The sequence below is a fragment of the Adiantum capillus-veneris genome, chromosome 21 (genome assembly GCF_014529385.1).
Source record: "Adiantum capillus-veneris isolate H3 chromosome 21, ASM1452938v2, whole genome shotgun sequence".
NCBI classification, from domain to species: Eukaryota; Viridiplantae; Streptophyta; class Polypodiopsida; order Polypodiales; family Pteridaceae; genus Adiantum; species Adiantum capillus-veneris.
The window spans coordinates 104,758,830-105,047,187 of NC_140951.1; the positions used below are offsets into that span (position 1 = coordinate 104,758,830).

Genomic DNA, 288,358 nt, shown 5'->3' on the forward strand with positions numbered 1-288,358 from the left:
CACAAGAAAATGTGCAAGTGCCTCCCCAACAACCCCAAAATTGTCACAAAATTGCAAGGGAGCTTGCAAAAATACGACACTACTAGAAGACAACATAGTTTCTTGTTTGATGAGCCCCCTTTGAGGAGGTTCTTCAAAGCTAGGGACATCAATATAGAAAGCAACAAATGGTGTTGGAGGCTATTCAAGAAGCTGTTGAGGACCACATCATTTTCGTATTAGAGGATACCCACGTATGTGTGATACATGCAAAGAGAGTGACTATACAACCAAAAGGCACGCAACTTGCGTGCCAATTGAGGAAAAAAATTGATCATTAGCCGAAGTGGAATTTATGTTTTTGTAGTACCCACCCTACTTTTGTATCCCAACATTTTGTTGATAATTAAAGCAATGGAATCATAGTTTTATACTATGTCCAAAATCATTTGAGTTTTTTAACTTTCTAATGTTTTGAAGTTAAATGATGTCTTTCTGTTGCACAACCTTTGGGTCCACCAGTGTCATGGGGGAGGGGGTGGATAGATGCATGGACACTTGGATTTAAGCAAAATTTGTGCTTTTTTGGTTTCTCAAGGTGCACACAAGTCCAAAAAGGCAAAAAAGGGGGATGGCCACAAGGGCATGTAGAACTCTCAAACAAGGACCCCTTGTTTGGCAATTTTGCACGCCCTTGTGACCATCCCCCTAGTCTCTGTTTGGCAGTTCTACGTGCCCTTGTGGTCATCCCCCTTTTTGAATTTTTAAGACTTATATGCACCCCAAGACACGAGAAAAGCATAAATTTTTCTTAAATTCATGTGTCCATGCATCCATTAACCCCCTCCCCCATGACACCGGCACCAATTAAAACGAATTGGTTTTGACAATAAAAAAGGACACACCTTAATAAATGAAAACACCACATTTAGGGTTCTTAAAAAACTTCAAAACATAATTAAATAGAATGTACAAGATAGAGAGGAAACTGCATATATTTATTAGTACTTTTAAGGAGGCATATTATATCATTCATTTGGGGTGCACATAATTTTCTTAGCCATTTCTTCACATCTCTCTTGCACATAAGGAAACTCCCCGACCAAGAGGAAGTACACTATGGCTTAGGGTTGGTTGAAACAATAGACACATGCATCCCTATATGGGCAAATCACCTTTCTACGGAAGCCAGTGCCAAATGCAGTGCATGCCAGGGATCTATGCACTAGGAACAAAAGATGAACAGTTTGGGCAATGGTGGCACAAGACTTTTCTCAAGTCTTTCAAATAACATGTCATGAAATGACCTTGCGGAGAGAATTCATCGTGTACAATGGAAACATCGTGAGGGGGTAGTTTTCCTATGTAATATGCAAGGAAGAACTGTGGTCTTCCAAAGGCCATCTGTTCGTGCTCCAAACTCATCAAGCTCGAAGACATCCTAGTAAAAACCAATCAAGGGTAAGAAAAGGAAAATTGAGGTAAGAACAAACAACTTTGAAATTAGGATAGAATATAGCCCTTGATCCTTGTCCTCCTCCTCTCTATTGCCCTTGGCATTGATGAAGCACGGATGGAGAGTGCAAGAGGGAAGGAGAAAAGGGAAGGGGATGCAGAGAGAGACTGTAGACCTATTTTGGTGGAGCATGAAAGAGCAATTTCTCTCTTCCTCCTTATTACCTTTATGACCAAAGAATATATATATATACCTAGATGAATCCAGGATAAGCCCAAATTCACCCTTGAAGGAAAGTGCAAGGTATAGACCCATGGTAGTCACCCACAAGACAATATAACCATCATCTCCATCATGCATAGTATTGACTAAATACCACAACATCCCCACTAACGTCAACAGTGCCCAATACTGGGTGTAGAACTAGGTACTAACATATGCTCCGCAACACAACACACACCACACGCACACACACATAAGCATACATCAACACAAAGTTTAGCGTACTGAGTTTCTGTCATGACTCCGAAGATCAAGGGCAAACTCAACCATAATGAAGCCTAGCACAAAAAGAAGCATGAAATCAAAAAAATTAGCACAAAAATGAGGTAGTTGATAGGGCATACGCACCACAAAAGATAGAAAGAATTAGCACAATATCAACTGGTCGTAACTCGGACGAAAACTTCACAATGTGAAGTCTGTATGTCCGCTATACGACTAAAAAATATACCTAGATGAATGTAGGATAAGCCCAAATTCACGTGTAAGGTATAGACCCATGTTAGTCACCCACAAGACAATATAACCATCAGCTCCATCATGCATAGTATTTACTAAATACCACGACATCCCCACTAACGTCGTCAGTGTCCAATAGTGGGTGTAGAACTAGGTACTAACATATGCTCCCCAACACAACACACACCACACGTGCACACACATGAGCATACATCAACACAAAGTTCACGTACTGAGTTTCTATCATGGCTCCGAAGATCAAGGGCAGACTCAGCCATAATGAAGCTTAGCACTAAAAGAAGCATGAAATCAAAAAAATTAGCAATAAAATGAGGTAGTTGATAGGGCATACACACCAAAAAAGATAGAAAGAATTAGCACAATATCAACTGGTCGTAACTCGGAGGAAAACTTTATAATGTGAAGTTTGCATGTCTGCTATACGTCTAAAAAATATACCTAGATGAATAGACTAATGGGCGCCCGCCGGCCACTTGGCCTAAAACCCAACAATCTCCCCCAACGTGGCCCAAGTGGCTAAAGAATGTAGGGGCTACTATGTACATATGTACAAAACGTGAAGCATGACCCTAGCTTCACACTACGCCCATCATCTCTATGCGAACCGCTCTGAGGCTAGGCTCTTTGTTAGAGCATCCGCTGGGTTTTCATCCGTGTGAACTTTGACTAACTCTTTGCTAGCCAAAATATCCCGTACCACATGATACCTGACCTCTGTGTGTTTCGACTTGGAGTGAAACATGGGGTTCTTTGCTAATGCAATGGCACCCTAACTGTCGCAATGAAGCACTAGAGTCTGGTGTATACCAAAATCTCCCACTAGACAAAATAACCGCACAACTTCCTTACCGGAACTTGAAATTGCAACATACTCTACCTCAGTGGTGGAAGACGAAGTGCAATTCTAGATACATGATCTCCAAAAAACCGTCGCTCCAGCGAACAAGAAAACGTAGCCAGATGTGGATCACCTAGTGTCCACACAATTCGCATAATCGGAATCAGTGTATCCAATTGTGGATGCATCACTGTTCCCAAAACATAAGCACTTACTAGTTGAGTCCTTGATATATCTCAAGTTGTGCTTCACTACTTCCCAATGCTTTCTACCTGAATTTTCCATAAATCTGTTGACCACTCCCACTGCATATGCAATGTATGGCCGTGTGCTAACCATGGGGAACATAAGACTGCCAACCGCCAAAGAATACGGCACCTTTGCCATCTATGCCTTTTCAGCATCCAATTTGGGACAATCATGCTTGCTAAGTTTTTTGTATGCTACCATTGGGGTACTCAATGCTCTCCCCCCTTGCATATTAAAATGTTGCAAGACCTTGTGAATATACTCTTCCTGCGAAAGTTCAAGTATACCACATTTGTGATCTTTCTTGATACACATACCAAGAAAATGATAAGCATCACCCAGATCTTTCATAGCAAACTGCTTGCTTAAGGCATCCTTGAGAATCGCAATCTCATTTTTTGACTTCCCGGCTATAAGCATATCATCAACGTACAAAATCAAAATGATGACGGAACCACTGTTCAACCTCTTTGTGTACAAGCAGTGATCCTCTTGGCTCCATATGTAACCCTGGGACTGAATGTACTTGTCAAACTTGATGTACCATTGCCTTGATTCTTGCTTTAATCCATACAAAGCTTTCGTGAGTCTACACGCCAGTTTTATCCGTGTTAGCTTCTCAGGTTTTATTGCAAAACCCTCTAGTTGTTTCATGTAAACATCCTCTTCAAAATCCCCATGAAGAAATGTTGTCTTCACATCCATTTGGACCAATTCCAAGTCCTTGATAGCTACTAGAACAAGCACAAGACACAATGTAGTCATCTTGACCACTGGAGAAGAGATTTCATCAAAATCTACGCCTTTCGTTTGCTTGAACCCTTTAGCAACCAATCTTGCCTTATAATTAGGCTCGAGATCATTTGTGATAATACTTCTTTCTGGACACCCATTTGCATGGCAATGCCTGTTTATTCGTAGGTAACTCTATCAATTTTCAAGTTTCATTGGCTAAAACTGAGTTATACTAAGAGTGCATAGCCTCTTCCCACTTTACACTATTTACGTCCCCCTACTCTTTTGATCGAAGACTTATATACACCAACAAGATATCCACTAGTCTAGACCTCCTCCTAAAGTTTTGTTGCATTTTGAGTCCGTTCGAGTGCCGAAATGGCGTGATGACCTAGAGCTGTGAGAAAGGACATAGGCAAATTTCCGTGATCATTGAGTGTTGGTTTGCTTGTGCTGAGCTAGTGTGTTTTCTTGTTAAGGTACACTTCATGAGATTGACGATCTCATAGAGTCTCCGTGCCCCATCCGAGTCACTTTCCCTGAGTATTGACATTATGTTAGTGTTAGAAAGCTATGTTGCAAACGTCCGTCGCGGCGAACCCGCTAACAACTCTAGAGCTATAACAACCTATGTCGTCCATGAACACCCTACCCAAGTAAGGTTCAAACACCCTGTTCATCCAGTTCAGAAAGGTAGCATAGGCATTAACTAGCCCAAATGGCATCCTGCGGTAAGCAAAGCATCCCCATGGGGAGGTGAATGTGGTCTTCATATGGTCTTCAAGCACAATGCCTATCTAAAAATACCGTGAAAAGCCGTCCATAATTGAATATCTTTCATGACCAGCTACTTGATATAATATCTCCTCCTGGAACGGCAACGGGTAGTGGTTTCATTTTGTAGATGCATTTAGAGGTTTGCAGTCGATGCATACCTTCCACTTCTCGTTTTTCTCTAGAGTAATAACCACTGGAGAGAACCATTCTAATTCTTCACTAGGTAGATGATACCTTCATCCAATAACTAATTGATCTCCTACCAAAGGGCCTCCTTTTGTCTCCTCAACTTCTGAGCCTTTGGTCTACACCCTTCTTTAAGAACTATTTTGTGCTCAATTTCCTTGGCTCCTCACAAATCCTTATATTCTCTTGCAAACAAGTTGGGGTAAGAAGCACAAAGTTGCACATAGTCTATCTTCTCTTGTTTGGACAAATCCTCACTCAACATACATGCTACTTCTTTAACACCCAAACTATGAACGTGTGGGACTGCTTCCTCTTTTCCTTTAGAAGTCCATTTGAATGGCCTCTTTGTAGCAAGTGGGCTCACCGCAATCGGTGACTAGTAAGTAGTCTAATCCTAGCTCAAAACGCTCAGGTGCACGAGATGTACGAGTAGATCTCTAAAGTGCCCTACTGCTAGATTTTGCTCTTTGGAGCAACATGTGTGTGTGTATTAGTCGAAGGTACATCACTAGCACGTCCAACATTCTGTGTAACTGGTGGTGAGGAGACATCCTCAAACCATACTCTGCGATACTCAATGTATTTCATTGGCTTTTTATGCATCTTAACCTCATTAAATATCACTTGTGAGATGCATATGACCTTCTTCGATTCCGGGTGTTAGAGACGATATCCGTCTACACCATATCCAATGAAGATGCACTTGTGTGATTTGGGGTCCAGCTTTTGTCTAAGCGCTTTTGACACATGTGAGAATGCTTCACACCCAAATACACGTAATCTATCATAACTGAGCTTTTTGCCCGTCCACATCTCCTATGGAACCTTGTTCTTAAGTGGTGTATTAGGTGATCGATTGATCAAGTAAGCAGTCGTGGTAAAAGCTTCTCCCCAAAATTCTTGAGGTAAGTTGGCCGTAGACAACATAGAAGTGACCCGTTCCTGAATGGTTCTATTCATTCTCTTCTTCTAATGCCTCTTTTGCTACAAAATTCTTTGAACTCGAAGGAGATGTACTCGCCTCCATTGTCACTGTGCAAAGCTTTAAGCTTTCTACCCGATTGATTCTCGACCAATGCTAAGAACTTCTGAAAGACACTAAAGACGCCGCTCTTCTGCTTCAAGCGATAAACTCACACCTTTCTAGTAGAGTCATCTATGAATGTTAGGAAGTATAACGCTCCCTCTAGAGACTTGACTGGCATAGGTCCACACAAGTCACTATGAACGAGATATAGAGGACGCCCTAACTCCTTGTCCAAATGCGTTGATGTTAATCTAGTATGTTTTCCATAGATACAATGCTCACATAAAGAGAAGTTAGAGTAATCTAACACAGGGATATAACCAGAATGCTACAAGACTCTCACCCTTTTGACTCATATGTCCTAGCCAGCTATGCCACAACTCTGTAGACAGCTCGGCTACACAAATAGAATTCTCTTTCACAGAAGAGACATAAAGTGAGTACATTGAGCCAGACTTCTTCCTTTAAGCATGACCAGATTTCCCTTCCTAATGATCCAAGAACCGTGAGAAAATATGGTAGTGTAGTCCAAATTTTCTAGCTGTCCAACTGACATCAAACTCTTTGTCAATTTGGGTACATGTCTGATATTTTGTAGCATAAACTCAATGCCATTACGCATAGAAAACTTGATGTTGCCCACACCGCATATATCAAGCTCATAAGGACTCCCTAGCATCACTGTGTCAGGTGTGTGGCAGTGTACAAAGAAAACCACTCCTTGTGAGGAGTCACATGAAAGCTAGCACCTGAGTCCACAATCCAATTCGGCGCATAACGCTCATCATGAGCTAACAAGGCATAACGACTCAAATCCGATGTGAAAATCAACATATCATTTGTCACTTCAAAAACTTTTTCAATGGCTGGAGACTCAACCAATTAAGCTCTTCAATTTTCACACTGCTTTTAGGTTTGTCAGCCTTCGCTTTTTCCTTGCCCTTATCACGATGCATTGTGTGATAATATTTCTTCAAGTGTCCCTTTTTATGGCAGTAGTAACACTCTATATTTCGCATGTCTTTGCCACAACTGCAGCTACGACCACGCTGCTTTTGCTTGTCATGATTTCCACTAGCCACATATGCATCACTATGCCCACTCGCATCAAGAGATTGACGTCAAGTATCCTCAGTGAGCAATGCATCAGCAACACTATTGAAATCTAGTTTTCCATTGGGTGCAAAATTGCTTATAGCTGTGTTAAAAGTATCCCATGACGATGGTAGCAAAAATAGCAAGAAAATGGCCTTCATTTCATCATGGAAATCGAGGCCTTTTGAAGTAAGCTGTGGAAACACGTTGTTGAACTCGTTCATATGAGAACTAATTTTATTGTCTTCTTTCATGTTCATGCGCATCAATTTCTTCATCAAGAAAACCTTTTTCGAGGCATTGTTGCCATCCCAAGCCTGACATAGAGCATCCCACAAATATTTGGCATTGGTCTTATCCATTATGATAAACTAAATGGATTCACCAAGGTGCAGGCAAATGGTCGTCACCATAGCACATTCATTCTAATCATTCCACTCATCATCAATGTAGGCATGTTCTCTTCTTTCACGCAAGGGTGCGATGAAGCCTCTATTGATCAAAACACCTTGCATACGCTGCCGCCAAATGACAAAGTTTGAGCCATCAAATTTTTTGATGTAGTACTCTTCTCTTTTGGAAGCACTAATCGTTGCCATGATTAAAAGAATGTAGCCAAAAACTTATGGCAAATTACCTGGGGATATTTCAGTAGAATTTTTCCTAGAATAGGAGTAAAAAGTCAACCAAAATGTAGTACAATCACTGTGTAGGAACAACTAGAACTATCAAGAACGCATAAAACGGACTCGTGGAAAAAATACGGCAGAGTCTCCTTTGTATGAGGAGTCAGAACTCAACTCAAAAACGCATAAACTTCTCAAAAGAACAATCTCTGGGCATATACTGCACAAAACCATTGTTGTGTGACCACCAACTCGGTGTCAAGAAAGCCGTCCAAATACAAGTCCTATGGCGAGGGTACCGTATGGGGAAACTCCAGCTTCCTGTATCACAGAACGTATCTCAATATGCAAGAATACCCTAGCTCAAAGAAAACCTCACGCTATCGACCCTCCAAAGGCTAATACAGACACAAGAGGACTAGCCACAGACTTCAGGGATTTCAAAATGACGTGATCACACTATAATTTCAGGTTAATAACAATAGAAATGCAAAATAACAAATATTTTGTTAATTGACATTCATCTTTTTTTACCTCCAGGGAGACCTGGAGACCGGCTCGTAGCCCGCCGGGCTAATTAGTTGGCCCACCGGGCTAGTGAATCTTCCCGGCGGTCATGCCGGGTAAAGCTATTTGCCCGCCGGGCCTGCCGTGGCTATATAAAGGTGACGCCAGTGCTTGTCTTTTGACAAAAGAGGTACATTGAAAAGTCTTCACCAAATTTTCTGGCAGCTTTCCACATTCTCAAAGCAGTGTAGCAGTAATTTTTTTAACCCTTCCTTATTTTATTGATGTTTTTTTTAGTTTTTTGCATTAACTTAAAGGTCTAAAATTTCTTTTATCAAATCATCGTACGTGGATGCACTGGCACATGGTTGCAATTGCGGCTAGGTGTGTCATTGCAAAAGCGTACGATGATTATGTTTTATATTGCTCCCAATCATTCATGCTTCGGCACATGGTTACAATTGCGACTAGGTGTGTTGCTGCTAGAATGACAGGAGCATTTGTTTGAAAGAAGTAACCGTGCGTGAATGCACTGGCACATGGTTGCAATTGTGGCTAGGTGTGTCATTGCAAAAGCGTAGGGTGATTATGTTTTATGTTGCTCCCAGTCATTCATGCTTCGGCACATGGTTGCAATTGCGACTAGGTGTGTTGCTGCTAGAATGACAGAAGCATTTGTTTGAAAGAAGTCACCGTGCCTGGATGCACTGGCACATGGTTGTAATTGCGGCTAGGTGTGTCATTGCAAAAATGCAAGATGACTATGTTTTATGTTGCTTCCCGTCATTCATGCTTCGGCACATGGTTGCAATTGCAACTAGGTGTGTTGCTGCTAGATTGATGGTAGCATCTAATGCATGAATGTGTGCTCAAATAATTTCATAATGCTTCATATGCTTGATCTTGAAAGAAGACATCGTGCGTGGATGCACTGGCACATGGTTGCAATTGCGACTAGGTGTGTCATTGCAAAAGCGTAGGATGACTATGTTTTATGTTGCTCCCAGTCATTCATGCTTCGGCACATGGTTGCAATTGCGACTAGGTGTGTTGCTGCTAGAATGACAAGAGCATCTGTTTGAAAGAAGTCACCGTGCGTGGATGCACTGGCACATGGTTGCAATTGCGGCTAGGTGTGTCATTGCAAAAGCGTAGGATAACTATGTTTTATGTTGCTCCCAGTCATTCATGCTTCGGCACATGGTTGCGATTGCGACTAGGTGTGTTGCTGCTAGAATGACAGGATCATCTGTAAGTTGTCGTACGGTGAGGCATTGGCACATGGTTGCAATTGCGATTAGGTGTGTCACTGCAAAAGCGTACGAGATCTATGGTCTATATTGCACTTTTTCTTTCACGTAGAAAAGATCCAAATGCAGTGGCACATAGTTATATTTCACAATATGTTGTTTGCAATAATACCATTGCAGGCAAAATGGATCTACTTCAATGATAGAGTTCAAAAAGAAAATTAGACAATTGTTGATTACGATCGTCAGTGCACTAGATCCCGACGATATAGCGCAGATTGTTGCAGATGAGTCTAGATTGCAATCATTATACAGTGAGATTACCCGCAAAATGTTGTTGTTATATCCAGACAAAACAACCAAATCAATAAACTCATTACTGAGCAGTTGGGTGGGCAATTTGCCCAAGGTGGCCTCTGATTTGAAAGAGGAATGCCCTCAAGAAGTAGACAAGGGTAAGCTAGAGCATTGGAACACTAGATGGAGAGCTGAAAAGGAGAGGTCAAGGCGAGCATCCCACATAGACACACAGTTTGGCCTAAGCAAGAAAGCGAATGGCTGTCACCAGAGTTGTGGGAGCAGCCAAGTTGGAGAACCGTTTATTGAGGAGGCTGCCATTGAGGGAACATAGGGTTCTACTGCTTCTGCCAGTCACCTGGAGAGCAATATATACAATTCTAAATGTAGTATGACTCTGGGATTCCAAATAAGTCCATTAAGAAGATCAAGAAACTTGGGTCAGGGGCTTATGGCACAGGGTGGCAAGTTCAAATCAAAGGGATCAATTTCCTTCCTGCAACGAATACTTATTGTGCCAAGGAGTTCAAAGGACAGGCCAAGCATCAGTGGAAAAGCTTTGCATCAGAAAGTGGGGTAGATCTCAACCATAGAGGGATTGTGAGGAGTATTGTCCACTATGTAACGTTGCCATGGTTTCTGATATTCCCCTACTTCAATGGGGGAACTTTAGGTGATCTTATGGAGACAGTGCCCCATCCACATGGCTCTTTCACGAAGCTTGTAGCACATCAAGAGGGGAAAGGAAAGATCCCTTAAGACTTTAAATGGGAGCAGCCCTCTGAAGGCTAGAAAACACGTATCAAGAGCCTGTGCAATCATGCTCCCTCGTTGATCCATGCCTTGGTGAAGGCATTGCGATTCGCACATGACGAGGGAGTGATCCACAATGATCTCCATCCATGGAACATCATGTTGGACTTTACCAAGGATCTCACTCCCCGTATTGGAATAATTGATTGGGGATTGTCTCTGCGTGTTGGCTTAGAGACACAAAAGACCAACAATACCGATGAAAACTGGCAAAAGCTTCATCCTTGGCGAGCTCCTGAGTTACTAGATGGCAATCACCCGTGCCCATGGACCAAGGCCACATATGTGTACGCCATAGGATGGGCGATATGGCAATTTTGTAAGTTTTGTGGAGAGTTCTCTGACTACTACAACACAAATTGGTTCAAACATAAGGTTTCAATGGAGGTACAAGCCATATCTAGGATTGTTGTGGAAGGTTGGGTGAGGAAGAAATCCACAGAGAGAAAGAACTTGGCACTTTTGGACGAAGAATTAGAAAGATTTGAAGCCCAACCAGAATGATGCTTATGCCCTCCCTCTGAAATGAGTGTAGCCTTCTTTTAATGGATATATGATGTACATTATGAAGCAGGGTTTTCTGAGACTTTTGACTTATAAAAGCACTTCTAAAATTTGGGTTTTATGTGCCATGGATGATGTATGAGTAATAAAAACACTTTGTTATATCTTAATAGACAACAAATTTTCTATGAGTTTTGTTTTTTCTCTTAAGTTTCAAGCAATAAGCCATGTGGAATCACTGATTGTCATTCATTGATTTTAAAAATGGTGGCTACTCTTATATCAATTGATTGTCGTAAGATGGTGGTTATTCTTATATCAATTGATTGTCGTAAAATGGTGGTTACTCTTATAACAATTGATTATCATTAAGTTTGTATTCCATAATTGAAGTATAGTGTTTAATCAGAATATGGATAATGATAATCAAAGGGCTAAGTGCGCTTTTGAGCGTCTCAGATCCATGTGTCAAGGCGGTGGAGTGAATGACACCGCTCGAATTGCACCTCGTTGCTCCCAGTGGACCAACCCAGTGGGTACACAATGGAAAGAGGTGAAATCTAGGATTGACAGAGAAATGGTCAAATCCATATGGCCAGGCATTGCAGATGACAACATCAAGAAAGGCTGACTCAAGCTATCACAATGTATTAATGCAGACATACGAGACAATGGAGAGAACATATATCTCGATGTTATGGGTCATCCTATGCATCATATGGATTGTCCATTGTGGTTTGCCAAGATGTTATACATGCATTATGTCTTGGGTGAAGCAGTGGACTTCACCTCAAGGACACCTCATATGACGGTTGAGGACATTCGCAGCAGTGCAATCACCGTCACACGGCAAGAGATGTCCTTGGCACTAGAAGGTGCATCAATGGAAGTGCATCACAAGCTACACAAGGCTCTCATGCAGAAGCAACCCTAAATAGAGATTTGCAAAGGGAGGTGAAGGTGCTATCTCGCCACGTAAAAGAGTTAGAGGCGACTAAAAAAAAACAAAATGCTGCCACATTGATTGAGCACCCAACATCTATTAAGGCCCCTCCAACTTCTGGTGTTATAATCAATATCACACACAAGCGTAGTAGTGAAGCCTGAAGGGAATAAACCTCAATCTACTCAAACATGAGCAAGCAAATACAATGGTGAATCAAATATGTGATCAGTCCATCCCAAAAGTAGCGATATCGACCCAAAGATTCACCTTCCTACCTCCTTTCATGAATCAGTCCAGTCCAAAAAAGAACTAATGACCCATGACTGGAGCTCTAATCGAAATAGCAAGCAAATACAGCGGTGAATCAAACATGTGATCAGTCCATCCCAAAACTAAAGATATCGACCCAAAGATTCACCTTCCTACCTCCTTTCATGAATCAGTCCAGTCCAAAAAAGAACTAATGACCCATGATTGGAGCTCTAATCGGAATAGCAAACAAATACAGTGGTGATCAAACATATGATCAGTCCATCCCAAAAGTAGAGATATCGACCCAAAGATTCACCTTTCTACCTCTTTTCATGAATCAGTCCGGTCCAAAAAAGAACTAATGACCCATGATTGGAGCTCTAATCCAAATAGCAAGCAAATACAACGGTGAATCAAACATGTGATCAGTCCATCCCAAAAGTAGAGATATTGACCCAAAGATTTACCTTTCTATCTCTTTTCAAGAATCAGTTCAGTCCAAAAAAGAACTAATGACCCATGATAGAAGTTCTAATCAATATAGCAATCAATTTAGCAAATATAACGGTGAACCAAACATGAGATCAGTCCATCCCAAATGTAGAGATACCGACCCAAAGATTCACCTTTCTATCTCCTTTCAAGAATCAGTTCAGTCCAAAAAAGAACTAATGATCCATGATCAGAGTTACATTAGGTTTTTTTTTTTTAAAAAGACTATTCATTTTTTTACCTTTAGTTTTTCTTCTAAATTTTAAAGGATGACCAAATTTAGAGGAAGAGGTGATGTGATGTGATGTGATGTCTATAAAAGGATTATATAGAGCCGCCAAATATAGAGGGGGTACAGACCGGGCCCGGCGGGATTCTTGCTTGTCTCGCCGGACCCGCTGGGTTTCATATTAAGCTCGCCGGGCCTGCCGGGATTGTTGGTTGTCCTGCCGGTTCTACGTTTTCTACCGGTTTTCGTAGGTCATGACATTGATATGTTATTAATATGCAAAAAATAGTGATAATAACAATAATAATTAACATTTAACAAAATGCGTCATCGCGTAATTAAAATCCCTGGCCACAGTCTCAGAAAGGGCTCTTCCAATGCGAGGCCAATAAATGATCGGAAAAATTTGTCAAAATAGCCAAAATGGCTCCACACGAAGTACAATGGACAGTGTCTGCAACTCAATGTACATGAGTGGACCACGCTCAAGCAGGCGCCAAGAACTGCTGCATGCTGTAAAAGTGATCCCTACGAGGATATCTGCTCTCAAAAGAGCTCAGTAGCACTATATGTACTCACACAAAAATGCATCTGTCCACCACAGAGAAACTGCAGTTGAAAAGACTACTAAACTCGCCTAAAAAAGCGTTGTGTCTTGAAACTTGGAGAATCTGTGTGTAAACGGATTGAAAACCCCCTTTGTAACCTGTAACCTGCGTATCGATGTAGCTATGTGCCGATTTCCGTCGTCGGATGAAAACGTGCTAGTCGAATAGCTGCCAAAGGTGTCGTAGTCAAAAATCGTGCCGTACAGCGCAATCAGTGCTTCTCTCTCTCTCTCTCTCTCTCTCTCTCTCTCTCTCAATGCCTGACAATGGAGATGTCCATACATCCAATCACTCTCTCTCTCACTCTTTTGCAAGTCCGTTTAAGATGGTCGAGGGCTGGTCTCTCTACTCAAGCTCGAGGTGAGGAGTTGGAGAATCGGGGTCAAATGGATCGGGGCGAGGGTTTGTCTCAAGCTTGGTGGGATCAAGTCTTTGCACACACTAAAGTGTGCGTGGGCTTTTTTTTTTTTTTTTTTAATTTCTCTGAATCTCTGTCGAATTCTACAGGACCTGACGACTGTCGGAAGGCTGACGAGATGACGAGTGTGTGTGTGCGCGCGCGCTCGCCTTGCCTACTGTGTGCCAGCGCTACCTGTATGATGCCCAGTCCGACTGCTGCGTATCCCCTTGTACAGCCTGCAGCCCGATTTGCTCCTGCTCTCCAATGCTACCTGCTGCACCTCGATTTGCAATGCATTTGGCATCCTTGAGATGCAATATCTCGACTTGGCTTTCGGTTATGCTGCTCATGCTCCTCTATTTTGGCTGCCCCTACACACACACACACACAGTGTGTATCTCCTCAACTGCTCCTGGTTCTGCTTTGGGCCGATTGATGGATCCGATTGCATCCAAGGAGGTGCTTCTTTGGAAGGCTCTTCTCCTGCTCAAGCTCCCTAAAACAAACTCAATTCCCTCTGCAGCTTGTTGAATGCTCCTCCTTTGCTTGGGGTTTGAGCACACGCAGTTAGGGAGCGAGAGATGCAGGGGCTCGGGGTCGGGTGCTCTGAGCTCTGATACCAATTGATGAAGCACGGATGGAGAGTGCAAGCGAGGGAAGGAGAAAGGGGAAGGGGATGCAGAGAGATTGTAGACCTGTTTTGGTGGAGCATGAGAGAGCAATTGCTCTCTTCCTCCTTATTACCTTTTATGACCGAAGAATAGACTGATGGGCACCCGGCCATGGCCATCGACCACTTGGCCTAAAACCCAACAGGCATCTAGGTCAATGCATGACTTCACCGCATCCACAATCTTTGGCTCATTGGGGGGTTGGGGGGGGGGGGGGGGGTTTGTTGGATTGGAGTAGGAATTCTTACAGCCACAACCTTGGCTTGCATGGCTTGAGAATATTCCTCTGTCATGTGCAATTGCTTTGCTCCCAGAACCTCTTCACTCACGTGTGATGGTGTCAGTGACAAGAGTCATTGAGTGGCAAGATCTTGCTCTCAAGGTCATCTGGCATGGAGTGTAGGGAAAATTGGGTGTTGATGCATAGCACACTTAGGTACTCATCCGTGCGCAGGCTGAAGGCTTTCTCTAAGTCATGCAGAAAAAGAAACTCCTTCCTATCCACTACCACTGACGATGCAATTGATATGTACTTCTAAGATGGCCTCATCCATTAGTGGAGCATCCTTTGGAGTGGCACTAGTGCTAGCCACAACAATGGGGTTTTTCACCACTTCCTCAAGCGCCTTGCGGTACTCAAGAAGAAGTGATTGGCGTTCTCCTTAGCATCCTTGATGATGGCACCAACCCTCAAGTGTGGCAGTCGCATCTCCTTCAAATCGAGTTCCTTTTTACTGACAAGGAAGAAGGTAGCCATGTGAGAAAGTTACTCCATCCCCAATTTGAGCTTCTTTAGCGCTAGCACCCCTAGTGCCTACGCGTCCAAGAAATGGACTATATTAGCAGCAATTTCTCGGGACCATCTCAACCTCTTAGAGAACGGGTGATCTCCTTTGTGGATGTAGCATAAGAGATCACAAGGCACCCAAATCCCTACATGTGGAGGGATAGTTGACATATTTGATGATGTGCTCCTCCATGAATGTCAAGATCTCCGCAAATGCATCCATGTGGAGGGCAATTGTGGTGGCAAGTTTGGGAAGATGAGTGAAAAGTGTGTGAAGGTCCAACTTCTCCCTTGTAGCTCGTGTTCTCAAAGAAGAGGGTGAAGCGTGACAAAGGGATGGTGGATGTGGGTACACAGGCAGAGGTTGTGGATATATCCATGTTTGGTTTGGAGTGTTGATAGGAGACAATGGAAGAGCTCAAGGGTTACAAGAGCACAAAGTGAGAAGGAGTTATCAAGCCCCCTTCTTTATAATGTGGCCTTTTTTTTAAAAGGCACTTTTTCCAAAAATAGCTCAATAATATTCCTTTTTTAATAGGGAAAACAAACCACACTATTACAATCTCATTGTGATGCAAAGATTTTGAAAAAAATACACAAAAATGATACTTAGAACAAATTTTACACAAGATCATTGTTGTTGAATGAAAAGGTATATTCAAATTTCAAAATGTGACAAAGGTAAGCAAATTGATTACAGAGGGGATTTTTTTAAAATGTAAGAGTCATAAAGCTATAATAATAAAGAAGATACCTTGATGGGTTCAAGCTTCCCACAACCTTGCATAGTAGTAGGTATAATATTTATAGAAGCAAATTAATCTTTGAATCAATTTAGATGGACAAAGGTGTGCGAAAAATTTGTCGCTTCAATATCCGTGTGTACAACTTTGAATGTGCCAAAGAGGCTATGAAGTGGTTTCTCCTTTACCAATGTAGATAGAAATATGACTGCAAAAGCAAGCCAAAACATAATTATGTAGCCACAAAAAAAATCCAATGTGATTTTATTCCGAGATCTGTATTCTCAAAACACGTACTCACAATGTGGTAGGAATCGTGCAGGTCGTGGCAATTGCATGCTTTACATTGAGAAAACATGTTGCATAATGGCTACGGTCCCCTTGTCCTTGCGATTCTCGAGGCCAAGGAGCTTTCTTTTCCAATGATGATCCAAGTTACCATGATTTCAAACATGGTGAGGACTAGTAGCATGTGTGTACAGACACGGGTCCTACAGGCAAGGCCACCTGCACGGCCGGACAGTGTGTGTGCTAGGGGGAGGCTATAAGATAGCATGGTTAGGTGGAGACTAGCACACGTCATTACTCTCGTCCTTTCACTGGTATCCGAGCTATTTCGAGAAAGGGAAAAAGCGAGTTGCATGTGCATACGACGCACGTCTCCTCTCCCACAATCCGTAGACGGAGAAGACGACCCTCCACAACGCAGCAAAAGAGAAGAGAGACACAAAGTTATGTGCACAACAGCGAGGACAAGGAATGAGCAATAGCCAACCGTCCCAGGTACACCCTCTACAGCAGGCGAATAAGGTAAACTCAACCGACAACTCTACGGAACCGAGGCTCCATTGGCTGCGCACGTAGGAAGGCCCTCTGAACCCTTGCATGAAGGAGGATTGAACCCACCCCATGAGGGTAAGAGGCCAACATCCAAGCTATTGAACCTTGTTGTATAAGACAAGTAAGGATAGCATACTTGAGTTGACAAAGAAAGGTAGAAGGAAAGAAAAGCTACAAACTTCAAGGAAGTAGTTTCACCGTTCCTTTTCACTCCTTAGAGAAAGACAAGTTTTCTTCCAAAATTCCTTTTTTTTCAAGAAAGAAGCTTCACAAGTGAACGAAAGGCTTCACAAAAACGACGAGTTTTTGTGAAGAATCAACGAACGTATTCTCACGAAGAACACGGCATGGAGAGCTATAACTTTCGCAAGGCGAAAATCGTATGCAACGCAAAAGTCATCGAGCATTAAAAAAACACGAGTTCAAACTTTACAAGGTACAAGTTGACATTTTTTCTCTCTCTACATTAGCGTGTGTTTACCATGGCCTGTGAAGATATCCCACCTACGCATACTTTTGATTTTGAGCACGAACATCAAAATCTAGCAACCACGAGCACTACCGACATTAATTTGCATGACGATGATGATCTAGAAGATCATGTTTCGTAGATATAGCTGCTTTCAAGACTTTGAAAAATCGCCAAAGCGTACTTGAAAGTAACCTCTCTGCATTAAATGCAAATGTTACTAACCTTATTAAGCTACTTGTGAAATTTATGAATTCACAAATGGGTCAAGGAGCTTAAGCTGACATGGTTCAAAGAACCCAAACTCGCACGACTCAAGGTGTCCATGAGGCAAGTGCTTCAAAAGATAAAAAACGTAGCAATGCATTACTTAAGAATATCACCATGCATGAGTTTCATGGTGAAGAGCATGATTGCAACAAGGATGATGTCAATACGTTCTTACACAAACGAAGTGATATTCATAGGTTGAGACACACCCCAAATATTAAAATAGCTGTGGAAACAAGTTGATCTCTTAAAGGAAAGACCTATAAGTGGTGGATGACATTTTCATTAAATGTTCGTCCTCAATCTTGGGCTGCGTTTCAAGCTTCTTTCTCCAAAGAATTTTTGGACTCCAATGAAGAAGATAAGATTTGGTTAGCATGGGATGCATGCAGCATGTCTGGCCTCTCTCTCACTCAATATCTTTCTAAGGATCGAGAAATCATATTAAAACTAGAAGGTCTATATGAATTCCAAAAGATACGGGATTTCAATAAGAGTCTTGACAAAGACTATCGTCTTCATGTCAAGACCCAACATCCAAAAACTTTGGAACTCCCAAACATATGATAACGACCAAGAGAGGAAGTAAAATGTTTCCTACTCTAAAAATACTTTTGCTAAGAGCAATTCGCCTAAGAGCCAATCGCAAGGTAGATCTCCCACACGTCCAAAAGGAACAAGAGACAATCTACCTCTCCGCGCCCTCAAGAGGCTAAGAAGCGTAAGCAATCACGAGATACTCCACGTGGATCTCTCACACTGCCGATTTTAATCGTGCAAAGAAACACAATTTTTGGACCAACATAACAAGAAAGATTTGTCCTCTTTTACAAAGAAAAGAAAAGGCCATGCACACGGTGTAACGTCTCACATTATATTCATCTCCTAAATATTGTGATATAGAAGTTTTTCATATGGAAGAAAAGCACAAGTGTTATGTGTCTGTTTCAATGTAGCAGCCTATCTTTGGTCCACATGAGTTTATTTGCATGCATGACACTATTAATGAACGTGTTCCTATTTTAGTGGATGATGGTGCAACTCATAATTTCTAGAACTATACACTACTCAAGAAATTGAACCTTATACGACTCCGTGCTCCCACAAGTATGTGGTAGAATAGATATCTGAAAATGATAAAGAAATAAGTACGGGACACGGTAGTTCAAGGGGTTGAGCTTATTGTTTAAGATCATAAGATAACCCTTGACCTTCAAGTTATAAACATGGACTGTGTTGATATAGTTTTAAGGCAAGAGTGACTGCATGGTTTAGGAAACACATTGCACACTACTTGCGAACGCAACCCCTTATCCTTTATGGACAATGGTAAATATGTGCTTTTGCTCGTGAGAAAAATATACTATCTACACCTCTTATATGTACAACCACGCTTTCTATTTTACAAAAAAGTAGATTTAATAGATGAAGTCTTTTTGTGTTACTGCCTGTCTCCAAGTCTTGTAAATTCTCAAAAGCAAAGTGCTGTGGATTCTAGTTATAGTTTGCAAAGGACGATGAATTTTAAAGTGCTAATAATTCTAAAGAACAAAGTGCTCTCTTTTCTAATTATATTGAGCAACGTGCAAATGTTATAAAACAAACATTAAAGGAATTACAAGATTCTCCGTCCCAATACAACTGTAATTTACTTTCTCCTTTTGCACTGCAAAAGCTGACTCACTTTCGGAGTATAGTAGAACTTATCTTGCTAAAAGAGACTACTCCATTGCTAATTAACGAAGCTGCAAATTATTTGCCCCATCAGATGCTACCGTTGGTCTTGCAAGCAATAGCCACGAAAGCTATCCCCTATTTTCCCCTTTAGCGAGCCAAGAAGTCCAACCTACTCTCGCAAGTCTAAGCTTTTTTCACTGATTTCAACGCCAAAACACAACCTTGCCTTTAGGATAGTGAGCCTGTTCATATTTTAGATAGACCTCTTTGCCCCAAGCCATCATTTGTTGGAATCCCAACTCCCCCAAGTCCTCGCAATGAGTAGTCGTATTTATAAACCTAACTTTTTTTGCTACGATCGCATGCTTAAAATCATTGTTAACTACCCCTTAGAAAATAGTAGCAAGATCCATGTGCAAAACCATGTTGTCAAATTCATGGAGGTCATGGAAGCTTTAGCCACATGTATGTTCATCACCTTCATGAAGTATCTACTAGAAGCCCAACCATGTGACATGCCCATCTCTAAGATTGGAGTGGACTGCATAAGTGCCATCTTTATTTGGAGGAATGCTTTGGCCTGAGCAGAAAAATACTGGCATGCATTAGTAGTCTCGACCCTCTTGACCCCAAGCATTCAAACAAAGAATGACCACAAAACAACCCATGTTTGAGGATATAGAGAACTAGGTCCGTCTCACACAAGAAATCAGGGTTGACACATAATGGTCACGTACCATCAGTACACATACGTGCGGTATTAATTGAACTACAAAAATTATAGCACACTAGAATCTAGTCTTTAAAGAATAAATATGAGAGAGTAGCTTACTGGGATAAAGGGCTAAAAGGGCTAGAGCCCAAACACAGAAAAATGCCAAAAAGGTCGCCCACAATGGTTAAAAATGGTCATTATGCCCAATCAATTGAGGCCCCAATGTTGACCTGAAAACTGTCAAAGCAAAGCATTCCAGTTCATGGAGCAGAGCAAACTGTACAAGTTGTCCCGTACATCGGAATGTGAAGAACTTTGCAAGAACTCGGTACTAATTGAATTCAAATAATTTTACTATCCTTGTAAACACCGTGGAAAGACGCATGTACTGCGCACAAAGACTACAAGACACATCAACTTCCAAGCTGAAACAATAGAAGATCCCAAAATGATACGACAACAATTGGCTATTTTGGCTCAACACCTCTTTGCACTAAAGCTATTAATCCCGTCTGTCCTGCTGGATACTTCTCATTACCCCAAATCATTATATATGAAACTAACACACCCATCTAAACAATGTGGGCATGCATCTGATTGTCACTTCACAAACTTATCAATACTAAATGGCCTGCCTCCAAAGATCTTTTCAAAAGCCTTATGTAGATCAATTGAAAGGTCATTTATAGATTCCACAAGGCAGAAAAGTCTGTAAACCTTGCATCAAGCTCCCCAAAAAAAGCTTTACAAACTTCATAATGCATCAATTAGGCAAACATGAAACTAAAAGAGGTTGCAATATACAAATGTGGAAAAACCTTTTTGGCTTCTGCAAATCACATGCACCATGCCCAAAATTACACTGAGCGCATCAAAATAGTCTTTCTGTCATCTGAGTTTATAAAACAATTACATTAGTGGGGTAAAATGGGTGAGCCATCACAAACACCCAATTCCTTCGTTCTTTTGTTACCCCGTTTCTGAGCCTGTTAACCCCAAAATAAACAGCTATTGCTGAATTGTTGTTTGGGCTTAAAAGAATGCTATACAAGTAACCAGTAATTTATACATCATAAACGGGCATTCGTTCCACTATACATTTGCGACATACAGGGCAGTTTTTACATTTCTCCGAGCAAGAACTGCAAAAAAACTCTCTCTCTCTCTCTCTCTCTCTCTCTCTCTCTCTCTCTCTCTCTCTCTCTCTCTCTCTCTCAGACACACACACACACTTTTTTTGTTGTAAATCATGCTTTAATTTTTAGTAGGAAACCTCAAAACAGGAAAACCCAGTAAAAAAGTATAACAAGTAGAGCGTTGTGATGCTCCGATAGCTAGAAACAATCAAAGAAAATCCTGTAAGCGTCAAGAGAGATATCTCCCACATCATAAGCATAATGCGGGTCTTGTCCAAGCGAAAATTTGAAGTTAGGGAAAAGGGTCAATTTGTAATGCATGAAACATCCGAGAGTTGCAGTGGTGCCATATGGTCCACATAACCCAAAATGTGACCCAACTGAAGGTGGTCTCAAACTGAGACTCTGGTGGTTGAAGAGCGCCAAAAAATCCAAAACCGTCTATGAAAGATTCTAGATGGGAAACGAAGGCGCAGAGCAAAGGACACCTGCCTGATGAAAAGGGAGCAACGGCAATCCCAAAGCAAATGCATAACAAACTCGTCAACACCAATACACCGAACACAACGAGCGGAAGCAATGCATCGTGCGTGCAACAAAGTACCAACCAGTAGAGCGCCCACCATGCATCTCCACAAGAAAACGCGTTCCTTGAGTGGTAAGTGATTCTTTCAAATGCGCGAGAGTGTTTTTTGCCACCACACTTGAGATTTGGAGAGTGACCACAATTGATTTGCAGGAGCCACAATCCATGTATCAGAATGCAGTAAGGCATAAACAGACCCAGCGGATATGTAGTCCATCCTAATATGGCCGAGATGCCAATCAGAAAGCCAAGAATCCCCAAGCAGTGGAGGCACCGGAGAAACATCTGTAAGTAGCTGTTGAATTTGTTGCCACAAATGTCGATATGAGCTCCCAACTCATAATGAATAGCAACAACCGGAAAAGAAAGAGCCTGTCCCGCATTATCCACCCCACTTGATCAACTTGGCAAATCCATTTTTGCGAAAGAAAGTAAGCTTGTCGAGGAGAGCGATGAACCAACGCTCAACCAAAATAAGAGAAAATGGTTTGCTCCAATGAATGCTCTCCGACTGAAGTGAGTTTCCTCGAGGAGATTGACGACCATGCCAGGATAAGTGCAAGGTAACAACCTTCAAATCCGCAACAAGAGACGAAGTGAAGGGACAACCCGGACTATGGCCATTCAACTGCCCAAAAATGACATCCCAATACGAAGGATGCCATCGACCAAAAGATTGCGTGGCAATGCCATCACATAAATGTGAAACCATGAGCTAGGCAGAAGCATAGCTTTTCGAGCCAAAACATGCTGACGTAAATCCAAAATATTAATCCCTCCCAGTTGCTTAAGCGTGCATAACTTATCCATTGATAGAAACCGCAATCCTTTCTTGTGGAAGAAAGTACACCAAAAATGTTCCAACATACATGACATAAAGAGACCCAAAATCACATGCAAATCACACCCACCATGCCCAAAATTACACTAAGCACATCAAAATCGTCTTTCTGTCATCTAAGTTTTTAAAACAATTACATTAGTGGGGTAAAATGGGTGAGCCATCACAAACACCCAATTCCTTCGTTCTTTTGTTACCCCGTTTCTGAGCCTGTTAACCCCAAAATAAACAGCTATTGCTGAATCATTGTTTGGGCTTATAAGAATGCTATACAAGTAACCGGTAATTTATACATCATAAACGGGCATTCGTTCCACTATACATTTGCGACATACAGGGCAGTTTTTACATTTCTCCGAGCAAGAACTGCAAAAAAAGTCTCTCTCTCTCTCTCTCTCTCTCTCTCTCTCTCTCTCTCTCTCTCTCTCTCTCTCTCTCTCTCTCTCTCTCTCTCTCTCTCTCACAGACTTACTCGTAGAGCATTTGAGGCAGCTATACAGCTATCAGAGAGTGGGCATGAGAGAGCATGGTACTCACAGGTCAGAGCATGGTTTGAGGGACACGGTCTTGACATGGAGAGCCTACCACCATTCCAGTACGACCCCCACTCACCATATGTTCACCTCTCTCGCAGTGAGAGGAACTTGGTATTGAGACAGGATCTGTGGCAGCTATACACTAGGAGAGTCTGGGAGTCACCTGGCTTGGGGACGAGGATGTCAGATTACAGAGACCAGTTTCTCACCATATTGTCTGGGGGGTTCATACAGAGACCACGCTACATGGACACATATATGCCACATAGCTCACGGGTGGCGATTGGTCAGCTGAGAGTGGCTTCACACAGGTTAGAGATTGAGATCGAGAGACATACTGGTGTTCCCAGGGAGGAGCGAGTCTGCAGAGCCTGCACAGAGGAGGTGGAGAGTGAGGAGCACTTTGTATGTAGATGCAGAGCATACACTCAGATCAAAGGCAGGTATGAGGCCTTATTCAGAGGACAGCCCACTCTCCGAGAGATCATGGACTCTCGAGATCAGAGACAGCTCGGACGTTTCTTACTAGAGATACAGAGCCATCGGGACACACTACTACAGCCACACACAGCTACACAGACAGTCGCAGCTCACAGACTTCTTTCAGAGGATTGCCGCCCCTCCCTCACCAGACACTCAGAGGGGAGTGACACTCCCACAGGCGGAGGTGAGCCGAGGTAGACGACGACCACGAGTCACAGGCTACAGGGGCGCGAGCTCCCACCACCGACAGATCGAGGAGATCCGAGCCCGGGAGCGCCGTGCCACTGAGGAGCGAGTGGCTCAGATGAGGGCCGACCCGACAGCTTTCATCCGGGTAGCCTTGGCACCAGACCCGCCCATGTACCACATCTTACATCCCCCCATTAGTACAGGATGGAGCTAGATAGCTTGATGCATTCTCATGATTGTACTACCTTGAGCATATAGACATGCATATACCCCCTAGAGATAGAGCTCCATCCCTCCTCAGATACTCCACTACCTACATTCAGTTCAGTTTTGTATCAGTTTTGTTTCATTTGTCTTTCCGATCGACGGATGACATACACACCATGTACATTTGATTTGTCTCATAGGCCGATTTCGGCCTGACATAGACGTTAAAAATCTTTCTTTCTTTCTTTCTCTCTCTCTCTCTCTCTCTCTCTCTCTCTCTCTCTCTCTCTCTCTCTCTCTCTCTCTCTCTCTCAAACTACATTTCAGCAGAAAATTTCAAGGTTTGTGATGGTTTCACTTCACACTCTATGCATGGCTCTGAAATTTCATAGGGTTTCGCTGATTTAGGGTTTCGCTGCTGCAGATTAGGGTTTCGCTGATCTGCTGCAGATTAGGGTTTCGCCTGGTTTTTAAGGGTTTCGCAGCTGCAGTAGTTCAGGGTTTTTGCTGCTCCTGCTCTCTCTCTCTCTCTCAGTGTGCCCACCAGCCTGCTGCCACGAGCTCCCTCTCAGCCCATGCCACAACTCTGCCCATCGCCATCTACAGCCCATGGCCGTAAATGGGTGGAGGTGGTCCGCAAGACCATCAAGCAGGAGGTCAAGGAGGATGCCGTACGTGAGGAGCACATCAGAGTCCAGGACACCCTGGACGAGGAGAGGTTGAGGCAGGCTCGACGCCTCAACATCCGTGTGACCGGCCTGGCAGACGGACCTTTACCAGAGAGAGATGCCGAGGAGCTGTGCAAACGGCTCGGCTTTGGAGAGACTATGCCCTTCACCCGTGCATGGAGAGCAGGACGGGACTCCTCGAGAGCACGGGCTTTGGTGCTGCAGATGCGGTCCCCGCAAGAGAGTCGCTTTCTTTCGAAAGCGAGTCCTGATCCGCACGTTTCCAGGCAGCCCCATCTACATCGACGAGGATCTGACGAGGATACAAGTCGAGCACCGCCGTACCTGCATGCCTCAAATATTACAGGCGAGGAGAGAGGGCCGAAAGGCCTTCTACAGAGATGGTCGTATTTTCGTGGATGGGCGCCCCATGAAATAGGGGCACGCGGCCTATGGGACGCCGTTGCGATCGGAGATACTTCTCAGAGGAGCAGTGTGGAACTGCAATGGGTCATTGTGGACTCGCCCCGACAGACTGGAGAAGCTTATAGAGGACCACGACTTCATTTGCATCACTGAGACCCGTGAGAGCCCTGAAAGGGGGCTACCAGCCATTGCAGGCTTCAGATGGGAGTCAGTCTTTCGAGCTACCACTTGCCGCGGCACTTCACGAGGATCCGGTGGGGTGGCCATATTATTTCGCCGTTCCATCAACAGTCATATATAGATTGTGAGCCGAGATGAGGAGGCACGTTTTCTATGGGTACGCCTGGAGATAGACCACGAGCATTGGGTCTATATCGCCATTTGCTACTTTCCACCACGAGGCTCCTCATATGCGAGCACCGATGGGCATGCACGGGAGGGGGATTCCCCTTATACACCACTCTCAGATGACATACTCCGCTACTCAACACTCGGAGAGGTCTTCCTTATGGGAGACTTCAACGGGCGCGCCCAGACCAGGCAGTGCGAGCTCTATGATATGGACCACCCAGAGATTATGAGCAGTTTAGACCCAGAGGAGATGGGGATTAGCAGACTCAGGGCAGGATACCACCGGGTACGACAGTCACCTATTGGAGCTTGGTAGCCGACATCATCTCGTTATTTATAACAGGATGCAAGGGTGGCCAGATTCGAGCGGGCTCACTTGCTTCCCTCACGGGGGGGGAGAGAGTACTGTCGACTACATTCTTGGGAGTCTTCTGGGGGCCTAGCTTCTCTAATCTTTCAGTGTCAGGAGACGTCCTATCGGCGCAGACCACACTTTCCTCACTTTCACACTCACTTCCCATTTGTCACACACACCCACCCCACTCACACAGCCACATACCACTATTCATTTTACATACGAGCTCTCTCATGTCTATGCTCACCATCTCCGCACACATCTCCTATCTCTCGACCCACATGCCCCCCTAGAATCACTCACATCACATCTTACCTCCATGATTCACACATCTGCCATTCAGAGCTTCCCTCACCACACACGCACACATGCACCCCGCACAGGTTCCATGCCACGGAACAGCTGGTATGACGATGATTGCAGAGCATTACGACGTCAGCTCAGAGAGGATGAGGCCCGCGGGGTACACACACCGCCAGGCTCAGCACCAAATCCAGTCTCTCACCCGCCGTAAAAAGCGGGAATGGGAGGAGCAGCAATACTGGGACTTATATCACTTGCTCATGAGCCGAGATAGTGCAGAGGCATGGCGCCGCATCCGCGAGCGCAGGCCACCGACATCAATCGAGGACCCGGACACATGGTACCGCTATGCAAAGGACCTTTACCAGATACCAGGACAGCCACCGATACCCCTACCACAGGGACCACAGCCCACCACTTCGTCCTTCTTCACATCAGAGATGGTAGCTCGAGCCATCCAACATCTACAACATGATAGAGCTCGAGACCAGACCGAGCTACAAGCCGAGCATCTGATTTATGGGAGAGAGACCTTGGCACCTTTCATAGCTCATCTCTTTAACCGCGCACTTGTGGAGGGATTTCCAAACTCGTGGACACAGCACATCATTGTACCTATACACAAGTCTGGAGACACCATGGATCCCAACACATACATGACTATTATGATTGGCCACATGTTGGCCAAGCTCTATGGCGCGGTTTTAGAGGAGGAGCTTAGCACCAGAGCAGAGGCAGCAGGCATCCGAGCTGCAGGACAGGCTGGGTTCCGCCGCACATACTCTACCATCGATCATATCTTCACGCTACGTTGCTTGATCGACCAGGCACGAGTGAGGAAGAGGAGGCTTTACTGTTGCCGATGATATTGTACTCATATCAGAGTCAGCAGAGGGGCTGCGTCAGCATCTACTTGGGCTTGATGACTTTTGTGCGTAGCGAGGGCTCTCAGTGAACCTTGGGAAAACCAAGGTTCTCATCTTTCATACATCAGCACGGATCATATGAGAGAGCTCTTTCACAGCAGCAGGGGGCAGTATTGAGGTTGTAGGCTCATATGTCTACTTGGGGTTGACTTTTACCGCGGCATCAGGGGCCTTTTCCATGACACAGGCAGCCAGAGACAGAGTGACCAGGGGGTACTCCGCACTCGCACAGATGGAGAGACAGTGCCACCAGGCACACTTTCAGGAGCCCCGTACGAAGGGGTGGTTTTTTGACACTTTGGTTACACCGGCTCTTATGTATGGGGCAGCCATATGGGGACCTGGCTTGGCAAACTCAATCTGGCCTTTGATAGAGCGCCCACAGGTACTGATGATCTCCAGGATGATCCGCAGCAAGCCGTCCGTTCCACATGATATAGTCAGAGCAGAGCTAGCAGTCCCACCTATGCTAGTAGAGGTACTGTTTCAGACGGTTTGCTTGTTACATAGATTACAGAGTATGGATAGGGACCGCATTGCCTATCGAGCACTTCAGGCATCACAGTCTATGGCACTGGCGGGAGATGCCTCTTCTTGGTATGCACAGACCAGCGAGTGGTTCACTAGACATGGGCTTGATATAGATCGACTACCACCCCTCCAGTATGACATCCATGCACCTGCTTATACTCTCACTCATCAGGAGAGGAATAGGATCATCGGGCAGGAGATTTCGCATATTTACATTGAGAGGACATGGATCAGCCCCAGGCAGCCACTACCGACGAAAATGCTTCACTACCATGAGCATTTTCTCCAGATATCAGATCAGGGCTTCATAGACACCCCTCATTATATGCAGCAGTACATGCCACATCACCTACGGGTAGCCAGCTCCGAGTCTCATCACACCAGCTTGAGATTGAGCGGGGCAGAGCCAGAGGCATACCACGAGAGAACCGGACTTGCCCAGTGTGTCAGACAGAGGTGGAGACGGAGGAGCACTTCATGCTACGATGCCCAGCTTACTCAAAGCTTAGACAGAGATTTGGGATTGAGGGCACTCTCCAGACATGCATGAGGAGGAGAGACCAGACTCATGTGGGCCATTTCATCACAGGAGCACTCCACATACGTGAGGAGTCTACACGACCACGACCACATGACACTGGAGGTGTTCAGCAGACGATCACTCAGTTTTTCCAGAGAATGACTTCAAGGGATCCCACACAGCCGACGACGACTGGGCTGACACTCGAGCAGGTAGAGGCACAGCGAGCACGACGCCGACCTCGGGAGTCAGGATACCGACGGCCCCGTCTATACTAGCAGGATATACTGAGGATCCGTACACTTCATGAGCAGCAGCTGGAGAGGGCCTGCTCCACCACACATTGGAGCACCCACTTACATCGGGTTTTTCAGCCCCTCCCCCCCATGTACCACTTTTTATACCCATCACCCATTACACACTACTAGCCAGCTCTGATACGGGTATGCCCTCACACTTTTACTTTCACTCAGCACGAGGTAGTCATTTTCTGCTGTGACAGAGCTACATCCACAACCATATATTCATATGGTCAATATCTGCGGTGCCAGAGCCATATATACCCATACCACCACACATTACCATCATACCACCACACTGCACATCCCGGTTCTAGATTAGCTTTCATTTCAACATTTTATTTTCAGTATTTTCTTTTCCGGACACCCGGACTACCACTAGATGTACATTGATTTGTCTGATAGGCCGACTTCGGCCTTTAGAAGACGTAAATAAAGCTTTCTTTCCTTCTTTTCTTTCTCACAGAGACACACACACACACACTTTTATTGTTGTAAATCATGCTCTCTCTCTCTCTCTCTCTCTCTCTCTCTCTCTCTCTCTCTCTCTCTCTCTCTCTCTCTCTCTCTCTCTCTCTCTCGGAGACACACACACACTTTTTTTTGTTGTAAATCATGCTTTAATTCATAGTAGGAAACCTCAAAACAGGAAAACCCACAGTAAAAAAGTATAACAAGCGGAGCGTTGTGATGCTCCGATAGCTAGAAACAATCAAAGAAAATCTTGTAAGCTTCAAGAGAGATATCTCCCACATCATAAGCATAATGCGGGGCTTGTCCAAGCGAAAATTTGAAGTTAGGGAAAAGGGTCAATTTGTAATGCATGAAACATCCGAGAATTGCAGTGGTGCCATATGGTCCACATAACCCAAAATCTGACCCAATTGAAGGTGGTCTCAAACAGAGACTCTGGTGGTTGAAGAGTGCCAAAACATCAAAAACCGTCTATGAAAGATTCTAGATGGGAAACGAAAGTGCAGAGCAAAGGACACCTGTTTGATGAAAAGGGAGCAACGGCAATCCCAACGCAAATGCGTAACAAACTCGTCAACACCAATACACCGAACACAACGAGCGGAAGCAATGCATCGTGCGTGCAACAAAGTAACTAGTAGAGCGCCCACCATGCATCTCCACAAGAAAACGCGTTCCTTGAGTGGTAAGTGATTCTTTCAAATGCGAGAGAGTGTTTTTTGCCACCACACTTGAGATTTGGAGAGTGACCACGATTGATTTCCATGAGCCACAATCCATGCATCAGAATGCAGCAAGGCATAAACAGACCCAATGGATATGCAATCCATCCTAATATGGCCGAGATGCCAATCAGAAAGCCAAGAATCCCCAAGCAGTGGAGGCAACGGAGAAACATCTGTAAGTAGCTATTGAATTTGTTGCCACAAATGTCGATATGAGCTCCCAACTCATAATGAATAGCAGCAACCGGAAAAGAACGAACCAATCCCGCATTATCCACCACTTGATCAACCTGGCAAATCCCTTTTTGCGAAAGAAAGTAAGCTTGTCGAGGAGAGCAATGAACCAACGCTCAACCAAAATAAGAGAAAATGGTTTGCTCCAATGAATGCTCTCCAACCAAAGTGAGTTTCCTCGAGGAGATTGACCACCATGCCCGGATAAGTGCAAGGTAACAACCTTCAAATCCGCAACAAGAGACGAAGTGAAGGGACAACCCGGACTATGGCCATTCAACTGCCCAAAAATGATATCCCAATACGAAGGGTGCCATCGACCAGAAGATTACGTGGCAATGCCATCACATAAATGTGAAACCATGAGCTTCTATGGCTGTCGCTAGTCCACCAGCATAGGCAGAAGCATAACTTTTCGAGCCAAAACATGCTAACGTAAATCCAAAATATTAATCCCTCCCAGTTTCTTAAGCGTGCATAACTTATCCATCCGTAGAAACTGCAATCCTTTCTTCTGGAAGAAAGTACACCAAAAATGTTCCAACATACATGACATAAAGAGACCCAAGGCGCCACTGGGGCCCGCATAAAAGTGGCAAATAGAACTACACATAGGCCATCATTGTAACAGACTTGGACACTCCAAGTCAAGAATCAACCGCGACAGCACCAAATAACCACTTCAAAACAATTCACAGATTACAATAGATTTGCACTTGCCCGGCAGAGTTCCGTGCCTAGAGATATTGGCCCCAAAGACTGGCGCCCCTTTCGGTATTTCTTTTTATATTAATCAGATCAAAGTACAAGAGAGTGGCTAGGATTTCACTCTCAGACTCTGCGTCCAGATGCCCTGAGAAGTGAGGCCATCACCACTAATTTAAAGGTTACAAGGGATGCCCAAAAGCACAGCCCCAAAAGCTTGAAAGCAAAAGCTCTTTTCCCTCTCTCACAGAGAGTTTCTGAAAGCAAAAGCAAATTCTCTCTCTCTCTCTCTCTCTCTCTCTCTCTCTCTCTCTCTCTCTCTCTCTCTCTCTCTCTCTCTCTCTCTCTCTCTCTCTCTCACACACACACACACACACACACACACAAAGAGAGCAACAAAGTAATTATGCTTTTCTGGCCAAAAGCTAAGATTTGCGTCGCTCAAAATTATCCCAAAAAATAAAAAAAATAAAAATGGCCTTCATTTCAATATTTTCCCAAGGGCGGGTGGGTATGGGTAAAGGCTGTAACAATTCCTGTGCCTTATGCCTGTCAAACTTGACCTTCTGGAATACTGCACACAAACTCTTCCACATCTTTTTTGAGTCTCGACCAAAAGAAGTATCGCTCTACCCCTTCATGGTGGTAGCAATGCCGCGGTGACCTGTAAAGGTGGACAGTGGCATTCAGTCATAACCTTTTCCCGCAACGGCTGTGTAATGCACAGCATAGTCTTTCTCATCAAGTAGCCTTCCCGAAGGGAATATCCAGCTATTGTCTCCCCATCCTGTATCCGTGTGAAAATATCTGCAAAATCTGTATCTATGGCATACTGATCAACCATATCCTCGAAGCTCCTATGATGTATCGCGGAAATAGCCAGAACCAACGGCTTCTAAGACAAAGCATCTGTCACCACATTCTTTTGTCCCTGCACATGGACAATCTGGAAGTGAAACTATGACAAGATGTTCGCCCACCGCATTTGCTTTTCCGAAAGCTGCTTCTGTGGCAAGAAGTAGCGCAAACTCTGATGTTCTGTAAAGACAGTAAAATCCGCTCCGAGTAGGTAATGCCGCCACTGAGTAAGAGCATGGATAACCAGCAAAAGCTCTTTCTCATAAATCTGTGTTGTCATCTCCGGCCTAGGGAACAATCGGCTCTCGTAAGCAATGACATGGCCTTCTTGCATCAAGACCACACCCAGACTATTACCATAAGCATCACAAAATACTTCAAAGGACTTCTGCAAGTCCGGCAAAGTCAAATCTGGTCTTGTAGTCAATTTCTCTTTCAATGTCTGAAAGGCAGTCACCTCTGTGGATCCCCACGAGAAAGGGACTCCTTTCTGTATCAAGATATGCAAACGGGAAGCAACCTCTGCAAACTTTCGAATGAACCGTCTGTACTACGAACACAGTCCTAAGAATCTTTCAACTTCATGGACATTCTTCAAATCGGGCCAATTACAGATAGTGTCTATCTTGGCCGGATCCATTTGCACTCCTGTTGCTGGAGACAAAGTGTCCCAAAAAAAAAACGTATCTCTGAAGCATATGATCTCTGTGTTTTGCTTCATTCTTGGAGAAAACAATGATAGCATAAAAGAAAGTGCCAACAAATAGCCTGTACTCTCGAAAAATCCTGTCCATCATCCAGTTAAATGTCGCAGAGCATTGGTTAAGCCAAAAGGCATCACCAAAAACTCAAATAACCCAAAAGTCGTCTGAAAGGCTGTCTTGTAGACGTCTCCCGGCACGATTCGGATCTGATGATATCCACTCTTCAAGTCAATCCTGCTAAAGCACGAGGATCCCTGTAACCTATCGAGTATATCATCGATCCTAGGAATCGGAAATCTGTGCTTGATGCTGATTTCGTTGAGAGCGCTATAATCAATACACATTCTCCAAGATCCGTCTTTCTTCAAATCCAACAACAGTGGAGAGCAATACGGTAAAGTACTATGTTGGACAAGACCCTTTTCCAAGAGGTCTTTCACTGAGTTCATAATCTTTTCATTCTGTACTCGGCTCACACAGTAAGGTGGCCGGTTCGGTGGCGTGCTTCCAGGTATCAGATCGATGGTTTGATCTTCAGGCCCTCTGAAAAGCAATCGGCATGAGTGTGGAGAAAAATCTTGGCGTTCTTTTGATCAGGTCAAAACATATTCAACCTTTATCCATCGTTCAGTTCTCTCCCAAAAGAATGAGTAAGAAACTGAAGTTCATCAAGTACAGTCTCTAAGCCCTTCATTTATCAAAGTCGCTTTCTCCGCACGGTAGTCCACCACGGCGTAGTTCTTGTCGTACCAAGGGATCCTGAGTAGAACGTCACTCGCGTGCCCTGAACACCACTGTCATTGCAAACGAAGTTTGCCAATGCTCGGTGTAATGGCAACATCCCATCCGGGTGCCAGTCGAACCTCCGCCTATGGCGTCAGTTTGTCGGGCGTAATTCCAAATCGAGCCACCAATTCCAAGTGAAAAGAAGTTGGCCTTGGCTCCTACAAAAGAGCTTCCTGATCCTTCACTTTGCCCCAAAAGCGGCAACGTTTGTACTTTCATTCATTAGATTCGGTGCAGGTCCCACACCATGTGGTACCAGTTCTGCCTTTTCTGCCACGTTCCTCAGCTGCTCTCGAACTCTTAGGCCTGTCGTCGTCTTTATCATTCTGTTCTTTCTGTGCCTTTTTAGGGCACTTCGCGGAGATATGTCCATTTTCCCCGCATCCAAGGCACTTTCCCTCTCTGATAAAGCGAGCTCTCTCCTCAGGAGTAAGCTTGGGTCGTGTATCCTTTTTCTCTCGGTTGCTCTTTTTCTTTCTACTTTCATTCCCAGAAATCTGTTCGACTCTTTGTGTCATGGCCTCATCTGCGGGGTAGGTCAGACTGCCAGAGTGAATGGCAAAGCCCTCCTTCGCATGACTCATCAACTCCTGAATAGAAGCTGACTTCTATTCCAATCAGTGATCTCGGATCTCTGTAGGTAGACCCAAGGTAAACCGCTCAATCTGTTCTCTGAACGAGATCTTTTTGAATAAAGAGGCGGGTAGAAAAGAGCTCCAGAATCTTTCCAGTAAGCATTGATTGTATCTTTCTTGGTCATCCGAAGATGGTTCCAAGCAGCTCGTATATCTCGTTTATATTCTTGCGTCAACCAAGAAGAAATAAAAAGCTTCTTAAATATCAGCCATTTAACTGGCGCAGTCTTGTTTAAAAGAAGCGTGGACCACCAAGTACGAGCATTCCCCTTAGAGTAAGAGGCAGCTCTCCGAATCTTGGAGTGCTTTGAATAGCGTTCTCCCGCGAAAGCGATGTCAAACTGCTGTATGAAAGACAAAGCCTTTGAAGCATCTGAGTATCCCGAAAAAGTATCAAACTTAAGTGCTTGGCCACCTTCCTTAAACTCTCGGACTTTCTTGCTTTTATCTTCGAGAAAGTCATACTAGTTGGCTTTGTAAAAATTCTTCTTGTTCGCATAAAAGTTTCCATTGTCAGAGTTTGAACTGTCCGTAGACGAGTCCTCTATAGAAGTGTCACTCACTAGGCGAGACTTAGACTTCCTTGCCTTTTTCTTGCCCTTTCCGAAGCGTTGTTTCTTGCTTCGCTTTTTGCTTTTCCTGTCTTCTTCGCTCGAGTCTGAAGAGCTAGAAGAACTGTCAGAAGAAGAAGAAGAAGAACTGGGTAGGCCTTCAAACTTGACGCGCTTCTTCAGTTTCTTTGCATGAAGCCATAGGTGCCGCGGAAAAAAAAAATTGGAGATCGGATTTCTCATAGAAGAGAAATCGGCCGTGCTCTGATACCACTGTAACAGACTTGGACACTCCAAGTCAAGAATCAACCGCGACAGCACCAAATAACCACTTCAAAACAATTCACAGATCACAATAGATTTGCACTGGCCCAGCAGAGTTCCGTGCCTAGAGATATTGGCCCCAAAGACTAACGCCCCTTTCGGTATTTCTTTTTATATTAATCAGATCAAAGTACAAGAGAGTGGCTAAGGTTTCACTCTCAGACTCTGCGTCCAGATGCCTTGAGAAGTGAGGCCCTCACCACTAATTTAAAGGTTACAAGGGATGCACAAAAAAGCCCCAAAAGCAAAGCCCCAAAAGCTCGAAAGCAAAAGCTCTTTTCCCTCTCTCACAGAGAGTTTCTGAAAGCAAAAGCAAATTCTCTCTCTCTCTCTCTCTCTCTCTCTCTCTCTCTCTCTCTCTCTCTCTCTCTCTCTCTCTCTCAATGAGAGCAACAAAGTAATTATGATTTTCTGCCCAAAAGTTGAGATTTGCGTCGCTCAAAAATATCCCAAAATAAAAATAAAAATAAATTTTAAGAAAATTGATCTCCACGATTTTCGGAAATTAGGGTTTGTGGCAAAAATTAGGGTTTGCAAGTTTTTTTAGGGTTTCTGTTGTCCGCCACGTCATCACTTTGTGACAATCATTATGTATTGGACGATTCTGAGTCGCACATGCGATGGCCAGGTTGACAGTTTCCAATCGCTAAGCGTTAAGTGCATTCTTTGGAGCACCCATTCAAGTTTTTGCGTTGTGAACACATTCCAACCGATCAGATATCCCAGATGACGTACTATGGTTTGAGGGGGAACAATCTCCCCTGGCCATAGAAGCCTATGCCAATCGAATTCCTTCAGAGGCATCAACTTGGATTTACCAAAATTTACATGCAGTCTAGCCGCCAGGCCAAATAAATGCAACGCATGCATAATCTGTTGTACATCCTCCTTAATGTTTTTGGGCATATGCCTGGCTGATGAATTGCTTTCCGGAGGGTAGAGCAAGACCATGCAAATGACCTGAGGAAGTGAGAGCCTCAAGGTATGACAACAAGGGGTGCGAAGCAATCGCATAAAGCAAAGCACTGAGAGAACACCCTTGTCTAACCGGCCACCCTAGATTCCAAACATCTGTGATAGAACCACTCAATAGACCTGCAAAAGTGCTGAGAGCAAGACAAAGGATAAGGATGTTACTTGTTATCAATGTCGCAGAAAGGGTCACAAGAAACACGATTGCAAGTATTTCAAGAAAGAGCAAGAAAGAAAGAAGAAAATGCAAGATAAGAAGAAGAAAGATGAGAAGAAGGCGGAAAAATACGCAGGTGATTCCTCCAAGGATGCTGAGAATGCAAATGTATCCTCTAGTGTGGTCATTGAGGAGTTGTCAGACGTTGAGGAAATTTTTGTTGCAGCTTCATGGGCCTCAGATTTGGTGATAGCTAATGCAAAAGACATGCTTATCTCAAAGAAAGATGTCACTGATGCATTGCTTAGTGCTAATAATGGCCTATCCCAATCATGCATAGTGGATTCTGGTGCTTCATTCCATGTGACTCCATCTTTGGAGTGTTTTGCTACATATGCTGCAGGCAAGGTGTACCTTGGTGATAATTTGCTTGCAATATTGAGGGAATGGGTACTCTGCGTCTGGCTCTTAACGATGGTCAAGACCTTGTGTTAAATGATGTCACGTTTGTACCAGGCATTAAGAAAAGTTTGCTATTTGTTAGCCAGTTAGATGCACATGGTTATACTACCATCTTTGCCAGGGGTTCATGGAAGTTGCTTAAGAGTTCTATGCTTGTTGCAAAAGGATCTAAAAGAGGTACTTTGTACTATCTTCGATGCAAAGCTTTGCCTCGCAAGTTTCTTGTTGTTGCTGAAGTTGCTTCACACACGGAATTGTGGCATAAGAGACTTGGACATATGAGCCAAAAGGGTATTGATGTGCTTTCCTCTCTGAAGAGGGTTGATGTAAAAGGCAAAAAGTTGGATATTTGTAACGATTGTCTTTGTGGAAAGCAAAAGAAATCTTCTTACTACTCTGGTGTCTCTCGCAAAGCTAATCCTCTTGATCTTATTCACTCCGATGTATGCACTAAGCCTGTTAAGTCTTTTGGTGGTGCATTGTATTCTGTTACATTCATCGATGACTTTACTAGGAAAGGATGGGTGCATTTGTTGATAAGTAAAAGTGAGACTTTTAATGCTTTTAAGAAGTTTCGTGCTTTTGTCACTTCTCAAAAGAGTGCTAAGCTTAAATGTCTCCGGTCAGACAATGGAGGAGAGTATATATCTGCTGAATTTCAGCGTTTTTGTGATGATAATGGGATTAAAAGGGAGTTGGCAGCCCCTTATAATCCATCTTCTAATGGTGTGGCTGAGAGGTACAACCGTACTTTATGTGAGAGAGTGCGTTGCACCTTGTCTACAGTTAATCTTTCCCAAGAGTTTTGGGGAGAGGCATTAAAAACTGCAGTTCATATTTGCAATCACTCTCCGAATAGTACACTGAAAAATGACATTCTAAAGGAGGTTTGGTCTGGCAAACCTGCCTCTTATGATCATTTGAGAGTATTTGGCTGCAAAGCTTTTGCTCATGTACGCAATGACTTGAGAACAAAGCTTGATATGAAGTCCATTAAGGGAGTCTTCCTAGGTTATGGGGAAGAAGGTGAAATGGGCTATAAAGTGTGGTTAGCACATTTTAGAAAGGTAATACGCAGCCGAGATGTAGTGTTCAATGAAGCGAAATTGCTTAAGAATGCTACAAAATTTGATGCTGACAAGAAAACAGTCAGATTTCAGCCTTCCATGCCACCCATTGATGTAGAAAAAGAGCCTCATGATACATTACCGCAAGCTGAAATTGATAATCAATCGGTTAACCTTGAGCTAGAAGAGGTAGGACATGATATTGATGCTCCTAATGAGGATGGACAACCACCTGAATTGGCTGAAAATGATTTTCAGCAGCATGATAGAGCTGAAAATGAGTTGCTTCATGATGTAGAACCGTTGCCTGAGAATGTAGATCATTGGGTACACAGATCAACTCGTTTGAGAAGGCAGCCTCAGAGATTTAACCCCTCTTTGGATCATGTAATGTTGACAGATGAGGGTGAACCTCTTACATATAAAGAGGCCAAATCATGTAAGTTGAGACAATCATCACGGCAGTGGTATAAGAAGTTTGACCCTTTTATGTTGTCTCAAGGCTTTAAACGCAGCCATGCAGATCATCGTTTGTATATGAAGAGGGATGAAGATGATAGTCCCATAACATGCTGCTTTCTGGGAAACATAAGACTAGTATAGATGCTCTGAAACGTAAGCTGAATTCAACATTTGCTATGAAGGATTTGGGTGATGCAGAGCATATTTTGGGCATGCGTATTAAAAGAGATAGAAAGCTGAAATTGTTGTTTTTATCTCAAGAAAGGTACATTGCAAAAGTACTTGACAGATTTATGACGCTAAGCCTCTTGGAGTACCTTTACCTCCATACACTAAGCTTAGCAAAGCAGATTGCCCAAAGGATGAGGTGGCATTGAAAGCAATGAAGGGAATCCCTTATGCATCAGCTTGTGGTTCTCTTATGTATGCTATGGTTGCCACTTGTCCCGACATTGCTTATGCAGTGGGAGTTGTTAGTCGATACATGTCAAATCCTGGCAAAGCGCATTGGGAAGCTGTCAAATGCATTCTGAGCTATTTGAAAGGTACACAATCAAAGCGTATTTGTTATGGCAAAAGTGACTTAGAGTTGCAGGGATATTGTGATGCAGACATGGCAGGTGACATGGATACCAGGAAATCTACCAGTGGATATGTATTTGCCATTGCAGGTGGTGCAGTCTCTTGGTGTTCTAGGTTGCAAAAAATTGTGGCATTGAGTACTACTGAGGCTGAATATATTTTAGCCCCAAAGGCTTCAAAGGAGGCCATTTGGTTGGGCAGACTTGCAAAAGAACTTGGCATGCCTGCTCATACCACTTCATACGTCAGGTATTGGAGGATGGTCTAGTCACCTTGACTAAAATCCATACACAGGATAACCCTGCAGATGTTCTCACCAAGAGTCTTGCTAAGGCTCAACATCAGCATTGCATACAGCTGGTGGGAGTTGGATGACTTAAAGGCATCATTTATGCCTTTAAGTGGGAGGTTGTTGAGTTGAAGGCCCTAAATGACCTCTATTGTATATTACTTTGTCCAGGTTCACATTGAACCTCGACACATTTTTTAAAGTCACTTATAATAAAAGTGGAAAAGCCCAAAAACTCAATCATTGAGTTTTCCCTAAATCGTACGAGCTCTCTCTCTCTTTCTGCATTCGATCTCTAGTGCTAGCTCTCTGCTGCACCTTGCCTCCTGCTTCTTGCCCCAATCCTGCACTACATCGAGACGTGCACCTACCGGTACCCTCTACTTCACGCTTTCATGATGCAACTTGGGGGCTCTCTCCCCGATCAAGCAGACACGTCTTTTCATGCCACCCCGCAGGTGGACCCGATGGACCGCCTTCATTCTCAAATTCGAGGACTCAAGGATGAAAACAAGGAGCTCAAGGCGCGTCTTGCAACCCTTGAGACACGCCTCTCGTCCTTGAAGTCTCAAGAGCAAGCCGATAACGAGCACTTTCTCGTCAAAGCAAAGGAAGTCGAGAACACCCTCACCGCAAGCATGGCCAACCTTGTCACCCAAGTTCAAAAGGCAACCATCGCCGTCTCCTCCAAAGTAGAAGAGTGCATGCAAGAACATCGCCGACGGAGGGACTAGCACTTTCTATTCGAATAGGTGGCTTGCTCTCTACTTGGTGGGGAGAGAGCGACGACTACGCCTCAACACTAGTCAAGCTCAACCAAGCCATTCACCCAACCGAGTTTGACCTCGACACAATAGAGAAGGTTCACCATGACAACTGCACCAACCAAGGCATCCTGAGCTTCAAGACTAAAGAGGTGCGCATAACACTTCTACAATAAGCATGACTTCTTAAGGGCACCAAAGTATGGATAAGCGAGGCCTTGACCCTCGCCCAACTCAAAGTTGAGAAACTAGAACTCCAAAAGGTTCGAGACACACGAGCAGCCAGCAAATGGACCGTCTACCGAGGCGGCAAGGCCATCATCGAGGAATTTCGAACTCCAAAAACTCCCAAAGCCACTTCTCCTTCTCCCCCCTCCCCCTAAGTGACCTATGTCACAATTTTGTTGTATCCACAATACTCATGATTTTCCATGTACTCCTCTACTAGGAGGTCCAACCATGTATGTTTTCTTGGTCCCATAGGTCATATTTGACCTCTGAGGACGATAATGAATCTCTCTCTCTCTCTCTCTCTCTCTCTCTCTCTCTCTCTCTCTCTCTCTCTCTCTCTCTCTCTCTCTCTCTTTATAACCCTCCTCAACATCGTTTTATCTTTAGTAGATAGAGGCCAAGACATTCTTGATCCTCATATCTCATAACTCTAGATAGAGGCCCAAAGCCGTCTCTAAAGAGGCAGTGAAAGCAGCCACATATCTCATAGCAAGTTGTACAATGGCATATATAGTGAAGCTTTGAAGTTTGTCCACAACCCTACCTCAGCTGAAATGCCTCAATATTGGTCAATCTCAATCTCCAACTGATGTGATGAAGTCCGAATCTATCCAATAGCACATCATAAACCGTGGGACAAGTGAGTGTCCATGTAGGCACGCCTAGATAAGAGCCCATCCTCTATGAGTTGGAGAAAATTCTCTACATATGTAGTTATCTTTGTGCCCAACTCTTGTATAGGTTGTATCCATGTCCTCTATGTATCCAACAGAAATAGATCTTGTCGTATAAGTCAAGTGACCTCCCTTCGTGTCAGAGAGAGAGAGAGGGTGCATCTAGAAAATACTGAAAGGGGGGGAGCCTGTTCATACAGAAACCATGTAGCTCAAACCATGCTACCATTTGTGCATACTAACACGATGTATCTCCCTGTGTTGTCAAGTGTCGAGAAGACTCCAAGGCCAACCCAGAGAGAGAGAGAGAGAGAGAGAGAGAGAGAGAGAGAGAGAGAGAGAGAGAGAGAGAGAGAGAGAGAGAGAGAGAGACTATTCTTCTTTGTAGAAAAAGCTTCTCAAAACCCATCTTTATTCTTGTGCTTGCATCTTTACGAGGATTCGTTTTTCCAGTTTGGGTTTCTTGCCATACCAATGGAATATTCCCTTTCCAATGCTCTCGTCAACCATCACGTGACGCATCAAGAATATCCGTTTCCCGGTCTCTCCTGTCGAACTAACAATACAACCCCTTCGCGATGCTTAATGTCACCCATCATATGACACGTGAGAGTTGTCCATTCCTGATGGCTTTTAATAATTCCAATATATCTACAGCTCCTAACCTTACGGTTCAACTGCACACATTGAAATATCCTAATTCAATAAAAAGAAATTACTCAAAAAATAAGAAAAAAGTCCATTTAGCAACATCTCTCTGGCTTCTAAATAATTTTTCTCAATTGTAGTTCTTGTACATATCCTTCCAGAATTTCGGGATAAGATGCTCATTCTTGCTCGATTATCCCTTGAGCATCCAAAGTGTAATCTTCTTTCAGACTTAATAGTCTGGTCCTAATGATGGATGGTCTGCTCCAATTGGAGTATCTCTTCTGTAGTTAAAGTGTAGGTCCTCAGCAATGATTGCTGACTCCATCATCCTCTAAAGGGTATTATGAGGATACAACTTCACGCTCTTCCAAAGCTGTGGTTGGCAGACGGCTTCGAACTTCCGCATCTTTTCCTCGTTGGAGATCTTCATGAAAGGTGTAACCTTCAGCAGAACCAACCAATACTTGTCAACATAAGCCGTGACTTTCTCATGTTCATTCTGGGCGAGCCAGTCCCATTCCTTCCGAATGTCCTTCTCGAAGTTGGACGGAAGGAATTGTTCAAAAAATTCAGTTTCGAATTGAGTCCATGTTCTACATTGTGTACCTTCCAGAATCTTGGTTAACGACCACTTGCTTGCTGTCTCCTTGAGATACATCCCAACATGATGCAACTTGGATTTTTCGGTGAAGTTTCCGTTGCAACTTCAAATTGTCTGATACAAGACAGTGCCTTGGAGATGTCTCTCTCTGTCCTGTGTAACTCTCAAACTTGACATCCTTGTCACCGGATTTGAAAGCCCGCATCTTCCGATGACGCTTGCGGTGATCCTTCTTGAACTTGGGCTTCTCTTTAGTATTACGTAGGGAAGTAGCAGGATTTTTCTTCTTTGAAGAAGATTTAGATACTAAACGAGAAGTAGATGTAATAGTATAATCAAGAGAGTATGATAGAGAAGAGATAGAGATATCTTTGCTTTCGTTAAGCAGAGAAAGTTCTTTTTCTTGGCCCTTGCTCTTGGAGAGCGTTTGTCCTGACCGGAGATCCCTTGTGCGCTTCGGCACTTCTTTCCGCATCCTCCTCCCACGGGTTGCTACCACCGCAGGATTTTCCTGATGCCCATCGACATCTATTCCTTGCGGCTTCTTGATTCCATCCAAAACCTTTTGGACAGCCGGCAGAGAGATAAGCTGCTTCAATTCGGCGAGTTGAACTCGTTCTCCGGTTTGGCTCATCATGGTTCTTCCCCTTCCTTCCCAGAATCCTCATCCTTTAAGAGAGAGAGAAATTTGAGCTCTAATACCATTGTCACAAATGAGAGCACACGCGAATAATCAACAAGCTGAAAATAAATAAACTTCCAACTCAAAACGTCAAAAGAGATGAGGGAGAAGATCAACACAGTATTTGGGACCTGAAGATGGGCTGGTCCCTTCCCCCCCTCCCTCCCTTAAAGAGAATCTTTAGTACAGAGAATCTTTTTACAAGCACAAGAACCGGAGTGACCCCTTCGTTCTTAATCTTTAGACTCAATGGTCAATTCCTTCCCTAGCGGGAAATTCTCAAAAGACAAGCTCTCAATCCTATTTTCGTTTGTTCCTAGAGAGTGAAGCCCTACAAACCGTTCTTGATTCTGATCTCGAAATCTCTGAGCATAGGCCGAGGCCTCGTTGCTCCTTCGTTGTGATGGAGTACCTACAAAAGCACAAACATGAAACAACAACGCATATCGCGAATTCAGAATCGGTACCTGTCGCTCTGAGTACAGAAAAGCGAACTCCGTGTACTGGCTTCTCTTGATCACCTAACGATTCTCCGCCATAAGTGCTCCTTGTTCCTAGCACTGGTAAATTTGTTTGAGAAAGAAGAAATCCCTGGCTGCTTTATTTGGTGCTGGGGACCCGTAGGAATAGCTAGCAAGGGAGCGCAAGAATAGAGAAGGGATGGCAACCAATTTGGGAGCGAGGGGAGAGAGAGAAAGAGATCTCATGATGTTTTCTTTTCAGCCGAAAGGAGCCAACGTTGGGTTATTATTAAACCTTGCATTATATTTTAAGTGGGTTGGCCATTTATTACGTGGGCGACCGGTCACTTTTTCTTTTTTTAAGTGAATCTGAAGAAAAACTCAATAAAATTGAGTAAGCTGAAAATTGATGCTATATAGTCATATTTCAGGCATCCCCGGATGCAGTTATTTTTTTTTTCCAAGAAAAAGATCCTTCTATTAGTTAATGAAAACTGCCCGTAGGGCTACAACCACCTCTGCAAGAGAGGGCTACAACAAACATGATGGGGAGACTCTCCCAATGATAGAACAACATATATACAATGAGGCTAAATCAAGGGATGGGAGGAGGGAAGAGCCACACAGGTGGTCGGTAGTGCCATTTGAGCACACCCTGGACACTGGTGAAGAAAGGCCCAGGGCTCCAGAGTCGAAGGAAAGCCTCGCGGCGCCCCCGCATGCGGTCGGACCTGCCCTGTAGTCCCTCTAGCTGTCCTCTGAGAGTATGGATCAGCTCTAGCCAAAAGTCACGAACAGTCTCTGCTGGTGGCACAGAGCGAGCCTCAAAAATGCGGAAACAGCGGGCCCGCCAGATGAACCAAAGTGTCAAGCCACTGATGAGCTTCCAACACTCCTCTCTCTCACTGCACCACTCAGGTGGACTAAGCTCTGTATAGCACGCTGGAGTGTAGGTCGCCCCCCCTGTATCACTATCATCCTGCTGGTGGAAGATAGCTCAAACTGAAGTGCCGGGCCCGTGAGAGTGGACCAAGCCGCTGCCCCGCCCCCCAAGTGTATTGTCTAGCCGTGGAGAGAGTAGGCATCAGCCGAAGAACTCGTAGCCACACCTGGGACAGTCCCAAAGACAATGACGCTGACTCTCCACCAACTGGTCACAGGCTGCACATGCGGCCGAGAGACCACTATGCACAAGCCAGCTACACTCTACTGTAGGTCTGTGTGCCTCGGCTGTCTGGAGTCCCACAGCCTCTGCCAAAAGCCTGCCAAGAACTCGACTGTGAGGACCTCCTCCTGCCAATGACGTGCTGCAGTTGGGCGGGCCTCTCTCTGTGCTGCAAGTATATGACGTCCAAGCCGAACAGTGTACTGAAAGAAGGGGACTCCTGGGTGGTCTACAGAAGAGAAGGGGTCCCTCCATAGCCACTCACCAGGATCCCACTGTACTCGTGCCAATGGACAACACTCCCAAGCCCATAGCCTCCAATGTCTAGTCTCAAGAGCTCCTGTGTGAGGGTCTATGACGCAAGTCCTCACACATATGCCCACAACTCGGATCCTATGGAAACAACACTCTGCTACCTGCAGGGCCTCTACTGCAACTCGCTGTAATCGTCCCCTACCCTGAAGCTCGAAGAATAGGGCTGGGACAGTCTCTGAGCAGGCCCTGACTGAAATGAGAACCTCCAATCGTGTGAAGGCTCCCATCCACCGGGGTGCTACTGGCTCAAGAGGCGTGAGCCACTCTGCTGGAACTGACATTGAGATGTCCTGACACATGGTCTGCACCCCTCTCATGCCCTGTAGCTGGAAACCCTACACCTCCTCAAACAAACCTATGAACTCTAGCCAATCACCTAGAGAGAGCGCTGGACCTGCTGCCATGGGACCCCAGGAAACATGAGGCCGACTACCAACCAAGTGGCCTCTCTGAGTGCTAACCATGGGGTTCCAGACGAGGGGCTACCGTAGGCGCTCCTCCGTGCACATCGACTGTCTCTGCTCCAGCCCACGCCGTAAGAGCTCCCAAGATCGAAGCAAACTCACAACGAAGCGGTCCTCCAGCCTCCTGCTCAAACCAACTCGGCGCATCTAAAGATCCATCTGGTCGAAGGTTGCCAAGGGCCTCTTGACTGAGGCACCCTGGCACGAAGCCTCTGTAACAAGAACTCCTTCCAGGGCTCCTCACCTGGAAGAAGTCCTCTGACTATGAACTTCCCAAGAAGGGCTCTGCTCTGCTGTGCTGGATCATTGATCCCAAGCCCTCCCTGAGAACAAGGAAGCGTGATGACCGACCAAGCCACCTTGGCTCGGGCTATCAGAGTGTCACGTCCTAACCAAACGAAGTTCCTGATCAGCCTCTCTACCTGGCTGATACAAGAACTCGAGAAAATCCAGCAGGAAGTGATGTACCACATAGTCGCCAACAGCACTTGGTTGGCAACTACTACTCTACCCGCCAGCGAAAGTCATGCTGAGCTCCAATGTAGCAGCTTTCTCCTGATGGACAGGAGAAGAAGAGCCATCTGCTGCTCGGGAGACAAGTCCAAACCAACCTGACAACCCAAGTACCGAACTGCAATCCCTGGGGGAATCCACCTAAAACCCTTTCCTGGCATCCAATCTCGCACAGGAGCACTACCAACAGAGAAAGCCACTGTCTTTCTCCAGTTGATCAATGCACCCGATGCACAACAGAAGGTCTCCAAAGCCTGCTCACCTCTGTGAAGATTGGCCTCCTGGCCATCTAAGTACAAGGCTGAGTCATGGAAAACTCAGCGTCCAGTAGCTTATCTCCGCGAATAGGGAGTGCTAAGCCCCGTAAACCAACCTGCTGAGACACCAAAAATCTGCTCATTGCCTCTGCATAGAACAAAAAGAGAAAGGGGGCAAGAGGACAACCCTGTCTGACCGAGCGTGTGAGCATGAAGCACTCACCTCTCCCTCCTGCCAAAAGCACCTGACTGTGAGCCTGTCTGTACAAAGCTGACACCCCTCTGATCCAAGCATCTGAGAAGCCCATCCTGCGTAGAATGCCCTCTAGAAAGTGCCAGTCAACTCTGTCGTATGTCTTCTCAAAATCGAGAAGAAGAATCACAAGGTCCTCACCACGGAGCCGTGCCAGGGCAGAAGCCTCCCAGAAAGTAAAGATGTTGTGAAGGATACTACGTTCCTTGACAAAACCTGTCTAAGTCCCATGTATAAGGCTCTCTAGAAGTGGTTGAATCCTCAAACTCAGAGCCTTGGCAAGAATTTTGTAGGCTGAGTTGAGGATGGTGATGGGGCGCCACTGTCGAATCTCATCCAAGGAGCCACCCTCCTTGGGAATGAGGTAGATCAGGCCCTCACTCATGCTGTCAGGCATCACTCCTGTGTGCAAAATGTACTGAAAAGCACTACAAAGATCTGGGCCAAGCAAGTCCCAGTACTCCAAGAAAAAGCTCGGAGATGGGTACCACGAGGGAGGGCCGTAGAAGCCGTGTGCAGCTCCTCAAGCTGAAGTGGCATCTCAAGCCTCTGGCGGATCTCTTCTGTCGCAAGACATGGCATCTGTGCCCAAACCTGCTCCGTGCATGCATCCTGCCGCTCTGACTGAGGCTGAGCCGACAGTAACTCACGATAAAAGTCAGTAGCAACTACACACATATCCTCCGGCTCACAAGCAACTGACACATCGGGCCTCCTCAACTGAATGACCTTAGCATGCGAGTGCCGAGTCGCATGCCAAGGTCCCATTGTGTCAACAAAAGCACCAGTCACTCTATCACCCACCTGAGTCCACTCAGATGCCTGTCGATGAAAGGCAAACTCATGACGCCTCTCCTCTGTGCTAGCAACCTCCTGTCGACCCTGCTGTAACTGCTCCTCCAACCATGGACTGTCTGGATGCTACTCTTGCATCCTTTGTAGTGAAGCAATGCCTCGTGTGAGACGCTGCTCCGCCTCTCTCGCTGGAGCCCGGCGAGCCAGAGACTCCTGGAGAAAAAAGTGGCTAAGCTGAGCTAGGCCTGAGGCCACTCTGTCTGCAAGTGAAACTTGGCTGTCCATGCCCTCTGTCCAGAGAGCCTCCACCCTCTCTTTGAGTGATGGGTCCAACAAGACCCTCTCTGGATGCGAAGCATCGTGCTCCCACTCCTCTGCCTATCTGCCACTGTGAGGATCACTAGTGCATGGTCCGAGAAGGCTGTCCCTGCCAGGATGCCCACTGATCCCCCCAAGTCACTGAAGTGGTCACTAGTGTAGAAGCGATCTATCCGCGATAGATTCACTCCTCCCACTCTGCGGTCCGATCTAGAGAAGACAAGACTGTCTGGGGACCTCACAAAACCAGAGTGCTGCCATGTATCCGAGACCCTCAAAGTCATACACAACCTCTCCCAAGCTGCCAACTCGACTCCATGCACAATAGCATGGCTGCCACCAATCCTGTCAGAAGGGTCCTCCTACATGTTGAAGTCCCCTCCTATACACAATTGATTGGCCTGCGGCAAAGACTCAACAATCTGTAACCAAAACTCTGCACGAGCACTAGCCACATTGGGTGCATAGATGTTCAGGAAGCCCACAAGGCCACCCTGAACCTGCATAGTAATCCACTGAGCTCTGCCTGGCACAATAATCCCTTTGCCCACAATGGCCTGCTGCAATGAGTCCGCAATAAGCATACATACCCCACCCTAGATGCCTCCAGGTCCAAAAGCAGCTGACCAAAAGGTATCATATCGTTCACGCAAAATCTGACCACATCGTCGAATGCGGCTCTCACACAAATGGTGCTCCTGAAGCATAAGGAGATCAATCTCTCCTCCCACAAGGCAACGCTCAATCTCCTGACGCAATCGGCCCCGCTGTCGTTGAAACTGGGGCCCACCTAGTCCCTGCACGTTCCATGAGGCGATCCTCGTAGGGAGCGAGAGAGAACAGATGCCGCCGCAGCAGCAAGACGGGCTATCTTCGAGGCTGGCTTGGATGGGGAGTAATCCGCATACGAGTGTCCTCTAGATCGGCGTGACTGCAATGAGTGCCTAGCCCAAGCCCAAGCAGAGTGAGCCATGCGTAAAGCAACCTCCTCTGTCCAAGAGTCCTCATGAATGTATACATAGCAAGGCAAACACTGCGTATCAACAAAGAAGTACACCACAATGTGCCTACATCCTGCTGAGTCTGGGGGTGTCACCACAAACTTGGCCAATGGCCACAAAGTCTGCAGCATATCTGTACCTCCAAGTTCTCCCATGCGGTGAGAGAACTCTAGGACCTGTGCATGCATCCATCCCACCACTGAGTCGAGGGACCACTCTGTCTCGGCCCTACCACAGAGGGGGAAGGAGAAACCAATTGCCGAGTCCAAGGCCTCTGTCCCCCTAGCGGCGGGGAACAAAACATGGACCCTGAAGCAGGCTGCCTCCTGGTCTGCTACGGAATCGCCGAGAAAACGAGTAAACCCGTAGTCGAAGAAGTCCCAGCGGCGTCAGATGTCAATGCTCGTCATACCACGAGGGATAGCCGCAAGGGAAGACGTCTGAATCTGCAAAGGGGGCCGCAAGAAGGGCTGACCCTCTCTTGCTAGGCGACTCGTGGCAAAGGCGCTGCCAAGAGATCTCCTAGCCGCCGGAGAGGGACCTGTCCCCTGAGTCGACTGTGAAACTGGAGCAGGAGGGGGCGGAGAAGGAGTTGGGGGAAGCGGAGGAGAAGAGGGGCAGGATGGGGCGACAGAGGTAGAGGGGAGAGGTGGAGAGGCGACGGGAGCAGAAGGCGGGGAGGAGGATGAGGAAGAGGGGGGGAACTCTAGGGGGGGAGCGGCTTTCGATGGTGAAGCGGAGGTGGAGGCTGGTGAAGGGATCTCCTCCTACTCAAGAGGACCAAAGCGGTTCCCCGTGGGAACCCACTGCTACTGAGTAGGCACCTGAGGGCCACTCTGAGTACCAGGCTGACGCTATGGCCCCTGGCGTCGTCGGCCATGGGCCTGCTGCCACCCCTCCTCTGCTGGAGCCCCACGCTCGGAGGGTGGCTCTGTATGTGTGCGCTGTGTCGCTGACTGTGGCTGCGGGCCAGCCCTGTCAGACTGGGGTTGAGGCTATGGTGCAGGTCGCAGCCTCCTCCGTGGACAGGCCTTCGCTAGATGGCCCATCTATCGGCAAATGAAGCACTGGTTCGGAAGGCCCGAGTACTCCACACTCTGTCTAAACCAACCCCCACTCACCCGAGGCAGAAGGATAACCTTCGGGAGCGTGTGGGTATCTCTGACCAAAACTCGAACTGAGGGGATGCCTGCCGCCTTGGCAGCTACTGATGATGCCATACGAGGTCTCCAGGACAGTCCCTATGACGGAGCCGATCCTAGAAAGAAGTGGTAAGTACTCCCTCTGTAAACCCGGAAAGCAGACTGAGATGGGGATGTCTGCCTCCTCTACTAGTACATCCGAAGCCAGGTCAAAATCATGTCGCCACTGTCGAAAGTGGGAGCGTGATGCTCGGATGGCCAATGGACTCATAGCTATGACCTTGGATGCCATCTCGGAGATCTCAAACTCGATCTGATAGTAACCCCGTCCGAGAATTTGCACATCCAGGATCTTGCCCACCTCTGCGAGAAGGCGGGTCTGGAGAAGATCTCGCATCTCTCCTCTGCTAGGTCGGGTGCCGAGAATCTTGCAGATAACCAAAGTCACATGCAAGCGCTCTACCTCTGCGGCTAGGCTCGCTTGCTCTGCAGAGGTGATAGAGCAAGTCGAATGGTGGGCTCAGCAGGGTCGGGCGAGGGGGCTTCGGGCGAGTCCCTCTGTGGCGGAGCTGGAGCCTCCGTTTGTGTCTACTGCTGTGTCGAAGAAGTGGATAAAAAGATAACGCTGCAAACGACCTTGACGAGCACTGTCCAAGGAGGAGTACTGCCAATGCCGGCTGAAGGATACCTTCGGGAAGAGAGGCGAAAAAACAAGGAGGCCAGAGGGGGGGGGGGGGCAATGCGGATTGGGTTGGGATATGGCGACGGGCGGGGCAAGGTGGGACAACGCGCTGGAGGGGCTGCGGGCTGGGATTGGGCGCGGCAGCAGGGGGAGGGGGGAGGCAACGCACGGGGCGGACAGGGAGGAAGGTTGCGCATGAAAGCAGGCAAGGCGGGCTGCGCAGGATGCACAAGGAGGGCAGGGGCAGAGGTGCAACGCAAGGGCACGGAGGAGGAGAGGCGATGGTGAGGAAGGGGGAGGAGAAGGGGGGGGGGGGGGGGGGGGAGCGAGCGGCAGCAGTAGCGAGCAGCAAGAGAGAGTGCATCTAAGCTTTCATTCTTGCATGCCCAAATGCCTAAAATTTGCTTCACAATCCCCCGGATGCAGTTCTTAGGCAAAGATGCAATGCAAACACAGATTCCTTGCAGGAAAGCATCTGTTTTTCTCGAAAAACACTTAAAAATATTCCGCTTTCTTCTCAAAACCTATCTTTATTCTTGTGCTTGCATCTTTACGCCTATTCCTTTTCCCAGTTCAGGTTTCCTGCCAAACCAATGGAATATTCCCTTTCCCATGCTCCCGTCCCCCATCACGTGAAGCATCAGGAATATCCGTTTCTTGATCTCTCCTACCAAACTAACAGTACAACCGCTTTGCAATGCATAATGTCACCCATCATATGAGACATCAATGTTGTCTGTTCCTGATGGCTTTTAATATTCCCGTAGATCTACAATTCCTTACCTTACAATTCAAGTGCACACATTTAAATATCCTAATTTCAATAAAAAGAAGGGAAAATTACCAAAATACCCCTCTAATTTGTGGAAATTCCCAAAATACCCCTCAAATTTCAAAAATTCTCAAAATATCCTTGCATCTATTTTGTTGGACTATTCGAGATTTTCCAATCTTTATTCCTTTTTGACTATTGAGATCCGTTTTTGAGTCCTTAGCATGTAATTTGTGACAGATTACCTCGCAAAAAGGGACAATTATGTCTAAAAATAATAAAGCAATTCATTCTGGAAGTCTACATAACCAACTCAAATTCTAGTTTTAGCATCTTTTACTGATAGACAATCAGTCTTCTTATGAAAAGCTACAATTTTTTTATCTTTAGAGAAATTTAATCTCAAAACCAAGGGTATTTTGGGAATTTTTGAAATTTGAGGGGTATTTTGGGAATTCCACAAATTAGAGGGGTACTTCAGTAATTTTCCCTAAAAAGAAATTACTCAGCAAAAAAAGAAAATAGTCCACTTAGCAACACCAACCAACCCTCTCAAGGGCCCCTCACACCATTACCAATGTGGTATTGCTTTGGATTGCGTAAATGGAATGTCACAAATGCAATACGTCAATGCAAGGCTCAACTCAACTCGATGGATGATATGGCCGCAGTAACTCTTTGATGTGGGTTGCGGATGACCATAGATAATAGGCTAATTTACACACCCGATGTGAGAGGATTCAAGGGCAGAATGTTGGCTGCAAAAATGTAGTAAATTTGACTTAATGCAGGTCTAAAAATGGCTGCATTTGATGAGTCAACAATAGGCAATGTGGCATTAGAGAAGGGGAAGCAATGGGCTACCATTATGCCAAGGAACTACAACAAAATCAAGGCGCTAATGGGCTGCAAACCACAGATCCATGGGGGGAGAGAGAGAGAGAGAGTGTTGGCGGATACGCCGCGACGGACATCAGCACAGCGAGAACTCGCCTAACAAGATTTATCAGCTAAGGACGAAGCTAAACCTGCAGGCGCATAGAAGCAAGCATAGGGTGTCAATCTACACTCGACCGACTCTCGACTAATTCCTACAGAGGTCTCTACCCAATGTCTAAGCTATAGCCTTCAGGAGTGCATAAGAGGAGATTTCCTACAACGCTTCCAAGAGCCAAATACCCATCAAACGTTCTCGAGACGCCACAGAACTTGAAGGAGACCCTACTAACACCAATAGGTTGCGTGAACCAAAATTCCAATCCTAAACACCTGGTGCAAAATCACGTAGGATGTCTGGCCGAAATTTGCAGGTCGTCGTTTCCGAAAACTAAAGTGCCTAATGTGTAGCTTTACTCGATGCGAACGCGAGAATATGCTGAAATGCAAAAACGGACAACGTATGCTCACCGAATTACCATATAAAACTCGTGGGTCGAGCTCGCAAAACCAGACCGTACGTCCGCAATGTAGGTATTGACGCGTAGCTCTCGTCGGGGGCAACACGCTCCACTTCTCCGAACTCGATTCTGACCACCGGTGCGCGCGTAGCGTCAGGGCTGTCCACGTTCGACGTACGGGACGTTCCGTACATGAGTCGTTCGTTTTTTTTTTTTTTTTTTTTTTTTTTTTTTTTTTTTTTTTTTTTTTTTTTTTTTGCGGGGCGATTTTTGGTGTGGGAATGTTTTGCATCTCGACTGCATTTGAACAAGAGCCCAATGGCTGCATTGGCTCAAACCACCATGACCTATGTGCGACGAGGCTTGGGTAGCGGATCTACTATGGCCGCCACCACTTTGGAGATCATGATTCTTCTTTCTTCGGACATTGCCGTTTCCAATGTCCATGGACAGATCTTTCATGTTCTAACTTGTAAAACTTAAGTTACAAGTATTTAGTACTAAGCAGTGTTAGAAAAAAGCCGGGGTCTAGGGTATTTTAACCAGTTGAAATTATAAAATCCCGGTTAGATTTTGAGCTTGCCTCTAAGAAAACCGGCAAATTTACACAAGTTTTAGTGTAATTACCGGCAAAAGCTTCAAATTTTGACCTGAAAACTCAAGTTTTTTCTTATTTTGATCGGTTAGGAAAAATGTTTGTTTCTAGCCCTGGTACTAAGTACTAAGGTCGATGTCATGACTCTTATGATCTATCATGTGTAAGACGTATGATTTTTTTTTGCATCGTACGTTACGTCACCATACGTCTAATTTCTTTTAGTTCGATTAGTACCGCACGTCTTCGTACGTGTACCCGTCGTACGTGACCGTACGTGTCAACTATGCGTAGCGTCAAGATGAAACTCACTCTCTCGTACACAGTACGCTCACTCACAGACATAACTTTTTTTTTTAAATGACAAAGGTTTCTTTCATTAAGGTCAAAACTGGTATAAATACCTTACAATCTCATACCCTAATGTTCCAATTTAACCATCTACTCAATCTAAATGTCAAAAATGGGATACAATCTGGAAACTTTTGTAAGCCCCAATATTTACAAAGGTGAAATGTCGGTTTTTCTCAAAGAATAGTTACAAAAAACAATATTCTGCCGAGCTGCGTAGGGTGTGTCCAGCTGCTAACACTCCCCTCCTCCTTGTTCATGTCGTCCCCGACATGGCAGTTCAGCTGCTTCTTCAGTGTAGGCTTTCTCTCATCTTGAGAAGGGACTCATATCTCGCATGCTGAGCCAGTAGCGTCGGGCCAAATATATCTGTGTTGATTGTGAAGAATCCGGTGTAGAAGGCTTCTTCAAAGGCCTAGAGGTGATAAGAAGGCAAAAACATAATTCTTTGATACAATGCATGTATCACCTCGTGAGAAGGCTGACCAGACAGATCGTATGCACATCTGTACGTATCTTGAAAGAAAAAGATATTGTCTGTCGCCTGGCCTGGTTTAAAGATTTCGAGGACTGCGAAAAGGGTTCTACATATCTTTCTCATCATGATGCAAAATAGGTCAGACGAGCCAGTGAACAATTTGATGGCGCCCGTTAGGGTTTTCACCATGTATTGCTCACTTATTCTCTCGCCTGCCTTCAAGCCTGGTAGCTTCGGGTAATTGAGCCAAGTGGGTTGGCTTCTCTGCAACGGCTCGTGGGCTTTTCATGTCCTCATCCTTGGTAGAGGGTAAAAACTGAGGTTATCCCTGATCACTTTAGGTGCCTCTACCAGATGGATTAAATATTGAGGATATTTTGTGAGCCATGCCTTTCTCCACCTGGGTTGAGAATCCACTATCAGCTTGACCCCTTCAGGTTTGGAGATATCTGCTTTGTACAATGGCATTATTGGCTCCTCTTTTATTCGTTTGTTGATAGTAGCAGCTTCGTACTTTAGCAGAGGATACAGGAGAGAAGGCTGTAGCCATTCACGCCGAAGGTTACTTTCATCTATCTTCTGAATAGTCATCGACTTAAACACCCTCTGCTCCCACCCCAATGCTTCTCTGGCTGTGTCTTTTACTGCCGCTTCTATGGCCTTCTACAGCTTTTCTTCCTCTTCTTGTGTCAGATCCTGGGGCTCTTGTGAAGGTCCCACAAGGATTTCCTCTTGCATGGTGGTGTCCACTGGATCTGACACATTCTCCATGTCGATCCCCTCCATTGCTGCTGGCTCGGTGCTAAACTGATGCTCTTCCGTTTGCTGCTGGTCTCTCAGCTCTTCTATCTGCTTCTGAAGTGTTCTTTTCCGCTTCCGCTTGCTCTCCCATGTTTAATAGGAGGTCGTTCACATCGGCATTGATTTTCTCCGCCTCCTCGAGCTTTCTCTTGATGGCTTCATTTTTTGCTTGCCATCTCTGAAAATCCTCATCCATCCTCTTCTTCACGGCTTCTAGATCATTCTTCATGGCTTTGTTCTCTTCTTCCAGGCGGTATTGCATGACCAGAGACCCCTCGGCCAACATCAGCCTTTGTCTTTTCTCTAATGTCAACTCCTTTTGGAGTTCCTTCATTTGTTCTTCACATAAATCAGTCTCTAAAGTTGTGTGAGTCGAGCTAGCAGCTCTGACTCTGGCCGGAGATACTCATAGCCTTTGGATGGTTTGATCTTTTACTTTCATCTGGTCTTTCAGCTCGATGACTTCATCCTGGCTCGCTTCATGCTCTATCTCGGCCTTTTCCTTGGTATTTCTTAAGGTTTCCACCTCTTTGGATTCTTCAGCAAGTTGTAGAGTTAGGTTGTCCCTTTCTCTCTCTGCATCTGTCAATGACTTGCTGATTTTCTTGTATTCCTCTTCAGCTCTTTGAAGCTTGTTTTCGGCTGCTTGATTTTGTTGTTCCATCTCCTAGCATCTTTGTAATGCCGCGTCCAAACTAGCTTGCAGCTTTGTTTGTTTCTCGATATTCTCTTGGCCTTGTCTTTGCAGTGAATCCACTTCAGATTTGATAAGAACTTCATTTGTCTTTAGAGTATCAATCTCACTCTCAGTGGCCATTGATCTTGCCCTGAGCCCGGTTAGCTTTTGCATCACCACATCCCAATCATTGGTAGGTGGCTGTAGGTCCACCGTATCGGTGGCCATCTCTTTCAATTCCACTAACCGAAGGCTCTGCATCTGTTCTTTGGGCCTTGTGCTTGTCAACTCAAAGGCTACCGTAGCTGCCTCTTCTCTATAGTAACCCGCAGCTAGTAGATCAAGAAATATTCTGAAATTCTTTTTTTCTGGATCTAGCTTCTGCACTTTTGGTTCAGCTTCTTCTTTCTGCTCTTTCTCTTGGCTCTTCTCTTGCTTGAAATCTTCTTGTTCATCCTCCTTTAGTTGTGTTTGTGGAGGGCTAAGGAGAGGTCGTGATGGGGGTGGGCTGGACTCCGGGCTTGACGGTGGGGTCACTGGCTTCTTCTTGAAATCTCTGTCAGCCTTGGTTTTTCTCTTTCTTTCTTGGCCTTCCTGCTCTTCTAGCAGTTGTCGTCGTACTTCGTCCACTTCTTCTTCTGTAAATGGGATGTTAGAATATTCTCTATCGTAGCATCTAAATTCTCAAAAATTTTGATGTAGTCTTCAAACCGATCTCTGTGCACCCTTCGAGATGATCCTGACATGGCTTCCAGGGATGGCTTCCACAACTCACTCAAATCTCCTTTGAGTGCTCTTTCGGCTCTGAAGCTTTCCATTAGTCGTTCTAGCCGTGCCGCTTTCTGTGACTTGGTCTCTTTGATCGGCACATGCAAACTTTCTTTCTTTCCTTTCTTCGACTCTGACGGCTCTTCTAGCACGGTTTCTAACCGGCGCTTCAGACGTGTGGCTACTCTGGGTGCCCTGGGAGGTTCTTCTTCTTTATCTTCTTTCAGCTTTAACCAATCATTCTGTGAAGGAGGTTCAGGCCAGTTTCGTTTGGCGTGCAATGCTCCATAGACCACTTTTGTTATTAGCTCACCCGGTACAATGTAGGTGGGGTTTTTGTTGCCCATCTTCACCACGTTGTCATGGATATAAGCAGCATAATTTATCACTTTTGGCTTGCTCTTCTGCATTGCCCAGGTGAAGGTGGTGGCAACTCCACGTGGCATCCTGTACTTTTGTGGCCGCTTTGTACACATGTGGAAGTATTGGTTGTAGAGTTGGCTCATGATAGCCACTTTTGGGTTTGCAATATCTTCAAAAGTGTAGTTGTTCTTCTTTTCTGAGTAGACTTTGACTTCATCTCTTCTCTTGTCACACTCTCCCTTGTTGGAGATGTCTAGTGCGGCTGCCACCACCCTCTCTGTGATGACAATCATGGTATCTGGCTTCCCCTGCAGATCAGTGACTCTGGCCACTCCATCTTCTTTGATAGTGGTTACAAATTCCCACTCTTTTGATGTCAATCCCCGCTGGCAAAGCTTCAAAGTAGTTATGGAGGTCCAACTTCTCCAGGTAATCTCCCATCTTGCTTCTACAAATTCATTGAGCTCCTGTGGTATCATGGGTACCTCCACTGCATTTCCTTCAGGATCTTTGAATACGCCTTGGTAGATTTTCAAATCATTAGATTCTAGCAGTTCATCCTGAATCCATGTGTTGGTCGGCTTGAGGGTTCCTTCTGGGATCACAAATGGCTCTACTTCTTCCAAGTAGTCTTTTATTGTCAACCTCTTGTTCTTTGCAAGTGATTTTGCGGCTGCCATAGATCTTGTTACACTTAGTAGTCCGAAGTTAGCGTTTTTTCCATATTAGTTGAGAAACTGAGTTCTAACTATCCAAATGACTTGAAAATTGAAAATAAAACTTAAAAGGAACTAGGGAAACTCTCGATTTGCCCACAGCAGCTTTTTGGCTAAAAATTATCATTTAGACATCCTACGCATAGGATGTCTACCTTGCCTGTTTTAGGTAAAACTTGGTAGGCTGGTGACCCTTGACCTGTGCAACATGGCTATGTGATTGGAATTTGGGTTTGGGCATCAAAAAGTGCAATTCTGGGCAAATTCGGGCTTTAGGCTCACAAATTGGGTAGGATATCCTCAACAGGGGGAAAATGATATTCAAATGGGTTGAAAGTTGATATACAGGCTTCTTGCACCCTGTTAATGGCTCCTATGAAGTCAGTTCTTGCACAGTAGGTCAAAATCATGCTAGAGAAATCCTACGCGTAGGATGTCTTTTTCATCAAAATGACTTGAAGTTGGTTCTGGGGTTAGCCCTTGGCATGTGGAACATGGCCCTGCTCTTGGATTTTGATTTGGACAAGAATTGGTATCGGTAAGAGCATGTGTAGTGTTTTTGGGCTCAGAAAAGTGCATCTTGGAGGTGTTGGGGGCCAAATGTGATGAGAATGGCTTGAAACTTGATATGTGAGCTTAGGAAGGTGTTATAAGGAGATTTGGAACTGAAAAATGTAAGCTGGGAGCCAAAATGTCATTTAGACATCCTACGCGTAGGATGTCTATTTCATCATTTTTCACATATGACCACACATATAGCTTGGCAATGTCCTCATGAGTATATTGTGCAAGTTTCATGTGATTTGGACTAGTTTTGGTAGGTCTATGGCCCATTATTCTCTCTATGCTTAGACTTTGCGTTTTTTGATGTGTATGAGGTCAATTTTTGTCCAAATGTGATGAAACTTGGTGGCTAGCTTGTACAGGCTATTTAGAAACTATGTGTGATAAGAGATGTTGAGTTTGATACCCAAATTTGGCCTTGAGACATCCTACTCCTGATGAAATTTATATGGTGAGTGCTACTGACTCTGCCATTAGCCCCCATGAGTCCCTTTTAAGCCCTATTTCAACAAAAAAGTCAAATAGATAGAAAGAAACTCCCTGTGTGGATTTCAGAGCCTCCGAGCCGTTTTCTGACTTTTGGAGTGCTTTTCGGTGATGAAATTTCTTGATGTTGATCTCCATAGCTTCCCGATCCCTTGGGGATCCTTGCCATATGGTTTTTGTCGACTTTGGCTTCAGCGGAGCTCCGTTTGGCAATTTGTCGCTCTGAAAGCGCCCGTGGTTGCGTTTACATGTCGTCGATGACTTGTGGTGGTCTACCACAATAGGACTTGGTTGTTGATGGTCTAGGAAAGCCGCTCGTGAAGTTTGGTGGCAAACGGACATGCGGTTTGGCCGCGAGAGCTATTTGACGCTTTGTGTGTCTGATGCCGTTTCTGAAGTTTAGTGCCGCTTCGGATCACCTTATGGCCATGTGGGCTATATAGGCTTGTCGAGCATGTCAAGATGCTCCTACCCATGAGTTTTAATAGCATTTGGACGTCTTTCCGCCGATTTCCCATTTGGTGGCCTCTTGCGTGGCTCTAGAAGTTAGGGTTTTTTCCGATGGTTTTCCACCGCCTTTTGGGCATTCAAAAGTGGTCTCCTATGCTAGGGTAAGCCGCCGATGAAGTCTCATTGCTTTTGGGTTAGCCGTTAGGTGGTCACTTTTACTTGTAGGTCTCTACTGTCCTCTTCCCGTGTGAACCCTACGCTAGTTTTCGCGACAAAACGACAAACATGCGCGAAAAGCTCAAGATGGTGAGCCTACATCTCATGTCTGGAGCCTGTCGGGTGGTCGTGCGTGTCGTAGAAGCCTCTGAAAGTCCCGTTCGCTCTAGGTGGCAAGAGCTCTCTTTTCAAAAGGCAATAGTAGAAATGAGCTTAAAATGAAGTGAAAAAATCTTATAATGGGGATCCCCGAACCACTTTCCATTAAATTTGACATGTGCTCTCAACTTCTTGCGAGATGCGGTTTAAGCTCAAAAATTTCTCGATTTGGACTCCATTTGCCCAATTACCGGAAATTTGACGTTTCGTTCAAAATCTGGTCAAAACACGCTTTCCGCTCCATTCACATAATTGCACCTCCATTGTATCATAGGTTGTCCTATAGTCACTGATTATCCCCATATTTTTTGTTTTTCATTACGATCGTTTTTCACCTGTTTTTTGTATTTTTGAAGTTTTTCTGCCGATAATTAGTAAAATTAAAAAGAAAATAGCAAATTAAATCCAAAAAATCCCCAAAAATCATAATATCGAAAAATGGCTATTTTTACTTATATACACACACCTAAGGGCTTAATTTGGTGTTTGGTCCCATATACCTGTAGATTCATGTTGTATAAGGACATATGTACTTGGGTTAGTCCAGAAAATTTCGCAATCAAACGACAACCCTTTAAAATAATCAAAACACATGCCGTTTTTTTGCTATTTTTACCATTGGGTCCGCATTTGAGAATGCCTCTCCCCCTCCTAGCCGGCGTCCTTCCAGACGACAAGGTATCGCCTCGGTGTATGTGCCGTGCATGGGTTTAAAAATTGTGCTAATGCTCGGCCATGTAATGTAGCCCTATATGATGCATACTCGATCAATGCATGGAAAAAATTAATGTTGTGCAAGAGGAGGATATAAGCAAGATGTTTTTTGGCATTCGACGTCGAAGTTTCCTATTTGTTATTGATTTGGTCGGCACATTTTCTTTGCAAGTAAAAGTTATAACTCTACCGCTCTCTGTTTGATCGTCTTTCCTGCAAAAGTCGCGTGGTTTGCCGCTACTGTCGATATGGCCATAGTTGTCTCCTTGAAGAGAATTGTCGTGGTGGAAGTGGCCATTGTCTTTGTCTTTTTTGCTTTCCATTTGTAGCTTTGCTTTGGAGATTTTTGTAGGTTTATTGCTACTTCCGCGTTTGTCATTGTTTTGCTGTTGATTGGCACCCACATAGATCAGTATGCCGGTTTCATATGTAGTGTGTGTCTGTCTTCCGATGTTGCTTGTATTGAAGGGAGTTCCTGGTGGTGTATTGTTGTTTGTCTGCTATGTCATCTCTATCCTTCTGCACCCATACTTGGTTGTCGCGGGTTGCTAACCTTGATCTTTGCACTGTGGTGGTGTTGTTTTATGCTTGTAGTGAACATGGTTGGCAGTTCCCTGTTTGTTCGCAATTGGTATCGTGTTTGTTCTTTAGTGGCACCCATCCTTTTGGTACTTTATCCAGTGATTGCATTGCTGACAGCTGATTCTTCCGGGGTTGCTGAGCAAAGGCTACCACCTGTTGTTCTTATGCATGCTGAATTTTTACTGCATCCGCAGTCCAATCTATCTGCACATTATACTCTTTTTGCCAAGGTTGTCCCAACAACATGGGGTGTTGTGTGCTTTCATCCCCATCCATGTAACTTGTGTGAATAAATATATTGATGTATTTGTACATGCAATATAATCCAACCCAATGTTTTCAACGAATGTGATATACTACTTTCCAGCACTTGTGCAGTAGGATGTAGTTAAGGCTTGAGTTGTTTGTATAATTTGTAAGAGATTAGATTTGCTTGAGCTCCAGAATCAAGCAATGCCGTGGATTCAACTTGATTGCTACCCACTTTGACTGCAATTATTGGCTCCACTGTGTCTTCATCAAAATTCTTTAGTCGAATAGCATTTATTCGCAACGGTGATCCACATTGTTGTTGTTGTCGTAGAAGCCTTCTTTTTGCAATGCGTTCTTTTGCTTCTGCTTGGGTCTCTTCTCGTATCCTCTGTTTCTCCTTCATTCGTTGTTTTTCTTGATGGATTTATTGAAGCATATCCTATGTTAGTGGTAAATGATATTTTTTTAATCGACACCTACTAATCCAATTTGGCATTTCTTCACCTGCTAATGTAGCAAGCTTGACAGCTCCACTTCGTGATAAGTCACTAATCACAAAGGGTCCCATCCCTCGCTTTTTAAGTTTTTTGGCATGTTGCTTCAAGGTATAAACAAGTACATAATCACTTGTTTTGAACTCTTTCGTGCGCACATGCTTATCAAAAAACTCTTTTTGTCTTCTCTTTTTAGCATAGATCGAAGCTACAGCTCCCAAGCAAAGTTCATCTAGCTTTTCAAGATCATCTATTCTTGAAGAGAGCTCGTGCCCTGTCCATTCTAAGCGTTTCGCTACTCGTAGAGTTGGAATTAAGAACTCTATGGGTAATATAATGTTTAGACCAAACACCATGTTGTACGGTGTTGTTCCTATGGATGTTTTGTAAGCTACCCGGTATGCCTATAGTGTTGAGTGTAACTGTTGATCCCAGTCTGTCCTTGACTCTGATACAATTTTAGTCAGAACAATGCATAGTGTTTTGTTTGTGGCCTCAGCTTGTCCATTTGCTTGTGGATGATATGGAGCAGATTTTCTATGTATGACAATGAATTCCTCTAACAGATATTCAATGACTTCATTAAGAAAATGTGTTCCTCGATCACTGACAATTTCTATTGGTAACCCATATCGTACAAAGACATTCTCATACAAAAATTGTGCAATGGTTCTTGCATCTGCTTTTCGTGTTGCCTTGGCTTCCGCCCATTTTGTGAGATAGTCCGTAGCCACAATGATATATTGGATATGGGTGCGATATGCAGGGGATGAAATAGGCTCCACAAAATCAATGCCCCATTTTGCAAATGCCCTTGCTCCCATCATTGGCCGTAGTGGCATCTCATCTCTCTTCATTGGCACCTTGGTGCACTGACATGCGTCACAACGCTTTACAAACTCCTCAACATCCATACGCAATGTAGGCCACCATATTCCTGCGGTTAAAACAATTTTTGCCGTTTTATCGCCTGAAAAATGGCCTCGACTTATTCCTCCATGTGCGTGTTCTAGAATCAGCAGATATTCACTTTCACTTGCGCAGATTCTAAGTTGATTGTCCTTTCTTCGCTTATAGAGTTGATTCTCAATTAAATTAAAGTCACGATCCTCCAACTCTATAACCCTTTTCCGTGCTTTTGTTATGTCCTTGTGGTTAAGAAATCAATGATATATTGACTCCATGCAGGTGCAATGTTTACCTGAAATAATGTCGCGTGATCCATTGGTCGTTTGGCACTACATATAGTACAATTGTTAACATAAGCATGTGTGTCAGCATACATAGTTGGCCAATAAACCCCTAATTGTTTCAGTCTTTGGTATGTTTTCATTGTTGAACAATGAAATGCACAATCCTGAACGTATACTTCTTCAAGATAACACTCGATTCCTCCGGATTTATATATAATCGTAGAATCTGGTCCGATCCTAGATGATACAGTCGTCCTGCAATCAACTGGAAGTTTTTTGTTTGTCGAATTGTTTGTTGTTTGGATCTATCTTCCTTGTTATCAAATCTACCTCCAAAGAAAAGAATACTAACAATTTCCTGAGACCATTTGGATATCATTTCAATATTGAAAAGATACGGATCAGGTATGTCATCATCTACTCCTTCAAGAGCTTCCCCGTTTTGCAACCTTAAAAAATGATCCGCCCGTAGATGAGTTTTACTCTTTTTGACCACCACTGTGAAATCAAACTCTAGCAATATAATAAACCAGCATACAATTCTCCCAGTATTGCATGGTTTATTTACCAGATACAAAAGAGCTTGATGCTTTGTGAAGAACACAAATTTGTTTGCGAGCAAATAATACCGAAATTTTTTTACAGCATAAATCATCCATAACCCCTCTCTTTCAATGGTTGTGTACTTCTTCTCTGCACTATTTAGCTGTCGGCTTGCATAACAAGCTGAGAAATCCATTGTTCCGTCTCCAAGTTGAGCCAGAATACTCCCAATTGCATATGCAGATGCATCAATGTGAACATGGAATATCTTTTCCCAATCTGGTGCTTTAAGTACAGGTGTTGATACAAGGTTTTCCTTCAACTTTTGGAATGAAGTTTCACACTCCTCAGTCCAATCGAAACTGACTAACAACGATACAGAGATTGTGCAATGACTGCATACATATATATGAATCTTCGATAATATCCGCACTGTCCCATGAAGGATTGCACTTGTTTAGCATTAGTAGGCCTGACTGAGCAAGTCTACTATGACTTTGATTTTGTTTAGGTCAGTGGTTATGCCATTTCTTGAGACAATGTCTTAAGATGCGGCATTGCCTAACCATAAAAATGCACTTTTTCGGGTTAAGACAGATTCGATATGTTCTGCATTTCTCAAATACCTTTTGTAAATGGTCAATATGTTCTTCTCGTAGAAGAGAGTGTACACAAAGATCATCCATATATATTTCTAAGAATATTCTCAGGTATTCTTTAAACGCACGAGTCATTAACTTCTGAAAGGTAGCTGGGACATTAGTTAAGCCGAAAGGCATAACTCTATACGCATATATTCCCCATTCTATGGCAAACGCTGTTTTGTGTTGATCCTCTATTGCAATTGTCAGTTGGTTATACCCCGAAAACCCATCTAGAAAGGAATAAGCCCTTTTCCCAACCACCCTCTCAAGTACATGCTCTGTGATCGGCAAGGGATAATTATCCCTTATGGTGGCTGCATTTACCTTTTTGAAGTTTACACACACTCGCAACTTTTCGTTCTTTTTGGGGACAACCACAATGGGTGACACCCAATCTGTATGCTCGATTTCGTAGATGAATTTAGCATCCATCAGCTTGTCAATTTCCTCTTTGATTCGTTTAGCAAATGTGTCATTATATGTGTAAGGACGCTGTTTGCTAGGTTTGGCATCCGATTTCAACGGTATTGTATGTTGGCATATCGATGGATCAACTCCTTTGAGGTCTTTGTAGGACCGTGCAAACACATCCTTATACTTCTTGAGAAGTTGTGTTAGCAGTTCTTCTTCTTCAAGCTCTAAACCAGTTGCGATATAGACAGGCTGAGGCTTTTCGCCTCGCTCAGCGAGGTCTATCCGTTTTGCATTTTCCGGCCCGTCATAAGGTTCCTGGTTTGTTCTTGCCCTGACTGGTGGTGTCCTGGATGGTGAATTTTCGATAGTGGGATAGTACATTCATGTTTCCTTTTTCTGACTCCTCCTTACCATCACTTTCTCCCTCAGTCGTCCATACCTCTCGTAATGACCGTTTTAGTTCTTGGTATTTCTTTTTACGCTCCAATTTGATCCACTCTGGGTCTTTTGTTTTTTCTTGTTTTGATTTTTTAGATTTTTTTTATTTTGTTTCTGTTTTGGCTTTCCATACTTGTTTTATTTCCTCTTGCGTCAGTTCCCTTCGAACTTTTGAGAATCTGCCTGATATTTGTTCTTTTACACAATCCTCTGCTTTGTCAAGCATTAGATATTGAGTTTTATCTTTTATCCTGAGCATAGGGTTCTCTCTCATTTTGTTTTCTGCTCGTTTTTTCCTATAGCGTTCTTGGCGTTTAGGGTGCTGATTAGCAAAATCATAAAACTTGATATTCGTTGCTTTCTCCCCACGCTCGCTTGAGCTGTCTGAACACTTGTTATCTGCATCGTTATTTACCTCCATATGCTCAGAGGAGTTATAAAACTCTTCTTGTTCTGGCGGTTCTACAATCTCATCTCCTCCTGGTATAAGACTTACCATGTAATAGGGTAGCACATCATAGCCGTCCTTATCGCAAAATTTTATCGTTGGACTGTCTGTAATGGTACAAACATCCAACGTTGCTAATATGTGTTCCCATTCCAGAGGTTCTAAGGCATCTTCGGGAAAAGGTTCCGGAATATAATCCTTGTCCTCAATAGCTCTTTTTAAAACGCATTCCTCTCTTTTTAAGCTCCCACAATCTGAAGCTCCGCACATCCATAGCTCTTTTTTTTGCCCTAACCATACTCGGAGTTCGGACCCTGCCAATGTAGTTGAATCAAACTCTTCCATTGGTGTCTGGTTCACATCTTTGTAACTATGGTCTTTCAGGTGTATTTTGGTTGTAGTCTCGCCATGTCTAAGGTATATGTGGTCGTAACCCCAATCCTGGACCATCTTTAATTGTCTCATGAACGGTCTTCCCAAGATGATCTCGTAATTGTTCTTTCTGTCGAAATCGACTATTGCAAATGTATGCTCATACTCGATTCCGCACGAGGTGACAATTACTTTTTCTAAGAGTCTTAGAGGCTTTGCCATGAACCCATCTACCAGTTGCAATTTCATTCTGGTAGCTCTCAAAGCCGGTTTTCCCCATTTATTACAGATTTCCTTGGTGGCGATAGCGACTCCTGCTCCGCTGTCAAGAATAGCTTTGGAAACTACTGCTTGGAATTCTATTGGTAGTGTGGTGTTTCCATCTTCTCCCTCGCAATATTCTCCAACCTTGTTTAAAGGTATTGGCCTAGTGTTTAGTTGAGGCTTGTCCAATTCTCTGATCCTAGGTACCAAAGCCTTCTCTTCTGGTTCGGTTACGGTTGGTGTGTATCTTATGCCAATTGGTCGTAATCCTGGTAGGGGTGGTTGCTGCCTCAACACTGGTTGTGGTCTTTCTATACCTTCAGGTCCTGGTAGGTTGCTTGCTTGATACTTAGGCATCGGTGGAAGTTGAGGAGATGCTACCTGAGCCTGGGAAGCATAAGGTCGTTCTCTCACATATCCCTTGTTATAATAACATTCCTCCGTCCCATGGTTTGTCCATTTTTGTTCAATAGCACACCACTTTGGCTGTTTAGCCTGAGGTTTGGCGTACAGGTTGATCTTTTTTAGCACTTCTTCTACAAGCTGCTCCTGGCTTACAGCTACTTCTCATTTCGGTGTTGTCTTAGCGGACTTGCTTCCACTTTGTTGTGAGGATGAATCGTCATCAAGATCTTTGAATTCACCCTCCTTGTAGACCGCACAATTGTTTACAAGGTAAAGAGCCTCCTTAGTTAACTCATTTAACGTCGTGCTCCTCTCCATATGTAAGTCCTTCTGTAGATCTGCATTTCTTAGTCCTTGAATAAATATAAGCATAAGTCTGGACTGAATTGGCAGTTCTTCCACAGGGCAGAACTCAACATATCTTTTTAGTCGTAGGGCTACCTTTCGCACAGATTCCCTTCTTTCTGTTTGAATTTGTGGATTTGTGAGACAATATTATGAGCTATCCCACTTTGTGAGAATTCCTCAATAAACTCGTCAAGCACCTCCTCCATAGACTCAAAGTCTCTACGCTCCACAGAGTCAAACCAAGTTGCTGCATCCTCCTCTAGGGTTAGTCCAAACCCTGCAAATTGGGTAGAGAAGTCTAAGACTTCTTCAGCTCTTATTCCACGCACAAAAGCTGCTACATGATCCGTAGGATCTATGTTTCCCGTGTATTTCTTGTTTATCCATTTTTGCACTTGAGAAGGTCTAATCCTACGATGGTCTACAAATCTCATCATTGGATCTCCTCGTCCCAATCTATATACCTCCTCCAGCCTTCAGTAGTGGGCAAGTTCCTCTCCCAATGATGCTCCTAAGCCGTAATTTCTGACGGTTCTAGCAAGAGATGGTTCATCTCTTCGAACTCGCTCTATGGGTGATCTTCCAAGCTCTGTTGACCCTTGAGTTTTGGGCTTACTCTCGACTTGATACCGTGAATAGAGTAGTGGTTCTTGTAAATCCCTTAGCCCTCGTGCGGCTGGGTAACCATCTCGGTTTCGGTCTTGTTCTAATGTTGCACTCTGTCGAAGCCATGCTTGCAATGATGGTTGGGTTGCTGGTTGGTTCTGGTAGTTGAACGTCTGTTGTCGGGTAGAATGTGAGGTCGTGTCATACTCTTCTGAAAAGGGATTTGTCGACTTGCTAGGGGTGTAGGTGACCCTTGGCACTCTTCGGGGGCATATGTTGATGCTTCTGAAACTGTTGCCTTTTCTACCTCCTCTGGGAGAATACGTTTGTATTCTTCGCCGTACCTATCAACAAAAACAATATCCTTTCCTATAGCAATTTCATAAGAGAATAAGTAAAGAACATTGTCTTTGCTTAATTCGTTTGGGTAAAGTTCTTTGCAACGAAAGTAAGAGACTATTCCCTCGCTCTCATGCTTGTAAATCCCCACATTCTCATTATAGGTTGAGAACCTAGTTGTTTTCTTATCATACATAAAAAGCGCTCCAGGTCGATCAATCTTTGGAGGTGGTTCTTGAGTTTCTGAAACCATTTTTCCTTTTGCCACGTTATCTCCATATCTATTGTAATCCTCATGGTTACTAACTGTCAGATAGTGGTTCCCCTTTTTGTTTCGGAATCTATCTCCATCATCATAAACTCGAGTTATTTCCAATCTCTGAGCAGGTCTTCTAAGAAGATTATAGTGAACTTGGAGTCGTTCAAAGGATTTAGGGAGGTGCTTCCTCCTAGCATTGGTCCTTCATAGGAGAAACCTCCTGGCTGTTGATTACCCATCATGAAGAAGGACTTATCTGATGAAGTGTCAGTATCACTACCCTCAATGATCGGTGCTAGTGGATCTAGCCTTACCTGAGTTACACTCTCTTCGGTGGACACTAAGCTACCCTAATCCCCTGCCACCTTTTGGTCTCTAAGAATGGATCTTCCTCATCTTAAATTCATCAAACTTAGCAATGTAATTTATCACAAATCCAACCACTCACCTGGTAAAGGATCAATTTCCGCACAACTTCTTGCTTTGCCGCTGAATATACTTGAACACAAGCGTTTTAATTTCGGCAATCGAATCAAAGCATTTAACTGCTAGAGGTGGTCCTAGTAATGATTGGTATAACTGGAGGGTTAACCTCAACCACTACTGTATTTTATACACTTCTGATGCTCTGGATTAGGTCAAAGCTAATCTGAAACTGTACTTCCCTCGGATGTTGGTCAATTTACATGGAAAGTCTTAATTCCGTCTTTGCTTCGTCAAAAGGTCAAACAAGGTCCAAATTCACTTTTGAAAGAAGTTCTGGAACCCTTAAGTCCACTGTAACATCATCCTATTTCCTCAGTCAGCTTTTGTCTTCACTAAGCCCCAGTAGACATCCTACGCGTAGGATGTCTCCTGCTCTGTTTTGCCTGGGTTTTGTACTATAGATTCCCCTTGATGTGCCAAGTCCAGAGCTGTTTTTACTTTTTGATTTGGTCACCTACAAGCTGGTCAATTGATCAGAAATCTGTTCTAGCAGCCTGACGTTGGTCTGACCAGTCAAATCAACTCCAAATTAGACCAAAATTGACTAGAAAGCTTGTCTCAGGCTATACAACACCCTGCTATGCCTGCAGTCACTTTCTGGCTTCAATTTCATGCATTAGACATTCTACGCGTACCATGTCTAATTGCCCAAAAGAGCTTCAAATGCAAAGCACAGACTCCTATTAAGGTCCTTATCACTTTGGTATGCTCAAAGCTAGGTTTGGAGTTCCAAATCACACAGAACACATCCTACGCATAGGATGTCTATATGGCTCTTTTAACCCCAAACTTGAGCCACAGCTTCCCCTTGATGCTAGCAACCCAGTGCTATGCTTAGATTTTGGTTTGGATTTCAAAAGACCCCAATTTTAACTGTCCTAGCCCTTTTCAGTCCAAAATGCTAAAGTCTGCTTAAAACCCAATTTACATGAAACCTTCCTTAGGCACTCAATAAATCATGTAAATCATGCTCATGCAGCCATCCTATGGTTTTGGTTTTAAAATAATGCCTTGGCACAATTTGGGTAGGATGTCTGGCAATTTCTGTCTATCTAGTTTTATCCTGTCAAGATATGGTCAAATTTCCACTTTCCAAGTGAAAATAAGGTAAATCCTACCTTCTGAACACACTGGTCAACTCAGAATTTCAAAATTTCCACCAGATCACCCTGTAGACATCCTACGCGTAGGATGTCTCCTGGCTTAAATTTTTTTTTTTTCCTGACAGAAATGCTCCTCATGCACTGCAGCTCTCTCAGAAACACTCACAGCAACTTTTGAACTTCACTTCAGCTTTCAAACACTCTTTGGCGTCTTTTACAACCTTGTGATAAACCTAACAGCAAGTATAACATGCATGAAGTGCTCCAGATCATAAATCATGATGTCCTACTTACCCTACTCTTACTTATCATGTAAAATGGTGATAATGGTGTCTTGGTTGCTTCCTGTCCTCTCTGGACTCTCAAGCTCTCCTTTCACCGCTTCTACCACTCCAACTCCTACTTATCAACTCAACTAAGGCCTAAAAACTATCTAAGTCTACCTAAGTCGAAGGATCTAGGCCAGACACACGCTCCCTAGACTCCCTCTAAAGACCTAGAGAGTCCTCCACCCTCTGATCCTATCTAAATGTAAAACGACACTCTAGCAAGCCAGAGAATCCCTATCCTCAAGGACTAGTCTCGGTCACCTACCTAGGGTTTTCATCCACGACAGCGGCGCCAATGTTGGCGGATACGCCGCGATGGACGTCAGCACAGCGAGAACTCACCTAATAAGATTTGTTAGCTAAGGACGAAGCTCGACCCGCAGGCACATAGAAGCAAGCATAGGGTGTCAATCTACACTCGATCGACTCTCGACTAATTCCTACAGAGATCTCTACCCAATGTCTAAGCTACAACCTTCAGAAGTGCATAAGAGGAGATTTCCTACAACGCTTCCAAGAGCCAAATACCCATCAAACGTTCTCGAAACGCCACAGAACTTGAAGGAGACCCTACTAACACCAATAGGTCGCTCTCCCTAAGGTCTGTGAACCAAAATCCCAACCCTAAACACCTGGTGCAAAATCACGTAGGATGTCTGGCCGAAATCTGCAGGTCGTCGTTTCCGAAAACTAAAGTGCTTAATGTGTAGCTCTACTCGATGCGAACGCGAAGATATGCTTAAATGCAAAAACGGACAACGTATGCTCACCGAATCACCAGATGCGAGCTCGCAAAACCAGACCGTACGTCCGTAATGTAAGTATTGGCGCATAGCTCTCGTCGGGGACAACACGCTGCACTTCTTCGCACTCGATTCCGACCATCGGTGCGCGCGTAACGGCAAGATGAAACTCTCACTCTCTCTCGTACACAGTACGCTCACTCACAGACAGAACTTTTTTTAAAAAATGACAAAGGTTTCTTTCATTAAGGTCAAAAGTGGTATAAATACCTTACAATCTCAAACCCTAATGTTTCAATTTAACCATCTACTCAATCTAAATGTCAAAATGAGATACAATCTGGAAACTTCTGTAAGCCCCAATATTACAAAGGTGAAATGTCGGTTTTTCTCAAAGAATAGTTACAAAAAATAATATTCTGTCGAGCGTCGTAGGTGTGTCCAACTGCTAACACACACACACACACACACACACACACACACACACACACACACACACACACACAGAGAAAGAAAGAAAGATCTATTAACGTCCTTTAGGAGGCCGAACTCGACCTATAGGACAAAACAGATACATCTATCTTCTATGGGGTATAGTTCATCAAGTAAAGGGAAAAAAAAACCAAAATTCACAGTAGCTCAGAGCTCCATGGTCATGAGCTTACTGTTATATAGTGCTTCCAGGCTTTTATGACTTATAAAATCTTAGTTTTACATAAGGGGTGATAATCCATGAATTTACATCAAAAAATATATAAGGAGAGATAATCTCTACTTTGGGGGTGTGGGATTCTTGAATTCTCTAATGAGTGCTTTTCCTGCTCTATATACTGCCCATTTGCCTTCTTTCCTTGCTTCACGTACTTTTGCTAATTCACTGGCTCGATCCTTAAGCTGCAAAGGGGTGAGTTCATCTGAAATCCACACCTTAGTGCCTTGTAGTGATTTAGTTTGCTTCATCACAGCTATCTTCTCCTCCATAGTATCATAATGTACTGCTGCTTGATTCCCTTTGACCTCCACGTAGATTGGATCTCCAAGATCCACAAAAGGCACTGCTTTTCCTAACTTGTGCTTCCATATGGTTGTTTCTGTCATGTATTCGTCCTCTTCTATGACAACTTGGGTCCAATCATCCGGCATACCACCAATCTTGATAACATTTTTATTTGCCTGCACTTGGTCTCTTTCTTGCATTTCTGGGATAACTTTTGATACTAAAGTGTGGTTTACCTATGTAGGCGTTGAATTCATGTTTGCCTCATTGTTCTCTTCTGTGTGTATGTTCTTGTTGTTCTTTGAGTTGTAGCTGTGCTTCTAACCGCAAGATTTTCTCATCTTTCGTAGCTATGTCTGCTTTCATTAGAGATAGATAGATAGATAGATAGATAGATAGATAGTTCTATTATCGTCCTGGGAGGTCAAATATGACCTATGGGACCAAATGAACATGTCACGTGGTGTGAGTGGAGTTCATAAGTGACTCTCGATGCTCAAAAATGGCTGAAATGAGCATCCCAATAGAGAGTCCACATCGTGGTTGGGAGAGGAAGGTATGTAGGGAGAGATCATGGCTGAATATATGGGGAAAAGAGGACCTAATCAGGGCTAGAAAAATACATTTTTCCTAACCGAACAAAATAAGGGGAAACTTGAAATTCTCCCGGTTTTTAGGTCAAAATTTGAAGCTTTTGCCGGTAATTACACTAAAACTTGTGTAAATTTGCCGGTTTTCTTAAAGGCAACCTCAAAAACTAACCGGGATTTTATAATTTCAGCCGGTTAAAATACACTAGACCCCGGTTTTTTTCTAACACTGGACCTAATGTGGTCAAAAGCTGAGCACTCAAGTAGTGTGTGGTACTCACTCTCTCGCACTTGACGAGGGCATAAGGTGCAAAGTCGATGACACTCCTCGCCAGTGCCCCAACGTCCTGTCTCGCAGCGTAGAGAATGGGAGCTAAGACGAATGGAGGCAATGGTGCGGATCGCACTCAACGGGATGGGCTCAAGGATGTAGGAATGGGTTCGGTTACCTCGTTCCGAGAAGAAGAGAGATTTGTAGTTTGGGGCAACGTGTGTGGTGTAATGGCTGAAGCGAGAACCTCCGGATTTCTCCCAAGCCGTGATACATTGGCGTTGTAAGAAGGCCTCATTAACTTGGGAGTCGATCGACGCATCCTTGACCAAGTGACATGCATCCCATCTTCCAAACCATTTCTTGATATCAAGCATCCACCTCGAACTTAGTATTTTGCTCTTGCATGTCTTTTGAACCATTTGACTTGCTTCATATGCGATTCTAGGAAGTCGATGCAAAGGGCTACGTTGTGTCTTACGCATGTACTCCACAACCTTTTGCATGCCCAAGACCTCAATGGGAAGCAATCCGGACTCAAGAAGTAAGAGCATGTAGGGTGTTTGTGTCTTGACTTGGAGAAAAGAGAGAGAGAGAGAGAGAGAGAGAGAGAGAGAGAGAGAGAGAGAGAGAGAGAGAGAGAGAGAGAAGGGGGGGGGGGGGGGGGGGGGGGGGTGGGATCAGCCAAAAAACACTAGGGATGATGGTGTGTGGGCAATCGAATGCAAAAACGCTCAAGAGCAGCAGGGATGGAGGGTGCCTAGGCAAATATGAGAGAAGAGGGTACGTGGCCTATTTATAAGGGAAAAGTCGCATCTCGGTGCCAACTAGCATTTAGGAAGTGGAAACCATATTTAGTAAGTGGATACAATCTAGTAAGTGCAATGTGCATTCATATGGTTTATTGCACGGCTCTTGCTGTATCTCACAAACCACTGATGCACTTGACCTGGGGCTTGAGCTAGCGCGCTCTCCTAGGGCTAATCTACATGCTCCTCTTGCCAGATGCCCACTGAAGTGTGAATTGTAATAACATTTGTCAAAACGCGTGTATAACCATTCATGCAAGTGGGTTCGAAAACTCGAAAATCTACTCGAATGGACTTGCCAGACCATGCAATTGTTTGATGTCGGACAAAACCACCAAGTAGTACCATCTGAAGCCATGGAGCTTAGGAGGCACAAAAGAGAGGTAACAATTTATGACGAAGTAATAGCAAAAGCAACTAGCATCACCAAGAGATCTACTAAACAAAACCAAGAGGTAGAACCATCAAATGCATTAAACTAGACATACCAAGGAGGTCTCTACTATTGTAAAAGACAATAAACTTGATTAATATGGCTCCTATCATCCAAAATTGGGCAATCCTATGGATCCTAAGCAAAAGTTGTCACAGTATGACCCCTCAGACGTAGCAGATGCTACAAAGTATCTGAAGCTGGTCAATTCTCTTATTTGGGTACTCAACACCCGGTTTGATGTCATTTTCCCAGTGGGACTTCTCATTTCGTTTATGCAGAGACCCGCGAAAGTCACATATGAAGCAGGCTCTTAAGATCTTGCGGTACTTAAAGCAGACACAGTCGTCAGGCATTTTCTATGGGATGGAGGTATAGACTCTAAGATCCTTCTTCGAGGATGGAGGGATTCAGATTGGGGCAGGGCAGAGATCCACACGGACGATGGTTGACTACAGGTCACACCTTTTCTTTTGTCCCAAGAGCAGTTTCAATGCGCAATAAGAGCCAACCTACAGTTGCCTTATCATCCACAAAGGCGGAGTATAGGGCTGTTTGCAGTGCTACATGCGAGTCAGTGTTCTAACGAGGCTACTTTTGCAAATTGGCTTGCCATAGCAAACAACCACAACCTACTCTGACAATCAAAGTTGTATAGTCATTGTGAGGAACCCGCTTTTTCATGCTTGGACCAAGCATATAGAGGTAGAGTACCATTTTGTTCGTGAGAAGACCAAGGATGGCTAAATTCAACTCAAGTATCGTTCTGCGTCACATAACCCTGCTGATATCTTCACCAAACCTCTACCACAAGCGACATTACCCTCTCATGCAAACTCCCTTGGATTGGTTCATGTCCAAGATCTCAAAGGGAGTGTTAAGAGTTCCAGATTCCAATCCAATGGTGGCTCCAATACCTCCTAAGCAGATTCGGGAGCGAGGGCTGAAGCAAGGGCTGTTTTGTGGTTGCTCTCGGCCGTAGGTGTACTTTCACAGTGTTATTTCCACTAGTGTGCCCACCCGATAGGCTGGCATGAGGCGGGACCCATGTTCCTAGGGTTACCCAACGTCAAAGCCTCCAAGGTTGTGCAGTTTCCCTATATATATGTGCGGATACGATCACTTTTAGTGACTTTTCACATTCATATATATGGTCGCGGGGTTTTCGGCCAGAGGTAGGGCAATTTCTGGGTTTCCCTATATAAAGAGAACAACCCCCCCCCCCCCCCCATACCCATTCTGCAAGTTACCTCTTGCAGGACTTGCTAGGAGTGCCCGTAGTGTGGGCAGTAGACGATAAGAGGATGTGTTCGAGGAGATCTGTCACAATAAATATGAGATCCATTGGCTGCCCGGTCGCGAGAGGAGGTTTGCTCACAATTGCAGAGGAGATCCTCACCCGATTCACTCTCTTCCACTGCACCTTTGACAGTTTTTCCCACGATCTTGGTGGTTACTCACGGCGCCATTTGGGCTGTGGCATGATATGGCCAAAAATAAAACAACTTTTGGTTTTTTGGGCAATTTTCCAATACATAGGCCTTGGTTGCTAAAAGATACACATGAACATCTGCTAAAAACAATTATCTAGTGAGAAAACTTGTACACTGAGCATCCCACATAGGGAGCCCATAAAATCATCCACAATGAGCTACCATTAAAACATAGTTATAGGGAATGGCCATTTTCAGGTCTCTGTTCCCGGTTCCCATCCCAATTTCCCGTTCCGGATCCCCGTTCCATGTTTTAGACGTGAGAATCCCAAACAGGGAATGGCATTTCATGCATATTGCTATTCCCCGTTCCAATTTCCCGTTCCGGGTAACTGTGCATTAAAAGCATCCGCAAATTGCTGCCACTTCAGCACACTGCTGTACTGATTACCACATCATCATCCACGTCTTACTGTCCTGCCACATCAGCACACTCCTCTACAGCATGTGCCCTGTCACCAGCTCCAGCTATACAGAGATCCACGTCATATGTCGGTACAGTCAGCAATTTTCACACCATCAGTATAGTCCTCCATTCGGGTGTGCAGGGTGTGCCATGTCCATCACTTTGAGACACAAAATTCTATTACTTATTTCTCTCAAAAGCGTTTTTGGCCTCTAGTGGACATTACTAAAGTTTCTCTTTCTCTTTGTGTGTGAGTGACATGTAGTAGTACACAGATATGTTTGTGCATACTTCACAGACAAAATAGGCGTCAATGCATTGAGTCAGTTATGCCATACCTGCAAAGAACACGATGCCTACAAGGCAATAGCACAATGCTAATATCTCTCTCAAAGCAGACTCTGCATAGCACCTTCTCCTGCATGAATAATTCTACCATGAACAAGTTTTGCCATGAAAAAGGACATTTACTGTTTCACATGATGACAAGATTAAACCATGACAGAAGATTTTTACACTTTGAAGCCGATGAAACTCATCCTGTTGATATTTTGTGATCTCTGTTTGCTCCTCTAGTGCTGCTTGCAACCTCCAGACCTGTGAGATATTATCACAAAACAATAGGTATTAGGACCATTCAATAACATATAGCAGGCAGACCTTCCATGCTTCTACTTGCAGGTTTGAAATTTTTAAGTCTGCAAATTTCACCTCGTCTGTAAGATCCTTCCTTGGCATCTTCTTGACAACTTGAGGGGATAATCCACTGAAGGTCTTATACCTACAAAAATTTGCTTAGTGTAAAAGGTGCACAAAACTAATAATTCAAAAAATCGCTTAATGTGGAGAGGCTCCCTCTTGTAATGGTCATATACCCAGAAGAAGTATCATCATCCCAAAGACGTGCACGCTCTTCTTGGCTACATTCATCTATTGACCACCACCCTAGCAACCTAAAAAGTAAATATCATACATGACTAAGAAGTACTAGAAAACACCAAGGATGTCAAGAGAAGGTGAGAATCGAAAGATTGGCATAGTACCTTGAGCCATGATCAAGGAAACCGAAAAAGTCATAAATCTTGTTGAAATGAGGAAACAGCTCCCTTGAGGTAGTATTATCTCTCGATCGTAGAAGAAGTATAAAGTTCTCAGTGAATTTCAGCATAGAGAAAAAAATTGCTACTCCTTGAAGCACAAGAAGCGGTAGAAAGACAAGTACTAGAGACATGTGCTTGGCCTGTTTTGGAGTTCCCTGCAGTTAAAGCTTCCATGATTTAGCCTAAACAGATACTCTGACTTCACAGACATAAGAAAACTATCAAGCCTCAAATATAGGTATATATGTGTGTGCATGTTTGTATGTATGTATACATTCACACCACATACATACATATATACCTGCATAGATGTGTATATATATAGGCACACATGCACACACATGCATGCACCCAAAGTGAATATATTTATGACCACTCTAAACACAAGTTTCTCACCTCAAGTTTCATGCACAGTAAAACTTGAAACACCAGCACCTGAAGTTTGATAAGATGGCCACCGAGATTCTCTAAACCACAAAAACCCTCAGTTTCTTCTCTGCTTTCACCTCCTGTTGTGCTTGATTCTCCTACAAGATCTCTTCTTGGTTGCATAGAAAACCTCCCTCCCTCCCTTAGAATTGCAGGATTTGTCCACTTTGTGCAAATCAAAAAAGTAAACCCCTCAGCAATCCTGACAAGATTTCCCAAGAGACAGATTAGAGACGGGAAAACCAAAAGTGAGCACTAGTTCTTCATATTGAAATTGGTGACCTACCCAAAGTTTATAAATAGGTCCCACCATCCAAGGGAATGAATTTCTCCTGTTAATGCAAAAATATGATCATGCAAGAAAAATCCCAATCTAAGAGGTTTTTCATCAACACAATGAACAAAAACAGATTAATGTCAAGGACTATGATGATTTGAAGTGAGATTGAACTTTCATCACATCACAAGATCCAGAAGGGAGTGTCCACGTACCACCAAGCTTCAATAAAGTGAATGTGGTTGCAGCTATAAAGAACACCATTGATACAGCAACCCAAAAATGCTGCTCGCAAATAAAGCAAAGATTAGTGGGCCTTGCCAACTAAATCAAGGCAGTGAATGTTCAGACATGACATCTGATTCAGATTGTGAGATTAACCAAGGCAATGAAATTTCAGTCCTAATAAAAGAGTAAACATTGTCTTATCTTTTCAATTTTTTCCAAACTTCTCACTTTCCTCACTGTGCATGTGTGGTGCGTGCACAATGCACATAGATGCATGTTCATGCGTGTGGGTTGTGTGTGAGGGGGAAAGAGAGAGACAGACATAGAGAGGAGACCTGTCACAAACTGCCGACATGTCAAGTCACTGAAGACCCTAGCCAACCTGCACATCCTGGCGGAGGGGCCTAGACCCAAGCAGAAGCAGAAGAAGAAGAAGTTTGCACCAACTTACAGATCCTCTCCGGATGGCATAATAGTTAGAATTCAGATCCTAACCCCTAACAACATACGAAAACACGGCCGATGGCGCCTAAATTAAAGACACACACACACCTTCTTTTTTTGTAAATCTGTTTTGATTAATTTTCCTGTGGGAAACCTCAAAGGGAGGAAAACCCACCAAAAAGACCACATACAAAGGGAAGAACACAGAAGTGCTCTGCGATGCGAAGGCGCTAAAAGCAAACATAGAAGAGTTGCAAGATTTCCAGGGATATGTCCCCAATGTCAAAGGCAAAATGTAACGATTGTCTCAGCGAAATCTTGAACGATGGAAAAGGACCTGCATCATGCCGGTGAAACATGCGGAGATTGCGACAGTGCCACAAAGACCATAGCGACCAAAATCTGACCCATGTGAAGAAGATGGCAAATTGCTGGAGGGAAGTCGGAAGAATCCCAAATAGCCAGAATCGTTTGTGGAAAACTAATGAGGGAAATCAAAGGTGGAAACGCAGCGAAGGAAAGCCCTGGTGTAGCGACACTCCCAAAGTAGATTCCTGACAGTCTCATCAACAACGGAGCAATCAACGCAACAAGAGGAGCTAATGTGACGCACCGCAAGGAGAGTTCCAACTGTAAGAACTCCCAAAAGCAAACAACGCCAAAGAAACAAACAATCCTTAAGAGGCAAGTGAGACTTCCAGATTGCAGTAAGAGCCTGTCTCCACCATTAATCAAATTTGTGTAAATCCCAGAGCGCATTCTAGTGATCAGCCAGCCAAGAGTCCTGCATGAGAGAAGCATAGATGTGGCGGGCAGAAATCGCATCCAAAAAAGTGTCCCATGATCTTGCATACGGCATCCACTCGCCAACGGCGGAATGGGGAAGAAAACATCCAGCATATGCTGAAACAGGCTCCAAATCTGATGATAATGCAGGCCCAGCCCAAAGCATGCTGCCGCTTGAGAAAAAGTAAGCAAATTCCCAGATGAATCCACCACATCATCCACTGTGCATATGCCACGACTAGAGAGGAAATAGGCTTGACGAGGCGACAGATTAAGCAAGGTAAAAGGGAACACCCTGCTTCAGTGAATGCTTTCCAAACGCAACGAATTGCCATCTGCTTGCTGCCTACCATGCCAAGAGAGATGATTCGTAACAACTTTCCAAGCGGAGAGCAAGGCAGAGATGATCGAGAAACCAAGAATATTACCGACCATCTTGCCAAACACAGTCTCTCAAAGGGAAGTCTGCCAATGACCAAAGGCAGGAGTGGTAGCATGCCAACATAGATCAGCAACCATAATTGTCCATGGTTGAGACTGCAGTGCAAGAGTAGGCGGTAACATAGCCTTCCTTGCCAATGCATGGCGACAAAGGTCCAAAATATTCAGCCCCCCAAGACGCTTTGGAGTGCAAAGTTTCTCCATTGCTAACAAACGGAGGCCTTTCTTATGAGAACTGGTGCACCACAAGTGAAATACAATACTAGACATAGGCAATGAGAGGCAGGAGTGAGGCCAGTGCAACAACGGCAAGTAAAAATGAACATATGCCATCATGATACTTTGCACAATACAAAGTCGAACATGTAGCAGCCATGTAGACAGTTTCTAGTAGTGCAATTTGACATTCAATCGTTGCATGACCCAATCGATTTGCTACGTATTAGTAACCTACCAGCCGATAGGATATCTTAAGTGCCTGACCACCACATGCAGATCGAGAATCTCGCCAGGCCACAAAAGATGATACCAGTCACAAGCAGCAAGAGGCGAGAGTTTATATTTCCAGAAGTTAACCTTAAGGCCTGCTACCAAGCCAAATGTACCCAATGGCTGCATAATTTCACACACATCATCTTGGTTATTACGAGGCATGAAAAACGAATCATCAACATAGGCGTACCCTACGAAGTCTTTTCCATTGGGTAACTTCAACCCATGAAGATGACCGAGTGAAGTCAAGTGATCCAAATGCAATAACAAAGGATAAGTGGCAATGCCATATAACAAGGCGCTAAGTGGGCAACCTTGTCTAACAGAGCATCCCAGAGGCCAAGGTTCTGTCAACTCTCCAGCAAGGAGGCCTATAGATGTACGACGAGCATAATAGAAGTGTCACAAGACGGGCACCAAGTGCAATAGAAAAGAACAGACTGAACAGCCACTTCATTAACAATTGAGTTGAGAGAGAGAGAGAGAGAGAGAGAGACGACACGAGATACGGAGTGGCGGAATTCCACCCCAGAGAGTATTGGCCCCAAACCTTGGCACCCCTTTCGGTATTTCTTTATATTGCATCAACCCAGTACAAGCCGGTACTCCAGACTCTGCACCTTCTCCAAGAAGCATGCCAGAGAAAGAGCCCTAGCCATATTTAAAGACCCTAAGCCCCAAAAGCAGTATTTACATAAAAAGCCCTCAAACTCAAAAGCTTCTGGTCCAAAAGCAATGCCAAAAAGCTACCAACATAAATCATGGAATTTCCGTACAACTGCCATGTCAACAGTCAGCGCAAAACGCGGAAATCCATACAGTCTGCCACGTCATCATGTCAACGCAATTTTCGAAAATCCGTACAATTTGCCACGTCAGCAAGCCAACGTGAATTGTGGGTTCATCTTCTGCTGCTTCTGCCTCTTCACATAGGGTTGAGGCCCCTCAGCCATGATCTGCTAGTTGGCTCCATTCTTTAGGGCTTGACACATCAGCAGTTTGTGACATCTCCCCTTCTTGAAAGAAAGTAATCGTCCGCGATTATAGCATATCTGCAAAACAACTCAAGTTAGCTTAAAAATTTCCGAGGGTCATTCTGAGGGACATTCAGTTTGCTCTTTTTGTTAAGGAGTTAGCTTCTCCTTTTGGCTCTTTTGATCAAGGAGTTGGCTTCTCCTTTCGTCCAGATCGGACCTCTTGATATTCCGACGTAGTACAATGAGCCATCCCACCCAGACCACACTAATCTTCCATGAGTGTCTTGATGCACTAAAATTACATACCCAAGCAATCTCATCCCATTAGGAATATTCAGTATTTAGCACATCACAAATGCAACACAAATGCTTACATATGCATGTTACAAGACAAAACAAACAGCGCTGATGAGCACCCTCCCGAGACAAACGGTCTGTGGTATGAAGCTACTCAACGACTACCTCGTCACTCCCCCTGCAAATAACCTAAAAAGGTCCAGACCATGAGCTCATAGAACTATACAACCAAACGCTCCCCAGACCGCAGTCTGCGTCGCTTGTAGGTTCAAGCATACAACTAGGCATCGGCCTGCGTCATTCGGAGGTTTTCTAGCATACAACGGAGCGTTCCCCAAGCATCGGCCTGCGTTGTTCCGATGTTTTCAAACATACAACGAAACGCTCCCCAAGCATCGGCCTGCGTCGTTGCGAGGTGCAAACAATACCTTAACAGTATTTCTCACTTCTCCACCAGGGAGTAAAATCACCAATTAATGAAACCAGTATTAAAACCAGAGTCAAACATTTCAAATCAGTACCAAAACAGGTTCAAAACAGATACCATCCATTTCAAACAGATTCCAAACAAGATCAAACAGAACGCAAACTTAAAAAGAAATCTCGACATCAATCGAGCTCGAAAAGTCGACTGACTTTCCATCCTGAAACCTGCACCAAAAATTAGGGTTAGGTTCATTCCATAAGGTCGTAGCCAAGCACAGCATGATCCATCAGCTTTAGGACATACAGTGTTTCTTTGGCGGCGATGGTAGTCCCAAGATAGCAATCACACTGGACCTCCAAAGTCATCTGCTTCTGAAGATGACATCTACTGGGAGATGTCGCGAAATTTCATGGCAAGCATTTCAAGATACCCCACTCTGCCAGAAGTTACACTCCGAAGGAAGATTTCAGAAACCATATCACTTCAAGCAAAAATTTTCTTGAGAGCTTGCCAAGTCCTTGGAGTGTGCTGCTTGGTAGCTATAGACATCAACATCTGCATGGCACTGCTTTTGAGAAAAATAGTGACTCCAAACAAATCTTGGATCCTTCTCTTGCAAGTGATCTTTATGGCTTATGCCCTGTAAGACATGAGCGGTGAAAACGGGAGCGCGCCCGATGCACAATGAAGTAAGGATGGGAGTGGCTAACATGTCCGAGATCGACGAGCACGAACCTAAAATTTCCAATGAACTTTGGAAGTGCGATCTTGCTCTGTCTGCTCTTTGGTAGCACCGGTATGCTTTCAAAAAAGCGCACACATGATGCTCTAATACAACTGTCACAAGACGGTGCACCATGTGCCAATAGAAAAGAACAGACTGAACAAACTTTTAGCATTTCATTAACAATTGAACTGAGAGAGAGAGAGAGAGAGAGACGACACGCGACACAGAGTGGCGGAGATTCCATCCCAGAGAGTATTAGCCACAAACCTTGGCGTCCCTTTCGGTATTTCTTTATATTGCATCAACCCAGTACAAGCCGGTACTCCAAACTCTGCACCTTCTCCAGGAAACATGGCAGAGAATGAGCCCTAGCCTCATATCTAAAGGTGTCACAAAGTGATGATGTGGCGGACAGCAGAAACCCTAATTTCTGCCAGAAACCCTAAAATTCCTGCAAACCCTAATTTCTGCCAGAAACCCTAATTTCCGGATATCGCGGAGGTTGAAATTTTTTTTTTTTTTTAATTATTTTTTTTTTTTGGAAAATGATGAGTGACGCAAATTTCGCTTTTTCTCTACTTAAATGAGAAAGAGAGAGAGAATGCTTTTGCTTTCATGTTTTGACTCTTTGTGAGAGAGAGAGAGCAATTGCTTTTGATTTGAAGCTTTTGGGGCTCTGCTTTTGGGCATCCCTTGTAACCTTTAAATTAGTGGTGAGGGCCTCACTTCTCAGGCATCTGGACGCAGAATCTGAGAGTGAAACCCTAACCGCTCTCTTGTACTTTGATGATTGATTAATATAAAAAGAAATACCGAAAGGGGCGCCAGTCTATGGGGCCAATATCTCTAGGCACGGAACTCCGCCGGGCCAATGCAAATCTATTGTGATCTGTGAATTGTTTTGAAGTGGTTATTTGGTGCTGTCGCGGTTGATTCTTGACTTGGAGTGTCCAAGTCTGTTACAATGGTATCAAAGCACGGCCGATTTCTCTTCTACTAGAAATCAGATCCCCGAATTATTTTTTTCCGGGGCACCTATGGCTTCAGGCAATGATCAGTCGACTCCCTCTGCATTTGGAGATGCGGGCAGGGATCACAAGGAAGATTCCGGCAGTGAGTACGGCCCGCCTTGGCCTACTTAGGCGGAGCGGCGAGAGATGGAGTGTCGCCAGTTGATCAGCGATGCAACAAAGATGATGCTCAATTTTGCCAAGGAACATGGACATATCTCCGCGAAGTGTCCTAAAAAGACACAGAAAGAACAGAATGATAAAGACGACGACAAGTTTCAGAGTTCGAGAGCAGCTGAGGAATGTGGCAGAAAAGGCAGATAGAAAAGCAGAACTGGTACCACATGGCGTGGGACCTGCACCGAATCTAATGAATGAAAGTACAAACTTTGCCGCTTTCGGGGCAAAGTGAAGGATCAGGAAGCTCTTTTGAAGGAGCCAAGGCCAACTTCTTTTCACTTGGAATTGGCGGCTCGATTTGGAATTACGCCCGACAGACTGACGCCACAGGCAGAGGTAGTTCGATAGGCACCCGGATGGGATGTTGCCATTACACCGAGCATTGGCAAACTTTGATTGCAATGACATGGGTGTTCAGGGCACGCGAGTGACGTTCTACTCAGGATCCCTTGGTACCACAAGAACTACGCCGTGGTTGACTACCGGGCCGAGAAAGCGACTTTGATAAATGAAGGGCTTAGAGATTGTACTTCATGAACTTCAGTTTTCTTACTCATTCTTTTGGGAGAACTAAACGATGGATAAAGGTTGAATATGTTTTGACCTGAAGAAAAGAACGCCAAGATTTTTTCTCCACGCTCATGCCGATTGCTTTTCAGACGGCCTGAAGATCATACCATTGATCTGATATCTAGAAGCACGCCACCGAATCGGCCACCTTATCGTGTGAGCCGAGTACAGAATGAAAAGATTATGAACCCAGTGAAAGACCTCTTGGAAAAGGGTCTTGTCCAGCCTAGTACTTCACCGTATTGCTCTCCAGTGTTGTTGGTTTTTGAAGAAAGACGGATCTTGGAGAATGTGGATCGATTATAGCACTCTCAACGAAATCACCATCAAGAACAGATTTCCGATTCCTAGGATCGATGATATACTCGACAAGTTACAGGGATCCTCGTGCTTTAGCAGGATTGACTTGAAGAGTGGATATCATCAGATCAGGATAGCGCCAGGAGATGTCTACAAGACAGCTTTTCGGACGACTTTTGAGTTATTTGAGTTTCTGGTAATGCCTTTTGGCTTAACCAATGCTCCTGCGACATTTAACCGGATGATGGATAGGATTTTTTTTTTTTCGAGAGTACAGGCTATTTGTTGGCACTTTCTTTGACGACATCATTGTTTTCTCCAAGAATGAGGCAGAACACAAAGATCATCTGCTTCAAGTCTTTCAGGCATTACGAGATCACACGTTAGTGATTAATGCAAAGAAAAGTGAATTTTTCCTACCAGAGATACATTTTTTGGGACACATTGTGTCAACAACAGGAGTGCAAATGAACCCGGCCAAGATAGAGACTATCCGTGATTGGCCCGATTTGAGGAATGTCCATGAAGTTAGAAGCTTCTTGGGACTGTGTTCGTACTACAGGCGGTTCATACGAAAGTTTGTAGAGGTTGCTTCCCCTTTGCATACCTTGACACAAAAAGGAGTACCTTTTTCGTGGGGACCCACAGAGGTGACTGCCTTTCAGACATTGAAAGAGAAATTCACTACAGGACCAGATTAGACTTTGCCAGACTTGCAGAAGTCATTTGAAGTATTTTGTGATGCTTGTGGTCGTAGTCTGGGTGCGGTCTTGATGCAAGAAGGCCATGTCATAGCTTGCGAGAGTCGTTTGTTCTCTAGGCCGGAGATGACAGCACAGATTTATGAGAAAGAGCTTTTGGCGGTTATCCATGCTCTTACTCAGTGGCGGCATTACCTACTCGAAGCGGATTTTACTGTCTTTATAGACCATCAGAGTTTGCGCTACTTCTTGTCACAGAAGCAGCTTTCGGAAAAGCAGATGAGATGGCTGAACATCTTGTCACAGTTCCACTTCCAGATTGTCCATGTGCGGGGACAGAAGAATGTGGTGGCAGATGCTTTGTCTCGGAAACCGTTGGTTCTGGCTATTTCCGCGATACATCATAGGAGCTTCGAGGATATGGTCGATCAGTGTGCCACAGATACAGATTTTGCAGATATTTTCACACAGATACGGGATGGGGAGACAGTAGCTGGATACTCCCTTCGGGAAGGCTACTTGATGAAAAAGACTATGTTGTGCGTTACACAGCCGTTGAGGCAAAAGATTATGACTGATTGCCACTGTCCACCTTTTACAGGTCACCGCGGCATTGCTACCACCATGAAAGGGGTAGAGAGAGATTTCTTTTGGCGGAGACTGAAGAAGGATGTGGAAGAGTTTGTGCACAGTTGCTTGGTATACCAGAAGGTCAAGTTTGACAGGCATAAGGCACAGGGATTGTTACAGCCTTTACCCATACCCACCCGCCCCTGGGAAAATATTGAAATGGATTTCTTTTTTTTTTTGATCTCCCGAGAATAGAGAATGATCACAATGATTTTCCGATTACATGGCACGCCTGAGACGATTGTCTTCGACAGAGACCCCATATTTATGAGTTTGTTTTGGAAGGCAATTTGGGAGAACATTGGCACGCGGTTGCAGTTCTCGTCATCGTTCCACTTGCAGACTAACGAACAATCTAAGATTGCCAATTCAGTGATTTTAGATTTATTGAAGTCTTGTATCTCGCATCAGAAGACTCAATGGGAAAAGAACTTACCTTTGGTGGAATTTGCCTACAATAACATGATACACTCTTCGACGGGGAAGACGCCATGTGAGATTGTTGAAACTGCTGCGAAGGTTCCATCCTTCCTGAGGACGAAAGATTAGAAATTTGAAGCGGATGAATATTCGCGAGATTTGGATACGGCTTTTGCCAAGGTTCGCAAGACTTTGCAGGAGTATCAAGAACGACAGAAAAAGGCAGCGGATCGCCATCGTCGCGATTGGAAACTAAAGGAGGATGATTGGGTGCTCTTACTTTTGAGAAGGCACGCCTAAGAAAGAAAAAGGGAAAGGAGAGGCTTTTTCCAAAGCTTAGTATGTGATACTACGGACCTTTCCAGATTACTGACAAGATAAATGATGTCTCCTTCCGATTGAAACTGCCAGATACTTGGAGGATTCACAATGCATTGCATGTGAGTCTCTTGAAACTTGTTAAGGGTGATGTGCCTGATGGTGGGGAGCCTGATGAGCAACCCAAAGTGGAAGAAAACGAGGAGATCCTTGTTCCTGAACAGATTTTGGCACATAATGATACGAAGAAAGGTAAAGTCCGAAGGCGGTTCTTGGTTAAGTTCAAGAACTTTCCTGCATTTGATGCGAAGTGGATGGAGGAGGAGGACCTAGCAGATACTCCTCGGATTGTGAAACTTTACCTCGATGTTTTGGTTTAGCATAGTCTACTCCAAACGGAACCCAGAATTCAGCTTGGCCGGAGATCTGGTGCAGTGGGCTACACAAGAGAAGACTCACTCCACTCTTTTGTCAACAGATGCCTCGATTTTGATACTAAAGTCACTGATGTCTCTTTGAGCTTCAAGGATACTGAGAGCTGACAGTATTCTACTGGACGACTTTATGAAATGGAATTCCTGATTATGATACTGATTTGCTCTTGACTTCTTGTGAGTGCAGGAACTAATAGCCGAAATGACTGCAGCATTTTGGTCTGATTGATCTCGAATAGACATGGTTGCAATAGGGGTTAGTCAATCGGACATCGATGAGGTCCCGATTGGACCTAGATGTCATTGCTAGCTACATTGCGGATAAATCATGGTCTAAGATCCGAATAAATGTTGAATGTCATGTGATGTCCTGTGATGTCTGGTGATGTCCTGTGCTGTCGTGTGATGCGACTGTCAATTTTGTATATGTGCTAGATGTGTGTTCCTAGTACGTATGTACTAACAATCAGTGTCTGCTAAGACGGTTTATGGCTTTTGTCGGTTTTGCAGGCGTAATCGCGGTCGATTACAATGCTTTCAAGAGGGGGGTATGTCACAAAGTGATGATGTGGCGGACAGTAGAAACCCTTATTTCTGCCAAAAACCTTAAAATTTCTGCAAACTCTAATTTCTGCCAAAAACCCTAATTTCCGGAAATCGCGGAGACTCTCTGTGAGAGAGAGAGAGCAATTGCTTTTGATTTGAATCTTTTGGGGCTCAGCTTTTGGGCATCCCTTGTAACCTTTAAATTAGTGGTGAGGGCCTCACTTCTCAGGCATCTGGACGCAGAGTCTGCGAGTGAAACCCTAACCGCTCTCTTGTACTTTGATGATTGATTAATATAAAAAGAAATACCGAAAGGTGCGCCAGTCTTTGGGGCCAATATCTCTAGGCACGGAACTCCGCCGGGCCAGTACAAATCTATTGTGATCTGTGAATTGTTTTGAAGTGGTTATTTGGTGCTGTCGCGGTTGATTCTTGATTTGGAGTGTCCAAGTCTGTTACAAAAGGACCTAGGTCCCAAAAGCAGTTTTACATGAAAAGCCTTCAAACTCAAAAGCTTCTAATCTAAAAGCAATGCCAAAAAGCTGCCAACGTAAATCAAGGAATTCCGTACAACTTCCACGTCAGCACTCAACCCAAAACGCGAAAATCCGTACAGTCTGCCACGTCATCATGTCAGTGCAATTTCCGAAAATCCGTACAATCTACCACGTCAGCAGGCCACCATGAATTGCGGGTTCATCTTCTGCTACTTCTACCTCTTCAGTTAGGGTTTAGGCCCCTCAGCCATGATTTGCAAGTTGGCTCCATTCTTTAGGGCTTGACACGTCAGCAGTTTGTGACAAGAAGCTAAGGGCCCGCATTGTAGCGACAATGAAATCCCACTGAAATATATCGAAAGTGTCATAACATATAATATCTAACTTTACCAAATAAACTTCTCATATTAATTTCATCACTTAATATGAGAAGATAAAAGGGAAAGAAGAGTTAGGATATATATGTGTGTGCTTCTAGACCTATCTCAACAGGGGACCAAAAGGACAAATGGTTGCATCTCAATAAGCGTCCAAAAGAAGACGGTCTACCAAAGAGCAATGTGCAATAAGTGCTTCTAGATTTACTTCAGCAAGAGACCAAGAGAAAAGATGGTTACATCTCAAAAGGGGTCCAAACGGAGATAATCTATCAAAGAGCAACGTGCATCTAATGGAGCTTAAAAGACCTTAGGGTTAGCTCCATTAAAGACCTCCAAAAGTTAGTGTTAAAAAGTCCTTTGACCTTACGTAAGCTATAGCTAGCCTCGAGGTGGGAATCCTACCCAAGCATGAGGTGCTAAGATGCTTAAAGTGGTTGTGGGAACTTTGCTTAAAGCTTGAAGTGATTTTTATGTATAAAATGACTAAGGTTCTTGAAATGTTGAATTCAAAGATAAAGTCTCAAGAGGCATAAAACGTTCCATGCTTGATTGACTAAGGCTTGAAGTATTTAATTCAAAACAAATGACTTAAAAGCATAAAAGACACATGCTAGCTTGATTGACTAAGTCCTTGAAGTATTCACTTCAACCAAATGACTTAATAAACATAAAAGACACATGTTCAAATGATCCTCCACATGTGGTCCTCCTGATGTGCTCGAATGCTATTGGATAGGTTTTAAAGGGGTCCAATGAGAATTTACATACATAAAAATAAATAATTAAGTTTATTCTCTCATAGAGGAAAAAGAGGACGCGTGTCCAAATGAAATAATAAAATAATACAAGAGAGAGAGAGAGAGAGAGAGAGAGAGAGAGAGAGAGGTGTGGACCAAGTATGAGAGGGGGGTATACTCTCCCACACACACACACATATTCTCTCATTGTGTGGAGTGCAAAGTGCAAGAGCTCCATCTCCTTATCTAAGCTTGTTGAGAAGTGGAGAGCTTACACCAACACTCTTGGCTATGGAATGCAAATCCAACCAAGAGTCGTGCTTCAATGCTTAAGCTTGCCATCTTCTTCATCTTCATTACTATGTTATTATGCTATGCTAAGCAAGAAGAGTGATGATAAGTGAGGAACAATTTCTTTCTCCTATGGAATGTTTCTTCTTCCTCTTCCCTATCCTCATTCCCTGCTAGTTCTCTCCACCTTCGAAGGTGTTTGAGGCCTTGGAACTGAGGCTTGGGATAGTTAATGCTTTTTGCAAAGTTTACGTTAAGCTCGTGATGCATGAAGCTTTCCATCTTCATAGCATCACCAAGGTCACAAGGAACACAAAGATTGTATTGTAACAAAGTCTCTCTTGATGGAAGAATCTATAACACAAACGCCTTTTGGAGGGGGGACCGGCTCCAAGTAAATCCGGTCCTCAACTATTGTCATGTTCTCTAATACTCTCTCTCTCTTACAAAAGTATTGTTCATGCTAAGTTAATTAAGTACTATGTTTATGTTGCTACCATCAATTAAGTTCACCCTCTATGTTCTCAAAGTGATCTCACAAAAATGCTCACCTTAATTATCTTAATTCCGCTACTCTCAAAGTTCATAGGCCATTCCCATTACATTGGTATCAGAGCATTTGGTTTCTCTGTTGTTGCTTAAGAAGAGAGGTCCTTAAGTAGCCTATTAATGGTTGATTTTGTTAATTAGATTATGGTAAGTTGGACTGGGATCTATTATCGGTTTTGTTGAGCCTACTATGTGGGATATGGTGGACACCTCGGGAGCTTTGATTTTAATAATGGGGTCTTTTTAAACTTGCCTACGGCTCTACCATTATTGAGCCATAAGAAGTCCGAAAGGAGCTATCCCTCGGCAATTCTGCTATGTTAGACTCACTCACTACTCTTTATAATTAACCGATTCGAGCCGTGGGTGTAGATACTTAAGTGTTTATTTTCAAAGGGTAAGAGGAGTAGCAACTAAGGTTTTGGATTGCAAAAGAATACACTAAGTAAACACATAAGTATAATTAGCATGGCTGACAATAACCAAGAGAGTAGAATGAACATTGATAAGTTTGATTTTGCACATGAAGGTGCTAATGATGATGCCCCCATGTTTATCAATAATCTTGTTACTAGGTTGAATCAAGCTATGGGCAACCCTACTTGCAAGCCAAAGTTACCCAACAACTTCGTGCTTATGGAATTTCCCTTCCTCTCCAAGAGGTGAGAGAGTTTAGGAGGCCTCTTGATGAGACTCCAAAAAGAAGACTCTCTCCCATAAGAGAGGAGGAATCCAAAGAACGAGAAAGAAATTAATCCCTAAGTTCCTCTAAAGATGTAGCTCCATGAGGACGGCGGTTTAGACTATCGTCAACTCCTCCCAAGCGGAAACGGTCAAACCATAGTCCTCCTCATCATTCCAGAAGGGAAGAGAGGAAACAAAGAAAGAAGAAGGCAAGAAAGAGGTCACCCTATTCTCCTTCTTCTTCACCTTCCGATGAAAGCAATAGTTATTCTCCTAGAGAATACAAGAGGAGAGGACATTGCAAAACTTACCCTGCATGGAGAAGGTCCCAAAAGCTTAAGAAATTCAAAGGGAGAGGAAAGAGTATCTCTTTTCTCACCTACGATGGCACCTTTGGTGCCACCAACAAAGTATTGGCCTTTATCCAACAATTTGATGAGACCTTTGGAGACGAGGGCTTCACGGAGTCCTCGAAGTTACACCATGTAGCTATGCACTCCCAGAAATCTACTCGTCAATGGTGGGCTAGCCTTCATGGCAACAGCAAGGCCCCAAAAACATGGAAAACTCTACGAGTTTCCATCATGAAGCAATTTCTTGCAAGCGATGCAAAGGACAAAGTGCTTACCAAATGGCGGGGTTCGAAGCTACTCTTCAACGAGTCTATCCGCAAATATGTAAACAAGTTTTGGAATCTAAAGGGAAGAGCAATGCTCAAAACTCTTCCCAAGGCAACACAAACACCAGCAATAACAAGGCCAAAGAGAAAGGAGCTTACAAAAGGTAAAAATAAGCTCTCTCCTAAGGAATTGGAGGCCTTTCATAAAGACCATAAATGCTTTAAGTGTGGGGAGCAAGAACATGGTTATCATTCTTGCCCCAAAAGAAATGTACTCAATGACACTCCTAGAGCTTCCATGGTTGAAGCTCCAGAGAGGATACTCATCGCAAAGGTTCATACCTCTCCTATCCTTAGGAAAAAGTAAGGGAGCATGATGCCCTTATTCTCTTTGACTTTGGCTCTACTCACAACTTCATATCAATGGAGTTGGCCACTAAGTTGGGCATTCAAGCTTTTGAGATCAGAGATACTGTAATTGCCGATGTAGCTTTCAAGGGATAGCAAGCCTCCGTTAATCCCTTGATTGAAAAGTTGAGGCTTCATGTGCAAAGGTACGTTGACAAAGAAGACTTCTTTTTACCTCCCAGCATGAGGATGTTATCCTAGGGGCACCATGGTTTAACCGCATGACTGCCAACATGAAGTTCCCTGAAAGGAGAATCTATTTCACCTACAGGGAAAAGAGCATGTACATAGATGCTAATCAGTCAGGGAACGCAATATCCGTGGTAAGTACGCTTGCTTTTGATAAGTCAATGAAAAGCTCTATTTTTGCGTATATGATTTTGTTAGAGAATCTGTAAATGATTCTAATGTTTTCACAAGTAGCAAAGGGAATGAAAAGGAATTAGAGTTGTCTAATTTCCTAAATGAAATCCAAGATGTTTTCACTGATGACATCCCTAGTGAGCTACCTCCAAAATGAGGGGATGATGACCATGCAATAGAGCTTCTACTAGGAAGCTTACCGCCTAATAAACCTCCTTATTGAGTTTCACAAGCTCAACAAGAGGAGATCATGAGGCAAGTGCATGAATTGGTGGAAAAAGGGATGATGAGGCCTAGCTCCTCTCCATTCTTTTCACCAATATTTTTAGTGCAAAAGAAAGATGGCACATATCACATGTGTGTCGACTATAGAGCACTAAATAAGATTACTAAAGGAAAAAAAAAAAAAAAAGATTTCCCGTGCCACGGATAGAAGATCTATTAGATAAGTTACAAGTTTTGGCCTGCAAATGCTCCAGCCGCGTTCAAACTCACGATGGACAAAAATCTTCAAGCCACTCAAATTCTCTTGAGGGGTACAAGTAACACCTCCAAGTAATCTTTCAAGTTGTGAGAGAGAATAAGCTTTTCATTAATCAAAAGAAAAGTGATTTTTTCTACAAGAGATTCAATATTCAGGTCACATTATCTCTCAAGATTGTATCCGTATGGATCCATTAAAGTTGGAGGTAATAAAAGCATAGCCTAGTCCAAGGAATCTACATGAGCTAAGAAGCTTTATTGGTATGTGTGCATACTATAGACGCTTCATAGCAAAATTCTCTCAAATAGTAGGACCATTGCATGACTTAACAAGGAAGAACGTTGAGTACTCATGGACCGTTAAAGAACAAAATGCTTTTGACAAGCTCAAAGAGAAGCTTATGTCTCAACCAATCCTCATGCTTCCGGATCTCTCAAATCCATTTGAGGTCCAATGTGATGCTTGTGGTAATTGCCTTAGAGAAGTTTTGCTTCAAGAAGCGCATGCCATAGCATATGAGAGCCGAAGGCTCAATGCCGATGAACGCGTCTTGGGCATATACGAAAAAGAGCTTTTAGCTATTCTACATGCCCTAGACACATGGAAGCACTATCTCTTGGGGGCTCCATTCATCTTACGAATGGATAACAAAGCCTCAAGAACTTCATGACGCAAACCAAGCTTTTTGACAAACAAATGACGTGGGCAAATTTTCTTTCGCAATTTAAATTTCATATTGCTCACATTGTTGGCAAGCACAATCGAGTGGTCGATGCACTTTCACAATGGCCAAGGGTAAATGTGGTGTCTATAGTAACTCAGAATGATCTATCTTTTATGATAGATGAGTATACTACTGACCAAGACTTTAAGTAGGTAATTACAACCTTTGCATTAGGGAAGAAACAAAGAACCATTCACCTTGAAGGATGGTTACCTTCCAAAAGGCAATAGGCTATGTGTTACTCCCATACAATAAGAAAGTCATGTATGAATCCCATGCTTCTCCTTACGCGGGGCAAAGAGGGATTCCATAATCTACTCTTCGAGGAGTAGAAATGTATTTATGTTGGTCTACCATGAAAAGTAAACATACAAGAGTATGTTTCAAAATACGTGGGATACCAAAAATTGGAATTTGATCAAGGGAAGAAACTTAGATTGTTTCAGTCGACAGGCTTAGCAACATAACACACTCTATGCCTGTCAAAAAGACTATTAAGGCACATCAAACGGCAACCTATTTAGATCTCAAATTTTCAAGTGTCATGGCTTGCCAACATCAATAGTTTCGGACAAAGATTCTAGAATGACCAATAATTTCTAGAAGGGTCTCTTTGAGAATCTAAGAGGTAGATTAAATTTCTCTTTCGGCCTATTATCCAAGAACGGATGACCAAAGTGAAATAACTAATCTAACGATTCTTGAATCTACTAAAAGCCTATGTCATGGAAGTAGATTAACGTTTTCATTGAGAGAAGTACCTACCTCTTATAGAGTATGCGTACAATGACATTGTACATACTTTTATGGAGAAAGCACCTTTCGAGGTTAAAGAGGGAAGATCCAAAAGTCCCTTAATACTTAAAAGTATATGGGAAGATCTTCGCTGTTGATAAATATAGCCGAAACTTACAAAAATCTTTTCCAAAGATTAAAAAGGTTATATCCATCTCATAGAAAAGGCAAATGTATTGCTGCTAATAAGCACAGAAGAGCCTTAGTCTTTAAGAAAAATGATTGGGTCTTGCTAAAGTTTCTCAAGGCTCATCTAAGGCATACTACGAGCAAGAATCCTACGAGCCACCAAGAGTATTATGCTAAACTAGCAAAATGATACTATGGTCCTTTCTTTTAGAATTATTAAGCCAATCAATGAGATGGCTTATTGGTTAAAGTTGCCCAATCATTGGCTCATTCACAATGCTAACCATGTGAGCCTGCTCAAGCCTTACAAAGGAGAGCCACCAAAAGAACCAAGAGAGAAGATCAAGAGAGAAGTGTTACGGTCCGAATCCATTCTTCGACACGAAGACAAGGTGCTAAGAAACGGTAAGATTATCCAACAATATCTTGTTAAGTTTGAAAATTATCCTTTTAAAGATGCTACATGGATGCAAAGAACCTAGCTTAAGGATAATATGAACCTTGTCAGTGCTTACAATGCTAAACTAGAGTAAGCATATGAAAATGCATTTTAAATTAACAATGTTTTTGTCTTATAAAACTCATTTTTTTTCTTTTATTGTACACAACATTTAAGACGTACGTATGCTTAGGATCATGCTTGTGATGAGACCTCTCCCAAACACCAAGTAGAACTTGTCACTCTACTCTAGAAGGATGATATGACTAAAGAGCACACATGCTTGCGGCAACCAAGTCTCCCGCGCACCAAATGGATTAGTCATCCATTCTGGAATGATGTCGTAGGGTAAAAAGAGATCCTCTACCCGCTAAGAACACATGGACTAATGACTAGGCTTTATCTTCTCTACCTTATAGTCGAAGACGACTATGATTTCAAGACAGAAGTAATGTCATAAAATATAATATCTAACTTTACCAAATAATTTTCTCATATTAATTACATCACTTAATATGAGAAGATAAAAGGGAAAGAAGAGTTAGGATATATATGTGTGTGCTTCTAGACCTATCTCAACAGGGGACCAAAAGGACAAATGGTTGCATCTCAATAGGCGTCCAAAAGGAGACGGTCTACCAAAGAGCAATGTGCAATAAGTGCTTCTAGATTTACTTCAGTAAGGGACCAAGAGAAAAGATGGTTACATCTCAAAAGGGGTCCAAACGGAGGTAATCTATCAAAGAGCAATGTGCATCTAATGGAGCTTAAAAGACCTTAGGGTTAGCTCCATTAAAGACCTCCAAAAGTTAGTGTTAAAAAGTCATTTGACCTTACGTAAGCTATAGCTAACCTCGAGGTGGGAATCCTACCCAAGCATGAGGTGCTAAGATGCTTAAAGTGGTTGTGGGAACTTTGCTTAAAGCTTGAAGTGATTTTTATGTATAAAATGACTAAGGTTCTTGAAATGTTGAATTCAAAGATAAAGTCTCAAGAGGCATAAAACGTTCCATGCTTGATTGACTAAGGCTTGAAGTATTTAATTCAAAACAAATGACTTAAAAGCATAAAAGACACATGCTAGCTTGATTGACTAAGTCCTTGAAGTATTCACTTCAACCAAATGACTTAATAAACATAAAAGACGCATGTTCAAATGATCCTCCACATGTGGTCCTCCTGATATGCTTGAATGCTATTGGATAGGTTTTAAAGGGATCCAATGAGAATTTACATACATAAAAATAAATAATTAAGTTTATTCTCTCATAGAGGAAAAAGAGGACGCGTGTCCAAATGAAATAATAAAATAATACGAGAGAGAGAGAGAGAGAGAGAGAGAGAGAGAGAGAGAGAGAGAGAGGTGTGGACCAAGTATGAGAGGGGGGTATACTCTCCCACACACACACACATATTCTCTCATTGTGTGGAGTGCAAAGTGCAAGAGCTCCATCTCCTTATCTAAGCTTGTTGAGAAGTGGAGATCTTACACCAACACTCTTGGCTATGGAATGCAAATCCAACCAAGAGTCGTGCTTCAATGCTTAAGCTTGCCATCTTCTTCATCTTCATTACTATGTTATTATGCTATGCTAAGCAAGAAGAGTGATGATAAGTGAGGAACAATTTCTTTCTCCTATGGAATGTTTCTTCTTCCTCTTCCCTACCCTCATTCCCTGCTAGTTCTCTCCACCTTCGAAGGTGTTTGAGGCCTTGGAACTAAGGCTTGGGATAGTTAATGCTTTTTGCAAAGTTTACGTTAAGCTCGTGATCAGTGAAGCTTTCCATCTTCATAGCATCACCAAGGTCATAAGGAACACAAAGATTGTATTGTAACAAAGTCTCTCTTGATGGAAGAATATATAATACAAACGTCTTTTTGAGGGGGGACTAGCTCCAAGTAAATCCGGTCCTCAGCTATTGTCATGTTCTCTAATACTCTCTCTCTCTTGCAAAAGTATTGTTCATGCCAAGTTAATTAAGTACTATGTTTATGTTGCTATCATCAATTAAGTTCACCCTCTATGTTCTCAAAGTGATCTCACAAAAATGCTCACCTTAATTCTCTTGATTCTGCTATTCTGAAAGTTCATAGGCCATTCCCATTACAGAAAGCATTTTCAATGTCTACCTGCATTACGAGAACATCCTGTTGTGTATACTTCGTATATTCCATTCCAATCAACACATTAGCCAGATTATTGAAAATCTGGCGCGACGAAGAATGAAGCCATACTGCACGGAATGGATACCATGCATAACAGGTTCTTTGATACGATTCACAATGGTTTTAGCCAAGATTTTATATATAACCAGCATAAGGGAAATCGGCCGCCAATGTGAGAATTGCTCACAAAGCACTTGTTTAGGCAGCAACTTCAAGAAACTCTCTTTCCAAGACATTGGCAAATCATGCTTTGCCCACGCAGTGTTCATCATGTAAAGCAAAGGTTCTTTCAAAGATCCCAAAAAGAGAGAAACAGTGAGTCCATCCCAACCAGGCGAACGCCATCTTCTGAGAGCAAGCAATGCTGAGTGCAATTCATTCTCTGTAAAAACCGCATCCATGGCCAAAGCATCCTGAGGCAAAACAATTGAATGTACTGTAGACAACAAAAGTTGGCGAGCTTGAATAACTTTAGCGGATGCCGCTGGGGGAGCGGCAAAAACAGTCCTAAAATGGGACACCATGGCATCCGCAAGCTCACGTTTTGAGGTTGTCCAAGCTCCCGATCGATACATAACCCACTTAATAGTTTGAGAGGCCCTTGAATGATGCAAGTGCTTAAAAAACGCTCAATGTCGAGCAGAAGTCTGCCATTTATCCAATTTTCCTTTATCATTATGCTGCAGATACACACGGGGCAGACAAAGGGGTGCAGATTCACTTTCCGACAACAAACGTGTATTAAAGTTGGAGCTGTTGATACACATGCTTGGTATCCTTAACATCACCATGTAATTGAAACATGTAATGCTTGCCATAGTCCTGAATTACACTCTGCACACGCACAACAAAGCAACCCCAGGCAACATGAGGATCAAGATACATTTGAGCAACCAAAGGGGGTATAACATCATAGAGCATTGCCGAGCATATTCATGTTGATTATGCTCTTGCAAAACCACAATGTCTGCCTTACATGTATGTACATAGTGCCAGGTTAATCTCCACTTATCAAGGTTACATAACCCACGCACATTATATGAAATGCATTTAACACAACTATGCATTCAAGAGATATGTACAAAGGCAAAGGAAGGAAGGGACTAAGTTGACGTGCCCATAAACACATCAACATCAGCAGCCCGCAACTCAACCACTATGTTTTGCATGCATGTCTCAGCGACAACAAAGCTTGCAGTGCTTGAGAAGTCCCATGAACCACTACATCCCTGTAAGAGTGCGCCACCATAGTCCATGAATCCGCAAGAGTGCGATTATCATCGCAAGGAAGAGGTTTTTGACCCGCAGATTACTTCAGGAGGTACATAATTATGAGAAGAAAGCTGTGAACGCATCTTAACAGTCTTCTAAGGGATTACCCAAGGAGATCCTTTCGCTGAGTCCACATTTTCCCCTTTGTTTTTGGTTACAGGAATAGATACCGACTTTCCTTTACCCGGAGGATTTAAAGAAGCAACAAGCTAGGTAAGGCATCAGGCAATGCAGAAGCTGCAACAGCACATCAAGGATTAGGGACTTCTCTCTCATTAGAAACCGCAAGCTGAGGGACAACTGAAGGAGAGGGTTGCAAAATAGGCTAGAAACATTCAGATTGCATATGCCCAAATTTCCCATGGCGAAAACATGAATTTGCGAATTTCCCCCATCTAAGCTTGAAAGGGTGTTTCCCAATGAGTGGGTCCACCGAATTCACAGTAATACCCTCAGGCAAAGCACACAAAAGCAATTTGTATCGGTGCATCGAGTTCGGGAGGACAAATCACTTTTCCCAAATGAAAAGGCAAGCACAGAAAAAAGGTGGCGCCAAGTGCATAAAAAATCAAGGATTTCCACCCATACCAAGCACTTATGACGGATCAGGCTTTGATAGTCCTTGGTAAGTGCCACGGCAATACATGTGTCATCTAAGTACCAAAAACCAGAGGAGACAACTCAAGCAACATGTTACGAGCATCAGTGTCTGCTAGCAAAACATCATAGAATCCTCTGGCACCACCGCCTGGCGTTTAAGAAGGAAGTCTACCCACTGACCCACATCTTGCGCAGTGGGCATCTTTCCCAGGAACAACAGAATAACTGCATTCAAACAATATTGTGCCACTGCGTCCATCAATGCTTGAACAAGAATGGGCACTTTAGTAGCGGGCTCCTACCCCTCCCAAGCATTCCGTGCACCTTTAAAATTCTCTAACAGACAGGCTCGGATTTCACCCATTTCTGAAGACTCGGGTGCCATCTGTTTTCTACATTTGTATGAGCTAATAAAGGGCCCACCAAAATCTGACATACGTTGAGAACCTGGCAATTATGTACTATTGACTACTAAAAACCAAAGAAACAAATTGATGTACACTGCTCATAGTACTGTACCAGAAAAAACTCTGTTGTACACAAGCCTGCTTACTGAAAATGAACTGTGACTAAGCTGGAGATATCAGCACACACCCTTTGTTGCGCAGATGAACAGCAAATTTCAAAGCAAGACTCCAACCGAGGACGAGAACAGTATGGTTCACTGCTGAAAGTCTGCGCAGGCTACTGAAGGTGCTCGAATTGATGACTGCTACACACCCACACACACACACAGGTATACCTTCACGTCCACAGACACGCAGGGCTGCCAACAGGCTACTGCAACTATGAGAATGGCCATTCCCTGTAACTATGGTTGCTGCAGTACGACGTGCTGAGTCTGAACAGGCTCGCGCGAAAACACACACACACACCACGTTGAATATACACCCACGCTTGCACCCTCACGCACGCGCGCGCACACACACACACACACGTGTGTTGGCGAGGACGCAGAGAACTACTGTTGCGCGTAGGAGGTCCACACGTCAGAGGAGCAGGAATTCGCGATTCTCTATCACGCGCACCCCCCCCCCCCCCCCCCCCCCCCAAACCCCCCCACACACACACACAAAAAAAAAATGTGTGGACCTCTTGACGTGGCAGCTTGCTATACGGACGTCCGCAATTTCCGCTAACATGTTGATGTGGCAGTTGTATGGATCTCCACAAATCATGCTGGCTATTGCGAGTATCTGCCTTGGCCATCTGAAGATGATTCCAAGCGGTAATCACTTCACGATCGTACTCTTTAGTGAGCCACGAGGAAATAAAAAGTCTTTTGAACTTTAGCCACTTTGTCAATGCTTCTTGTCGTAATAGGAGAGTGGACCACCATGTCCGTGCATTTCCTTTCAAATAGGATGCAGCCCTTCTAATCTTGGAGTGCTCTGAATAGTGCCCTCCAAATAAAGCTATGTCAAACTGTTGAATAAAAGCAAGGGCCTTGTGTGCATCTTGAAAACCTAAAAAGCTATCAAATTTTATTGCTTGTCTGCCCTCCTTGAATTCTTTGGTCTTCTTGCTCGTATCTTCGAGAAAGTCGTATTGATTGGCTCTACAAAAGTGCTTCCTCTTAGAATAAAACATCTGATCATCAGAGTCCGAACTCTCAGAAGAGGATGAGTCCTCCTCAAAATTGTAAGAAAGTTTTTTAGATTTGCGATGAGGACTGCTTTTCTTGGCCTTCTTCTTTCCATGCCTTTGGTTCTTTTGTCGTTTCTTGCCCTTTCTGTCCTCATCACTACAATCACATGAGGAAGAGCTATCGGAACTGCTAGAAGAAGATGAGGACGAACTAGACACTCCCTCAAAGCGTACACACTTCTTGGCTTTTCGTGCATTTTCCAAACAAAGACTGTCAACCCAAATAATGAGGGTAATTTGTTCCCTTGATGTGTCTCTTTGAAGGCTTCATGGACTTCAATATTTGGTTGACTCGTCGTTCGATCACATCATCAAGTTCATCTTCAATGTATATCTGCGGGACAGGTGGTTTCTTCAATGCGGACTTTAATGGTGAATCGATGGCCATACGCCATAGGGAATGCATCTCATCAAGCGGGTGTGTCGGGTCAAAAATTTCGCGTACTCGGGATCCTTCAAATACTAAAGCATCTACTTAGCACAAGAATCAACCTGCTGTTGACGTTGCATCTCCATTTGTTCATACTCATTTGTAGGCCGTGGAGGCGCATACTCTTGTTCCGATTACCCATTTGAATTTCCCGCACTTTCATCCGATCCGGAATTGTTGGGTGGGTGGTTCGTCTGATTCTTGCGGGATTCGTCATTTGAATCCATGTGTGTCACGATAAAAGGATAGGATTTCCCAGTAGAAGGAAAATCGATTGAGCTCTAATACCACTATAACAGACTTGGAGCATGACTTGGCGTAGTTCCGTGCCCAAAGATATTGGCCTAAAATCTGGCGCCCCTTTCGATATTATTTTTATATTTAATACTAGAGCAAAATTACAATCCCCATAGGGTCCTCTCTGCTCAAAAGCTCGTCCGCTAACTAAGGGAAAGCGTGGCCTTAGGTTCGTATTTGAAGGCCCTTGGCCATCAAACTCAAAAGCTATAACATGAAAAGCTTGCAAACTCAAAAGCTAATGGCCCAAAAAGCAAAACGTGAAAATCCGTATTGTTGCCACGTAAGCATGCCAACGCCATTTCTGGGTTTGTTTGTACAATTTTGCCACGTCATCAATTCCGTGACACTACGCCAATCACAAAGATTTGGATCATTGAGGAGCTTACTCGAAATCAACTCAAGCTTAAAAAAGTGAACTCAAGAAGATGCAAGAAGCCCGTAAGCAAGGTCAATGGGCGATCTACCGTGGAGGCAAAGCCATTATTCAGGAGTTTCGAGCTCCTAGAGCGGCTCCCCCCTCACTTGACTCCCATAAGCTTTTGTTTTCTTTTCTTTACCCTGTCTACAGATCCTCAATCCTTAACTGATATGTATCTCATTGTCGAGCCACTTCGCAAAAACCGTTGTATTGCTTTTGTACCCAGTCCCATGGGCCATATCTAACCTCCGTGGACGATAATCCAATCTCTCTCTCTCTCTCTCTCTCTCTCTCTCTCTCTCTCTCTCTCTCTCTCTCTCTCTCTCTCTCTCTCTCTCTCTCTCTCTCTCTCTCTCTCTCTCTCTCTCTCTCTCTTCAATTGTTTTGAAGTGTCAAAAGTCTGTTCAAGTCTATTCTTTCAGTTGGCACGTGGTGCAGTTATGTTACAATGGTATCAGCACTCCAATCATGTTCTTTTCTAAAAGCATACGAGTCCTTCCAAGAGCAGACAAAGCAAGATAGCGTTACATTCTACAAGTGCTTGCAGTTTCTCCTTGAGAAGCTCCACAACGTACTTTCGCGGCATCCTCAATGGAATCTCTCAATGCTGCAAAGTTTTCAACCATTCCTAAATTACATTTTGCCCCCTCTAATTCCTCAGGAAGTACCACCCTTTCGAGCACTTTATGACACAAAGAAACTTCACAATTGAACCTGTAACTCACATTTACCACTTCAACAATCCTCGACTTGGTAGCTAGAGCGCTCGCAAGTAGACAATCACACCCAATAGGCCCCAAGAATAGCACCCCTACCGGTATTTCTTTATTCAATTGCAAATAAACGACCCGAACACTTATGGCAAACCCTCACGAAGCTGTCCAAACCTGTGGAGGGCTGAAATTGCAGGTTTTTGACCCAATTTTGGTAGCATAACGACGCCAAAACCCTTGTAGGTCAAAAGTACACGTCTAAGACGGTTTCCCTTGCATTTTAGAAGCTTACCGGTGAGCTTGGTTATTGATATATATTGAAAAGACTACCAAGCTGCATGTTATATAGGCTTGGGCTAAAGCTTCACGCTTACTTCACGGATGAGGTATCGGAGAGTTCAATTATTAGCTCAAAAAGAGAAAAGCAAGTGGAGAACCCATATGCTTCCTTTTGGGGCTATTTTGACTTAGCTCTTGGCTTCATACACAATAAGAACATGTGTAGAAAACACCCCATGGGTCACACATAATAATATGTGGGCATTATTCGGCAGAAGTGAGAGGTTCCATAGGAGGTGCGAAATATGTCACGCACTCCAACAATCCTCCCCGTGTGTGTCATATGGAGCACTCAACAAATACAAATTGTCCTCCCCTAAAGAATTTGGACGATAGGGTGTAGGAAAGTAAAATGTATCCTAGACAGTAGGAATAGATATAAATGCCTCCCTTTGACTAGTGTATTCCATCAAGGTTTTGGTTACAAAATGTTGGTGCTTCACAATATGAGGTCGACGTAGCAAGTGTTGGCCTCGCCATCTTGGTCGGCGTCAGAATCTTCAAATGCCATATTGACTTTGCCTTTGTTGTTGGGGTTTTTGCCTCGGTCTCTGTCTTTAAACTTGCTTCTGCTGCTTGTGTCAGCATCTTTGTCTTTATAAAAAATAGAACTTTGATGAGTGTGTTCCCTCCAGATATGTTGCATGGGTTGATTTTGTAGCAATCTTTTGACAAATGATTATTTCTTTTACAATGTTGACATTGCTTCTTTTTGCTACTTGTGACTATAAATGCTCCATTAGAAGTTCTTTCAATGTTTTTGTCGTGCTTCTTTCCTTCCTCTTGTAGTGAATTTATGTCACTTTCAAAGCTCGATATAGATTCCTTTTCTTTAAGCACGGTGACAATTTATATTCTTCAAGAAGAGCTTTAATACAGCCGCTATTTTGTCTTCTTCATCAACTGGTACTTCTATGTAAACGTGGTGTGCAAACACTCTTTAGCCTATTGATGAGGCTAGAGAGATCTTCTCCTTCATCATTAGACCATACAATTGCATTTTGAGTGAAATTTTAGAGAAATTTGCTTTAGCACCAAACACATGTTCCAGTGTTTGCCAAGCATTGAGTGCAATGGTTGCTTCATCCAGGTAGTGCACAAAATTATCGTCTACTGCGGTGAGAGCTATCCCTAGTGCCTGTCACTAGGAGGTGTATTTTTCCTGTTGCCTTCCATAAATAAGTACTAGATATTTTTATTTTTACTTGTTTCCCCAGGACCCTTGAAAAGGTGCAAGTAGACATTGCATGGCCAATGTGAAATGGCTGCGGCCGAATAGGTTTCTCACATCGAGAGTCTAGGTCGGTCACTCTGGGACTGATCGGGCCAGTTAGCACTGAATTTTCATCAGTATGGAAGCCTGTGTGCGCCAAATGAAGTCTGGGCCACTCGAAAAGGCACTTATAACTTTATAAGTCAGTGGGAACTAGAGAATCAACTCGAAAGGGACAAATTGGACCCATGGCGGCTCCTAGTAGATTTGCCAAATCCCGCATGAAGAGGGGGCGCCCAATTTGAGAGAGGAGGCTGATTTTTTACTTTAAGTGACCTACAGTGTGTGTGTGAGTAGTGGGTGCAGGTCTACAGCTTTATTGGAAAGCTTGCCTTCTCCTCTGTCTCATGTAGCACGATGACTTGCTCTCGTGCATCTCTCTCTCCCCTTTGGCACATATAGTAATGCCCCACTAGTCGGGCTACTCAAATTAATATGTACAGTTCTGGGGGTTTATGCGCATTTGCTAAGGCAAGAGCCTTCTGAACAGGAACCGGATTAGCTAATTGCAAATCCCCCACAGGTATGCACAATTCCATCACGAAAGATTGCAAGTTTGGAGAGTTTTCTCGCAATGAAAACAGAACAAATCACAGGGGAACTGTCCCATAGCGTACGGGAGCCCTGGGACACGCGTAGGCTTGTTTGCTCCGCTAAAAACGATCCGAAACAGGGAATTACAGCCTGCTGTGTTTTCTGCAGGTTTAGGGTTTCGCACCTAAACTGCAAGGGAACACCAAGGGAGCCTCGTGGGAGCCTTGGGATGCATGTACATGCTTTTGGGCACCCAGCAGTGAAAAACAGAGAATTACAGCCCGCTGAATTTCTGTGACAGCTCACAAGAAAGCTTCCAGATAGCGAGGGAATCCGCCCTAGACAGGTACTTTTGACCTATAGGGGTTTTTGCGTCGTTATGCTGCCGAAATCAGGTCAAAAACCTGCGTTTTCAGCCCTTGCCAGGTTTGGACAGTTTTGTGAAAGCTTGTACTAAGTGGTCGGATCGTCTACCTTAAATTGAATGAAGAAATACCGAAAGGGGCGCCAATCTTTGGGGCCTATAGGGTGTCGGTCTCCGGTGCGCAGTGACATTCTAGTCGCTGGACGCATCTGTGTTCTCTTTCCTTCTCAGTGCTCTGTGTAAAGTTAACAGGTAATTGAAATAGTACCACCCTCTATGTTGTATAGGCTGGATATAGTGCCTGCTCATCTTTGCTTTGAAATTGTGTTGTGGATGCTTTGGTCTGTACGCTTTCTCGTTGCCCTAAAGATTTTACCACTCCCCACAATTGCTTCTTCATTGAATAGCCCTTCAATTTCACTTGCCATGTGTGAAAACCGGTGCCGCCGAATTTGTCGAGGCCTCCTTTCCCCATGGTGCACCCTTTTGTGTGTGAGGTCTTACTACTTTCCTGTTGTGAAAGGGCATTGTCTAATCCCCAAATTACAATGTAAATAACTTCATCTCAAATGAGATTCTTACAAAAGAAAACATTTTTGTGAAGTCGCTCTTCACCTTTTGTGAAGCACCTCTTCACAAATTTGAAGTTCAAAAATTGTTGAGGCTCAACTTCAATGATAGCAAATCTTCAAAGGGTTAAAGACGATAGAGTTGCCAACGATTTGATTGCCATTGTGTGAACAAGGTCTGGAAAAGTAGTGCCAGAAAGCCCTCCAAGTGGTGTAAAATTTCTTTTTGCTTTCTTTTTTTTCTTTGTTTTTTAATAAAGGAGGTGGTGCCAAAAGTTTTGGACATGGATACTTGGCGGATGTGGAAATGGTCCCTTTGATGGCGAACTTCAGTGGAAAAGAAGCGCTTAGAAGGATCTTTCCATTTAGCCCAATACTGTTGGAACAAACTTTAATTTAAGAGATAAAGCTATTGATAAACTTTCGCTTACTGTAAGGTCAAGATTGCAGCTCGACGGCGAACGTCTACAGGTAATGTGAAATGAGCACCGACGGCGGTGGCTAGGTTTGAGAGGGCGAGTAGATGATGCGGTTGTTGTCATGAGCCAGAGCGAGAAAGACATGAGCATCAGCAAGTGTGCTCGATGGCAGGCCTTGTGTAGATTGCAGGGAGCAGAAGGGCTTGTGCAGAGGCAATGGCTCCAGCCGTTGACAATGTGTAGGGTTCAAGCAAGTGGGCCAGGCCGGCAACAGGTGAAGTGCGATGTTTGCACGAGGCACGACAAATGGTGGCGGTGTTGGGACCGATAGTGATTGCGATTGCAAGGCAATCGAGCACAAGTAGGCAAAGTGAAGTAGCCAATGATGATGAAGCGTAGTTGATTGTTGCAAATAAAAGGTCGACGTCGGCTTTTGCAACTGTGTGGACACCTGTGTTGTCACTGTCACGTGACACATCCAACCCTATGTGTCCGTGGACAAGCTACAGCATGACCAAGGTTCAGTCAGTCTAGAATAGGAAGCGTTCTGGCACTTTTGTGAGTTTATTCGTAGACCGTGCATGTCCAAACACTTAGATTAGATACATATCCTCTGGTTGCACACAGCATGACCATCAAATTCCAGTCAAATCCCATCAATAGCACTTTTACATTGCATAGGCCTATTTTCCCTACTACTTTGTTTCTACTACTCGCTCTTCTTTGATTTTATTAGCCCGGAATCATTGTAGATCCGGTTTTGCTCCATAGCCCACCTCTATGCATGCCTACCCAAAAAACCCAACAGAAGTCTCGAACTCGCACGGGCATCATATCTGTCCTGACGATACTGATCTAACCACCTTGTCCTTTTAGTTTCGCTATCCGCAGTCAACTACAGGCAACAAGTCCTCTCTCTCTCTCTCTCTCTCTCTCTCTCTCTCTCTCTCTCTCTCTCTCTCTCTCTCTCTCTCTCTCTCTCTCTCTCTCTCTCTCTCTCTCTCTCTCTCTCTCTCTCTCTCTCTCTCTCTCTCTCTCTCTCTCTCTCTCTCTCTCTCTCTCTCTCTCTCTCTCTCGCAAAGAAGACGATGGTTGCGACCAAATTCTGCATGGCGTTGATCTTCAATCAATTTGGCTATAATTCATTTTAAATGATTTGGTTATTCATCGACGTCTAGGGATCTCCCCAGATTCGCATCCTTTTTCGTTTTGAAAATGTGTAGCACCTACTTTCCCTATTTTTGACATTTTTCACTTATTATTTTTAAGTGACTTCTGTTGGAAAGTAGGTAGGGCAATTTTGCTAAGTTTGTATAAATAAAAACCTAGCGCTAGCACTTTCTCGCAAAAGAGGCAGCAGGAGCACTCGCTCAACAGGCAACTTCTCAGCAGAACCCAAGAGGCCTGGCGTTTTCTCCATCAGCAGGACAACCCTAGAGTTTTTCATCTACAAGACCAACCTTGGCGATTTGTGCACAGCAGATCAGCCTAGCGTTTTGCATGTGCAAGACATCCGGCGACAGTAGAAGACAATTTCAGCCCTAGCATTTTTGGTTTGCATCACAACCTCAACGTTTTTGCAGATCATCGCAACGGAACATCAACAACCACCAGCGTTTTCAGTTTTCAACCCTTAGACACCGCAGATCAAGTCCCGAACCTCGCAAGTCTCACCTTCCCACAGCAGTTCCTCGCCGCACGGTTAGATCCAGCGAAGTTTACATTTTCAGCCCGGAAAACGCAGATTTCAGCATCTGCGTTTTCAACGCGTCGTCATCGCATCGTCGCCATCGACATCGTCATCGACATAGAGTTAGAATTCAGCAGATAAAGATTTGCAGATTTCAGCCCTTAGCATTTTGTGCAATCAATAGTAGACCGCTCTCACCATAGAGAGTAGGGCCTTTGGAGGAGGTTTTTACACGTCACTGGTCATATTCTCTTCTCTATCTCTCAGTCTCATGCACTTTCATCTACAGTGTTCATTCACTTGTTTGTGTCCATTGCACTCTCTCACTAAAGGAACGGAAGGTTCTCCCTTCCGTAAGTAAAAAAAAAACCCTTGAGCACAGTTCGGAGCACTCATCTTGAGAAAGAACAACATTCATTCCGCTGCACCTTACATTGGTATCGGAGCTTTGGCAGTGTTCTGTATCACTCAAGGAAAGAACCACAAGAATCACAAGATTTTTTTTGCTTGTTGCGGTCGCACGAATCACTTGGGTGTGTCGATTCCTAATCGTGTTTCTGAAGAGTGACAAGAAACCCAAGAAAGAGGGCTTGTCCAACCTCCCCTTGTGCCTCTTTTCACTCATTGAGAGCGGACCGTGCACTTAGCGGCCGGCCAATCGACGTGAGGTGGGAAAAAGCAACCTTGGTGTGAGCGCAAGGCCGCCAAGGGGTGCGCCCACGGAAAAGAGTAGAACTCGGGTGAAGAGAAGATCCTTCTCGAACACAGATTGCAAGCGAAAGAAGAACTTCAAGAACTCAAGAACCTCGAGACCCTCAAGAACCCAAGAACTCAAGAATCAAGACCCACAAGAACCCAAGTTCCTCGTGAACTTCAGAACCCACGACTTCAGTGGATGGTCATCACTCGAAGCGGAATGGATACTTCACTTGGAGGTGGTGAGCATGGGAGTGGAGAAGAAGAGTTTTCCTCACCAAGAGGTTTTTCCGACCCTTCCCCATCTACGCCAAAGATTGCCCCTAATCCTATGGCAGCCATAGAACGGAAATACGAAGAACGAATGGCAACCATAGCACGTTACCACGAAGAAAGATTGGCAGTCATCGAGCGTAAGTACGAGCAATCCCGCTTGGAAGACAAAGCAAGAAAAGAGAAGAGCGACCAACACATGAAAGAGTTCTTGCGACTCTTTTCAATTGTGCAGACGCAGTTTCAACAGAATCAGGAAAAGGCGACTCTCTCGGTCTCTTCTTCTCCAAAGCATGACACACAACATTTGCATGATGATAAGCATGATGATTTGAATGATAATGATGAGCATGATGATTTGGATGACAATGACAAGCATGATAATTTGCATGATCAAGATGTGATGTCTCACAAGCAAGATGTGATGTCTCACAAGCATGATGATTTGCATGAAGAAGATGTGATTGTTCAGAAGAAGGATGAGTTAGTCGATACTTTTTCTGGCGAAGCTAACCTCATTGCAAATTCGCTCAATCACGAAGAACGGATCTTGGCTCTCGAGCCTAGGTCCAAAGAACCTTTACAGGAAGTACTATGTGTTTGAATGATTCGTCAGCACGCGTTGTTCGAGTGTTTCATTCGTGATCGTTTCCTGTATTTTAGTCAACGTCTTTATGTGATGCCTTTTCCTAGGCATGACATATTGTATGTTGAGCACGTTTCACTCATGAATGAGCACGAATGTATGCGGATTGTTCATGAAAAGCTAAAAAGTATGGATTCAAGGAAGTCACATTCCGTGTCTCTCCCTTGGCATGACACATTTGTAGAAAGAGCACAAGAAGCATGAGTACCAAGCATGGGCATTTCCGTTGTGAATTGCCACAATTGATTGATTTAAATCAGCAAGACAAGAGTCGATCTCATTGTTTGCGTGTGTGTGGTGAACGGTTTGGCACTCCCTCTATTTCTTCATCTACATTGCATGCACAGTCTTTGAGGAAGACAAGATTTTTCCCAATCACTTTACATGGAATAGGTATGTTCATGTTTTTGTGTTGGAATTGTTTCAAGAATTTTCAGCCATGGAGATTCTTCAAGAAGAAAGAAGCATGACTAAGTTGAAGCATCGAAGGAGCCACAGAAGACTGTCGCTTTCGGCGCGGCCCAAAGAAGCAGGCGTTGCACACCTTTATGAAGTTCAAGTATCGCACTACCAACACCTCAGAGTGGGCTGACGAAGAGTCCTTTCGAGGATTCAGGAAGTTGTTGGCGATCTCCCTCGACGCCATACAATTCGGTACCAGTACCTCACTTTGAAAAGGAGGGGATGTCACGTGACACATCCAACCCTATGTGTCCGTGGACAAACTCCAGCATGACCAAGGTTCAGCCAGTCTAGAATAGGAAGTGTTCTGGCACTTTTGTGAGTCTATTCGCAGACCGTGCATGTCCAAACACTTAGATTAGATGTATATCCTCTGGTTGCACACAGCATGACCATCAGATTCCAGTCAGATCCCATCAGTAGCATTTTTACAGTGCATAGGCCTATTTTCCCTATTTTTGACATTTTTCACTTTTTATTTTTAAGTGACTTTTGTTGGAAAGTAGGTAGGGCAATTTTGCTAAGTTTGTAGAAATAAAAACGTAGCGCTAGCACTTTCTGGCAAAAGAGGCAACAGAAGCACTCGCTCAACCGGCAACTTCTCAGCAGAACCCAAGAGGTCTAGCGTTTTCTGCATCAGCAAGACAACCCTAGCGTTTTTCATTTACAAGACCAGCCTTGGCGATTTGTGCACAAGAGATCAGCTCGACGCCAACATGACACAGCAGATCAGCCGAGCGTTTTGCATTTGCAGGACATCCAGCGACAGCAGAAGACAATTTCAGCCCTAGCGTTTTTGGTTTGCATCACAACCTCAGCAGATCATCGCGACGGAACATCAAGAACCATTAGCGTTTTCAGTTTTCAGCCCTTAGACACTGCAGATCAAGTCCCGAATCTCGCAGATCTCACCTTCCCGCAACAGTTCCTCGCCGCACGGTTAGATCTAGGAAAGTTTACATTTTCAGCCCGGAAAAAGCACATTTCAGCATCTGCGTTTTAAGCGCGTCATCGTCGCCATCGACATCATCATCGACATAGAGTCAGCATTCAGCAGATAAAGATTTGCAGATTTCAGCCCTTAGCGTTTTCAGTTTTCAGCCCGTCTCGTCGTTGTCCTCATCGTCGTCGACATCGTCGGCAAGTCCAAGCATTGTAGAGATTTGTGCAATCAATAGTAGACTGCTCTCGCCATAGAGAGTGGGGCCTTTGGAGGAGGGTTTTACACGTCTCTGGTGTCGTATTCTCTTCTCTATCTCTCAGTCTCATGCACTTTCATTCACAATGTTCATTCACTTGTTTGTGTCCATTGCACTCTCTCACTAAAGGAACGGAAGGTTCTCCCTTTTGTAAGTAAAAAGGAACCCTTGATTACAGTTCGGAGCACTCATCTTGAGAAAGAACAACATTCATTCCGCTGCACCTTACAGTCACACACTACTCAAGATTTTGACTCAGAACTCCGACAAAAGGTTAGGGGGTGAAGATGCAACGCGAGTACGAGCATGTTGGCGTAGAGACAGGAGTTATCTTCAGAGCTGGGCCGACAATGAGATGGTTGATGGCGAAGACAATACCAACTAGCCATGGACAGCAGTTTTGTAGATGGTTGGGCCTTCGGGGTTTGAAAGTAAAATGTACAAAAGGGGCAGGTTATCTACAGAGGGCAGCTGCAAGCGATGATGTGTGTGCAGCATAAGAGCTTCGCTTAAGCAACCAGGGGCAATCAAGGACGGTCGTGAACGCGGTCATGAACGAAAGTGAGACTGGGCACTAAATTGCAAGTAGTTCAGATGCACATGGGGCAATCCTTGGCAGCGAGTGGGTAAGTACGCATGCACGCTAAAGGGGGAAAAATAAAATTGCCTTTTATTTATGCATGAGGTGGCTCCCACCAATTAGGTACACATTGAACACACATTGTCTCTCTCTCACATACACACGGAATAATAGAATATTAAACAAAGGTGCTAACCTCTCTAAAAAAAATGATTAAGGATGCAATAAACAGACTTAGGATAGAGACTTGTTAGAGAAAGGTTTAGATAGAGAAAGAAGGATTTACAAGAATGTAATTATGATCCAAGATATGTGATTAAGAAATATTGATCATAATCAATCTCTGATACCACCATTTGGGTGTAATGAGCCATTAATGGTTGGAAAATACCATAATACAGATTGATTATTGATATATATTGAAAAGATTACAAAGCTCCCTATTATATAGGCTTGGGCTAAACCTTCCAGCTTACTTCATGAATGAGGTATGGGAGAGTTCAATTATTAGCCCAAAAAGAGGAAAGCAAGTGGAGAACCCGTATGCTTCCTTTTGGGGCTGTTTTGACTTAGCTCTTGGCTTCACACAATTAGAACATGTGTAGAAAACACTCCATGGGTAACACATAATAATATGTGTGGAAAACACCCCATGGGTCACTAATATGTGGGTATTATTTGGAAGAAGTCTAGGCATGCATAAGTAAGAGGCTCCATAGAAGGTGCGAAATATGTCACGCACTCCCAACATTGAAGGTCAATTCCAGCATTATGTACCATTAGGAGGAAACTACTACATTGGAGCTCAGCACAGCTCTCTTTGGCTGGCAGGGTTGTAGCAGCCAACCAAGTGCTTATGGTTACATGTGGTACATCACGTCTTGCTGGATCTTCTCGAGCTCCTGCATTAGCCAGCTTGAGAGATGATCGGGAACTTTTTGGGGTCAAGGTGCGACACCCAATCGGCCCGGGCCAAAATGTCCTGGCGGGTCATCACTTTACTATGTTCTCAAGAAGGATTGGGGATTATCAACCCAGCGCAGCAAAGCAAAACCCTCCTTGGGAAGGTTTTCTCACAGGAACGGCACCACGTGCCAATAGAAAAGAACAAATTGAACAGACTTTTAGCACTTCAATAACAACTGAACTGAAAGAGAGAGAGAGAGAGAGAGAGAGAGAGAGAGAGAGAGAGAGAGAGAGAGAGAGCACACGCGACACGGAGTGGCGGAATTCCACCCCAGAGAGTATTGGCTCCACACCATGGCGCCCCTTTCGATATTTCTTTAAACTCAATACAATGCCAATACTCCACCCTCTGCACCTTCGTACTGAAGCGTGCCAGAGAATGAGCCCTCTGCACATATTTAAAGCCGTTTGGCCCATGAAAAGCAATTACATGAAAAGCTTCAAACTCAAAAGTATCTGGTCCAAAAAGCATCTTGCCAAAAAGCTACCTGCGCAAAACGGGGAATTTTGTACACTACCACATCAGCACATGTCAGCGCAAAACGCAAAAAGCCATACACTGCCACGTCAGCTCAGTCAGCACGAAATCCAAAAATCTGAAGAGGTTGCCACGTCAACATGCCATTGCGAAATTCGAGCGTGTGTACTGGTTACCATGTCATCAGATTTTTTACACTCGTCTTTTCTTGTGGGATTTCTTGGGTCCCATCGGACGGGGTCCCAAAAGTTGGTACAAACTTCTTTTGTTGCTTCTTAGGGTTTAGGCCTCTTAGCCGGGATTTGCAGGTTAGCTCCATTCTTCCGTGGTCTGACACGTCAGCAAGCATATCTGCAAAACAACTCAAGTTAGCTCAAAAATTTCCGAGGGACATCCTAAGGGACAATCCGAGGGACAATCAGTTTTCTCATTCCAAATCGGAGCTCTTGATTTCTGTCGTTGGCTTTCCAGAAGAATCTCATCCAATAAGGAGTCTCATTCCAAATTGGAGCTCTTGATATCCTGGGTCGTTGGTTTCCCAGAAGTATCTCATCCAATAAGGAGTCTCATTCCAGATCGGAACTCTGGATATCCTGGGTCGTTGGTTTCCCAACAGTATCTCATCCAAAAAGGAAGATTCGATGGTTGGCACATCACAATGCAAAACAAATGCTCACATATGCATGTTACAAGATATAGAAAAATAAAGCCGCCGATGAACACTCCCCTCGTAAATAACCATCCAGGTCCCGACCATGAGCTGTTCCACGATTCCCTCATCAGTCATCCCGAATAACCTAAAAAGGTCCGGGCCGGGAGATATAGAGGCCTTTTACAACCAAACGCCCCCCAAACCGTAGCCTGCGTCGTTTGGAGGTGCTAAGCGTAACCACTACTCAAACTTCTTAATACTCCCCCTGTAAATAATCATCAAGGTCCAGGCCATGGGTAAAAACGACACTTTTCGAACATTCAATACTCCCCCTGCAAATAACCACAAGGATCCGGGCCATGAGTATGAGCAAGCATTCTCAAACATCATTTTCAAATTCTCACTATCCACCCAAGTGTCACAAGACAGGCACCACATGCCAATAGAAAAGAACACACTAAACAGACTTTTTGTCACGTGACACCTCCAACCCTATGTGTCCGTGGACAAGCTACAGCATGACAAGGGTTCGATCAGTCCAGTCAATCTAGCTTAGGAAGTGTTCTGGTACTTTTGTGAGTCTGTTCGCAGACCGTGCATGCCCAGGCACTTAGAGTATATGCATATCCTCTGGTTGCAAACAGCATGATCATCAGCATTACCATCAGAATCCAACAGAAATCCATTAGGACCATTTTCCAGTGCATTAAACCCAATTTCCCTATTTTTGACATTTTTCACTTATTATTTTAAGTGACTTTTGTTGGGAACTGAGTAGGGCAAATTGGATAAGATAATATATAAGCAAACCTAAGCTAGCACTATTGGGCAGAAGAGCAAGGAGAACACAGGCCAAAGCGCAACAGGTTCCCCCTCTCTCTCTAAGCAAGACTCCCCCTCCCTTTGCTAGCGTTTTCAACAAGCTTCATCAGCTTTGCCTTGGCGATGCATATCAGCAAATCAGCCTTGCCTGGCAATTCCCATCAGCGTTTTCAGCCAAGAACTTCAGCAACACAGCCTCTTCAGTTAGCGATTTGGGTGCCTTGCTACCTAGCATTTTTCAGCCTACCCTTTCAGCGTTTTTGCAACAGCCATCCAGCGTTTTTAGCCAGGAGATTTCACCCAACAAGTGCACAGTGTAGCAGTGTTTTCAAGCAGTCTCCAACAGCATCTTTGCATCAGCAGATATCATCATTCTTAGCGTTTTTGGACAGCAAAGCAAGTAGCATTTTTGCGACCACTTAGCAAGCCAAACAGTAGCAGATCAGCGCGACAACTTCGACCCCTTGTAGATTCATCAAGTAATCAGTTTCAGCCATTAGACTTGCATCAGTTAGCTTCCACATACACTTGTACCAGATTGTGCAATTAATAGTAGACCACTCTCGCCATCGAGAGTGGGGCCTTCGAAGGAGGGTTTTACGTCGGCTCTGGTGTCGTATTCTCTTCTCTCTCTATCTCTCAATCTCATGCACCTTCACGTGCAGTGTCCACTCACTTTGTTTGTATCCATTGCAATCTCTTATTAAAGAACGGAAGGCTCTTCCTTCCATAAGAAAAAGGAACCCTTGAGCACAGTTCGGAGCACTCATCTTGAGCAAAGTTCATCATTCACTCCGCTGCACCTTGCATTGGTATCAAAGCTTTGGCAGTGTTCTGTATCACTCAAGGAAAGAACCACAAGAACCACATAAATTTTTTTTGCTTGTTGAGGTGGCACGAACCCAAGTTCACTTGGGCGTGTCGATTCCTAATCGTGTTTTTGAAGAGTGACAGGAAACCCAAGAGAGAAGGGCTTGTCCAGCCTCCCCTTGTGCCTCTTTTCACTCATTGAGAGTGGACCGTGCACTTAGCGGCCGGCCAATCGACGTGAGGTTGGAAAAAGCAACCTTGGTGTGAGCGCAAGGCCGCCAAGGGGTGCGCCCGCGAAGAAAGAGCAGAACTCGGGTGAAGAGAAGATTCTTCTCTAACACCGATTGCAAGCTAAAGAAGAACCTCAAGACCCTCAAGAATCTTAAGAACACAAGAACCCAAGTTTCTCGTGAATTTAAGAACCAAAGATCCCAGTGTATGGTCATCACCCGAAGCGGAATGGATACTTCGCACGGAGGTGATGGGCATGAAAGTAGTGAAGGGTGCAGTCGTCGGCTCCTCTTTTCTATCAGTGCGTTTGGGACAATTAGAATGATTATGCCCTGTTTGAAAACATCCAAAGCATCGGCCTTCTTGTAGTAAGGTCTCTCGTTGTTGAGGCGTCAAACGGGGCCTTTGCGGTTGATTTTCACGAGACTCTCGAGAATTTGTTCGTTGTTGCCGAGAGTTGTGGTTAGTGGCCGGAGATTCTTCTGTGGTAAACTCTAGCTTTCCCTTCAACAATTTGTAGCCGACCGCGGCATGGTCCATAAGTTCTGGGTTTTTGTGGGAGGACTTGTGTCATAGATCCCAACCCGACAGATCTTGAGTCAGGACACTAGCGGCTTTGGACTCCGGAGAGCCGCCCGTTTGTACGAGTGCAGAGGGACCCGAGAGAGAGAGTCTAGCAAGATCCTTTCTCTTCAACCCATCACCCAAGGACTCCTTTCTTCCAATACACAGCTCGTTTGGGGCGCCGCATACTGACAACACGAAGCGAGGTTCACCCTGCTGCAACACTTCGCTTGTAGGAGCAGGGTCTCACATTCGAGTTATTGTCATGGTGTTGAGAGCTCATGTGGCAGGCCCCGTTGCTTTCGCATCTTCGAGGCTCGCCCTCTCCCACTGGCAAAGATTGTTCATGACATTTGGCTGCAGCTGTGAACCATATACTGAGAGACCAGTTTGAGAGACTCCAGGGCAGCTCCGACTGCATGCGGGAGCACCGCGAGGCTTTCTTGCGACTTTGGCGCCTAGCGCCTTTCTTCACCATGGTTCAGGGCATGCCGAGATGGCATTACCGGCCACCGTGTGGTTGTTTCCTCCTCCCATATGGTGATTTAGCCCTCATTGTGCATACTTTTTCTTCTCATTGGGAGAGTCTCCCCGTGTTTCTGATGTAGGCCTCTCTAGCAGAAATTGGTTGTAGCCCTTTGGGCAGTTTTATTAACTAATGGAAGGATCCTTTCTTGTTAAAAAAAAAAATCCAGCATGCTGTAATTAATTGTTTTGGTCATTGTCAAGTACCCAAAGCCCTGTATAAGCACTTTAAGGCTTCCTTGGTGTTATCTTGCAGTTTAGGTGCAAAACCTAAATCTGTATATAAACATAGCAAGCTGTAATTCTCTGTATTGGATTGTTTTGAGCGGAGAAAATACGTCTACGTGTGTCTCAAGAGCTCCCGCACGCAATGGGACAGTTCCCCTTTGGTTTGGACGAGTTTCATGCAGAAAAACTCTCCGTTTTCACAATTTGTCGCGATGGAATTGTGCGTATCTGTGGGGAAATAGCAATTAGCTGATCCGGTTCCTATTCAAAAGGCTCTTGGCAAACCCACAGAATTGTACATGGTCATCTGAGTAGCCCAACTAGTGGACATTACCATATGTGCCAAGAGGAGAGAGAGAGAGAGAGAGAGAGAGAGAGAGAGAGATGCACGAGAGCAAATCATCGCGCCACATGAGACAAGGGAAGGAGGAAAGCTTTACAATAAAACTTCAAACCTGAAAATCCACTCACAAAACTGAAATTCAGCCTCCCGTCTCATATTTGGGCGCCCCCAGCTGGGGCGACGCCTTCTAGAGAGTCTGTTAGCCTGCAAGTTGCTCTCTTACTATCATGTGTCTAGTTTGCCCCTTTTGGTTTAATTTCCTAGTACCCGCCAACTTATAAAGTCATGCCGAGGGGCCTAGCGAACATTAACTGAGCCTAGCCACTCCTTTACTAGTCAGATTTCCATGCTGTTCCGTGTTGATCGACCCAACTATCTCGTGACTACCTGGCCTTGACTCCTGCAGGTGAAACTCTTGGCCAACAGCCGTTTCACATTGGCCGCTTTTGCATCCATAAGTGGATAGTTTTTGAATCTCACCAAATTAAGTCCTGCAACTTTTCCCTTAACTTTTCTTTCTTTATGTGCCAAAATCTGCTCAGGTAACAAAATCTCAAGTTGACTTCATCTTGCAAGTTCTTCAACTGCAAGTTGACTTCATCTTGCATATCTTTCGGCACATCCCCCACAAAAGGTCGTAGAAGACTCACATGAAACGCATTATGGATATTCCAATTGTTGGCAATTTCAGCCTATATGCAACATCGAGAATCTTGTCGATTACTTAAAAAGGCCCATAGTAGCACATGTTGAGCTTGGGAAACAACCTTTCCTTGCCCTTCATTTTCTTTAATCTTGCCTTATCAAATCTCAATAGAGCACAATCACCATGTGAAAGTGAGAATTTGTAACAGGCTTGGACACTCCAAGCGAGAAAATCGATAGCGACACACGACAGAAACTTCATAATCACTGAACTTTTGTAGAGATAAAGACACACACACACACACACACACACACACACACACACACACACACACACACACACACAGAGTCGACACAGCCGAGCGTAATTCCGTGCCCAGAGGTATTGGCCCCAAAGACTGGCGCCCCTTTCGGTATTTCTTTTACATTAATGCTTGATCAAGGTACAACTTAATCAGTAAGACATACTGTGAACAAACTGCAATAGTCATCCTTACAAACCAAACAACAGTGATGCATTACTTTTACATAGTCTTCTTGTGGAACAATTTCTGAGTGATTACAGAATAAAACAATTGACAAGGCAAAAGATGACTGACCGGTAGAGTTTCCCATATTGCCTCGTCTGTCATGCTTTCCTCATCACCCGGCATGAGTGCCCTACACATCCTGAACAGTGAAATTAAACATAAATGGACTTACAACACTATCCAACTCTATTGCCATACAAGGGAGGGAAAAAGATGAAATGTCCACAGTACTTATTTACCTAAAGTTGTCAACCAAGATCACAGCTTCTAGAAACAACAAAGGAAGGAACACTATCTTCAAGCTAAAAACAGAGCTTTCAACACCTGCAATAATCTCTCTCTCTCTCTCTCTCTCTCTCTCTCTCTCTCTCTCTCTCTCAATCAATCAAAATCGACAAACTAAAGGAGGAGTTAGAGGACATGCACTCCCAGACCAAGCTTGAAGGAGAAATTCAGCCGTCCATGGCAGAAGAGAGGAACATCATTAAGGCGCGAGTGCTCGCCATCCAAACGGAGAACGAGAAGAAGGCACGGAAGACCTCTTCATGGGTAGAGGTGCTCACCCACACCAAGAAGCAAGTAGAGGAAGCCGACTAATGGATCCAAGTGGCCAAAAAAGGTAAACATGAAACACCCACTCCCACCTCTATCATCAACATGACAATTAAGGAAGAGTAGAGGAGGAAAGCACGCACTCTGCATGTACGAGTCATGAGCGTCAAGGACACCAACAATGTGGCCGAGGAAGTGAAAAACCTCCATGCACGTATGGGAATCATGGAGTCAAAACACACCGAGTATGGAGAGTCATAAAGCAACTCATTTTCAGCTCTATCATGCTTGAGTAGTGACAAAAGTATGAAACTTCTTAAAAGCATTAAAAGTCTCACTCTTACTTTTCAACAAATGCACCCATCCTTTCCTAGTACAGTCATCGATGAATGTAACAAAATACAATGCACCACCAAAAGACTTAACAGGCATAATGCATACATCGGAGTAAATAAGATCAAGAGGATTAGCTTTACAAGAGACACCATAGTAATAAGAAGATTTCTTTTGCTTTCCATAGAGACAATCGTTACAAAAATCCAAGTTTTTGCCTTTTACATCAACCCTCTTCAAAGAGGAAAGCACATCAATACCCTTTTGGCTCATATGGCCAAGTCTCTTATGCCACAATTCCGTATGTGAAGCAACTTCAACAACGGCAAGAAAGTTGCCAGGCAAAGCTTTGCATCGAAGATAGTACAAAGTACCTCTTTTAGACCCTTTTGCAACAAGCATAGAGCCCTTAAGAAACTTCCATGAACTCCCAGTAAAGATGGTAGTAAAACCATGTGCATCTAACTGGCCAACAGATAGCAAACTCTTCTTAATGCCTGGTACAAACCTGACATCATTCAATACAAGCTCTTAACCATTGTTAAGAGCCAAGCACATGGTACCCATTCCTCAATATTGCAAGCAAAATTATCACCAAGGTACACCTTGCCATAATTGCCTGCAGCATATGTAGCAAAACACTCCAGAGATGGAGTCACATGGAAAGAGGCACCAGAATCTACTATCCAAGACTTGGATAGGCAATCATTAGCACTAAGCAATACATCAATGACATCTTTCTTTGAGATAAGCATGTCCTTTGCATTAGCTATCATCAAATCTGCGGGGCATACAAGAATCAGCTGAAAAAACGTTCGTTGCTGCCCCCGCTCTCCCCCTCACGCACGCTCTACCCCCCCCCCCCCACCACCACCACCATCACTACCCCTTAAGCTCCCACCGCGCTGCCCTGCCTGCCCGCTGCAGCTTGTGCTCTGCCCCAGCATGCAATTTCAACGCGCAGCCCACACTAGCCTCAGTCTGTCGCGCCCGCACCAGCCAACCTCAGCACGCCCCGCAGCGCCCGCCCCAGCCTCAACCCTTGGCCGCGCTTCAATTCGCCCGCCCCGTTTCGCTCTCCCGATCCCTCCGTGTCGCTTCCCCCCCGTCCCCTCGCCCGGGCCTTGCTCGGCTGAACGCGTCAATCCTCTCGGCGTTTTCGGCATGCTCGGTCAATAGAGGGCCTCCTCTCGACTTCGTCTATCCGCCCTTCTCCACGGCAGCAGACACTAATGGACGCTCATGCTCCACCTCAGAGGGACTCTAAGGAAGCCCCCTCGCCGGACCCCGTTGAGCTCTTCATTCGACTTGCTCTATCAGCGACAGAGCAAGTGAGCCTAGCAAGCGAGCCTAGCCGCAGAGGTGGATCGTCTACAGGTGACTTCCGTCATCTGCAAGATTCTCAGCACCAGACCCAACAGAGGAGAGCTGCGTGACCTTCTCCAGGCCCGCCTTCTTGCAGAGGTGGGCAAGATCTTGGACGTTCAGATCCTCGAACGAGGCTACTACCAGATTGAGTTCGAGACCCCCGAGATGGCGTCCAAGGTCATCGCCATGAGTCCATTGACCATCCGAGCAGCTCGAGCCCACTTTCAATAGTGGAGACATGGTTTTGACCCTGCTTCAGATGTTCTGGTAGAGGAGGCAGACATCCCCATCTCCGTCTGCTTTCCTGGTCTGAGGAGGGAGTACCTACCACTTTTGTCCAAGATAGGCTCAGCGATTGGGACTGTCCTGGAGACACCTCGCACGGTAGCCTCAGTAGCTGCCAAGGCGGCCGACATTCCCTCAGTTAGCGTTCTGGTTAGGGACACTCACACTCTCCCGAAGGTCATTCTTCTGCCTCGGGTGAGTGGGGATTGGTTTAGACAGAGAGTGGAGTATTCGGGCCTACCGAACCAGTGCTTCATTTATCGACAGTCGGGCCATCTTGCGAAGGCCTGTCCACGGATGAGGCCCCGACCTACACCACAGACTCAGCCCCAGCCTGCAAAGGCTGGCCAGCAGCCACAGGCAGAGACACAGCGCACATATGCAGAGCCACTCTCCGAGCCTGGGGCTCCAGCGGAGGAGGGATGACAACAGGTCCGTGGTCCACAACGGCAGGGGCCACAGCGACAGCCTGGCACTCAAAGTGGTCCTCAGGCGCCTGCTCAGCAGGCAGCAGTGGGTTCCCACGAGGAACCGTTTCGGTCCTCTTGAGCAGGATGAGGTCCCTGCCCCAGCCCCCACCTCAACTTCACCCTCGACAGCCCCTCCCCCCCTAGAGTTCCCCCCCTCCTCATCATCCTCTCCCAAGCCTCCTACTCCCATCGCCTCTTCCCCTCGCCCTTCTACCTTTGCCGCTCCCCCCCGCCCCTCTTCTCCCCCTTTTCCCCCTGCTCCTACACCACCCCCTCTCGTCCCACTTCCACAGTTGACCCAGGGGGTAGGGGCATCTCCGGCTTCTAGGAGATATCTTGGCAACGCCTTTGCCACGAGTCGCTTGGCGAGAGGACAGCCTTTCTTGCGACCCCCTTTACAGGTACACACGTCTTCTATTGCCGCAGTCCCTCGTGGTCTGACAAGCTTCGACATTCGGCGCCGATGGGACTTCTTTGACTACGACTTTACACGTCTTCTCGGTGAGTCCTCAGCAGACCATGAGGCAACCTGCTTCAGGGTTCGTGCTTTGTTCCTTGCAGCTAGGGGGATAGAGGCCTTGGACTCCGCGGTTGTCTTCTCTTTTCTCCTTTGCGGCAGGGACCAGACTGAGTGGACTCTCGACTCAGTGTTGGAGTGGTTGCATACACAGGTCCTAGAGTTCTCTCACCACATGGGAAACCTGGGAGTTACAGACTTGCTTTCTACTCTCTTGCCATTGGCCAAGTTTGCGGTGACTCCTCCAGATGCAGCAGGATGTAGACACATTGTGGTTCACCTCTTTGTTGATACTCAATGCTCGCCATGCTATGTATTCATTCATGAGGACTCCTAGACAGAGGAGATTGCTTTACGTACTGCTCGCTCTACTTGGGCTTGGGCTAGGCACTCGCTGCAGTCACGCCTATCTAGAGGACGCTCGAATGCAGATTATTCCCCATCCAAGCAAGCCTCAACGATAGCACGTTTAGCTGCTACGGCAGCATCTGTTCTCTCTCGCTCCCCATGAGGAGGATCGTCTCATGCAACGTGCAGGGACTTGGTCGGCCCCAGTTTCACCGTCAGCGGGGTCAACTGCGTTAGGAGCTTCAGCGCTGCCTTGTGGGAGGAGAGATTGATCTCCTTATGCTCCAGGAGCATCATCTGTGTAAGAGCTGCATTAGACATTGTGGTCAGCTCTTGTGTGGATGATATGATACTTTTTGGTTAGCTGCTTTTGGGCCTAGAGGCATCCAAGGTGGGGTATGTATGACTATTGCGGATTCTTTGCAACAGGCCATTGTGGGCAGAGGGATTATTGTGCCAGGCAGGGTTCAGTGGATCACTATGCAGGTTCAAGGTTGCCTTGTTAGCTTCCTGAACATATATGCGCCCAATGTGGCGAGTGCACGAGCAGAGTTTTGGTCACAGATTGTTGAGTCTCTGCCACAGGCAGAACATTGGTGCATAGGAGGTTACTTCAACATGTTGGAGGACCCTTCTAACAGGATTGGTGGTAGCCATGCTATTGTGCATGGAGTTGAGCTGGCAGCTTGGGAGAAGTTTTGTATGACTCTGAGGCTCTCGGATGTGTGGCAGGACTCTAGTTTTGTGAGGCCCCCAGACAGCCTAGCCTTCTCTCGTTCGGACCACAGAGTGGGAGAAGTGAATCTATCCCGGATAGATCGCTTCTACACTAGTGACCATTTCAGTAACTTGGGTGGGACAATTGGCATTCTGGCAGGGACCTCCTTCTCGGATCATGCACCAGTGATCCTCACAGTGGCAGACAGACAGAGGACGAGGAGCACGATGCTTCGCATCCCTGACAGGGTCTTGCTGGACTCTACACTCAAAGAGCGAGTAGAGCCTCTCTGGACAGAGAGCTTGGACATGCAGGATTCTCCTGCTGACAGAGTGGCCTCAGGACTTGCTCAGATTAGTCGTTCTTTCTCCAGGAGTCTTTGGCTCGGTTGGCTGCAGCGAGAGGAGTAGTAGCGTCTCAGACGGGGCGTTCCTTTCCTGCTAACAGAGTGGCCTCAGGACTTGCTCAGATTAGTCGTTCTTTCTCCAGGAGTCTTTGGCTCGGTTGGCTGCAGCGAGAGGAGTAGTAGCGTCTCAGACGGGGCGTTCGTTCCTTGCAGAGGATGCAGGAGCAACATCCAGACAATCCTTGGTTGGAGGAGCAACTACAGCAGGCTCGCCAGGAGCTTGTTAGCACAGAGGAGCGGCGCCATGAGTTTGCTTTCCATCGACAGTGGACACAAGTGGGTGACAGAGTGACTGGTGCTTTCTTCGAGGCAGTGGGACCTCGACATACGCATGCCAAAATCAGTCAGTCGAGGAGGCCCGACGGGTCAGTTGCTTCTGATCCATGCAGTTGCTACTGACTTTTATCGTGTGTTACTATCTGCAGAGCCTCAATCAGAACGTCAGGATGCATGCAGGGAGCAGGTGTGGACACAGATGCCTTGCCTTGTGACTGAGGAGATGCGTCAGAGGCTTGAGCTGCCACTTCAGCTTGAGGAGTTGCACATGGCTCTTAGTGCACTCCCCCGTGGTAGCTGTCGAGGTGAGGATGGCTTGACTCCCAGTTTTTTCTTGGAGTACTGGGACTTGCTTGGCCCAGATCTCTGTAGTGCTTTTCAGTACATCTTGCACACAGGAGAGATGCCTAACAGCATGAGTGAGGGTCTGATCTACCTCATTCCCAAGGAGGGTGGCTCCTTGGATGAGATTCGACAAGGACGTCCCATCACCATCCTCAACTCAGCCTACAAAATTCTTGCCAAGGCTCTGAGTTTGAGGATCCAGCCACTTCTTGAGAGCCTTATACATGGGACTCAGATAGGTTTTGTCAAGGAGCGCAGTATCCTTGACAACATCTTTACTTTTTGGGAGGCTTCTGCCCTAGCACGGCTCTGTGGTGAGGATCTCGTGATTCTGATTTAGAAGGCCTACGACAGAGTTGATTGGGACTTTCTAGAGGGCACTCTTCGCAAGATGGGCTTCTCAGATGCTTGGATCAGAGGGGTGTCAACTTTGTACAGACAGGCACACAATCGGGTTCTTTTGTCAGGAGGTAGAGGTGATCGTTTCATGCTCACACGTTCGGTCAGACAGGGCTGCCCTCTTGCCCCCTTCCTCTTTCTGTTCTATGTTGAGGCAATTGAGTAGGTTTTTGGTGTCGCAGCAGGTTGGTTTACGGGGCTTAGCACTCCCTATTCGGGGAGATGAGCTACTGGACGCTGAGTTTGCTGACGACTCAGCCTTGTACTTGGATGGCCAGGAGGCCAACCTTCACACGTGTGAGCAGGCTCTTGAGACCTTTTGTTGTGCATCTGGCGCACTGATCAACTGGAGAAAGACAGTGGCTTTCTCGGTTGGTAGTGCTCCTGTGCCTGACTGGATGCCAGGTGAGGGTCTCAGGCGGATTCCCTCAAGGACTACAGTTCGGTACTTGGGCTGTCAGGTTGGTTTGGACTTGTCTCCCGAGCAGCAGATTGCTCCCCTCCTGTCTATCAGGAGGAAGTTACTACAGTGGAGCTCCGCACGACTTTCTTTGGCTGGCAGAGTTGTAGTGGCCAACCAAGTGCTGTTGGCTACTATGTGGTACATCACTTCTTGCTGGATCTTTTCGAGTTCTTGTATCAGCCAGGTAGAGCGGCTGATCAAGAATTTCCTTTGGTCAGGGCGAGACACTCTGAATAGCCCGGGCCAAAGTGGCTTGGCAGGTCATCATTCTTCCTTGTTCACAGGGAGGGCTTGGGATCATAGACCCAGCACAAAAAGGCAGAGCCCTTCTTGGGAAGTTCATCGTCCGAGATCTTCTTCCAGGTGAGGAGCCCTGGAAGGAGTTCTTGTTAAAGCGGCTTCATGCTAGGGTGCCTCGGGCAGGAGGCCCCTGGCAACCTTCAACCAGATGGATCTTCACAGAGATGCGTAGAGTTGGATTGAGCAGGAGACTGGAGGATCGCTTCGCTGTGGGGTTGCTTTGCTCTTGGGAGCACTTGCGGCGAGGCCTGGAGCAGCGCCAGCCTGCTTGCACGGAGGAGCGCCTACGATAGCCCCTTGTTTGGAACCCCATGGTTAGCACTCAAAGAGGTCACTTGGTAGGTAGTCGGCCTCACGTTTCTTGGGGTTCCATGGCAGCGGGTCCAGCACGCTCTTTAGGTGACTGGTTACAGTTTTCAGGCTTGGTAGAGAAGCTACAGGGCTTTCAGCTACTACAGAGCATGAGAGGGGTGCAAAGCATGTGCTAAGACATCTCAGAGGCAGTACCAGCTAAGTGGCAGCAGCGCCCAAATGGATGGGAGCCTTCACGCGACTAGAGGTTCTCATCTTTGTTCGGGCTTGCTCCGAGACTGTTCCCTCCCTGTTTTTCGAGCTACAGGGTGAGGGACGCTTACAGCGAGTTGCAGTAGAGGCCTCGCAGGTGGCAGAGTGCTGTGTTTAGAGGATCCAAGTGGTGGGCATTTGTGAGAGGACTTGTATCATCGACCCTGACCCAGCGGCTCTTGCGACGGGACATTGGAGACTGTGGGCTTGGGAGTGTTGTCCACTGGCACGAGTACAGTGGGATCCTGGAGAGTGGCTCTGGAGGGACCCCTCCTCTTCTACAAACCACCCAGGTGTCCCTTTCTTTCAATACACTGTTCGACTGGGACATCACATACTAGCAGCACAGAGAGAGGCTCGCCCTGCTGCACCACCTCATTGGCAGGAGGAGGGTCTCACAGCTGAGTTCTTGGCAGCTTTTTGAGAGAGGCTGTGGGACTCCAGACTACCAAGGAGAGTCACTTTGTTTCAGTGGTTGGTCGCACACAGAGCTACAGCGGTTGAGAGTTGGCTTGTGCATAGTGGCCTCTCGTCTGCATGCACAGCTTGTGACCACCTTGTGGAGAGTCAACGACATTGTCTTTGGGACTGTCCTCGGCACAGCAGGTGTGGCTTCGTGTTCTTCGGCTGATGCCTGCTCTTTCCACAGCTAGACAGTACACTTGGGGGGCAGCGGCTTGGTCCACGCTCACGGGCCCGACACTTCAGTTTGAGCTTTCATCCACCTGCAAGATGATAGTGATGCAAGGGGGGCGACCTACACTCCAGCCTGCCACAGAGCTTACTCCACAGGAGTGGTGCAGTGAGAGACAGGTGTGTTGGGAGCTCATCAGTGGCCTGCCGCCTGACACTCTGGTTCATCTGGCGAGCCCGTTGTTTCCGCATCTTCGAGCACGGCCTATACCACCGGCAGAGACTGTTCGGGATTTTTGGCTTGAGCTGGTCCATACTCTCAGAGGACAGTTTGATTGACTCCAAGGCAGTTCCGACTGCATGCGGGACGTAGAGAGGCTTTCCTTCGACTTTGGCATCCTGGGCCATTTTTCACCATGGACCAGGGTGTGCTCAGATGGCACTACCGTCCACCTGTGTGGCTCTTCCCTCCTCCCATTCCCTGATCTAGCCTCATTGTACATATGTTGTTTTTTCATTGGGAGAGTCTCCCCATCATGATTGTTGTAGTCCTCTCTTGTAGAAGAGGTTGTAGCCCTATGGGCAGTTTCATTAACTAATAGAGGGATCTTTTTCTCAAAAAAAAATCTGCGGGGCATGAAGCCACAACCAAAATTTCCTCGACGCCTGACAACTCCTCAATGACCACACTAGAGGATACATTTGCATTTTCAGCATCCTTGGAGGAATCACCTGCTTATTTTTTACCTTTCTTCTCATCTTTTTTCTTCTTCTCTTGCGCTTCCTTCTTCTTATCCTGCTCTTTCTTGAAATACCTACAATCGGGTTTCTTGTGACCCTTTCTGCCACATTGATAGCAAGTGATATCCTTATCCTTTGTCTTGCTCTTACTTCTATTTTGAGTCTTGTTGCCCGCATCACGCTTTTGATTTCTACCTCTTGCATTGTAAGCAAAACTACCACCTTCCCCAGCAGACTTGCATCTAATCTCTTCATTGAGAATAGACCCTCTCACACCATCATACGTGAGGGTGGGACTGTTACTCAAGGAGACAACCAATGTTCCCCAAGTATCTGGCAATGTCATAAGCAAGAAAATAGCTTTCAACTTATCATCAAATTGTTGAAGCCCACTGTCTTGCCACTAACTCAACACACCTGTAAAAGCACTCAAATGCTCGAAAGCTGACTTCGAGTTATCAAGCTGCATATTCACCAACTTTCGCATCAAATGCACCTAGTTCACAGGCATGGTGTTCTCATACTTGGACTTTAGCTTTTGCCATATTGCATAAACAGAGTCCAAACGCTTGATGTCCGTCAAAATGTCATCATCGATAGCCATTTTGATGTAGGCCACGGCCTTTTTATTCAACCTGGCCCACTCTAAGTCAGACAAACGTTGCGGCTTATTCTCTTCCAATACATCTTCACAATCCTTTAAGAAAAGGATACCTTGCATGCGTTCTTGCCAGAGGTTGAAGCCTTGACCATCAAACCGTTTGATTTCTATCAAACTTTTAGTGTCAGATGCGGAAGAGGTAGAAGCCATCTTAACTCAACCACAATTGCGTACACAAGAGAGATGCAATAGGCTGACAATTTTAGCAAATAGGAGCAACCACAAGACTTTGCATACGATACACCACAATTTCTTTACATGAAACTGTCTAAATCTGAATTTTCAGCTGAATATGCGATTTAAATCACCTGTACTCAGCTTTTCACTCAAATCCTCGCACAAAACATCAATACATATGATCCCATAAATTTGGTATACCTGCGTATTGCTGTTATAACCTGTGATAACCTATAAATCACCTGTTTTGAGCTAAAAACGGCCTGTTTTGGGCTGTTTTGGCAGTTTTGGTAACCTTCTTGACCTTGGAAGCAAGGGGCTATGCGATGGAAGCGAAATTGGTGGCGAGAGGGCAATATATCTTGCTGTCCAGCAGCCTGCGCAAGGCCTGTTTCGGACCCTAGGGCTCCGATACCAATTGAAAGCGCGAAGGAGAGGCTACCGGTAGATGCGCGAGGTGAAGGAGTGCAAGATTGGGCCGGTAGAGCGAGGTACGCATGCACCAGAGCAGAAGCGCTAGGGATCGAAAGCAGAGAGAGAGAGAGAGAGAGAGAGAGAGAGAGAGAGAAGGCTGTCACCAGCCAGTGGCAATTCCATTTTTGTTTATTTTCTCTTTCTTTGGGAAATTTCGTTTGTTTTACCTTTTGGAAACACCCCTCTGGAAATCTAACTGCCCTGCATTGCATAGCCTGTGTGGAACTGTTCAGAGAGAGTCCAGGCCTGAGGGCTAAAGAACACTAAGGTTGGACAAGGACTATGGTTAGCCAAAGTGGGATCATTAGCCAGCCAAAGCGGAATCCTTTGCTACATAGGCTACATTTCAGTTCTGGGTGTGGCTGTAATGTACAAAGAGGGTCAGATGACCTAGAAGAATGTAATGGCAAAAACTCCTAAATTTTAGGGACTGCTATTTTTGGACGGCAAAATGTCTTCGCGTCATTACGTGCAGTTTGACATGGGGATCATTTTGTTACTCTGTGGCCAAGTCAACAGAGGCTGCAGGTTAGATATTTTGAGACCCGAGGGTCTAAAGCGGGAGAATGCACAAATGAGTGACACTTGGCACTCTGAGGCCAGTTTACTACTTAAAGAGAAGGCAAAAACGTGATTTTCAATTGTGAGCTCGTTTTTGAGTGCTGTCACAGGTGGGAGAGCTTCAATGGAGTGCTGGCTTACCCTCTATGTACAGTGAGGTGCAGGATGTCATGACTTGCACACCTCTCACTGCTCTCTCTCACCCCTATGGCAGTATGTTATGCCCCTCTAGTGGGCTTTTCATTTGACCAATATACAGTTATGTGGGTTCATGCGCGATTGCCGAGGCAAGAGCCTCTTGCACAGGTACTGGATTAGCTAGCGGCTAATCCCCCGCAGGTACAAGTAAATTCGGATAGGTTTCACGTGCGAAATCCCGTCCGATTCAAAGGGCAAGTAGCCCTACAGGTGCGGGAGCTCGAGGACTTGCTACGGATGCGACCGGCACGCGAAACGGAGCCCGAAAGAGTGAATTAGAGCATGCTGTGTATTTTTGCAAGTTTAGGGTTTCGGCCCTAAACGGACCCTAATACCCCCAGGAGGTTCGGGGACACGAGAGGACCGCTGTACAGGTGATCTGGCGCATTTTCAAGGCAGAAAACAGAGAATTCAGCATGCTGCAGATTCTCGCCAGGTTTTGCAAAGTGTTCGTATGCGTCGGGAAAGTCATCTAATGCGTGGGGATACTGACGTTCAAGGGTTCTAGTACAGTTCTGCTGCCGAAATCGGGCCAGAACAGAAGAAATTCAGCCCAGATTGTGCGAGGCAGCTTGTAGGGAACCACAGCTTTTATTCCCTCTTTTAAAGAATAAAGAAATACCGAAAGGGGCGCCTATTTAGGGGCCAATCTAGTGTCTGACTCACATACAGATGCATTCTAGCATTTGTATCCCATTCCCCTCTCTTGTGTCATTATAACACACGTAGAATAGATGACTAATAATGGGTGAAAGCTAAATCAAGGTTTGAAGTAAAGTCTACCGCCCTTTTTGAAGTTAACAGGCCGGTTACAAAGGCTCGCACGATTTTGGGGAAACCCACGATACGGTTTTTGTGGCCATCCCACTTTTATTATAAGTGACTTTAAAAATGTATCCAAGTTTACATTGAACCTGGACAAAGTATACAAAATGTACAAAAGGGGTTATTTAGGCCTTTAAAACAACATAGAGGAAGTCTCGAATCTCAAATGCAAAGAAACTGGAGCTTGATCAAAGAGCATTGTAGCCAAATCGTAAATGTCCCACCTTGAGATGTTGCTCTGGCCCCAATGTAAAATCCATCTAGTTGCTCTTGCAAACGACCTGACTGTCTACTGAAACCCCACAAAAACTGCAAAAATTGTGGAGTGAGAGTCACACATGGGATATGCCAAGCATTTGTGCCAAAAACTGCAAAATGGAATATGTCTCAAGCATCTCTCTTGCATGGTGCAACAAATGGTAAAGGAGGCTGAACAGCTCGCCAATCCTCAGAGGTCTCTACATTATTAAAATCACCTCCAACAACCCACGAATCCACAATAGGCAATACATTCACAATCTACTGCTAAAACTTGACTCTCACTTGAGTTGAAGTGGGGGCGTAGATGCACATCACACCAACCAAAGAGTCATAAATCTCTAGAGTAATCCACATCACTCTACCATCTACCGAGGTACCAATTCACGTACACAATCGCACCAGCAGATTCCCACAAAAATGCATCCACCCCCACCAGAATATTGTTGTCCAATCACACTTTCTCAAAATGAATGAGAATCTCTAGGTAGCAACTTGCCACATCTACAATACCTGTCCACGAGGGCATGGTACTCACAGGTCAGGGAGTGGTTTAAATCCCATGGCTTGGACATCGCTGACCTGCCTCCTTTTCAACATGATCCTGACTCTCCTCATATATGCCTCTCACACACCGAGAGGAATCGTGTTCTCAAACAGGACCTCTGGCAGCTCTACATTAGGGAGACATGGATCACACCCAGAGATACAGAAATCACTTCCTGACCATCCTAGCAGATGGGTTCATCCAGAGATGCTATCTATCTCCAGCTCCATCCAGTACCATAATCGAGGTGTAATACACAATGCATGGGCGGGTAGGGTGTGAACAGTCCTCGTAAGATGGTGGCTGGATCTGCAAAAGCCCGGATGCGTCTCTCCTCCAAATTTCTATAGTAGTGCTCCTGGATCTCACTTTGATGTAGGTGAGGCGCCCTACGTCGATGGGTACGTGGGCGTCTACGAGCTCGGGCCTCCTCAGCCTACTGTAGAGTCACTCCTCTCAATGACAGTTCTACAGAGGACTCGTCTACAGACAGTTCAGACTCTGATGAGAGCAACTTTTATGCAAAGAAGAAGAATTTTTACAAAGCCAACCAGTATGACTTTCTGGAAGACAAAAGCAAGAAAGTTCGAGAGCTTAAGGAAGGTGGACAGTCAATTAAATTTGACACGTTTTTGGGATATAGAGAAGCTTCGAAGGCTTTGTCTTTTGTACAGCAGTTTGACATCGCTTTCGCAGGAGGATGTTACTCAGAGCACTCTAAGAATCGGAGAGCTGCCTCTTACTTTAAGGGGAATGCTCGAACTTGGTGGTCCACGCTTCTATTAAACAAGACTGCGCCAGTTAAATGGCTGAAATTCAAGAGGCTTTTTATTTCTTCTTGGCTGACTCGAGAGTATGAGAGGGATATACGAACTGCTTGGAACCATCTTCGGATGACCAAGAAGGATACAATGGACGCTTATTGCGAGAGATTCTGGAGCTCTTTTCTACCCGCCTCTTCATTTAAGAAGATCTCGTTCAAAGAATAGATTGAGCAGTTTACCTTGGGTCTACCTACAGAGATCCGAGATCACTACTTGGAATAGAAGTAAGCTTCTATTCAGGAGTTGATGAGTCATGCGAAACGGGTTTTGCCATTCACTCTGGCAGTTTGACCTACCCCACCGATGAGATCGTGACACAAAGAGCCGAACAGACTTCGACAAATGAAAGTAGAAAGAGGAAGAGCAACCCAGAAAAGAAAGATGTACGACCCAAGCTTACTCCTCAGGAGCGAGCTCGCTTCATCACGGAGGGAAAGTGCTTTGGATGCGGGGAAACTGGACATATCTCCGCGAAGTGCCCTAACAAGGCACCGAATGAACAGGATGAAGAAAGGCCAAAAAGTTCTAAAGCAGTTGAGGGATGTGGCAAAAAGGCAGATAACAAGCAGAATTGGTACCACATTGCTTGGCACAAATGAACGAAAGTACAAACTTTGCCGCTTTTAGGGCAAAGGGAAAGATCAAGAAGCTCTTCTGAGGGAGCCAAGGCAACTGCTTGAATTGGCGGCTCGATTTGGAATTACGACCGACAGGCCAACGTAACCGCGAAACGTTTCACCTTGAAACGTGGCGTTTCACTACGAAACGTTTCAGTTCAAAATTAGAGGACAGTGAAACGTGAGGCCGAAACATGAGTTTAGCCACTTTGAAACTAAAACTATGGTAACTTGTTGTTAGTGAAACGGCTCGTCTTTCACTTGGTGAGTGAAACGTTTCAAGGCCCGAAACATTACACCTCCCTCGACCTGTCAAAACGCGTTTCATGGTGACGCTGCGACAGGCTGAGGCCACAGGCGGAGGTAGTTCGAGTGGCACCCGAAAGGGATTTTGCCAGTACAGCGAGCATTGGCAAACTTTGTTTGCAATGACACGGGTGTTTAGGGCATGAGAAGTTTTACGTATCTAACTTGGAAGGTTGTGACGTTCTACTCGAAATCCCTTGGTACCACAACAACAACGCCGTGGTTGACTACCGGGCCAAGAATGCGACTTTGACAAATGAAGGGCTCAAAGATTGTACTTGATGAACTTCTTTTTTTTTTCCAAGAAAAAGATCCTTCTATTAGTTAATGAAAACTGCCCATAGGGCTACATCCACCTCTGCAAGAGAGGGCTACAACAAGCATGATGGGGAGACTCTCCCAATGAAAAAAACAGCATATATATAATGGGGCTAGATCAAGAAATGGGAGGAGGGAAGAGCCACACAGGTGGACAGTAGTGCCATCTGAGTACCCCCTTGACCATGGTGTAGAAAGGGCCAGGGCGCCAGAGTCGAAGGAAAGCCTCGCGGCGCTCCCGCATGCAATCGAAGCTGCCCTGTAGTCCCTCAAGCTGTCCTCTGAGAGTATGGATCAGCTCTAGCCAAAAGTCACGAACAGTCTCTGCTGGTGGCACAGGGTGAGCCTCAAAGATGCGGAAACAACGGGCCCGCCAGATGAACCAAAGAGCTAGGCCGCTGATGAGCTCCCAGCACTCCTCTCTCTCACTGCACCACTCCTGTGGAGTAAGGTCCGTAGCAGGCTGGAGTGCAGGTCGCCCCCCATTAATCACTATCATCCTGCTGGTGGAAGATAGCTCAAACTGTAGTGCCGGGCCCGTGAGAGTGGACCAAGCCGCTGCCCCCCAAGTGTATTGTCGAGCCGCGGAGAGGGCAGACATCAGCCGAAGAACTCGTAGCCACACCTGCTGGGCCGAAGGACAGTCCCAAAGACAGTGTCGCTGACTCTCCACCAACTGGTCACAGGCTGTACATGCGGCCGAGAGACCACTATGCACAAGCCAGCTCCCTACTGCTGTGGCTCTGTGTGCAACCAACCACTGGAACAAAGTGACGCGTCTCGGCTGTCTGGAGTCCCACAGCCTCTGCCAAAAAGCTGCCAAGAACTCAACTGTGAGACCCTCCTCCTGCCAATGACGTGCTGCAGCGGGGCGGGCCTCTCTCTGCGCTGCAAGTATATGACGTCCAAGCCGAACAGTGTACTGAAAGAAAGGGACTCCTGGGCGGTCTGCAGAAGAGAAGGGGTCCCTCCATAGCCACTCACCAGGATCCCACTGTACTCGTGCCAGTGGACAACACTCCCAAGCCAATAGCCTCCAGTGTCCTGTCTTGAGAGCTACTGGGTCAGGGTCTATGACGCAAGTCCTCCCACAGATGCCCACAACTCGGATCCTCTGGAAACAGCACTCTGCTACCCGCGGGGCCTCTACTGTAACTCGCTGTAATCGTCCCCCACCCTGAAGCTCAAAGAACAGGGCTGGGACAGTCTCTGAACAAGCCCTGACTGAGATGAGAACCTCCAGTCGTGTGAAGGCTCCCATCCATCGGGGTGCTACTGGCTCGAGAGGCGTGAGCCACTCAGCTGGAACTGACTCTGAGATGTCCTGATACATGCTCTGAACCCCTCTCATGCCCTGTAGCTGGACACCCTGCACCTCCTCTGACAAACCTGTGAACTCTAGCCAGTCACCTAGAGAGCGCGCTGGACCTGCTGCCATGGGACCCCATGAAACATGAGGCCTACTCCCAACCAGGTGGCCTCTCTGAGTGCTAACAATGGGGTTCCAGACGAGGGGCTGTCGTAGGCGCTCCTCCGTGCATGTCGGTTGTCTCTGCTCTAGGCCACGCAGTAAGAGCTCCCAAGAGCAAAGCAAACTCACAGCGAATCGGTCCTCCAGTCTCCTGCTCAAACCAACTCGGCGCAACTCTATAAAGATCCATCTGGTCGAAGGTTGCCAAGGGCCTCCTGACTGAGGCACCCTGGCACGAAGCCTCTGCAGCAAGAACTCTTTCCAGGGCTCCTAGCCTGGAAGAAGTCCTCTGACGACGAACTTCCCAAGAAGGGCTCTGCTCAACTGTGCTGGATCAATGATCCCAAGCCCTCCCTGAGAACAAGGAAGTGTGATGACCGACCAAGCCACCTTGGCTCGGGCAACCTGAGTGTCGCGACCTGACCAAAGGAAGTTCCTTATCAGCCTCTCTACCTGGCTGATACAAGAACTCGAGAAGATCCGGCAAGAAGTGATGTACCACATAGTTGCCAACAACACCTGGTTGGCAAACTACTACTCTACCAGCCAACGAAAGTCGTGCTGAGCTCCAGTGGAACAGCTTTCTCCTGATGCACAGGAGAAGAGGAGCAATCTGCTGCTCGGGGGACAAATCCAAACCAACCTGACAACCCAAGTATCGAACTGCAGTCCCTGGGGGAATCCACCTGAAACCCTCTCCTGGCATCCACTCTGGCACAGGAGCACTGCCAACCGAGAAAGCCACTGTCTTTCTCCAGTTGATCAATGCACCCGATGCACAGCAGAAGGTCTCAAAAGCCTGCCCACACCTGTGTAAATTGGCCTCCTGGCCCTCTAAGTACAAGGCTGAGTCGTCGGCAAACTCAGCGTCCAGAAGCTCATCTCCCCGTATCGGGAGTGCTAAGCCCCTCAAACCAACCTGCTGTGACACCAAAAATCTGCTCATCGCCTCCGCATAGAACAAAAAGAGAAAGGGGGCAAGAGGACAACCCTGTCTGACCGATCGTGTGAGCATGAAGCGCTCACCTCTACCTCCTGCCAAAAGCACCTGACTATGAGCCTGTCTGTACAAAGCCGACACCCCTCTGATCCAAGCATCTGAAAAGCCCATCCTGCGAAGCGTGCCCTCTAGAAAGTCCCAGTCAACTCGGTCGTATGCCTTCTCAAAATCAAGAAGAAGAATCACAAGGTCCTCCCCACGGAGACGTGCCAGGGCAGAAGACTCCCAGAAAGTGAAGATGTTGTCAAGGATACTGCGTTCCTCGACAAAACCTGTCTGAGTCCCATGTATAAGGCTCTCCAAAAGTGGCTGAATCCTCAAACTCAGAGCCTTGGCAAGAATTTTGTAGGCTGAGTTGAGGATGGTGATGGGGCGCCACTGTCGAATCTCATCCAAGGAGCCACCCTCCTTTGGAATGAGGTAAATCAAGCCCTCACTCATGCTATTCGGCATCACTCCTGTGTGCAAAATGTACTGAAAGGCACTACAAAGATCTGGGCCAAGCAAGTCCCAGTACTCCAAGAAGAAGCTGGGAGTCAGCCCATCCTCACCTGGACAACTACCACAAGGAAGGGCCCTAAGAGCCGTGTGCAGCTCCTCAAGCTGAAGAGGTATCTCCAGCCTCTGGCGCATCTCCTCAGTCACAAGACAAGGCATTTGCGCCCAAACCTGCTCCCTGCATGCATCTTGTCTCTCTGACTTCAAGTTCTTTACTCATTTTTTTTAGGAGAGAACTGAACGATGGATGAAGGTTGAATATGTTTTGACCTGAACAAAAGAACGCCAAGATTTTTCTCCACACTCATGCCGATTGCTTTTTAACTTCAAGGATATGGTCGGTCAGTACGCCACAGAACAGATTTTGCAAATGTATCCAATTGAATACAGAAAGGGGAGATAGTAGCGGACTATTCCATGCGGGATGGCTACTTGATGAAGAAAACCATGTTGTGCGTTACACAACCGTTGAGGGAAAAGGTTCTAACCGAATGCCATTGTCCGCCTTTCACGGGTCACCGCGGCATTGCTACAACCTTGAAAGGGGTAGAGAGATACTTTTTTTGGCCGAGACTCAAGAAGGATGTGGACGAGTTTGTGCGCAGTTGCTTGGTATGCCAGAAGGTCAAGTTTGATAGGCATAAAGCACAGGGATTGTTACAGCTTTTACCCATACCCACCCGCCCCTGGGAAAGTGTTGCAATGGATTTCATCTCTCGATAACACAGCATGGGCACGATTGTTTATTGCCCAGGTCTTCAGATTACATGGCATGCCTAAGACGATTGTCTCTGACAGGAACCCCAAGTTCACGAGTTTGTTTCGGACAGCTATTTGGGAGAACATAGGCACGCGGTTGCAGCTCTCATCATCGTTCCACCCGCAGAATGACGAGCAATCAGAGATTGCTAATTCAGTGAAACACGTTTGACTCGTTGATGGGGAAGATGCCATTTGAGATTTTTGAATTTGCTATGAAGGTTCTACCCTTCCTTAGCGCGAAACATAAGATTTTTCTTTGAAGCCGACCAGTTCACGAGGGACTTGGTCCGGAAGGCTTTGCAAGAAATTTTAAAAGGACAGAAAAAGGCAGCAGATCGCCATCCTCGCGATTTGAAATTGAAGGAGAATGATTGGGTGCTCTTTCATTATGGGAAGGCATACCGAAAAAGAAAACAAAAGGGAAAGGAGCGGCTTCTTTGTAAGCTTAGCATGACATAGTGTGGACCTTTCCAGATTTTCCGAAAAGATGAATGATATCTCCTTTGAACTGAAGCTGCCAGAATACTTTAAGAATCACAATGTTTTTCATGTGAGTCTCTTAAAGCCTTTTGAAGGCGATGTGCCCGAGGATGGAAAGCCAGATGTGTAACCCGAAGAACGAAAACGAGCAGATACTCGTTCTAGAATAGAAATTGGCATAGAAAGAAAGAAAGAAGGTAAAGTAAGAAGGCGGTTCTTGGTTAGATTCAAGAACTATCCTGCATTGGATGCGAAGTGGATGGAGGAGGAGGACCTAGCAGATATTCCTCAGTTTGTGAAACTTTACCTTGAAGCTTTTGGTTTAGCTTAGTCTATTCCAAATGGAACCCAGAATTCAACTTGGCCGAAGATCTGGTGCAGTGGGTTTGCACAAGAGGGGAGTTACTCCGCTCCTTTGTCAACAGATGCCTCGATTTTCGAATGCTAGAGTCATGGATGTCTCTTTGAGTTTCAGGGATACTGAGAACTGACATTATTCTGCTGGATGACTTTATGAAATGGAATTCCTGAATATGAAACTGATTTGTTCTTGACTTGTTTTTAAGTGAGGAACTGATAGACGAAATGACTACAGCATTTTGGTCTAATTGATCTCGAATAGACATGATTGCAATAGGGGTTACTCAATCGGGCATCGATGAGGTCCCGACTAGATCTAGATGCGATTGCTAGCTACATTGCCGATAAATCATGGTCTTAGATCTAATTGAATGTTGAATGACATGTGATGTCCTGTGATGTCTAGTGATATCCTCTGATGTGACTGTCGATTGGTACATGTGCTAGATGTGTGTTCCTAGTACGTAAGTGCTAACAGTCGGTGTCTGCTAAGACGGTTTATGGCCTCTGTCTGTTTTGCAGGCGTAATCGAGGGCAATTACAATGCTTTCAAGAGGGGGGTATGTCACAAAGTGATGACATGACTGCCAGAGAAACCCTAATTTCTGCCAAAAACCCTAATCTATACAAACCCTAATTTTGCCAAAAACCCTAACCCTAACCCTTGAGGAAACCCTAAGTCTGTTAGACCCCGGACAAGCGTCGACGGGCTGACGTGGCAGGATGTACGGACTGTCTTACAGATTTCCAAAAAAAACGGAGCTGCTGACGTGGCACTGCCGCACACAAAATCCTGCTTTTACGTTGGCTGAAGTTTACTGGCTGAATTGGCAACTTTTGGATAATTGCTTTATTTTAAAAGCTTTTAAAAGATGAATGCTTTTGAGGCTCTGCTTTTGGCAACCCTTGTACTCTTTAAATAAGTGCGTAGGCCACTCACAAGTCAGAGCATCTGGACGCAGAGTCTGAGTGTGAGCGCCTGCCCGCACTCTTGTACTTTGAACTCATATTAATACAAATAGAAATACCGAAAGGGTCGCCAGTCTTTGGGGCCAATATCTCTAGGCACGGAACTCCGCAGGAGTGTGAATCAATTGTGAACTGTGAACTGTTTTGAAGTGGTTATTTGGTGCTGTCGCGGTAGATTCTTGACTTGGAGTGTCCAAGTCTGCTACATCGACCATAGTGTAATCCTGTGTTCCTGTACTGTCTTCGCCACAAACCAACAAAGGCTCACTTCTTGAGGAAAAAGTGATTCTGTCCCGGCGACAAAACCATGAAGGCAGCCCGTAGGCCGGTAGACTTTGGCTTTCACCCGAAACTTTACTTTAGACTTTAGGGGACAGAGAAACTTTGCAACTAAAAACCTGTAATGGGAATTAACACTTCAAACACACCAGCTTGGAAGCTAGAGCGCTCCAAGCAGACACTGACACCTGTTGGCCCCAAAGATTGGCGCCCCTTTCGATATTTCTTTATTCTAAATGCAAAGAAACGATCCGATCACTTTCACCTAATTTCCACCAAGCTGTCCAGACCTGTCCATGACTGTAATCGCAGGTTTTTGACCCCATTTCGCCAACATAACGGTGCAAATTCCCTGTAGGTCAAAAGTACACGCCTAGGACACTTTTCCCTAGAAGCTTTACGGTGAGCTGCAGGTCAATTTCAGCGTGCTGCAAATTTCTGTTTTGCCACTGATAGGTGCCTACAGCCTTGTACACCCATCCCAAGGCCTTTCTGAGGCTCCCTTGGCAATTCCCTGCAGTTTAGGTGCGAAACTATAAACCTGCAGAAAACACAACAGGCTGTAATTCTCTGTTGGACCGTTGCGAGCGAAGCGAACACGCCTACGTGTGTCTCTGGTGCTCGCACGCAATGGAACAGTTCCCCTTTGAAATGGACGAGTTTTCACGCGAGAAAACTCTCCATTTTTGCAATCCCTTGCGATGGAACTATGTGTACCTATGAGGGATTAGCAATTAGCTAATCCGGTTCCTGTTCAGAAGGCTCTTGCCTTGGCAAACGCGCATAAACCCTCAGAACTCTACATGGTCAACTGAGTAGCCCATCTAGCGGGGCATTACCATATGTGCCAAAGGGGAGAGAGATATACGCAAGAGCAAGTCATGGCGTTGCATGAGACAAGGGAGAAGGCAAGCTTTCCACTAAAGCTGTGATTTCCTGCACTCACTACTCACTGTAAAGCACTTGGGGAGTAAAAATCAAGGCCCTCTTGAAATGGGTGCCCCCTCTAGCTGATGCTTCTGGCAAATTGCTATAGACCCACCATGTGTCCAATTTGCCTCTCTAGAGTAAATTCCTAGTACCCACCGACTTATAAGTGTAGCGAGGGGGCCTAAATGACTTTGAATTGAGCCTAGACACCCTTTTACTACTCGGCTTCCAATGTCGATCGGTCCAACCAACTCGTGGCGACCTGCCCTTCCCGACTGTGGATGAAACTCTCTGTCGTCGGCCGTTTCACACTAGCCACGCAATGTCCAGCCATTTGTGACTTCAAAAAGAGTCCCAAAAATTAAATAAAAATCATTGGAAAGAAACCAACAACTAAGGTTAGCAGTTGCCACGTCCTCGTGACAATCTTAATCTTGATGGAACAAAAGCTCTTTACTTTGAGAATCATTTCAAGGGTATGGCAACTCTTCAAGTGCTCAGATTCCGAAATCCCTACAACAAAGGCCAAAGACGAAGACTGTTTCGGCTCACAAAAAGAGAGGAATTCTTCCAAACACAGCAAGGGCGAAGGAAATCTTGCAACAAAACATCACTTGACTCGGTTTGTGGATGGAGAACTGTCTTGGAGGCAAAAGCCTCACATAATCTTGCACTTCATCACGATGGAATCACGGCAAAGAGCTCTCTTGCACAAGGGTGTCCATAGTTAAAGTGGCCAAACCTCGCAAGAATTAATCAAGAACCCACTCCATGAGAAAGAAGGGTAGTGAGCTTGAAGAGAGAGCCTTCATGCTCACCACCTGCAAGAACTCATCCCGGCGCTGCATCAAAGATCGTAACCTTGCCTCTACCGAACAGTACCTCTGCTCCCTCGAAATCCAAGCTAGCCACAAAAAGTAGGTCGAAGACTATGTCTGAAACATAAAGTGCCCCAAAGGTCGATATCTGGCCGCGTCAAAACAGAAGGACCTTGTGAGTCATCCAAAGTGATAGATTGTCGATGAGTAGAGAGGAGAGAGCTAAACCACTCCCTCATAGTAGTCATGTGAGTGACAGTGCCAATGTCCACAATCCAAGCTCCTAAGTGAGACAAAGTAAGAGCTATCTCGGTAGTTGCAAGCAATGATAAACCCTTTATTGCCTTCGTGACCCATGTAGAAGCCGACTTTGCCCTCCTCTTGATCCTTCTTCTTTTGACATTCAACTTCCTCATGTCCCTTCTTGCAATAGACACTCCGAATCTTGTTGCTTCCTCTTTGCAGACTCCAAATCTTGCTTCTTCTTGCCTTTGGCATCGCCCACGAAGGTAGGTGAACCTAGTGTGAAAGCCGTAGCAGATATAATATGAGCTGCCTCACAACTTGTCACAAGAATCAGAATCCGAATCAAACTTCTTCAAGCAATTCCTCCGAATGTGTCCTCGTTTACTCCTTCTCAAATCTTCCCCCATAACCAAAATCATCATCCTATTGAGCCTTTTGCTTCTGCTTTGCTTTTTTGGATGACTCTCCAGTCAAGGCCTCGGGGCCTTCCCTAAATCCGACCTCCACAACTAGACCCCCTAATCCAACACCATGGCAACAAGCTCCTCTCGTGTCAAATCAATGGTCCTACCCAAAGTAATCAAGGCTAAATAGGAAGCACTAAACTTGGGAGCGAGATGTGTCATCAAATGATATCCACATCCTCCACAAAGATCAACTTCCCTGTCTGAAGAATAACATGCTGCATCTCCTGCATCTGATGAATGTAATCCTTCATTGACTTGGACTTGGACTTCAGGTATTGTAGATCTTATCCAAATGGTTCAAGATTTGTCCAGATGAGAGAGTTTTGGAGGTCATCTCCTAGGTTTCCCATCAATATCTGGTGCGCAAGGGCTTCTGTGTCTGTGCTCAGCCTTGTGAAACTTTACTAGTACCTAGACATCGGCAGGATTTAGCAAATTTAGTTCAATGTTGCCACTTGTGGCCTGTTTGTAGTGAGTGCCCCATTTTCTATCGATATCTGGTGCGTGGGGGCTTCTTTGTGGCTATGCTCAGCCTTGTGAGGCTTTACTAGTACCTACGTGTAAGGTGGAGCGGAAGTGAATGTTAAACTTTGCTCAAGATGAGTGCTCCGAACTGTGCTCAAGGGTTCCTTTTACTTATGGAAGTGAGAGCCTTCCGTTCCTTTAGTGAGAGAGTGCAATGAACACAAACAAAGTGGCAAACACTATGAATGAAGGTGTTGAGACTGAGAAATAGAGAGAGAAGAATATGACACCAGAATGTTGTCAAACCCTCCTCCAAAGGCCCCACTCTCTATGGCGAGAGCGGTCTACTATTGATTGCACAAATCTCTACAATGCAATGGACTTGCCGACGATGAGGACGACGACGAGACAGGCTGAAAACTGAAAACGCTATGGGCTGAAATCTGCAAATCTTGTATCTGCTGAATTTTGACTCTATGTCGGTGACGACGGCGATGACAATGATGCGACGACGACGCGCTGAAAATGCAGATGCTGAAATCTACGTTTTTCGGGCTGAATCTGCAAACGCTGGCTGATCTGACCGTGCGGCGAGGAACTGCTACGGGAAGGTGAGATCTGCAAGGTTCGGGACTTGATCTGCGGTGTCTACATGCTGAAAACTGAAAACGCTGGTGCAGAAAACTGAACTGTCGCCGGAAACTGCAAAAACACTAGGGCTGATCTGTTGTTTCTGCTAACACTGGGGCTGATCTGTCGCGGGGAAACCGATGCGGTGAAGATCTGCTACCGCAAGGATCATGTCGCGATGTCGTAAGGCTGTAATCTGCAAAATGCTAGAGCTTGAGGCTGATCCAAAAACGCTAGGGCAGATTTGGTGTCTATTGCAAAAACGCTATGGATTCTGCTGTAGGGGGAGTCTTGCTGAGAAGGTGCACTGTTGAACACTTGGTTCCTACTGCCTCTTCTGCCAGAAGCTACTAGCGCTAGGTTTTCTTATATACTTGCTTGTCAAAATTGCCCTACCCAGTTTCCCAACAAAGTCACTTATTAATAATAAGTGAAAAATGGCTAAAATAGAGAAATTAGGTCTGCGCACTGTAAAAATGCTCTTGATGGGTTCTCATGGTAATCTGATAATCATGATGTGTGCAACCAGAGGATATGCCTCTACTCTAAGTGCCTGGACATGCACGGTCTGCGAACACTCACAAAAGTGTGGCCTGTTTGGAGAGCGTGCCTCATTTTCTGCCAGTATCTGGTGCGTGAGGGCTTCTATGTGGCTTTGCTCAGCCTTGTGAGGCTTTAGTAGTACCTAGGCATCAAGGGGATTTGATAGATTTGGTTCAATGTTGCCACTTGTGGCCTGTTTGTAGAGCGTGCCCCATTTTCTGCATTGTCTTCTCATATTACCCATAAGTTTTGGGTCAAGGGGCACTAGGAGGAAGTTCGGTAGATTTTCTAGATCCTTATAGAGGGGAGGGGCAATTGTATAGAGCCTTGTGTATCTCTTTTGATTGCAGAGGTTGCCATGTAGGGCTTGTCTACACTCTCTCTCCATCTTTTCTCTTCGACGTTTTTCTCTCTCCTCTTCTCCTCTCTCCGCCCTGCTCGCATGCCATCATACCTCTGTTGCACTTTGACACCATTGGAGCCTTTGGCCTATCAGTCTCGTCGTGCACCATCAAAATAAGGTTGTAGGTCTCCAATACTGCCTCCATAAGCACTTTCAAATCTTGGTAATTGGTGGCATCAAACTTTTGATCCTATGGACACACTAGCAACATTGCAAACGTCTCTGAAGTAACTCTTGCAACATCTTATCATCAGTGGACCTCCCAAAAAGCTCCAAAAAATCATTCAATGTGTTGTGGACTGTGTCAACTATATCACAAGCACTCTCTGGAACATCCTTCTCTAGTGCATGATCAAGACACTCCATAGTCGCAAGAGAGTCCTCCGTGGGCAATCAACCTGGCTTCAAGGCTCCAAGCAACATCCCATGGATAGATCTCCAAATTCTTCTGCTAGGGCAGATACACCGGCTGACATTGATCCAGAATCAGTCCCCCTCTTTACACTAGCTGAAATCAATCCAAAGGCAGCCCCCTCTACCGCATAAAACACTCCAGCTGGCTGGTTGAAAATCAGCAAAGGTACCGGGCACGGACCGTCGCACATGAATCCCCTCTTGCCTTCAAAACAGAGCCCCAATCTCGTCCAACTCCTCGCTGAAAAACACAGCACTCCTCCAGCGTCTTCAGGCTGAAAAACGCAGGTTCTCAAGGGTTCTTCGCAACATTGAAGCAGAGCACCAGCAACTCTGCTGCACAGGAGTACACGGGTGCACTACACAATCTGCCTAGGAGGGGGGTAGTCCCCCCCTCCCCTATATAGGGGTCCAATCAGAATGCTTGACAAACTCCCAATACCCCATGACCCATAAAAATGTGAATATGAGAGTCACGTGCATATATTCAAGGCACCCCCACAAGAGACAGTATGAGACAAACTGGAATATCCCATAATGCCTAACCTCACAAGGCCAGGCACAATCGCAACAAAGCCCTTACTAGATCTAGATGGGAAACCATCAGATGACTTCCAAAACTCTAACAGAGCCCTATGTAGTCCCTAAAGACACAGTGCCAATAAGATGTCAGAAAAGGACAAATCAGCCCTAGCTGAAGTGAAGAGTGGAGGTTTTCCGAGGTGTAGGAGCTGATGTTAAGGACTTTCTCCTCTGCAATTGATCCTCTCTTCATGCGTGCTTTAGTTTGCTCCTAGTCGAGGGTAGAGTTTGTGCATAGAAACCCATTTTGTGTGTATGGAAAAGCTAATGTTTTCCCATGTTTTATACCTTCTCTCTTAAATTTTTGGCTGAAGTAAAGTTGGCCATGAATAGGGTTTTATTTGTCACATTTTTATGCAAATATGTGAGCGCCTTCGGAGCCTCTTTTGGTAGATAGCTCATGGAAACGCATTCCATGAGACACATGGAGAATTATTTAATTTTCCATCATATGGCCTCTTTTTTTCCTTGAATCTTTGTGGTTTCTTGGTGATTTTTGTTATGAATGCATTCAAGAAGCTGCAATTCTGTGCATGGCTGCTAGTTCTACCTAGTCGAGTGTAGGCGTGTGTAGCTTGTGTTTGCTGGTTGCTTTATGGTACAATTTTTTACCATGAAAAGGAAACCTGATGTACATCGAGCAATCAATGTGGCTGTTTACCTTACTATACTAAACAAAGACCAACTTTTGAAAGACCTTTTTACATAAAAACTTCTATAGCATCCTGGTCGTAACTAGTAAAGTGTTCAAAAGCTTCACTTTATTTACAATAGGAGGAACATTTGTTGAGAGTTTCGGGAGCTTACCACTATGAATGTCAAGATAGGTACACAACAAAAGTTCAAATGCCACAAGAAGCGGAACAGCAATAACCGAATGGCAAGGGGCCCACTGTGGTCAACAAACTGTTAAGGCAGAAAAAAACAAATGCAGCCATAAAATAAGAGATGGTTGTAGAATCTCTCACGTGACGATCGCGAGGAGGTGAAGGGGCAGGAAGAGAAAATCGTCCTCGTGCAGCAATGCCATGGAAGAGCCACAAGGGTAAGAAAATCCACCTGAGAGGGTAACCATAATCAGCCAGCTACAGCATGCTAAAAAAGACAGAGAGGAGATGCTGGCCCAAGAACTGATACATTGTAACTTTCAACACACCTCTTTTCCTAAGGAAACTCCTACTTGTTCATTATGACACCAACATAAAACTCCAAAAATCCTATTTTGCCAAGGATCTACCACAATCTCCTGGTTTATTATACAGCATGATATCCTTAACAAATATTCCCAGTCAAACCAAAGCCCATGCATTCAGATTACTTTTATGAAAAGAAAGGCCCCTCACAGTTAAGCATTCACAAGAAGAACTCAGTGTACAGGATCTTTATCCCTGCTAGGCCTACTTATGACTTCACTGAAACAAAGACTTAAACTAGATGGAAATGAGTGATGGCAAAGAGGACTTTGTAGCTAGGCATGGCCAAATGACTCACTCCAATGAGCAAAGCGAACACTTCCACCCAAATTGCACAACATGGCAAGTAGAATAGCATGGTAGTAGGTACTACTAAAAATCGATGCAAATCATAGTACTGCTTCTCTCATGTACCATCCTACCATGATATCACCACTGCCTCGTCTTTAAAAGGTTTAAGGCCATTAACAACTTTATTTACATGTCAGTCAAACTTCAGACTAAAATAAACGTGACTCATAAACGTGAGAAATGAAATTGTTCTAATCTCAAAGATCATTTTGCCTCTCACACATACCACCATGACAGGTCAGTCCTAGAGGTAATTTTGGCAATCAAAAGGAGTGTGAAGCACAAAAGGGCACAGTAGGCAGCCAGGGTTTGAAGCGACTTCACGATGTGAGAACATGACACCAGCCTCCGGGTTCGCATTGTGAAGTATTTATGGATGTGTCCAGAATGGCACCCCTTCTTCAATGCATTCAATCAGCCTTTAGTGTGCCCATGTCGCAAGGAACCATCCCCTGGTTCTACTGCATTTGTCACAACATCTTCTGTAAAACCATGGATGACTTGCTGCTACTGAAGAAACCCATGCAAGCAAGCTGCCGCAAAGCCTCGCTGTCCATAATTATAATGCAACGAAATTTTTCCAAGCTCACAGTGCAAGCGTCTCTATTGCGGAACCGATCTCCCAACTCTGTTTGCATCTGCGAAGAATAGAGTGGAATGTTAACAACTAACATCAGGCGCTGTGTCTATTGAAGAACTCTGCCTGTGAACAAAACCCATAGACCTGCTCGATGAGCTGAGATCGTAGATGTTTGTTAGCTCAAGTAGGTGATACTAAGTCAGTATTTGCCCAAAACGGAGCAAACAGAAAAGATGTATGGTTCTCCCGCTCACGCTGCGTCTTGAGTTCAAAACTGAAACAAGCAAGTCAATTCTCTCTCTCTCTCTCTCTCTCTCTCTTTGATACCAAATGGAACGAGCTACATATTACCTTATACATATAGCCATCCCTCACACGACTATTCGGCATGGGCCCCTTCACGATTTACTTGTTAGGTACGTAACAATGTGAACTCAAAGGAAAAATTAGGCTGGTTACACACTACTGCATTGCCTGCTACTTTCCTCTGCATTCACCAATCATGCGTATCCAACTATGAAATGGTAGCCCCTTGTGCATACACAATGCCAAACATCCTTGCACGCCAATTCCTTATTGGCAGCCAGCTCGACACCAAAACGCAGGTGGATTTGACGGGGTCTCATTGCTACCCAAATATGGCTCTAACATTGCCAATTCTCTTGGACCAATCAGCGCTTAAGCTTTGTCTTCCTTTTTCATTGCTTAAAGATGGCAATGTGTAATAACCGTCATTGCAGCCCCGGCCGCCATTTCAATTGACCACCATGTTTTGGACGGGTGCCCATTTGAAAATGGCGATGCATGACCTCCCTTGGTATTGAGGTTTCATCCCTCTCTTATTGGTGCCACCAATAAGAGAGGATTCTCACCATTTGTCCATGTGCTTCATTCAATATTTGTAGAAAGGAAGACGTGTACTCAATGATAGGTTTCATTGGGCATGTGCACCAACATCAAGCTTTAATCGTTGTTGTGCAAATACTCTCTCTCTCTCTCTCTCTCTCTCTCTCTCTCTCTCTCTCCTTGCCTTCAAACCACTCATTATGACTTCCTTTGGAGATGCCTTAAAGTCATAGGCAAGATTAGCTACATTCCAACCGTTTGAGCCAACAAACAAGCAAAATAGCTCAAAGCAAATCTGAGGATGGGTTGTTGTGAACACTAGCTTCGGGCAATTCATGCAAGTATAACAAAGCTTAGAGCAAAAAATAGTAAGTCTCTCAAACCATGGACAAACAAGTAAAAATTTTGTGAGGCATGCCATACACACAACCCTCTTTGCAAGTCATCATTACAAGTGCATTTGTAATATCTTAGTCTGTATGCTCCATGAATTTTATTTAGACCGTTAGAGGTTTATGGTGGATAGATAAGGTTTGTACTTAAGTTTTCAATGGCATAGTTTAAACAAACGTAATCAAGTACTCAAAAACTTATGAGAAAAGTTGAAGAAGCTAGGGTGTCATGTGATTGAGGAACACCATATTGACTAAAGGAGGAAATCATGCAGCCGATGTGGTAGGCTAAATCCATGACACATACAAGTGGCTAGAAGTAGGCGAAGGGTTAAAGAATCTATGAGACAAAGGGTGCACACCTCATGGGTGAATTGCACATGACAATTTAAAGAGGATACACATGGAAGGAACCAAGGATTCTCTTCCCAACACACCTCCCCTTGAACACTTTGCGTGAGCAACAACAAGAAAAGATACATCAAGATGACATCATGACAATGGCCCTTGAGACAACATGTCTTCAATATAAAGTACATGCCTTCGGTAGAGACTATAACATGCCTCCCCTCAAGGAAAAGGTCAACAAACATATGGACCAATCAATAAAACAAGAATGTTCAACAAAAGCTACCTCGACAAAAATAGGGACAAGCAAATAATTAGTTGCAAAATCATCACCGATGTAAATGAACACATATATTTTGAAGCCTTAATTATACTTTAGGCATAACCTTACCTTAGCATAAGTTACGTTTTTGGGTGCATAACCATGCATCATTTTCACATACATTTTCAAACTAACATGCATATAACTGAAATTAAGGAGAAGATTATCAACATGAGACGACACAAGATTAAGGGCCAGATTTTCTAAAGACGTCTCTCCCTCAAAAGGCTTTTCATTACTCATGCTCTTGGAGCTCTTTACAACAAAGAGAAACTTGATTATACATAGGACCGTGGAGGCTAAGATCTTCATGACCCAAACAACTTAGCAGCTTCCCTGATCATTATTTGTCATTCTCTCTTCTTCAAAGCATCAACAAATAATCAATACGAGTTATATCAAAGAAAACAATGGAATTCATAAGGCTTTGGTTATGAGCTTCACAAGAAGAAGGTCCATAGGATAGTAGTAGATGGAATACTAATGTATCTTTTGAAATTTCAATCAATTTCTGATAATCCTGTCAAATAATCATTGTCATCTCATAATTAGTTTAGATATCTTCTACAAAGTTGTAGAGCTTGAAAAGAGCAAAATTTTGATTTTAAAAAATTGCAATCAGACCTCGTATGAGCAAGCTATGCCCGATTTAGTGAAGACTATGTCCCTCTCTCCCCTTTTAGAAATAGTAACTTTGAATTTCAAAGAGGAGGTGGAAGAGTCCAAAGTATGAGAGTATGATCGTGAATTTTTAGCCTCTTTTGATGTTTTTGACGGGGTATATGAATGTTCTAAGCCCTCATCCTGATCCAAAGGCCCTTCTACCCACTTTGCCTCTTGTTCTCATCCATCATAAGCTGTATTTTGCTGTTTTTAGTCTCCTCAAATTCTTATGAGATCTTAGGAGAATGTTCCATGCACTTATAAAGTGGCATTCATCTTTTGGCACTTCTTTATCCATGAGTGCACTTCCTTGCATGCCTCATTGTCCTTTAAAGTGTGCTTTCTCTCTTTAATATAGTCATCTCTAGAGAGACAAAGGCCACAATTAAGCCTAAAATACATTTGATGACATACCCCTCCTTTGAACTCATACTCGTTCTTGAATATGCATGGATGAAGTGGAAGATAGTCCATTTTTTTCTTGGGATCCACATTTAAGCGATAATACTTTCCTTAAACTAGATGGTGAGTTGAAAAGGAGTTTTGGCTAACTCGTTCCTTGAAAACATTAGCGTACACAAAGAACATTTTAATGCACATTGAGAGAAAGTAAACATTGTTTTAAATCATTCGATACTTTGTATCTTGATATCTTAGTTTACGTGTAAGCCATGAAGGGAATTTAACCCTTGCAATAAAGGAAGAGACTCCTTTAAATGGAACTCTTGTATCCATTTAGCATCTTCAAATGGATAATTCTTAAACTTAATCGAATATCCGCATATTAGCTTTTCACTTCTCAGAACATTGTCTTCATGCTAAGGATAGACTCAGGTTGTAGGATCTCCTCTTATTCATCAAACTTTGGAGGATCCTCTTCAATGGGGTCCACTTGAGATGTATCTTGAAATGGCTTACGTAGCCTCCCATGAAATGCATCATCCATATGCCAATGCTTAGGTGGGATTGGCAAAGGTTACAACCATCCAGGAGCCTTGTGTCTATCATACTTGACCTTTTGGACATACCATGCATTACTTTACATAGTCTTGAATGTCTTATAATGGACCAATACAAATAAGCTTCTATTGCTTGGGTTGTGGATTGAATACAATGGTGTCATGCATAAAGAGTTGCGTGTAATTCATACTAACCTTTTTACGTAGATTTTTGTTATGTATAGTCATGAAGCATGCAATAGAATCCATCTTTTAGTGAGAATGATTCATAGTTTTTCTCATTCTCCAAGTTAGCCAAAATAGTCACATAGTCTCCATCTTCTGCATATTGCTAATCATGTCCGTAAGGTCACGATTGTTTGCAATAGAGACAACATTGACCCTAGGCTTACGTGAGAGTGCATCTATAATCACATTTTGCTTTCTCAAAATGGGAGCTATGTGAATAATGAAATTACGAAAGAAAATTAACCCACCTCATTTATTTGTCAAAAAGCTTGGTTTGTGTAAGAAAGTGATTGATACTTTGATGGTCTATTTGTACGATGAAAGGCATCCCTAGCATGTTGTGCTTTCATAAATCTACTAGATAAATAATATATGCAATTCTTTTTCATAGATTTCGAGTACTTGCTTTTGTAGGTATAATGGATGACTTTGATAAGCAATCGAATGTTCTTCTTGGGAAAGGACTACCCCAATGCTATCACCATGTGCATGGCAAAGGACCTTAAATGTCAACCCTTGCATCTTGGGTCATAAAGATGGATTATGTTGTGCTTCACAAAACCTTTGTATTGAATACCTTATTGTATGAGTTCCTTGTGTTAAGCTTCAACTTTCATAAAAGTGATTTTATTCCAATTAATCTCATTAGGTGAATTACTCTCTATGGTGATCTTTAAGCACCTTATGTTCTTTTATTTGTCTATTTCCTTTAATCAAATCATTTAGAAGCTAGATAAAAGAATACTACTCCCAAAGAGTATATGCTAGGACTATTCTCTACCTTGTGTAAGAGAAAAAAATCCTTAAGCTCCGATATCAATGAAATAAAGGTTTTGATTACTTAGGCATAAACTCACCTTAGCGTAGGAAGTTACATTTTTAGGTGCATAACCAAGCATCATTTTCACATACATATTCAAACTAGCATGCTTATAACCAAAATTAAGGAGAAAATTGTTAACATGAGGTAACACAAGATTGAAGGCCGGATTTCATAAGGTCGACCCCCCTCAAAAGGCTTTCATTATTCATGCTCTTGGAGAGAAGCTTGAGTATACGTAAGACCATGGAGGTAAGATCTCCATGACCCAAGCAACTTGATGGCTTCCTTGATCATCATGCGTTCTTTTCTTCTTCAAAGTATCAACAAATAAGTATATAGTAGAGCAAAGGAGTGGAATCCATAGGGCTTTGTTTATGAGCTTGATAGTAAGAATCTCTATGGTGTAGCAATACATGGAATGCTAATAGAGACTCATGAAATTTTAGGCAGTAATCACGTCAGATGTCCTATGTAATCTCAAAATTAGCTTTTTCCATCTTCTATGAAGCTATAGAGATTGAAGAAATTCAATTTTGATAAAAAAAAATTGCAATCTGACCTCATATGGAGCGAGCTATGCATGGTTTAGTGAAGACTACTTCCCTCCTTTTGCAAAAATAGTAACTTTGAATTTCAAGGAGGAGGTGGAAGAGCCCAAAGTACAGGAATATGAACATGGAGTTTTATCCTCTTTTGGAATTTTTGAACAGGCATATTAATTTTTAAGGTCCTCATGCCTATCCATATGCCCTTCTATCCACTTTGCCTCCCATCCTAAGTCATATTTTGCCATTTTGAGTCTCATAAAATTCTTGTGAGATACATCTTTTGGCACTTCCTTGCATGCTCATTGTCCTTCGATTGACATGTTCTTTCTCTCTCTAATATAGTCATTTCTAGATAGAGAAAGGCCATGGTAAAGCCTAAATAACATCAAATTTTTTTTTTTGACATATCTCAAACAGAAGGAGTGAGGCATATTACAACTTGCATATCAAACGGTTTAGAACCAAGAAAATAATGGCCCCTATTACACTTCAGTATCCCCTTTTTTCCCTAGTGTTGACCATGTTCACATAACAATTTGCAGCCTCCATAGAAAACCAAGAATGTAGGACTCGCACCAAGAATGTAGGACTCAATATGGGCAACATTGAGCATCCACGGAGGAGAGTTTTGTAATGGAATTGATATTTTATTATCTAGTGCAGTTGACAGGTGGAAAAGGCTTAATCGAGCAAAGGCCTATGTGAAAAGATATACATTTTATTATTTAAGTGCTCTTTATGAGCTTTGACCATTTATGACCGACCGGCCAGTTTGTACTCACTTTGACCATTCAAGAAATCTATAAAGTAAATACGTGCAAAAGGGAAATGGTCACTCTTGCATGGGGGGAGATTGCACCCAGCGTCTGTGTCATTCTTCTCCTCCCTCACTTCTCCTCTCATCGTGCGGGCATAGCACTCCGCCCTGGGAGGTGCGCTGCAAGTTCTCACTTACTCTTTCTCGCTCTCTGTCTCTCTATGTTTGCGTATGACATTGATTATGTGCTATGGGATTTGCCAGGTAAGCAGACTTGTGTGTTTCATGGATTGTAATATGTTGTTTTTTGGTATTTTGCAGGGACATCGGGCCTCCGTTTGTAGCAGTGGTATCAGAGCACGGACTATGCTCTCGGGATTGCAGCGAGCATGACTATGGAGACTTACAATATTAGAGATAAGTTATGCTTACCTTGGACTTAAATTTTGTTATTCATCATTGTGAAAAGACGATTATTACTAATTTTGCGAGAGCGGTAAGAGTGTTGGTATTGATTATTACTTTGGATTCTCTATTTAGTGAGTAAGAATGATCATATGATTAGTTTAACTAGCTGCCTACTTGTGGTGTATTTGGATGTCATGATCAATTGAATAAGATGCATACAATGTACCTAATACATGGCGACATATATATGTATGTATTGCATGTACTATTAGTATGGCTTAGAGAAGACAAATAAGGAACAATTAGAGCCGAATGAAATGTTTTTTTTTAGTGTAATTGGTGAAGTAGAAAGGGAGATGTAAGCATGATGATGTAGTGGAGCTCCTGAGAGGCCACGATGTTGGTGTTTTTTGGGCAAATTGTGTTGTTATTCACCCGGCCAATACCTTTGCATAATGTTACTATACAACATAAAATGACGAAATAATGGTGATGGAATAGACGCAACATTTTTCATGGCAAGCAATAGATGAGTTTTGTGCTCCCGCTTTCGTCAGCTGACGGCCCACCAACTCGGGTGCGTATCACGCGCCACCCTCATGCTAGTTCATGGCAGACACCTTGCCAATCATCTGCCAGTCATAGCCACCCACCTTTGCCGTTTAACAACCGTCTGGTGTCACAACATTCATTGCTTCTATATACCAACGAGAGTTAGTTCCCACACATGCAAAGTAACACCTTCTACTGCTAGACTACCCGATAACCCCCCTATTGATCGAGGGCCCTCAGCATCCCTTAACAAGTTACCTACCCACTTTAGACAGCGGGGCTGTAGGACGAAATATGGGCCATCGAACCACATGTGTGCGACAGCAACAACTACTTTGACTACTCACCGCCAATTGCGCATGTAGTGATAGCCACCTTCGTAAAAATGTGTTGCCAACAACCACCTCTGAACCATCTCTCTCTCCCTCGTTTTGTTTGTGGGTGCTACTTTTTAGCGGTAAACTGGTGCCAACTAGCTTGTCTCTCCTGACTCCCAAAATCACCCACCATGCCAACAAGCAATATGCACAGACGGACGACCCGTATGGCGGCTCTCTCTACCTGCTCACCAACTAGAATAGTCTTATTTTCTCTCACACTCTCTTTATTGAACAAAAAGCCGCCATGCAAAACTGCACAAGGGGCGGCCTCACCTGCAGCCCCACACCCCTGCCACCTCATGTCGCAGATGAGTTGCACTTATCTCTTGCTCCTACTGTGCTGGCCAATCAACCCACCTTTTTCACGTTCTCTCTTTCTCTCTTGCCACCACCCAATGGCCATGAGGTGCTCATCTCTCCCTTTTTCTCTCTCTCACAGCCGTTACCTATACTAGAAGTGGACACTGTCTCGTTCTCCCACCTCCCACTCTCTCTCTCTCTCTCTCTCTCTCTCTCTCTCTCTCTCTCTCTCTCTCTCTCTCTCTCTCTCTCTCTCTCTCTCTCTCTCTCTCTCTCTCTCTCTCTCTCTCTCTAATTTTTCCACGCACTGTAGATGCAATCTTTGTTGTGCCATGAGTAATGGAGCTCAAAAAACTCCCAGCCGTGCTCTTGCTTCCCAAGTCCTTGACCGAAAGGGGTGATAAGATCAGCCTCTTGAATGGTCCTAGATCACAAACAATGATTGTTTCAGGTTGAAGGCCTTTGTGGAAACCAACGTGCACTTGGTGCTAGCACCATGTGCGTCGCCAGATAGCAGCTGGAGCAAGAAAGGGGTCTGAGGCAAACACACTGCACTCATTAGCGTCTACCATTTTGCTACTAGCGTTACGCCTTCAAGATTTGTCCTTTGCTGGATAGACGAAGCTTGGTAGAGACCGCTGCAATCCTTTCTCAAATGACGTCTGATCCATGCGCATCGACGATGATGCTGACAATTTTAGTCTTTCACTTTACTTCATTTTATTTTAGTACTGAACATTAGATTATATTTACACTGATTGTATCAGTTTTGATTCAAATATAATTTTAGCCTTTGAAGGCGTTTAATGTAACATTTTATTTCATTTCATTTCTCGCTCTTTCCCCCTCGTCTGCTACATCTGACACCTCCACAACAGTGCCCCCCCCCCCCCCCCCCCCCCCCCCCCCTCCCACGACCGAGGCTACTTACAGAAGCGGACATCAACACAACTCTTTAGTGACCAATGCAATACTTTCTCGGACAACGCCCGATCTCAGGCACCCACGTACAGTGACGATGATCATGATAATTTTAATGTGGCGATTTTAGGCTTTTAGTTTTAATCTTTCAGTCTTTTACTATACTTCATTTTATTTTATTTATACCCAAGCATTGGAATATATACACAAGGATTGTATCAGTTTGCTTTCATACGTAATATTTTGGCATTTTGAAGACGGTTAATATAACATTTCATTTCATTTTCTCTTCCTCTTTCCCCCCTCAACCAAACTGCGGACCCTACCTTTGTATTTGATTATCCACAACCTCGCAAGTCGATGACTTTTTGGCACCCACACCCACACTCACTTGTCAATTCGAATGCTATATGCATACACACACACACACATATCGAGAGTGTCTCGTTAATGCGCAAACCAGAATCTACTTAATTGATCCTTCTTCTTTTACTCAAGCTAGTTCCACATTTACTCTGCCCTAATTTTGAATGACAAGGCTATACCTCGTGTGGTCTGATGCACTAATCACATTTACACACATATGTTTGCTATATGATTTAGCTTGCTACGTCATCATTATCTTTCTTTTGCAGGCACATTCTCCCCATAGCGTCTAGCACGACATGAATTTGTAACAAAGCTTAGGAAGGGGAGATTGTTAACACCGCACAATGGGTGACCTTTAGTGATGCTATTTTTAGCATACAATGCTTCATTTTTTGACAGACATATCATTTGTATATGCACTCTACATGAGTTTCAGATTGTATATTTCATGCTACCATGATGCCTAGGAGTTGTAGAGATGCACACAATTTTATGCATCTCATGGGCGGTCGGACATATTTTTTATGCCCTAGGTATAAAAGTGAAATTTAGGTCATTTTCACTTTACCTTTTGAGAGTATAGCTTTCATGGAAAGCTTGTGAGGAAGGGGGAGATTGTGATGCTTGTAGTGGAGCTTCCTCTTGTGCTTCTACTCCTTCGATGGCATGCAATTGAAAGTTGAGTACTCTTCCTCTTCTATCTCCGTGTCAATTGCGCTATTGGTGTGTGGTTAAGTATTAATTAGTCTCTAGTTATTGCTTTTCTCTCTCATTTCTCTTCTACTTTTCTTGATTGGTGAGCTCTTTGAGCTTCTAATCTATGTGTGTGAGTGAATAATGAGTGTGTGCACTGTTGCCCTCTTGATTTGGGAGATTAGAAAGTAAGCATTGAGTAGCACACTATTTGCATTGCATTTCCTTCTTCTTCTCTCTCTTGATTAGGATCCACTTCTTGCACATTCATTGACTCCACGCCTCCATGCAATCACGAGGTTTTGAACCATCGATTTGACAATTATGTCGGTGAATTGAGCTATGCTACAACCTGCCAACATTGGCGTCGTTGTCGGGGATAGGTTGCCTAAGTTAGTAGAGTCGTTAATGTGTAGAAGTGTCACTAACCATCAATCAAAGTAGTTTAGATTTTAGATTAGCTAGTGGTGATGGTGAATGATTGATTTGTGACAAGATTTTGACTAAGAAATTGTGTGTATTTTTTGTGTTTTCCCTCTTTTTCACTAATTTTGACACTAATTTGTGACTAATTTACTAATAATTTTTGTGCTAAACATGTGTGTATGCCTAAGTAGAGGCTTGTAATCACTCTTTTCAAAGAAAATTGCACAATTTTCATGTGGATTTGAGTGATTTTTAGTGTGTTTAAGGGGATTTTTTCACTAATTATACTCTCTAATTACTCACTAATTACATGTGATTATGATGCAATGCATAGATAAATGAAGCATTGGATGTGTACTCATTGCTGAAATGTGTGTAATTTCCATGAATTTGATGCTACACATAAGTTTTTTGTGATTGGTTGTGTGTAGGTGAAATGTGGTTAATCGGTTGCTAAGTACACACATGTGTGTAGGCATCATTGGAGTTGGAATTTGACGCAAATCTTGATGTAAATGTGCATGCACTAACCTACTCAATTGCTGATTTAGGTGCATGATTTAATTAAAAATTAGGCGCATCAAAATTGGTGCCATTTTGTGTGTATTTGTGTATGCCTATGTATAGGCAAAGTGCACAAAATTGACTACAATTGTATGGCAATTTTGATGCTAATTGGTTGATTTGGAGCAATCGGATGTTTATGATTATGAAATTAATTATGGTGAATGGTTTTGAGTATGCAAATTGGGTCGTTATGCTGTGTGTGTGTAATCTTGTAAGTGTAATTGTCCATAGTTACACACTTTGGATCGATTTGAATGATTGCATTAATGTGCAAACAATATGTTGAAAATCCTAATTTGATTGTGAGTGTTGGACCAATGTGCATAAATTTTTTAATTAGACCACTAATTAAATGAATTTTCGGTAAAAAAACGGTCTATAACGGTTCAAACTTGAGTGGCATATTGATAATTGATTAAAGAGTTGAATTAAATGCATAATTTTTAGAATTTTTTTGTTAATGTTTTAGCATTTTTTGCTACCTTATTATCTAAGATTGCTAGTTTTTATCTAAAAAATGATGAAAATGTAAAGAATTGATGCAAATTGTGAATCCAAAGCATGCTTTGCAACTCCACAAACTTTCTCTAATTTTTTGGGTATTTTTGGTAATTTTTGAGTCCCGAGCATCTTTTTTAATTTTTCATTGTTTTCTATTCTGAAAAAATAAAATAAAAACTACACACACACCCACCCCCACAACATTCCATGTCTTCCCCTCTCTTTTTCCTTTTTCTTGTGTAACCTTTTTTGCTTTTTTTACTATTTTTTTTTGGCTTTTTTCATCTTTGACAATTTTCTTATGATTTTTGGATTTTCTCTAAAAAAAATAGTTGAAAAAAATCTCCCCCCCAAAAAAGCATTTTCAAACCAAAATTTTAAAAAAAATATACAAAAGAAAAACAAAAACAAAAAGAAGAGATTTCTAAGAAAACAAACAAAACCATAGAAAAAAGGAAAAGATAAAAGAAAAAAAATCAAATAACTTAAAAAACAAATAAAACCAAAGTCCACCCAAATTTTTTTTTAAAAAAAGGAAAAACCATAAACTCTGAAAAATAGGCAAAAAGTTTAAAAAATTAAAAAAGAGAACAAGAAAAGGGGAATAAAAATCTTTAAAAAATGACAACAACCCAAGAGAAACTAAAAATTCACAAAAATTGATCAAAAAATTAGAAAAATATTAAAAAAAGTAAACATTTAAATAAAACAAAAAAGAATCTAAAAGAAGAAGAAGACATTCTTTTAAAAAAAATCACAAAATTGTAAAAAAACTTGTAAAAAAATTTTGCATTTGTTTTTCTTGTTTTTTCTTTTGAGCTTTTTTAAAACGTTTTTCTTTTTCTTTTTGTTTTATTCACGTTTATTTTCATTTGTTCTTTATTTTTCTTTGTACATATTTTTACTTTAGCAAAGAATAAATATAAAAGAAAAAAAATTGCATTTCTCTCTCCCGTTGCATCTCCTTACTTCCCACACGCGTCCCATGCCCCGTACATGTCCCGTTCACACACATTAACGCATGGTTAGACACACATTAATGTAGATACGCTCGGAGAGCCTGATTTTGCTAGATTACATTTCTTTAGCCAGATTTGAGCCAGATTGCACATATAAACCTTGTTCGTACACGGTTTCTGATTTTGGTCTACATTTGGCGAATTCACAAGCTTTAGAGCCTATTCACGCGCACAATTTAATTTTGGCTCGATTTGACTTCAGATTCCATGCCTTACCACATTTGACCTCGATTGCTATAGAGATTCGTTTGTGGCCTTGACTTTGATCAGATTATGCTAGATAGAGTCCGTTCACATGTGAGATCTCGACTTGGCTTGATTTTAGCCGTTGGTCACACACTTGCACACAATTAGAGTCCGAGATAATTCGTTGACTGATTTTTGACCCGATTTGGATCGAGAGATGATTAGTAGAGCTTGGCACACACAATGACCTAGCTTAGCATTTGGCTAGCCTTGGATTGCCAGATTTTTGCACCCTAGCTAGTGCACGTGCTTATTAACACCATATTTGATCTAGATTGCTAGATATTGGCGATCATGGATCCAGAGGCCTTGTTTGAAAGGTTATTGTGGATTTATGGTGATATAGACAAATTGCCTATATACACACACATGTAGACACATAGAGGAGGTATATCGAACTTCATCCCACAGCCTGCAAGACACCTAGTTTCTAGGTGCTTAGAGCTCGAGCACACCCGACCTTGCCAGATGACATTTTTGATGGGTTTTAGTAGATCATACATACTTATGACAGAGGATATTCCAATGAGTTTCTTGCTAGCCCTTTGTGAGGATCGACCAGACACTTTAGAGCTACCCTAGACTTTATCCTTGTGCTTATGTGATGGTGGACCCTTTATGCTGATGAGCATCGGTGGAGGATGTACATGAGTACTAGAGCCAGATTTGGGTACCTCCAACATAGTCAGTGCTTTCCCACCAGATGCCTTACGAGGTACCCTATAGGAGCATTTAAATGGAGCTACATATACGTTGCTATGTGGAAAACCCTATTTTTGTACTCTGCGTAGTGTAGTTGAGCCTACAATAGAACCTCTGACCACATCATCTACATGGTTGATAGGACTTGGATCACCTCCAGGATTCACATCATCCAGATCATCTAGTAGACAGACATCCATCTAGATCATGGCATAGGTGAGGGTAGATATAGAGCACAAGATCCAGAGCCTTACTAGTGCACCGCTAGAGTCACCATGCATAGAGACAACCACATCACGTTCCTTGACTGCTACTAGTACACATGCTTGAGAGGTTGTACAAACCATACCACAGACCACGAGCACACCAACCACTGAGCTTACTAGATTTCATGCATCAAATGTGTTGACGAGACATAGATCACCACCTAGAGCACCACACATGCACCACTTGAGCATAGAGTTACCACGACGAGCAGAGAGCACCATACTGAGCTTGTGCTAAATTTGTTAGGCTACAGAGGAGTCATGCCTTGGTTTATTAATCTTAATGGACATTCCTACACCAGAGGCACCTTCTCGGATGACATTGAACCTTTGATACGACAGGTAGTCCGAGTTCAAAGACATCACCTTGGTTCGATCAAATTTTTTAATGATGAACTCAAGGGCACATACATCACCCTGCAGATCAGCCCATACGATGTTGTGGACAGATAACATTACATGATTGTTTAGACACCTAGATATTTCCTAGGACAGTGTAGCTACATAGACTGGAGCACACATTGTCTTATATGGACGTAGATATCAACAAGAGCAGACCACGGGACGTTTGGAGCTAGCCATGAGCATTATGGTATATCATGTAGAGATCCTTGCGATAGGATTTATAGGGACACAAACGATACCTGATATTCCTTGATGATTGGTTTGCAATATTCTTCACGACATGGCCAGGATCCTATAGTGATGACCACACATAGTCCACAGACACCTGCGAGACAGACTTCCCCTATTAGTCACCTCCCAAATCATTTGAGGTCTAGAATGATGAAGGAGACGAATGCCCAGATTGACGATAGAACGAGTACACCAGAGAGCACTACAATAGAGCCACCTAGAGTGACGATTCCAGAGGTTGCTACTTGTTCTATAGAGGAGGTACAACCTAGTGAGATTGCTCCTATGCTAGAGACGAGACATGAGCCAATAGAGATGGATAGCATGCTAGATTCTATACTTGTTGATGATTCCAGTGCACCTATCATGGAGGTAGATGTCCCACCAAAGCCTACATTTGAGGAGATTGCTCCTACACATGACCATGATAGAGTTGTGTAACATGAGGCTATAGTTTTGATGAGCGACACGAGTCCTACGACTAGAGATGAGCTACACTTGCTAGCCACCACTTTGCAGACAGATAGACCCGTGCTAGTCTTGTGTTGTGAGAAGATGGGATTGTGCACATTTCATGATTTGAGTCGGTCGACAAACTTACATAGTAATGTCTCTATGTATCTTGCTTGACACAAAGCAATTCTTCCATGACACTACTTAAATTGTATACCATGTAATGATGCAAAAGCTTCACTTCTTTCATCTTGAAAGGAGCTTTCAATTCAGCCTTGAATTCAGCAACGTGTGTCTCACTCAGACTAGTAATTAGCAAATCATCTACATACAAAACGACAATGAGATATAGATCACCCTCACATTTTACCTACAAAGTGATTTCAGTTGGATTGACAAAAGCCTTGTTTAACCAAATAAGTGTCAGTTTTCTCATACCAAGCATGAGGAGGCTACTTTATAATATATAAAGCTTTCTTACATTTGCACACTTTATTTATTCTTTAAAGCTAAAACAAGTCAAAAAAGTGCTCATCTCGAGTAGTCAAACAAAAGTCAATGATCTTATGTGGATTGAAGAAGAAAGACCACAGAAGAAAAACACATGGAATGAATAGCTTCGTAAGACAACTTAGAAGAACAAGAGTACTCCAAAGATAAAAGACACGTAGGGGTACCAAAACTAAAGATTAGAGCATTTAAAGTGAACTCAAGACTCTTCCAAGAAAGAAGACCAAATGAATATCAACATCGACAACATTTGAAAAAACCTAGGAGGAGGCAATACAAGAGAACAACACCGAATACTACTAAATCCTACCTATATCTTCAAGAAGATTTAAAACAAAGGTGGGTTCCAAAGGATCTTCTTCTTGCACAAGGATTTTACATAGGACATAAGAGAGTTTGGCTACCAATCAATACCTCATGCCAAAGAAACTCAACCAAAATGCTACGAAGCTAATATGAGGATCTAGATTCCAAAGTCTTCCAATGATTTGTGTCCACATTTAAATGGGGACAATCAAGAAAGACTTACAACAATATCAAAGGCTCCTTTCAACATGCCTATTTGGAGAATGAAATGGACAATGGATTTTTCATAATCAAAGAAGGACATAACAACTACAATAGCTACAAATTCAAAGGTGATTAACATGTATGGCAAAAGGAACTTTTATTGCCAACTTGGTCCTTTACTAATCCACTTTTTGAGGATTCAAGCTTACTTATCCCAGAAGAACTTCTTGTGGTAAGCACAAGAATGTAATAATTTCAAGTCGCCAAGGTGCAAATATCACTCTTTGGCATAGTCAAAGTCGGGGTTACTGACCTATAAAATGAGCAAAGCATTAGACACAAAGCCTCAAGCCTTAATAAATTTTTTCATAAGCATTGTAGTTATTAGGCTTACACTCAAGCTAAAAAAGTTGAGGTTATCTAAGCCATGTGACTCATACTGGAAAAGATGAATAAGAGTCAAGGTGTATTAACTTAATTGTGGTGGTGTCGTAAAGTCTTACGCTTACACACAGTACATGGTAAGATGAGAGCATAGATCCTCAACATTGAAAACCCTTCTTTTATAGCTACACCTTCTTTTTGAAGAACCCCTCTTGTACAACATTTTTTTTTTCATGCATTTTTGTGTATGCATATAGGATGCCTCATCATTGAACATGTGCATTAAAAACTCTTTTTTGTTTCCATCCATGCACCTTGAGTGGACTACAATAGGCAAACAAAATTTCCATATTGTTACCCTTATATTTGTTGCCATCTTATTCCTATATACCTTAGTACATAATCTAGACCCTCCCTTTGGTTATTCAGGTATTAGACCGTAATTTAGATTCCTCACCTCTCTAATTCCCTTGTACATACCTCTAATAAATATTGAGTAGAGCTAGCCACTATGCTGCTACAATAGACAATGCTACAACATGGACTCACAAGATATTTTCACACATTTGGACCTTCAAGATGCTACAACTAGTTGAACCTCATCAATACTCATGGACCAATGATGACAACAAAGACCATCAACAACCTTCCAACCTCCGTAGACACCTCTCAATAGTGCGTGTAGGCTAGCACTAAAATCAGAAGGGGGGAATGTTAATTGATGTGACATCAGTTAACAGGATTTTGCTACAGGCCCAAGCCTAGCAGCTACCCATCAAGGATGAATACAAAGAAGCAACAAGGATTGAATGTACCAAATTTTTCCAATATGGTTGTGTATTGTAAATTCTTGACCAATTTTCAGTCATTGTAATAATATGATGTTGTGATAGCGCTCAATAAGGGTTTTGAGCTGTAAAGATGATGTTAGTTAGTGTGCCTAGGTAGCATATCAAGTAAGCATGGAACCCTAAATGCCTTAGACACCAAAAAATTGCATATTTTTAACCTTAGGTATATAAGGCATTATTGTTGGCAGATTGTAGCATAGCTCAATCCACCGACATAATTGTCAAACCGATGAATCAAAACCCCGCTAGTGCATGGAGGCGTGGAGTCAATGTATGTGCAAGAAGCAAATCTAATCGAGAGAGAGAAGAAGAAGGAAATGCAATGCAAATAGTGTTCTACTCAATGCCTACTCTCTAATCTCACAAAGCAAGAGGACAACGGTGCACATACTCATTAATCACTCACACGCATAGATCAAAAGCTCAATGAGCTCACCAATTAAGCGAAGGAGAAGAGAAATGAGAGCGAAAAGCAATAATTAGAGACTAATTAACACTTAACCACACACCATTAACGCAATTGACACGGAGATAGAAGAGGAAGAGTACTCAACTTTCAATTGCATGCCATCAAAGGAATGGAAGAACAAGAGGAAGCTCCACTACACACATCACCATCTCCATCTTCCTCACAAGCTTTCCATGAAAGCTATACTCTCAAAAGGATAAGTGAAAAATGACCTAATTTTCACTTTTATACTTAGGGCATAAAAAATACGTCCTACCACCCATGAGATGCATAAAATTGTGTGCATCTCTACAACTCCTAGGCATCATGTAGCGTCAAATATACAATCTGGAACTCATGTAGAGCCCGTAAATACATCAAAAGTGCATATACAAATGATACGTCTGTCAAAAAATGAAGCATTGTATGCTAAAAATAGCTTCACTGAAGGTCTCCCACTGCGCGGTGCTAACATTCTCCCCTTCCTAAGCTTTGTTGTCCCTGACAAAGTCATGTCATGCTAAACGCTCAAGGGAGAATGTGCCTGCAAAAGAAAGACAATGATGAGGTAGCAAGCTAAATCATATAGCAACATAGCATAAGGGAAAGGTAAAGCACATGTGTGGTAATCAGTAAATGCAAGGAATTATGAAATGTTACACTACCATTAAGGACAAATAAATTGCACTTATTGAAAGTAATTAATCAAGAGTTTTGGGCTTATGGATAAGTCTATCAATTAGTTAGCTATGATTAAGGGTTAAAACAATCACTCTAGTACTAGCTAAGTTAAGAAAATTATCTAAATGCAAGATTCCCTATTTATGTTTCAACATGGATTAGCTAACTAACTCTCCCAACTAACAAAATCTTGAATTTTTCACTTCAAGCTCGATGGAAGTCTTTCATTTCATTTTTCTTGCTTTTCCTTTTCTCTTTGTCTTTTTTTTTCCACATTGATTCAAAGTCATTAGACGTGTGCTTATTTTGTATGCCGTGGGCTTTTTGCTTCTCAAAGAAAAGCACCCACAGTGGGAACCTGTAGGGCTCTAGTACCATATGCAATACATGTGAGTGAAGTATCAAATCAAGCCACGATTTTTCTTCCAGCTTAAGATTTTATATTTGTGGCACTTTTGTTTTGTTTTTTGCTTCCATTTCCTTTGTATTCTCGCTAGTGTTCTTTGTTGTTGAAGTGAGCAAGCTTCTCTATGCCTAAAACACTCCTAAGATCTTAAACACTCAAATAATTTTACCAACTAGGATTAACAATCAAGTAAATTTGTTAACCAAAGTCACGGCCTCCTAACCTCAAGGCTCATCGATAAGACTAAACTCTAAGTCAATTAACTAAAGCAAGGACAAATGTATACTTCTTCAATGGCAAATAGCAGAACTAACTAAATGCACTCAATCAAACCATGGAAAACCACAATCAACAAATAATAATATCCACAAATATAAAATCATGGAAAGTAGTACACCTGGAGATATGTGATGCATCTCCTCAATAGCTGTGGAAATAATCATGCGATGTTGAAGGTCGATCTATCCATGTTGTGTGAAAGCTGAAGTCCATCTATGCTGAGAAAGGTGTGTCAGCATAGAAATGAGAGTTTTATTACCTAAATGAAAGTAAAAAGAAATCCTATATGAAGGTCTCATACCTAGATGTGTTGAGGGAAAAAACCTAATGGGAGAAAAGTGCCTCTAGTATGTGTGCATGTGTCTAGTGAACCAATCTGCACAAGTCGAGGGTATTGTGCAACTAGGAGGGATAAGAGAACTCTCTCGAAACAATAAAATCTGCAATATCCTAGCTCTTTGTCTAGTGGCCATCAACTGGCTAGCACCTAGCTCCATATGGATAGTAGAATCTGTTGGACAACTAATGGGTCTAGGGATGACATCAACATGTGACTATGTGGCTCAAGATCCCCAATGGATCACTCCTTCATAGCTCTAAGTCAATGGCATAGTCACTGAAAATATCATTTGAGCTATGGCTAGTGTCAACTGTGCTATGATAGGTGGTCGTCTCTTTGATAGCAAAATCTTCAATGTCCATGGTAACTCAACAAATTTCTGTCGAGCTCTCCTCACGTGGTCATGACTGTCTAGCTCGTCGAACTCTAGGTCTAGACTATCTTGTAGTAGATGGCCAATGTTGTCATCGTGAATGTCTCGTATCCTCTTGTGGTCCCTCCACTAGATAGCTCTGCTGTAATGTATCTGCTCTAGGAAGCATAAAAGAACTATGAGCGCTCATCATGGGGTGTGCTACACCTCTATGAACCCAAACATGTCTACGTCCCTCATGCCTCTCGTGACCGTCTCAAAGCTAGCCATCACTGTGATGCACCATCATGTGCTTTATGGATTGCTATCCACATAACTGTGTCATCAACATCTATCATGAAGATCTTTGCAAGGAACATAAATTTGTCTAGTCCTATGGTAAGCTCTATGAGTTGAGCTATGGCTAGAATCCATTGTATGCCTTGCTAAAGTGACACTACATTGGGGTGTAGCGGCCAAACTAGGCTCCAATGTCTCTACTATCTGTGGTGTGGCCACTACTGTGGTCTCATCAACGTGGTCTATAAGAACCTGATGTGACAATGTGTCACATTGTATCTATCCTCTCTATGATTGGGGGATGTGGTCGTGTATCTGTAAGAAAAGATGGCTCTATGGCAACATCTGTATGATGTGGCTTCTTTGTAGGCAAATCTCTCAACAATGTGTCACTCTATTGTGTATCAAGATGGTAAGCAATACATGTCGGCTCTATGTTGTCAGTCTCATTTTGATCTATGCTATGAAGCTCTCTGTGGTGGTAGGCTAAGCTCTGTACATCCAAGGGTGGCATAGTGCTCGGAATCTCTGGTGGAGTATCACAATCACTCATGGGTCTAGGATGTGATCAATGACCTGAGTGGGCTAGAGCTATCGTAGGTAGTCTAGCGCTATAAGGTGCTCGATCAATCAATGGTCTGGGTGTGTATCTCAATCTGGCAGTCAACACATAGATGACATGATCAATGCCTCTATATACTCGGTCTCAAGCATCTTGATCAAACATAAGCATGGCACTCATACTCGAAGGTAACTCACCAGATGTGCTAAGATCTCGTGTGTACATATGTTTATAGTCGTCAACATATGTCTGCGTCTGCTCAAGTCTATGCAACTCTACCACTGTTGGATGAGTATCCGTATCTAAGGACTCATCATAAGATAAAGGCTCTATGGTCCATACGTCAATCTCAAACATCGGCCAATACATCACATCATACTCGTCTCTAAAGGATCCTTGACTTGCAGTCCAATGGAAACATGTTTGACATTGAGTCTTCATGATGTTGGAGCTCTTGCGGAGGTCACTCTTTATTAGGATTCCTTATTTATATATGCAATACAAGGTCGGATATAGAGTTTGTAGTCTCATAGACTAGAAAATTTATGCATAGCTCAGGGTCTAATCATTAACACGTTGTTAAAAGGATCTTTCACTAGTTAAGTGGCACCTTACATCTTGGGTTGTTTTATCCTAAGGGGAGATAATTTCTACTAGATTTGCATGCTTTTTCAAACTCAAATTGGATTGTTTGTTATGACATATGAGTGTCCACAAGTGGTTTTTGTTTCATGCTTGGTAGCTCATGCATATCATGGTTGAGCAAGAAGCAACCATGGCCACGTGTAGTTATGAAGCTGAGTACATAACAATCTTCATAGCTATAGTTGAGTGTGTATGGCTTAGATGCCTTATGGATGATTTGGGTGTTGGACTGAACAATGCCAAAATCATCTACATTGAAAATCAAAGAGCATTAACAATTGCGAGGAACCTGGTTTTCATGCTCATATAAAGCACATTGAGGTGCATTATCTCTATGTTAGGGAGAGACTCTTAGCAGGAGAGATCAACTTGGCTTATGTGTCGACACAGGAAAACCTTGCAGACCTATTCACAAAGGCATTGCCTCATGAGAAGTTTGAAGCTTTTTGTAAAGCTTTGGTCTTGCTTCCCTTTGTGGATTGACCATATCCTTAGGGCATGGCACTTCTCTATACACTATGTGCCGGCTCTCGTTCACCGCATCACTTCCAGGGGGGGGATTTGTTATAGTATATGTGGCAGTGATGTAAGTGAATACACTTAGGATTGCCGGGGCACTTTTTCTCTCATTAGGAGGTTTTTCCCCCGGTGCATTGTACATATGCCCATCATTCTAGGGCTAACTTATCTTTACATTATGAACTATGCAATGTACTCTCTGTCATGTGCCTTGAGCTTCTTCATCTTCTCTAAGCTGTGTGTGTTTTTGTGCAACCCTATTTTCAACAATTGGTATCAGAGAAGTTGCATCCTCCTGGGCATATTCATCAACATCATCGACACTAGCGTGCTCACTTTCTCAAATTTGGGTGAGCTTTAGTGAGAATTAGTAGGTCCAAAAGTCCTTTGAGATAGCACGTAGAGCTTTTTCTGCTCAAATTGTGTAGGGCATTGATGTATGTCCGCCTTCTATGGATACAAGCTTTGTTAAGGATGTTGCAGGTTTTGGTGGCAGGATTGTTACTGCTAGAGCTGTTTTGCCTACGGTTGAGCAGTCTCATTATGGGATGTAAGAGATGCACAGGCCCATGCATTCATTGCATTATCTGTGAAGCGTACTATTACTCTTCACGTTTGCTCAATGAAATCAGGAAAATAGGCTTGGGATATTCAGGATAGTCTTTATGTAAGTCGCAATGAGGCTAAAATTGCATTGTTGTGTAAAGAGCTAGAGTAAAAAATTATGCATGAGGAAGATGACATGGAAAATTTTCTTGCTGGTATCAAGGATATTAATGAACAACTCATTTTTGCAGGTGAACTCATTTTTGACAGCTCACTTGTGTAGAATGTTCTTGATGCATTGCCAAATTCATACCAGACTTTTGCTATAACTTGGAGACTTATGACCCAAGCAAATCTTGATGTTGTAAATTTTGATACATTATGCACATTGATGTTGCAAGAGTCACTTTCAAGCAATAAAAAGGCTAAACAATATGCATTTGAATAGACCTTTGTTGTTGCTCAAAGAAAAGGTGGTAACAGCAATGTAGTCACTCCTCATGGTTCTTATCAAGTGGCAAATCACCTATCCTTAATGCTTCTGCTGGCAACACCTCGTCTAGGAATTCTCTTGAAAAAGGCAAAAAGAAGATGTGTTGTCATTATTACAAAGCTAATGATCACTTGATTAAGCAGTGTCCTAAATTAAAGGCAAAAGAGGCCAAGAAGAAAGAGGCTAGTTCTACTACAAGTGCAACTATTGTAGAATCTTCTATAAAAGGATATTGTGATACTGATGTAGATGCAAAGTGGGCATTTAGTGCAGAGTGCACTTGTGATCATTCCGTCCATGATGCATGTATGTCAGTTGCTGCAAATTCACATGTGTGGTACTTTGATGGTGGTGCTACAAAGAACATTACTTCACATCGTGACTTATTTACCTCTCTCGAGTCTGTCCCTCATGGGCATATAGTCGCTTGTGCCAACAATGCCTATTATCCGGTCAAGGGAGTTGAAAAGCTTGTGCTATCCATGATGCATGTATGTTAGTTGCTGTAGATTCACATGTGTGGTACTTTGATGGTGGTGATACGAAGCACATTACTTCAAATCGTGACTTATTTATCTCTCTCAAGTTTGTTCCTCATGAGAATACAGTCGCTTGTGCCAACAATGCCTCTTATCCAGTCAAGGGAGTTAGAAAGCTTTTGCTGATTGCTACAAATGACAGTTCTTTCACACTTGTAGATGCAATTTATGTACTTGGGATAAAAAAGAACCTTTTGTTGTATCTGCACTTGCTAGACTTGGTCTTTTTGTCAAATTTGTGGATGACAGATGTACAATTCATGATCTCAGTTTTGGTGATGAAATTATTGCATCTGCATTTTGTGCCATGGGTTGTATAATCTCCCTTTTTATGACAAGTGTGGAAAATTTTTTGCAAACGCATTTGTGGATTCAAAGGCTGTTTAAGATGCAAAACTTTGGCATGCACGTTTTGGGCATCTAAATTTTTCCAGTTTGCTATGTTTGCACAAATCTGATATGGTTGCTTCTTTGCCGCTCTTAATGCACCTTCGAAGCATGCTTGTGAAGGTTGTATTTTAGGTAAAATGCAACATTGAAAATTTTCAAAGGATGGTTCCGTAAGGGCTACATGCAGATTGAAACTTGTGCATAGTGATGTTTGTGGGCTTATGCAAACTCCGTCCTTAGGCAATTACCTGTACTTTGTGACTTTCATTGATGATCACTCCAGGCATGCATGGGTCCACTTAAAGCTAAGTCTGAAGTGTTTTTGTGCTTCAAGCAATTTTTGGCTATGACTGAAAATGTCTCTAAATGTAATATGGGCACGCTCTGTTCAGATTGAGGGGGGGAGTACATGTATCACGAGTTTAATGCATTTCTGGCTAATCATGGGATAAAACACCAATGTACAATGCCGTGTACACCTTAGCAAAATGGTGTTGCTGAAAGAAAAGACTGGTCGCTTACGGAGACGGCGCGATGGATGGTTAAGAGTCAAGCTCTGCCACATTCATTTTGGCTTGAGGCTCTCATGTGTGCTACTTATGACTCAACGTGTATCCTATGAAAGCTTTGCAGTATATGACTACTTATGAAGCATGGTATGATAAGAAGCCATCTATTGATTACATGCATGTTTTTAGTTGTTTAGCTTATGCTTTCATGCCACAAACGCAACGGAAAAAAACTGGATTAGAAGGTTGTTAAATGCATTTTTGTTGGTTACAATACTGAAAGAAAAGGTTACATGTTATACCATCCATAAACAAAATGTATCTTGGTTTCACAAGATGCGGTGTTTGTTGAAGATTCCGTTCAATGTTTGTTATCATGTACCAAAGAGAATAATGTAAGCTAATAGGACATTTATGACACTTTGTTGCCTCTTTTTAATGGTGGAAACTTGAATGTAAATTCCAATGATTCAAATGTAGAGCCTATGGGGGTCTCAAAAAATGCTATGGATCAACCTATTACTGATGCAAATGTACATGATGTACTTGATATGGAAAGGGATGAGAATGAGGAGGCTAGAAGTATGCAAAAATGGCTAGTGCATACTTTGCGTGACAGTAAATTGGATGCACTTTTGTCTAATCATACTCGTTCATGCTCTTGCCATGCATCTTATGTGTCAGATTGTTATGCTTTGGCTATTTCTAGTTTATGTGATGTGTAGGAACCTCTATCTTTTGATGAAGCACAGAATTTAAAAAATTGGATGGCTGCCATACAATCAGAATATGGTGCACTTATAGAAAATGACACATGGGACTCCTAGAAAAAAGGCCATTGTTACAAAGTGGGTTACAAGTTGAAATGTAAGCCGAATGGTGAGGTTGATCGCTATAAGGCTCGATTTCTTGCAAAATGTTATGCACAACAAAAGGCATAAATGCAAAATGCTCTCACTTATCATATGACTATTGTTCGTTTTCTATGTGCATTGGCAGCTCAGTAAGGATGGGATGTACATCAGTCAGACATTGTTAGTGCTTTCTTGAACAATGATATATTTGAGGATGTTTATATAACACAATCTCACAATTTTGTCAGAAAAGGACAAGAAGATAAAGTGTGCAAATGTGAGAAAGTTTTGTATGGGTTGCAGCAATCTCCTCGTGCTTGGTATGTGAAATCTGGCACTCATTTGGTTAAACGATGCTTTTGTAAGAGTCCAATTGAAAGAACTTTGATGCATTTCTCATCGTCGTTCTGTATGTAGATGATTTGTTGATTACTGGCTCGAATGAAACACATATTGCTGAATTTAAGGCTGATTTGAATGCTACTTTCTTGTTCACTGCATCACTCCTAAGGGGGATTTGTTACCATTTATATGTGGTAGTGTTGTGTGTGAACACACTTAGGACCGCCAAGGCATTTTTTCCCTCACTAGGAGGTTTTTTTACCCCGTGCATTGTATATACGCCCATCATTCTAGGGCTAACTTATCTTTCCGTCGTGCAGTAAGCAATATACTCTCTATTGTGTGCCTTGAGCTTCTTCATCTTCTCCAAGCTATGTGTGTTTCCCTGCAACCCTATTTCCAACATTAAAAGCTTTGCCTAAAAAATATTCTTCCTTGTTGGAAAACGTGATGCCTATCACAATAGAAAATTCTAGGTAAATTTCTAAGTTTGTTATTACATACAATTGTTTTTTATTTATGAACTACGAACACTTGAGATAGAATCAACTATGTAAGCCATCATTTTGATTTGAATCTGAGCTTTGCTAGGATTATACCCTTAAATGTATTAAGGATTCCGGTCTCTTCTTTTACTCAATCATGAACAAAATTTGAGTATGTCTTCGTTTATAATTTCAAGAGAGGTGGAATTGATTGTCTTCTATGGTTGACCTTGATTGAAAGCTAGGACATAGACTCTTAAAAGCTCAAATGCTTAACACCTTGTTTGCAAATTGACCTTGGAATACTATGAACCAAGTGCCTTTGGTACTTTCTCGAAAAAGAAACAAAGGAATGATTCAAAGTTCCTTTTATTCATGAGAAGATTTTGTTTTTTCAAGAAGACAAATAAGAACGAGTATTCTATTTGAAAATAGTTTGGGATACATGATCCTTTCACAAGACTAGTGCGGCTGGCCGCCTCTCTCTTTCTCTCTCCCTCTTTATCGCATGCACAAGGGCTTCTCTCAATTTTGGAGTTTATCCTTCATGTCGCAGATTTTGACACGTGTAAAGGGCTCCCCCTTCCGCCATATTATGTTAGTTTAGATAACTTACCATTCTAAATGCCACAAAAATCAAGAGAGAGATTTTTTGACAACTTGTACCCATGTCCATCAGAACTCGAATTCAAATTGGAATTGGATCTAAAATTCACCTTGAAAAGGAAAATAATGAACTAAATTATGAATCTCAGAGGATGAGATTTCTACTCTTTATTACACTTGTTTTGTGGACAAAATCTTTGTAGCTACACACCAAAACTACTAAAGTTTGTACTAAAAGGACTGCAATTAAGCCATTAATTTTTTTTGACATAGATAACAAGCGATAGACTCTCTGACATCTATAATACCTATCCAACGCTGACAAAATATGTTGTGTTGTTTATATGGGTGCATGCGAAAATTCTATCCGTGCTTAAAAAGGCTTAATTTAGATGTAGTTTGACCTAAGACTCATTTTTTGTCTTGATATATACAATAGTCAGAATGTATCCTCATTTTGACTAAATTGTGGACAAATGATTCAAATACAGTATTTTTTTGTGCTAATTATTTCGTGGTCTAAAATCAAATGTCTTTTGAACATATTGCCTTTTTTTTTTGTATAAGCATTATGTTACCAAAATACCCCTCTAATTTGTGGAAATTCCTAAAATACCCTCGTATCTATTTTGGTTGGATTAATCAAAAGTGAGATCTATGTTTGAGTGCTTAGCATGTAATTTGTCACAAATCACCTCCCAAAAAAGGCAATTATGTCTAAAAATAATGAAACGATTCATTTCCAAAGCCTACATAACCAACTCAAATTCTAGTTTTAGCATCTTGTACTAATAGACAATCATTCCTCTTATGAGAAGCTACATTTTTTAAATCTTTGGAGATATTTAATCTCACAACAAGGGGTATTTTGGGAATTTTTGAAAAATTTGAAGGGCTTTTGAGAAATTATGACAAAATATTGGAAGCATTTTGGAAATTTTGGAAATTTGAGGGGTATTTTGAGAATTTCCACAAATTAGAGGGGTATTTTGGTAAATTTTTCTTATATTTAATGTAACAACACACAAATGTTTTTTTCTCTCATTTGTGTGATACACAAAGACCTAATAGCAACATTTTGATCATAGATGAGAGAAAAATGCTTGTAGTGACCACGTGTAGTGTTGGTAGTAGCCCCCCCTCACCCCCCTTCCCTTCCTCTCTCTCAACTAGCTATGCCACATAATGCAGGTCCATGGGTAGAAACAAGGCATAAACCCAATAACAATTTTCCCTAAGATAGTTAATACAAGGGGAGAACCAAGGCCACGAAAGCTATATATATGAGTGACAAGCTAGGGAAAACACCCTAGAAAAACCTCTCTCTCTCTCTCTCTCTCTCTCTCCATCGCGTGCTGTCTTGCCGCACCTCCCTCCCTATTGTTGTTCCTGGCCGCCCTGCTGTTGGTGCTCTTTCCCGCCCACACCCATGCCAGCACCTGCTGCCAACCGCACCCCCTGCTGCCCTTCTGCGCGGTAGAAAACACCCCCCCTCCCTCCCTGTGCACTACTGGTTGCCCTGCTGCTGCTGGCGCACCCCCTGCCCTTCTGCACTAGTAAACCACCCCCCCCTAACCCCCCCAAACACTGACATGTCGAAGAATGCCGCGAAGGAGGAGGTGGCCAAGCCTGATGATAAGGCGTCGTCCTACATTGCGGACAACCTCAATGTTATCGCCAACCCACTATACAAGCTTGAGAAAGAGGTCGAAGGATTGACAAGGCAAAGGAAGCATGGAAGAAGGAGAAGGAGAAAGAGGAATGGAAGAAAGAAAAGGAAGAGCTACAGTGCCTTTATCGCATCCCTCACCCCCAAAGGAGAGATCAATGTGAAAGCCAAGGATGCCTCAAGGAGGAGATCACCAAAGCTCTCATGGCAAGCATCGACTACAAATTGGAGGCCAGTAAGGAAGCATGGGTTGAAGTAGTCAAGAAGAATATAAAAAAAGAGACGAGAGAGGAAGCCCAAACATATGAGGCGCTCATCATACACACAACCATTGAGGAAGAGAAGATGTGACAAGCTTACTACCTCAGTGTACGAGTGACTGGCATCAAAGAAGAGGAGGGGTCCACACCAGAGAGCAATGGGAAAGCCCTATGCATGAAGCTCATTACAATCCACCCCTCTACACCACTACCCGTTCTCACCTCCCGCATCACATCCATCCTTCAAACATCAACTATTAGCTCTTTCCTATCCCCCCCACGCTCCCCCCTTGGACTATGCCACAAAACAATTGGTATGATGATGAATGCAGAGACCTTTATTGCAAGTTGCGTGCACAACGGACCCTAGGGGAGATCATTGATCGAGAGGCCAGGCGACAAATGGAGATACTCACACATCGAAAGCGACGAGCCTTGGAGGAGACAGATGAGCTAGAGCTATACTATTTATTCATGAGCATGGATAGTGCCACTGCATGATGCGAGAACCATGACCGCCTACCCCTATTGAGGATCCACAAGTATGGCACGATTATGCAGAGAAACTCTATGAGGTACCAAACCAGCCTCTGATCCCACAATCACTCGGGCCTAGAACCACAAGCTCCTCTTTCTTCACAGTGAATATGGTCAAGAAGGCACCATCTATAGCGTTGTTGGTCGTCAGATCATGCAGGATTACAGAGCGAGCAGCTCATTTACACAGCCGTCACTATAGCCCCGTTGATTGCACATGAATACAATCAAGCTATAGGGGAGGGCTTCCCAAAGGAGTGGACTCGACACACCATTGTGCCAATCCACAAGGTTGGGGACACCTTGGATCGAGGGAATTACACGACTATCATGATAGGCCATACAATGGCTAAACTTTATGGGGCAGTACTTGAGGCTAAGCTCAGTTCATATGGAGAAAATGAGGGCCTACGGGCTCCCGGCCAGGTAGGGCTCAAACGGACCTTCTCCACCATTGACCACATCTTTGTTCTGTGCTGCCTTATTGATGGGGAAAAGATGCGGAAGAAGAAACTTTATTGTTGCTTTGTGGATTTCCGCGGAGTGTTTGATACATCCCACAAGAGAGGCTCTTTCATGGCTTCAGAGTTTTAGGATACCATCAAAGATGATATGGGCCATCTATGCTCTCTACGAGAGAGTGATTGGGAGAGTTTGCTATCCAAGCGGCCTGTCAGAGTCTATTGCTAGCACCATTGGTGTTAAGCAAGGATACCCCCTCTCATTGACCCTCTTTGGATTCTACATCGACGAGATATTCGACTACATCTTACAATGGGAGGAGCAAGAGCTTACATAGCAAGTACCCCAGTCCACATTATGCTATACGTTGATGACACTGTTTTGCTTTTAGAGTCACCAAAGGGTTTAAAGAGCCATTTGAGCACCTTGGATGAGTTCTGTACACACAGAGGATTGACAGTGAACCTTGGGAAGACCAGGGTAACGATCTTCCACACCTCTAGATCAGTCTGACGAGCAGCCACTTTTATAGCAGCATGAGACCCTATTGAAGTGGTCACCTCATCTACCTGGGAGTCACCTTTACTAGTAGACAGGGACCCTTCTCCATGGCATAGGCTGCCAATGACAAACTCACCCAAGGATATGCAACTTTGCCCATGTTAGAGTGGAGATGTCATCAGGCACACTTTCAGGAGCCCCGCAGTGAGGAGCCCTTTGTTTGCAGATGCAAAGCCTACGAGTCATTTTTTAGAGGGCAACCTACCCTCCGCGAGATCATGCACTCGAGATCAGAAACAGGTGGGGCGCTACCTGCTGAAGATACAGAGGCACAAAGACACACTTCTACAATCACCTATAGATACCGGGGGGGGGGGGGGATCACAACTTACACATTTTTTTTCAGAGGACCACACCCCCACCACTCCTAAATCCACCAAGGGGAGTGACTCTGCAACAACAGGTTGAGACGAGCCGAACCAGATGACGCCAAGTGTTACTAGATGCTGGCCCCACGACTCCACCACAGACAGATTGAGGAGATCCATACCCAAGCGCGTTGAGCTATTGAGGAGTAACGAGCCTAGATGAGGGCTCACCCAACTACGTTCATTCGAGCAGCTCTTGCCACAATCCTCCCAACGTACCACATTTTACAGCCTCCTACTAACATAGGATGGAGCTAGCTAGCTTGATGCATTTGCATGGTTGTACTACTTCAGCATATAGACATGCACATACCCGTAGTACTCGAGCCCCCTTCCCCCCCTATAGATCCCATCACAAACTGAGGGTTTTTTGTAATGTTTTGTCTTTTCTGATAGATGGAGGACATACACACATGTATATTTGATTTGTCTCATAGGCTGACTTCGGCCGCACATAGACGTTCAAAATCTCTCTCTCTCTCTCTCTCTCTCTCACACACACACACACACACACACACAAAAGCGCATGTTATCTCATCACAAACCCACGTTTGCTTAGCGATTATAGTCTCTGAGAAACAACCTGAGCTATACTGATGGCCTGTAGGGAAATCCATCTACCTCTAACCTGCATAAAGTTGAAGAATACAATAGCAACCCAGTAATGTGAACTGGTAAAGCTGGCAAGAGTACTACGCATACCATCCTACCATCCCACAAAGGACATAATATACAACAACATCATCCAAAGATCTGTGCATTTGTCACCGTCTGTGATCAGAAAAAACCTCCAGAGCTATGGAAGAAATGCCATCAGCCCCTCATAACTGCTTGCAAGAGTCAGCTCTGCTTTGCCTTCACCGCCCCACATGCAAGCGACCAATTTGTCCCTAAACTGTTGCTTTTCTTGTGTACAAATTGATTTGAATACTTCAGCTTGGCACATTTTCGTGGAAAAAATGCATGCTGAACACGAATCATAGCAGGCACTCCTCAACATTTTTCTGATAAGCTCCACAAGGTACTCAATTAAGGACCATCGGCATGAAAGAGCTCATTGGCGTGGAAGATGTGGAGTTGGCAAAGGGAGCTGTCCATAATATCCTACTCCTGGTGGCTGCATCGACTGAGGATTTGTATTCTGTGAGTTAACACTCATTGATGGAGGTACACCCATGACTACCTGCTGCTGCATTGCTGGTGGTGGCGGCAGCGGCAGCACAGTGTTCGCATATCCAAAACCTGGCACATGAATGGTTGTATTATGCCCCATATATTGAGGCTGGGGTAGGATTGCAGGACGAGGCGGCAGATATTGAAGCTGAGTGGTGGAAGATGATGTTATTTGTGAAGATGACGGTGGTGGTATAGCCATGTTCTGTAGGGGCACAGCAGGTGCTGAATGTTTTGCATAAGAAGGGCTGCCATCAGCACTTCTCAAATTTTCATTCTGATTATTCAACTTTTGCCTTTTATCTGTACTGAAGGTATTGGATGCTTCCAAAGCAGTCCTTTCCACCCTAGAGTTTGATGCGACAAATGAAGAGAGCACGGATTGAAGCATTTGAGCAGATGAAGCCGACGCAGCTAGCTTCGCAGCCACTTCTGCAGCTGCACTTTTTTTATTTTTGGGTTCTTCTGTACCAGGTGGCGCTAGGCCCTCTGTGAAAGGTACAGCTGGCCATGACAGAGTTTCACCAGATGATCCAGCATTTTGAGGTGCATTAGAACCTCCAAGAGAATCTGTTCCTGTTTCTTGCGGTCCATGCTCCTCTATTTCAACTGTGCCAGCATTACCGCCTTGCAGAAACCTTTGTCGCAAAATGCCAGAGTGCTCTGCTTGATTTCGAGCAGTCTACCACTCAAAGTGGGTCAGTAAACCCTCGCAAGCTTACCATGCACAAATCAAGAATAGAAAAGATGAGTAGGTGTTAGATGTATGACCTGCAGTTGGGTTCGGATCAACTCAAGCTTGCTCTCCTGCACAAAAACAATAAGCCAGGACAACTTCAGATAGATACAGTGCTCCGGAAAAGATTTCATATGAAGAAGATTTTGAATCCATCTAATATGGAAGGTCAATACACAGGAGTACAACATGAATACTATACTACCTTTGAGTAAGCAACACTAGTACCTGTTCCCGTAAAGCCTCTTTCAAATGTGAAACGAGAGCAGCTCGAGCCAACTCACTCATTTCGAGCTGTTCAGCGCATTGCATCAGAATTTTTTCTTGCTCTTGCAATTCATCAGCTAAATTGGTATCATGTGATTCCCCTGCCATTAAAAGGCAGTATAGAAATTAAAGCCGTCAGTGATCACCCCTGCTATTTTATGCATTTGTCTGTGCTGCCTACCTCTGACTGCTTCTAAATTTATGATTGACACTGAGGCTTAAAAAAGTATGTGCGCGCACCAAAAATGGTGGGCTTGTACCCTTTGTATTACATAAAGGAAATATGCCCATTACAAGACACGGCCCTAGCCAAATTACAAGATACAAAGGTGAAAAAACCCCTCAAGATCTTCACAAAGAACAAAGTTGAGCGGAAAACCTTTGAATTGGGACAAATGGAAAGATACAAGTAAATAAGCTGAAATGGAAAATCCAGAGGGGAACCACATAAGTCTGCCTGGAAGCCTCTCCAGCACTAAGCACTGCAGCACTATGAAGAAGATGTCGACCTACTAAGCTTAACAAACTAAGGCTGGGTTCAGATGAGCCGAAGGCAATCTGAGTGGAAGGGGGGTGGAGCATAGTTGGCAAGGCTCCATAATCCATTGGAGCTTAAAGCAGGAGCGCCTTCCCAAACCACCACAAAAGTGGCTCAAGAAGGGTGTGTGTTTGTGGGAAGGGTGGAGGAGGAAACCTGAAGGGCAATTGACAGCAGATTTGATGAAGGCAGGACAGCCGATGGCAGCTGAGAGAGAGAGAGAGAGAGAGAGTGTATTGACACCCTTGGGAAGTTGGTTTGGTCAGAGATGTGCATCATGGTACTTTCGTTTGGCTTTTGTGTTGGATTACAAATGGATTCCTTCTCCCTCTCTTACAGTGGTTGTGCAATGTGCTGTAGATCTGCATCCTTTTTTGGGGTACAACATCCAAACATGATAGAGTGGATTTGGAGGTACAGCCCAAGGGTTCTACAGTCCCTTGGCCTCTATGAGCTGCTACAGGAGGTTTCTAACAGTGGATACTTTATATCAGTCAGGTACATCGTACTTGATTTGTTTGGTTTTGCTACATTGCCAGAGGGGGACTTTTGAAGTGGATGTGATGACAGCATGGCACGACTTAAATGCGGCAAACTATGCGAATCTTGAAGAGTACAATAAGCAGTTCTAGGCCGCCCTGTTGCCAGTAAGCTCCTACAGGTTTGTGTCATTGTCAGAACAGATTGAAAAGTACTGTTGTGGATTGCCCAAGGGAATTAGGGACTACCACACAAAGACTTTTGTCATGAATATGGCGCAGTTGATTGAGAATACGAGAGTGGCTAGTAATCTGTCGGAAGGAAATTCCGATGGCTTAAAGGGCAACAAGAGAGAGACCCAAGGCACACAGTTTTCAGCCAAGGGCAATGTTGCAGCAAAGCCTTATGTGCCTCCCACAAAGAAACCCTCCATTGATGTAGTTGACACGCCCAAGAAGCAATTCACACCTTGGCGAGGACAAGGACAAAAAAGGCATTTTTCTCGCAATTTATTTAAAGAAAGGAAAGCTCTAAGAGAGGCCAAGGAATGCTTCATTTGTGACCAGGAGGGACATTTTGCAAATGACCGCCCACAAAGGAAGTCACGAGATAAGGATGACAAGTCAGAGCATAAAGGAAAGAAGCCAAAGCCCAGTGCATGACTTGCCCCAGATTTGGTTCGTGATCAACCAAACACAAATGCCCTGGAATTGTGTAGAGCTTGGGGCAAAGTTAGGGACCAAATAGTGTTGGTTTTCTTTGATCCAAGAGCCCGTGCAAATTTCATATCACTAGAATTGGCATCAAAGTTGGGCAATCGTGCAAAGAAGATGGGCATGACGGGTGAAGCAGGTTTGGCATGTCTAGGTCATTCAGAGCCTGTTACTCCCGTCTGCACATTCAGAGTTATGTGGATGAAGAGTTTCATATAATGCAACTTGAGGGCTGTGATGTGCTATTGGGTATCCCATGGTGTTACAGGTTGCATGCTATGGTGGATACTTACAACAAAAAAATAAGTTCCCTTGGTACATAAAGCAAAGACTCATGTTTGTACTTGATCTTTGCAAAATCAGTACATGAAGTTGAATCTAATTTGTCTACCTTGGATAAACACAGGACAATTGTTTTTGAGTTCACTGAAGTTGTTTCGGACTCTTTGCCAAGGAGCTTGAGAGATCTCAGGATCATAGCATATGTCACAAACTGATGACGTGGCAGCCTGCAGGGGTTGATTGTACGGATAGTCCCGGAAAACGCACCGGAATCGCACTGACATGTGGCAGCTATACGGACGCCGCAAATTGCGCTAACAGTGCTGACATGGCATTCCGTACAGATCTGCATAAATTGCGTTGGCTGATTTTACTGACAGCTTTTGGATTAAAGTTGCTTTTGAGTTTGAGATTTTGGGGCTCTGCTTTTGGGTATCCTTTGTACCATAAGTGGGCAAGGCCTCACTTCTCAGGGCATTTGGACGCAGAGTTTGAGAGTGAGCACCTGCCTACTCTCTTGTATTTTGAGCACAGACTAATATAAAAAGAAATACCGAAAGGAGCGCCAGTCTTTGGGGCCAATACCTCTTGGCACAGAACTACGCCGGGCCGTGTCGTCTTTGTGAACTGTTTTGAAGTGAATCTCTGTTGTGTCGCGGTAGAATCTTGACTTGGGGTGTCCAAGTTTGTTATAGTGGTATCAGAACGCGGCCGATTTCTCTTCTACCGGGAAATCCGATCCTTTTCTCGCAGCATTTATAGATTCCAACAAGAAACATTCGACTTCTTCTGTATCTGCGAATGCGGGAGGAGATCATGAAGAAGATTCTCATGATCAAACAAAGGAAGAGTACGGCCCACCTCAGCCTACTCAGTACGAACTTGAAGAGATGGAACATCGACAACTAGTTGACGAGGCAACAAAGCAGATGATTAAAACTGCGAAGGATCCGAAATTTGCAAATTTTGTCTCAGCAATCCATTGCTGAAGTGCACACCCAGTGGAAAAAAGCCACAGAACCACCCATCAAACCGGCAATCAAGAAACCTCCTTCTCCGAGGATGTTTACAAAGCAAGAATTACAAGAGGTGGTTCAGACACAGATTAGCCGGCTTTGGGACACAAACAACAATCCAAAAAGCACAAGAAAAAGCACAAGAAAGGAACTGACTTCCCGGGTTATTTGGGTCGTCAATCTTCTTTTGCATCGGCAAGAAAGCAGAAGAAGCCTGTACGATTTGAAGGACTACCCAGTTCTCTTCTTCTTCTTCCTCTGATAGTTTTCCTAGCTCTTTTGACTCGAGCAAGGAAGACAGAAAAGGTAAAAAGAGAAGCAAAAAGCAAAGCTTTGGGAAGGGCAAGAAAAAGGCAAAGAAGCCTAGATTTCACCCAATTTCTGACGGTTCTACAGAGGAGTCTTCCTCAAAAAGTTCGGACTCCGACGATCACTTGTTTTATGCAAAGAAGGAGCATTTTTACAGAGCCAACCAATATGACTTTCTCCAAGATAAAAGCAAGAGAGTGAAAGAATTCAAAGAAGGTGGACAATCGATTAAGTTCGACTCTTTTTCTTGGTTCTGAGATGCTCTGAGGGCTTTGGCCTTCATTCAGCAGTTTGACATAGCTTTCTCTAGAGGGTATTACTCAGAGCAGGAGGGCTACATCTTTCTTTAAGGGAAATGCTCGAACATGGTGGTCCACCCTTCTTCTGAGGAAGGAAGCTCCAGTTAAATGGTTGAAATTCAAAAGGCTCTTTATTTCTTCTTGGCTGACTCGGGAGTACGAACGAGATATACGAACCGCTTGGAATCATCTTCGGATGACCGAGGGAGATTCTCTGAAAGCTTCTCGCGAGAGATTTTGAAACTCTTTTCTACCAACCTCTTCATTTAAGGTCTCGTTTAAGGAACAGATTGAGCGGTTTTGTTGCGGAATTCCTATAGAGATCCGAGACTACTGCTTGGAACAAAAGTCAAATTCTATTCAAGAATTGATGGGTCATGCAAAATGGGGTTTTGCGATACATTCGGGAAATTTGATTTAACCCACTGATGAGAACTTGACTCAGAGAACCCAACAGACTTCTAACAATGAAAGTAGAAAGAGAAAGAGTTCCCAAGAAAAGAAAGACAAGGATACATGACACCGGCTCAATCTTCGAGAGAGGGCCAATTACATCAAAGAGGGGAAGTGTTTTGGATGCGGGGAACATGGGCATGTCTCCGCGAAGTGCCCTAAAAAGGCACAATAAGAACAGAATGAAGAGAGGCCAGAGAGTTTAAGAGCAACAAAGGAACGTGGCAGACAAGGCAAGATGAAAGCGGGATTGGTTCCACACTGCATGGGTACAGACCTAAGCACGATTGATGAAAGTACAAAACTTTGCCGAGCTTGGGGCAAAGTGAAAAATCAGAAGCCCTGATTTTCTTTGATGGAGGAGCCAAGGCCAACTTCATTTCACCTGAATTAGCGGCACGGCTTGAGATTACGCCCGATCAGATGGGACCACCAGCAGAGGCAATTCTAGCAGCACCCGGACGGGACATAGCCATTACACCTGTCTTTGGCAAACTTCGGTTGCATTGTCAGGGGTATTTGGGGCACGAGGACTTTTACATAATGCCCTTGGAAGGTTGTGACGTCCTCCTTGGAGTCCCATGGTACCATAAGAACAACGCCGTGGTCGATTATTGGGCGAAGAAAGCGACTTTGACAAATGAAAAAGGGCCGAAAAATTGTACTCGATGTGAAATTAAAGGAGGAGTCTGTCCCTATTGTATCGGCTTCGGCCGTTTCCATATTAATGAAATCCAGTCTGTTTGTTTATTCGATCTATTTGAAAGAGTTAAATAATGAACACAGAATGAATATGTCTGAACTTGATAAAGAACGCCAAGATCTTCTCCACACTCGTGCCGATTGCTTTTCTGAGGGCCTGTCAAGCGAGTTGCCACCATCTCGTCCTAAGAATCATACTATTGATCTGATACCTAGAAGTACACCACCGAACCGGCCACCTTATCGTGTGAGCCGAGCCCAGAACGAAGAGATTATGAACCAAGTGAAAGACCTTTTGGCAAAGGGTCTTATCCAATCGAGTACTTCACCATACTGCTCTCCGGTGTTGTTGGTTTTAAAGAAAGACGGATCTTGGAGAATGCGCATTGATTATAGAGCTCTCAATAAAATCACCATCAAGAATGGATTTTCGATTCCGAGGATCGATGATATTCTTGACCGACTACAAGGATCCTCTTGTTTCAGCAGGATAGATTTGAAAAGCGGATATCATCAGATCCGAATCGTGCCGGGAGATGTCTACAAGACAGCTTTTCGGGCGAGCTTCAGTTTATATGAATTTTTGGTGATGCCTTTTGGCCTTACCCATGCTCCAGCGACTTTCAACCGAATGATGGATAGGATTTTCAGAGAGTACAGATCTTTTGTTGGCACTTTCTTTGATGACATTATAGTCTTCTCCAAGGATGAGGAAGAACATAGACACCATCTGCTATTGGTCATTCAAGTATTGCGAGATCAGAAGTTAGTAATCAATGCCAAGAAGAGTGAATTTTTCTTACCGTAGATACACTTTTTGGGACACATCGTCTCAGTAGCAGGAGTACAAATGGACCTGGCCAAGATTGATACTATACGTGATTGGCCCGATTTGAAGAATGTTCATAAAGTTGCGGTTCATTAGAAAATTTGCAGAGGTCACTTCCCCTTTGCACATTCTGACACAGAAAGGAGTCCCTTTCTCATGGGGACCCATAGAGGTGACTGAAAGAGAAATTGACTACGGGGCCAGTTTTGACTTTGCCGGATTTGCCAAAGTATATTGTGATGCTTGTTGTCACAAAGTGATGACGTGGCGGACAACAGAAACCCTAAAATTCCTGCAAACCCTAATTTCTACCAAAAACCCTAATTTCTGGAAATCGGTTTTTTTTTTTAAAAAAATTTAAATATTTTAATGACGAGCGACGCGAATCTTGCTTTTTCTCTACGCCATGAGAAAGAGAGAGAACTTGCTTTAAAGAAAAAAAAAGAGACTCTCTAAGAGAGAGAACTGATGCTTTTTATTTTTAAAAGCTTTTGGGGCTCTGCTTTTTGGGCATCCCTTTTAACCTTTAAATTAGTGGTGAGGGCCTCACTTCTCAGAGCATTTGGACGCAGAGTCTGAGAGTGAAACCCTAGCCACTCTCTTGTACTTTGAACTGATTAATATAAAAAGAAATACCGAAAGGGGCGCCAGTCTTTGGGGCCAATATCTATAGGCACGGAACTCCGCCGAGCCAGTGCAAATCTTTTGTGATTTGTGAATTGTTTTGAAGTGGTTATTTGGTGCTGTCGCGATTGATTTTTGACTTGGAGTGTCCAAGTTTGTTACAGTGGTATCAGAGCACGGCCAATTTCTCTTCTACGGGAAATCCGATCTCCGATTTTTTTTTCCGTGGCACCTATGGCTTCAGACGATGATCAGTCGACTCCCTCTGCATCTGGAGATGCGGGCAGGGATCACAACAAAGATTCCGGCAGAGAGTATGGCACGCCTTGGCCTACTTAGGCGGAGCGGCGAGAAATGGAGCATCACCAGTTGATCGGCGATGCAACAAAGATGATGCTCAATTTTGCCAAGGACCCAAAGATGGCAAAATATATGAACCAGACCTCTTTGGAAGAGGTACAGATGGAGTGGCAGAGAACCACAACACCACTCCCGAAACCCGCTCTCAAGAAACCTTCTGCCTCCAAGAAAATATACGGAGAAGGAACTGGAGAACGTGGTTGATGCACGGATTGCACAGCTTTTTGACGCGCAAAAGAAAGCCAAAAAGCAGAAGAAAAGCACTGACTTTCCAGGTTATTTGGGTCGTCAGTCGACTTTTGACAAGGCAAAGAAACAGAAGAAGCGTGTTCGATTTGAAGGTTTCAACAGAAGCACCGTTGATTAATACAAAAAGAAATACCGAAAGGGGCGCCAGTCTTTGGGGCCAATATCTCTAGGCACGGAACTCCGCCAGGCCAGTGCAAATCTATTGTGATCTCTGAATTGTTTTGAAGTGGTTATTTGGTGCTGTCGCGGTTGATTCTTGACTTGGAGTGTCCAAGTCTGTTACAGTGGACAGAGCACGGTCGATTTCTCTTCTACGGGAAATCCGATCCCCGAATTTTTTTTTCCACGGCACCTATGGCTTCAGGCAATGATCAGTCGACTCCCTCTGCATCTGGAGATGCAAGCTGGGATCACAACGAAGATTTTGGCAGAGAGTATGGCCCGCCTCGGCCTACTCAAGTGGAGTAAAGAGAGATGGAACGTCGTCAATTGATTGGCGATGCAACAAAGATGATGCTCAATTTTGCCAAGGACCCGAAGATGGCAAAATATATGAACCAGACCTCTTTGGAAGAGGTACAGATGGAGTGGCAAAGAACCACAACACCACTCCCGAAACCCGCTCTCAAGAAATCTTCTGCCTCCAAGAAATATATGGAGAAGGAACTGGAGAACGTGGTTGATGCATGGATTGCTTAGCTTTTCGACGTGCAAAAGAAAGGCAAAAAGCATGGCAAAAAGCAAAAGAAAGGCATAGACTTCCCGGGATATTTGGGTCGTCGGTCGACATTTGACAAGGCAAAGAAACAGAAGAAGCGTGTTCGATTTGAAGGATTACCCAGTTCTTCTTCTTCTTCTTCTTCTGACAGTTCTTCTAGCTCTTCAAATTCGAGCGAAGAAGACAGAAAAGGTAAAAAGCGAAGCAAGAAACAAAGCTTTGGAAAGGGCAAGAAGAAGGCTACATTTCGCCCAGAGACTGACAGTTCTACTGAGGACTCGTCTACAGACAGCTCAGATTCCGATGACGGAAAGTTTTATGCGAACAAGAAGAATTTTTACAAAGCCAACCAGAATGACTTTCTCGAAGATAAAAGCAAGAAAGTTCGAGAGTTTAAGGAAGGTGGCCACTTGATCAAGTTTGATACTTTTCAGGATACTCAGATGCTTCGAGGGCTTTGTCTTTTATACAGCAGTTTGACATCGCTTTCGCGGGAGGACGCTATTCAGAGCACTCCAAGATTCGGAGAGCTACCTCTTACCTTAAGGGGAATGCTCGTACTTGGTGGTCAACGCTTCTTTTAAACAAGATTGCGCCAGTTAAATGGTTGAAATTTAAGAAGCTTTTTATTTCTTCTTGGTTGACGCAAGAATATGAACGAGATGTACGAGCTGCTTGGAACCATCTTCGGATGACCAAGAAAGATACAATCAATGCTTGTTGTGAAAGATTCTGGAGCTCTTTTCTACCCGCCTCTTCATTCAAGAAGATCTCATTCAGAGAACAGATTGAGCGGTTTACCTTGGGTCTACCTACAGAGATCCAAGACCACTGCTTGGAACAGAAGTCAGCTTCTATTCAGGAGTTGATGAGTCATGCGAAGCGGGGCTTTGCAATTCACTATGGCAGTCTGACCTACCCCACAGATGAGGACATGACACAACGAGCCGAACAGACTTATGGGAATGAAAGAAGAAAGAAAAAGAGCAACCCAGAGAAAAAAAAATGCACGACCCAAGCTTACTCCTGAGGAGAGAGCTCGCTTCATCAAAGAGGGAAAGTGCTTTGGATGCAGGGAACATGGACATATCTCCGCGAAGTATCCTAAAAAGGCACAGAAAGAACAGAATGATAAAGACGACGACAGGTTTCAGAGTTCGAGAGCAGCTGAGGAATGTGGCAGAAAAGGCAGATAGAAAAGCAGAACTGGTACCACATGGCGTGGGACCTGTATCGAATCTAATGAATGAAAGTACAAACTTTGCCGCTTTTGGGGCAAAGTGAAGGATCAGGAAGCTCTTTTGAAGGAGCCAAGGCCAACTTCTTTTCACTTGGAATTGGTGGCTCGATTTGGAATTATGCCCGACAGACTGACGCCACAGGCGGAGGTAGTTCGACTGGCACCCGGATGGGATGTTGCCATTACACCGAGCATTAGCAAACTTTGTTTGCAATGACAGGGGTGTTTAGGGCACGCGAGTGACGTTCTACTAAGGATCCCTTGGTACCACAAGAACTACTCCGTGGTTGACTACCGGGCCGAGAAAGCGACTTTGATAAATGAAGGGCTTAGAGATTGTACTTGATGAACTTCAGTTTCTTACTCATTCTTTTGGAAGAGAACTGAACGCTGGATAAAGGTTGAATATGTTTTGACCTAATCAAAAGAACGCCAAGATTTTTCTCCACACTCATGCCGATTGCTTTTCAGAGGGCCTGAAGATCAAACCATTGATCTGATACTTGGAAGCACGCCACCGAATCGGCCACCTTATCGTGTGAGCCGAGTACAAAATGAAAAGATTATGAGCCCAGTGAAAGACCTCTTGGAAAAGGGTCTTGTCCAGCCTAGTACTTCACTGTATTGCTCTCCAGTGTTGTTGGTTTTGAAGAAAGATGGATCTTGGAGAATGTGCATCGATTATAGCACTCTCAACGAAATCACCATCAAGAACAGATTTCCGATTCCTAGGATCGATGATATACTCGACAGGTTACAGGGATCCTCGTGCTTTAGCGGGATTGACTTGAAGAGTGGATATCATCAGATCAGGATAGCGCCAGGAGATGTCTAAAAGACAGCTTTTCGGACGACTTTTGGGTTATTTGAGTTTCTGGTAATGCCTTTTGGCTTAACCAATGCTCCTGCGACATTTAACTGGATGATGGATAGGATTTTTTTTTTTTTCGAGAGTACAGGCTATTTGTTGGCACTTTCTTTGACGACATCATTGTTTTCTCCAAGAATGAGGCAGAACACAAAGATCATCTGCTTCAAGTCTTTCAGGCATTACGAGATCACACGTTAGTGATTAATGCAAAGAAAAGTGAATTTTTCCTACGAGAGATATACTTTTTGGGACACATTGTGTCAGCAGCAGCAGGAGTGCAAATGGACCCGGCCAAGATAGAGACTATCCGTGATTGGCCCGATTTGAGGAATGTCCATGAAGTTAGAAGCTTCTTGGGACTATGTTCGTACTACAGGCGGTTCATACGAAAGTTTGCAGAGGTTGCTTCCCCTTTGCATACCTTGACACAGAAAGGAGTACCTTTTTCGTGGGGACCCACAAAGGTGACTGCCTTTCGGACATAAATTGACTACAGAACCAGATTTGACTTTGCCGGACTTGCAGAAGTCATTTGAAGTATTTTGTGAAGCTTGTGGTCGTAGTCTGGGTGCGGTCTTGATGCAAGAAGGGCATGTCATAGCTTACGAGAGCTGTTTGTTCTCTAGGCCGGAGATGACAGCACAGATCTATGAGAAAGAGCTTTTGGCGGTTATCCATGCTCTTACTCAGTGGTGGCATTACCTACTCGGAGCGGATTTCACTGTCTTTACAGACCATCTGAGTTTACGCTACTTCTTGTCACAGAAGCAGCTTTCGGAAAAGCAGATGCGGTAGGCGAACATCTTGTCACAGTTCCACTTCCAGATTGTCCATGTGCAGGGACAGAAGAATGTGGTGGCAGATGCTTTGTCTCGGAAACCGTTGGTTCTGGCTATTTCCACGATACATCATAGGAGCTTCGAAGATATGGTCGATCAGTATGCCACAGATACAGATTTTGCAGATATTTTCACACGACTACGGGATGGGGAGACAGTAGCTGGATACTCCCTTCGGGAAGGCTACTTGATGAAAAAGACTATGTTGTGCGTTACACAGCCGTTGAGGGAGAAGGTTATGACTGAATGCCACTCTCCACTTTTTACGGGTCACCGCCGCATTGCTACCACCATGAAAGCGGTAGAGAGATTTTTCTTTTGGCCGAGACTCAAGAAAGATGTGGAAGAGTTTGTGCGCAGTTGCTTGGTATGCCAGAAGGTCAAGTTTGACAGGCATAAAGCACAGGGATTGTTATAGCCTTTACCCATACCCACCCGCCCCTGGAAAAGTATTGAAATGGATTTCATTTTTGATCTCCCGAGAGCACATAATGATCACGATGATTTTCCGATTACATGGCAGTCTGAGACGATTGTCTCCGACAGAGACCCCAGATTTATGAGTTTGTTTTGGAAGGCAATTTGGGAGAACATTGGCACGCGGTTGCAGTTCTCGTCATCGTTCCACTTGCAGACTGACGGGCAATTTGAGATTGCCAATTCAGTGGTTTTAGATTTATTGAAGTCTTGTATCTCGGATCAGAAGACTCAATGGGAAAAGAACTTACCTTTGGTGGAATTTGCCTACAATAACACGATACACTCTTTGACGGGGAAGACGCCATGTGAGATTGTTGAAAGTGCTGCGAAGGTTCCATCCTTCCTGAGCACGAAAGATTAGATATTTGAAGCGGATGAATATTCGCGAGATTCGGATACGGCTTTTGCCAAGGTTCGCGAGACTTTGCAGGAGTCTCAAGAACGACAGAAAAAGGCAGTGGATCGCCATCGTCGTGACTTGAAACTGAAGGAGGATGGTTGGGTGCTCTTACTTTTGAGAAGGCACACCTAAGAAAGAAAAAGGGAAAGGAGAGGCTTTGTCCAAAGCTTAGTATGTGATACTACGGACCTTTCCGGATTACTGAAAAGATAAATGATGTCTCCTTCCGATTGAAACTGCCAGATACTTGGAGGATTCACAATGCATTGCATGTGAGTCTCTTGAAACCTGTTAAGGGTGATGTACCTGATGATGGGGAGCCTGATGAGCAACCCGAAGTGGAAGAAAACGAGGAGATCCTTGTTCCTGAACAGATTTTGGCACATAATGATACGAAGAAAGGTAAAGTCTGAAGGCGGTTCTTGGTTAAGTTCAAGAACTTTCCTGCATTTGATGCGAAGTGGATGGAGGAGGAGGACCTAGCAGATACTCCTCGGATTGTGAAACTTTACCTCGATGTTTTGGTTTAGCATAGTCTACTCCAAACGGAACCCAGAAACTCAGCTTGGCCGAAGATCTGGTGCAGTGGGATGCACAAGAGGGGAGTTACTCCGCTCCTTTGTCAACAGATGCCTCGATTTTGATACTAAAGTCACTGATGTCTCTTTGAGCTGCAGGGATACTGAGAGCTGACAGTCTTCTGCTGGATGACTTTATGAAATGGAATTCCTGATAATGATACTGATTTGTTCTTGACTTCTTTTGAGTGCAGGAACTGAAAGACGAAATGACTGCAACATTTTGGTCTGATTGATCTCGAATAGACATGGTTGCAATAGGGGTTAGTCAATCGCACATCGATGAGGTCCCGATTGGACCTAGATGTGATTGCTAGCTACATTGCCGATAAATCTAAGATCCGAATGAATGTTGAATGTCATGTGATGTCCTGTGATGTCTGGTGATGTCCTATGATGCCGTGTGATGTGACTGTTGATTATGTACATGTGCTAGATGTGTGTTCCTAGTACGTAGGTACTAACAGTCGGTGTCTGCTAAGATGGTTTATGGCTTTTGTCGGTTTTGCAGGCGTAATCACGGTCGATTACAATACTTTCAAGAGGGGGGTATGTCACAAAGTGATGACATGGCGGACAGCAGAAACCCTAATTTCTGCCAGAAACCCTAAAATTCCTGCAAACCCTAATTTCTGCCAGAAACCCTAATTTCCGAAAATCGCAGAGGCGGAGAAATTTTGAGCGACGCAAATCTCAGCTTTTTGCTTTGATTTGGGAGAAAGAAAGAGAAAAAGAGAACTTGCTTTTTACTCACTCTCATTGAGAGAGAGAGAGAATCTGCTTTTGCTTTCAAGCTTTTGGGGCTCTGCTTTTGGGCATCCCTTGTAAGCTTTAAATAAGTGGTGAGGGCTTCACTTCTCAGAGCATCTGGACGCAGAGTCTGAGAGTGAAACCCTAACCGCTCTCTTGTACTTTGATGACTGATTAATACAAAAAGAAATACCGAAAGGGGCGCCAGTCTTTGGGGCCAATATCTCTAGGCACGGAACTCCGCCGGGCCAGTGCAAATCTATTGTGATCTGTGAATTGTTTTGAAGTGGTTATTTGGTGCTGTCGCGGTTGATTCTTAACTTGGAGTGTCCAAGTCTGTTACAGGAGGACCTAACAGATACTCCTCGGATTGTGAAACTTTACCTTGATGTTTTGGTTTAGCATAGTCTACTCCAAACGGAACCCAGAAACTCAGCTTGGCCGAAGATCTGGTGCAATGGGATGCACAAGAGGGGAGTTACTCCGCTCCTTTGTCAATAGATGCCTCGATTTTGATACTAAAGTCACCGATGTCTCTTTGAGCTGCAGGGATACTGAGAGCTGACAGTATTCTGCTGGATGACTTTATGAAATGGAATTCCTGATAATGATACTGATTTGTTCTTGACTTCTTTTGAGTGCAGGAACTGACAGACGAAATGACTGCAGCATTTTGGTCTGATTGATCTCGAATAGACATGGTTGCAATAGGGGTTAGTCAATCGCACATCGATGAGGTCCCGATTGGACCTAGATGTGATTGCTAGCTACATTGCCGATAAATCATGGTCTAAGATCCGAATGAATGTTGAATGTCATGTGATGTCCTGTGATGCCGTGTGATGTGACTGTTGATTTTGTACATGTACTAGATGTGTGTTCCTAGTACGTAGGTACTAACAGTCAGTGTCGGCTAAGACGGTTTATGGCTTTTGTCGGTTTTGCAGGTGTAATCAGGGTCGATTACAATGCTTTCAAGAGGGGGGTATGTCACAAAGTGATGACGTGGCGGACAGCAAAAACCCTAATTTCTGCCAGAAACCCTAATTTTCAAAAATCGCGAAGGCGGATAATTTAAAATATATATATATATATATATATTTTTTGGAGAAATTTTGAGCGACGCAAATCTCAGCTTTTCGCTTTGATTTGGGAGAAAGAAAGAGAAAAAGAGAACTTGCTTTTTACTCACTCTCATTGAGAGAGAGAGAGAGAATCTGCTTTTGCTTTCAAGCTTTTGGGGCTCTGCTTTTGGGCATCCCTTGTAACCTTTAAATAAGTGGTGAGGGCTTCACTTCTCAGAGCATCTGGACGCAAAGTCTGAGAGTGAAACCCTAACCGCTCTCTTTTACTTTGATGATTGATTAATACAAAAAGAAATACCGAAAGGGGCGCCAATCTTTGGGGCCAATATCTCTAGGCACGGAACTCCACCGGGCCAATGCAAATCTATTGTGATCTGTGAATTGTTTTGAAGTGGTTATTTGGTGTTGTTGCGGTTGATTCTTGACTTGGAGTGTCCAAGTCTGTTACAGGAGGACCTAGCAGATACTCCTCGGATTGTGAAACTTTACCTCGATGTTTTGGTTTAGCATAGTCTACTCCAAACCGAACCCAGAAACTCAGCTTGGCCGAAGATCTGGTGCAGTGGGATGCACAAGAGGGGAGTTACTCCGCTCCTTTGTCAACAGATGCCTCGATTTTGATACTAAAGTCACCGATGTCTCTTTGAGCTTCACGGATACTGAGAGCTGACAGTATTCTGCCGGATGACTTTATGAAATGGAATTCCTGATAATGATACTGATTTGTTCTTGACTTCTTTTGAGGGCAGGAACTGATAGCCGAAATGACTGTAGCATTTTGGTCTGATTGATCTCGAATAGACATGGTTGCAATAGGGGTTAGTCAATCGGACATCGATGAGGTCCAGATTGGACCTAGATGTGATTGCTAGCTACATTGCCGATAAATCATGGTCTAAGATCCGAATGAATGTTGAATGTCATGTGATGTCCTGTGATGTCGTGTGATGTGATTGTCGATTTTGTACATGTGCTAGATGTGTGTTCCTAGTACGTAGGTACTAACAGTCAGTGTCTGCTAAGACGGTTTATGGCTTTTGTCGGTTTTGCAGGCGTAATCGCGGTCGATTACAATGCTTTCAAGAGGGGGGTATGTCACAAAGTGATGACGTGGCGGACAGCAGAAACCCTAAAATTCCTGCAAACCCTAATTTCTGCCAAAAACCCTAATTTCCGAAAATCACGTAGGCTGGTTTTTTTTTTTTTTTTGTAATGACGAGCGACGCGAATCTTGCTTTTTCTCTACGCCATGTGAAAGAGTGAGAACTTGCTTTAAAAAAAAAAAAAAAAGGGACTCTCTAAGAGAGAGAACTGATGCTTTTTATTTTTAAAAGCTTTTGGGGCTCTGCTTTTTGGGCATCCCTTGTAACCTTTAAATTAGTGGTGAGGGCCTCACTTCTCAGAGCATCTGGACGCAGAGTCTGAGAGTGAAACCCTAGCCACTCTCTTGTACTTTGAACTGATTAATATAAAAAGAAATACTGAAAGGGGCGCCAGTCTTTGGGGCCAATATCTCTAGGCACGGAACTCCGCCGGGCCAGTGCAAATCTATTGTGATCTGTGAATTGTTTTGAAGTGGTTATTTGGTGCTGTCGAGATTGATTTTTGACTTGGAGTGTCCAAGTCTATTACACTTGTGGTCGTAGTTTGGGTGCGGTCTTAATGCAAGAAGGCCATGTCATTGCCTATGAGAGCTAATTGTTTTTAAGACCGGAATTGACAACACAGATTTACGAGAAAGAGCTTTTGGCGGTTATCCATGCTCTTACTCAGTGGCGACATTACCTACTCGGAGCCGATTCACTGATCATTAGAGTTTACGCTACTTCTTGTCACAGAAGCAGCTTTTGGAAAAGCAGATGCGGTTGTTTCACTTCCAGATTGTCCGTGTTTAGGGACAGAAGAACTTGGTGGCAGATGCTTTGTCCGGGAAGCCGTTAGTCTTGGCTATTTCCGCCCCTTCATTAGAGTTTACGCTACTTATTGTGACAGAAGCAGCTTTCGGAAAAGCAGATGCGGTGGGCTAACATCTTGTCACAATTTCACTTCCAGATTGTCCATGTTCAGGGACAGAAGAACTGGGTGGCAGATGCTTTGTCCCGGAAGCCGTTAGTCTAGGCTATTTCCGCGATTCACCATAGAAGCTTCGAGGACATGGTCGATCAATACGCCACAGATCCAGGATTTTCTGATGTATTCACTCGAATACAGAATGGGGAGGTAGTAGCGGGATATTCCATACGGGATGGCTACTTGATGAAGAAAACGATGTTGTGCGTTACACAGCCATTGAGGGAAAATGTTTTAACTGAATACCATTGTCCACCTTTTACGGGTCATCACGGTATTGACATCACCTTCAAAGGTGTGGAGCGTTACTTCTTTTGGCCGAGACTCAAGAAGGATGTGGACAACTTTGTACGCAGTTGCTTGGTATGCCAGAAGGTCAAGTTTGACAGGCATAAAGCACAGGGATTGTTATAGCCTTTACCCATTCCCACCCGCCCCTGGGAAGTATTGCTATGGATTTCATTTTTTGATCTCCCGAAGACAGAGTGGGCACGATGGCATCTGGACTGTTATTGACAGATTTAGCAAGCAAGCTCATTTCATTCTAGTGTGAAGAAGAAAACAATCAAGCCGGACCATTTAGCGAGACTGTTCATTGCCTAGATATTTCGATTACATGGCATGCCTGAGACAATAGTCTCTGACAGAGATCCCCGATTCACGAGTTTGTTTTGGAAGGCTATTTGGGAGAACATTGGCACACGGTAGCACTTCTCGTCATCTTTCCACCCACAAACAGATGGGCAATTTGAGATTGCAAATTCAGTCGTACTGGATTTATTGAAGTCTTACATTTCTGATCAGAAGACTCAATGGGAAATTTTTTTGCCCTTGGGTGGAATTTGCCTACAATAACACGACCCACTCTTCGACAGGGAAGGCACCATTTGAGATTCTTGAAGGTGCTACGAAGGAAGGTTCCACCCTTAGCACGAAAGATAAGATTTTTGAAGCCGACTAGTACACCAGGGACTTGGACACTGCTTTTGCCAAGGTCCGGGAGGCTTTAGCGAAATCTCAGGAAAGACACAAAAGGCAGCAGATCGACACCGTCGCGATTCGAAATTAAAGGAAGACGATTGGATGCTCTTACGTTTTGAGAAGGCACGCCTAAGAAAGAAAAAGGGAAAGGAACGGCTTTTTCCAAAGTTTAGCATGAGATACTATGGACCTTTCCAGCTGCCCGATACTTCAAAGATTCACAATGCTTTTCATGTGAGCCTCTTGAAGCCTTTTAAAGGCGATGTGCCCGATGATGGGGAGCCAGATGAGCAACCCGAAGTGGAGGAAAGCGAGGAGATACTCGTTCTAGTACAGAAATTGGCACATAAAGATAGAAAGATTAAAGGTAAAGTGATTAGGCGGTTCTTGGTTAAATTCAAGAACTATCCTGCATTGGATGCGAAGTGGATGGAGGAGGAGGACCTAGCAGATACTCCTCAGATTGTGGAACTTTACCTTGAAGCATTCGGTTTAGCATAGCCTACTCCGATAGAACCCCGATTTCAGCATGGGTGAATCTAGTACAGTGGGCTTGCACAAGAGGGGAGTTGCTCCGCTCCTTTGTCAACAGATTACCCCGATTTTTGATATAGAGTCACTGATGTCACTTTGGGTTTTAGGGATACTGCTAGGCTAATTGTATTCTGCTGTATGACTTTATGAACTAGAATTCCCGAAAATGAAAATGATACTGATTGATTTGTACTTGACTTGTTTGAGTGTAGGAACTGAAAGACGAAATAACTGCACCGTTTAGGTCTCATAAATCTCTATAGACATGATTGCAATAAGGATTAGTTAATTGGGCATCTGTGAGGTCTCGACTGGATCTAGATGCGATTACTAAATACGTTGCCGATTAATCATGGTCTGAGATTTGGAATGAATTTGAATGTGATTTCTCATGTGATGTCCTGTAATGTCAAGTGATGTCCTGTGATGTCCGGTGATGTAACTGTCGACTGGTACATGTGCTAGATATGTTTTCCTAGTGCTTCGGTACTAACAATCAGTTCCTACTAAGATAGTTTATGGCCTCTGTTTGTTTTGCAGCGTAATTGAGGGCAATTACAATTCTTTCAAGAGGGGGGTATGTCACAAAATGATGACGTGGCAGCCTGCAGATACCCAGAATTGCGTCGACAGGCTGATTGTACGGACAGTCCCAAAAAAAGCACCGGAATTCGTACTGACACGTGGCAACTGTACGGACGCCACAAATTGCGATGACAATGCTGATGTGGTTCCGTACGGATCTGCGTAAATTTTGCTGGCAGCTTTTGGATTGAAGTTGCTTTTGAGTTTGAGATTTTGGGGCTCTGCTTTTGGGCATCCCTTGTGCCTATAAATAAGTGGGCAAGGCCTCACTTCTCAGGGCATCTGGACACAAAGTCTGAGAGTGAGCACCTGCCTACTCTCTTGTACTCTGAACATAGATTAATATAAAAAGAAATACCGAAAGGGGCGCCAGTCTTTGGGGCCAATACCTCTTGGCACGCAACTACGCCGGGGCGTGTCGTCTTTGTGAAATGTTTTGAAGTGAATCTCTGTTGTGTCGCGGTAGAATCTTGACTTGGGGTTTCCAAGTTTGTTATAGCATAGATCTTGTGCCAAGTTGTAGTCCACCAAACAGGCCACCATATGAGGTTAGTGCAACCTAGTAGAAAGAGATTATGAGTCAAGTCAACGAGCTTTTAGAGAAGGGGCTGATTCAGTCCTGTTCATCCCCTGTTTGTTTGCTTGTACTCCTAGTGCAAAAGAAGAATGGTTCATGGCACATGTGCATTGACTACCACGCTTTGAATAAGAATACCAAGAACAGGTTCCCCATACCGAGGATAGATAACATTCTTGATCGACTTGAGGGAGCGTCACTGTTTACCAGGATAGACCTAAAGAGTGGGTACCATCAGATACACATTAGGCCAAAAGATGTCCATAAGACTGCTTTCAGGACAACATTTGATGGGTACCATCAGATATGCATTAGGCCTGAAGATGTCCATAAGACTGTTTGGCAAGATAGATTCAAAGAGTGGGTACCATCAGATACGCATTAGGCCAGAAGATGTCCATAAGACTGCTTTCAGGACAACATTTGGTCTCTATGAGTTTCTTGTCATGCCGGTCGGTCTCACAAATGCTCCTACCACGTTTAATAGAACGATGAACATAATTTTTAGACCACATGGAAACTTCGTGGGTACATTCTTTGATGACATGATTGTCTTTTCAAAGTCTGAAGAGGAGAATAGGGATCATCTAACTCCAGTTTTCAATGAGATACACAAGAACATGGTACTCATTACTGCGAAGAAAATCCTTTTGGAAGACATTCACTTTCTTGGGCACATTGTTTCCAAGGATGGGGTATATATGGATCCTGCTAAAATAGAAGCAATTAAGTCATGGCCAGATTTGAAGTCCGTTCATGACATTCAAAGCTTTCTAGGCTTATATTCTTATTACAAGAGGTTTATTCAAAATTTTGTTGGGATTGCTTCTCCACTCCATGCACTACAAGGGAAGGGAGTTACTTTCAAGTGGACAGCCAAAGCCTTCAAACACTTGAAAGAAAAGTTGACTTCGGATCCGGTAATCATTTTGCCGCATCTTTTGAAACCTTTTGTGGTTCAATGTGATGCATGTGGGAACAACCTTGGTGTAGTTCTAATGCAAAGTGGTCAAGTAGTGGCATATGAGAGTCGAATTCTCTTGGAGGCCGAAAAGAACTTACAAGTTTATGAGAATGAATTGTTGGCAATAATTCACGCTCTCACTAGTTGCAAACACTATCTACTAGGGGCTGATTTTGTTGTCCAAACATATTAACAAAGCTTGCGATACTTTCTCACACAAAAAAAGTTGTCAGAGAAATACATGCGATGGGTAAACATCTTGTCGATGTTCCATTTTCAGATTGTACATGTGGAAGGGAAAAAGAATGTGGTGGTTGATGCGTTGTCTCGAAAGGCCCAAATTTCAGTAGTGTCAATTTCATACCGTTGTGAACTAGACGAAATGAAGACACGATATGCTGAAGATTCAGATTTTGCAAGAATTTATGATCAACTTGTTGATAGGCAACATCATGAACACTAAGAGTGACTTTGTCAAGATGCATGGAAAGTTATGCCTTACTAATCACTTATGGCCAAAGGTCTTAATGGAAAGTCATGCTCCACCATATGCTGGGCATCGTGGAATTGATGTGATAGTGAAAGCGGTTGAGGTAGTCTTTTATTGGCCAACTTTACTCCAAGATGTTGACACATTTGTAAGATCATGCCTAGTATGCCAAAAAGTCAAATTTAACACGCAAAAGCAACTAGGATTGTTGTAACCATTGCCAATTCCTGATAGACCATGGGAAAGCATAGCCATGGACTTTCTCTTTGATCTTCCAAGAGTGCAAACAGCCAATGATGGGATTTGGACTATCATTTTTAGGTTCAATAAGCAGGCTTATTTCATTTCTATAAGGAAGAAGATAAAGCCAGAACAAAATATTTATGAGCAATATCTTTAAGTATCACAGGATGCCCAAGTCAATTGTCAGTGACATGGATCCACATATGACGAGTCTTTTCTAGAAAGCATTGTTTTGAGAACATGGGCGCTACACTACATTGCTCACTTCGTTTCGTCCACAAGCTGATAGACAATCAAAAGACGCAAATTCTATTGTCCTAGATATGCTCAAATGTTATGCGTCACAACACAAAGCAACTTGGGAACACTATCTACCATTGGTTGAATATGCTTACAATAACACTATGCATACATCAACAAAGTGCCATTTGCGATAGAGGAAGGAGGGAAGAAAGTCCTACCCATTTTGCACACTAAGGACGAGATATTTGAGGGAGACGAGTAAGCAAAAGAAAGCCGCTGATTGTCACTGTTGTGAACTTGTATTTTCACTTGGTGATCTGGTACTTTTGCGCTTTAAAAAGGCCAGGTTAAGGAAAAGGAAAGACAAGAAACGTTTGTTTCCAAAGCTCAATATGCTATTTTATGGTCCTTTTTAGATCTCGGATAAGATCAGCCATGTAGCTTACAGGTTGAAGCTACCAAAAGGCTGGAAGATACATGATGCTATTCATGTCACCCTTCTAAGGCCCTTTGTTGGTGATGTGCCAAAGAATATGAAAAATTGGATGACATTCTTATTCCTGAAGAGATATTGGCACATAAGGAAAGGAAGGTTAGAGGAAAGGTTGCAAGACGCTACTTGGTGGAAATTCAAGAACTATCCACCTTTTGATGCCAAATGGATGGAAGAATCTAAATTGGTTGATTCACCTTAGTTATTGTAACTATATCTTGAAATCTTTCAAATGGAACCCACTGTGACTTGATATGGCTCTATGGGGCAATGTGAGTTCATGATACTCAAAGGAGTAGTTAAGCAATTGTTATCTACTCTTTCCACACCCAATTTGAGTGCAGAAGTTTGTAGTTGAAAATACACCGGAAGACTTCTATGTTTGATATATGTGTGATAGCCAGGTTGGTGGGATTGTTAATCGTCCAACGCTACATTTCCGGAAGCATCTATACCATTGTTTCCCATCCTAGAATATATGTGATATTAGGAAATATCAGCAAGTATTATTGGCATGCAAGCGAGGTTGCTTGCAGTATTTCAAGGGTGGGGTATGTCACCAAGAGGTGTATTTTTCCTGTTGCCTTCTTTAAATATGTACTACATATTTTTCTTTATTATATTTTTACTTGTTTTCCCTGAAACCCTTGAGAACGTGCAAGTGGACATTGCTCTCACATCGGGAATCTAGGTTGGTCAATCGGGGACTAGTCAAGCGAGTTAGCACTGAATTCTGATGAGTATGGAAGCTTGTGTACGCCTAAATAGAATTTGGGCCATTCGGTAAATCACTGACAACTTTATAAGTTGGGAGGGGTTACCATAAGGGGCATAGTGGACACGGCTGAAGGAGAGCCACCTACCAACCAACTCAGCATCCAAGAAGCATATGGTAATGCCTCACTAGTTGGGCTCCTCAGATGAGACTGTACAGTCTTGTGGGTTTTATGCGTGTTAGCCAAGGCAGGAGCCTTCTGAACTGGGACTGGATTAGCTAATTGCTAATCCCCCACAGGTACGCATAGTTCATCACGACAAATTGCGAAATAGGAGAGTCTTCTCGCGTGAAAACTCGTCCAAATCAAAGGGGAAGTGTTCTAATGTGTGCGGGAGCTCTTGAAACACTCATAGACGTGTTTGCTTTGCTCAAAATGATCCAAAACAGAGAATTACAGCTTGCTGCGTATATTTGCAGGTTTAGGGTTTTGCACCTAAACTACAAGATAGCACCATGGAAGCCTTGGGGTGGTTATACAGGAGTTTGGGCACCCGTCAGTGACCAAAAACAGAAATTTACAGCATGTTGAAATTTACTTACAGCTCACTGGGAAGCTTCTAAAATGCAAGGGAATGCGTCCTAGGCTTGTACTTTTGACCTACAAAGATTTTGGCGCCGTCATGCTACCGAAATGGTGTTGAAAACTTGCAATTGCTGCCCTTGACAGGTTTGGACAGCTTGGCGAGGGTTTGGTCTAAGCGTTCGGGTCGTTTTGAATAAAGAAATACCAAAAGGGGCGCCAGTCTTGGGGCCTACAAGGTGTCGGTTTTCTTGTTCATAGTGACATTCTAGTTGCCGGATGCGTCTGTGTTCTCTCTTCTTCTCAATCCTCTGTGAGAAATTAACAGGTAATTGAATTAGTACCGCCCTCTACCGTGTACTAGTCGGTTATAGATATGAATCTGGGGCAAGTAAAATAGGTGCCTCAGTCAGGCGATTCTTTAGGTAAGCAAAAGATTGGGCCTCAGCCTTGGACCACTGAAAGGGTATAGCAACAATGATCAGGCGGGTCAAGGGTTGGGCAACGTCAGCATACAAATGAATGAACCTCCGATGATAACCGGTGTGGTCTACAAAGCTCTGAACACCCTTGAGGTTGATTGGGGGAGGCCACCTCAGAATGGCCCTCTTGGTGGTATTAGGGACCGTTTAGGGCCAAAACCCTAAACTTGCAAAATACACAGCAGGCTGTAATTCCCTGTTTTGGGCTCCGTTTCGCGTGCCGGTCGCATCTGTAGCAAGACCTCGAGCTCCTGCACCTGTAGGGCTACTCGCCCTTTGAATCGGACGAGATTTCTCACGTGAAACCTCTCCAAATTCACCTGTACCTACGGGGGATCAGCCACTAGCTAACCCAGTACCTGTCTTGCCTAGGCAATCGCGCATGAACCCACACAACTCTACATCAATCAAATGAAAAGCCCTCTTGTGGGGCATCACATAAATGCACGTAAGGGAGAGAGAGAGCAGTGTGTAGCGTGCAGGGCATCACTCCTAGCACCACACTGTACATAGAGGGAAAAGAAGCACTCTATAGCTCTTAACCTGTGACAAAAACCAAAAAGAGCCTCCTCCCAGCTTAAATTTCAGCGCCCATTTTTTTGCATGAGGCAAGTCCATGAAAAATTGCCACTTGGCGCATTTTTCCGTTTCGGGTTTGCCGCCTAAAAATCTCCCGACTGGTTGCTCAGTTGACTTCGCGGCAGAGTTGTAAAATGTTCCCCTAGTCATATCGAAGGTAATGACGTGAACACATTTTACGGCCCAAAATAGCAGTTCCCTAAATTTTAGGAAATGATTCCGTTGGGCTCCCAGTGGTCATCTGACCATCTATCCTCATTGGGACTGCATCCAAAAGTGTAATATGGCCCAAATGTCCGATAGATGGTCAGATGACCACTGGGAGCCCAACGGAATCCTTTCCTAAAATTTAGGGAACTGCTATTTTGGGGCGTGAAATGTGTTCGCGTCATTACCTCCGGTATGACCATCTATCCACTGGGAGCCAAAAGTGTAATATGGCCCAAATGTTGGGTTGGGGCATAGGTAGGTTGTAACCCAAAGGCTTCAAGGTAAAGCTGCAATACATTTGGTGACTCTGACAGTTCATGCTCTTCCATCCACTTTGCATCCATAGGCGGATAGTTCTTGAACTTCACCAAATAGCGTCTTGCAACTTGTCCTTTAACTTTTTTGTCCTTATGTGCCAAAACTTGCTTAGGTACCAGGATCTCATCAAGTTCTTCAACTTTTGGCTGATCCTCATCTGGCATATCTTCTGGCACATCACCCACGAAGGGTCTTAGAAGACTCACGTGAAACGCATTATGAATCTTCCATGCATCAGGCAATTTCAGCCTGTAAGCCACATCGCTGATCTTGTCAAGCACTTGAAAAGGCCCATAGTTTAACGCATGCTGAGCTTAGGAAATAGCCGTTCCTTGCCCTTCATCTTCTTTAACCTTGCCTTTTCGAACCTTAACAGAACCCAATCACCAAGTGATAACAGCAATTCACGAAGGTGGCGATCAGCAACCTTTTTCTGTTTTGCGTGAGTCTTCTCCAAGGCAACTTTAATTTTCTTGTACATTTCATCCGTGTTCTCAACATATCGATCTGCCTCAAAGATCTTGTCCTTTGCATGCAAAATGGGAGGAACCTTCTTGCCGCCTTCAACAATCTCAAAAGGTGCTTTGCCAGTAGACAAATGCATCGTATTATTGTATACATATTCAAGCATAGGAAAATACTGTTGCCACTTGCCTTTATTATCTGACACATAGCATTTCAAAAGATCTAAGACAATAGAATTAGCCTCTTCTGACTGTCCATCAGTTTGAGGATGAAACGAAGACGAGAACTTGAGCGTAGTGCCCATGTTCTCAAACAATCCTCTCCAGAACAAACTGGTCATGCAAGGATCACGATCACTGATAATTGATTGTGGCATACCATGGTACTTAAACACATTGTACATGAACAAGCGTGCCATCTGATCAGATTTTATCTTTTTCCTGACACGAATAAAATGGGCCTGCTTGCTGAACCTGCAGATAATGGTCCATATACCATCATTCCGTGTTGGCGTTCTTGGAAGATCAAAGATAAAGTCCATAGCAATGCTTTCCCATGGCTTATCCGGAATCGGCAGTGGTTGTAACAACCCTGGTGCCTGTTGCCTGTCAAACTTGACCTTTTGGCAAATTAAGCATGCTCGTACAAAGGCATCCACATCTCTCCTCAAGGTAGGCCAATAGAAGAATGTCTCTACCGCTTTAACTGTCGCATCAATACCACGATGTCCTGCATACGGTGGGACATGACTCTCTTCCATGACCTTATGTCGCAGTGGCCTTGTGACATAAAGTCTGCCATGCATCATCATAAAACCATCTCTGAGGAGGTAGTGCTCATGATGTTGCCCCTCTTGTAACTGTTCAAAGATCCTTGCAAAATCTTCGTCAGCAGTATACTGCTCCTTCATGTCATCTAGCTCATGACGATAAGGAATTGACACAGCTGAAATTTGTGGCTTTCTTGATAACGCATCAGCCACAACATTCTTCTCGCCTTCCACGTGCATAATCTGAAAGTGGAACATGGAAAGAATGTTTGCCCATTGCATATGCTTTTCGGATAACTTTGACTGTGTCAAGAAGTATCGCAAGGTCTGATGATCTGTTTGGACAACAAAATCAGCACCTAAGAGGTAGTGCTTCCAGCTAGAAAGCGCATGAATCACGGCCAACAGTTCTTTCTCATAGAATTGCATAGTTCTCTCTGGCCCTTGCAAAATTCGGCTTTCATATGCTACTACCCGTCCATCTTGCATTAGCACTGCTCCGATGCTACTGCCACACGCGTCACACTCGACCACAAATGACTTCTTGAGATCTGGCAAAACAATTACTGGATCTGAAGTCAACTTTTCCTTTAAGAGACTAAAAGCTGAAATCTCTTTTTGGGTCCATCTGAAAGTGACCTCTTTCTTTTGCAAAGCGTGAAGAGGCGATGCTATCTCTGCAAAATTTTTGATAAACCTTCTATAGTAGGAACATAATCCCAAGAAGCTTCTGACATTGTGCACAGTCTTCAAGTCTGGCCATGTCTTAATAGCTTCGACCTTTGCGGGATCCATTCTGACACCATCCTTTAAGACTATGTGGCCAAGAAAGTGGATCTCTTCGAGGAAGAATTCACTTTTTTTAGGATTGACGAGTAACCTGTGACTGTGCAGCTCTTCAAACACAATGGTCAAGTGACGCCTATGCTCCTCTTCATTCTTCAAATAGACTATCATGTCATCAAAGAACGTCCCAACAAACTGTTGATGCGAGCGGAAAATCTGGTCCATCATTCTGTTGAACGTGGCAAGAGTATTAGTTAGCCCAAACGACATCACTACAAACTCATAAAGACCAAATGTCGTTCTAAACGCAGTCTTGTGCACATTCTCTGGCCTTATACGAATCTGATGGTACCCACTCTTAAGGTCTATCCTGCTGAAAATTGCAGCACCCTCTAAACGATCGAGAATATCATTAATTCTAGGAATAGGAAACCTATTCTTGATGGTATTCTTATTCAACGCACGGTAATCAATACACATGCGCCATGAGCCATCCTTTTTTTGCACTAGGAGCACTGGGGAGCAAAAGGGTGAAGTACTAGGCTGAATCAGCCCCTTCTCTAATAACTCCTCAACCTGGCCCATAATCTCTTTCTGCTGCGCCGCGCTAACCCTGTAGGGAGGTCTATTTAGTGGGCTACACCCTGGCACCAAATCAATCCGATGGTCCTCAGGTCTCTCTGGCGGCAATTGCGACGGTAATGAATCAAAAAAACAAGTCACTAAACTTTTGCAAAAATGCTGACCTTTCTTTATCTAACACAGATAAATTTGACTGATCACTATCTGAGACATGATGTGCAAAAATCAAGTACACAGAAAGATGATTCTTTATTACAGAAGTGATAGCAGAAGCATATACAATAGGGACTGACTCTCCTTTAAGCTTTACATCCAAGATGTGGGTTTTGCCCCTATGCTGTACAATGATCTTTTTGTTGTAGGCATCCAAGACTCCATGCACTCAGAACATCCACGGGATCCCCAACAAGGCGTCACATCCTTCTAGCGGCATGATGTAGAACTCTTCTGTGTCCACATATGACTCGATATGCAGACGCAGCTTTCCAATGATGGGAGTAACACACTCTAAGTGGCCAAGACATGCCAACCCTTCCTCTGCTGTGTACCCCATCTCTTCAGCTCTGATGCCCAGCTTCATAGCTAACTCTGGTGAGATGAAGTTGGCTTTGGCACCTTGATCAAAGAAGATGAGTGCCGTCTGATCCCTAACTTTACCCCATGCCCTGCATAACTCACTGGCATCTGTACTGGGCTTGCACCCACCATGTCTGGCACTAAACCTGCCGTGGGTTTTGGCTTCTTGCCTTTCTGGTCTTCTTTATCATCAGAGTCAGCTGGTCTTTTCCTCTGTGGATAATTGGTAGCAAAGTGACCAGGCTGCTCGCATATAAAGCATTTGTTTTCAGCCATTAGGACCTTCTTTTCCTCGAGCGACTTGCGCACAAAAGGCTTCCTTTTCTGTTTCTTTGCCTGCGCTCCAGAATCCCGGTTGAATCCTTGTCTTTGGTGGCCTTTTCCGACCCCTGTGACGCATCAGGAGCCGTTTTCACTAAGGGCTTCTTCGCTGAATTTTTCTTTTGCTGCCCTCCTTTCTCGTTGCTCAGAAACCCACTGTCCTCTCCTTTCAACAAGGCAAGACCAGTGTCCGCAACTTCCATAAGCTGAGTGAGGGTAGCCACTCTGTTCTTGGTACAGTAATCACGAAGCCCTTTAGGCAGCCCACAACAGTACTTCTCTATCTGCTCTGTCAATGGCACAAATTTGTAGGAGGTCACTAAGAGTAACGCTTTACAAAACCTCCTATTGTACTCCAGCAAGCTCTTGCATGGAGCTGAAGTAAGCTGGTGCCAATCTATCATGACGTCGTCTTCAAATTCATTTGACAGCCAAGCAGATGAAAACATTTGCTTGAAGTAAACCCAAGTGGCGGGTGCCTGCCCTTGCATTAACAATGTCATCCACCATGTAAGCGCATTGTCCTTTAAGAAAGTGGCAGCTTTCCTGACTTTCGAGGCCTCTGTACAATTCCCTCTTGCATAAGCTGTATCAAACTGCTGGAGGAAAGTGAAAGCCTTTGTCTTATCCTCGAAACCACTGAAGGTACTGAACTTTACAGCTACACCACCTTCTTTGTAAGCTTTCAACTTCTCTAGTGCCCCCAAGTTATCATAAGGAATGGTCTGCAACATGGGCACTGTAGTAGGCATGATCGGCACATCTTGGCCATTCACATTTTGCGTCAGAGGTGCGATATCTGGCTGCTGTCCAGGAAAAACGAGCCATGCCAAAATGACCCTGTGGCACCCCAAACTGGCCGTGGTTGCTCTGAAAACCCAATTGCATGCCGATACTACCATACATGGGGTTTGGCATGATGCTGTCACAAACGGGAGCGCATAACAATATAAAATATACTCGGATAAATAGAATTTATCACTGAAAATTGAAGCCAAAGGATATAGAGAGAAATAAATAGAGAGAGAGAGAGAGTGAGAAGATCGACACAGTACTGGGGACCAAAAGATGGTCTAGTCCCCCCCCTTAAAGAGAATCCTTTATTAGGGAGAATCTTTTTACAAGCACAAGAACCAGAGAAAACCCCTCCGTTCTAAATCTCTGACTCGATGGTCGTTCCTTCCCTTACCGGGAACTAATCACTTCCCCTTTCCGGGAACTTAGGAGAGAACTCCTTCTCATCTTATCACTTCCCTTACCGGGAACTCATTACTTTCCCTCGCGGGAGCTCGTTACCTTCCCTTGCGGGAAACTCATATCTTTCCCTTACAGGAACTTTTGTCTTTCCCTTACGAGAACTCGTGTCTTTCCCCTTTGGGAACTTAGGAGACAAGCATTCCTGCAGCACTAAAACACAAGATTCTTATCATAATCAAAGCTGAAAATCATCACCTTTCAAACTCATTCATCCGTTCACTTCCCTTGCTGGGAACTATGTCATCAGATCACTTCCCTTGCCGGGAACTCAATGATTCACTTCCCTTACCAGGAACTCACGAGATAACTCCATATCACCAATTCACTTCCCTTACCGGGAGTTTATCACTTCCCTTTGCTGGGAACTCGGTGATTCACTTCCCTTACCGGGAACTCGAGCATCAGTCCTGCATCATTAAAACACAAGGACTTCATCGCAGACAATGCTAAAATTCATTACCTGTCACCTCTCGGAGGTGGAGAAGGTTTTTCTGTCGCGATAGATCTCTTCTGGGACACTTTCTTCGCGGTAAAAGCTTGCTGAATTTTCAGGACAGCAGGGTACAAATGTGAGAATTCCTTCCGGCAGCAGAGTGCCGGCATCAAGAGTGCTCTACGTGAGAGAGGGCAGCGTGGGATTCTTCTTCTAACTCCATAAACCTTGGGTTCTGCACTAGCTGCGAAAAGACATTCACCGCGGCAACTAACCGAGTCCTGAACGCATCATCCTCAAGTTGCCCAATCATAAAGCCCTGTACTACTGGAGGGACATTCACACTGACAGGAGGTACAGACTGACGTGGCTGTGAACTCTTGCCAGTCTCGAAGACCATAGGAGTCTCCTGCCTGTCCTTCAATAATGCCCTTCCCTTTGTCGGCCATAGTGTAATCCCGCATTCCTATACTCTGTGTCTTTACCCAAAACAACCGAGGCTCACTCTTTGAGGAAAAAGTGATTGATGTCCCGGCAACAGAACCATGAAACCAGCCCGTGGGGCGGTAGGCTTTGGCTTTCACCCAAAATTCTTTACTTTAGACACACACACAGAGCACTTTGCAAAAAGAACCTGCGATGGGAATTAACACTTGAATACACACACGGCTCGGAAGCTAGAATGCCCCAAGCAGACGCCGACAACCTGTAGGCCCCAAAATTGGCACCCCTTTCGGTATTTCTTTATTCTTTAACAGAGGGAATAAAACCTTTGATCTCCTACGAGCTGGCCGCATAATCCAGGCTGAGAAACACCTGTTCTGGCCCGATTTCGGTAGCATAACTGTACTAGGACGCTTCACAGTCAGTATCCCCACACAATAGATGACTTTCCCGACGCATACGGACACTTTGCAAAACCTGGCGAGAATCTGCAGCATGCTGAATTCTCGGTTTTCTACCCCGAAAATGCGCCAGATCACCTCTACAACGGTCCTCTCGCGTCCCCAAACCTCCTGGGGGTATAAGGGACCGTTTAGGGCCAAAACCCTAAACCTGCAAAAATACACAGCAGGCTGTAATTCCCTGTTTTGGGCTCTGTTTCGCGTGCCGGTCGCATCTGTAGCAAGACCTCAAGCTCCCGCAACTGTAGGGCTACTTGCCCTTTGAATCGAACGAGATTTCTCACGTGAAACCTCTCCAAACTCACCTGTACCTGCGGGGGATTAGCCACTAGCTAACCCAGTACCTGTGCAAGAGGCTCTTGCCTTGGCAATCGCGCATGAACCCACAAAACTGTACATCAGTCAAATGAAAAGCCCTCTTGTGGGGCATCACATAACTGCACGTAAGGGAGAGAGAGAGAGAGCAGTGTGTAACGTGTAGGGCATCACTCCTGGCACCACACTGTACATAGAGGGAAAGGAAGCACTCCATAGCTCTTAACCTATGACAAGAACCAAAAAAAGCCTCCTCCCAGCTTCAATTTCAGCGCCCATTTTTCTGCATGAGGCAAGTCCATGAAAAATTGCCACTTGGTGCATTTACAAGCATTTTCCCGTTTCGGGTTTGCCGCCTAAAAATCTCCCAAACGGTTGCTCAATTGACTTCACGGCAGAGTTGTATAATGTTCCCCTAGTCATACCGGAGGTAATGACGCGAACACATTTCACGGCCCAAAATAGCAGTTCCCTAAATTTTAGGAAATGATTCCGTTGGGCTCCCAGTGATCATCTGACCATCTATCCTCATTGGGATTGCATCCAAAAGTGTAATGTGGCCCAATTGTCGGATACTTTCTGTTGGTAGTCCCACCTTGACTTTATGTCTTTATTGAGTTCACTTCCTAGTATCCACCAACTTGCTAAGTGCGACGGGGGGACCTATATGATCTTGCTCTGAGCCTAGACATCCTCTTACTATACGAATTCCAGTGCCGACCACTTCCCGTCTGCGGGTGAAACTACCGTTCACATTGGTTATACAATGTCCGACCGTTTGCTACTTCAAGAAGAGGCTCTCAAAAATAAAAACAAACCCATTGGAAAGAAACCAACAACTAAAGTTAACAGCTGCCACGTCCCCGTGACAGGATCCCTTCCAAATCTTTGTAAGACGAGGCAAATACGTCCTTGAAAGAGTGCATAAAAGAAACTACTTGGTCGAGTACTGCTGGATGATCCCATAGCCAAGCCACTAAAACTTAAAAGAATGGGCTAAGGGTTGTCAGGGTCACCGACGTTGACTTCCTTGACAGGTTCAAGAGGGGGCACTGGCGAGGTTGTCTCAGGAGAGAAAGACGTCGCTGCTTCTTGGAGCTTTGAGACATCATGAGCGGGTGTCTAATTAATATTGAAATCAACATATTCTTAATGTAACCATCCTTGTGGAAACTCGTCAAAGGGTAGTTCATCAGAGATAAAAGAGAGCTTTGCCGTAGGCAGGGAGTCAGACACAAAAGAGAGGAAACTCTTGTAAAGGAGATTTTTTGCCTCTTCTATGGTCCTTGATAGGCCCACCAAGCCCATAGGTCCCCACAGTTGGAGCATCTTAGTCTTTGAAGGAGTACGAGCGGAAGTGCGACGCGAGAGAGAGTGCGAGAAGAAGAGCACGACGATATGGTGAACTCGCTCTACTGTAATGTGTAGAGCATAGTGAGTTCCTATTAGGTTTTTACAAAAGAATATGTGTACATACCTGGCGGCCCGCCCACTCACCTGGGCGACCACATTGGGCTTTATACCCCAACAACCTCCCACTTAAAGTCCAATGTGGTACTTTAAGTGTGAGAGAAGCTACTATACAAGCTAATATACAAGAGATGTAGAGAAGTGATGTACTACCCTACACCTAATTGCTTGCGAAAATGCGCAAAGCTCTCTGAGGGAAGTCCTTTTGTAAGTAGATCAGCAGGATTTTTTGTGGTGTGAACTTTGACAAGCTGAAGTTGCTTATCCTCGAGCATTTCCCTGATGAAATGATACTTCACATCCACATGCTTTGTCTTTGAGTGATAAACTGGATTGCGAGCCAATTGTATAGCACTTTGACTATCACAATATAACACAGGCATCTCTTCTTTGATTCCCAAATCTGTTACTAGTCGATTAAGCCAAATTGATTCTTTGCATGCCTCTAATGCTGCAACATATTCAGCCTCTGTAGTAGACTGAGTAACACAATCTTGTAATCTAGAACGCCATGATACTGCTCCACCAGCCAATGTAAAGACATACCCTGACGTAGACCTTCGGTTGTCTAAGTCACCTGCATAATCTGAGTCTGTAAAACCCTTTACACTTAGCTCCTGACTCCCATAGCATATACGGATACTCTTTGTAGCTTTCAGGTATCTCAATATTCCTTTCACTGCCTCCCAATGTTTCTTGCCTGGGTTTGACATGTATCGACTTACTACTCCCACTGCAAATGCAATGTCTGGGCGAGTAGCAATCATTGCATACATCAAACTACCCACTGCAGACGCATATGGAATCTTATCCATTTCAGCCTGTTCTTCCTCAGACACAAGACAATCTTGTTTGCTAAGTTTCACATATGGTGGCAATGGAACACTCAATGCCTTTCCCTTCTCCATATTGAAACGTTGCAAAACCTTGTCAATATACTCTGTTTGAGATAACCAAATCAACTTCTTTGATCTGTCTCTCTCAATGCGCATACCAAGTATATGACTTGCCTCACCCATGTCTTTCATGTCAAACGATTTTGCCATCTTTGACTTCAAAGCTGAAATTTCTTCCAAGTGCTTGCCAGCAATCAACATGTCATCCACATACAAAATAAGGATCAGCCAACTACCATCCTTAGCCTTCTTTGTATATAGACAGTGAATGAACTCACTACGTTTGTAGCCTTGAGAAAGCATAAACTTGTGGAATTTATGGTACCATGCCCTCGGTGATTGTTTTAAGCCATAAAGACTCTTTAACAACTGGCATACCCAATCTTCCTTGCCTTTCTCAACAAACCCTTCTGGCTGTTGCATGTAAATTTCCACATCTAAATCACCATGCAAGAACGCTGTCTTGACATCCATTTGGTGCAACACCAAATCTAATATGGCAACCAATGCAAGAAAGCATCTCAATGTAGTCATCTTGACCACCGGAGAGAAGACTTCATCAAAGTCAATGCCTTGTTCTTGCTTAAAGCCCTTGGCAACAAGCCTTGCTTTGTACTTTGGCTGACTATCATGAGCGGTGATCTTATACTTGTAAACCCATTTACAAGGTAGAGCCTTTTTGCCCCGTGGTAATTTAACTAGCTTCCATGTCTGGTTTTTATGCAGAGCTGTCATCTCTGACTGCATGGCCAATTGCCAATTCCCGGAGTCCTTCATTTGCATTGCTTCCTTGTAACATGAAGGCTCATTGCAATCAGTCAACATGACATAGTTCATAGATGGAGCAAACCTATCAGGAGGTCGCGTGACACGTCCAGATCTATGCACAGTAGGTGGCTCAAGCTCAGCCACAACCTGTGGTTCCACTCTATCCTGTCCTTGCTTCTCTTGAGCTCTGACATTTTGTCTTGCACGTGCAGGTCCATCTTCTTGGAAGACAACTCTTCTAATCTCCTCAACCCTCTCTGGTTTAGAATGATATTTGGATTCATTAAAGTGAACATCATTGCTGCGGACAACCTTTCTGGATTCGGGATCCCAAAGTCTGTACCCCATCTCACTAGAATTACCATAGCCTAGAAAGATGCACTTTCTACTCTTTGGCTCAAGTTTGTTCCTAAATTCCTTTGGAACGTGAGTATATGCCTCACAGCCAAAGACTCTGAGATGCTTGTATGAGGGCATTTTGCCTGACCATACCATCTCTGGCATTGAATCCTTCTGCAAAACCTTGCTAGGAGATCTATTTACAAGATGAACAGCTGTTGATACAGCCTCAGCCCAAAACCCATTTGGCAGCTGTGCATTAGACAACATACTTCTGACCTTCTCTTGTATGGTCCTATTCATCCTCTCAGCAACACCATTTTGAGGAGGATTGTAAGGAGCAGTAAGTTCACGTTTTATACCTTTTGACTCACAAAAGTCCTGAAAGGCCTTTGAAACATACTCTCAACCATTGTCAGTGCGTAAGCATTTAAGCTTCTTGCCACTCTGATTCTCCACAAGTGTCACAAACGTTTTGAAAACACTAAACGCTTCATCCTTGTGCTTGAGAAACTAAACCCATACTTTCCTCGAGTAATCATCTATAAATGTCATAAAGTAAGAAGCTCCCCCTAGAGATAGGTTAGGCATAGGTCCACACAAATCACTATGAACAAGTGCCAACTGTGTATCTCTTCTATTGCTTCTATGTTTATGTGGCTGCTGTGTTTGCTTACCATAAAGACAATGTTCACAGGATTCAAAATCATTAAATGAAAAGCCAGGCAAATAACCAGAACGAGACAAGATTTCCATTCCCTTCTTGGACATATGTCCTAACCGGCTATGCCACAAAGAAACGTTCGGCTGCTCGGTTACATTGATTACATTTTTAGAGACATTTGATACATAAATCATGTAAAGTCCTCCAGACTTTAATCCATGTGCTACTGTCATAGAACCCTTGGATATCTTCCACATGTTCTGTCCAAAAGTGGTGACGTAGCCAGCATCATCAAGTAAACCTGTGCTGATCAAGCTCTTTGTAATTGCGGGAACATGTCTCACATTCTTCAGCGTGAAAGAAGAGCCATTCTGAAACTTCAATTGAACATCTCCAACACCTAAGATCTCACATGTCTGCCCATTGCCTAGCCGAACATGATCTTTAGTGATCACATAAGAGGTAAACCACTCCTTGTTTGGAGACACATGAAGTGATGCCCCTGAGTCTATAATCCAGTCACTCAGTGCATTTCCATCAGATGCTGTAAGAAGAGCTGAGTCCATTGTATTCTTCAAGAAGTAGATGTCTCCTGACACTAAACTGTCATCCTCTGCAACAGTGTTTGTCACATTTATTTCTTGAATCTTCAATGAGGACTTGTTCTTCTCACCATGGTCTTCAGCTTTCTCTTTGCCTTTTTCTGCTTTCCATTCTCTGCAGTCTCTTTTCATGTGACCCTTCTTACCACAATGGTAGCATTCTATGTCACTCTTGCCTTTAGCACTGCGGGACTTGCTACGAGACTGATTCCTCTTTCCACCTTTGTACTTTTCTTTGGTCCTTCCCCTAACAACTAAGGCTGTTCCTTTGCCTTTGTCCATTGTCTTTCTATTGCTTTCTTCAGTAAGCAGACTTCCTTCTACACCTGCTATGTTCAAACCATCTGGAGGTGCAGAATTACTCAAAGCTGTGCGAAAAGTGTCCCAACTTTCCGGCAATGTGATCAACAGGAACATAGCTCTAACAGGTTCATCAAACTTGACACCTTGAGCTGACAACTGACTATAGATTGTGTTGAATTCATTCAGATGATTGGACATAGGTGTCCCTTCTTTCATCTTCAAGTCAACAAACTTCTTAAGCCAGTATACCTGTGAAGCTGCACTCTGCTTCTCATAAAGATCACTCAGCTTTAACCATGCTTGATAAGCCGACATCTCGTCTGCTACATTGAAGTAAACGCTTTCTGCCAAAGTCATCATAATGGTAGAAAGTGTCAATTCATCCATTTCGCTCCATTCATCTTCGTCCATATCTTCTGGTTTTATCCCCTTGAGCTTTATAGGTTTTATCTGCTTCTTTTGTACCAACACGTGCCAAATCTGCTTCTTCCACAATGGGAAATTGGTTCCATCCAGCTTCTTGATATTGTAAAGAGCAGTGTCCTGTGATCCAGCCATAGCTACGCTTCACAGTAGTTTACTTTCCTGGGAAAAATTCCGCAGAGTTTCCCCTGTAAACTGACCTCTGAACCAATATCAACCTGTCAAATGAACCAAGAAAGCTTCACATTCTGCAGAAATTTTGGCTGAGTCTCCTTTGTAAAATGGCTATGGTGTACTAAAAACAGACCAAAAAACAGCTCAAAAAACACTGTCTCTCTGACACTGTAAGCTGCGGGTAAACCTGTCCTGCACCTGTACTGTCTCTCACTGTCCTGTAAGCATAGACTGTGACAATGCCTCAACGGCAGTAAAGCAAAGATGCAATCCCAACTGTCTAACTCACAGTCAATACATCCTAGCTGCCTATCTAAGGGTGCTCGAGGGATCGCTCCAAGACCTGTATCACCGAAAGGATCTCAACATTCGAGAATCCCCCAGCTCAATAAAACCTCACTCGACCCTCAACAAAGGCTGCAGTAAATCTGACAGTACATAGACTTCCCACAAAGTCATACATCCACAAATTTCCCACTGTATGCTGTAACCGCTGCGGCGGTTGTTTGCTGCGTGACTCACAGCCAGCAAACCCTCAACAAACATACATCATCTCTGACAATACATCCCATGTGGAAGTACCTGCAATGTCAAGATGAAATCTGGAATATCAAGCAGCAAACACAAGCTACCTGATGAACTAGTGGATGTCGCCTACAGTCTGTGTGTAGATGCGCCCGTGTCGTATGTGACACGCCTCCAAGAACTGTGAGCCGTCCTTCGATGTGTAGACAGCCACAAATAAACACTCTGGGAGTGTCGATATCCTCAGCACCTGCAGTCGTAGGCTGAAAACCCCAAATTTGCAGAGTCGGATCTGCACCCGCCGAGACCACGTAGTCGAAAATGGCCTACGCAGACCTTTGTCGAAGCCGAACGGTGGCCGAGATGACCTCAGAATGAAATTCTGAGAACACCAAGCCCTTCGGGCTTACCCACAGGATTTGGGGCCGTGTCTTCGCCTGTCGAATTTCACTCCAATCTGAGCTGGTGACTCTAGCCTCCTGCAGTGCTGCCCCGAGCCTCGATCTGAGCTCTGATACCAGTTGAAGGAGTACGAGCGAAAGTGCGACGTGAGAGAGAGTGCGAGAAGAAGAGCACGACGATATGGTGAACTCGCTCTACTGTAATGTGTAGAGCATAGCGAGTTCTTATTAGGTTTTTACAAAAGAATATGTGTAAATACCTGGCGGCCCGCCCACTTACCTGGGCGACCACATTGGGCTTTATACCCCAACAGTCTTCAGCTGCCATGACCTCGACACTTGCTTCTGGGCTAGGCAGCACATATCACAATCTGCTGACGTGGCAGCCCTGTCCCTTGAAGTGGACAGTAGTACGGATATTTGGCCGGAATTGAATCGCGCTGGTATGACGTGGCAGGTTGTACAACAAAGCAGTACGGATTTTCGCAAACTGCGCTGATTGCTTTTGGGGGCAGATTTTAGACCAGATGCTTTTGGGATTGATTGCTTTTGAGTTTATTTGCTTTTGGGGCATCCCTTCTAAGAATAAATAGACCCTTGGGGCCTCACTTTGCAGAGCATCTGGACGCAGAGTCTGAGAGAGTAAAGGTCCCACGGGTGTTGTACTTTGCTCAAGCACTAATATAAACATAAATACCGAAAGGGGCGCCAAATTTTGGGGCCAATACCTCTGGGCACGAAACTACGCCGGGCCGTGTCGACTCAAATTTTTAAAGCGTGATAAAGTTGAAGTATTTTAAGGGGTTCTCTCGCATGTCATGCCAGATTCTCGACTTGGGGTGCCCAAGTCTGTTACAAAGGTCTACTCTGTTGTTACGCACAAAAGCATCTGCAACGTGGTTAAAATTCAAGAAAATTATTTTCAAGTCAACTTGGATATCATATGAATATGAAAGAGATGTCATCATGGCTTGTCATCACTTGAGAATGTCTAAGAAAGATACATTGGATGACTACTACCAGAGATTTTGGGATACTTATTTGCAAGAGTTACCAAATTGAGCTGTTTTGATGTGGTTTGCCAAAAGAGATTAGAGACTATTGTCTGAACCAGAAGTCTGACTCCATTCAGAGACTCATGGGACATGATAAGCAACGATTTGGAACGCATGCCATCTCATTGACTTATCCTATGGACAACATAGTATCCACCTCAACAGGGCAAGAGTCTGCCAGTGAAAAGAATGAATCAGGGGAACCGGATGACAGCTCATCACAAGATTCTTGGAAAAAAAAAATTCAGATGGTAGCACATCCGAAGGTTTGACAAAGTAAGGGAACCAGATGCAAATTCATCAAAGGTTTTTGGAGAAAAGGGATCAGATGATAGTGTGTCTCAAGGTTCCGATGATTGAAATTGACGTGCCAATGGACTGGGGAAGCTAGCGAAGCTACCCACAGGTCCCAAGGCACAAGGGAAGAAAGGAAAAGAGAATCAGCTAGTAGATCAGAAAATTCCCCGGACCCAGGATAATTTTTTTTTTTGAAGTGGATCAGCATACAAGAGATTTGAATACTACTTTTGCCAAGGTTCGCGAGGCTCTTGAGAAGTCTCAAGCATGGGATAAGAAGGCAGCTGATAGACATTGATGCGACTTGCAGTTGAAGGAAGATGATTGGATGCTCTTACGGCTCGAGAAGGCACGCCTGAGGAAACGAAGGGGAAAGGAGCGGGTTTTTTTTTCCGAAGGTAAGAATGCAGTACTATGGCCCTTTCCAGATTCAAGAGAAGATAAATGATGTATCCTTCAGACTGAAGTTGCCTGATACTTGGAAGATTCACAATGCTTTTCATGTGAGTCTCTTGAAACCTTTCAAGGGTGAGGTGCCAGTCGACAGGGAGCTTGAGGTGCAAGCTGAAGTAGAAGCAAGCGATGCAATTCTCGTTACGGAACAGATACTAGCTCACAAGGAAAGGAAAGAGAAAGGTAAAGTGAACGTCGGTTCTTAGTCAAGAACTACCCGGCATTGAATGCGAAGTAGATGGAGGAGGAGGACCTAGCAAATACTCCTCAGATATTGGAACTTTACCTTGAGGCTTTCGGTCTAGCTTTGAATATGGTGCAGAAGGGACTGCACAAGAGGGGAGTCACTCCGCTCCACTAATTTTCCTTTGGATTTTGGGGATACTGATGGGCTGACAGTATTCTCTTGGATGACTTTATGAAAGAAGTACTTCGACATGGAAATTCCAGAAAATGAATTTGATTTATCTGTGCTCACTCATGTGATTGTGTTGAGTGCACGTTTGAAAGACGAAATGATTGCAGCATTTTGGTCTTGAGATTCTATGGACATGATTGCAATAAGAATTAGTTAATCCGACATCAGTGAGGTCCGGTGTGGATTTAGATGCAATTGCTAAACACGTTGCCAGGAATCATGGTCCTAGATCTTGATGGATTCTATGTGATTTGATATGAATGTGCTTTGATGTTCAGTGACGGTTGTCTTTGTGCAAGTGCTTAGAGTCAATGTCTGCTGAAATGGTTACTGAACATCAAAGCACATTCATATAGTTAATGAGACAATGAGATAATGTTCAATGACGGTTGTCTTTGTGCAAGTGCTTAGAGTCAATGTCACTGACTTCTTTCTGAGTTTTTGGGGGTGCTAACAAGCTGATAGGACTTTGCCGAGTGACTTTATGATATGTTCTTTCTGAGATTTTGGGGGTGCTAACAAGCTGACAGGACTTTGCCGAGTGACTTTATGATATGTACATAAATAGTTGCCATAAGTTTTGGGCTTGTGGTTGGGAATTCATTAAGAACTAAATGAAACATGTACACTTTCACTTGTTGTGTTTGTCTGAGTACGTGTTGAAGATGAAATGAATGCATCATTTTCCCTTGTTGCTGTGACCCAATGACACCTATTCGCCTTGAAGGGGGGATGGATCCAGTGGTGCATTATAGTTCTTTGTCACTGGAATCCAACCATTCAAGCACGTCTTCCTCTCACCCATCAGGTGGGGTAGGCTGCTGAAATGGTTACTGAACATTATCTCACTGAACAACAAAGACAAAGTGCTTAAACTCATTGTCTGCTTAGAGTCAATGTCAGTGACGCACAATAATGGAGCAAACGCCTGTCCTCAATTCTTTCTTGTTCTATTCTTGCTAATGACTGAGAAAGTGTACCACTCTCTATCTGCTAAGAGGATTTCTCCTCTTCTGTGAGACCCTTTAGAAGCTCTCATAAACGAGAGTCTATCTTCCAAAAAACCCTCTCAAAAGCTCTCATAGCAGAGAGTCTGTCTTCCACTAGCTGGTTCCCTTCATACTTAACCATTCATGCAATGAACACAAGAGAGAAAACAAGCAAAATGCACACACATACACTTGCTCTACTTTTCTGCAGATAACCTGAAATTCTTACCCATGCACGTTCTAACACCGAAACGGAGGCCTTTTTCGCAATAAAATTGCACCAAACTTTGTGTATGCGTAGGATAAATAGAGAAAACTGAAATTTTATGAGTGCTCTGCTGAAAACCGCCCTAATTGAGATGATTGAGGGCCGAAAATAGAGAAATTGCAGTAACTACGCTCTAGGAAGGGAGTCTGCTGCATCTTCTCGCGACAAGACTTCTCAAGAAGGTGGCTATGGCTGTGAGAGCCCTTGTTCTAGACAATGGGAGCTCGGAGCTACCACATATGTCACAAGGAGCTTCTTTCAAGCTCTAATGGAGAGCTCCACCACGTAGAGCACCGCTTGGCGAGGGCCATACAGAGTGCATAAAATTTTACCACAAGGCGCGGTGCAATTAACCACCCTAGATGGTGTTCCTCTACCGCTTGTAAATGGATCCAGAGTAAAGTGCTATTATCACACAACTTGAGGAATCCGCAAGCTATTATTATTTCTAGAGGAAACATTAAAACTGCAGTATCCACCAAAGCCTCCCAATTCAATCTGTTCTACTGTTAGCTACTCCATGAGTCCCACTTCCTCTATCGTCACAGTTTTACCATTTTTGAGTCCTAGTATTTTCCATGATCTTGTTGATAGTGTGAATTTAAGTTTTGAACCTATCTTATCTCGCTTGCTCTGTCATTCATGTACGTTGATTTTTTGCACTCTTCTTAGTGGTTTATCTTCTTTTTTTCACGTCCAATCCTTCTCAATCCTTGGAATTCTCCCTCTAACTTTGGCAGACTGCCCAAAAACTTACTCTTTCATGTAAAAGAAGAGATGTCCCATGAGATTAGCAGGGCCGCAAAAAACAAAAATGAGGCGAAGTTCTCCCTAAATTTTCACTTGCAGCCACCTAGTCCGTCTCTTCTACGTCCTCTCACGCGATCAGCTGCGGAAACTGGGGTTAACAATGTTAGTTGATGCTGACCTGCCGGTTGATGTACCTATAGATATGGTCCATGAGCTTTTAAACGTTTTCCAAAGGTACGATGCCCCACTCTTACTCCGACACAAATTGGTCATGCGCTAGGGATGACAAGCTTTCAATCTTTAAAGCCGGCTACACGTACATACTCTCAGCTTTCTAAAAACGCTACAATACAGGCATGCCAGGATTTGTTTCAGTTTGATCACCCTGACTACCAAAGGAACAAGGCGCTTTTGGCAGTTTTCGAAAATTGCTTTCTAGTTAGGGATGCCAAAGAGCCAAAAAGGAGATGTGATGTCCCCAGTGCTTTTCTACACTGTGATGGCCTCTCCTTCTTGATACACACTTTGCCCTATGGGTTTCATTAGACATTACACATCACTGCAATCGAGGGAAAGTACAGTCCACTTAGTCAAGCTTCCAATGCTTCGCCGCCCCCATGTTGGCCTGGGTCATCAACATCCATGCAAGCCCTGTAGAAGTGGATAAGGACATCCAACGGTCGACTTCAAAAACAAAAAAGAAAGTCTCTTGGAAGTGCTGCAGATCAACAACAGAAGAAGAAAAAAAAGAAGAAGAAAAGGGCCAAAGTGGTGAAAGACACGGCAAAGTCCCTCCTACCCTTGCCACCCTCACCATTCTCAAAGAGCCAGATGAGAGTGACACATTCCACGACGCTCTCATTCTACTTCCTAAGTCTACAATGCTGGTGGTCAGTTCTGCCCTTCCTTGCTCCCCCCCCCCCCCCCCCGGTATTGTGTCTGTGGGAGACTCTGCCCTTCTGGTTACCTTTGTGGCCTGTCCCTCACACGCACCTCTACCTGCCACTCCCATCTTCTCTCTTGCCACAACCACTACTTCCCACAGACCACCTGCAGTTGGCTCGTCACCTCTATCTACCTCATGCTTACCTACTGAGCATGTTCTGAGCTCCCATGCAGTGCACTCACAGCCCTGCACCACCTAGCACTATTGCTGGATCCTCGGCGCCAATTGTAGCAAACTTAGCTTCGTTGTTTAGGCTATTTGAAGAGATCTTGCATGATTCAAGGAACACCATTGCTACCATTAGCTTGGAGTAGAGAGGTAAGCTACTACTCACCAACGCCACTCAACCACCTATGCGGCCGTGGAGGGATGCTGCGCGTCATTGAGGGCGCAATAGCGTATCGCAATGCTACGATCTTTGCTTTGCGTCAATTGGGCAAAACTAGACACATGGCATCCTGTGAGCAAATCTGCAAGCCACTCCAGATGAGGGGGTGCCCAAAATCGATAGAGAAGGCTGATCTTCTTCATTGTGAAGCCTACAGTGTGTGTATGAGTAGTCTGTGCAAGTTTAGAGCTTTAATGGAAAGCTTGCCTTCTCCTCTGTTCCTATGTAGCACGAGGATTCTGCTCTCATGCACCTCTCCCCTTTTGAATACACAAACGTGATGCCCAACTCAAGGGCTACTCATTTGTATGTATAGTTTTGTGGATTTATGTGCGATTGCCAAGGCAAGGCCTCTTGTATGGGTAACTGCTAATCCCCCGCAGGCACACGTTGATTCAAAGAGATTTCTCGCGAGAAATCTTGTCCAAATCAAAGGGCAAGTAGCCCTACAAGTGCGAGAACTCAAGGGTTTGCTAAGGATGCGACCGGCATGCAAAACGGAGCCCGAAATAGGGAATGACAGCCTGTGTTTTTCTGCACGTTTAGGGTTTTGACTCTTTTTGATCCCTAGTAGTTCCAAGAGCTTCAGGGAAGCAAGGAATTACAGCTCGTTGTGTTTTTCTGTAGTTTAGGCTTGACCCTTTCTGATTCCTAGTAATCCAAGAGCTTCGTGCAAGCTAGGGAACTGCAAAACAAGTGATCTCGTGCATTTTAGGGGCGAAAAACAGAGATTTCAACGTGCTGTATTTTCTCGCCAGGTTTGTCAAAGTGCTCTAATGCGCGCAGGAAGTCACCTAGGGTATGGGGATTTTGTCTATGAGGCCTCCTATTGCAGTTATGCTGCCGAAATTGGGCTAGAGTAGGCCATTTTCAGCCCAATAAAAGTGGGACAGCTCGTAGGAATTTATAGGGTTTCTCCAAAGTTTTATTGAATAAGGAAATACCGAAAGGGGCGCCAAGCTTTGGGTCACTGTCTACTTGGGAGCACTCTAACTGCCAAGATGTGATTTGTTTTTGAAGTGTTGAATTCCCATTACAGGTTTGTTTGTAAAGTTCCTAGGTGTCGTAAAGTGCAGTTAAAGTTAATCAAAGTAAAGATCGGGTGAAAGCCAAAATCTACCGCCCTTTAGTGAGTCTACGGGCATCGACGATTGTAACGGGAGGGCACCACGTGCCAACGAAAAAGAACAAACTTGATAGACTTTAGACGCTTCAAAACAATTGAATTGAAAGAGATGCACGACACACGGGACGGGAAGTGGCAGAGTTCCACCCCAAGAGAGAACTAGCCCCAAACCCTTGGCCCCCTTTTGGTATTTCTTTATATTGCTTGAACCCAATACAATGTTGGTACTCCGTGCTCTGCACGTTCATATGGAAGCATGCCAAAGAATGAGCCCATGGCACAGATTTAAAGGCCTTGGGCCTATCCAAAAGCAGGACATGAAAAGCATCAAGTTTTCAAAGCAGATGGTCCCCAAAACCTTGTGCAAAAGGGATGTCCGTACTATCTGCCACATCATCAGCAGTTAGCACTATTCACAAAAATCTGTACAGTCTGTCGCGTCATCAATGCAAATCGCAAATGTTTGTACAACTGCCACATCATCAAGTTTTTACGCAAGAATTGTGTGTGTGTGTGTGTGTGTGTGTGTATCCTGGCTTGATTTTTAATGCCCTTAAGCCCTTGGGCCCCATCGGACGGGGGCTCAAGAGCAGAACATTAGCGATTACCATACACAGGCCGCTATGGGATATGGGCCGCCTGGTACAGGGAGGTAGGTACAAACTCCTATGGGCTATAGGTAGCCGGGTCCTTCTACATAGTTTATGGGACGTGCTAGATCTCAACAAGGTGACTATTATTCCAAGGGGTTGAAGCAGCCCGCCCGCCTAAAACACATGTAGCCGACACAAAGAGTCCCTTGTGAGGGATTTTTTGGTGCACATCAACATGGTTGTCATTTGGCGGCCTCAGTACGATTACGGACAGGTACTTCCATCTGCCACTCAGCAAATGGCCGCTACTTTAACAGAGCGCCAGTTTGTAGAGAGCAGGGTGCAGCTACCTTTAGTCCATCAAGCTCCTACGATTGATCTTTATGGCTCTACCTCTAGAGGCAAACTCTTCGGGTGCTGCAGTGGCGACGACACTCTCTTTGGGTTGCCATAATCGAGAGAGCGTAGCTAAGCTCATTGTGTTGTAGATATGCAGTTTGTAACGGGAACGGGCACCACGTGCCAACGAAAAAGAACAGATCGAACAACTTTAAGCACTTCAAATAACACGGAACTAAGAGAGATGCACGACACACGAGACGGGGAGTGGTGGAGTTCGACGCACTAGCCCCAAACCCTGGTGCCCCTTTCGGCATTTCTAAATATTGCTTCAACTCAGTACAAGCTTGTACTCTGTCCTGACTCCTCTACACTCCCACGCGGAGATGAGCTAGAGACTAAGCCCAGAGCACATATTTAAAGGCCCTGGGCCTATCCAAAAGCAGTACATGAAAAGCATCATGTTCTAAAAGCATCAAGCCTCCCAAAAGCAGCCAACGCTAATCATGGAAATCGGTACAACTACCACATCAACATGCAGCAACGTAAAACGCAGAAATCCGTACAGGCTATGTGTGGGGTCCTGCTTTATTTTAACGTCTTGTGTCACTTGGACCCCATCGGACGGGGTCCCATAAGTTGGTGGGAACTTCTTTAAAAATTAGGCCACACGGCAAGTCTTTATAAGTTGATAAAACTTCTTTTGCTCCTTATTCTCTTAGGGTTTAGGCCCCTCGGCCAGGATCTGCAGGTTGGCTCCGTTCTTGAGTGGTTGGATACGTCAATAGTTTGTGACACACTTCTTTTTCACCTGTCTTAGTACATGCAGTTTCCTTTCACAGTTTCCTGTGTTTTCTCTCACCGAGACGGTGAGTGGTCTTGTAGCGGGCAACTTGTAGCAAGGCTACAGTGTCACTTGCACAGGACAAGTAGTTACAGTTACAGTTGGTCTTGGGTTCACACTGAATGGACCCTTGCTTGGGCAGTGACACGGGTGGCAGTCTAGTGGACACCTTGGCCAATTCACCACCACCACAGTTTGGAGATAGATGTAGCTTGACGCTCAGGGATATTTTGCTAGTCGTTGGTTACTCTTTACGATTGTATATATGTGTAGTTGGCTCTACTCGTGGGATACATCATCCCTTCTATGAGTCTAGAGTCTTATGTCTTGTGTCCAGCACCGCACATCTGCACTCTCCCTACATACTGAAGCCTCGAGACCCCCATTGTACCTGGGAGTCCTGGGCTTGGAGCTGAGTGTGCTGCCAGCCAGAGTCTCTGTGGTGGAGATAGATGTAGCTTGACTGTCAGGGATATTTTGCTAGTCGTTGGTTACTCTTTATGATTGTATATATGTCTAGTTGGTTCTAGTCGTGGGATACATCATACGTTCTGTGAGTCTAGAATCTTATGTCTTGTGTCCAGCACTGCACATCTGCACTCTCCCTACATATTGAAGCCTCGAGATCCCCATTGTACTTGTGAGTCCTGGGCTTGGAGCTGAGTGTGCTGCCAGCCAGAGTCTGTACTGGTTCCATGAGTTAGTCGAGTTCCATTGAGTTTTGAGTCTGTTGTTGTGTCTTTGAGTTGCTTGTTCCATTGCTCTATAGTGTTTTCTTTTGTTGGAGTGAGGTTTCACGCATAAGTTACTTTTTCAATTGACAATAAGAACAGAAGGAGAATGAGAATAATAATACGCCAATTTCAAAATATTGGCACAAATGTGTGAAATAAATTTGTCAAGTCAAAGTGTGTGCAACATGTAAAAGGGCATATATTGCTCCTTTAAGTCCATTTGAAACACAAAATCATGTCAAGCCATATGGGTCCTGTTTCCCACCATCCCAGTTCAACGAGAACATTAAAAAGGTAAAAAAAACTTACACTAGCATTAATACTCACACAAATTTCTAGATGTATTGGCTTCTTTTTCCAATCCTTCGATACGAATGACAGCAGCATTGCATCGCCCTAATGTTGCATCCTCATCAGATGCAACGTCATGCACGGACCGATAAGCAGAAGTTAATTTCTCCTGGATACCTCCAATTGGCACCTTCTGTTGGCACCAACACCCAAAAGAAAGAATGAGCTGAACTTCTGTTGGCCAACCTGAAAGAACAAGAGTGAATTCTGGTTGTACAAGCTCCTTACAATCTTGATTGTATGATTTGACTTCACACGATGCTCAGCTAAGTCTGCTGGTGGATCGTTTCCAAGTAGTTCCTCTCTCAGTGTTCTTGTCCGTGATCCGAAAACTTTCCTATCATCCCAAATGTCTACCTGGAAAACAAGGACCCTTATCCACGATTTCAATCGATGATTTAAGTTGTTCTGCACACAAAGCTTTCAAGCCACTTTTTGAACCATGAAATAGTCAGGACTGAGGGAGAAGCACCCTCTAAATGATTTTGCGAAGTTTAAAAACACGAAGCTGCCTTACTTACCAGACGAAATACAACATTGTGCAAACGGTCATCCCCCTTTTCCAGCACCTCCTTCAAGGCACCAGGAAGAATCTTCCAAAACTCGGTGACAAACTCCCCACCTCTACGCCTACTGTTCTGGAGAATATCATTAGCAAGATATAAGAATGGTACTTTTTGCTCTTTAGAAAGCTCGCGAAATTGCTTGTCCCAGGTTTCCACCACTAACCGCGCCTTTTTGCGGTGAAAAATGCACCAATGAGAAAGAGCTGAGAAATGATAAGGTACAACACCAATGTAAATTTTTTCAGAGTTGAAGATATTGCTATCGACATGTTTCCAACAGTCAATGCTTCAAACAAGAATAAACTTGTTATTGAATTTTAAAACCCGTATCGCCAAATAACTTGTCTCAAACACTTACGTCTTCTTTTTGGGCAAAAAGAGGTATAATTTTGATGATTCTAGCAGCTAAGAATGTGTGCTCTGGCAGCATTCATACATAAATAGGAAGGATAGCATAATTGCTTGATGCCTGAGCCTGCATACATCAACTTCCTTGTGAATTGAATATTGAAGCGGGTAGTCGAGCTGCTGTCCCTCTTCATGCCATCCTGTCTCTGCATCTTGTCATTGAGTCCCATTCTACAGTCTAAACGGTTAAACTTCGTAGGTGGTTCAAAAAAGGTCCCACCACATCTCTCTCGATAAGCTCAACACTAAGCCTCCAAAAGTCTACTTTTTATATAATATTGTCTGGCCAATCTTTTGACATCTCTACAGTTTAAACACTTCAAATCCATGATGAGGCAGGGTAAGTCTTGCCTCATCTCTATCTATTGCCCATGTTAACACTCATAGCACTAAGCTTCTAGATTTATATCAATAGCATGCATACCTATCACTTCCTCGAGCCTCTTCTGCACCCTACGGTTGCCAAGTGATCTAAATTTTATACAAATTCAACTTGTAAGGAATCGTTTCAAACCTTGAAATTTAACCGCTTCTCGTAAATCTCGAAATAGAGCACATCCTCACTACTGTTAAATAAAATTTCAACTAGGGTCTACCGTGGTTATTTGAGCAAATACTAGTTGTCTCACTGATCATAGCAGGCCTCCGTCTGCCAAATATCTTACATAGTGCCTTGAAATCTCAAGAAGACTTGACTGAGGCCTACCATGGTTGCTGTGACTCGATGTATATTGTCCCAGTGATTAAGCATGCCTCCATCCACAAAAATATCTTTATTGATGCCTTGAAATCTAGAAAAAACTTGACTGAGGCCTACCATGTTTACTTTGTTCTAGTCCCAGTGATCACAACATACCTCCATCCACAAAAAATTAAAACATATCTTAGGTGTCTTGACATTTCAAAAAGAGAAAAATGGCACTAAACACTAGAACAAACAGCTATAAGGAAAAAATTTCGATACAAGGATACTCTCAATACTCTGTTGTGAATTGTTGAGTTTTCTCAGCTTTTCAGCTAATATCTGACTATTAAATGCGCTGTTCATCGTCAGTAAGGAGAAACTATGCAGAAGGAGAAAACTTCAACATAACACCTGCCAAGAATAATCCATATTAGGAAGTACAATTGAAGAAAAGTGTTTCAAATTTAGCAATACAAACAGCCCTTTTGACGTGAGAATTGAAGTATCGAATCAGATACTGTAAAAGTTTTTTTTATTATAAAGTACGCATTATTAATGTATGTACATATATGATTGCTTGTTTGTATATGTTTCTGCCAGTATGAATGTATCCTGTGTGCATGTATGTTGGTATGTATGATAGAGTTATCTCATGTACAAATGTGTGCAGCATGTTGAAGAATGACGTATTGATGGCTGTAAATGTAAAATGTACGAGTATGTATGTGCATACATAACTGTTGTGGGCATGCGAAACTAGAAAAGCTTGACACGAGCCGAAACTTTGACAAGTGAAAAGTCTCCTCGAAGCCATTATTACATCGTGGACAAGTGAAAAATCTCCTCGAAGCCATTATTACATCGTGGAAAGCATGGTCATTTTTCTCGAGATTGCAGATTTAGAGGCAAAGGCAAAGGCAAGCCCGATGATGGCAGCGGTGAGGACATTGATTCCACTAAGGACTCCACCAAGTTTGCTGGCCTGATGAAGACCACAAAAGAAAAAGCTCCAGCCTTCTACTCCAGTTATGGGTGCTGCAACATGCTTCAGCCATAGAATACATGGTCTTCCCGAGAGACTAGTGAAGGATCACGATGCCGAGTTTACATCCAAATTTTTGGCTTCACTCATTAAAGCCATCCAGACTCAACTACTCTTCAGCGCAACATACCACCCTAAAATAGATGGACAGACAGATAGAAAGAGTGACTCAACTCTCAACTATCTGCAAATGCATAAATCATTGATCAAATGATCAAAGACAAAGAAGAAGCTCCAGCCTTCTACTCCAGTTATGGGTGCTGCAACATGCTGCAGCCATAAAGATCTTTAGACTTCATGGTCTTCCCGAGAGACTAGTGAAGGATCACGATGCCGAGTTTACATCCAAATTTTTGGCTTCACTCATTAAAGCCATCCAGACTCAACTACTCTTCAGCACAACATAACACCCTAAAATAGATGGACAGACAGACAGAAAGAGTGACTCAACTCTCAACTATCTGCAAATGCATAAATCATTGATCAAATGATCAAAGACAAAGAAGAAGCTCCAGCCTTCTACTCCAGTTATGGGTGCTGCAACATGCTGCAGCCATAAAGATCTTTAGACTTCATGGTCTTCCCGAGAGACTAGTGAAGGATCACGATGCCGAGTTTACATCCAAATTTTTGGCTTCACTCATTAAAGCCATCCAGACTCAACTACTCTTCAGTGCAACGTACCACCCAAAAATAGATGGACAGACAGTCAACTATCTGCAAATGCATAAATCATTGATCAAATGATCAAAGACAAAGAAGAAGCTCCAGCCTTCTACTCCAGTTATGGGTGCTGCAACATGCTGCAGCCATAAAGATCTTTAGACTTCATGGTCTTCCCGAGAGACTAGTGAAGGATCACGATGCCAAGTTTACATCCAAATTTTTGGCTTCACTCATTAAAGCCATCCAGACTCAACTACTCTTCAGCGCAACATACCACCCTAAAATAGATGGACAGACAGTCAACTATCTGCAAATGCATAAATCATTGATCAAATGATCAAAGACAAAGAAGAAGCTCCAGCCTTCTACTCCAGTTATGGGTGCTGCAACATGCTGCAGCCATAAAGATCTTTAGACTTCATGGTCTTCCCGAGAGACTAGTGAAGGATCACGATGCCGAGTTTACATCCAAATTTTTGGCTTCACTCATTAAAGCCATCCAGACTCAACTACTCTTCAGCGCAACATACCACCCTAAAATAGATGGACAGACAGTCAACTACCTGCAAATGCATAAATCATTGATCAAATGATCAAAGACAACGAAGAGACCATGTTCTCACAAGGCTTGCAGCTGAATCAAGATACGGCTGAAATTGATCAAATGATCAAAGACAAAGAAGAGACCATGTTCTCACAAGGCTTGCAGCTGAATCAAGATACGGCTGAAATTTGATCATTTGTCTTTGATCAAATGATCAAAGACAACGAAGAGACCATGTTCTCACAAGGCTTGCAGCTGAATCAAGATACGGCTGAAATTACCACAGATGACCTACAAGATGCAACTATTAGACTCTTTCGAAGGCAATTAAGAGAAGGATATGTGCTCTAGGCTTGTGTGCTCGACACACACAAGCACCGGAACTTCCAGCTGTTACAACAAAATGACCTAAGAGACCAAAAAAAGTTACAATTGGTGAATCTGATACCATGTCTGAGTACAGAAATTACAAAGTTACAAAGAAATGACACTAAAACGCTAAGGAGAAAGGAAATTGGGGGGTGGGGGGGGTTTCATATGAAATCTCTCATCGGTTGCTGTCGGATCTCATCGACCTCCTCCATGGTCAGTACTCTGGTTGGGCGTCTTGCATGTCGAGCTAGAGTGATCTGTATCTTCTGTTGCAGCCTTCGTTGGTAGTGGGAGACCCCCCGAGGTCGTGGGCATCTGGATCTGCCAAGCTCAGTAGCTCGGTCAAGCAGCGTACCTCTAGTATGAGTAGGCTCTAAGATCTGCTGTAATGACTGCTCCGTTGGCTCTCCTCTGGCTGGTGTGAAGAAATCTGTGATTCGTCTCTGAGACTATCTTTCCTCTGATGTCCTCAGCAAGCTCTCCCTAAGTCTGCGCAGCTCTAGCAGGAACAATCCGAGACATCTCTGATCCTTGTATCTCATGACTCTAGAAAAAGGTCTTCTCTGAATAGGCAGTGAAAGCGGCCGCGTATCTCATAGTATGCCGGGCAGTGACGTGTAGTGCAGCTCTATCTCTGGCTCTAAGTTACATAAGTGACATATCCTGGCCCCTGCTGGCATCCCTTGATATCAGCTAGTCTCGATCTGGAGCTGATGTGAGGATGTGCGTATCTGTCCAATAGCGCATCTTATCCCATGAGATAAGTGTGTATCCATGTATGCAGGCCTAGTCACAAAGCCGTCTTCCGTGAGTTGGAGAAGATGCTCTCTCTAGAAGGCCATCTTCGTGCCCAACTCCTGTGTCGGTTGTATCCATGTGCTCCTGGTATCTAGCTGAATCAGATCCTGGCGTATGAGTCTGGTGATCTCTGTCCGTGTGAGAGTCAGGGAGGGTGCATCTAGGGAGTTATTGAAGCGGAGGTTATCTATCCATGGTGAGACCATGCCACTGAAACCATGCTGTCATCTGTCCATACCAACATGCTGTATCGCCTTGTAGAGCTAGTTGTCGAGATGACTCCAGGGCAATCCTAGCATATCTGTCCTTGGAGAGATCCCATAGACCGTGCATAAAGGATACTGATCTAGTCAATGCCTCCACCACGAGGGGGGGGTGGGGGTGGCTAGCTCTCAACTCGGATAATCTCATGTGGTGCTAGGGCCTTAGCCCAAGTCATCCGAGCAATCATAGAGACCAAAGGCCTCTCCATACATCTCCATCCATTTGTGTTGCCAGATCTCCCATGGTGGTCTACTGAGGGTCCCCATACCTGAACTCCATAGAGCACAGCTGGAGTCACTAGAGTGTCAAAAAGCCAGAGCTTTGTTCGCGGTTCCTGAAACTGAACCTGCGCACACATCCTCTCTAGTCCTCCCAAAGCTGCATATGCTCTCGTCAGTCTAGTCTCTGATGCTCTCCTTAGTGAAAACATTGGTCCACCGAAGACTACCCCAAGATAAGTATATGCATCAATGTACTCCACAGTCTCTTGGCCATACGTAAATGTGGGTGCCGACCTCTTGACCCACTATGGTGTGGTGTTGAACACCATAACCTTGGTTTTGCCCAGATTGATAGACAATCCACTGTCGCGAGCAAATGTATGCAGAGCATCCAAATGACGCCGCATCCCCTCTGGAGAGTCAGAAATAAGCACAATATCATCAGCATATAGTAACAGCGGAATCCATGTCCCTGCTAGCTGAGCCCCCCTTTCTCCCTGACGCTCTATATAGTCCGAAAACTCATCCACATACATCCCAAAAAGAGTCAGGGATAGGGGGCATCCCTGCTTTACTCCGATAGTAGAGTGGACCATGTCAGACATTCCCTCAGTGGTGCATACCCGCCCCATCACTGTCCTGTATAGAGCCAAAATACCCCATATCAGCTCTGTAGGCACACCCATGTCCTGTAGTCTGCGTATAAGTCTGACTCTCGGCACAGTGTCAAAAGCTTTGCGGAAATCCACAAAGCTACAATAGATCCTCTTGCCATGGTGTCTACCCTCCTCAATAATAGCTATGAGTGTCAGAATCTGGTCAAGAGTGGAGAAACCTCTCCTGAAACCTGCTTGCCCTGGTGCACTTATGCCCTCTAGCTCTGCCCATCTACTCAGCTCCTGCTCAAGAACGGATGCATACAACCTGGCTAATGTGTGACCAACCATGATGGTGCGATAATTCGCGGGAATCATGGGATCTCCTGACTTGAAAATAGGCACAATTGTAGACATACTCCAAGTCTCCGGGAAGCCTTCATACATGGCTCGATTAAACATCATAGCCAAGAGCTCTGCAAGCATATCTCTGGCATGGATGAAGTGCTCTGCTACCAGACCATCGTGATCATGTGCTCTCCTTGTCTTCATCCTGTTAATGGCTTTCCTTACCCTCTCGGCACTAAAGAAAGAACATGTCTCCGGGCATGTCTCTAGTGGGTCCGGCAGAGGTGGTTGCCTTGATGCTGTGTAGAGAGATCATATTCCCCCCATGTCTCAGTGGAGGTGACCGCTGGTGGTGGTGAATGCTCGTGGAATAGCCTCCATGCTTCGCCTGAGTCCCGACTTATAAATAATTGATACAGATCCGGCTTTAGCTGAGATAGATAAGCCTTTTTCTTTCGTCGCACTAGGCGACGAAAGATAATCCGAGACTGTCTATGTGTGGTAATACCCATAAGCACTTCCCTCTGTAATTTGATCCTCGTCTCTCTACACTCCTCATCATACCAACTGTTCTGGGGCATGATCCCAGATCGTCTCCGTGTGAGCTGGCTATGGGGGTATGCCTCTGATGTTGCATCATGGAGCGTCTCTGTCAGGATCTGAGTGAGTTCATCTAGTGGCTGTCTCGGCTCCTGGGTGCATAGCTGCCTGTATATCTCATCCATATACACAGAATCCGTCTCCCTCATGAAGATCTACCAAGTGTGTGGGCCCTGGGGACCTCTCCTAATGGAGCTGTGCTGAACTGAAAGGTCAGGGTGAAAGACAAGATAGCATGATCAATTGCTACTCCAACTGGCCTAGTGCCCACCATGAAATCTTGAAAGAATGGAATGAGATCTGGCTGGGCCATAACATAATCCACTGTGCAGGCACCATGTCGGTGTGGAAAGCAAGTAAAACCTCCAGCTGTCGAAAATTTTTGTAGGCCATTCACAATGGCCAATCTATGTGCGGTTCCCATATCTATCAAGTATCTGCCATATTCAGTGTATTCCTCATCTTGTGATAGTTTGGATAGACCCATCTCTGTGACATCCAGCTCCCTAAGCATCTCCTCGGAAGTATCATAAAATATTGTCTGGTGGTGGGCAGTCCTAGCATTGAAATCCCCTAGTATGATAATGTCACCATCCTTGGAAAACTCCCATATGTCATTATCCCAAATTGCAAAGGGGGATCGTCCTCTAGGTGATGCATATACTGACGTACTAGGAGGACAGTAACAACTAGCAATGTAGAGGTAACTGCCTGTCTCTGCCCTGAGCCTCACCCACATGTACCTAGCCTGTTCATCCTTGCGTGCAATATATATCAGTGGCTGCAACTCCTCCCTGAATAGAACTCCCACTCCCCCTGAGCCCCCATCCCTCGATGCTCTGATCTGGTCTCCTGGCTGCAAGCTGTCTCGCATCTATATCCGCTCACTTGTGGCATCGATTGCCCAAGTGCTTGATGCGTCTCAGAGTAGATGATGTCTCTCCCCATGAAGCTATCCTCAAAGGCCCCTACATCAAGACGGAGTGACCCATTACAGTTCCAGGTTGCCATCTTTAGAGTGGTCCCATAAGTCTCGCACCGTCATGCGGGGCATCGCTCCAATATCACCACCTTCCCATCCCTGTAAAAAGCAATCTTCCCCTTTTCCCTTGCTGCTCTAATTTCCGGCATTACTTCTTGTATATGAGCAATCTGCGAGAGGGTGAGGTCATCTCCAAGAAAGATGCCAGTCTTCTTTAGAGTCGGTCTCTTCTTCAAGAAGTCCTTCTTCGCTTCCATGGAGAGGAAGCAGAGAATGAGTACCCTTTCCTTCGAGGTTTCTCCGTTGCTCCCATTTTTCTTAGTGCCCACTCTCCAAGCCCTTGTATGCGTATGCTCGTTGACCCCCACCAGAGTCATGAGTTCTTTCACCTCTTTATCCACATTATCTTGGTCTCTGAGGCCACATATCCTTACGTGTAAGGCCCGCACACGTCTCCTTTGCTCCTCTTCTAGTGTCAAGTTGATGATGGTTGGTGTGGGGGTGGGGGTTATTTCCTTGCCTTTTCCTTTCTTGGCAATCTCGATCCATTTTTCGGCCTTTTCTGCTTTTTGTTGGGTCTTTGTGATAACATCTACCCATGAGGTCATCATTTCTTTTTGTTGCTCCCCATCTTCTTTGATGGCCCGTACTTATTCCTCAATCGTGTTAAGCTCTTCAATGACAGAGGGTTGAAGCTGTCCTTCTTCGAGGACATTCTGCAATCGCACCTCTGCAAGCTCTTTCTTGAGTAGTGCGATTTCCTCATCTTGGGCCTTCATGCGATCCTCGAGTGTATGTATAGTGCTTTCCTGTGCTGCCACACGTGCGTCGAGTTCGTTAATAGTACTTAAGAGGTGGCGGTTGATCTTGCTAATGGACTTGCTCAATTCTTCTTTGCATTTTTGTATGGCCTCCTCCACCGGGTCATCCTTGTTGCTTTTCTGCTTTCTCATGATTGAAAGGCCGTAGTAGGAGAGGGAGAAGGAGACTCTCTCTCTCTCTCTCTCTCTCTCTCTCTCTCTCTCTATCTACGCGTGCAAGCTCTTTCTCTCTCTACGCTTGCAAGTTTTTTTTTCTTTTCTTTTTTCTGTTTTCTCTCTCTCCTCTCTCTATGTTGGGAAAAAAACCAAAAAGTTCATTCTCTCTCTACGCGGGTGGGGGGGGGGGGGGGGGGGGGGGGGGGGGGGGTGCAGATCAAAGCTGCGGGAACAAGGCTGCCCGTGCGGGAGCAGCGGGAAAACAGGGCAAAGGGACGGAAGCAAGGAGCGCGCGCAAGCAGGCAGCGGGGGGGGTGTGTGTGTGTGCAAAGCAGCGCGAGCAGTGGCGGGTGCAAAGAGCAGAGAGAGAGAGTGGACATGTGTAGCGGGAATAATGTGTCGTGCTCTCTACTGTGTCACGAGATTGTGACAACTACTATATATATTTGCTGGTTTCTTTCCCTTGATTTTTATTTAATTTTTGGGACCCTCTTGTTGAAATCACAAATGCCCGGACATTGCATGGCCAGTGTGAAATGGCTGTTGGCCGAGAGTTACACCCGCAATCGGGAAGGGTAGATCGCCACAAGATGGTCAGCGGCCAGTCGGCACTGAAATCCGAGCCGTAAAAGGTTGGCTAGGCTCAGTTCAAAGTCATTTAGGCCCCTTGGCAGGACTTTTAAGTTGGTGGGTACTAGGAAATTAAACAAAAGGGAGTCAAATGGACACTTGGCAGTAGGGGAGCTGCATGCAGGCCAGCACACACTTTCCAAAAGCCTCATCCAAGAGGGGGCACCCATTTTTGAGTGGGGGCTGTAACAAACTTGGACACCCCAAGTCAAGATTCTACCGCGACATAGCAGAGATTCACTTCAAACAGTTCACAAAAGACGACACAGCCCGGTGTAGTTTCGTGCTAAGAGGTATTGGCCCCAAAGACTGGCGCCCCTTTCGGTATTTCTTTTTATATTAATCTTTGTGCAAAGTACAAGAGAGTCCGTGGGTACTCACTCTCAGACTCTGCGTCTAGATGCTCTGAGGAGTGAGTCCCGAAAAGGACTTATTTATTCTTACAAGGGATGCCCAAGAGCAGAGACCCAAAAGTTAAACTCAAAAAGCTTCTCAAACTAAAAAGCAACCGTAACCAAAAGCTGCCAAATTTAGCCAGTGTAATTTTTGAAAAATCTATATAGCATGTCAACGTTTTTTTACGGGGCGTCTATACACTGCCACGTCAACATGTCAGTGGATTTTGAGAGATCTGTACGGCACTGCCCCGTCATCCTGTCGGTGCTTTTTTCCGGGGCCTGTACTGCTGCCACGTGGCATTTCTACCGCAAGGTGTGTGAGTGCTTATGTCCGGGGGCCTGCCATGTCACCAGTTTGTGACATACCCCCCTTTTGAAAGAATTGTAATCACCCTCGATTACGCCTTTAAAACAGACAGAGGCCATAAATTGTCTTAGTAGACACTGATTGTTGGTACCGACGCACTAGACACGACACATCTAGCACTTGTACACAACGAGATCACATCACCGGACATCGCTTGACATCACAGGACAAATCACATACAAATTCATTCCAAATCTCAGACCATGACCAATGGGCAACGTATTTAGTAATCGCATCTAGATCCATTCCGGACCTCACGATGCCCGATTAACTAATCCTTATTGCAATCATGTCTATAGAGATTTATGAGACCGAAATGCTACAGTCATTTTGTCTTTCAGTTCCTGCACTCAAACAAGTCAAGTGCAAATCAATCATATTCATTTTTGGGAATTCCAGTTATAAAGTCATACAACAGAATACTACTCAGCCCTTTAGTATCCCTGAAACCCAAAGGGGACATCACTGAGTCTATTCAAAATCGGGGTAATCCGTTGATCAGGGACTCCTAGAAGGACGTCACAACCTTCCAAGGGCACTATGTAGAAGTCCTCGTGCCCTAAATACCCCTGACAATGCAACCGAAGTTTGCCAATGACAGGTGTAATGGCTATGTTCCGTCCGGGTGCCCCTAAAACTACCTTTGCTGGTGGTCCCATCTTGTCAGGTGTAATCTCGAGCCACACCACCAATTCAGGTGAAATGAAGTTGGCCTTGGCTCCTCCATCGAAGAAAATCATGGCTTCTTGATCTTTCACTTTGCCCCAAGCTCGGCAAAGTTCTGTACTTTCATCAATCAGGCTTGGGTCAGTACCCATGCAATCTGGTACTAGTCTTGCTTTCATCTTTCCTTTTCTGCCACGTTCCTCTGCTTCTCTAGAACTCTTTGACCTGTCTTTAGTTTGTTCTTGCTGTGCCTTTTTGGGGCAATTTGCGGAGATATGCCCATGTTCTCCGCAACGAAAACACTTCGCCTCTCTGATATAGTTTGCCCTCTCTCGAAGAGTGAGCCGGGGTTGTATATCCTTATCCATCTTTTCTTGGGAACTCTCTCTCTTTCTACCTTCATTATTGGAGGTCTGTCGGGTTCTCTAAGTCAAAATCTCATTACCGCGGTAAGTCAAATTTCCCAAATCTATTGAGAAACCCCGTTTTGCATGACCCATTAATTCTTGAATAGAATTTGACTTTTGTTCCAGGTAGTAGTCTCGGATCTCTGTAGGGAGTCCGCATCAAAAAAGCTGAATCTGTTCCTTGAAAGAGACCTTCTTAAATGAAGAGGTTGGTAGAAAAGAGTCCCTAAATCTCTCGCAATAAGCGTCCAAAGAATCTCCCTTGGTCATCCGTAGATGGTTCCAAGCGGTTCGTATATCTCGTTCGTACTCCCAAGTCAGCCAAGAAGATATAATGAGCCTTTTGAATTTCAACCACTTAACTGGAGCTTCCTTCCTCAAAAGAAGAGTGGACCACCATGTTCGAGCATTTCCTTTAAGAAAAGATGCAGCCCTCCTAATTTTGGAGTGCTCTGAGTAATGCCCTCCAGAGAAGGCTATGTCAAACTGTTGGATGAAGGCCAAAGCCCTCGAAGTATCTCGGAACCCAGAAAAGGATTCAGATTTAATCGACTGTCCACCTTCTTTGAATTCTTTTGCTTTCTTGCTTTTGTCTTCGAGGAAGTCATATTGGTTGGCTCTGTAAAAATGCTTCTTCTTGCATAAAACATATGGTCATCGGAGTCCAAACTGTCAGAGCATGACTCCTTTGTAAAACTATCAGAAACCGGACGAAATCTGGGTTTCTTTGCCTTTTTCTTGCCCTTTCCAAAGCTTTGCCTTTTGCTTCACTTTTTGCCTTTACTGTCCTCCTCGCTCGAGTTAGAAGAGCTAGAAGAACTGTCAAAAGAAGAGGAAGAAGAAGAACTGGGTAGTCCTTCAAAACGTAAACGCTTCTTCGGCTTTCTTGCAGATGCAAAAGAAGATTGACGGCCCAAATAACCAGCATAGTTAGTCCCCTTCTTGCGTTTTTCACTTGCTTTTTGGATTGATTGTTCGCGTCCAAAAGCCGATTGATCTGAGTCTGAACCACCTCTTAAAGTTCTTGTTCTTTAAACATCCTCCGAGAAGGAGGTTTCTTGATTGCCAGTTTGATGGGTGGTTTGGTGGCTTTCTGCCACTGAGTGTGCACTTCAGTGATGGATTGCTGAGACAAAAAAATTGCAAATTGAGGGTCCTTCGCAAATTTAATCATCTGCTTTGTGCACTCGTCAACCTGCTGTCGACGTTCCATCTCTTCAAGTTCATACTGAGTAGGCCGATGTAACAAACTTGGACACCCCAAGTCAAGATTCTACCGCGACACAGCCGAGATTCACTTCAAAACAGTTCACAATTCACAATTAGGTCGACACGGCCCGACGTAGTTCCGTGCCTAGAGATATTGGCCCCGAAGACTGGCACCCCTTCCGGTATTTCTTTTTGTATTAATCTGTGTTCGAAGTACAAGAGAGTGGGTAGGTGCTCACTCTCAGACTCTGCGTCAGATGCTCTGAGAAGTGAGGCCCTGCCCACTAATTTATAGATACAAGGAATGCCCAAAAGCAGAGCCCCAAAAGCATTAACTTGAAAAGCTTTTAACTCAAAAGCTATTATCCCAAAAGCTGCCAGCAAAAATCACCTAGCATAATTTGCAGAGATCCGTACGCTGCACGTCAGCATGTCAGTGCGTTTTGCGCCGCAAAATCCGGAATTCCGTACGCTGTTCCGTACAGTCTACCACGTGTCATTGCAGTGTGTGTCCGGGGTTAGCCACGTCACCATTTTGTGACATACCCCCCTCTTGAAAGCATTGTAATCGCCCTCGATTACGCCTGCAAAACAGACAAAGGTCATAAACTGTCTTAGGAGACAGTAACTGTTAGTACCGATACACTAGGAACAACACATCTAGCACATGTACCAATCAACAATCACATCACACGACATCATAGGACATCACATGACAAATCACATTCAAAATCATTCCAAATCTCAGACCATGATTAATCGGCAACGTATTTAGCAACCGCATCTAGATCTAGTCGGGACCTCATAGATGCCCGATTAACTAATCCATATTACAATCATGTCTACAGAGATTTATGAGACCGAAATACTGCAGTCATTTCGTCTATCAGTTCCTGCACTCAAACAAGTCTAGTACAAATCAATCAATATCATATTCATTTTCGGGAATTCCAATCCATAAAGTCATACAGCAGAATACTGTCAGCCCACCAGTATCCCTAAAACCCAAAGGAACACCAGTGACTCTATATAAAAAATCAGGGCAATCTCTTGACAAAGGAGCGGAGTGACTCCCCTCTTGTGCAAACCCGCTGCACTAGATTCGCCCATGCTGAAATCGGGGTTCTATCGGAGTAGACTATGCTAACCGAATGCTTCAAGGTAAAGTTCCACAATCTGAGGAGTATCTGCTAGGTCCTCCTCCTCCATCCACTTTGCATCCAATGCAAGATAGTTCTTGAATTTAACCAAAAACCGCCTAATCACTTTACCTTTAATCTTTCTATCTTTATGTGCCAATATCTGTTCTGGAACGAGTATCTCCTCGCTTTCCTCCATCTGGCTCCCCATCATCGGACACATCGCCTTTAAAGGCTTCAAGAGACTCACATGAAAAGCATTGTGAATTCTCCAAGCATCGGGCAGTTTTAGTCTATAGGAGACATCATTTATCTTTTCTTTTAGCTGAAAAGGTCCATAGTATCTCATGATAAGCTTTGGAAAAAGCTGCTCTGTTCCCTTTTTCTTTCTTAGGCGTGCCTCCGCTTAACGTAAGAGCACCCAATCGTCTTCCTTTAATTTCAAATCACGACGGTGTTGATCTATTGCCTTCTTGTGTCTTTCTTGAGATTTCGCTAAAGCCTCCCGGACCTTGGCAAAAGCCGTGTCCAAGTCCCTCGTGTACTGGTCGACTTCAAAAATCTTATCTTTCGTGCTTAGGAAGGGTGGAACCTTCGTAGCACCTTCAATAATCTCAAATGGCGCCTTCCCCGTCGAAGAGTGGATCGTGTTATTGTAGGCAAATTCCACCAAGGGCAAAAACTTTTCCCATTGAGTCTTTTGACCAGCGATGTAAGACTTCAATAAATCCAGTACGACTGAATTTGCAATCTCAGATTGCCCATCTGTCTACGGGTGGAAAGATGACGAGAACTGCAACTGTGTGCCAATGTTCTCCCAAATAGCCTTCCAAAACAAACTCGTGAATCGAGGATCCCCCTCAGAGACTATTGTCTCAGGCATGCCATGTACTCTGAATATCTGGGCAATAAACAATCTCCCTAAATGATCTGGCTTGACTGTTTTCTTCAATGGAATGAAATGAGCTTGCTTGCTAAATCTGTGAATAACAGTCCAAATACCATCGTGCCCACTATGTGTCTTTCGGGAGATCAAAAATGAAATCCATAGCAATACTTTCCCAGGGGCGGGTGGAAATGGGTAAAGGCTGTAACAATCCTTGTGCTTTATGCCTATCAAACTTGACCTTTTGGCATACCAAGCAGCAGCGTACAAAGTCGTCCACGTCCTTCTTGAGTCTCGGTGGTGTCAATGTTGCAATGACCCGTAAAAGCTGGATGGTGGCAATCGGTTAGAACCTTTTCCCTCAACGGCTGTGTAACGCACAACATCGTTTTCTTCATCAAGTAGCCATAGTTCTTTTGCCTCTGTACATGGACAATCTGGAAGTGAAACTATGACAAGATGTTAGCCCACCACATCCGCTTTTCCGAAAGCTGCTTCTGTGACAATAAGTAGCGTAAACTCTGATGATCAGTGAAGACCGTAAAATCGGCTCCGAGTAGGTAATGTCGCCACTGAGTAAGAGCATGGATGACCACCAAAATCTCTTTCTCATAAATCTGTGCTGTCAATTCTAGCCTTGAAAACAATCGGCTCTCATAGACCAACTGTACATCTTGGCCAGGCGGCGGGTCCATCTGTACTCCTGCTGTGCTGAAACGATGTGTCCCAAAAAGTGTATCTCCGGTAAGAAAAATTCACTCTTCCTGGCATTGATTACTAACTTGTGATCTTGCAATGCCTAAAAGACCTGTAGTAGATGTTGTCTGTGTTCTGCCTCATCCTTGGAGAAGACTATATTGTCATCAAAGAAAGTGCCAACAAAAGATCTGTACTCTCTAAAAATCCTATCCATCATTCGGTTAAAAGTCGTTGGAGCATTGGTAAGGCCAAAAGGCATCACCAAAAATTCATATAAACCGAAGCTAGCTTGTAGACATCTCCTGGCAAGATTCGGATCTGATGATATCCGCTTTTCAAATCGATCCTGCTGAAACAAGAGGATCCCTGTAATCTGTCAAGAATATCATCGATCCTCGGAATCGGAAATCTGTTCTTGATGGTGATTTTATTGAGACCTCTATAGTCAAAACACATTCTCCAAGATCCGTCTTTCTTTAAAACGAACCACACCGGAGGGCAGTAGGGTGAAGTACTCGACTAGATAAGACCCTTTTCCAAGAGGTCTTTCACTTGGTTCATAATCTCTTCGTTCTAGGCTCGGCTCACACGATAAGGTGGCCGGTTCGGTGGTGTGCTTCCAGGTATCAAATCAATAGTATGATCTCAAGGATCTCAAGACGAGATGGTGGCAACTCGCCTGGTAGGCCCTCAGAAAAGCAATCGGCATGAGTGTGGAGAAAATCCTGGCGTTCTTTATCAAGTTCAAACATATTCTTCCTATGTTCATCATTTAACTCTTTCAAATAGATCGAGTAAACAAACAAACTGGATTTCATTAATTTAGAAACGACCGAAGCCGATACAGCAAGGACAGACTCGCCCTTCAATTTCACATCAAGTACAATTTTTCGGCCCTTTTCATTTGTCAATGTCGCTTTCTTCGCTCGATAATCGACCACGCCGTTGTTCTTATGGTACCAAGGACTCCTAGGAGGACATCACAACCTTCCAAGGGAATTATGCAAAAGTCCTCGTGCCCCAAATACCCCTGACAATGCAACCGAAGTTTGCCAATGGCATGTGTAATGGCTACGTCCCGTCGAGTGCTGCTAGAACTGCCTCTGCTTGTGGTCCCATCCGATCGGGTGTAATCTCGAGCCGCGCCGCCAATTCAGGTGAAATGAAGTTGGCCTTGGCTCCTCCATCAAAGAAAATCAGGGCTTCTTGATCTTTTACTTTGCCTAAGCTTGGGAAAGTTCTGTACTTTCATCAATCGTGCTTGGGTCAATACCCATGCAATCTGGAACCAGTCTTGCTTTCATCTTGCCTTTTCTGCCACGTTCCTAAACTGCTCTCGAACTCTCTGGCCTGTCTTCATTCTGTTCTTGTTGTGCCTTTTTAGGGCACTTCGCGGAGACGTGCCCGTGTCCCCGCATCCAAAGCACTTTCCCTCTTTAATGTAGTTGGCTGTCTCTCGAAGAGTGAGCCGGGGTCATGAATCCTTGTCTTTCTTTTCTTGGGAACTCCTCTTCTTTCTACTTTCATTATTAGAAGTCTGTTGGGTTCTCTGAGTCAAGATCTCATCAATGGGGTAAGTCAGATTGCCCGAATGTATGGCAAAACCCCGTTTCGCATGACCCATCAATTCTTGAATAGAATTTGACTTTTGTTCTAAGCAGTAGTCTCGGATCTCTGTAGGAAGTCCGCAGCAAAACCACTCAATCTGTTCTTTAACAAGACCTTCTTAAATGAAGAGGCCGGTAGAAAAGAGCTCCAAAATCTCTTGCAATAAGCGTCCAAAGAATCTCCCTTGGTCATCTGAAGATGATTCCAAGCAGTTCGTATATCTCTCGTTCGTACTCCTGAGTCAGCCAAGAAGAAATAAAAAGCCTTTTGAATTTCAACCATTTAACTGGAGCTTCCTTTTCTCAGTAGAAGGTTGGACCACCATGTTTGAGCATTTCCCTTGAAGAAAGATGTAGCCCTCCGAATCTTGGAGTGCTCTAAGTAATGCCCTCCAGAGAAAGCTATGTCAACCTGTTGTATGAAGGCCAAAGCCCTCGGAGCATCTCGGAATCTAGAAAAAGAGTCAAACTTAATTGACTGTCCACCTTCTTTGAATTCTCTTACTTTCTTGCTTTTATCTTCGAGGAAGTCATATTGGTTGGCTTTATAAAAATGCTTCTTCTTTGCATAAAACATGTGATTGTCGAAGTCCGAAGTGTCTGAGGATGAGTCCTCTGTAGAACCGTCAAAAACTGGGTAAAATTTAGGCTTCTTTGCCTTTTTCTTGCCCTTTCCGAAGCTTTGCTTTTTGCTTCGCTTTTTCGCTTTTCTGTCTTCTTTGCTCGAATCAGAACTGTCAGAAGAAGAATAAGAAGAAGAACTAGGTAGTCCTTCAAATCGTATACGCTTCTTCTGCTTTCTTGCCGATGCAAAAGTCGATTGACGACCCAAATATCTTGGAAAGTCAGTTCCTTTCTTATGCTTTTTATCGTGACTTTTGGCTTTGTTGTTTGCGTCCAAAAGCCGGTTGATCTGTGTCTGAACCACCTCTTGTAATTCTTGCTCCGTAAACGTCCTCAGAGAAGGAGGTTTCTTGAGTGCCGGTTTAATGGTTGACTCTGTGGCCTTCTGCCACCGGGTGGCACTTCTGCGAGGGATTGCTGAGTCAAAAAATTTGCAAATTTTGGATCCTTTGCAATTTTAATCATCTGCTTTGTTGCCTCGTCAACCAATTGTCGACGTTCCATCTCTTCAATCTCAGCTTGAGTAGGCCGAGGTGGGCCGTACTCTTTTGATTGCTCATGAGAATCTTCTCCGTGATCTCCCGCATTCGCAGATGCAGAAGAAGTCCACTGATTTTTATTGGAATCCATAAGTGCCGGAGAAAAGGATCGGATTTCCCGGTAGAGGAGAAACCGGTCGCGCTCTGATACCATTGTAACAAACTTGGACACCCCAAGTCAAGATTCTACCACGACACAGCAGAGATTCACTTCAAAACAGTTCGCAATTCACAATTAGGTCAACATGGCCCGGCGTAGTTCCATGCCTAGAGATATTGGCCCCAAAGACTGGCGCCCCTTTCGGTATTTCTTTTTATTAATCTGTGTTCAAAGTACAAGAGAGTGGGTAGGTGCTCTCTCAGACTCTACATCCAAATGCTCTGAGAAGTGAGGCCCTGCCCACTAATTTATAGATACAAGGGATGCCCAAAAGCATTAACTTGAAAATCTTTTAACTCAAAAGCTATTATCTCAAAAGCTGCCAGCAAAAATCAGCCAGCGTAATTTGCAAAGATCCGTACGCTGCCACATCAGCATGTCAGCGCATTTTGCGCCGCAAAATCCGAAAACGTACGCTGTTCCATACAATCTACCACGTGTCACTGCAATGTGTGTCTAGGATTAGCCACGTCAGCATTTTGTGACAACCGAGGTGGCCCGTACTCCTTTGTTAATTCGGTTGAATCTTCTTCGTGATCTCCTCCCGTATCATCAGATGCAGAAGAAGTCGATTGATTCTTGTTGGAATCCATAAGTGTCGCGAGAAAAGGATCAGATTTCTCGGTAGAAGAGAAATCGGCCACGCTCTGATACCACCGTAACAAACTTGGACACTCCAAGTCAAGATTCTACTGCGACACAGCAGAGATTCACTTCAAACAGCTCACAAAAGACGACACGACCCGGCGTAGTTCCGTGCCAAGAGGTATTGGCCCCAAAGGCTGGAGCCCCTTTCGGTATTTCTTTCTATATTAATCTGTGTGCAAAGGACAAGAGAGTCTGTGGGTACTAACTCTCAGATTCTGCGTCCAGATGCTCTGAGGAGTGAGTCCCAAAAAGAACTTATTTATTCTTACAAGGGATGCCCAAATGCAGAGCCCCAAAAGTTAAACTCAAAAGCAACTGTAACCAAAAGCTGCCAAATTCAGCCAGCGTAATTTCCGAAAAATCCGTACAGCATGTCAACGTTTTTTACGAAACGTTCATACACTGCCACGTCAGCATGTCAGTGGATTTTGCAGAGATCTGTACGGCACTGCCACGTCAACCTGCCAGCACTTTTTTCCGGGGCATGTATTGCTGCAAAGTGGCATTTCTGCCGCATATGGTAATGCCCCTCTAGTTGGGCTTCTCAAATGACCATGTACAGTTCTGGGGGTTTTATGCGTGTTTGCCAAGGCAAGAACCTTCTGTACAGGGACCGTATTAGCTAATTGCTAATCCCCTTCAAGTATGCACAGTTCCATCGCGAAGGAATGCGAAAACGGAGAGTTTTCTCGTGTGAAACTCCTTCAATTTAAAGGAGAACTACCCCATTGCATACAGGAGCTTCTGAGACACACGTAGACATGTTTGCTCCGCTCAAAATGATGTGATACACGGAATTACAGCCTACTGTCTTTTTTGCAGGTTTAGGGTTTCGCACCTAAACTGCAAGGTAATGCCAGGGGAGCCTCAGGAAAGACTTGGGTGCTTGTACAAGGCAATTTAGAGAGATTTCCCACGAGGAATCTCATCTAATTCAAGGGACGAGTGACCCTACAGGTGCAAGAGCTCGAGGGCTACCCATAGGAGTGATCGGCATGCGAATCAGAGCACAAAACAGAGAATTACAGATAAGTGAATAAAGATCAAATGTTGCACACACTTCATCTCACATATACTCAAACAAACATGCCTTTGCAAGAGTACATCAATCAATTGGCTTTAGGTAATTCCAACCATAACACCATGGCAAAACAATCTATGTACGTATTATATAAAGTCACTTCGGCAGAGTACTATCAACACAGTCTATAACAGGCTTGGACACTCTAATTAAGAAATCAATAGCAACACACGAACAGAAACTTCAAAATAACTGAACAAAATCACTGAACTTTTAGAGAGAGAGAGAGAGAGAGAGAGAGAGACACGGCCCGGCATAGTTCCATGCCCATAGGTATTGACCCCAAAGTCTAGCGCCCCTTTCGGTATTTCTCTATCATTAATCATTGCAAAGTACAACTCCCGAGGGACCTCTGCTCTCAAGCTCTGCGTCCAGATGCTCTGTAGAGTGAGGCCCCAAGGGCTCTTATAAACAGTACATGGATGATCGGATGCCCAAAAGCAGAGCCCCAAGAGCAATAAGTTCAAAAGCACTTTCACCCAAAAGCTCTGGTCCCCAATAGCTAGCGCTGGAGATTCCCAAAAGCAACTAGCGTAATTTGCAAAAATCCGTACAACCTGCCACGTGGCACCTGCAACACAAATCGCAGAAATTCCGTACGGCCCTGCCACGCCAGCATGTCAGCGCATTTTACGGAAATCCCTTTCGGGGTTCAAGCTTTTGACTTTTAGGGTTTCGGGCCCCACGACCGATGCTTCATAAGTTTTTCAAGTTAGTCCGTTCAGTTTATCTTGTCCACTTGGCCATTTCTCTGCCAAATGGTTATGCCACATCATCACTTTGTGACATACCTCCTTCTTGACAGAATTGTAATCGCCCTCAATTACGCCTGAAAATCAGACATAAGCCATAAACCAGTTCAGTAGACACTCACTCTAAGTACCGACGTACTTGCACAAAGACAACAGTCACTGAACATCAAATCACATTCATATCAAATAACATAAAATCCATCGAGATCTAGGACCGTGATTCCTGGCAACGTGTTTAGAAATCGTATCTAGATCCACATCAAACCTCACTGAAGTCGGATTAACTAATTCTTATTGCAATCATATCCATAGAATCTCAAGATCAAAATGTTTCAGTCATTTCGTCTTTCAAACCTGCACTCAACACAATCACATGAGTGAGCACACATAAATCAGATTCAATTTCGGGAATTCCCATGTCGAAGTACTTCTTTCATAAAGTCATGCAGCAGAATAATGTCAGCCCATCAGTATCCCCGAAATCTAAAAGGAAAATCGGTGGCTTTATTCCATCTGGGTAACTTGTGACAAAGGAGCGGAGTGACTCCCCTCTTGTGCAGTCCCGTCTGCACCAAAGTCAACTCTGCTGGTCTCCGGGATCTCTCGAAATAGTCAAAGCTAGACCGAAAGCCTCAAGGTAAAGTTTCAATATCTGAGGAGTATCTGCTAGGTTCTCCTCCTCCATCCACTTCGCATTCAATGTTGGATAGTTCTTGACTAAGAACCGCCATTCACTTAACCTTTCTCTTTCCTTTCCTTGTGAGCCAGTATTTGTTCCGGAACAAGAATCTCATCGCTCTCTTCTACTTCAAGTTGCTTCTTAGGCTCCCTTTCGACCGGCACCTCACCCTTGAAGAGTTTCAAAAGACTCGCATGAAAAGCATTGTGAATCTTCCAAGTAGCTGGCAACTTCAGTCTGAAGGAAACATCATTTATCTTCTCTTGAATCAGGAAAGGGCCATAGCACCACATTCTTAGCTTCGGAAAAAGCCGCTCCTTTCTCTTTCGTTTCCTTAGGCGTGACTTCTCAAGCCGTAAGAGCATCCAATCATCTTCCTTCAACTGCAAGTCGCGTCGATGTCTATCAGCTGCCTTCTTATGTCATGCTTGAGATTTCTCAAGAGCGTCGCGAACCTTGGCAAAAGCAGTGTTCAAATCTCTCATATACTAATCCGCTTCAAAAAAAATCTTATCATGGGTATGGGGAATTCTCTGATCTACCATTTGATTCCCTTTTCCTTTCTTTCCTTGTGCCCTAGGACCTATGGGTAGCTTCACTAGCTTCCCCTGTCCATTGGCACATCAGTTTCAATCATCGGAACCCTGAGACACACTATCATCTGATCCCCGTTCTCCAGAATTCTCTGATGAACTTGCATCTGGTTCCCTCAGTTTGTCGGAACCTTCAGATGTGCTACCATCTACCATAGCACATCTACCATCTGATTTTATTCCAGAATCTTGTGATGAGCTGTGATCCAGTTCCTTTGATTTAGTCTTTTCACTGGCAGACTCTTGCCCTTTGAGGTGGATACTATGTTGTCCATAGGATAAGTCAATGAGCCGGCATGCGTTCAAATTTGTTGCTTATCACGTCCCATGAGTCTTTGAATGGAGTCAGACTTCTGGTTTAGACAATAGTCTCGAATCTCCTTTGGCAAACCACAGCAAAACTGCTCAATCTGGTTTCTCTGGTAAATAAGTATCCCAAAACCTTTGGCAGTAGTCATTCAATGTATCTTTCTTAGTCATTCTCAAGCGATGCCAAGCCATGATGACATCTCTTTCATATTCATCTGATATCCAAGTTGACGTAAAAGTTTTCTTGAATTTTAACCACGTCGTAGGTGCTTCTGTGCGTAACAACAGAGTAGACACCCATGTCTATGCAGTTCCCTTCAAGTAAGATGCCATGTTCTGTGAACCAACCTCCAAAGAAGGCGACGTCAAAGTGTTGTACAAACTCAAGGGCTCGATGGGTGTCCTAGTAGCCTGAAAACGTCTCAAACTTGACGGCCTGACTCCCTTCCTCGAACTCCTTGGTCTTCTTGCTCATCTGGTCACTGTCAGAAAAGGACAAGCTCTCCTCCTCTGAACTGCTAGATGGCCTTCAATGCCGTCTAGACTTTCTCAAAAATCTGCTTTTCGTGCTTTTTCTCCGCTTCAAAAATCTTGCCTTCGGTGCTCAGAAATGGTGGACCACCTTAGCACGCTCGACTACCTCAAATGGCGCCTTCCCTGTCGATGAATGAATTGTGGTGTTGTAGGCAAATTCCACCAAGGGCATATACTTTTCCCATTGAGTCTTTTGATCCGAAATATAAGACTTTAACAAATCCAAAACCACTGAAATGGCTATCTCAAATTGCCCATCTCTCTGCGGGTGGAACGAGGACGAGAACTGCAACCGTGTCAATGTTCTCTCGGATTGCCCTTCAAAACAAACTAGTAAACCAGGGATCTCTATCCGAAGCAATGGACTTAGGCATGCCATGTAATCGAAAATCTGTGAGTGTCACAAACTGCTGACGTGTCAAAGCCCTAAGAAGAACAAGTAACAGAAGAAGAAGTCCTACCAACTTATGGGGACCCCGTCCGATGGGGCCCCAAGTGACATAAAGGATTAAAATGAAGCAGGACCCACACACAAGAAAAGCTGGCAGATTTTTGAAAATTACGTTGGTTGATGACATGGCAAGCTGTACGGATTTCCGTAAATTACGTTGGCAGCTTTTGGGCATTGCTTTTGGACCAAATGCTTTTGTGTTTTGAAGGCTTTTCACTGTAATTGCTTTTCAGGCCAAGGGCCTTTAAATAAGAGGTTAGGGCTCATTCTCTGGCATGCTTCCTGGAGAAGGTGCAGAGTCTGAAGTACTGGCTTGTACTGTGTTAATGCAATATAAAGAAATACCGAAAGGGGTGCCAAGGTTTGGGGCCAATACTCTCTGGGGTGGAATTCTGCCACTCCGTGTCACGTGTCGTCTCTCTCTCTCTCTCTCTCTCTCTCTCTCTCTCTCTCTCTCTCTCTCTCTCTCTCTCTCTCTCTCTCAGTTCAGTTGTTATTGAAGTGCTAAAAGTCTGTTCAGTCTGTTCTTTTCTATTGGCATGTGCTGCCCGCCTTGTGACAGTGGTATCAGAGCATCAGGCGTGTGCTTTTCTGAAAGCATATCGGTCCTACAAAAGAGCAGACAGAGCTATTGGAATTTTATTTGAGGTATCTTCGGCCTTTGACCCTGGACTTACTAGCCACTCCAACCCTTACTTCATCGCGCATCGGGCACGCTCCCGTCTTCATCGCTGTGTCTTGCAGGGCATAAGCCATAAAGAATCCAAGACTTGGAATTCATGGATTCAGCAGAATATTTGCAGTTTTTGCTCAACGAACTCCACGACATTCTTTCGCGGCATCCTCAGCAGAATCTTCCGATCCTGCAAAGTTTTCAACAATTTTTGAACTACATGTTACCCCCTCTGATGCCCCAAGCGGAACCTCCTTCTCCAGCATCAGAAAGTACGAGAGCTTCCAACTGGCAAATTTCTCAACCGTCTTTTCCGATTGGGGGCGTTTTCAGAACCCTGATCGAGTGCAGCCATCTGACCCTGATCTAGTGCAACTACCGTTGCCACCGCCATTGCCCCCACCTCCACCACCACCAGGCTACAATGGTTGGAGCCCATATGGATACCCTTATTATCCATACCCGGGATATGCGCCTAACCAACCCTAAGATTTCAAAGATGATGGCACGACAGTCGAATTTTTCACTTTTTCCGGGGTGAAAGATCGCAAGAAAGCATTGCAGTTCCTACAACAATTCAACAATATCTATGCTTTAGGGAACTATACAGAAGAATCAAAGATTTCTCGAGCAGCGGGTTTTTTTTAAAGATAATGCTATGCAATGGTGGAGTTCAATTGCGACACAACCGCATGCTCCAAGGACCTGGCAAGCTTTCAAGACAGTTTTTGCACGTAGTTACATGACTTCTATGTTTAAAGTCCGGATTTTGGCAGAGTGGGGCAACTTGAAAATGCTTGCCACCGAAACCATGGACGAATATAACCAAAGGTTTCTCGACGTGTACCTTCCGGTGTCCTTCTTTAGATCTGTTCCCTTGGAGGCCCAATGCGAGCGATATACCATTGGACTACCATCACCATTGCAGGAATATTGTCTATCCAAGTAGGTCTCCACCATGCAAGAACTTATGGACCATGCCGCGGTCGGCTACAAACTGATGAAGGGAAAGCTAGAGTTTACCGCGAAAGAATCTCCGGCCACTAACCACAACTCTCTGCAACAACGAACAAATTCTCGAGACTCGTGAAAATCAACCGCAAAGGCCTCGTTTGACGCCTCAACAACGAGACACCTTACTACAAGAAGGCCAATGCTTTGGATGCTTTCAAACAAGGCATAATCGTTCTAATTGTCCCAAACGCACTGATAGACCAGAGGAGCCGACGCCCGCACCAACAGTCGATAGAACCCCAGCGCCACCTCCTGCTAAGAGAGCTAGACTCGCTATTGGACTAGTTCCTGATATTTATGGCATACGCCTTGAGAGTACAAATGAATTGTGTCGAGCATATGGCGAAGTCAATGGCTTCAAAGCCCTTATTTTCTTTGACCCTGGAGCTACAGAGAACTTCATCCATCCAAAATTCTTAAAGCAGATGCACTTTGATTATGATGCAGAGGGTGGAGAAATTGAAGTTGAGCTAGCCACAGGGCAAACTCAGAAAGTAGTACCGCTCATTGGTGCTCTTCCAGTGACTATACAAGATTATCATGGAAAAGTTGATTGTCACATCATGAAGTTGGGCAATTTCGACGTTCTCTTGGGCATGCCTTGGCACGACAAGAATGATGCGACTCTCCAAGTTCGGAACTGAGCCATCACCGTGATGCAGAAGGACAAGCCAATCGTCTTCAAAGTTCGGTTGTCCAAACAAAACCTTGAATGAACTCTCTCTACTTGTTTTTCTTTATAGCTAGAAAGTATTGTTTGTGAAAATTTGTTTGAAATGGATGGTATCTATTTTGAACTTGTTTTGGTGCCGATTTAAAATGTTTGACTCTGGTTTTAATAACGATGTCAATGATTGGTGATTTTACTCCCGGGTGGAGTAGTGAGAAATGATGATTGAAAAGTGTTGTTTTTTACTCATGGCCAGGACCCTTGTGGTTATTTTACGGGGGGGAGTATTGTTGTTGTGACTCCCGGCCCGGACCTGGATGGTTATGTGGGAGGAGTACTAAGAAGTCTGAGCAGTGGTTACTCTCAGCACCTCCAAACGACGCAAGCTGCGGTCTGGGGGGCGTTTGATTGTAAAAGGCCTCTACATCTCCCGGCCCGGACCTTTTTAGGTTATGCGGGAGGAGTGATGAGGGAGTCATTGAATATCTCCCGGCCCGGACCTTGTTAGGTTATGCGGAAGGAGTGTTCATCGGCGGCTTTATGTTTCTATGTCTTGTAGCATGCATATGTGAGCATTTGCGTTGCATTGTGATGTGCCAACCACTGAATATTTGTCACAAGGCAGGCACCATGTGCCAATAAAAAAGAGCAGACTGAACAGACTTTTAGCACTTCATTAACAATTGAACTGAGAGAGAGAGAGAGAGAGAGAGAGAGAGAGAGAGAGAGAGATGACACGCGACAAGGAGTGGCGGAATTCCACCCCAAAGAGTATTGGCCCCAAACCTTGGCGCCCCTTTCGGTATTTCTTTATATTAAATCAACCCAGTACAAGCCGGTACTCCAGACTCTGCACCTTCTCCAGGAAGCATGCCAGAGAATGAGCCCTAACCTCATATTTAAAGGCCCTTGGCTTGAAAAGCAGTTACAGTGAAAAGCCTTAAAAACTCAAAAGCTTATGGTCCAAAAGCAAAGCCAAAAATTGCCAACGTAATTTGCGGAAATCCGTACAGCCTGCCACGTCATCAGCCAGCGCAAAACGCGGAAATCCGTACAACCTGCCACGTCATCATGTCAGCGCAATTTTCAAAAATCTGCCATGTCATCAGTTTTTGCGTGTGTGCGGGTCCTGCTTTATTTTAATCCCTTTATGTCACTGGGGCCCCATCGGATGGGGTCCCCATAAGTTGATAGGACTTCGTCTTCTTCTACTACTTGTTCTTCTTAGGGTTTAGGCCTCTCGGCCGGCATCTGTAAGTTGGCTCCATTCTTTAGGCTTTGACACGTCAATAGTTTGTTACATCTCCCCTTCTTGAAAGAGAGTAATCGTCTGCGATTTACAGCATATCTGCAAAACAACTCAAGTTAGCTCAAAAATTTCCGAGGGTCATTCCGAGGGACATCCGTTTGCTCTTTTTATTAAGGAGTTACCTTCTCCTTTCTGCTCTTTTGATCAAGGAGTTAGCTTCTCTTTTCGGTTGTTTTGATCAAGGAGTTAGCTTCTCCTTTCGTCCTAATCGGAACTCTTGATATTCCGGCGTAGTAATATTAGCGATCACACCCAGACCGTACTGATCTTCCACGGGTGTCTTGAAGCACTAAAATTACATACCCACGCAATCTCGTCTATATTAAGTAATTGACACATCACAATGCAACACAAATGCTCACATATGCATGTTACAAGACACAACAAACAGTGCGACTAAGCACTCCCCCAAGACAAACAGTCTACGGTATGAAGCTACTCAACGACTACCTCGTCACTCCCCCCGCAAATGACCTAAAAAGGTCCGGGCCATGAGCTCAAAGGACTGTACAACCAAACGCTCCCCAGACCGCAGTCTGAGTCGCTCGGAGGTTCAAGCATACGACCAAATGCTCCCCAAGCATCGGCCTGCGTCGTTTAGAGGTTTTCTAGCATACAACGCAACGCTCCCCAGGGATCAGCCTGTGTCGTTCCGAGGTTCAAACAATACCAAAACACTATTTCTCACTTCTCCACCCGAGAGTAAAAATCACCAATCAATGAAACCAGTATTAAAACCAGAGTCAAGCATTTCAAATCGGCACCAAAACAGGTTCAAAACAAATACCATCCATTTCAAACAAATTCCAAAAAGGATCATCAAACAAGTTCTCAAACAGATTTCAAACTTCAAAAGCAATCTCGACATCAGTCGAGCTCGAAAAGTCGACTGACTTTCCATCCTGGAACCTGCACCAAAAATTAGGGTTAGGTTCATTCCGTAAGGTCGTAACCAAGCATAGCATGGTCCATCAGCTCTTGGACAAACAATGTTTCTTTGACGGCGATGGTAGTCCCAAGATAGCAATCACACTGGACCTCCAAGGTCATCTACTCGTGAAGAGACATCTACTGAGAGATGTCGAGAAATTTCAAGTTATAATCTGCTAGGGTTTCCATGGCAAGCATTTCAGGATATCCCACTCTACCAGAAGTTGCACTCCGAAGGAAGATGTCAGAAAACCATATAACTTCGAGCAAATTTTTTTCTCTTGAAAGCTTGCCAAGTACTTGGAGTATGTTGCTTGGTAGCCGTAGACATCAACGTCTGCATGGCACTGCTTCTAAGAAAAACAGTGACTTGAAACAAATCTAGATCCTTCTCTTGCAAGTGATCTTAATTGGCTTATGCCCTGTAAGACATGAGCGGTGAAGACGGGAGCGCGCCCGATGCGCAATGAAGTAAGGGTGGGAGTGGCTAATAAGTCCGGGTTGGAGGGCGAAGATACCTCAAATAAAATTCCAAAAGCTCTGTCTTCTCTTTTGTAGGACTAGTGTGCTTTCAGAAAAGCACACGCCTGATGCTCTGATACCACTATCACAAGGTGGGCACGACGTGCCAATAGAAGAGAGCAGACTGAACAGACTTTTAGCACTTCATTAACAATTGAACTGAGAGAGAGAGAGAGAGAGAGAGAGGACACACGACACGGAGTGGCGAAATTCAACCCCGGAGAGTATTGGCCCCAAACCTTGGCGCCCCTTTCGGTATTTCTTTATATTACATCAACCCAGTACAAGCCGGACTCTGCACCTTCTCCAAGAAGCATGCCAGAGAATGAGCCCTAACCTCATATTTAAAGGCCCTTGGCCTGAAAAGCAATTACAGTAAAAAGCCTTAAAAACTCAAAAGCTTCTCGTCCAAAAGCAAAGCCAAAAACTGCCAGCGTAATTTACGAAAATCTGTACAACCTGCCACGTCATCAACCAGCCCAAAACGCAGAAATCCGTACAGCCTGCCACGTCATCATGTCAGCGCAATTTTTGAAAATCTACCACGTCATCAGTTTTTGCGTGTGTGCGGGTCCTACTTTATTTTAATTTTTAATCCCTTTATGCCACGGGGGCCCCATCGGACGGGGGCCCCATAAGTTGGTAGGACTTCGTCTTCTTCTGCTACTTGTTCTTCTTAGGGTTTAGGCCTCTCGGCCGGCATCTGTAAGTTGGCTCCCCACAATATTCCTAATTGGATGAGATTGCCTGGGTATGTAATTTTAGTGCATCAAGACGCCCGTGGAAGATTAGTACGGTCTAGGTGTGATGGCTAATTTTACTACCCCGGAATATCAAGAGTTCCGATCTGGACGAAAGGAGAAGCAAACTCCTTGATCAAAAGAGCCGAAAGGAGAAGCTAACTCCTTAACAAAAAGAGCAAACTGATTGTCCCTCAGAATGTCCGAATGACCCTCAGAAATTTTTGAGGTAACTTGAGTAGTTTTGCAGATATGTTGTAATCGCGGACGATTACTCTCTTTCAAGAAGGGGAGATGTCACAAACTGCTGACGTGTCAAAGCCCTCAAGAAGGGAGCCAACTTGCAGATGCCGGTCGAGGGGCCTAAACCCTGAGAAGAACAAGTAACAGAAGAAGAAGTCCTACCAACTTATGGGGACCCCGTCCGATGGGGCCCCAAGTGACATAAAGGATTAAAATAAAGTAGGACCCACACACACAGGAAAAGTTGCCAGATTTCCGAAAATTACGTTGGCTGATGACGTGGCAGGCTGAACGGATTTCCGTAAACTATGCTGGCAGCTTTTGGGCATTGCTTTTGGACCAGATGCTTTTTGAGTTCTGAAGGCTTTTCACGCCAAGGGCCCTTTAAATATGAGGTTAGGGCTCATTCTCTGGCATGCTTCCTGGAGAAGGTGCAAAGTCTGAAGTACCGGCTTGTACTGCGTTGTTGGGTGGAATTCCGTCACTCACTCACTCTCTCTCTCTCTCTCTCTCTCTCTCTCTCTCTCTCTCTCTCTCTCTCTCTCTCTCTCTCTCTCTCTCTCTCTCTCTCTCAGAGTTCAGGTGTTATTGAAGTGCTAAAAGTCTGTTCAGTTTGTTCTTTTCTATTGGCACGTGGTGCCCGTCTTGTGACAGTGAGACAAACAGTTTCGCCAAATGATCGGGATTAACTGTCTTCTTTACCGGAATAAAGTGGGCCAGCTTGCTAAATCTGTCAATGACTATCCAAATCCCATCATACCCACTTTGGGTCGTGGGAACATTAAAAAAAATGAAATCCATAGTAATGCCTCCCAAGGGCGGGAGGGTATGGGTTGTAGAAGTCCTAGTGCCTTATGCCAATCAAACTTGACCTTTTGGCATACTAAGCAACAGTGAACAAACTTGTCCACATCCTTTTTGAGCCTCGGTCAGTAAAAGTAACACTCAACACCCTTCAAGGTGGTATCTATGCCGATGGCCCAGGAAAAAGTGGACAATGGCACTATGTCAAAACCTTTTCCCTCAAAGGCTGTGTGACACACAGCATCATTTTCCGCATCAAATAGCCGTCCCGTATGGAATAGCTTGCAACTAGCTCCCCACACTGTATTCGGTGAAAGATATCTGCAAAATCAAAATCAGTGGTGTACTGATCAATCATATCTTCAAAGCTTCGATGATGTATCGCGGAAATAGCCAGAACCAAGGGCTTTCTAGACACGCATCTGCCACTAAATTCTTCTATCCCTGAACATAGACTATCTGGAAATGAAACTATGACAAGATGTTAGCCCACCGCATCTACTTTTCAAAAAACTGCTTATGCAACAAGAAGTAGCGTAAACTCTAATGATCTGTGAAGACGGTAACGTCATCTCTGAGTAGATAGTGTCACCCAGACTGCAACCACAAGCATCACAGTAAACTTCGAACGGCTTTTGCAAGTCTGGCAAGGCCAACACTAGTCCCATAGTCAACTTTTCCTTGAGAATCTGAAAGGCTGCAATCTCTATCGGGGTCCAAGTAAAAGGAACCTCTTTTTGAGTCAGTACATGCAAAGGAGAAGCTATCTCTGCAAATTTTTGGATGAATCACCGATAATATGAGCACAAGCCCGGAAAGCTTCGAACTTCATGAACATTCTTCAAATCAGGCCAATCACGAAAATCTCAATTTTGGCTGGGTCCATCTTTACCCCTTCCTCTGAGATGATGTGTCCCAAAAAGTTTATCTTAGACAAGAAAAAAAACTCGCTCTTTTTCGCATTTATGACCAATTTATGCTTCCATAGTGCCTGGAAAACATACACCAGGTGGTGTCTGTGTTCTGCCTAGAAAACATACACCAGGTGGTGTCTGCGTTCTGCTTCATTCTTGGAGAAGACAATATATCGTCAAAGAAAGTGCCCACAAACGATCGGTACTCTTTGAAAATCCTATCCATCATGCGGTTGAATGTAGCAGGAGCATTCGTATGGCCAAATGGTATCACCAAATATTTATACAAACTCAAAAGTCGTCCTAAAAGCTGTCTTGTAGATGTCTCCAGAATCAATTTGGATCTGATGCTAACCGTTGTTCGGATCAATTAGGCTAAAGCAAGTAGAACCCTTAAGTCTGTTGAGTTTATCATCAATCCTCGGAATGGGGAATCTGTTCTGGTTCATTATTTCTTCATTTTGGGCTCGGCTAACTCTGTAAGGTGGCCGGTTCGGTGATGTACACAGTACTACCGGGAATCAAATCAATCGTGTGATCTTCAGGACGTGAAGGAGGCAACTCGCTTGGTAAGCCCTCAAAGAAACAGTCAGTCTGAGCTTGCAGAAACTCTTGTCGTTCTTTTTTCGAGGTCTTTCAATTTTACATCAAGTACAATCTCTTTGCTCTTCTCATTCTTCAAGATGTCCTTCCTTGCCCTATAATCGACCATGGCACTGTTCTTGGGGAACCAAGGGATTCCTCGGAGGACGTCACATCCTTCCAAAGGCATGATGTAAAAGTCCTCGTGCCCTTAATACCCTTGACAATGCAAACGTAGTTTACCAATGACAGGTGTAGTGGAAATATCCCGTCCGGGTGCCTCTAGAACAGCCTCGGTCGGTGGCCCCGTTTCCTCGGGCGCAATTCCAAGTCAAGCCGCCAATTCGGTTGAAATGAAGTTGGCCTTGGCTAAGAAGATAAGGGCTTCCTGGTCTGGCACTTTGCCCCATGCTTTGCAAAGTTCAATACTTTCGTCAGCTGGTCAGGGTTGGCGGTCCCTACAAAATCTGGTACCGATCCTGCTTTCGTCTTTCCGCGCTCGGCTGCTGCTCTGTAACTCTCTGGCTTATCTTCTGGTGGTCCTCTCGTTCATCTTCTTTCTACGAGTACAAGTTCCGCTTTATTTTTTTTACTCGGCTGTCCTTTCAGTTAGCCATCTTGAGTAAATCTCATCCATCGGGTAATTCTTCGGGTATTTCGCAAATCTTGGGTCTCTAGAGTACTTGATCAATCTTTTCACACATGTATCAACCTGCAGTTGACGTTTGTACTTCGCTCTGACAAAATTTTCCACCAAGAATTTGTTTTCTTAAATTCTCGTGCCAGATTTCAACTTTTCTTTGTCTGCCCACCGAGAGGTGTTATCTTTGTCAGATTCTCTGCAAAAACCCATGTGTAATCTGGGCTTCTTTATGGCTTATGCCTTGTAAGACAGAGCAATGAAGACGGGAGCGTGCCTGATGCGTGATGAAGTAAGGGTGGGAGTGGCTAATAAGTCCGGGGTCCGGGCACAAAGATTCTCTCACAAAACCTGCATGTGCTGCAAAAAAGGATCGGATCCTCCATAGAAGAAGAATCTTTTTGAGCTCTGATACCACTGTAACAGGCTTCGACACTCCAAGTAAGAAATCAATAGCAAAACACGAACAGAAACTTCAAAATCACTCAACTTTTATAGAGAGAGAGAGAGAGAGAGAGTCGACACGGCCCGACGTAGTCCTGTGCCCAGAGGTATCGGCCCCAAAGTCTGGCGCCCCTTTCGGTATTTCTTTATCATTAATCATTGCAAAGTACAACTCCCGAGGGACCTCTGCTCTCAAGCTCTGCGTCCAAATGCTCTGCAGAGTGAGGCCCCAAGGGCTCTTATAAACAGTACATGGGATGCCCAAAAGTAGAGCCCCAAAAGCAATAAGTTCAAAAGCACTTTCACCCAAAAACTAACTAGCGCTGGAGATTCCCAAAGCAACTAGCGTAATTTGCCAAAATCCGTACAGCTTGCCACGTGGCACCTGCAGCGCAAATCGCAAAATTTTGAATGGCCCTGCCACGTCAGCATGTCAGCGCATTTTACGAAAATCCCTTTCGGGGTTCAAGCTTTTGTCTTTTAGGGTTTCGGACCCCACGGCCGGTTCTTCATAAGCTCTTCAAGTTAGTCCGTTCAGTTTCTCTTGTCCACTTGGCCATTTCTTTGCCAGATGGTCATCATGCCATGTCATCACTTTCTGACACAGTCAGCACCCCCAAAATGTCAATGAAAAATTGGTTGACTGTATCTCCATCTTGGCAATCAGTGACAAAGGAGTGGAGTGTTGTGCAACGTGCACTGTAGAAGATTCAACTTGATGATTGTCGTGCACTCTAGAATAGTTGCAACTATACCAAATGCCTCAAGGTAAAGCTCTAATATCTGAGGAGTATCTGCCAAGTCCTCCTCCATCCACTTCGCATCAAGAGCAAGATAGTTTGACCAAGTACTTCCGGGCCAGCTTACCCTTCACTTTCCTTTCCTTGAGTGCTAGGACCAACTCAGATATAAGAAACTCCTCGGATTCTTCTACCTCTAGTTGCTCCTTTGGCTCCCTGTCCTCTGGCACTTCTCGTTTGAAAGATCGCAGTAGACTCACATGAAAAGCATTGTGAATCTTCCAGTATTGAAAACGTCAATCTAAAGGAGCTTAGCACAAGTGTCAACCTGCAGTTGACACTGAAACTCCACCCTGTCGAAGTCGATTAGCAGGAATGGGCCATGCTCTTCCCCCAATTCCTCGGAAAGAGGACGACTCCTAGTAGAAGCTCCGTTTCCTTCACTTATGCGAGTAGGTGGAACATTTTCCTCCTTGCCGGATTCACTCCCTCAATCCATGTGTATAGCGGGAAAAGGGATCGGATCCTTCGTAGAATAAGAATCGTTTGAGCTCAGATACCACTGTAATAACTTTGGACACTCCAAAGCAAAGATCTACTACAACGCACGTGAAACTGCACACAACTTAACTCAAACTGCAAAAGGGACCGGGGGGGGGGGGAGGAGGAGGAGAGAGAGAGAGAGAGAGAGAGAGAGAGAGAGAGAGAGAGAGAGAGAGAGAGAGAAGTCGACACGGCAAGGAGGAGTTCCGAGCCAAGATGCACTGGCCCCAAAGACTGGCACCCCTTCCGGTATTTCTTTATTATTACTGCACAATGGTACAATGTCCGAGGGTCCTCTCTCTGGCAATGCTCCCAAGCTAATCTGCCGAGAGTAGAGTCCCTAACACACTTATAAAGGCCCCTCGCCAAAAACATACAATGAAAAGCCTTGCTATGAAAAGCTCTGAAATCCAAAAGCTTACTGCATCTGGGCTACCTCTGTAAAACACGGAACGTTCATACTGCCACGTCAATAGTCAGCACAAATCACGGAACGTTCGTACAATAGTGCCACATCATCACGTTTTGCGCAAATTGAGTCCTTGCTTTATTTTAAAAGGATTTTAGGCCCCTCGGTTCGATTCTATAAGTTAGCAGGGTTAGGTTTTTAATCCTAACCCTCCTTTGGCCCTCTCGGCCAAAATCTGCAAGTTAGGGCCATGCCACATCATCACTTTGTGACACACCAGCAATCAACCATCCTTACGGTTCATAGAGTCCAAACGCTTAGAAAAAGAGGTACCTAGAACAAAAGAGTAGTAAAAAAGGCTTACAAACATTCTTCACATTTTTCTTTGAAAGACAAGCAGTATGAAATCCCCGCGACCAGTATCAGAATACTTAGAATAGCCCCTAATTATAAGGCTATTGATTAGTTTTTCTAGCTCCTGATTCATACAACTATCATCGCTAAAGCCTCATTAAGTTTTGAACCAAGAGCTAATCAGCCTTCAAGATATGCATATCTAAATCTTGTAAAGGATTGTGGCCAAAATCTAGAATTCCAATGACATATAGTGATGTCTAGTGAGGTAATGACACTCAATTTATGCTGCCAAACTTTTAAGATTTTGATAAACACAAAAATTAACAAAATTTTAAGAGGCCACCAGCTTTTTGCATCTATTAAATATTAACACTTTGTGGCATAAATTAAGTATTGATTAACAACCATCCAATATTAGTGTTTGGTAAATTTATATTCTCTACCTTACTAGATCTCATTGGCATCTCAAAGTTTTGCCCAAATTTTTTTGTAGAAATAAAGTATGCACATGATCAAGGTCAGTTGGTACTTATGCAACTCTACACTTTGTCAAAGTTTAGTTGACGACAGTTATACAGATCAAGAACTAAAAAGACCTATTCTTATTTTCCTCATGCTAATCACAGGATTTCATACTTCTTGTACTTGAGAGAAAGATATCAAATATATTTCTCAATTCATCCTGTATTGCCCTTCTTTGTCTTTTGTAAATATTTCTTTGAATGCTCGGCTCTACAAAGCTTAAAAAGGATTGAGTGCTTCTAATGTAGATCTTAGAATGGCCTCATATACATTTATGACACCTGTTGTGGTATTCTTGTGATCTTTCGTTGAAAGGTTTTTTTATTCTCTCTTACCCTTCACTTGTTTGCCTTTTGAAGAGGCAATAATTGCATTTTATAGATCATCTGCACTTATTGCAGCCGGATCGGGATTCAGCTGGCCTTGTGAGAACATGGTCTCTTCTTTGTTGTTGACCTTTTGGCCAATACATGCATTTGCCAAGAGTTCATACTTGATTCACTCTTTTTGTGTATCCATCCAAATTTGAGGGTGGTACAATGTGCTAAAACATAAGAGTCTTGATGGCTTGAAAGAGTGACGCCCAAAATTCGGATGTAAACTTTGCATCACCATTCCTCACTTTTCTTGAAAATACCATGAATCCTAAGATCTCTTTAATGAGAAGTTTCCTATTATTTCATGCGGTAAAGTTGGTCTTAATTAAGAATAGGCTACTTTTTTGAATTGTATTGATGATTACAAGGATAGATCTTTCTAAAAACTAGCAAAATGCTAACTTGGGTTATCACTGGAGAAGATATGTATCCCAAAACACTATGTCAGGTTAAATACCCTTTTATTTTACTAGCCTGGAGAGCATACTTATTATCCGTACTAGTTGAACAAAAACAGTCTTGAATGACTATGCTGGCACATTTATGCCATGTGATATCCATATCATCTTTTGACCATTGGCAGTCTTCACATTGAGAGGTGGCGTTGGGTAAACTTTAGGACAAAATCTTTGGTCAGATTAATTGAAAATTGGAAGCAGAATATACGACATAAATCTTGGCATTATAGGGGGCACAACAGGGTGACTCGCTAAGTCATGAAAGCACACTGGAATACAGTTTTTACTAAGACATTTATATGACTCTCTCTTTCCGCAGCGAGCCTTCAAATTGGGTATGCGTTACAAGACTTGGCATTTGGTCCAGAAGATGCTTCCTCCCATGTGTCCTGTTCCACGACTCACTTGAAGATAGCCTGCAAGACTTGTGCTTCAAAGGATGTGTGATGTTCTCCAAAACCACTAAGCAAACATACACATTTAAAGCCATCCCTTTGCATTGCTGGGCATTAAAACCCATTTGTGAAATATGCATAGTAAACTAGATGATTGGTGGCGGAAGAGATTATGAAAATTGAGCATATAAAATACTAAAGCTCCCTTTGAAAGAGCCTCTATCTATGTAGAGGCACGTAATTGGCGTGCTACTCAATGCTCTGCTAAAGTTGTCACTGTTCCTCACTTACGTTGCATCCACACCATGGACTTCATTACTTAGATAACACTCGTCTTTGCACTCCTTTCCTGAGTGGTGTTTTTTGCAAAAAATTTCGGGTGTCTCGGAAATATTCACCACCATTAGCACACTGTTTATCTTTCATTACTTAAGTCGGACTTTAAATGCTCTAGAAAGTTTTGAGAACAAACAGCATCAAGAAGAAGTCACTTGCTTGCCATTTCCAAAATTTTCCTTCAACAAACGCTTCGGTTCAGTATTAATTTGGATGAGATGTCAGCTCAAAATACAGAGCTTTACTTTGACTGCTTCCATAGTGCTGTGATTACTTCACCATGTTCCACATCCTCATTTCGTAGTAGCGTGCTCTATCTAGCATTCCTCGTGGGTTTTCCTCACTTTGAGGTTTCCCACCAGTAATACAATCAAGCATTACTAAAAGAGGTGTGTGTGTGTGTGTGTGTGTGTGTGTGTGTGTGTGTGTGCACGCGCATGCGAGTGAGAGAGAGCTTCATAGGCATACTTGTGTAGTGAATTCACCTACGAATACATTTGTATGTCAATGAATTGACATGAGTTCTCTACACGTACACATAGATGTCTCAGGCGTGCTCTGGGTGGTCACTATAGTCAATGAACACGAAGATCCTTTAAATCATGAGGCTGTTGCGAGACATGGACAAGAAAAATTTACACAGATGCAGGCAATTAACAACACAGTTCAAGCTCGAAACGTTTGAAGGCTAGCTCTTCTTGTAAACAGATAACCTGTGAGTGCAATTAAGCCCAGACGCAGCATAACCAGCTCAAAATGACTTACCTCCGGTCACTCCCGTTGCGGATTTTTGCTTCAGCTTTTGAAAGGCCTTGTGGGCTTTCTGTGATTTTTGAGTTTGTGCTGCTTTTTTGCGTTCTTTTATTTGGAATTAAAAATTCCCAAAATACCCCTGCTTGTGAGGTTAAATATCTCCAAAGATTAAAAAATTTGTAGCTTTTCATAGGAAGACTGATTGTTGGCACTGACTGCTTGTAGGTAGTGATATAGGCGTGGTGCCTATGAAATCTTGTATACATTTTTTAGGCTTTCTTTTAAATTTTTTAACGTGATTTTTAGGCTTCGTAATAAAAATAGCTTGCGTAAAAAAGGCTTTGCAGATCTTTCTCTATGTCTCATTTGCGATGCCGTTCAAAGCGCTCTCTCTCTCTCTCTCTCTCTCTCTCTCTCTCTCTCTCTCTCTCTCTCTCTCTCTCTCTCTCTCTCTAACAGCAGGTAGTGCCACCATTTGTGCATTAGTGACGGTCTTGTTTATCAATACAAGATGGTAAAACTAGAATTTGAGTTGGTCATGTAGGCTTTGGAGATGAATTGCTTCATTATTTTTAGACGTAATTTCTTTTTTTTGCGAGGTACTTTGTGACAAACTACATGCTAAGCACTCAAAAACGGATCTCAACTGTCAAAAAAGAATAAAGATTAGAAAATCTTGAACAATCCAACCAAAATAGATACAAGGGTATTTTGGAAATTTCTAAAATTTTGAGAGGTATTTTGGGAATTTCCACAAATTAGAGGGGTATTTTGATAATTTTCCCTATATATTATTGATATCTTTTCTGGGAAAATTACCATCATACCCCTGAGTTTGTGAAAAGTCCTAAAAAACACCTCAACTAAAAAAAAAAAACAATAGCCTTCTACCAATTTCGGATAGGTTGCTCCAATTTTCACATTATAGAGCGATTTACACATAATGATAGATCTCAAAGAGCTCACGAATCACCTAGGCACATTTGTGTCTTCAAATAATGATTGTTTCATCTTGAGAGCCCATAATTCTGTCTAAAATCCTAGTTTTGTCATCTTCTTATATTCACAGAAGAGTTGCTAAAAATAATGTCTTTGGAGATGTTTGTGTGTTGAAGATGGGTATTTTGAGAATTTTGAAAACTTTAATGGGAATTTCAAGAACTTTTGCCAATATGAGGGGGGTTTTGAGAATTTTCTAAATGAGGGGTATTTTGGGAACACACATAAATTTCAAGGCAACTTCGTAATTTCTATATAGAAAACCTTGATTTTCAAGGAAAAAGATGAAAGAGAATGGATAGCAACGATTGTAAGTAGTCGATAGACATGATGGCCTTTTTCAATTCATTACATTGTTAACATGATAGAATGGATAGCAACGATTGTAAGTAGTCGATAGACATGATGGCATTTTTCAATGCATTACATTGTTAACATCATTACTCATGGAATGATGTTGGTCTTTGAAAACATAAAAGGATAAATAAAGGAAACATAAGTCAATTAAATAAATAGGATAATGCATTGTGTTTAGTTTGCAACCACTTATTGTGAGCCGAATGTGTAAGTTTCATAAATTGAACTCTTAGATTTTACAATAAATAGAACCCACACCCTCTTTGTATGCAATTAGCTTAAAGTGTCCAAAACTCTATGTCATGTGAATTGCAGGTGTTATAACATGATACCTTAGGAGATGAAGTACCGGTTGCTAAAGATGGTGGTGGTGATTAGCTCTGACTCTTGAGTAGTAGTCCTTAATACCTAGTCTTTGTTGTGGCCTAGAGTAAGTTAATTTCATGTATTCTTCTCTATTAGTGTAGTTAGGCTATAATGAGTGTTTGCACGAGCTTTTGGGACTCACTACATGTCTATGGCTGAGAAAATAGGTGTCAATATTGTGTGTGTGAGAGAGAGAGAGAGAGACAAAGAGAGAGAGAGAGTGTGTGGGTCATCAATGCAACACTGATAGGAGCCTAATCATATTTTTCTCATAAACTTTGATTCAGATTGTTAGTATTGTTTGCAAGATGGTCAAAACACAAGAAGGCTTAAAACATGAATATCTCTGCTAGGCTAAAAAGACAAAATACGCAGTAATGCCTGGTGGTTATATCGAGATGTGGAAGTGATAAGCTAGTCTCAAATAGTAAAATTTCTAGGAATTCCAACAAGATTTTTAGGAGTCAAGAAAGCCTAGAAAATGACCTCAACAGGTTCAACTTGATGTGTTAACTATGTGAGAGAATGGGATAAAAGAGAAAGAAGAGGAGGTGTCAAGACAAGGGTCATGTACCCTAAGAACTAGGATAGTCATGGACTATGGCCAAGGGTCGGGCTAAGCAGTGTGGACAGGGGATCCGTCTACGGCAAGGGGCTAGGAGTCCGCCTATATAAAGGGAGGTTGGGAGGAGGATCTTCAGTCTAGTTTCCCTAGTTCTTACACTGGTATCAGAGCTTAGGAGTCTCTCTTCCACTCTCTCTCTAGGCGTGGTCACTTTAGGTTCCTAAAAGTAGGGTCTTAGGTGAGAACCGTGGCCTTTGTGAGGGATTTCCAAAAATAGAATTTTTTCTTTCTAATTCGGATTGTCTTTCCCGTTTTGGACACCACTGTGTGGTGCACGGAATCGAGAGCGCTTGGGCTTGAGAGAAGCGCCCCGGGGAGGAAGGGGCTTTGCCAAGACCTCGCAGCCGCTACCGGCTTGGGCAAGCACACACACACACACCATCTTCTTGCTCATGTTGTTGGACGGCACGCTGTCTGTGTGTTTTTTCTTCAAAAAATTCACCATATTCACATTGCAAGGCCTTTTGGCCATTAGTTTTGAGCCTTGGCCATTGGTATTGGCCTTTCCCACAGGCAAGGCGGCAATTCAAGGCAGAGCAAGCAACACGAGCACTCGGCTTTCCATCGACTCTCACGACGTACGGCTATGCTCAGTTATTGCAGAGAATTCCAGAAACCTGCATATTTTTACAGTTACGACTTTTAGTTGGCGTTTATACAACATAATTGTCCGCTGATTAAGTAAGCTTTCAATAATCAACCTTATTCGCAACGGTGACGCTTCAACCATCTACCCTACACGATTTCAGTCGTATGGTGAGCCATGAGCAATTGCGCAAAGTTCGTTTTTTACGCCACTTGTGCAAATTCTTCTTTTTTCGCTGGTTAAGTGCTACGACGCACAAAGGGGAGTTAGCTATACTGGGCAGTGCTACCAAAATCAGGTATTTTTTTCTGAGTACTTCTTTCACTGCACTGTGTAGCCATGGATTCGGATATCAACATGAAATTCGATTTTGAGCAAAGTACTCCCGATCCTGCCAATGACGGCTCGCGGCCGGATCATCTCAAGGAGAGTACCCGCGATGCTACGACAGGAGAAGATACTTATGAATTGCTCGATATTCAAGAATTTTGTGCACTTCAGACGTGCAAGACGGTCATGGATGAAAATTTTAAGGCTTTCAAAGAAAATGTTACTAAACTTTCCACATTAGTCATTCAATTAATGCAACAGCAGACTAAGAGTCTTGCTGACACCCACATGCATGAGCACGCTGGAACAGAAGGGCATAGCCCAAATAATGAAACACTGCATACTCTCACTGCCAAAGAGGTAGATGATTTGTTGAAGAATTTTAAACCACCAGTTTTCAAGGGCTAAGACCGGGACCGCAATAAGGATGCAGTGAACATCTTTCTCAGTAAATGGGATGGAATTCACGCCTTACGACGTATTCCGGATGCAATAAGAGCTCTGCAAACGAGCTTAACTCCGGAAGACAAGGCCTACAAATGGTGGATGTCTCTCAAGGAGAAGAACAGCATACCACAGAGTTGGGCAGCCTTTGAATCGATGTTTAGCAAGAGATTTTTGCCTACAAACGAGGCCGATCGGAATTGGATCGCTTGGGACACGTGTTCCATGCGCCAATATCCATCACTCCTTGAATATATCTCTCACTATAGGGACGTCATCCTCAAGTTGGAAGGCTTGGATACCTTTCAACAAGTACGAGGGTTCATACGAGGTCTGACTCCAGAACTTAAGAAGTAAGTCAAGTCCCAGGACCCTAAAACACTTGAGGAAGCCATAGGGAAAGCACATATTCATGATGACCCTGATGATAAGAAAACACATAATAGTAATGTGCCTGCTAGTATACATGGTAATACACGCACTCAGTATGGGCACAATAAAAGAAAATTTATAGTTGCTAATTCAAATGCATCTAAAAAACCCAAGGGGTCCAGGGGTCCTCTCTCTCCTGAGGATTTTGATAAAGCCAAGAAAGAGAAGCTATGTTTTCAATGCTTAGGAAGAGGCCATGGCAAAAAGGATTGTCCCAAGGGGAAATCTGCTGCCCAGGGGAAGGAGAAAGCAATGCACACGATGCAACTACTGCCTCTCGAGTCTTCCTCAAAATTCTCCACAGTGGAAGTAACACACACTGAGGTGGTGCATGAATGCTATCTCACAGCTTCCATGTGGCAACAAACCTTTGGACCACATGAGTTAGTACGTATGCACGGATATGTGCAAGGGCACAAGGTGCGCATCTTGGTAGATGACGGTGCTACGCATAATTTCATCAATTATGGATTGGTGAAAAAGCTCAAACTGCCTCAAACTCTGAGTACCCATCGCTACAAGGTAGCAATGATGAATGGACATGATAGTGAAATATGGGATACTCAATGCCGAGCTGTTCCATTGGAAGTACAAGGGTACTCTACTTGTTTGGATTTTCAAGTTATGAACATGGAAAGGGCTGATGTGGTTCTTGGTAGGGAGTGGTTGCATAGCCTAGGATCATCACAGACGCGATTTTTGGGCGAGCAATTTTTGGCGAGCGCTTTTTAAGAATCGGGCGAGCGGATTCCCAAAAGAAAGGACAATCTACCCATCTCTCTCTCTCTCTCTATCTCTATCTCTTTCTCTTTTGTTTCCTCTCTCTCTCTCTCTCTCTCTCTCTTCAACTAAAATTTGATTGTCATTTCATGACCAACTTACATTCAAACAAAAAACACCATGGAATCATTCAATACACTATTAATAAGAGAAATAGAAGTTCCTTACACACAATTACGGTCTATTTCAAATAGCAAACTCCAAATCTATGTGTTCCATTGCATCAAAGTAAATACTTATGGGGGGTAATACATCATGGGTGACGTGGAGGAAAGAAGGGCGGTGGGGGGCCATATGCTTTGGGAGGAAACGAAGATCATGCCAACGGGGGCAGTGCACCAAATGGTGGGGGAACTCCTCCAAATGGCAGAGGGTACGAACCATATGTGGGGGAGGCTGTAGGTAGTGAAAGAGGCAATGGATCAACCTCGGGCGGGGCCTCAGATGTGGAGGCAATGAATGCACTGGGAGATGGTCCAGTTAAACGCCATGCCAAAAATGGGGCCGGAAAGTGGGATATGGTGCTGCTATTGTCCCGCCCTGACTGCTCAGTGGTGTCGGGAACGGTGGATCAAGAGGATGAAGTTGGTCGGACACCTGCTTTGGTTGCTCAGTTACCTGAGCTCTGACACTCCTATGAAACATCAATGTCAAGCCTAAATCGGAAGGTAGGCGCTGAGCTGGCTCCAAACAAGCATTGAAAACTGCCCAGTCCTTCTCACAACTGATGCAATGTCTACGTAGTAGTAAACGTTGTGCTGCCAATGTCCCAACTCCTACAAAACAATCCAACACAGCATCTCCCATGTCAGTGAAGGTACCTAGTAGCCATCTACAAAAAAAAAGTAACCTTTAGATTTATTATACCTATAATTTTATAGGAACAATAAAAAAAACTACCAAAAAGTTTCTACCACCTGGCAAACGCTAGACTCCTCTCAACACCTCTACAATAAGGCTGGCCCATACGATCAAGCGTCCACTACGTGGAATCTGATCCTGATAGCTTCTCCCACAACATGTCGTCATCTGCAGAGAAGCCACGTACATTTGCTGCAATCTCCCCATCCGCTCGATCGTACCTCGGAAACCGACACCCACCAGTTCTAGGGGGTGAAAAAATGGCCAGCAACAAAGTACCAACCTATAGGGAGCAAGTAAAACATTATTTTTTGACCCGCAAACATCGAAGTTACTATTAATTATCAAAAAAAAAAAAACACACCCCCTCTAAATAGTCCTGAACAGTCATACAACTAGCCTCCTGTAGCCGTAAGTACAATATCCTCAACAACTGGAAACCATCTCCCTCTGCCTTCGAAGTGACAATGGAAAGATGTTCTGCACGACATGTCTCCACAATCATGCCATCAACCAAAAGAAACTCGGATGCCAGAAGGAATGCAGCATCCACAAGGTCACTATCCCATTGGTTCCATAAAGGAACCCCACCCGTGCTAGCTGCATGTGGCCTAGTGTGTAAGGGAAAGGCCATGTACACCAAACGTACGCCACCCAATCTCAAGCTAGGGTTCATCTACCCTGTTCCTGATTGAGAGCCCAAGAATCTACGTAGTGACTGCATAGAACTGCATGCACTCTTTGTTAGCACTAAAATTGTGCACATAACTATGATTGTGAATAAGCATGGCTTACCTGTCATTGCACAACACATATGGAATTGCTTTTGCCAACTCTTTGGCACTAGCATGCACTGCAAGGTGGCATGGCTCTACATGCATATCTGTATGTAGCAACATAAGATCAAATATTATAGGTCCTCTGCAGCCCTACCATGTGATGGTGAACATGGAGGGGACTCCTGGATGCCCCCCACTGGTCTTGGAGTGAAGGATAGTGTCGGTACACTGTGGCTCATAGCACCAAGGCTATGAGCACTATCGTTGACTTCTACAGAATACTCCGCAACCACATGCTCGCTCTCACTGTCATCACTGGAAACTACAGCCCTCTTCTTTCTCTTTCCACGTTGCTTGTCAGCCGGTTGTGCTTGTGAGTCTTTCCTTGAGGTCTGTTTCTTCTTCTCCAGTTTCTTTGATGTGTTTGGAGATAGAGCATCCTCTATCACAACCGCTTTCTTCCGTGACGCACTATGCTCCGCTATTAATTAAAAGAAGAAGAGTTATTGAGCCCATATTCTATTGCTTCATGGCAAAGGTAAAAATTATATAGAGGCATACCTATGTATAGCTCTTCCTCTTCGGGTCGGTACTCCTTGTCCGGGTAGTCCAGCCACCAAGGACACTTAAGCCACGCTCCCTTTGGCCGCAAGTTGTCTATCCACTCGTCAGGATATAAGCCCGTCTCCTCTCTCTCCGACCTGCACCATGCTCCCCGGGGTGCTCGGGAATGGGAAAGACAAGAGCATCTCTCCACCATCTACAAGACAGACCACAATGTTTTCATTCTCATAGAACAAGATTAGTGTGTCCTACTACATTCTTAATTTGTCAATTAAAGATGTCAAACCTGTACAACAAGCGTCGTGCCGTACAAGCAAAATGGGGTTGCTCTTCGGGTTCCTGTTTGGACTTGATCCGAGCACTCCACTTCTTGAAGTCCTTCTCAAAGTGCTTGCGTCTGTATGTCAATAATGTGTGGGAAAGTGTGCAACCATGCCTACCTTCAGCCTTCTCATGTTGGATAGCAACATCATGATTCTCGGCCTCCATTTTCTCGGCCATCTCAAGCACTCTCCTACAACAGCAAATAATAAGTCACAAGTTACATTATCAACAAATTGCTAGCTGGTGAAGATGTTCACTAAATCTAACCTTTCCAATTTCCACCAGTACACGTGATATCGAAGCCACTGGATCCAGGTCTTCTTCGTCAAACCGATGCCCTTCTCCTTCAAGGATGCATCACCGCCTTGGAGCAAATCAAGCAAGCGGCACTTCCTATCAAAGGAAAAGCGAGACTTATTTTTTATTGCTACATAATAAAAAGAGAAATATATCCAATGATTTAAATGACTTTTACTTACTCTGTCGGACTAATGCGTGCACGCGCAACCTTTGCCACTCTTGAGGGTGTCATTTTTGTGGTCTTCTCGCCCCAACCTGTAAATGATATACATTTTTGGAAAAAATCGCTTCCATTCTCTGGATTTGCAATGATGGCTATCTCAAACCCTTTGCACGTAAAGTATTGCTCCCTTTGAGATAGCGCTAGATTGATGCTTTCCTCGTATGCGTCAGCTGCCAACTCGTAGTCAAAACTCCCTTTTGATGGTAGCCCTTCCGTTTTACTACTAAACAAATGATCGAACTCTTTCTATCATTTTCCAAGGACTCAATCAAAATACACATAATAAGATTTCGCAATCCAAACATATTCTCATTTACCATTGGTTTAAAGCATACCTTCCAAAGTAGTTGCGCAAGGACAGCCATTGGCAATTTTAGCCACTTTGACTTGTTTGGACCTCTAAAATTCAAAGCCCTTTCTGCTGCCAAATGCGCTCTTTTGGGGAATTTTTGCAAAAGTGAAGTAGGGTCCGCCAACCCTAGCTTTCTCATCATGAAAATATCATGAACAGTTGTGTGAGGCACTGAAACCCTCGTGGCCCTGTTTAACAATCGATTGTAATTTAAATAGTTTAAAAATAAGATGCATTTACATTCGCAAAAAAAAAAGGACTCACCTATTGATAATACCCAAAACCAATAGAAACTCCGCTGTCTCATGGGGCTGAAAATCAACTAGAACGCACTCCACCTTTGGTGAATTCTCAATTGGAATGTCATTCTCGTTCATCCACCGCATCCATGCCTCCAATGGGTGATTACCATCCCAAACCACAAAGTACCTCTCGACCATGTGACTAAGCTCGGAGATTTTGCGAAGCTCCTCATTCAAATCATATGACATTGCAAGATCCCTCGCAGCGTGACCACGACGAATAAATTGTTTATGATCCTCCCCAGGAATACGTTCACTAACAATAAATCTTGCCATGGTTGGTTGGTAGCTTTTGTTTGCAATGGAGAGTTGCAAATCGGCCACATGGTCATCATGCGTGCGGATGGCGGGGTTTGAGAGAAGTCGACATAGAAGCAATCGTGGAAGTTTGCCATCGTATGGTACTCTATGAGAATCCACCCAACCCAATGAAATGTGCTTGTCGACAACGTTTTCAAACGCTTCTCTTACATCTTCAATAGCAGTACCTGTTTCCACATGATGACTGGGTCCGACGCTTGATTGTGATGTTCCATCCACTCTAGTTACGATGGACACAATGCGATCTAAAGAACTCAAGGCTTGAGATTGTTGGGTATCCTGTGTGCATAACGGAGGTACTTCTTGTGACGTAGTAACATCAACCTCATCCACGACACCATTATTTTTTGTTTGATTTCTTGTTCTCATGCTTGCGATAAAGAAGATAGATATAGGATAATTTATGAGAAATAGATATAAGATGATTTATGAGAATTTGTAGGTTAGAGTTTGAGATGTGAACAAAAGGAAACTTGACAGAGAGAAAGAAAGAGATTTGTGCAATAGAAGAAAATAGAGAATAAGAAAGTTAAAAGAGAAGATCAATGCACTTTATAAAGCTTTCATATTGTTTTTATTAATTTTAATTTTTTAATTATATTATTTTGTCCTTGTGTGTGTGTGTGAGAGAGAGGAGTGTGTGTGTGTGTGTTGGCATGTACGTGTGTGTGTGGTGGCGTGTGTGTGTGTGCATGCAGGTGTGCGTGTGCACGCCTGTGCGTGTGCGTGTGTGTACAAACACACAGGCACTGCCATTTGTGTGTGTGTGTGTGCGCACACACATACATTGCACGCATGCGCGTGTGTGGTGCACACACACACGCCAGCATGTGTGTGTGTACACACACGCACGCTTCTACGTGTGTGTGCTTTTGTGTGTGTGTGTGCACACATACGCGTCTCCGTGGCGCGTGTGTGCGTTTGTGTTCACACACACACACACACACACACACACACGTGGCAGTCCAGGTGGACACGCTGGCCACGTCGGCCATCGTGTGTCCACGTGGACTCGCCACGTGTATCGTCGTCAACCGACAGTACACTTGGCTGGCTACGTGGCCACGCAGGCAGCGCGTAGGCCACGTGGCCTACCACGTGTACTGTCGCTGGGCGACAATACACGTGGCACTGCGCGTGATGCCTTTTATGGCGCCACATGGCCGCCGTGCTTTCTGCAGGCTGCGTAGCAGTGTGTGTGGCCACGTGTACTGTCGTGAGCGACGATACACGTGGCGAGTTCACGTGGACACGCGACGGTCGGCATGTCCACGTGGACTACCACGGCCATGGGCACGTGTGTGTACTCTGCCTTTGGCCAACGCGTGGCCAGAGGCAGAGTACACACATGCGCCCATGGCCAGCGCGTTGGCCCTGGGCGGGCATACACCCCCGTGTGGGAGCGTGTGCCCTCCCATGGCCAACGTGCTGGCCATGGGCGCTTGGCCGCCCACTACCAACGTCCCACCCTTCCTCCCCTCCGCCCCCCTTGCGTTAGTGCCCCGCCCCCGTCCATGCAAAACGCTCCGGCCCGACCCGCCCGCTCGCCTCCGCGCCCCTTGCCCCGCCTGCCCCCCTCTGCCCCCGATAGATAGTGCTCCTCCACCTCTGTCCCTGCCCCGGCCTCCGCTCCTCCGCCCCCTTACCCCTTGGCCCCCCCCCCCCCCCCCGATAGATAGCGCTCCTCCGCCCCCACCCAACCTTCGCCTCCGTCCCAACTGGTGGCCCTGCATGCAAAACCCGCCCGGCCTTGTGTGGGAGCGTGTGCCGGCCCATGGCCAACGCGCTGGCCATGGACGCTTGGCCGCCCATTGCCAACGCCCCACCCTCCCCCCCCTCCGCCCCCCTTGCGTTAGTGTCCCGCTCCCGCCCATGCAAAACGCTCCGGCCCGGCCCGCCCACTCGCCTCTGCGCCCCTTGCCCCGCCTCCCTCGACCCCCTCCTCCCCCTGATAGGTAGCGCTCCTCTATCCTTAGTACATCCGATTATTCACACATCTCTTTTACATAAACATTAAAAAAAGAAATTAAAATAAATAATTCACGTGATCACATAGTCACAAACAAATATTTTGTAACAATTTTTTTTAAAGAAAATATTTGGTATTTTTTTACATTAAATTTTCAAATTAATAAAATAATATTAATTTTAAATTTATAACGGTTATTTATTAGACGTGAGTATATAAACAATTTGTTTTAGTTTATACAATGTGATCTTGTGCTTAATTATTTGCTTAGCATATTATTATGGCTTGCTCTTTATTTTTCCTGGGTAAAGAGTTTTCTTATCCTTTTTACAATGGTAAATTTATAATTATCTTAATCATTTCTTTTAGAATCAATTTCTCCAATGCAATTTACAACTTTAGATGTTGTTATCGAAGTAGGTGATATTGAAATGAATTTGCCTCTTGAGAGGACTCTCAATAATTTGGGTGAATTCATCTATGTACTGGATGAGCAACTTTCACGTAAATACAAAGTCAACGTATCCCATCAAACACAGTATGCTAGCTCACCTAGCATGATTCCCATTGCCATTGTGGATAGTCCGTCAAAGATGCAATTCGGTCAAAAGGAGTTAATAGATGTATGTACCCCCCCTCGAGTTTTGCCCTCAAACAACTTCAAAAGGAGTACAAGACAAAAACTCTTACAAGCCGAAAAGAAGGGCACATTGACAAAGCTGTTAATGCAAATAAAAGAAGTGGAACAAGTTACAGAGATTCCAAGGTCTTACAATGGAGATCTCGTTCTAGAATTTCCACCTACCATGGGAAAGTTGCACAATATGGATGCGATGGAGCATAAGTATGATCCTCATTTGTGGTCGAAGCCTACTACATCCAATATTGTTTTTCCAGGTGTAGTGTGTCTTAGTCATTGCATAGGATCTCTCAAGTGCATGAATGAACAATGTGTCCTCTTGGTTAATTATCATATTCCCAATACAAGTCATTTCAACGGGTACATACAAAAGGCAACTGGACCTGGGGAATATTGTAAGATTGGAGATAAGAGCCTTACATGCCACTTTTGTAAGGCAATTGCTTTCTGTATTGCAACATGTGATTGTGTAGTATACTATGTCATGCCATCCGATGAGACTGCCACTAGAGTCATGAGTCATGATTCATCGTGGCACACATCGACACGATGTGCGCAGTGGCACATCCAAAACACTAACGGACAACACTAAGTTGATGGTGCAAAGGATTTTGACTGTTGACCCACACGCAGGAGCCAGGAAGGTTCAAATGTGTTTGGCAAAAGAAATTATAAGTACAACACTTCTTCTCAACAACACCAACAAAGGTATTTTAGGCGAGCAATAGCTATTTGCAATCGCTGAGGAGTTGGGGCCATTGGTGCAAGATAACTGGTATGAGAATTTCCTAGATTCTTATTTCGATGCAAAACTCTATGCTAAATTAAATTTTTATCTAAACACTTTTAACATTGACAGGTTTCGGAGGTCAGTATCTATTTTACATAGAGGGGTTGACAAAGAATCTTTTGGTATTGATGCACTCCTAAAACTGAAGCGAGATTGCACATATGAGTTTTTCCATGGAAGCCGGTTTCTTGGTCAAGGTATGAAGGGGGAGAAATGTTATGTCTTCAAAATGTCCACAATTGGTCCAGCATCCGGTGTGGACCTAGTGAACCGAATGAGACAAGATCGGGATGGCGATCTTTGACGTGCGTGGATCTAGTTTGATCACATTAGACGTGTTAACGATTGGGTGACTATGGCTCGTCATGTCTATGATCCAAGGTACATGGCGCACCTTAAGAGCTTTATGGCTTGCCTTTTACTCTCTCTAAAACAATTTGTTTACAGCATGCAGGACCTTTTGACTATTGCAACTTGTGAAATGAAACAGGAAGACATGGAAATGCAATGTTTGTTTTGGGAGTGCCTCGATGATGTAATGATATCATGTGGGTGTGACAAAGCTAATTTCTTTCGCTACATGGCTGATGAAGCTAAAGCAAATTGGAATGCAGTTCGAATTGTTTTCAATGGTGGTGACAAGACCAATACAATGAGCGGTTGAGAGCGTTCTTGTCTTTTCCATTGGAAGCAAAGCTTGAATCAACACATAATGAAGTATGTGGTGCAAGCTTCTCAACACACACACAAAGAAATGTGTGAGAAGTGGAGGCAAGCACCAACAAAAGAGGCTGCAGCAGCAGAGGCTCGTCTGATACGCCAATGCGGGCGTAACGGTCATTGCATAGACCATAACATTCCATACATGGATTCATGGCTTAGTTGGTGGGAAATTCGTATTGCACATTGGGGTGGCATTATGACATGCGTAGAAAGTAGCTCTGATGGACCAAACACTCCACTCACTAACCTTGCAGAGAGCAAGCATGGAAGCTGGCTAGCAGGGGAGGGTTTCCGTAAACGCATTTCATTATATGATGCATGTACAACCGACCTTGCGAATTCCATCTTACAGAGCACAAAGGTCATTTCATACAGCCATGGAAAACACATTGGGAAGGGTCCATCAATACAAAAGCTTACGGAATGCCATGAAAAACGTCCTAGCCAAGTGATAAGAGCAGTGAATGCGGCTATTGAGGGCGCTCCAATGTATAAACAACCAACTCCATTAACAGGAGATAAGGAGACGTCAAGGAAAAAACGGAAGCCAAATGAGGTTATCAACATGGAAGATGATGCATCACATAGGACTGAGTACAATTCGGTCACCAAAGATCGCAAGAGGTGTGGAGGACCACGTAAGATCAACTTTGCAGAAGAAGGGATATCACAAACCCCAAAACGAAGTATAGGTTCTGGTGGACAGTATGTAGTTGAGTGCAAGGTCAATGAGGCAATGTGGGCCATACGCCGAACTCCATAAGGTAGTAGGGTCACATGTAGCGGCACGCCAAGAGGAGGATGCAAGTGTGGATGCAGTATAGCAGGTTCTAGCCTTGGTATACCAAACCCATAGTTTGAAGGATATCGAAAACATCCAAATGGTGTGGTGCGTCAATGGTTTTGGTTTTGTCCGGATCATGTCTTGCATTGCAATATAGTAGACCAGAACATTGAGCCGCAGCCTCAGCATCCACCACACACTTCGCCCGTGCATGTGGGCACCAGCCTATCGGAGGATGAGGTGCAAATATTGCATGAAGGGGGGTATCAAGTGGAGCTAAGCAAAGAAGAAGTATCTAATGTAATGCCAGTTGCTCAAGAACAAAATATGACAAACTCTCCTTTCAAGTCAAAAGATACATCCACTCTTGAATACAGTGCAAGAGCCACAATGCGAGATGGTCTGCATGTACGGTATCGGACTTCCATTTCCGAGGATGCTGCTCACAAGATCAGTCTAGCACTAGCCCTGAGAGCGAAGGTCGTAGAAGAGATATGTGCAATAGATGGTGTTAGTAAGGTCTTCAAAGTAGAGACGAAAAGTGAAGATGGTCATGTCGGGATCTACAAAGTTTGTATTAGCAACCAACCATCGTGTGCATGTCCAGACTTCATGGAATGGGTGACAAAGCAAAAACCATATCTTGCATGTAAACATTTGTATTTTATTTATCTGCGTGTGCTAGGGCTAAGCCAAAATGAGAACATGTTTATCCATCAACCAATCCTGGCAGATGTTGATATCTTCAAGGCACTGAGTTGAAGCGGGACTTATCCAGGCATGGATGCATAGCATTTGTCAATGCTCACTTGTTCTTAGTATGCTTTACCTAGACAACTGTACTACTTTCTAATTTTATCTTAGGATGGCCACATTTGGATACATTCATTTGCAGTTATTCTTCATATTTGAGTACTGGTTGTTTATGTGTCAAATCGTGTAAAAAGTAATATAATATTACCACAGTGGCTATAAATTGCCATAGCTTGAGTTATTTTTGTGAAAGCGCCCACTAGCTTCCTAGCACACCTCTCTTTCTTTCACGATGTCCGACGATCTTGAGAGTAAAATCAAGTCTACGTGGGATGCCATGGAAGCCATTCCAAACAGAGAGGCATTGTATGGAGCCGATTGGTTTAGTCAGGCTCTAAAGGCAACCATCAACGTGTATCGCCTCTATCGATGCCACAAGGAACTCAATATGCGGAGCTTAATCAATTTGAACGAGACGGGACAATTTGCTTTCTCTTGCTGGAAGAAGATTGGGCTCATCACAGAGGAGGATGAGGCAACATCTAGGCAACGTGGTGAATCTTAATATGCCAATCGAAGGGAGCACATCAACTCCTAAAACCGGGCCTTCCAAAAGATGAACACTTCTTGCTTATGTAATGCAAGCTTAATAAAATGTAACTTTTTTATTATTAATGGATGTTCTTGTTTTAAGTACCCTTGTCTCTATTGTTTTTGAAACAATTTGTTTAGCTTCCATATCTTTGACTATGTCTCAACTCTCTCTCTCTCTATGTGGATCTCTCTCTCTCTCTCTCTCTCTCTCTCTCTCTCTCTCTCTCTCTCTCTCTCTCTCTCTCTCTCTCTCTCTCTCTCTCTCATAGAGATAGAGATATGAAAAAGACGAAAGAGTCCACAAGGAGGAAGACAGAATATTTTTAGGAATCTGCTCACCTGATTCCTAAAAAGCACTCGCCAAAAAGTGCTCGCCTGGAAATATCCCCCGATCATCACTGAAGCGTAGCAATGAGCACAATAGTTTGATGTTTGATTTCCATGGCACACATGTGTTGTTGTTAGGAGAAAAGGATATACCTTCATCACCACTGATTTGTACTGCCAAGCTTATGCAGCTCATTTCTGATAATGAAATAGAACAGGTTTTCTTGTGTTACTCACTGTCTCATTTTCTTTCTAACATTGAGTCTATTGAACATTCCTCAACGCCGCATGCTTCTCTCTCCTCTATTCCACCAATGGCTAATTCTACACAAGCAAACGTTGCTAATCAATTACAAAAATTATTAAAGGAATTTCAAGATGTCTTTCCTAATGATTTGCCATCAGGTTTATCGCCGACACGCTCAGTACAACATGGTATTGACGTGACTGCAGGCTGTAAACCTGTTAGTAAACCACCTTACCGTATGAGTTACTCAGAGGCTGCTGAGGTGGAACGCCAACTTGCTGACTACCTTAGCAGAGGGTTTATACAACCCAGTTCTTCACCATGGGCTTTGCCTATCCTTTTGGTGAAGAAAAAGGACGGCAGTATGCGCATGTGCGTAGACTACCGGGGCTTAAATGCGGTTACAGTTAAGAAAAAATACCCATTGCCAAGGGTAGATGAGTTATTTGATAAGCTAACACATGCTCCAAGTTTTACGAAAATCGACTTGCGGTCAGGATATCACCAAGTCCGTATTCGGCTTGCCGATATACCTAAGACTCATTTCGAACATGGTTTGGACATTACGAGTTTTTGGTGATGCCCTTTGGGTTAACCAATGCGCCCGCAACATTCATGACACTTATGGATAGTGTCTTGAAGCCGTATTTGGGCAAATTTGTCATTGTGTTCCTCGATGACATTCTGGTTTATAGTGCTTCTGAGGAAGAACACTTACAACATCTCAGGCAGGTGTTTGAGTTGTTACGCACACACAAGTTATATGCCAAGGAATCTAAATGTGATTTTCTCAAGGAGGAAATTCACTATTTAGGGCGTGTTATTTCAGCTAATGGCCTATACACGGATCAATCCAAAGTGGATACCATACATAAAAGGCCACCTCCTAAAAATATGGAAGAAGCACAGATCTTTTTAGGCTTTGCAGTTTTTTACCGAAGGTTCGTTAAAAACTATGCTCACATTGCTGTACCTATGACGAACCAACTAAAAGGCAAAGGTAAAGCTTTTCAGTGGGGTTCCGCTCAATAGCACAATTTTGAAACACTCAAAGATGCATTAGCTACAACTTCTATACTGGCTATTGTCGATCCTTTGAAACCATTCGTTTTGGAAATGGATGCCAGTGATCGTGCTATTGGAGCAGTCCTATTACAAGACGGACGGCCAATTGCATTTGAAAGTAAGAAGCTGGATGCAGCTCAACAGAATTATTCTACTTACGAACGCGAACTCTATGCAATAGTGTCTGCCTTAAAGACATGGTGGCACTATCTGTATGGTGCTCAGTTCGAGATTGTGTTTGACCATGAAAGCATCAAATGGTTTACACAACAAACGGATTTAAAGGGTCGGAAAGCCAGGTGGGTCGAGATCCTTCAGGAATATGACGCCAAGTTAAGGTATCGCAAAGGCCGATACAATGTAGTGGCAGACGCTCTAAGTCGAATGCCAGAGATCAATTCGCTCTTGTTCACGGAACTTCGTAGTGAATTTTCGGATTCTCTCAAGGTCAAATACGAGCAAGATGAAACATATTCCAAAGTGTGGAGCCATGTTCAAAAGAGGGATCCTTCTCACTCCAATGTAGGTAGTGTACATTTAACCTCCACATCTAGTTCTCCTTATCAAGTGATGAACTACAGCGATGGAAGCATTTTACCATCGACAATGGGTACCTACTCCACAAGGGGAGAGTTTGTGTACCGACGGACAGAGACATTCGGCGCCAAATTCTTTATGAATGTCATGATAGTCCAAGTGCAGGGCACCCGGGGATTAGAAAAACTTATTCCCTCGTACGACGACAGTTTTACTGGCCAAGTCTACATGGCTTTGTTCAAGCTTATGTCTTGCATTGCCAAAAATGTCAAGTTAACAAAGCAGAGCGCCTGAAAGCAGGAGGACTCACATCCTTTGGAAATTCCCAATGGAAAATGGGAAAGTATCTCCATGGATTTCATTGTAGGTTTACCAACCACTATACGAGGTCATGACTCAGTATGGGTGGTCGTAGACAGGTTGACTAAACTATGCAAGTTTATCCCAATCAAATCCACGGTTAAGACACCGAAACTAGCCAAGTTATTTGTGGACAATCTATACAAATTGTATGGGTTGCCAAGTAACATTGTTAGTGACCGTGATCCCAAGTTTAACAGCTCCTTCTGGAGAGCTGTATTTACACGATTGGGTACACAACTCAACCTCAGTACAGCTGATCATCCAGAAACGGATGGTCAAACGGAACGGGTTAACCAGGTGCTAGAGGATATGCTAAGAGCATACGTCAGCAAAAAACAGACAGACTGGGAAGAATACTTACCTATTCTCGAGTTTGCCTACAACATTTCTAAGCATGTCACAACAGGTTTTAGTCCTTTCATGCTCATGTAAGGGTTTCAACCTAGGTCACCAATTACGGTGGGGTTGGCAACCGAAAAACTCCAACAGGTTAAGGATTTTCTCCAAGACCACATGGATATACTGAAACTTGCTCGTCAGAATGTCCAGCAAGCACATGATCGGTATAAAAAATACGCTGATGAGAAACATCGGCAAGTTACCTTTGAAGAAGGGGAGGAAGTATTTTTACGTGTGCCACAACACTCAGAAAGTCTGAAAACTGGACCGACACTAAATTATCTTCCCGATATTGTGGGCCTTTCAAAATACTCAAGCGAGTTGGTGATCGTGCCTACAAACTATTACTACCATCACATTCTCGCATTCATCCGGTGTTTCATGTAAGCCGTCCACGAAAGCGGTTACATGGGGACGACAACGTCATTGACCAACAGGTTTTGGTCAATTACATTGAACCTCCTACTTTGCCGCATGAACCGGAACGTGTTCTGGATTATCATGAGTTGTGTGCACGACATTATGTACGACAACAAACCTTAATCAAGTGGAAAGACCGACCTAAAGAAGGTGCCACTTGGGAAAACATTAGTGTTCTTAAGAAGAAGTTTCCCACTTTTGTTTTTGAGGACGAAAACTCTTCTTTAAGGGGGGAGTAATGTCAGGACAAGGGTCCTGCACCCTAAGAACTAGGATAGTCATGGACTACGGCCAAGGGTCGGGCTAGGCAGTGTGGACAGGGGATCCGTCTAGGGCAAGGCGCTAGGAGTCCGCCTATATAAAGGGAGGTTGGGAGGAGGATCTTCAGTCTAGTTTCCCTAGTTCTTACAGGAGGAGCACGACCTTGCATGTAGCTCCTATTGTAAGAGAGAGGGACCTTTGACCATGACCCTACACTATGAGAGAAACTAGACAGCACATCTAAAGCTCCACCCAACCACCATTATATAGATGGCCCTGCCTTTATTATGAGGACCCCAATCCTTAGCGAGCACTCCTAGAACATGGAAATCCCTAGTCCCTTTTCCCATAGGCTCGTAGGCTGCTAAAGAGACTATCCCTTTGGCCAAAAGAGAGAGACTAGAATGCACGTCTAAAGCTCCACCCACCATCATTATATAGATGGCCCTACCCATATTATGAGGACCCCTATACTTAGCGAGAACTCCTAGAACATGGAACTTTGTAGTCCCTTTTCCCATAGGCTCCTAGTTGCTAAAGAGACTATCCCTTTGGCCAAAAGGGATATCAAACTATTAGTGGAGCCTACCTCATTTGAGGTGTGCATTTAAGTGAAACGTAATTTAAAGAATGAATTCCCATCCTATTGCATAATACTTCTTATGTGAGAGAGCAAGATGTGATCCTACATATGATCAAGGCTACCTCAAACTGCACACTTCTAGTGTAATGAGAATGGATCTTAGTTTGAATTTTGACCAAGGCATTACAATCATAAGTCACACCACACCAGCTCATAGAGGTATTGGTAAAAGTTGACGAAGAACTTCTAATCAAAACAAACAATGAACACGTTGTACTTGCACTCAGAACATATCATACTAGTAGACCATAAACAAAGGGTTCGAATACAGAACTAATGATCTCGAGATATACAGGCAAAAGACTATGGTGTGAAACTCTTGGCCGGAAACTCTTGGCTGATGCATGACGTGAAAGAAAAATCTTTTGGCAATAGTATTGCGAGTTGTATTCACTTTAACCAGCATGGAAATTTATAAAGGTTTTCCCATAAAGGGTACAATAGGGCATGTGAAACATCATCTTATTGTAAAATAACTTGTGTTTTGAGAAACAATAACAAGCCATACATGCCATAAATAATATATAGAGATATAACCCAAGTAAATTGAATAATTGACTCCTTCCCTTAGATATCGCACTATTAACCTACAGACTAATACTTGGACCTTGTTGATACTAGAACTATGTCCCCTTTGAATTCTAGTTTTTTCTTTTGGCAATCATTAGTTAAAAAATCAAGCCTAGCTTATGTTAATACCCAAGTGTCTCTCAAGGATTGTCAACTCTTTACCTTACACAATACTTTGTTGTTGAAGTTTGTGTGCCAAGGTTATAAAGCAACCACACTCAAGTTTTGTCCTTGTAATCAATTAGCATCTCCGGTTGGATTCAAAACCAATTTTTTGACTTTGAATAGATGGGATAGTGACAATTTTGATCCTCATCTCAATTGGAAATCTTTGCTTGCTTGAGTCAGACTCAACTTTGTGTGTCTTGTAGTCGTTTCATTGTGGCTTTTTGCTATGGACCTTCTCATGTAGCACTTACCAACACAAAGTTAAAGCAAGGAATAACCATGGGAGAACCCTGTGTGTGTGTGTGTGTGTGTGTCTTGTAGTCGTTTCATTGTGGCTTTTTGCTATGGACCTTCTCACGTAGCACGTACCAACACAAAGTTAAAGCAAGGAATAACCATGGGAGAACCCTCTGGGGGTGTGTGTGTGTGTGTGTGGAAAAATTGCTACAGCCGATGGCATGGAAGGCAATAAAAAATATCAAAAATAACAAAATACAAGCCATAAAACGACAAATCTACATACCTGACGGATTCCACAAACACATAATCAACACTATACACAATCCGAGAGAGATAGAGCAAGGGAGTGTGTGCATGTGCACCTCCTAGAGCAGAGTGCTACACCGACATGGCGTGAGAGGAGAGGGAAAAAGAGAAAAGAAGGACACGAGCACTAGGTGTAATCTCCCCCCGTGCAAGAGTGAGCCTTTTTCTCTTGCACTATTTATTCATAAATTTCTTGAATGCTCAAAATGAATACAGACTACCTGACTGGACATAATAATGATCATAGCTCATAAAGAGCACTTGAATAATAAAATGTACATAAATGTGATATCCTTTTGCATAGGCTATACATCGAGCAAGCTTTGGCCACCCGCTGTCAACTGCAATAAGCATATATTTACCAATTCCACTACATACCTCTCCATTAGAAAGCAACTTTCCTCACTTGCTAAGATAAGAATCTGCAAATCATACTTGTAAAAAACAACGGTTAGCATTCTGTGTTAGAAATATCATATCTTGAAAGAAAAAATTATACTTAAATGACATTTTCTTATGCCTGTTGTCATCCACATACTGCATATCCTAGTGTTCCAGACCACTAGAATAAGCTGTACATGTCATATCCTGATGTATCAGGATATCACTAGCTACACTCATTGTTCAATAATCAATCTTCATAAAGTCCAATTCCATAAACACGACAGAAAATCATCATATCCAAATATAAATATAAGTCCAAGTCCAAATATCTTCCATTATATACCCGAGTAACATCGGTGTTGCCTAAATCAGTAAATCTACACCAATGAGACATAATGCCTAATAGTTGACGAATCTGCAATGATATTGTTGAAATTAGTGAATCTGTTGTATGTTGGTAGCTGTTAAAATCGGCGGATGTGCACTCGTGCTGCCTAAACCGGTGGATCTGCATGGATAGTTGGTGTTGTCTAAATTGGTGAATCTAAACGAGGATGAGCATTTACACGTTGCCTAAATCAATGAATCTGTGTGCACGTGACCAATGGACTAGACAAGGCATACAAAACAAAACATTTACTACCTGCTTGATACCAAATTGGAGTAGGTTGGAATGCTGAAGTATGTACCAAATGTTGACGATCATCCCAAAAATCAATTGAGTTAACGTGAGTAGTTGTATAGTTTCATGACAAATTGTGTTCGTCGAAGCTCCAATCAATGTAAGAACAAGCCATGATGTTGGAGATAATTGATTTTACAGTTTATAACACAATGGAGACAAGTAAAAGATCTTTGTCTTCTAAAAGAGTCCGACGATATTCTTACTTGTTGTAAAATTGCTTGGGTATAGCCTCGTGGAAATATCTGCAAAGAGAGTCACTTGAAAGAAATTAAATATGAGCATTAATTTATCAAACCGATATTAAATTGAAAGATTGTAGTATAAGAAGATGTTGTAAAGGGTGGGGGAAGTGTGGAGATCTTACAATAAGAAAGGAGGTGGAATAAGCACTTGGGTGGTGATATATATATATATATATATATATATATGGCATCTAGGTCTAAAGATACATAGAGAGAGCTCAATTGGCAGAGATATTTGAAATGATCTTGCTAGATGTATATTATCAAAATGCATTGAGAATTTTCATACCTGAATGGTCTCTGATATGGTAGCATTGTACTTAGCTTGATTTGCCAAAGTGTTTCTCAAAGACAAATCTCTAAAGATGATTTCTTGTTAATTTCAACAACAATTTAATTGCACACTAAAGGGGATTTTTTTTTGGCGAGCTTCGTGTTTCATGCTTTTGCAATTAATACTACTTATTCGTTCTTTTGTAATGCAGCATGGTCTAAAAACAGCTTGTCCAAGACGAAACTTGCGCACAGACTATAGGCTAAAAGTTAACAACATGAATCCAAAACTAGATTTCCAAGTACAAACAACCAAAAAAATCTGACATAGTTTTCTTTGTTTTAGCTTTAAAACTTCAAAAAGTACCTCTCCACCTTTATCTCAAAGGTCTCTACCAGTGATTAATGACGTTAAAAAAAAACAACAACAAAAATACCTGGTAATAAATTAGTACTATATTTTTGTTTTTTTGCAATGCAACATGGCATAAATGAGCTTGTCGAAGAGAAAACTTGCACACAAACTATAGGCTAAAAGTAAAAAATACGAATCCAAAACCAAATTTTCAAGTATCCAGAAAGAAAAAATGTCAGAGTTTCCTTTGTTTTAGCTTTAAAACTTCAAAAAGTACCTCTCCACCTTTATCGCAAAGGCCTGTACAAGAGATTAAGGACATTCAAAGAAATAAAAAGACTAACAAAAAACCATTCAAATAAAATTTTTGTTAGCTACCACCTCAGGGAAAAGTATGCTCTTTAAAAAGGCATTAAAAGTATGGCATGTACTTTCACAAGGTGGTCTCAAATCTCTCTCAATCCAACATAGAGTCATGCCAAACATAGTGGCACCAACAATGTAGTCACACATTGTTACCACCCAAAAAGTGTGACAAAGTAGTACATATTCCGTAGATCATAGTAACAAAATCAAATGTATGGATCTTCTCAAAAAACAAACCCCTCTCTCTTAGCTTGTCACGGGTTCACACACTATGGGAGAAAGACATGGCTCATAGAGTACATCCAGGACATAGTCGCAACGCTCCGTGAATGTTGCCAACAACCACCTAGCCATGTCACCAACAAAGAAATAAACACCATGACTCTTGCAAGTGGAAACAATGTGTCAAACTTAATACAAGGATCATTCAAATCAACATCATACAAGAAATGTGACTTACCCAAAAAAAAAAACCACTTCTGTCCGCACCACCTCTAACAATTTCACCATCAACATGTGTGGGGGAAACACAATCATCTAATATATAGCTACGGTATGCTGGAAACCACCTCTCCAAAATCTTCTCCCCACTCTCTCTGTCGTACCTTGCCACATCTTGACCAACATGATGCCAAAGACACATTGTAAGATCAAGCACCTATTCGGACACACAAATTGCAAATATGATATTACTATATTAAAGAGCTTGCCATAGAGTAAATGAAAAAAAGATTCACTAAAACATCAGTGACCTTACCGCCTCTCTAGTGACAAGATGTCGATATGCCTTAGAGACACACATAAGCGTCCAAGTACGATGAAGCACAAGCCCCACTCTTGATACATCTGCAAGGAACTCCCCTATGTGTTCAGCTAAGCACATAGTGACCAAGAATCCCTCGTCCACCAAATACTCACAAGCGAGATTCAAACAACCCCTTACCAAGCCCAACAAGAATTTATTCCCCTTGGGAGTAGTCATGCCCTCTGAAAAAATAAAAATGTCAATAGACAAGTTACTTTCTAGTAACCCTTTAAAATCACAAAGACATGACACTCCATCTTTGCTATAAAGATGCATCTTTTGAGTGGCAAAAAACTTGTTCATGCTATTTAAAAGACATTCCATAGTCATATATTGAAAAAAAAACTACATTGAATTTTTCATGGTCACTACATTTACCTAATTAGAGAAAATCTTTCAATCTGGGTCACATCAACAAGTAGAGCGTCAACAAAAGTCTGGTACTGGAATCCTGCAACCATTATTTATACTTGGTAACTTTCTAACAATCTTTACATGCAATAAACTTTAAATTCAAATTCATATGAGACAACTTACCAATAGAACGAGTCATAGGTCGTCTCTCCCGACTCTCGTGACTAGAGAGGACTTTGCAAAGGATGTAGTGGACGCTACAGAGACCTCAACCACATTCATCCACTTTGGATCACTTGAGGTGCTAGGAGGTTCTATAATCCCTTTACCTTTCATGTCCCAAATGCTAACAAAAGGGGTAGAAGTAGCTCCATTGGTTGTTTGAGTAGTCAGCACATTGGAGTATGTACCTTGGATAGCTTTTGTGGCATCCTTACTAGCTTCAATCTCCGCACTCCCTTTGCTTGTTTGATGCTCCATAGAAGAGGGCGTAGTAAGTGCGTCCATATCTCTACTCCTATAGGTCTCTTGCTTGAATCCTACAAGCATCATTGTTTCTATCATCATATGCATGGCTTTCAAAAATCTTTTATACATTCATGAATTAAATTTTCACATGGTTTTAATAAGAACTTACTCTCATAAAGATCCTTCTCTTGGTTTGGGATTACACCAATTGGATAATCAAGCCACCAAGGACATAATCGTGCTTACAATAACATTACAATTACTTTACATATAAACATATTCATAAATTCTAGCTTATTGTTCAGTTTATGTATTCCTGCACGACATGATTCTTCAAGCTTATGTTGAAGAATTCATCAAATGGATCTGGTAATTGTGGCCCTTCAACTTGTTTCCTAAAAGAAAGGCCTCAGAGTGCAAATGAGCCCAGTATGTCTCTTTCTTCATGTAGGTCCGAAATGCTTTATAATCTTGAAATTGAGGACATAGGGGATCTTTGGACTTTGTCAGACTCATGAGTTGCAACAATATTTTTTTCCTACAATGCATATGATCTTAAACTTAAAGAAATCATTAAACAAGAACAAATATAAACATGGAGATTTATTTTTGTATTCTTCCTCTTAGGTGTCATTAAATAGACTATACAAAATATATAATAAAAATAATCAAGACTTAGAGGTTTGCCAAAACCCAAAAAATATTATGTATAAAAAATCAAAAAAGTTGGGCAAAGTCTCTTTTGTTTTTGCAAAATTTCAAAACAATCCTCTCCATCTTCATTGCAAAGACCTCTACAGGAGATTAAGGACGTTCAAATCATTATAAAATTTACAATAGGCAACAAAATAAATCTATTTTTAAAGGCAAAAGTAAAATTCTAAATGAAAAATTTGATACAATTCTCATAAGTACTTATTTTATAGTAGATGTTTGAGCTTGCTAATCATCCGCTTGCAAGAAGATGATTAGAGAGATCAACAACTCCTATGTTTTATGTAATCTTGATACAATAGTATAAAATAGTGAACAAAACAAATCTTTTTTTCAAGATAACAATGCACTCTCATAAGTACTTATTGTTTAGTAGGTGTTTGAGCTCCCTGATCATCCACTTGCAAGCGGATGATCAAGGAGCTCAACAACTCTTATGTTTTATGTAATTTTGAGACCATAAAATTACATAAAACATAGGAGTTGTTGATCTGTCTGATCATCCGCTTGCAAGCGGATGATTAGAGAGCTCAAACACCTTTTATACACTAAGAACTTATGAGAATTGTTTTAAGATTGTTCTTAGTGTGTAGTAGGTGTTTGATTTCTCAAATACACTATAAAAATCATATAATAAAAATAATCAAGAGAGGTTTTTCAAAAGACCTCCACAGGAGATTAAGGACGTTCAAATCATTATAAACTTTACAATAGGCAACAAACAAATATATCTTTAAAAATCGTATAATAAAAATTTTCAAAAATAAGAGCTTTATCAAAACCAAAAAAAATTTTAAGCAGAAAAAATTGGACAGTCTCTTATGTTTCGCATAAAATTTCTCTTATGTTTTACGCGGATGATCAAGGAGCATAATCAATCAAAGAAAATGTTAGCATTTACGTAATGATTAGAAAACATCATTATGCTTTGTGTTCTCTCTATGGAACTAGGGAACAAAAAAAGGGAGGTGTGGAGCCTTCTAGTCGTCCACGCGTGCGGACGACAAGGGGGCTCCATCCCTCCCTCTGTTTTTGCCTTGGCTCCATAAATAGAACATGGCTTTAGATGCAACATTAATAAGGAATGCGTTAATAATTCGTTATCTAGGTCATGCATTATCTAGGCCAAGTGTGGGTTTTCCAAACACTATCATAGCATGGAAAAAAAAAAACAGGGAGCCTCCTTTTTTTTGCTCTGTCTCCATAAATAGAACATGGCTTTAGATGCAATGTTAATAAGGAAAGCATTTATAAGTCATTATCTAGGTCAGGCATTATCTAGGCCAAGTGTGGGGTTTCGAAAGACTACCATAGCATGGGCATAACATAACCTTCTGATTGCTTTGTGGCCCATTCAATAGCCATTAGAACATTTATGATGCACCCCTTCATGAATGAATGAATGCCTTGGATGTACTTTGTGATTAACCAATGTTTATTTTTGTAGCAAACACAAGTAGAGGCTTATATATGCCATCAATCAACACCATTTATTCTGAACAGTATGCTCTTATTCATGCATTGAAAACTCAGTAGCAGCATCTATGGGAGATTCCTCCCATTATGGCTATGGCTATGGCATGATAGTAGGACTCAGGCACATAGTTGGCCACTGCGTTGTTAGAAGTTTTGCTAGAGATAGTGTTTTCGCGACCATTGTGTTAGTTGCTTCTTGGAAAAACTATGGTCCCATGTGCCTTCAACAACTACGGTGGCAAGGTGCGAACTGGAAGGAAGACCTAGGGGGTGCTCAAATAGTTAAAACACTTTTCACTGATAGAAGATGGCCACATCAAAGGAAGATGACTTGGAGATGTGGGGAATCTGTGTCAAAAGTGAGCAACTTATCCAAAAGCTAGAACTACATGTTCATGAAACCACTCACCTTAGGGTAAGATGAGACATTCCATTGGTTATTGTTGCAAACAGAAATGGCTTGAGAAAAAAAAAGCATTGCAGGGTAATTTTGACTTGTTTAGCTGTGTAATGGATACCAATACTAATATATATATATATACATGATATGATAGTAGGGGGTACCCAATGATTTTTATTGTTAAAATATAAGGAATTACTTGAGATACACGATAGCGAATTGTTGTTCATGCTGGTTCTCACGGATTGCAAGACCCCCAAACATGTCTAGCACTACACATAGTAGATGTCAAGAAGTAGTGGGAGACTGGGATGTGGTGGCAGCATATGAGTTTGGCACCGGCGTCGTTGTGATGGAAACAAAGGTGGCCATCGCCATCTTAACGAGCAAGGCGCCAAGAGAAGGGGTACCATGGTAGCTGAAAGGTGCTTGCCTCATCAAATTTTCAGATAGGCTATCAACAGAGCTGGACAGAGGTGGTCATTGTGTTGTGTAAAGGCGACGATACATCAACTACAAAAAACGGTG

General features: G+C 43.9%; 2 protein-coding genes and 1 pseudogene across 4 annotated transcripts; 1 reads left to right on the forward strand and 2 right to left on the reverse strand.

The window, feature by feature from the left end:
* Positions 1–20,947: 20,947 nt before the first annotated feature.
* Positions 20,948–144,350, reverse strand: LOC147431469 (uncharacterized). Of its 2 annotated transcripts, none has more exons than XM_086494068.1 (14): positions 144,073–144,350; positions 143,271–143,361; positions 143,110–143,194; positions 116,741–116,825; positions 116,571–116,640; positions 76,305–76,374; positions 76,099–76,144; positions 75,780–76,014; positions 75,327–75,538; positions 75,159–75,236; positions 74,995–75,064; positions 74,800–74,880; positions 74,622–74,701; positions 20,948–22,976 (listed from the first exon to the last, which is right to left on the reverse strand). In XM_086494068.1, exons 1-14 carry the CDS (start codon positions 144,204–144,206, stop codon positions 22,883–22,885), a joined length of 1,431 nt encoding a protein of 476 aa, XP_086350194.1. In that variant the 5' UTR covers positions 144,207–144,350; the 3' UTR covers positions 20,948–22,882. The 2 variants fall into 2 exon arrangements, with proteins under 2 accessions (XP_086350194.1, XP_086350195.1); XM_086494069.1 differs by having other exon boundaries at positions 20,948–23,132.
* Positions 38,943–39,698, forward strand: LOC147431470 (uncharacterized; annotated as a pseudogene).
* A 30,338-nt stretch (positions 144,351–174,688) lies between the features above and the next one.
* Positions 174,689–260,690, reverse strand: LOC147431471 (uncharacterized). 2 transcript variants are annotated; one of them, XM_086494070.1, is made up of 8 exons: positions 260,577–260,690; positions 224,689–224,812; positions 223,264–223,511; positions 222,971–223,099; positions 222,719–222,875; positions 176,297–176,436; positions 176,104–176,139; positions 174,689–176,014 (listed from the first exon to the last, which is right to left on the reverse strand). In XM_086494070.1, exons 2-8 carry the CDS (start codon positions 224,762–224,764, stop codon positions 175,214–175,216), a joined length of 1,587 nt encoding a protein of 528 aa, XP_086350196.1. In that variant the 5' UTR covers positions 224,765–224,812; positions 260,577–260,690; the 3' UTR covers positions 174,689–175,213. The 2 variants fall into 2 exon arrangements, with proteins under 2 accessions (XP_086350196.1, XP_086350197.1); XM_086494071.1 differs by lacking the exon at positions 260,577–260,690 and adding an exon at positions 260,525–260,546.
* Positions 260,691–288,358: the final 27,668 nt, after the last annotated feature.

Coding starts and splice junctions, on each gene's coding strand:
- LOC147431469 (XM_086494068.1), bottom strand. CDS start 144,206: ATGCGAACCCGGAGGCTGGTGTCATGTTCTCACATCGTGAAGTCGCTT. Junction 76,015..76,098: donor GACCTATTTATAAACTTTGG/GTAGGTCACCAA, acceptor AAATCTTGTCAG/GATTGCTGAGGGGTTTACTT. Junction 75,065..75,158: donor GATGATGATACTTCTTCTGG/GTATATGACCAT, acceptor AAATTTTTGTAG/GTATAAGACCTTCAGTGGAT.
- LOC147431471 (XM_086494070.1), bottom strand. CDS start 224,764: ATGAACAGCGCATTTAATAGTCAGATATTAGCTGAAAAGCTGAGAAAA. Junction 222,876..222,970: donor CAAATCATACAATCAAGATT/GTAAGGAGCTTG, acceptor TGGTGCCAACAG/AAGGTGCCAATTGGAGGTAT. Junction 176,140..176,296: donor AAGAGGCTTTACGGGAACAG/GTACTAGTGTTG, acceptor GTTTTTGTGCAG/GAGAGCAAGCTTGAGTTGAT.